Genomic DNA, 220,883 nt, shown 5'->3' with positions numbered 1-220,883 from the left:
CCGGGGACGTGACATCATCGGGGGAGGAGCGGCTGGGCCCGGGCCGCCGCGGTGGGGCGGATCCTGGCGAGTCGGTCGCCGGGGCTGGGGGCTGCGGCCTGGCCGAGGCCGCGGGGAGGAACGCGGGGGACGGGCGGGCCCCGGGAGGCCCGGGCTGGGGGGCAGACGGGGCTGCGACGCGAGGGAGCCAGGCCAAAGCCAGGGGAGCGCGCCACGCCGCCCTCAGAAAGCTCCGCCGCCTCGGGGTCGCCGCGGGACAGAGCTCGGGCTTCTGGCCTCACCTCCCTCTCCGAGTACCCGCCGTATTCCCCGTGCTGACACCCTGTTCCTGCACTTGCTGCTCATTCCGACGCCTCCAAGCTTTTACTCTTGTTCTTTGCTCACCCTGCTGTCCTCCTTGTATTTCCCCCTGGTGAACCTGACCTCGGTGTGACCTCAGCCTAGGACTCAAAGCTCCCTCTCTCTCTTAGGCTGGGCCCCAGACAGCCGAGCGAGCGGCGTCCCTGCGCACCCCATCCCTAGGCCCCTTCCCTGGGTTGCCTAAACCTACAGCTTGTTCGTTGGCGGACAGTGCCTTTCTGAAACCTCTTGATTTCTGATTGCCAGTTAGACACTGGGGACTCAGAGTTAGGACTCAGAGCCCAACGCACCTCCTCTTTCTCCCCAGCGTCTTCCTTCGCGGGTTTCATTACTTTTTTCTTTCTTTGTTTTTTTTTTTAGTTTCTGGCACAAAAATCAACCCACCCTTGTTCCCAGGAGCAGAGCCATTTCTGCCCCTCTCCTCACACTCTGGCCTGGTGTGTGCTGGCCAAGCTTTGAACAAGCCCAGAAGGAGTCCAGTACTGCCCTGCAGGGCGGCATGGGGGTGTCCTGCTCTGCCTGCGACTTGCCCTTTGCCGCCCCCCCCCCCCCCCCCCCCCCCCCCCCGGAATACCACTTTCCGGCCCCAGCTGACTCCCATCCTGTTGGGGGACCCCCAAGTGTGCAGTTAGTGAGCCACCCACATCGACCTAGAGGAGGGGTTCCAGGGGACACTGCTGGGCCTCCTATCACCCCGGAGGCTCCCCTACCTTCTCTCTTGACTTCTCCCCTCTTCTCCATGTCTCCCTCCACATCACCTGCAGGACCTGTGGCTCCCACCGGGACTTCCCCAGGTGTCAGCTTTTACCCCGGGTGAGATTATCAAAGGTAGGTCTCTCCCTAGGGTGAATTCTTCTGCCAGTCTCTTTCCTGACTCTAAATCCTTGCTCCTCCCGGCGTGGGCCCTGGACCGCCAGCATCAGCACTGCCTGGAGCTTGTTAGAAAGGCAGAATCTTAGGCGCTTCCCCGGATCCGCTGAATCAGAACCTACAGTTTTACAAGATCCCAGGGGACATATGCACCCATCACGGTTGGGAAGCGTTGCTTCAGAGAAACCCTCACAGCTTTCTGCACTTGCTTCACGCCTCTCTCTGACCTTCAAACCTACCTCTGGCTCTCTACATTACCAGCAGGCAGCCTACCTCTTACTTCGCGGAGAGGATCCGGGGAATGGCGGCCGGATCCTGCCTGTCTCTCTCAGCCGTTCGTGGTTTTCATCCATTCTCAGTCTTATCGCCCATTCTGTTCTCTCCCTGCACCCCCGAAAAACATGCGGACCCAGGGACCCCTTTACTAAGTCCCATCTTCTCTACCTCCTGATGCTGCCCCATCTGGTCGTCCTTCTTTCCTCTGCTCAGACCTCCCCATTCTTAAAGGAACCCTCCCCTTGTCCCCGCCTCCCCCGCCAACATGTGCCCCTCCTGTGTCTGAGAGTCCTGGGAGCACTCCGCCAAGGATGCCTCCCCAGCCCCCAGCAAGCTACTCCTAAACCCTGGCGGTCTGGCTCCCTTCCAGCTCTGCCGCTGTTTGCTCTTTTCTCAGGCCTCAGGCCCTCTGACTCCCTGCGGCACTGGGCTCTCCAGCCTCCCCCCTCCCTCCCAGGGAAGCCATCCTGATGATCAGAGCACTCTGCCTCTCTTGACCCTGTGAGTGCCCCAGGCTGCTGTGCCTTGCTGCCTTCTCCCTCCTCCCCTCAGAGAGCCGGTGATCTTCCACAGCCTCAGAGGCTGTCTTGGGGACGCGATCTCCTAGTGTGGGCCTCCATCCTGCTTCCACCAGTCCTGAATATCAGCTGGTGAGGACAGAGGCGGCCTTGACTCCCTGGGGAGGAGGGGAGCACCTGCCTCCATGGAGGGTCCCTAATGCAATAGCTCTGTCCCTGGGCATGGGATGAGGCTGCTTCGTCTCCACAAACCAGCTCCTACTCCTGCCCCCCCCCCCACCCCTCTTGTCTGTCCACGGCACCTCCTCCTGACACCCATCAGGCTTGAAGCCCAGGAGTTCATCTCGGATACTTTCCTCACCCTGGCCACAGCCAATTCTTTGTCAGATCGTAAGGATTCCCCCTCCGGGTCCTCTTCCCTGCCCCAGTGCCCACAGTGAGTATCTTTAACAATGAAACTTATTTGTCCTCTACCGGACTCCACTCTGGCTTGGAGGAGAACTCCGCCCTTGTCTGATGCTGGCCTTCGTAGCTATCTCCCTGCCCCCAGCTGCCCAGCCCAGTCACCCTCCATTCTCCTGCCACCACTTGCTTAGAAACTTCCAGATGTTCATGGCTCCCCGAATAGACATTTAGGGACTTAGTTTAGGGACATTCTGAGCCCTTTGATGCCTGATCTGGATGTCCCTTGCCACTCTTCCCTCCATTCCCTTTCTGTGCTAGTCCCTTGCTTACCTGACACCAAAGATCTTACTCCTCCCCCAACACAGGCTACCACTGTCAACAGCAGGCCTTTCATCTGGCTGGTTCCTGGGGGGGGGGGGGGGGGGGGGGGGAGGGGGTGCCCTCACTGTTGCCCCACCTTTCTTCTCTGGAAGCAACAGGGTCCACGTTCCTCTTCATGGGGTTGAAGGGCTTGGCTGTTGCAGATCTTCACGGCTCTAGAAGACTCTTCCCAAAGTAGGGTTGGGGTATGGGTGTTCAGAGTTAACCCGGGCAGAAAGGGACTGTTAATGGCACTGAGCTAAGACCAGGTTGGATGGGCTCCTGACTTGTATGGGTTTCTATTATTAACCACATGGACTAGAAAGAAAAGGATGGTGTTTGAGGCTTCCCAGGTCCTGCAGCCCCAGAGAAAGGCTTCTGGGTTAGAGCCACTGCACCAAGGGGCAAGGCCTCTGGGTGATGACGGTTATCAGTTGGGCCAGTAAATGGAAGGCCAGCGAGGAAAGTCTGAGTCAGTCCTTGTGGTTGGAGGTAAGTGTCTCTGCTTTAGATCCAGCAAATCTGTTTCTTGGAATTCCGGGTGTGTTTTTCTGTCTTGTGCTTCATGGGCACCACGGTGTGGCGGCGAGAGCCTTGTGAACGAACACTCGGTGTCGCTGCAGAGGGAGTGACCTGGGCTGTAAAGATGCAGGGGCAAGTACTGGGGCCAGTACAGAAGAAGGGCCTGAGCCTGAGACCAGGACAGCATCTGTAAAGGCCAGTAGAGCTGAACGCGTGGATTTGCAGTACGGGCTTCAAGGTGGAGCACCTGGAGCATCCCAGGGGATGCAGGAGAGCAGAGCATTTTTCCTGCAGGTCTGGGCCTTAAAACAGTATTTCAAAAATCAAAACTAACTCTCTGTCTCTCTCCCTCCCCCTCCCCCGCTCCCTCTCTCCGAAAGGGGGCTGCAACACCACAGACAACCGATCCCAGGTGGTGCCTTAGGCACAAGGCTCCAGGCCAGGCTGAGTGTTGGGCCGCAGCGCCCCCTGGAGGCCCAGGAGATTCGGGCACTTGGATCCACTTCAAGGTCAAGTTTTCTGATAGGAATTAACAGAGGGACAGAATAAACATACTAAAGCATTCACTAAATACGGTTGTTCGCATGTTCTGTGAAGAAAAAGAAAATGCCTGGCGCCATTCCAGAAGGTTTCCTTGTGGGTATGCCGTGGCTCTCAGCCTTCCTCCTGCCTGACTTCCCCTGTTGCCAGGGGAAAGACCCACACTACAGGTGTTCGTCTTGCCTTGGGATCCCTTCCACTCCCGAATTTAGGTTGAGTTACTCAGTGTTGAATAATACACAATTGGAGTCAACACTCCGGCAGAGGAGTTGAGCTCCCATCTCCAATTTCTGGGCTAAAAGACAGATTGCATGTCCCCTCAATTTTCCTGGTTGTCCACACCCCTACCAGTCACGAACCATCTCAAAGACAACTAGTCTCACCCTCATTGAGGCAGAGGAAGGGGACTGTTTTACCTGGTGCAGCAAGATGTGCTTTGTTCATCCAGCAGCTTTCAGAGAAGGCCCTGGGACCTGCAGATTTCCAAACTAATGCTGTAGCAACATCCAACACTGTCCCTGGAGGCCTGCCCCTTAGCTATCCACAGGCAGTGGTGGAAAATCAGAAATAAAAGCATGTGTGTGTGATATATATATTTACTTGTGGGGCAAGATCAAATTCCTTTTCTGATGGCTGCGGGGTCAACAGGAAAGGAAGCCATCGTTTCTGAGATAAAGCAGGGTAGGGTAAGGGAGGAGGGGAGGTGGGAAGAGGCTGTTTTTCACCTTGTCCTGGGTGAAGTGGGGAGATGGCCCGGCAAAGGCCAATTCTCCAGGAGGCTTAAGCCTCAGGGACCCTAGTCCACACAGGCCCCTGCCAAGGCCCTTTGAAGGCTCCTTGCAGTGCATTCCCATGGTTATATATAATTGTGTTTTCATAAGTTTGTATATTTCTTTAAAATTTTTTTTATGTTTATTGATTTTTGAGAGAGAGAGAGCACAAGCAGGAGGGGCAGAGAGAGAGGGAGACACAGAATCTGAAGCAGGCTCCAGGCTCTGAGCTGTCAGCACAGAGCCGGATGTGGAGCTCGAACTCATGAATCGTGAAATCATGACCTGAGCTGAAGTGGGATGTTTAACCAACTGGGCGCCCCAGTTTGTATTTTTCTTCTGAAAGAGCAATATCCCCTTTGGTTTTATGAGCTTCAGGCTCCCCTGAACCTACATCTTCCCATAGGACCTGGAGCTGGGTAGGAACTGTGCAGGTAAATGATTATAAAGGCCTAAACTAAGGCAGATCAAGGGGGAATGAGAGGAACAGAAGAGAGATATGTCTTAATGAAAAAGCGCTGTCACTTACTGACCTGTAGCTCTTGCTGATGGGGGTGGGGGGAGGTGGTTTTCCTCTTCTCTGGTGTCCATACTGTTCAGAACAGTGCCTAGCACACGAATACTTGTGTAATGAATACTTGTCTGGGAGGTACAGGTCAGGAACTCGTGACTAACTAGGTATGTGGGGGTCCCACAGAGTGCTCCAAATAGATGGGCTTAGTACACCCACCACCTGTCCCCCAGCCCTGCCCTGCCACCTGGACCCATTCCTGAGGTAGAAAGCATCAAGGTCTCTCCCTTTTAACCTTCGATGGCCACTTGGCCAATGGGAGCCAGATCCTTGGAATGCACCACAGAGTGAAAAGGACTCGGGGTCTGGAGACTCGAGTAGGCAATACTATTGCCTAATTATCATTATAGTTAATATAATTAAGTATTATCACCTAGTTATCCTTAGCGTCAGTCACTTCCTGGGTAAGCCTGGGGTGCTGAGGGTCCATTGGTGCGATGGTCAAGTGTTTCACAACCGCCTCTCAAAAAATAAACCTGATTGGTAGCATCTGCTGATTTTCTTTTCTTCTTTTTTCAAAATGTTTTTTTAATGTTTATTTATTTTTGAAAGAGAGAGATAGCACTCGAGTGGGGGGGGGGTGGGCAAAGAGAGGGAGACATAGATTCTGAGGCAGGTTCCAGGCTCTGAGCGGTCAGCACAGAGCCCAATGCAGGGCTCGAACTCATGGACCATGAGATCGTGACTTGAGCCAAAGCTGGACGCTTAACCGACTGAGCCACCCAGGCGCCCCACATTTGCCAGTTTTCATGAGGTATGTTTCCACCATGGCTAATTTCAAACTACTAATGTTCCTGAACGTGTTGGGAAGAGACGCACACAAGAAGTTCTCCAGAGCCCAGGCAAGCAGTGGTACAAACTTCCCCTTGAACAAGAATGGCGGACAAGGGGACTCCATGTTCTGGGTCAGGCTGCATGTGGGCAGTTTTTACTGGCGACGTCACTTCAGATTAGGTGAAAGGTATGTGGGTGATCAATTTGGCTCAATGCCCACCTTTTTTTTTTTTTAGGTTTTCAAAAAAGGTTGATTTTTTAAAAAATTATAGTATAACACAGTAATTTTAAACATATACTCGATAATTTTTTTTTGCACATATATGCCCATATAACCCCTGTTCAGATTAAGATACAAGCCCTTTTCCACATCCCAGCAGCCTCTCTGGAACCTCCACCCCATCAATCCATGCCCCTCTCCTGACTTCTATTTTTTTTTTTTTATTAATTTTATTTTTTTTTAGTTTATATTCAAATTAGTTGGCATATAGTGCAACAATGATTTCAGGAGTAGATTCCTTAGTGCCCCTTACCCATTTAGCCCATCCCCCCTCCCACAACTCCTCCAGTAACCCTGTTTGTTCTCCAGATTTATGAGTCTCTTCTGTTTTGTCCCCCTCCCTGTTTTTATATTATTTTTGTTTCCCTTCCCTTAAAGTCCTCATATGAGTGAAGTCATATGGTTTTTGCCTTCCTCTCACTGACTAATTTCACTTAGCATAACACCCTCCAGTTCCATGCACGTAGTTGCAAATGGCAAGATTTCATTCTTTTTGATTGCCGAGTAATACTCCATTGTATATATATATACCACATCTTCTTTATCCATTCATCCATTGATGGACATTTGGGCTCTGTCCATACTTTGGCTATTGTTGATAGTGCTGCTATAAACATGGGGGTGCATGTGTCCCTTCAAAACAGCACACCTGTATCCCGTGGATAAATGCCTAATAGTGCAATTGCTGGGTCGTAGGGTAGTTCTATTTTTAGTTTTTTGAGGAACCTCCATACTGTTTTCCAGAGTGGCCGCACCAGCTTGCATTCCCATCCTGACTTCCAGCACCATAAACGAATTTTCTCCATCTTTGGAGTTCATCTAAATGGCATCATGCACTGTGTGGGTTTCTTGTATCTGGCTTTTACTCATTGTTATATCTGTGGGATTTTATCCATGTGTCATGGGTAAGAGTTTTCCCATTTCTGGGTAGTTTTCCTAGTGCTGACTTTTAATAACTTTACCTCAATAAAAGGTTTTTGTTTTGTTTTGTTTTAATGCTTCTCATGCCTATCTTTGTCACTCACCTATGAAACTGTGGATTCCACACGTTGGCCCTCCTGGCCATATACTCAGTCCCCCCAGTGCTCTGTTTCTCCTTGGCCCCGACTCATCCTCCCAAAATATTGGCCATACCACTCAGAGTCCCTTCTCCATAGTTAGCCAACTTCCTCATATTCTTGATATTTCTTGAAAGGTTTCTCTCATCTATAGTCTTTTTGTTTTAACGTTTATTTATTTTTTAACAGAGAGAGACAGAGCATGAACGGGGGAGGGTCAGAGAGAGGGAGACACAGAATCTGAAACAGGCTCCAGGCTCCGAGCTGTCAGCGCAGAGCCCGACGTGGGGCTCGAACTCACGGACCGCGAGATCACGACCTGAGCCGAAGTCGGCCGCTTAACCGACTGAGCCACCCAGGCGCCCCATCTCATCTATAGTCTTCACTGAAACCTGAGTGACACTGGTTATGAACTGAATATTGACGTCTGAAATTCATATGTTGAAGCCTTAACCCCAATGTGATTGTATTTGGAGATAGGCCTGTGAGGAGGTGATAAAGGTTGCATGACCTAAGGATGGGGCCCTAATCTGGTAGGGTTGGTGGCCTTGTGAGAAGAGGAAGGGAGAGCTCTTTCCCTACCATGTGATGACAGTGAGTAGCCAGCCATCTGCAAGCGGGGAAGAGAGTCCTCACCAGGAAATGAATTGGCTGGCACCTTCATCTTGGACTTCCCGGACTCCAGCACGTAAGAAAAGAAATGTCTGCTATTTAAGCCCCTAGTCCATGGTATTTTGTCATGGCAGCCTGAGCAGACTGAGATAACGCCCAAGGTCAGCCTTTCTCCCAAGGCCCTTTCTAGCAGTGACCATTTATTCCCTTCCACCTCACTACATGTGAGTATTTGGAATTTGATCTTGCCCTACTTTCAAGCTGATAAGTTAACCTGTTACCGGACGTTAATGTCAACCTGTTAACGGATGCTGCCAGAAGACGCATGACTCCTGGAGCAGAGACAGAGAACTTTATTGCTCACAGCACAGCAAGTTCAAAAGCATCATGTTTGCATCAGTTCCCTCGCCCTCCAAGTCCCACAGGGGCACGTGGAGGAGCCCTCTGGGGGCTGTTGCGTCTGGGGAACATGAGAACGGGGAAGCTGCCTCTTTTGTAGAAGGCAATAAGCAAGCTCTTTGTCTTAGAGATAGGGCTTCATTCCTCAAGGTTACCGGACACACCCAACCCTAAGAAATAGCCCAGATGGAGTGGTCGGGGCCTTATATTCTTGACATGCCCAGTAAAAAATGTACAGCGGTGCCCAGGGCCGATGTAGTTTGCCTCTCCCAACCATCGACCCTGTGCACGATTGGCTGACTCGAATGTTCACATGAATATGCCACTCCATCCGCCACTCTGATTAGTTTGATCAACAGAGACTGGGACCAAATCTGCTCCATCTGTCTCATACAGAATCTAATTAAGGCTACTATCTATAGAACTTCAAGCATCAAGATGAGGCCACCCTAAAAGTATTAGCTTCAAACTTGCCACCGAGGGTCCCAGATCCAGTCACCAGTGAATCAGTCCCAAGGGAATCAGTAGGTCTTACTCCAGACAGTTAGGATAGAGTCTAAACCCGGGCCATTATCCATTAAAATTCTCACAAGTGAGTTTTGGACTAATCTGCTGATTTCTGCTATCACTGCCAATAATTATAAGAGGCAGTGGATGGGCCAAAAAGCAATCCCATCTCTGACGGAGAGATTCCATGGCCCACATACAAACATATGCCTTGAAGACTCACATGCCACTCCAATTCAAGATTTGCGGTGAATTCTGATTTGTGCCATCATTACACGGCTTTGCTTGAGCCACATGGGCAGTGTCACCAAGGAGGTACAGCCTCATCCGCCACATATGAACCAAGACCACTCGGGTGACAGGGAAATTCTGTGCACTTGTACCAGTCAAAGTGCAACAGGGGTGGGCTGGATGGTGTGTTTGTACAAGTACAGGGCGGGGGGGGGGGTTCCGTATTCAGGAGCTGCCATTGGTGACAAAGGGCACAGCCACATAGTCTGGGACCATCCGTGCCTACATGTTTCCTGTTTCCATGGCATGCGGACAGGATGACAAAGCCAGGTGGGTCAGGTTTCTGGCTGAAGCTTAACTCCTATCAACCAGGTGATGGTTTTGCCAGGATTTGGGGGACAAAGAGAATGTTAATCATCCCTCCCTCCCTGCTCCCACTGGCATCTGGGTGCCACCAGGCCTCCGTGGCTATGGGAGGAGTGTGCCCCATGCCAATAGCTACACCTTCACCTCTTCTCCAGTCTTTCCCTATTCACACCCTGACCTTTTATCTGGAGGGGCCAGGGGTGAGTGCGACAAAATGTACAGAGACCTATTATATCTCCCACCTTGGCTTCTGTGGGCCAGCATAGGGGGACTGGGCAAGCAGTGTACTCAACCGAGTGGTCATTACCTTTGTGACCTGGGATCGTGTACATCCATCAGGAGAATCCAGGTGGCTAAATCAGAATGAAGTTTGAATCCCCTAGGCCCCCTTTGCCAGGCTAACAACCGGAGGCTGTACCGGCTAGACTGGCCTGGGGTTATTGTTGGAGGAAAAAAGGAAGCACTGTCTATGCCCAGGATTAGTCAGAATCTCAAATCTCCAGAAAAGGTCTATAGAATCCACCCCTCTTGTCCCAGTCGTCACCTAAGAAATGGCCGAAGGAGGATTCCTGTCTGGGGACAACTGCGTGCAGTGACCACACTGTCTCACTGAAGTGTGTGGGCCAAAAGGAGATGAGGTAGGCAGTCAGAAGCTGAGTTTATTTTTGAGGAGGCCGTTCCAGTGCCCCCAAATACGGAATGGCTGCAGATGGTAGGGAGGATGGCGTGGCCAGCAAATCCCTTGACGAACACCCAGGGTTGGGTGGCTTTTGCAACAAAGAGGCAGCCTTGTCAGACTGTGGATGGTGTGAAAAGCCAAAAAGTTGGCATGGCTTAGTTACAAGGGCCACAGTGGTGTGGCCAGTCTCCTGCTCAGACTAGAACAGGAACGCTATGACCTGAAAATCTGCCCACAGCAGTGAGGCACCAGTGAGAGTCCAGAGAGGGGGGGGGGTCAAAGGTCTGAGGTGGTCAATCATCCAAGAGCAGGCAGGAGCGATGCCCCATGCAGTGCAGCCTCTTTACTGTAAGACAGACAGTCCAACTTTGGGGAGGCATCCCAAAGCTGGTATGTAGCGGTGGCTTCATCAGAAAGATACAATTCTTTACTTTGTGCTCCGTCCACAGCGGTGGATGTGTTACCGTGTTTGGTGCAACGATGGATCTAGGCAGTGGTATGGCCACTGAAGGCTGGATCAACAGGCTGATTCCGGTTGGTCATACCAGAGAAGGGTCCTGACTGTGGGCATCTCTCTGAATGACCCAGGCTGTCTGATTGGCAGATAAATTTGTTTCCACGGTTTGCAGCTCCCAAGAAAAACGTCTTCGATCGGCCGGTCTTGCAGACAAGACAGCCAGCCCATTGACAACAACACAAAAGGCAGTAAAAATGTACCTGGCCTCATCACGGGAAGTATTAGCCGGGGCTATCAGCACTGCCTTGAGTTCTGCACATTGAGCAGAATGACCATGCATACTTCTGATTTTTTTTTAATGTTTATTTGTTTTTGAGAGAGACAGAGAGACATAGCACAAACACGGGAAGGGCAGAGAGAGAGGGGGACACAGAGTCTGAAGCAGGCTCCAGGCTCTGAGCTGTCAGCACAGAGTCCGAAGTGGGGCTTGAACCCATGAACCACGAGATCATGACCTGAGCTGAAGTCGGACACTTAACCAACTGAGCCACCCAGGCGCCCCCATACTTTTGATTCTGCATTGTTAGTGCCGAGGTTGAATGTGGACATCATCGGGTATCAGCTTAGTTAAACCACCAAGGAACCAGGCAGGCACTTGGGGGACACTCTGTGAACTGAGGGCCCCATTGAGGTAGCAGCTTTGCTTCATGTGATGAGGTGAGGAATGAAGCTCTCCCCAGAGGGATCGCCACCACCCTTTCGTGTACAATTCAGATAATGTCAGGGCCAGGCCAGCTGTGCTCTTGAATAAAGAATTTCCATTTGACTGTTAAGGATTTTTGTCCCCTTCTCTTTTTTTTTTTTTTTTAATTTTTTTTAACGTTTATTTATTTTTGAGACAGAGAGAGACAGAGCATGAGCGGGGGAGGGTCAGAGAGAGAGGGAGACACAGAATCAGAAGCAGGCTCCAGGCTCTGAGCTGTCAGCACAGGGCCCGATGCGGGGCTCGAACTCACGGACCGTGAGATCATGACCTGAGCTGAAGTCGGACGCTTAACCGACCAAGCCACCCAGGCGCCCCTGTCCCCTTCTCTTGAGAGCCACCAAATCCAAGTTGACCTGTTCCAAAATGTCAGGTTGGAGAGTGACAGGACCTGTATAGGTCAGTAACAGGTTACTAGGTTCCTTTTTTTAAAAAGCCATGTACTTTGGGACTGCGTCCGGCTGGTGGCGCTGTTGTGCTGGAAGATGGCCTCTGGCGTAATTGCGGCTGTTGAAGCCATTCTTCCCGTTAACTTTTCTCCTCTTGGAAGCCTATACAGTTTCTTCTGGGCCATTTCGAGTGCTCAGGAATCACCTGGGGACAAACAGTAGCCTCCGAAAGGGCAAATGCGCTGACACTTAGGGGCACGCACGGCACAAGCCTGTACAAGCACCAATACCAATTATATTTTCAGCCGTGGGGGCCCCCGCGCGGTACACTGAATTGGCACAAAGGACCCAGCTACGGGGCGCTTTCATTTCCTTTTCCTGCTGCAAACGTTGCTCAGAGCCCAGCAATTGAAAAAGAATTTTTTTTTTTTTTTTTTTTTTTTTTTTTTTACCTTATGGGAAAACAGACCAAGGAATTTATTGTGCGCCAATCAGGAGCTGTCGCAACAGCTGCAGGAGACCTTGCCATTCCAAGGGGCGGGGGTGGGGTAGGGGGGGTGGCAAGGAGTGCTGGGGAAGGGGTGGAAGGAGGGATGGGGGAGAGCAGAGAGTGCTGCGGGGGAGCAGTGGGGGCAGCTGGCAGGATATTATTTTCTCTTGGCTTCCAGGTTTAGAGTTGGCATACCACTCCCCCCCGACCCCTGCCCCCCGTGTATCTCTAGTGTCAGTCATGGGAGCACCCGACCCCAGGGGCATTTTGCAGCCCCCCCCCCCCCCCCCCCCCCCCGCCCCGTTCTGCACTGCATTCCTTGGTGCCTTCAGCTACCCCTGCTGTGTCTATCCATAGGACATGGTAAGGTGGTGCCATGGATGGCTGGATTCTAGAGAGCTACAAACGTTTGAGGCCCTCGCCTCTAGCAAGTTGCAAGCATACTTTCTCATCAAAGCAGCAGAGGGGAGAGAGGGACCGGGGCGCAGAGAGGGACAGAGGAGGTCTGGGCCAGTAAGCAAAGTTTTTCGTTGGCTTTGGGTTTGAATGGTCACCTGCAGGGCTCACCCAAATAAACTTGTACTGCTTTTGGTTCACCTAAAGTTCTATTTCAAACATCCTGGCTGACACTGTTTATTTCAGCCCTTTGGGGTCTTTTGATGTAGCAGCCACATGGATACTGTTGCCCCACTATCAAAACATCCCTTGCACCTCCCGGGGCGCCTGGGTGGCTCAGTCCGTTAAGCTTCCTGCTGATTCAGCTCAGGTCATGATCTCACAGTTTGTGAGTCTGAGTCCCATGTTGGGCTCTCTGCTGTCAGTGCGGAGCCTGCTTCGGATCCTCTGTCCCCTTCGCTCTCTGCCCCTCCCCTGCTTACACTCTCAGTGTCTCTCTCTCTCTCTCTCTCTCTCTTGCTCAAAAGTAAATAAACATTAAAAAAACAAATCCCTTCCACCTCCTGCATGGAGGAGAATAAGCGGGAACCAAAGCACCATTCTGGTGACTTATTTAACAGTCCTACCTCTCACTGCTTAACAGGTAGGCCAGTGTGAGATGCTCCCTTGAGCAGCTCTTGCCCTGCTGCCCACCACGTGGGGGAGAGGGTTCACTAACATATGCCAGGGAATCTTTTCATAACCCCTGGCCTCGTCCACAGGGTCCTGCCTCTTCCAGAAAGCCCTGTCTCTGTCAGCATCCCATCCTCACTGCCAAAACCATCAGGGTCTGGCATTTGAATTTATCCTGCTGGTAAGTGATTAATTGGCCTCTTACGGTTTCATGCATGCTGGCCAAGACGAGGCTCCTGGGTCAGAGACTAAGAACTTTATTGCTCACGGCACAGTAAGTAGCATAAACATAACATTTACATTGGCTCCCTGCCCCCCCCCCCCCCCCCCCCCCCCCGCCAAGTCCCACAGGGACAATGTGAAGGACCTCAGGGGACGCTGTGCGTGCAACAGGTTTGTGTTGCAGCTCAGGAACACTGAGCCTGGGGGACCTACCTCTTTTATAGCAGGAAATAGGCAAGCCTGCTCTTCGTCCTGGAGGGAGATATTACTACATTCCTCAGAGTTGCTCTGCAAACACAAGCCTGAGAGACGGCACAGGCTAAGAACACTTAGGACCTTGCATTCTTGGCATACCCAGAAAGAATGTGCAGAGACGCTCCGAGCTCTCCCAATAGTTCCCACCCCGTGTCCACTTCCAGGCCATGCCTATCTCTTTTTTAAAAAGCCCTGCTTCTCAGTCCTGATGCCCAGACTGGATGGTGGGAGAAGGAACAAGGACAAGAGAAATCCAAGCTCTTTTAGGATCACAGACACAAAAGACGTAAGTAGAGGGGAGCAGTGTGCTTAAAGAACAGTATGTCATAACCAACTTGGCTTTTCTAACATATATAAGGATGGCCCAGCATTAAAAGGCTCATCCATGAATATTAACAGGTTCAAGGATAAATTTTGTTATTTCGATTAGCAGATACCTATGAGCCAGGAGTTGACAAAAATAACAAAATTCCAGCCTTCACTGAACTTACATTCAAGTGAGAGACAGAGACAAACAAACAAATATGTAATATGACATCTAGTAGTGACTGGGATCATTGGGAAAATAAAGCTGAGGGAGATGATCGATGTCAACGATCTCACATGGTTTGATCTAATACATATGTGCAAGTGTAGCGTTTGATAAAGGTAGATTTCCCATCTGGAAGAAAAGATCATAAATGATGCTAGGGCAATGAGCTAATATTTTTGGAAAAAATAAGGTTAGGCATTTATCTTTCACCTTTTACAAAACTACATTTCAGATAAATGAATGATCTAAACCATGTAAACGCACAAAACCATAATAGCATTAGCAAAAATATTGGAGAATGTATCACCTCGGCTCTTTCTGGGGTGCACTGGTCCGGGGCCCCTTCAGCAACAAAATGGCTCAGCAAGTTGCAGGAAACATGAATTTTCCTGCTGAAGAAGAGAAAATCTTGCAGTACTGTTCTGAAATTAACTGTTTTCAGGCATGCTTAAAGCAATCAAACATAGGCCAAAATTTACATTTCACGATGGGCTTCCTTTTGCAACTGGACCGCCTCACTGTGGATATATACTTGCAGGGACAATTAAGGATACAGTTACCAGATATCCTCACCAGAGTGGGTTTCCTGTTGAAAGAAGATTTGGATGGGATAGTCATGGCTTACCTGTGGAATATGATATCGATAAAATATTGGGAATCAGAGGACCAGGGGATGTAGCCAAAACAAGGACTGTAGAGCATAACAATCATGGCCAAGCAATTGTGATGAGATATTCTACTAAGTGGAAGTCCAGAGTTATCAGACTTGGCCGATGGATCGACTTTGACACTGACTACAAAACGCTGTATCTATAATTCATAGAATCTGTCTGGTGGGTCTTTAAACAACCCTATGAGAAAGGCCTTGTGGATAGAGGTGTGAAAGTCATGCCCTTCTCTAACCGCGGGCAACACCCTACTTTCCAACATTGAGTCTCACCAGAAATACAAGGATGTCCAAGGTCCTTTGACATTTGTAACTTTCCTTCGGGAGGAAGATGAACACGTATCCTTGGTTGTTTGGACGACCACTTCCTGAACATTACCCGGTAACCTTGTCCTGTGCGTTAATCCAGATATGCAGTGCGTGAAGATTAAAGATGTTTTCGGGGGAAAATTACTCATTTTAATGGAAGCCATGGTATCAGCTCTTGATAAGTTGGAGAGTGACCATGAGATCCTTGCAAGATTTCCCGGTACCTATCTCAAAGGCGAGAAGTACAGGCCCCTGTTTGACTATTTTGTGCGGGGTAAGGTTGGTGGTGCTTTCGCTGTGTTTACTGATGGCTCTATGCAGGAGGAGGAGGGCACTGGAGTGGTACGCCAGGCTCCTTACTTCGGTGCTCATGACTATCGGGTCTGCATGGACTTCAACATCATTCATAAAGACTCTCCTCCTGGGGCGTTCGGTCAGTTGAGTGTCTGACTCTTGGTTTTGGCACAGGTCATAATCTTACGGTTAATGAGTTTGAGTCCCGCATCGGGCTCAGTGCTCACAGTGCGGAGGGAGCCTGCTTGGGATTCTCGCTCTCCCCCTCTCTCTGCCCTTCCCCCACTCGTGCTCTTTCCCTTTCTCTCTCTGAACATACCTAAACTGAAAAAAAAAAAATTAAAAACCAAAAAAGACTCTCCTCCTGTTTGCCCTGTGGATGCTTCAGGCTGTTTTACTGCGGAAGTGACAGGTTTCACAGGACAGTATGTGAAGGAGGCTGATAAAAATATCATCTGGACCCTGGAGGAAGAAGGCTGACTTCTTGTTGCCCGCAACCTCACTCACCACGACCCTTTCTGCTGGGGGTCAGACACTCCCCTCATGTACCAAGTAGTGCCTGGCTGGTCCTTGTGGGTGGAGCCCAGGGTGGACCAGCTGCTGAGGAGCCATGACCTGTGTTACTGGGTCCCAGAGTTTGTATGGGAAGAGCAACTTGGAAATTGGCTAAAGGATTCACGTGACTGGGCAATTTCCAGAAACAGATACTGGGGCACCCCTATCCCACTGTGGGTCAGTGATGACTTCAAGGAGGCAGCATGCGTTGGATCAATGGCAGAACTTGAAGCGCTATTGGGAGCAAAGATCTCTGATCTCCACAGAGAGACCATCCCTTCCTGCTGTGAAAAGTGTTGTGTCGCGCCTCTGAAGTGTTTGTTGGTTTAAGAATGGCAGCATGCCCTATGCTCCAGTTCATTATCCATTTGAAAACAAGAGGGAGTCTGAGGATACATTTTCTACAGACTTCATTGCTGAAGACATTGACCATACAATGGAGGATGGTTTTACACTCTGGTGGTGCTGGCCACTGCTCTCTTTGGACAGCCACCTTTTAGGAATGTGATTGTGAATGGGCTCATCCTGGCAAGTGAAGGCCAAAAAGCGAGCAAACGGAGTAAGAATTATCTGGATCCACTTTCAATCATCCATAAATGTGGTGCCTAGGTCCTCAGATTGTATCTGATTAACCCCCCTGTGGTGAGAACAGAAAACCTTTGCTTTAAGGAGGAGGCGGTGCATGATGTCTTGAAGGACATGCTCCTCCCTTGGTACAATACCTATTGCTTCCTCATCCAGAACTTCCTGAAGCTGCAAGAGGAGGAAGAAATGGACTTCCTCTACAATGAGAACACGGTTAAAGAAAGTGCCAACACCCCACACTGGCGGGTCCTGTCCTTCATGCGGTTAGTTGCTTGTTGGGCTCTTTGAGACCAAAATGGCAGCTTACACACTCTATATTGCAATGCTTTGTCTGGTCAAGTTTCTGGATGTCCTGACCAATTGCTATGTCAGGATGAACCACAGAGGGCTAAAGGGTGGAAATGGAGAGGAGGACCGGGTTATGCCCCTAGAGACCTTGTTTAGTATCCTGATTTCTCTGTACGGACTGATGGCCCCTAGACACCTTTTCTTCCTAAATTGGTGTACCGGAATCTAAAGATGCTGACTGACCCCTGTTTCTGTCCAGGACACAGACACCCTCAGCATCCACCACCCCATGCTGCCCCATGTTCGAGAGAAGTTGACTGACAAGAAAATGGAGGGCACAGTATCTGGGATATGGTCTGTGATTGAATGTCGGCGAGTGATTCAAGACCCCAAAACCATTCTGACAAAGTATCTTTTGAAAAAAATTGTGGTTATCTGTCAGCATCCAGAAGCTGTTTCTATTTATTTATTTATTTATTCATTCATTCATTCATTCATTCATTCAATTTATTTTAGAGATAGATCACAAGCGGCGGAGGGACAGAGAAAGGGGGGGAGGGGGAGAGAGAGGGAGAGGGAGAGGGAGAGGGAGAGGGAGAGGGAGAGGGAGAGGGAGAGGGAGAGAGAGAGAGAGAGAGAGAGAGAATATCTCATGCAGGCTCCATGCACAGCACAGAGCCCAACTTGGGGCTGTTCCCACCACCTGACCCTGACATCATGACTTGACCCGAATCAAGAGTCAGATGCTCAACTGACTGAGCCACTCAGGCACCCCAGGATCAAGAGCTCTTAATGAGATCAAGTCTTTGGAGAAGTATATCACTGAGGAACTGAGTGTTGGAAAAGTTATGCTGTCCACAGACAAAATACACGTACGGGTTTTGCCTCAGGGCAGATCCTGATCCCGTGGTCCTCGGGGAAGCCTCTGAAGGGGGCCTTCAAGGCTGTGATGTGTCCATCAAGCAGCCGAGGGGGGAGGAGCCGGAGTGCTTCCAGGAGAGGGGAACCATTGCTGGAGAAGGCATGAACCAAATGAAGGGGACATTGGTCTCCTGTACGCCTTTGATCAGACAACAGGCAGGACGACGCGGTTTGTACACTTGGCTGCTCAGGCTTTGGTTCTTTTGGGCGTCACCCCTGACCAGTCAATCATGGATGAAGGAGTGGCTCGTATCCAGAAAATTGGCAAAAAGTGCAATCTGGTTGCAACTGATGAAATAGTAGCTTACTATGAAGCAAAGTCTGAAGGCAAGTGTCCGAAAAATGTTATCAAAAGCCACATGGAGTTCATACTTGCCACCATCAAGGCTCCCTTGGAAGCATATCCAGTTCCAACATCAGATAAAGTCCTTACTCCGGGGAAAACACAGTTAAATGGGTCTGACCCGGAAATCACACTCACCCAAGGATTATCCCCGCCGGGCCCTGCTTGTGCATGTTCATCTTAACATGTGTACAAATGCCAGCAAGGTGGAGTATTGCTTCTGGAAAATCCAAGGGCGAGAGTAGGGTGGACCTTTAAAAAAATTTTTTTTTAAACGTTTATTTATTTTTGAGACAGAGACAGACAGAGCATGAACGGTGGAGGGTCAGAGAGAGGGAGACACAGAATCTGAAACAGGCTCCAGGCTCTGAGCTGTCAGCACAGAGCCCGACGCGGGTCTTGAACTCACGGACCGTGAGATCATGACCTGAGCCGAAGTCGGACGCCCAACCCACTGAGCCACCCAGGCGCCCCAGGGTGGACCTTTTAAAACTGAGGTGTTGTTACTAGGATTTTTGGTGTAACGAATACAGGGCTGGCTGCCTTCCATGGTGAAACAGAAATATGAAACCAAACCGACTTACAGAGTCTCACTGGAAAAACACTTCGGGTGGAAGCAGGGTCTGCCCCCACTGTGGGGGGACAGCCCGAGCACTATTCTCCGCCAGTGCATCCACCTGCAGCTCCTGAACACAGGCCCGCAGGAGTGCTTCATGGGAACAGTGGCACTCTCCTGCTCGAAACCCCCCTTGGGCAGAGTGGACTGGCCCACCAAGGTCTTCGGTACGAAGTAGCCAAGGTGTTTGGCCTTTGGAACAGGAAGCTAAATTTCTGAATGAGACTTAAACAGATAAAATTACGAGGAAATCCCCATGAAGACTTTGAACTTAAAGACTGTATGTTTCTGTATTACCAACAACAGCAGACTTCTAACATTCATTACCAGTGTGGTTCAGGCAGCCTTACCCTGGCACATACCTGTCCCCTACACACACACACACACACACACACACACACACACACACACACACACAGAGGCACACGCACACTGAAGACAGTCATGTGTAATATGCTCCCTTTGGCCTGAAATTGAAATGGTATTGATTCATGAAGTGACTTGGAACCTCAGAGTGATATTCACACTTAACCGTAAATACCTATGCAGACATGTTGAGAGGAAGGCTACAACAGAACCTCAGCACTAGATTTTTCTATACTCGAATTCTCCAAGTGTACGAGGTAGAAGTGATTTCAGTGGCATAGCATAGTGTGTGTGTATATATTCTTTGGTCTTTTAAAATCTATTTGAGGGGCACCTGGGTGGCTCAGTTGGTTGAGTGACCGACCCTTGATTTCAGCTCAGGTCATGATCCCAGGGTCATGGGATTGAGCCCTGCATCAGGCTGTATGCTTAGTGTGGAGTCTACTTACGATTCTCTCTCTCTCTCTCTCTCTCTCTCTCTCTCTCTCTCTCTCTCTCCTTCTGCCCCTCCCCCCCCCCCCCAACACACATACTTTCTCTCTCTCTCTCTCTCAAAAATAAAAACTTATTTGAGATCTCTTGAAGAAGCGGACAGTATTGAATATATTTTTAAAAATATTTTGTTTTTAAGGAATCTCTACACCCAACATGGGGCTTGAACTCACAACCCTGAGATCAAATCACATGCTCTACTGACTGAGCCAGCCAGGCGCCCCCAAATATTTCTGCTACCTGGATTTTCTTGGAAAATTTGATGGAATATTTTAAGTTTCAGTAAATCAGAACAATAAACTTTCTCTCAGATAAGAAATGAATTGGAGAATATATTTCTCATCTTTAGGGGAGGACTTGAAACGGAAGTCAGAGCTTTGAAGACAAAGACTGTCATGTTTCTGTGTCACACAGCTTGTGAGCAGAAATGGTGTGTGGACACCTCGGGGAGTGTCACTAGTCGGCTGGGGGCCTCTGCTCTCCTCCTTCTTGCCGGAATAACTGTCCTAGGTGTTGAATGAACTTGGGAATGGAGGCCTTCCAAGGAGGGGCAACAAGATAATGGAGTCGGAGCCTCTGACCGCAGAGGGCCAACCCAGCCCTGAACCCACTGTCACCGGACTTCTATGTGAGTGGGAAATAAACCCTTCCCTTATCTGGGCTGCAATTATGTTGTACATTGTTCCTTGCACCTGAATCTGATCCTAACTGATACACCTGCCCAGTCCCAGGTGAAGGGTCACGATTAAGGTAAGCCACTGGTTCTCAACTCTGGTCAACTTTTAGAATCATCCAGGGAGCTTGTGAAAAACACCAGTAGGGGCCCCATCCCAGACTGCTACCTCAAACATCTGGCAGTGGCATCCGAATACAGGCATTTTTTAGCAGCTCCCCAGGTGACAGCAAAATACAGCCAGGTGTGAAGAATTAGCTTAAGCCAATCAGGACAAACCTCTTCCCCTCTTTCCCAGTCACCCTTGCAGTCAGAGTGGTCATGGACCTAGTTCTGACCTGTGATTCCTAAGTGGAAATCTGCCGAGAGGGTTTCTGGGAAAGCTTTTACATTTCTGGTTAGAAAGAGCAGATGTGGCTGGGCCTCTTCTTTCTTCCCCTTCCCAGCTGAATGCAGAAGTGATGTCTAGAGCTGCAGCAGCCATATGGTGATTATGAGGCACCAAGGATGAGGTTATCATACAACACGCTACGGTTAGCAGACTGCAAAGTCAGAAAGCTGGGGCCTCAGGGGGTGTCACCAAGCAGTTAAACCAACCCCAGTGACTCCTTAAATTCAGAAATGAGGGGGAAAAAACCCAAACCCTTATTTGTTTAATGAGTTTTCTGTTTATCACGGCAGAACATATTCACAACCTGTAACACATACATGAGTACAGATGCTTTGGGGGCACTCTGTAATGTTTATCACGTGTACCAAGAAAATCAGATTTACGCAGCAATATTGCTGGTAATGGCCCAAACTAGAAACCACCGAAATATCCATCAACTTGGGAAAGGCTCGATAAATTTAGTAAACAGACATTATACAATACCGTGCAGCAAAACAAAACGAGTCTGCTTGTTTTCTAAAACATGGTATCTTAGATTTCTTTAAATTTTTTTTTTAACGTTTATTTATTTTTGAGACAGAGAGAGACAGAGCATGAACGGGGGAGGGTCAGAGAGAGGGAGACACAGAATCTGAAACAGGCTCCAAGCTCTGAGCTGTCAGCACAGAGCCTGACGTGGGGCTTGAACTCACGGACCGCGAGATCATGACCTGAGCCGAAGTCGGCCGCTTAACCGACTGAGCCACCCAGGCGCCCCGAGATTTCTAAGACATAGTATGAGTGAAAAAAAGTGCATTATTGGACAGTGAGTATATAGAGCATGAAACTATTTCTTCTAAAGTGCACACCCATCCACTAAAAACAATACTACATACTCTGGGTGCTGTACATGCACAGGAAAAAGGTTTTGAAGGAGGTGAGAACCTGCCTCTGGAGATAGGGCAGGTGGTTTGGGGGCTGTGGCTGGGGTGCTAAGAAACTCTGGCCTTCTTTATAATTTATAATATTTTTTTAAAGGAATGTAATAATTTACTAATTAAAAATATCCAAGCGTAGCGCCTGGGTGGCTTGGTTGGTTGAGTGTCCGACTCTTGATTTTGGCTCAGGTCGTGGTCTCATAGTCTTGAAATTAAGCCCCTCGGGTGAGCTCCTGCTGAGTGCCGAGCCCGCTTTGGATTCTTTCCTCCCTTTCTCTCCGCCCCTCCACCACTCGCTCTGTTTCTCTCACAGAAAAAAGCAGCCCTACTTTCTGAGGGTTCTTGCTAGTCACTGACACCACCTTTCTCATTTCTGACATGACTGGCGTCCTGGTCTCTCCCGCTCTCAGGGGAAGGTTCTGGCACCTGAATCCTCGCCCTTCTCCTGCCTCAGCTGATGACACTATCATGGGTGACTCCCATGGGGACACTGATGACCCATCCAATAATTGTGGGTCCGAGTCCTCTTCTGTAGGAGTCATCTTGAGCTCTCTCTGGCACCCGCTCTGACAGCCCCGTCTGGGACTTCACTCTTCCCAGTTCATTATTGCTTCATTATTGCTGGTGGAGAATCCCTCCTTCCCTTCCAACTTACTGCTCAGTGACTCCCACGAGCACTACTCTTAGAATATCTTGGGATCTTTGATCCTCTCCTCACCTGCTTATCCATTAGCTTCTGTCTTTTCTTCCCCCTGGACTCCATGTTGCCAACACCCTCAACTCCCCTGTACCTCTCTCTGGCCAAAAAATATTTTTGGGTGAACCCAAGAATTAGTTTTCTCCGTGAAATTGCACACAATTGTACCATACCATGATAAATTGACATTGCCATCCCAACAGGGTCCTTGGTATTGCCCATAAATTCCGATTTCTCTCAGCCCTAAGACTTGTGTCAGTTTCACTCACTACTCCTCACTCTACATCACCTCCTCAAACATGCCTGCTCTCCTCACTGTGTCCCAGCATGCCATGTTCATCTCACCTCCACAGGGTGGTAGCTGCCTGGTTCAGATCTTCTGTCAGCGGGTGTATCCATTTCCCCAACTGCTTCAGATGTTAGTTGTTAAATGCTCACAGTTACCCCCTTCTCTGGTGGGTTGTCTATGGACAAGAGGAGCCTCCAAGAGCCAGAGAGATGCCTGGGGGGTTAGGCCATGCAGGGCCTAAGTGAAATGCGGAGTGAAATATAATCTTTATTAGTAACCAAGTCAAGGGTACTAGAGGTAGAACTAAAATTTCATTCTACCTTCATAGTGAAAGGAAATGCTAAATTTCAGTTGGAGGTTAGTAAGAACAAAGATGTGATTTTTGGATTTTCCCCATCGAAGTTCATGATACTGATTTGTATTCGTGGACACCTATAGGCTCTGTGGACCCCAGCTTAGGACCTCCGTACTAGAGGATTTCTAGGCCTAGGAAACTGACATTCAATTCACTCAGCCTCGCACTACATGCTTTGTTTAACTTAACAGTTAAACAGATGGTTTAACCTCTCTCCCCTGCCCAAGAGACTGATTGAGGAAGTTTTCAAGGGTCCTGGCTAAACTTCCCTGTTGTCAGGCAGTATCAGTGAGAGATGACTTGCTTGGGGACTTGAAGGCCAGGAGAACTCACCAAGCTCCTAGGGAAGACGCAATGGCCTCCAGACAATGATGGTCTCATCTTCTTGGCTTGAGTCAATTGGAGTCACCCTGTGGGTAGCTACAGGGTGTCACATCAGTTAGCAGATATTGCTCGAATGTCAGGCTGGGCAGAATTTAGGGATGAAAATAACATAGTTATCTTCAAGATAAATTAGTATTTTGGGGGAGGGGGTGGGGGGGCTCAGTTGGTTGAGGATCCGACTCTTGATTTCAGCTCAGGTCATGATCTCAGTGTTGTGAGATCGAGCCCGACATCCAGCTCCCTGCTCAACGCTTGGGATTCTCCCTCTCCCCCTCTCTCTGCCCCCCTCTAAAAAAGAAAAGAAAAGAAAAGAAAATTAACATTTTGGGGGGATAAAAATTAGGTTATTACCAGAGATTGGATCAAGATGGCACATCCCTCTTCTTTTCCACCTTAAATTTCCTCAAGTAAGAGAATATAGATTTCTAAGAAAAGTAAATCTCTCACTTCATCAGAAAGAGTAATATTTGGAGGAGAAAAGTGGTGGTGGATGGCAATGCAGTGTGGAAGGTGGGACTAGGGAGTCTACGGGAACAATGTGGCGATGCTCTGTGGTTTGATTTGTTTCATGGAAATATATGAATGGGGATGGAGGAGTACATTATATTAATAGTGTACATTAATTATATTAACTATAAATTTACAACAGCCTTATATTTACACAGCACTTGTCGTTTGCTCAAGGCTCCTACTTAATCTTTAAAAATCTATAAATCTTTTCATCCCACGACTGTAGAGATTGCGCTGTCTAAAGGAATGCAGAGAAGGAAGCACAAAGCCTGTACTTGGTCCCTAAGAATAGAATGACTACATTCCCCTGGGCACCTGGGTGGCTCAGTTGGTCAAGTGTCCGACTTCAGCTTAGGTCGTGATCTTGTGGTTTGTGGGTCTGAGCTCCGCATCCGGGTCTGTGCTGACAGCTCAGAGTCTGGAGGTTGCTTCATTTGGATTCTGTTTCTCCCTTTCTCTCTTCCCCGCTCACGCACTCTCTCTCTCTCTCTCTCTCAAAAATAAGTAAACATTTAAAAAAATTTAGAAGACTACATTCCCTCCCTTCGGCTGCCAGAATGCCCTGCACCTTTTTTTGATGGATGAAGTATATAAATTACAGAGAGCTAGTATTTCACTTTCAGTGTATCATCTGGGGGTGCCTGTTAAAAATGTATTTTCTGGTGCCCCGGCCTTGAGATTCAAATTCTGCAAGTCTGGGGTAGAACTCCTAAGTCTGCATCTTTAACAAGTGCTGCTGGGGCGCCTGGGTGGCTCGGTTGGGCGGCCAACTTCGGCTCAGGTCATGATCTTGCGGTCTGTGAGTTTGAACCCAGCGTCAGGCTCTGTGCTAACAGCTCAGGGCCTGGAACCTGCGTCAGATTCTGTGTCTCACCACCAACTTGTGCTCTGTCTCATTCTGTCTCTCAAAAATAAATGTTAAAAAAAAATTAAAAACAAAAAACAAGTACCACTGGTCCACTTGGGACAGGTGATCCAAAACCACACTGCTAGAATATCAGTTTAGGCAAAATCCTCCTGTGTCGTTTTGTTTTTAGGCAGGTCATCTGAAAGCAGCACGTGAATGGAATTAAAAAAATCAATATGGGGGCACCTGGGTGGCTCAGTTGGTCAAGCATAGGGACTTCAGCTCAGATAATCTCATGGTTTGTGGGTTTGAGCCCCCTGTCGGGCTCTGTGCTGACAGCCTGGAGCCTGCTTTGGATTCTGTGTCTCCTTCTCGCTATCCCTCCCCTGCTCATGCTCTCTTTCTCTCAAAAACAAATAAACATTAAAAAATCACAAAAAAAAAGCAGTCTGGGAGCACCTGCCTGGCTCAGTCGGTAGAGCCTTTGATTCATGATCTTGAGGGTTGTGAGTTTGAGCCTTCCATTGGGTGTAGAGATTACTTTAAAATAAAATCTTAAGAAAATCAGTTCAAAATTTCCCTTTGGTCCCACTTACATGCTTGAGATAATTTCTGTCTCCAACTAATGGTTCTGCCCAGGGTGGTCGAGGCCTGGGACACACTTTTAGGGAAACAACTGTCAGAGCAAAGAACAAGACCACATAGGAAGAAACAACGAGGAAATGTGATTAATACAGAGTAACTGGGCAGGCTAGGAGACTGCCGGAGAAACCAGACACACAACCTTCCCCCAAGGACTGTGTTGTGTTCATTAATGTTTTTAGTCCCTGACATACGGAATGTTCAGTGCGTATTGCTTAAAAGAGTTACCATGGCATAGAGACAAAAACATTAAGAAAGGACAGATTCCTCAGTATTGTTTCTCACCCCGTTAAACTCCGGCACTCGTTCCCTAAGCATGAAATCTCATATTCTCCTTTAGTGTTAGTTTCAACATAAATTAAATATGGAGCCCCAAAACAAAGTAGCAAAGTGTGTGTGTCCCTTCACGCTCCACGGCAAGGGATAAGCAGAAGAGTCAAGAGCAGAAGGAATGCAGAGAGCGGCTAGCGTTGGTCCGGGCAATGGAGACTCGCCCACTGCCCTACAACAGACCGGAAATCGGGGTCGGGCCCGCGCGGGCTTCTGACGTCACTTCCCCCGCGACTTCCTGCGGAGGACATGGCGGCTCTCAGCGGTGTCCGCTGGCTGACCCGGGTGAGGCCTGGGGTCAGGTCGTGCCGGGGGCGGGTGGGGGTGCGGCGGGTGTGTACCAGGCTCACTGCAGTATTCGGGGTGTGGGACCCCCGTACCCGGCCTCACGGGCGTGTGCGTCTCTGTCTCAGGCGCTGGTCGCCGCCCCGAATTCCGGGACATGGAGGAACCTGTGTACCTCTGCCGTGGCGCACGCCGCCTCTCGAAGCCAGGTAAGGGAAAGTCCGGCTCCGGTCTGTCCACGCGCCTGTCCCCTCGTCCCCCGCTCCCCGGGACCAGTGCTCCCACTCCAGCTGTAGCTCTGATGGTCCCGCTGGCAGGCTGAGGACATGAGGGTGGAGGGCGCCTTTCCCGTGACCATGCTGCCAGGCGACGGCGTGGGGCCTGAACTGATGCACGCTGTCAAGGAGGTGTTCAAGGTGAGTGACGTCGGGGAATCAGCCAGCACACACTAATGGGGCGGGTTGGAAAGGACTTACCCCATCGTGACCCAGAGATTTTGGGGACCTGTCCCTGAAGGCTGCCTCTGTCCCAGTGGAGTTCCAGGAGCATCACCTGAGCGAGGTGCAGAATATGGCATCTGAGGAGAAGCTGGAGCAGGTGTTGAGTTCCATGAAGGAGAACAAGGTGGCCATCATTGGTACGTGTGCCCCCTTGCTATTCCACCCATATGCCTTTTAAAATCACGCGAGTTGGGGCGCCTGGGTGGCTCAGTCGGTTGGGCGGCCGACTTCGGCTCAGGTCATGATCTCGGGGTCCGTGAGTTCGAGCCCCGCGTCGGGCTCTGTGCTGACAGCTTGGAGCCTGGAGCCTGTTTTGGATTCTGTGTCTCCCTCTCTGACCCTCCCCCGTTCATGCTCTGTCTCTCCCTGTCTCAAAAATAAATAAAACGTTAAAAAAAATTTTTTTTTAAATAAAATCACGCGAGCAAATGTTCTTTAAGTTTCTTTTGGCACATACTAACACCTTAAGTCCCCCAGGCTCCCATCACTATTTTGTGGTGGCCATTTGTTTCTTCTGTTTGGGACCCAGGAGTTGAGAGATAATGTGAGCTGCCTGTGCAGGAGGGTTTCAAGGGTTTGAAGTCTGTCAGGGGGCTATATCATGGGTCATCAAATCTTGTTAATTGTGTTTCTTGAATGCCATTTCTAGCTTCCTCTTTTCTTTTGTCTTCCCCCCTCCTTCCCTGCTTTAATCTCCCTATTAGAGTTTTTTTTGGCTTGCAGTTCTGCCCCTACAATCTGTCTTCTGCATCTGTTCTTTTGGAAAGACCGACATGGCTTTGCCAGACCCTGCCTTAGCGTGGGAGAGTAAGTTCTTCGTAAGCTGACTTTCAGCTTTTCTGCCTCCATTTCAATAACACTTGTTGTGTGCTTGGGGCACACTGGACTGTTAGTTTTCAAATACTATCTTGATTTACATTGTTACTTCTGCCCGGAATGTTCTTCCTTTGATGCTGTTAGAATAGTCCTCACTTACCCTGCTATAGTTTCCTAGGGCTACTGTAGAAATCACCTGAAAGTTAGTGTCTTAAAGTAACAAATATGTTCTCTTACAGTTCTGGAGGCTAGAATCCCAAAATTAAGGTGTTGGCCAGGCTTCCTCTGAAGGCTTAGGGGAGAATCATTCCTTGCCTCTTCCAGCTACTGGTGGCTCTTGGTGTTTCTTAGCTTGTAGATGCATCGCTGCAATTTCTGCCTCATTTTTCGAACAGCTTTTCTCCCACTGTGTCTGTATCTGTTTCTCTTTTGTTTCCTGGATAAAGACTTGACACTGGATTTCGGGCCCACCGTAATTCAAGATGATTTCATCTCTAGATCCTTAATTATGTCTATAAACACCGTTTTCCCAAATAAGGTCACACTTACAGGTTCTGAGGGTTAGGGCATGGACATTTCTTGTGGGCTCACTATTCAACCTACTCTACCCACTTAACCTAAGATTTGGCTGAAGTGCCAGCTGTTTTCATAAATTTCTTGATATTACAAGAGAGAATTTCTATTCTGTGCTTCTGTGTACGACATTAATACCTCTCCTGTGGTACTTATCGTGTCTTTCATATTATTCGTCTTTCCCAATGTCTTGTTTACGTTTTGAGGACAGGAATTGTGTATTGTGTTTTTTGGTTGATATCCCTAGTACCTGATACATGGTCAGTATTCAATAAGTATTGGTTGAAAAAATGTCAAATAGACCTGCAAGCATCAGTTTCTTGTCTCCAGAGGCATTTAAGAGTCAGTGATTTGGGAGTGGGAGAGGAGAGTCTGGGTTGCATCATGTCACTGAGAGGGTTGGACACTGGTCTGGGTTCCCTTGGTCTTAGCCTGTGCCCTCCCCCTCCCCCTTTGTTTACAAAGGAAAGATCCATACCCCGATGGAGTATAAGGGAGAACTGGCCTCCTACGATATGCGACTGAGGTAAGTGGCGGGGGCCGTGGGTCAGAGGAGTCCTGGGGCACCAGGCAGAGTGCTGATGGCTCTGCCCCACCCTCAGGCGTAAGTTGGACTTGTTTGCCAACGTAGTCCACGTGAAATCGCTTCCTGGGTACAAGACTCGACACAACAATCTAGATCTCGTGATCATTCGAGAGCAGACAGAAGGGGAATACAGCTCACTGGAACACGAGGTGAGGCCCTGGAAACTGGGGAGGGCAGGGGTGAAGGGAGAGAGCGGCATGGCTCCTTCCCTTGTTTTCAGGGTCACCTGGCTGTTTTTCTTTTCTTATCCAGAGTGCAAGGGGTGTGATTGAGTGCTTGAAGATCGTCACCCGAACCAAATCTCAGCGGATTGCAAAGTTTGCCTTTGACTATGCCACCAAGAAGGGGCGGGGCAAGGTCACGGCTGTTCACAAGGCCAACATCATGTGAGGGACATGTCTTTGCATGGGATAGGAGCCCCTGAGAAGGTAGCCCCTTGCACTTTCTTGATTGAATCTGTTCCCTTTGGCCCACGGACAGGAAACTTGGGGATGGGTTGTTCCTGCAGTGCTGTGAGGAAGTTGCTGAACTGTACCCCAAAATCAAGTTTGAGACAATGATCATAGACAACTGCTGCATGCAGGTAATGTCCTCCCCGTGTCTCCACCCTCAGAGTGTCCGGGATGGGCACGGAGCAGAACTTCTCCATGCCGCCATTTTGCCTCCTAGCTGGTGCAGAATCCTTACCAGTTTGATGTGCTGGTGATGCCCAATCTCTACGGGAACATTATTGACAATCTGGCTGCTGGCTTGGTTGGGGGAGCTGGTGTGGTCCCTGGTGAGAGCTATAGCGCAGAGTATGCGGTCTTTGAGACGGTACGTGAGGTCACCTCTTCTCTTCGCCCCCCGGCCCTCTCTGCATGCCTGGCTTCTGACTTCAGGTCCCTTGACAGCTGCCATCCGATGCATCCCCCTCCTCAGTGACCCTGGTGTGTTCTTCCCCCCACTGCCATATGCTTCTACCCTGGGTATCTGACCTGAGCTCTCTTCCTCAATGCCCTTCCCTGACCTCAGCCTCTGCGTAACCTCTGCTCCTAGTGACTCTGGCCTGCCCTGTCTCCACAGGGCGCCCGGCACCCATTTGCCCAGGCAGTGGGCAGGAACATAGCCAACCCCACAGCCATGCTGCTGTCAGCTTCCAACATGTTGCGGCATCTCAAGTAGGTGTTGGTGGGTTGGGGCAGGAGGCTGGGTGTTTTAAGGGGGAGCACAGGTGGGGAAATCAGGGGGATGATGTGGAGAGAATCTCAGTTTCTTCCTGTCTACATTGACAGTCTTGAGTATCACTCCAACATGATTGCAGATGCCGTGAAGAAGGTGATCAAAGTTGGCAAGGTGAGTTAGAAAGGCTGTGGGTTTCAGGGCCTCAGCACTCCTCTTTGGGGAACCTGAATCGGGGCCTCCTTTCCCTCCAGGTCCCCAGAACATCTTCTGCGCTCTGATCTTCCCCTGCAGCTCTCAGGGCTGTTCCTCACCTTCCTTCTCCTGGCTGTTTCATCCTCTGAGTCTCCTTTGCCTCTTGGTTACTGTCTGCTATGCCCTCTTTCCTGCTCCATCCATCAGCTCTTTTGTGGCTGCTGTCTGGGGGAGGGTGTGGGGGCCAGAGGAGCAGAGGGAGGTAGCAGGCAGGATGAGGCACAGGTGTCTGCTTCTCCACACCTGCAAGCCCTTCCTCATCTGCATTCCCCTGCCTTCCGTCCTCCCACGTGGTCTGAAGTCCTCCAGGATTTGCATCTCCCATCTCACTTCACGCTCAGCCTCCCTCCCATCCTGCTCAGGCTGCAGCATAGCTCTGATAGTGGCTCTGGCCCAGACAGGAGTGGGGGAGCCCATGCTCTTCCAAACCTGGCCACCTCCTTGCGATTCTGCTGCATTGCATCTTCTTTCTGGCCTTGTCATTCCTTCTTGGATTCCATGCCCATCACATTGCCCTATCCCCCCTTCATGGGCTCTCTTCTCTTCTTCCCCACGGCTTTTGCCGGTGGTGGCTGTAGGTGCGGACTCGAGACATGGGCGGCTACAGTACCACAACCGACTTCATCAAGTCTGTCATCGGCCACCTGCACCCCCACGGGGGCTAAACCCCTTTATTCCCTCCAACCTCACAAGGACCATACTACCTACACCTCCCTTCAGTACAGTGGACCAGAGAAGAGCTCTTAAACCTTTTAGACCATAATCATCTGGGCAGAGCCTAGGTTGTCCTGGGGCTGGCTTCCTTAGGGACCTGTGTATTACTAGGTGGGGGTAGGGGGCCGCCTAGGGATGGGGCCTAGGCCACAGGGATGATGACCATTCTCCCCTACAGGTTCGAACTTCTGACATGGGTGGCTATGCCACCTGCCAAGACTTCACTGAGGCGGTCATTGGTGCTCTGCCTCACCAGTAGGTCCCATCCACACCCATAGCCATGTAAGGTGTTCAATAAAACAAATATACGGACTCCTGTGAATTTGTTTTTATTGGGATATAAGGGATGGGTTGGGAAATGCCATGTGGGTTATGCCCCACCGGGAAAATGTCCGCTCTAATCTTCCTGGGAGAACTTCTGGAGCTTTTTCTTTTTCTTGGAGCTGCTGCTCTTGCTGCCAACAGCCTCTTCTGGTCCACTGCTGAGTGGCTCCTCCTTGGAAGAGAATTTCCTCTTTTTCTTAGGGATGCTCCTGTTTGCTGCCTCTTCGGCATCACTAACTGGTTCCTCTTTGGGGAAAGATTTCTTCCTCTTAGGAAGACTTCCGCTGCCAGCGGTCTCTTCAAGATCACTACTAACCAGCTCCTCCTTGGAAAAAGATTTCTTTTTCTTGGGTTTGGAGACAGAAACCGATGGGTCTTCCATTCCGTTCTCCTGAGGAGTCTCCTGGGGCTTTTGCTTTTTCTTCTTCTTGGGTCTCTCACTTATCTCCTAAAGAGAAAAATGGGCATGAAACTATCTTCCGTCGTATGCATGTGCGCACCTCTGAAAATTCCAGCAACTAAATAGGGCAGAGAAACTGGTGGGAATAGTGTGAAAATCGCCCAGTGTTTCGGAAAGGATTTCTAACTATAGGCAAGATGCTGCAAACCCATCCCCAAGGGGACTCCCACTTAAGGAGGATATGTTGCTGTCTAAGCCCATGAAATAGCTATAGAAAAACACACAATAGAACCATCATGCCATGTTCCAAAGGGGACCCTGAAAGACTACTTGACAAACTGGGCGCTGCATAAAAATCCTGGGGAGGACCCTAACCTAGCACACATCGTGGAGACCTCCCTGCCCCAAGCCCCACTGTGAAATGCTACCACCTCCGGACACACGTCTGAGAACACGCAGAGCAGGAATTTACACTACCCCCGGTTGAGGACTCCTGGGAGGCAGCCGAGGACAGAACACTTGCCCAGGGACCGGGTGTGTTACAACCAGCTCTCTGGGCTCCTGAGCCAGTTCTCTCAGCACCTATCTCCTTCCTATAGAATCAAGAGGTAGTTTGAGATGTTTCAGGTCCTGATTTTAGTCCAAAAGCCTGGACTTGAGACCATGATGTGAGGTAGCACATCCTCTGTTCTGTCAAGAACCCTATACCCAGGGCCTTCACCCTGGGCTGAGGGTTGGCCTGCCCACTGACCTCACACTCCTCCAGGGTACTACTGCTGTTTTCCGAAGACGCGAGGGCAAGGGCGGCCAGCCGTTTCTTCTCCTTCTTCAAGCGTTTCTTCTCCTGCTTCTCCAGCTTCCTGGCCATCTCAGCAGCCGCTTCCTCTGCCTGGCCAAAGAAAAGTGCTGAAAAGGCCCTGAAGACTGCAGGTTCTCTAGGCCTCCTTTCCGGCTTCACTGGATCAGGCTCATTAAATCAGTTTTTTTGCCTCCACTCTACAAAGTCAGGCTAAGCCAGTTCATCACCTCCAACAGCCAGCTCTGGTCCTCCCCCCACCCAGCAAAGCCCAAACTGACCTGAACCATCGCCTCCTTCATGACATCCAGATTCTTTCGTGGAATCTCTCCTGTCTCATAGAAGGACAGCCGCTCCTCAACTTGCTCTCGAAGCTTCTCCCCAAATACACTTGTGGGCACCTCTGGATGTGTGTGTGTGCGCGTGCGTGTGGGTAAACAAAGCCTGTCAGCTCCTAAAGGGCCAGCTTCTCCCCACCGTATTCCCTCTACCCTCAGCTTCACTCAGACCCAAGGTATCAACACTCACTAGGTGAACTGCTGTTGACGAAAAATATTGCCATCATTGTAGAAGCTGCTAGGTAGTCAGCCTCCCCTCCTCCCAGCCCCTTCTCCTCCAACCCCCCCACCCATACCAGAGAAGCAATCAATTCGTGAGGCAATACTGCATTTGTTTGCCAGGTATCGGGAGATGCGGCCTTTGTTCTTGGCAGCTGCTCGGCCAATGAAGGTGGAGTGGAAAATGAGTCCATATTTTGGGGTGTTACCCCTTGTCTTCAGGGCTCTGGGAGAAGAATATTTAGTGGGGAGTTTAAGATCAGAAATCTCAACCCCACCAGCCGAGGCAGCTCCTCCCCTCCCGTGCTCCCAGTCTCCAAAGTGAGCCTTAGGCTGGACTGGGTCTCTACACCCCCACCTCATGCCAACCCACAGCTCCCAGAGGCAGAGGGAAGGCATCCAATGTCGCTGACCTGGAAATCTGGTCCCTTTGCTGGGCCCTGGGAATCACTCAGACACCAGGACTGGCCATCACCCCATAGCAGAGGTCTGTATAGGTCAGGGAGCCCTGGTCAGCCATCACCGTGATCCCCAAACAAGCAGTGGGCACCGCAAGTGGCACCTGTGTGTGGGCAGGTGCCCTCACTGGTACCTGAACAGGGCCTTTTCAGCCCCAAGGATCTGCACTGTGGACGCTGGATACTTGGCCAGGTTGGTGAGGCTGCCAGCATGAGCAATGAGACGTGCACCTACCTAGAAAAGGATTCAAGGAATTAGAGAAGCTGGAATTGCCACTCTACCAACTGCATAATTCCGCTTCACCCGTCATCAAGTGCAACTGGGGAAGATTAACAATGGGTCAGAAAATACAGCAGTATGGACCTCTGTTGTAATAGTCCTTAACCCCATGTTGTGTTCCCCCTGACGCACCGCTTCCCCAATTAGCGCTGATAGGCTGGGGGCTACTTGGCTCATCTTGGATCGCAGGTAAGTATGTAGGCTCTGGCGGTACTCTGACAAAGACACCACACGACTGGAGAAGCTCTCGATGTTTATCAAGTCGATGGCTGATATGTCCATGCCTAAGGGACACCAAGAGTGAATGCAAGACCAGATATTCACAGCCCCAAACTTATTCCGGCCACTAAGCTGTACTGACCCATGGAGGACCGCGAGGCATCCAGAATAGCCTTAGCCTTGGCTCCATCCATTGTCAGCTCTTCCAGCTTCTCCAGCTTGTCTTCATTCAGCTCCCTTCGGTTTCCAATGAACTGAGCGAGGCGGCAGTATGTAGCATTGTCATTGATGATCTTCACCAGCTCAGGAAAGTGATACCCGTACCACTCCCTGCAAAAAGCCAGCACAGTCACTCCCTGCCCAGCTGCCAGGTCTCAAAGCTATAGCCTCAACCCTCTCCATTTCTATTCTTTGCCTGAAGAACAGGAAACAAGTCAGATTTAAAACGTCAACTCCATGTCCCCCCATTCACAATACAGACCAGGCAAAGCACCTGGGCTGGGGTGTATATGGGTGGATTTACTCTGCCTCCTCTTTCTGTACAGTCAGTGTAAGAACACAGCCTGTGGTAAGCACCAGGAGGCTCAGCCCCACCCCATGCAGTTTTGCCGGCAGGAGCCAGTCCTGACTTCAGCATTCAAATTAGTTAAACCACAGGCCAAAGACCCCCTTCTCAGGGGTTGCTCAGGCTCTTTACCTGACACGCATGGAGAAAGTATTGATGTCCTTATCCAGCTGGTCCAGGAGACTAATGGATTGGATAATCATATTGTCTACCCGGTTCACATTAAACTTAACTTTGGCACGGGAATAGCTGTGTCCCAGCCCCAACTGGGCTTTACAAGCAGACAGATCTGTCAGACCCTTCACCAGGTTGTGGAAGTGCAGACGAACCCCTGGAGGAGAGCGAGACTGTGAGCAAGGGAAGGTTCTAAGCCAACCTCTGCACCCACGGGCACCAGCCAAGCAGAAGGGCTTCCCAGAAGCAACCTTAGGCTAAGCACCCTGTTAAGTTTCCAGATCCCCCCTCAGAGATGCCACGAATGTAGTGAATGTTAATAGCAGTCCCACCTCGCAGGATCTCAGCTATCACGCCTCCAGTCTGGCAGTTGTACCCTAACTCTTCTTGTATAGCAGCACCGATCTTGGGGTCTCCAACCCCCAAGAGTACTTTCTTCTTTTTGGATGGCAGGTGTGTCTCCAAGAGCAGGCGGAGGTCCTCGTGAACAACACCTCAGGGCAGAGAACAGAGAGCTTCCACTAACATACTGAAGAATGCTTAACTCATAAAAGGGATCCTGTCACCCTAAACGCTGATTAAGTGATAGACTTATCCTATGTTGGTCCCACAGGGCATGCTGGGAAGGCGCACCTAGATCCTTCCTTGCTTTGGGCTTTGCTCAGAGACATGGAGACATCAATGATTGCACTCAGGGGATTGACAGATTCACGTCATCACTGCAAAGCCTGCATCAACCATGGAAGGAACAGGACTCAGGTCCAATTGCAAGCGTGTGCAATATATAATTGAAGCCTTCAACACACCCTAGGGCGCTGTGTAAATAAGCATTTAGTGCCTGATTTGCCTTCTGGAATAATCTTTTTTTTCTTGGCTCTTCTGTATCAAAACCGCCTTTTCCAAGCACTTCGACAATTACCAGAGAACCACCTTTACCATCAAACCATGCCACCCTACCGGATTTCACCTATGGAGCATTTATCTCTAGAAGGCCCACAAAGAAATAACATCGACTTATCTCCGTAAAATACTTGGTGGTGGCCGACTCACCTTCAGACACAGCGTTGGCATTTTCCAAGGCAACCTGGGACGAGGCAAAGGGACAAAAGGCCACGAGACGAACGATATTGTGGAACTTGCCCAGGTTGAGCACGCACTCTTCCACCTTGGGGAAGAAACAGGATGAGCGGTTTTCTTCCCTGGCTCTTGCCTCTAGGGCGCAGTAAAGCAGCGGTTCTCAGCCCTGCACGCATGTTTAAGAACCAACCGAACGCTTTGAAAACGAGCGGAGTATAGGCCCTGAATCCCGGTCGGCTTCATCGTACGGGGTGCAATCCGGGGGGGGGGCTTACTTGCAAGCGCTTCTAACGCGACACTAATTACGAACGCAGGTAAGGACCCCCCCACACACACCCACCCACCGCCAAGTCGGGAGCTTTCAAGGCCCAGCGCACCCCCTAAAGCGCGACCGGCCACGTGGGAGCGCGCGGTGCATGCCGGGGCCCGGCGGCCCGAGGAGCTGTGGCGCGGCCGGCAAGCCCACCGCTTCCACTCACCTGCGGCAGCAGCAGGCTGATCTCCTCCACCTCCTTCAGCGCCAGCAGCGCGTAGCCGACCGCGTGCTCGAAGAGCACGTGCAGCAGCACCTGGAACGGGAGCCGGGGCGCGAGCGTCAGCGCGGTTCCCGAGTTCACCCGGCCCCGCTCCCAGGGCAGACTCCCGCCCCGGCCCGGGCTCCCGCCCGAACTCAGGCCCAAACCTCGGCCTTCGCCTCACCCGGACCCGCTACCACTCCTCACCATGGCGCCCGCTCCTGGCCCGGCTCGCAATGCGGCGAGTGGGCTCCGGCGCGCGGAACCGGGCTCCGGAAGCCACGCCTCCGCGCCGCCGGCCAATCAGAGACCGGGGACGATACCTTTGCGGGCCTTCGGAGGGGTGCGCCGCGGTGGTATCGCCCGGAGGGCGGGAGGTGGAAGCGCGAGCGCGCGGGCTGCCTTGCGGCCTCCGCTGCGGCGCGGGTCGGCTTGGTTGCCGGGGACGCGCGGGATGCGGCCTGGCCAGCAGGCCGCAAAGCGGTTTGGGAAGGCGCTTTCCCAGATAATATTCCAGCCCCAGGTCTTCATCATAGGAATTGTGGATGCAGAGCTCGGCAGAGACCGGGCGGGAGGTCCCGTGCGGGCCGCGGCGACTATTCCCACGCGGAAACTGTTGCCGAGCCCGCTTTCCGCAACGCGGGTGATCTAGAGCCCAGGACCCCTTCCTGCTCCCCACGCCTCCCGGGACCCCTTCGTCCCCGCCTCCCACTCGGGGACCACCCTGCTCCCGCGGATGGAAGCGGGGCCTGGGGCGCGATGGCGCAGACCCGGAGGAAACGGCTTTTCGTGGCCCGCTTCGAGCTTTTCGGTTGTATTTTGTTTATTACTTTAAAAAATGAGGGTGGCAGGCGATACAGTAGAAACGAACGACAGTCTCACCTGTTCCTTGGTCGGCTTCTGGTTCCCCTGCTGAAGCAGAACCAGTTCCTTTGGTAGGGCCACGTGTTGCTCGCCCCGTTGAACGCCCAGTTCCAGGTAAATGGGAGCTGCTTCCAGGCCCTCTAGGACGGGGTTCTGGGCAATCTGGTGACTTTTGAAATTTCCTTTGCTTTGGTAATGAATATTAGAGCTATAAACCCCAAACCTGGTTATCCTAAAGTAGTAAATATGCTGGCAAATTAAAAAAAAATCATTTTAAGGGGATTTTTATTCCATATATCCCCATAACTAAAGCGCATTTATAAATTGAACCTATTTTCTTCTTAGGCAATACACTTCCTTGGTAAACAAAATCCAAGTACTGAGCTCACTCTTAAAAATAGGAGGAACCTTAAAATCTCATAATCTCAATATTGCTTAAAATGTGATTAAATTCTTATTACATATATTCTTGTACAGTCATGAATCTGAATCAGTTACTCTTTCACATTAAATTTTTTTTTTTTTTTTAGAGAGCGTGAATAGGGGAGAGGGGCAGAGGGTGAGAGAGATAATCTTATGCAAGCTCCACACTCAGTGGAGAGCCCGAGGCAGGGCTTGATCCCACAACCCTGGACCGTTGGCGGTGGATGGTAACCTGAGCCAGAATCCAGAGTCAGATGTTCAGCCAAAGGAGCCACCCAGGGGCCCCACTCTTTCACATTTTAAAGTGGAATTGCAAAATTAATCTGTTACATACATCAGTATGTTAAATTCTCTTAAATTATAAATACCAAATTAAGTAGATGTTTCCAAAATGTAACAAAATATTAATGCTATGACTGATTTTTTTCATTATTTCTGTACTTAATCCTAAATATTCCCGGGGTTACAGGTGCTTACCTGCTAAAGTAGGGGTTTTCAAGGTAAAGTCAGAATGCATCAATGGATTGCAGAATTAATTTAGACATTCTTGGCCAGCATTAGAAAAATAGGATGTGGGGCACTGGGTGGCTCAGTTGGTTAAGCATCCAACTCTTGATTTCAGCTCAGGTCAAGATCTCATGGTTCATAGAATGGAGCCCCACACTGGGCCCTGTGCTGATAGTGCAGAGCCTGCTTAGGATTCTCTCTCTCTCTCTCTCTCTCTCTCTCTCTCTCTCTCTTTTTCTCTGCCCCTCCCCTGCTTGTGCACACTCTCTCTCTTCTCAAAATAAATAAATAAACTTAAAAAAAATCGGAAGAAAGAGAATAGGACATAATAGTAGGTCCTACAGAGGATTGATCTGTAAGACGTTTGCTTCAGCTAAGCATACATAGAAATATGTATGTATGTATGTATGTATGTAAAATCCATATGCACACATGCAAATTTATAGTGTGGGTGTATATACATAAACATACATTTCTATGGATTGAATTCAAGAGGCCTGCGAGTCACCGAGCTGAAAGTTAACCATAGATTTGAGCTGTCTGGTTATAAAGGAACTGTGGTAGAGCTAACTTACAGAGCTAACTTACAGTGGTTGGCTAACTTACAGAAATGGCAGAAGAGAATAGCACTTCAACTGGTGAAATACACACATGATTAGATGGGATGTGGTGTGACCACTAACACTACTCTTTTGGCTTCCTCACTTCCACCTCTTTGCTTTTTAAATTAAACAAATTATTTTTATTTTTATTTAGTTTTGAGACGGAGAGACACAGTGTGAACTGGGAAGGCGCAGAAAGAGAGGGAGACACAGAATCTGAAGCAGGCTCCAGGCTCTGCGCACAGAGCCTGATGCGGGGCTCCAGCTCACCAAATGCAAGATCGTGACCTGAGCCGAAGTCAGACGCTTAACCGACTGAACCACCACCTAGGCGCCCTTGCTTCTTATTTTTTTTAATGTTTTATTTATTTTTGAGAGAGAAAGAGTGCGAGCAGGGGAGGGGTAGACAGAGAGGGGGACAGAGGATCCGAAGTGGGCGCATCACTGACAGCAGTGAGCCTGGTGCAAGGCTCGAACTCACGAACCATGAGATCATGACCTGAGCTGAAGTTGGACACTCAAACAACTGAGCCACCCGGGGGCCGCTCACCTCCACCTCTTTAACTAAGCTGTCTCATTGATACGTCATGATCCTGACCTCGATGGGCATCTCTGCAGCATGTGATATTAGACCATATCTTCCTTCCCTTTGGGCTGGGTTCATCCCTACCTAGGTTCAGTTCTTTGCCACCAAAGTGGCAAAACTTCTGGCTTCCCCTTCTCTAAGCCATCTTCCTCGCCACTGCCAGAATGATCTTCCTAAGGCAGAGAATCCAATCACGTTCTGTTTGTAGGTGCTCATTGTAGCGTGAAGTAAAGGAAAGATTAAGGGCTTGGTGTCTCAGGATCACCTTGTGGTAGCTCGTCTCCAAAGATGACCACCAGTGATCCATCCCTCCTGGCATTAGGTCCTCGTGTAGTCCTCCCACAAGGAACCAGGCTGGGCCTGTGATTCATTCATTTTAGCCAATAGAATGTGGTAGCAGTGATACTGTGCCAGGGCAAAGCCTCAGCCTTTTGCGTTCTTCGGAGCCTTGAGTTGCCTAATGAGAAATTCAGCCACTCTGCTTGCGAGACCTCGTAGAGAAGGAAAGGCCCTGAGACTTCACGGACAGGTCCAGCTTTCTGAGCAGCTCAACTGAGCCCAGCCTTCCACCTGTCCCCGTCAAGAAGGTAGATAAAGCCATTGTGTGTGTTCCCACCCCAGCCACCGTCTGACTGCCGCCACACAAGCAACCCCACACAAGGCCAGCAGAAGAACCACCTGTTGAGCCCCATCTACCCTCAGAATTGTGAGAAATGACGTTGTGGCTCAAAGCCACTACATTTGGGGATGATTTGCCAAGCAGCCATAACCATGAATCAGTCAGCAAACGTGGGTTCATTTGGCTCATTAATGTAAACCTTTCTTTTTGATTCTGCATTCCCTCCAAAGTACTGCTTTCACTGTAGTCTACACATTTTCGGTGTGCAACATTTTCATCGCAATTCAATTCCAAATGTATTCTAGTTTCTTTTATGGATGCTGTGAGGACCCACATGTTATTTGGACTGGTGATAAAGGTCGATGTCCTCCCTGCTTCCTGTTGCTGCTTTCTAAGCGTTATTTCCTCCTCTTTTTCTTTGAAAAACTTTGGCTACCCATCGCTGCCCGGTGGCATCCAGTTATGCACTGTGAGGGCTGTTGCTTACTTTTTGGATAAGGAGGCAAGATGCTGTTGCAAAAATGGGGGGGTGCCATAAGCCGGTGAACTTCCTAACCTCAGATTTACTACCCTGATTGTATCATTTCAGCTCAGTCTTGTAGATCCTGATGTGGTCCTGACCTCTGGCATCCTTATGTGCATGAGGCCCAGGGGACTCCCCTTCCTTCCCTCCCTTCTTCCTTTCTTCTCCAGTGTAGAACCCAACATTGGGCTTGAACTCACGACCCAGAGATCAAGACCCAAGCTGAGATCAAGAGTCAGACGCTTCACCAACTGGGCCACCCGGGCGCCCTGTATTAGGCCCAGGTGATTTCTTTCAGCGTACAGACACCTTACAGACAGGAAGATGGGCTGGTGGCAAGTGGTGGGGGGAGGGAGCAGAGAAGCGAGCCCAAAGCTACCTCCATTCATCTCAGAAGCCAAACTAAACAACTGAATTCAGCCAGTCTTTTTTGGGCTAGTCTTTGAGGATATAGGTAGGTTTCAAGCTAGCAGGCATCTCGGATGCTGTACGATCCGACGTCTTTTTGCAGAGGAGGAATGAGGATGTTCAGGAGTCAGGATGAGGAATCTGGGTATTCAAGAAGTGACAGCATCAGTGAATTCTTCTATTCATCCAAAAAAAAAAGAAAAAAAAAGATTTTAGGGCACCTGGGTGGCTCAGTTGGTTGAGCATCTGTCTCTTGATTTTGGCTCAGGTCATGATCCCAGGGTTGTGGAATCGAGCCCCTGCTGAGCATGGAGCCTGCTTGGGATTCTCTCCCCCACCCCGCCCCCCCTCAGTCACTCTCAAAAAAAAACCAACAAAAAAACGGGAAAAAAGGTTTTTTTGTCCCTATAGCATGCTAGGTATCTTTCTAGGTGCTTTGGAGACAGTAGTAAAGAAACCAAGTCACTGCCATGGCAGAGTTTACATTCTAGGAGGAGATAAAAAAAAATCAAGTAAATGTGTAGTGCAACAATACGGAAGGTTGGAAGGTTGCGTTGTTTTACCCAGGCCCTCAGGGAAGAGGCGGCATCCAGCAGAGATACAATGGTGACGGTGATGCTAACCTGTGACCTCTGACCTCGGAGACTTTATAATCCCAGGAGTGGAGCATCACCAAGGGCTTTAGTGCAATAGTGTGGGAGGCTGACTGGAAGACAACTTCCTGGGGAAGTTCCTGGGGAAGACTTTACAGCTAGAAGAGGTTTTAGGTAGTTACGAGAAGAATGTGTGGGTCATTTAGAGATCGGGGTGGGGTCTCGGCAGATCAAGCTTCTGACTTGGGCTCTCACGGCTCGGCTCGTGGGTTAGAGCCCTGCATCAGGCTCTGTGCTGACAGCTTAGAGCCCGGAGCCTGCTTCGGATTCTGGGTCTCTCTCTCTCTGCCCCTTCCCCGCTCACCCTCCATGTCTCCCTCTCTCAAAAATAAACATTAAAAAAAAGAAATGTTTGAAAAAAACAAAACAAAACGAGCTGTAGGATGGAACAAGAGTGCTGGTTGCCCGGGCATGTTCCAGGTTCAAGCTTTTGTTTATTTATTTATTTATTTATTTATTTATTTATTAAAGTTTATTTTTGAGAAAGAACAAGCAGGGGAGGGGCAGCGAGAGAGAGGGAGACACAGAATCCGAAGCAGGCTCCAGACTCCAACCACAGAGTTCCAACGCAGGGCTCAAACCCACAAACTGCAAGATCATGACCTGAGCCAAAGTCAGACGCTTAACTGACCGAGCCACCCTGGCGCCCCAGGTTCAAGCTTTAAAGCCATGTGGCACCTGGAGCCTTTTCTTTCTCCCTGTAGATAGAACTGTCCATTCACTGGGAAGAATCATACTCTATAGTATCTATTCCGCTTTCATTTAGCCCAGGCTGTGGCTCACTGTGTCATTTTGGTGTAAGTTAGCCCAGAGTTTTCACTCCTGTCGACACTATTGGGGACCTATGGAAATGGAATATGCTTTTTGAATTCCAGCGCGTAGGGAGAACTTCAGGAAAGGAAATTGCATGAAACAACCTCAAGATGGCAGCACTCTACACTCATTTCTAGAATGGAAAACCCTCACACTGAATTTGAAAGGCTTCCCGGAATTCCTTGGCCCTTTTCTCAAATGTAGAAAGAACCCCTGCAACAGTCTTTGGTAATGAGTTACACATATGAACAATATTTCCACAGACACAGAAGAATGAAAAGCATCCAAGGAAGATCATTGAGTTCATAAATTTTTGATCTTAAATTTTCTTTTAATGTCTGTTTATTTTTGAGACAGAGAATGAGTGGGGGAGGGGCAGAGAGAGGGAGACATGGAAGGCGAAGCAGGCCCCAGGCTGTGAGCTGTCAGCACAGAGCCTGACACGGGGCTTGAACCCTTGAACCGTGAGCTCATGACCTGAGCCGAAGTCGGACGCTTAACCGACTGAGCCACCCAGGCGCCCCTCCAGGATGTTTGATCTCGTCCACACCTGTGATCATATCTGTTTTTTCTGAGCCTGTAGCACCGTGCTTGACTTACGTGTGTCTGACACGTGTCAACTTGTGGGATCTTTCTAACGGAATTTGGAGCTCAGATTTCTATGGCTCATTTTGCAGACATGGTCCGGTGACAGAGATGTCTGTAATGCTCTGTGTACCTCATCTGCCCCAACCATTATCTTGGGCCTTTCTTCACGCTTTCTAAAACCAATACTGCATCGCAGAATAAATTACCTGGCACAGTGCTGCAGAGAGCTGTCTTTAACAGCAACCCTCAGCACTCAAAAACAAGCCTAACTTACAAAATTGGATGGCCCTCACACCCCTGGTGATTTTGCCTTTGAAGATTGTATTTTAGTTTTGTTCCCTAGGAACAAAAAGGGATAAAGTCCCTACTGACTCTATCCTTAGGTTTTAAAGGTATCTCTTAGAAACAGCACATGGGATTATAAAATATTCATCTGATAATCTCTGTCCTCTATCTGCAGGGCTTGGTCTATTTGCATTTGTTTTGATTGCTGATATATCCTATTTCTCTCATCTTACACGCTTTCTGTTCGTTACATTGTTTGTTGTTGCTTTGCCTTTCTGCCCCCCTCCTTCTCGGAGGTGCTATGAACCTAAGATCACTTTAAATTAAAATTTTCCATATGAGGTTTTGGGAATGCCCAGTTGGTGTGGGAACTGAGATCCTCTGTGTGAGGGTTGCCTTGTGGGTATAAATTCTCAAGGGAGACTTTTTCCTCCTCCACTTTCTGCCAAGGTCAAAAAAGGACAAATGTCCCTTTCTGCAGTGCAGGTTTTGTTCTTATTATCCCTTATAGGAACTTGGGTGTCTCAGCTTTGGGCGGGCCTCTCCCGAGAATGTCTGAAGGGAGTTTACTGAATTGAGGGTCACCAGCAGAGTGGATGCTCTTGGTACGTGGCCCAGCTCCCCTTACTGGCTGGTGCACCATACCCCGGTTTCTGTGAGTATGCAAGCCATGGCGAGATCAGGTGTCTTCCTTGATCTTCCCCAAAGATGTGTTCCTACTTATGTGAGTCTGTGTACAACGACGTTCTTTATGGTCATAGAGCGCGATTATCGGAAATGAAAGGATCTGACTGCAGAAATAACCCCTGACAGATAAAAACCAGTGTCCATTTCATTTTCCCCCAGTAAGAAATGCACAAACAAGGTATCATCAGTAAGACACCAGCCGTAGTTCTCTGGATAAATTGTTAAATAGACTTTCTATTTCAAATCATTCTTAGGTGAGTTGAACAAGGAAAGACAGAGAGGGAGACAGAGGGAGGGAGGGAGGGAGTAAAAAGAAGAAAGAGTGATCTTCATGACTGATGGCTCCTGGATAGGCTGAATCGCAGATAGGACCGTTTTCTAATAACATGCCCCCACTGTAAAGCCACACTGTATCAACAACCCATGCCTTCTTCCCCTGCCTCTCTCCCTAGCTTGGTGGAAGATTCCTGTTGCTTGAGGGTCCTGGGAACCACCTTAGCTAATTCTCTGATGGACAACTCTCGAAAAAGCTCTAGAGTTTGACCGAAGTCTTGTGACTGTTTGAGTTAGGAAAGCTCCTTTTAAAACACGTTCAAAAATTCTTCGATAACTCCCTTCGAGAGATGGGGCCTAATCTCCTACCCTTGAGCGTGAGCTAGACCTAGTGACTGAGTTCTAACGGATGGAAAGTGGTAGGATTGACGGCGTACCTTCTGAGACTAGGCTATAAAAGGCACGTGGCTTCCTCCTTGCTCTCTCTCTCTCTCTCTCTCTCTCTTGGATCACTTGCTCTGGGGGCGTGGATGGGGGTGGGGACCAGCTGTTGTGTTGTGAGGACACCCCAGCAGATCCCTGGCGAGATCCACATGGGGAGCAATCGAAGTCTCCTGTTAATAGCCAGCAGGGAAGGAAACCTCCCGTCAACAGCCATGTGTAGGAACCATCTTGAGAGCAAATCTTCCAGTCCCAGCCAAATCTTCCGGCGCCTGTAGCCCGGCCTGAGATCTTGAGAGATACCCAGAGGCAGAACTGCCCAGGAAGGCCACTCCCAAATGGTTGACCCACAGAAACTGTGAGATACTAAGTGTTGAAGTTGCTAAGTTTGGGGGGTAATCTGTTATGCAGAAACAGACAACAAATACATTCCCTCACATAAAATTGTGCATCCTCAGGACAGGCTAAAGTGTTTGTGGGGCACCTGGGTGGCTCAGTCGTTTGAGCGTCCCACTTGGGCTCAGGGCATGATCTCCCGGTTTGTGAGTTCAAGCCCCGAATCAGGCTCACTGCTGTGAGCAAAGAGCCTGCTTTGGATCCTCTGACTGCCTCTCTCTCTGCCCCTCCCCCGTTTGCACTCTCTCTCAAAAATAAATCTTAAAAAAAAAGGATAGTGTGTTTGTGTTTATAGTGGGTGCTTAGGCATCTGGGTAGCCATTGGGAGCTGGACAGGGATCACTAGGAGGCTGATGACTCAGGCCCCTCTCGTTCCCCTCCCCAGAGGCTGGCATTATCTGGGCGGGTGACTCTGAAGGTCAGGTGTCTGACCTCCCAGTCCTGGGCGGTTGGGTTAGGCAGCCTGGATTCCCATGTCGAGGGGTCAGGTAGGTAGTAAGCTCAGGACCAGATTGTGTCCTCCCAGAAGAAGGCACATGACATACAAGAGTTTGGGATTGAGGGTTGGACCTGAGTTCCACAAACATCTTCGTTAGCCTCGCCCGGAGATAGGGGAAAAAGAACTGATCTGTTTCTCCCCGTCATGTGGTCCCCGTTCCCACTCCATTCCAGGTCACACGTGAAGCGTTGGTGCTGGGTTGGGAAGGGGAAGGAAGTGGGAGGGAACCTGGGACTTATTTTAATTTATAGCTTATGAAATCTCTGTAAAATCTCCATCTCCCCACCAGGACTCTGCCTGACCTCCAAGGTGTGGGGGCTTCTCCTGAAAACCCCTGGGGCCGTGGTTGGGCCGTGGGTCGGGGAGAGGACTCCCCTTAGAGCACTCAGAGACCAGGCATGAGATGATTCTGAAGCCACATGGCCTAAGGGGGGCTGGGAACAAGGGGCAGAGGAGGGGAGGAAACCACCCGCAGGATACCTGCGCTGTCAGTGTCCTGGGCTATGACTCGCTCCCTGCCGAGCCTCTGTCCTTGCTGTCGAGGCCTTCTCCGTGGCATGGGGCTCCCTGGCTTATGCCCCCGAGGAGACATTTTGCAGAGAACCACATCGTGATGCTAGCTGAACATCGAATCGCCAGACAAGGCGATTGCATTGCATCCTTTGCAAAACTCCTCAGAGAAACCATCTTCAACATTCCCTAGACAGTAAGCAGACTATCGAATTCTTTTTAGAATTTGACGCTTGAGAAGGATTTTCTGTACCGAGTAATCTAAGTCCTCTTCGGTTGGAACAAACGCTTGCTTGTTGCCTTGCTGCTGGAAGGCTCCGATGCATTTTTTGCTGCTTAATGGCCTCAGCTCCCCTCAGGCTGGGTTCCGGGGGAGAACCATCTTCCCACTCACCATGGCTGCACTTTGGCTCATTTACCTTTGTTTTCAGTGCTTTCTTGTACCTTTTATTTAAACCGCCTCATCTCCTTTGGATAGGGCTGACAGTTAGGAATGTGGGCCCCTCCTCCCAGTTAGTAAGGCTAGCAGAAACCAGGGTCCCAATGAAAGGGCGGGCCTATGCCTGCCGACTCCATCTTGTTCTGTGTCCTTCACCTTGACCACACCTCCTCCCCTTGAGCAACACCCCCCCCCCCCACCTGCCTAACAAGACTCGGTCCCTTCCCCAGCCAATCGGCTGAGGCCACAGCCATTACTTCACCAACTGCCCCTAGGCCCCAATAAAACCTTTGTCCTTTTGAAACTCCTCTCTCTCCCCGGTATCTCACCGCTGCGTCGGGTGCAGGTAGGGGATTGAGCTCGAGCTAGCTCGAATAAAGGCTCTTTTGCTTTTACATCGGACTCGGCTCCCTGGCAGTATTTGGGGATCACGAATTCTGGGCATAACACCAACATGGGTGCCGTGACAAAGTCTATGGTGATGATCATGGCCCTGGTCCCTCCTCCCAAAGTCTGGAGCCGAGAGAACCATGGTGAGTTCAAGGTCCAGGCTACCTGAACCAAGATACTAGGAAGGGCAGTTTAGGGGGAGTCGGGAGGCTCAGCTCCCCTAAAGAGTGGATGAAGCCATTGTCTTCCAGTTGTGGTGGCCAACAAGTGCCTGAGGCTAAGTAATTGAAATTCCCACATTCAATGAGAGGAAAGAGAACATGCGTGCATGGGTATCGTGTGTGTGTGTGTGTGTGTGTGTGTGTGTGTGTGTGTGTGCATGAGAGAGAGAGAGAGGAAGAGAGAATATCATTTTGGGTGTGTGAGCTGGCAGGGCCCAAGGATCAGCCCCAGAATGGTGCTTGTGTATCCCCGCTATCAGTGGGGAGGTCTGGGAGCGCTCTTTCCAGAGGCTGACCTCCAAGGATGGGTCTGAGGCCGAGGTTGGCCAGAATCTGGTCTGACACCAGGAGGCCGAGATACGGGGAGGTGCTGGGAGACAGGCAGCGTGATCCTGCTGGCAGAACTGGAGATCCCAGGATCCTGGGCCTTCTTGCCTGCGGTCTGGCTTTGGCTGGCAGAGTGAGGCGTGGTCCCTGGAAAAGGAACCAAGACAAGAATGAGGGCGTGGGAGGATTTGCTTCAGTTGCCTGGTATCGAATCGGAGCCCTTCTGGAGCTGCCCTGCTCGGCCTGTGGATTCCAGTCCCATCTGGTGATGTGACGATGGTCAGGTGGCCCTTAGGTGTCTGGGGGCCACTATTGGGCCTCGGGCTAGCCTTAGCATAAACGGATCTGCTGGAGGAATATGGTCTGCTGGCCGAGAGCTAGATTTCGAATGTTGGCCTTCAGCTGGACTCCCTGAGCCTGGGTTCTCTTGAGCATGACGTTGGGATGATAATAACAGCCTCCCAGGTGGCTGACAGGGTCACAGACGATGCTGGAAGGGCCTTTGCAACCTGTGTGGCATCATATCCAATTTCTAGTGCTTTTGCTTACCCGTGTCCTTCTCTCCCCCTCACTCTGACCTCGGGGCAATTGTTGGCACGTTCTTAGCCAGACGCAGTTCCCGGGACACAGAAATGGACTAGGTTCTCAGGGTGGGTGAATGTGGCCTGTGACTGAAGTCCAGGCTTTGCCCAGCCCCGCTTCCAGGTGTCCTCTGGCCTCTTCCCCCGGCACCAACCTGATGCGGGTGGAGTCACGGGATGGAAGGAGCCAGCGTCCCTGCGGCTGTCACTTGCGAAGAAAGTGGCCATCGGGTGAAACACCCAATTTGGACTTTACGTGGAGTGAGAAGGAAACTTTCATTGTGTTTGAGTCATTAGTTGTTTGGGCCTGTTTGTTACAGTAACTGGTATCATTCTAGCAAATTCTTCAAGAAGAGAAGCTAAGTGAGGGCAGCGATGGAGGCCATGAGTTTTTCAGATGAAATGCTGGCCATCTTCCTAGGCGCTCCCCCGCCAGCCTACTCCCGCTGATGTGCTCTAGATCACGCTAACTTTTTATTTTTTTTTTATTTTTTATTTTTTTATTTTTTTAATTTTTTTTAACGTTTATTTATTTTTGGGACAGAGAGAGACAGAGCATGAACGGGGGAGGGGCAGAGAGAGAGGGAGACACAGAATCAGAAGCAGGCTCCAGGCTCTGAACCATCAGCCCAGAGCCCGACACGGGGCTCGAACTCACGAACTGCGAGATCGTGACCTGAGCTGAAGTCGGACGCTTAACCGACTGAGCCACCCAGGCGCCCCCCGCTAACTTTTTAAACATCAAACACTGCAGTGCTGAGTTACTCAGTACACAACTGAAAGGCCTTTGGATTTGTAACAAAAATTCAAAAAAGTATTTTAAGTGTTTGTTTTTGAGAGACAGAGGAGGGCACGTGCGTCTGGTTGGGGGTTAGGGAGGGGGAGACGGAGAGGGGGACAAAGGATCCGAAGCAGGCTCTGCCCCGGCAGCAGGATCGAACCCACGAACCCTGAGATTGTGACCTGAGCTAAAGTCGGACGCTTAACCGGCTGAGCCACCCAGGGGCCCCTGAAAACTCAAATTTGGAGAAGGGCCGGCTTGAAAGCAGCAGCCAGAAGAGCAGGGCGGGGAAGGACTGGGTAAGAGGGACAGGCACATTGGGACCGTGGGGGCCATGAGACTACCACTGCCAAGCCAGTGTGCGTTCCTTGGTTTCTCATAGAAAACCTTTCGTACATCTATTTTTTCCCCTTCCACACTTAAGTCTATTGGCGCCCAGATATGTCCGTTCCATTTTTTGGTCTCACTTCTGCTGGTGAAATTACAACATAACATCGCATTTACTCCATTTCCTGTCCCATGTGGGAAACTGAGAAGATTTCAAATATTTTCTTCAGCTTTCCGATAAGCTGCCAGCCAGTCACTCTTCTGCATCTCATCCCTGGACACTAAATTTTTCTTTTAATGTTTATTTTTGAGACAGAGACAGAGCATGAGCAGGGGAGGGGCAGAGAGAGAGGGAGACACAGAATCGGAAGCAGGCTCCGGGCTCCGAGCTGTCAGCCCAGAGCCCGACGCGGGGCTCGAACCCACGAACCGTGAGATCATGACCTGAGCTAAAATCAAGAGTCAGATGCTCAAGTGACTGAGCCTCCCACTCGCCCCTAGAATTTACCTTCTTTGGTGAGTTGGAGCTGGGTGGCATTTTTGTAGTTGCCTTTAGCTGTGTCCTCTGAATCTCTGGCTGTGGTCCTGCCTTTGACAGATTTGTGGCTCTTCTCAACTTCACGGAGCTGCAGGAGAAATAATTAGTTCTCAGGGAAATGAGCGTTTGAGGCTCAGAGCCTAGGATGTTGAGACCTAGGGGGACAAGGACTCCGTCTTCAGTTCTTGTCGGTCCTCACCACTGGTTGAAGAGGGACAGCCCAAGACTCAAGTTTGCACAGTATTTGAAGGAACATCTGGCCAGGGGAGGACAGAAACCTCGCCAGTCCTCCATTTCAAGGCTTTCTGGAATCTGGGCAGGAGGATGGTGAGATTAACAGAGGGAGATGCGGATAGGGAAGTGGCTGCGAGGCAAATGAGATTATTCCAGAAGCGGGGGGGGGGGGGGGGGGGGGGGGAGGGGGGCAAGGAGCCAGGAGGACAAGGCTCAGAGAGGGTTGGGGTCTGCCCTTTACCATGTGTAGGAGGGGTTTGGGGGCTGGGAGAGTGGAAAACAGCAGTCAGAAGTCAGCTGGTGGAGAGAGGGGGAGGGAGAGAGAAACATTGGCGAGGGGCTTAAGAGACCCCTTAGGCCCTGGGCACAAGCACTAAGTCATTTTGACAATATTTTCTCTAGTGTTTATTGTGTTAGCTTTAAACTGTAGGTATTATTATGGGTACTGGTTTTACTGAAATTTTTACTGGTTTTATTGAATTTCTCCTGTTCTTTAGCAACCTCTCCAAATCGAAGGCGTTATTATTGTCTGCCCCCCAAATAGCCTCAGAACATATATGCGTGTTGTTCGATCTTACAAGGCTTCCTGCAATACGGATAGTTTGGGATTTCGTTTAGAAGAAGGCCATGTAGATCGTACAGCTGGGCTCAAAGAGCAAATCAGCAGAAAACAAAAACGTGACATCTGTTTGAGCGAAAACTCCCGACAGACTCACCGCTTGGATTTTCTTTCTCAGCTGGGCATTCGCTCGGGAAAGGCTTTTGGAAACCGAGTTCAGGTAGTAGATGGCCAGGCTGCAAGAGAAAAGTGAGCCTCCTGTCATACCGCAGTCTTGGAAAGTGACAAGAGCTGGACCCCTTCCAGAGGAATCAAGGCCGGCTTCCTGGAGTAGGTCGCCTCTGGGCAGGCTGGAGGGATAGAACACCTACTCTCCTGTCTCCACTTAGTGCGGAGGAGGTTCTGGACACCTCTGCCTTCTGTTTTATTGAATGTGGAAATGACATACACATTTTTAGCTCTCAGAGTGCTCAGTAAAGCCTTCCTTCTTGGAAATCTGAAGAGGTGGGGGAGGGGCAGGGTCTCCTGACCCTGCTTCCTGGGTACCTGCCCTGTGTCAGGCTCCGCGCCACGGGCATCCCACTCCACATCTCAGTGGTCTTCACCCAAACCCCATGAGGTAGAAAGGATGATCTTTTCCAGATCAGCAACCTGGAATGGTGAGACGTTAAGGAGTTTGCCCAAGGTGGCCCCATCTATCAGTTCTTGGTGGAGCCCGCATTTAGCTAAAGCTCTTTTCCACAGGCCTCGAGGGCTGAGAGAGGAGAGTCTGGGCGCTAGGTGCCTGCTCCAAGTTTGCTTGAAAACACAGCCGAAGTCCTGGAGGTCCCTGCTTAGGGAGCACTGTCTTGGGCTGATGGTTTTCAAGGTCCAGCTCCTACCGGCTGCCTAGGCGTCCTTTGAGGCCAGAGCGTGGGCTTCCTTTTCACAGGACCTGAGATCGGGGGGGGTTGTGACTTGGGTGCACCACCTGAGAGGGCAGGGGCCACAAAAGCCGAGGTGCCACCCGGATGGGGTGCTGCGTCGGCCTGTTCCTTGGGGGCTTTCGTGGTTCATCCTTATTTGTCACTTTTCTCCCTGGATTTCAAGCCTTAGCTGCTCCGGCTTGGGTCTTCTAAGCTTTCCCCTCAGGGTGGGGCCCGCTCAGGGCAACTCCAGTCGGCCAGCTCCCTCCCACCAGAGGGGAGGAATCACCTTGTCTTCGGGGCACAGCGTGGGCCCCAGACTGTCATGGGAGCCTCCTGCAGCAGAGACTCAGAGGACAGAAGGGAAGACAGGCAGGGGGGAGCGGAATCTGTTGTGCAAGTCCCTGCTCTGTGCCAGGCCTCACCTTCTCTCCTAGTTAACAACCCATTTATTAGGGAGGAATCGGAGGTGGGAGAGGATGAAATCCTTATGGGTGGCTGTGTCCCTCCGTCCCCAAATTTAGCACTTCCTGGTGCCACCTGCAAGGGTCAGGCTTGGTGTGTGGGTTCTAGAATTTCCTCAGGTGGTCAAGGCATAGGCCAGGTTGTCACCATCACCCCAGTCCTCTCTCAGGCCAGGGTGAGAGAGGCTGATGTTCCAATCAAGGATGGGAGGAAATACACCTATTTGGGGGAGCACTTCACTATTTAAAAGGACTGGAAAGGGGCGCCCGGGTGGCTCAGTCGGTTATGTGTCTGGACTTTGGCTCAGGTCATGATCTCATGGTCCGTGAGTTCGAGCCCCGTGTCAGGCTCTGTGCTGACAGCTCGGAGCCTGGAGCCTGCTTCGGATTCTGTGTCTGCCTCTCTTCTCTGCCCTTCGCCTGCTCTGCCTCTCTCTTTCTCTCTCTCAAATAAATACATACATACATACATAAAATAAAACAAAATAAAATAAAATAAAATAGAAAGATTGAAGAAACTCATACCCACAATTCCCTACTCCACTTCCCATGGTCTGTCCTAGGGAATCCCTCACATTTGCCCAACGACCACATCTGCAGTAGCAAAAAAGTGGAAACAATCTACCCACCTCTAGGCAGAGGGGTGGATAAACTGTGGTTTAATCATACAGCAGATGGGAGTAGAGCCGTTAAAATGTGTGGTCATGTATTCCCCAAACATAATGTTGAGTGAGGAAAGCTATGCTGGGTGAACCATTCACGAAAAATTTAAAGCCCAGAAAACAATAGGACACGGCCAACGTGATGAAAATACCAAACCGTGTGTGCAAATGGTTTCGAGAGCGGTTACTGTGGGGGAGAAAGAGAGAGAGAGAGGGAGGGAGGGAGAGAGCAGGATTAGGTGGGACTTGAAGTGTTATCTGTAACATTTTATTTCGTGGAAAGTGACAGATCTGAAGTAAACACTGCAAAATATTAATATCTGTTTACTCTTGGAATCATGTTCATGGTTGTCTCTACTTTCCTGTAGGTTAGGAATATTTCACAATACATAATTTTTTTTTATTAAAAAATTTTTTTTAACATTTATTTATTTTTGAGACAGAGAGAGACAGAGCATGAACAGGGGAGGGGCAGAGAGAGAGGGAGACACAGAATCCGAAACAGGCTCCAGGCTCTGAGCCACCAGCCCAGAGCCTGATGCGGGGCTCGAACTCATGGACCGCGAGATCGTGACCTGAGCTGAAGTTGGACGCTCAACCGACTGAGCCACCCATGCTCCCCTACATAATTTTTTTTTAATGTTTGTTTATTTTTGAGAGAGAGACAGTGCGAGCGGGGGAGGGGCAGAGAGAGAGAGGGAGACACAATCCGAAGCAGGCTCCAGGCTCTGAGCTGTCAGCACAGAGCCAGACGTGGGGCTCGGACCCACAAACCTTGAGCCAAAGTCTGATGCTTAACTGACTGAGCTACCCAGGTGCCCCAGGAATATTTCACAATTAAAAAAAAAAGCATGCCAAAAAAAGATTTTTATGAAGAAAAATGCCCTAATATTTTCACTAGTACATTAAAATTTTTTTTAACCTTTATTTATTAAAATTTTTTTTAACGTTTATTTAGTTTTGAGAGAGACAGAGAGACAAAGTGTGAGCTGGGGAAGGGGCAGAGAGAGGGAGACACAGAATCCAAAGCAGGCTCCAGGCTCTGAGCTGTCTGCACAGAGCCCGACGTGGGGCTTGAACCCATGAACCATGAGACCGAAGTTGGACACTTAACCGACTGAGCCACCCAGGTGCCCCAACATTTATTTATTTTTGAGCCACAGAGAGAGTATGAATAGGGGAGGGGCAGAGAGAGAGAGAGGCAGGCACAGAATTAGAAGCAGGCTCCAGGCTCTGAGCTGTCAGCACAGAGCCCGATGCGGGACTCGAACTCACAAACTGTGAGATCATGACCTGAGCTGAAGTCGAACGCTTAACCGACTGAGCTACCCAGGCGCCCCTCACTAGAACATTGTTGATGACAGTAATTCAAATTCAGGATTCTTGCTTCCCACCTTCTTTTCTCTCTTCCCTCGTTCCTTCCTTGACTATTTGTCATTTACTTCCTATGGCCTAGGCTGGTGTTGGGGGTAGAGAAATCATCAAACCCACCCACTGTCCTCGGGGCTTTCTCAGTCTTTGGGAGGGATAGTGGTGAGACCCAAATGTGCAGGTGCACGGTGTGCCCTGTGGGGAAGTCCTCCGGGGCCCAGCCAGGGACAGGCTGAATCAGCCCTCAGAGACTCAGAGCCCAGAAATCTTTGATATTTCTAGCGAACGTTTAGGAGGGTGCTGCAAAATACTGGCTTGCCCATCTGTATTCCTTGGACCCCGTCTTTCAGCGTGCTCCCCGAAAGACTTATAACTGCCAGTTCCTTCACCTCTGTGCCTGGAGTTTCCCTTCCATTCCCCTGTGGAATCCGTTCTACCCGCGAATGCACCTGACTTAAATGGCTGAGGAAACAACCCCTCTCCCCTTTGATCTCACCCAACCAGTGACCGATGGGTGCTGGTCTACGAAAGCCCCATCCCTCACCCTTGAGCAGGATGACTCAGACACACTGTTTCTCAGAGCCCCCCCCCCAACCCCCATCCACATCCACATTAAAATCATCCCAGTGATAATGACCTTCCTCCCTCACCAATTAACTATTTGCGTTCGAGTCTTCGTCTTGGGCTCTGCCTCTGGGAAGTGTAGATTAAGTAAGAGGGCAGGAAAGGAGGACCCGCCAGGGGAGTCTCAAGGGCAAGGGGAGGGGCCCTGGCTGACTTACAACATCAGCAGGATAGCTGGGATGATCAGGCCAGGGTTGGCGAGGAAAGCAAAGATCTTGCCCAGGAAGGTTGGAAAATCATTTTCAATCGTCTCTTGGATGACGTCATACATTCTGTTTTTCCCACTGTAGAGAGAACACATTACGGCACGTCAGAAAGCTCGCCTGACACACAACTGTGCCCCTGCCCCTGTGGGTCCAAAGCTGCCACTCACCCCTGCTTCCCTGGAAAACCCAGAGCTCTGCTCCAAATGGGCTGCAGGTGAAAAATGCCCCACGAGGAGCTGCCATTTGGCTATGGTTTAGAGCTGGGGCAGAGCCCCGGTTCACCAGCTTCATGCTGGCCCCTTGGTCCCTCAAAACTTCTCAGACCACATGGGTCTCCTGTGTCTGATACCTTCCTCCACAAGATGAAACGGGTTTTCTACGACACTCTCGTGGGAGAAAACTGCCTGCGAGATGTAGCCGTAAGCCCAACATGGAGCTCCCTCTGGACCCCCTGGCTTGGAAACAGTTTTCCAGAGGCTTACGTGATAGACAACCTCATGGTGACTCTCAAAAACACCTACAATCAGTCTTCAGATTATAGTTTCAGGAGAATGGACCACCTGGGACGGGCTCCTGGACAGGTCACAGTGGTAATTTCGATTTTCTTCAAATGCCTAAGAACCTCTACGTAGACTGACTTCCGCAAGCACCTGCCCAGAAATCATGGTCCACTGCTAGCTTTGGCTGGTCGTTTCAGTGCCAAGACAATGGACTTTAGGGCTTGAAATTCCTGCTTCAAGTCCTTGCTCCTTCATTTATTAGCTGTGGGACACCGTGGATAATTTACTTATTCTCTTTCTTCCTGTGTCTACCTGTTCCCTCGCTCTCCCCATTAGAGCAGTATTGTCCAGTGTAGCTATTGAAAAGAAACTAAACATTAAGTAAAATTAAGTAAAACTAAAAATTCAGGGTTTTAGTCACTCATTTCAAGTGCTCGGTAGTCATGTGACTTGTAGCTACTGTATTTGAAGAGGAGATATGAAATGTTTTCCCTCGCATAGAAAATTTTATTGGACAGTGCTGCGGAGGTTTGATATCTTTGGCCAAGGTACTGAAAATTTCTCTTCCCTAGTCGCCTCTTCTGCATAATATAGTATAATAATAATATAGTATAATATGGGATTATAAGTATAATAATAGTATTTGCCCCCGAGGGTAGTTTAGAGGACATAGATATGAATTTATATACAACATTGTGTATGGGACCGTCAGACTGTAAGTGCCCTCCAAAATGTTATAGCCAGAAGCTTCATTTTTCTCTTCTGGGAAGTATTGATCAAGGATTGGCAAATAATGGTCTATGGGCCAGATTTGGCTTGTTATTTTCATATGGCCCGAAAATGAAGAATGGTTTTTATGTACTTAAACGGTTGGGGGGGAAAAAAAAAGAAGAATATTTTGTGATCCATAGAAACTGAAGTAGGAAATTCACATTTCGGTGTCAGTAGGGAAAATGTTATTGGAACACAGCCACGCTCATTTCTTTATATATATAAAGTCTAGGGTTGTTTTTGTGCTACGATGGCAGACGATGAATAGTTGGGTCAGAGACCATTTGTCGCCATCTCAATGCTTAGTGCTGTCGCACAGCAAACTATGAATTGCCCTGATGCAGTTATAACGACAGCATTTCAAGGGCCATGCGTATGACCATAGTATGACAGGTAATTAATTTTTTATTATTATCAGCACCTACCCGTCATGTAAACACAAGAAAAGCAAATCTCACGTGTTCTGATTTTAAGTCACAGTCAAGTATGGGTTATTTTGTCCTTGAATCGTGATGTATTAGATGATGTGTTAGTTTCCAGGATGCGCTACAACAGATTCCCACACGGGTGACTTCAAATAATACAAATTTGTTCTCTTATCGCTCTGGAGGCCAGAAGTCTGACGTGTTTCACTGGGTTGAAGCCAAGGCGTTGGGCATGGCTGCGCTCCCTTCAGAGGGAGGTTCCAGGGGAGAATCTGTTTCCTTGCCTTTTTTCAGTATCTAGAGCTTTACTCCTTACATTCTTTGGCTCATGGCCTCTTCCTCTTTCTTCAAAGCTGGTGCCATAGAATCTTCAAATCTCTCTCTGCTTCCATGGTCGCATCACTTTCTGTTTTTTCTGTGGTCAAATCTCCCTCTGTCTCCTTCTAATAAGGACACTCGTGATTTAGGACTCACCTGGATAATCTAGGATAATCTCCCCATCTCAAGATCCTTAACTTAATCACACTGGCAAAGGCCCATTTGCTGAATAAGCTACCACCCGCAGGTTGCAGGGATTAGGACATAAATCTTTTGGGGAGCCGTTATTCAGCCCACCACTGCATCCTCTCTGGTCCCTGAAGATTCCCATTTGTCCCACCTGCAAAACACATTCTTGGGGCGCCTGGGTGGCGCAGTCGGTTAAGCGTCCGACTTCAGCCAGGTCACGATCTCGCGGTCCGTGAGTTCGAGCCCCGCGTCAGGCTCTGGGCTGATGGCTCGGAGCCTGGAGCCTGTTTCCGATTCTGTGTCTCCCTCTCTCTGCCCCTCCCCCATTCATGCTCTGTCTCTCTCTGTCCCAAAAATAAATAAAAAATGTTGAAAAAAAAAAATTAAAAAAAAAAAACAAAAAAAAAAACACATTATTTGCCTTCCCTTCCTCCCCCAAAGTTGCAGCCCATTATGGCATCAACCCAAAGTCCAAAATCTCATCTAAACATCATCAGCTCAAAAGCCCCAAATTTCATCATCTAAATCAGGTATAGATGCGACTCTGGATAGGATTCATCCTGGAGCAAAATTCTTCTCTATCTGTGGACCTGGGAAGCCAGAAAACAAGTTCTTTACTCCATGAATACACTGGTCAGTCGGCCATAAGATAACAGTTAAAGCTGGCTTATATAACATTCTTAAAATTTTTTTAAATTTATTTTTGAGGGAGAGAGAGAGAGACAGAGCTTGAGCAGGGGAGGAGCAGAGAGGGAGGGGGACACAGAATCCGAAGCAGGCTCCAGGCTCTGAGCTGTTAGCACAGAGTCCGATGCGGGGCTTGAACTCATGAACTGTGAGATCATGACCTGAGCCGAGGCCAGATGCTCAACTGACTGAGCCACCCCGGAGCCCTGGCTTATATAACATTCTTAAGTACCTGGTGGGTCTTCCATGTAGGTTGTGGGAATTCAGTCCCTTAGACCAGAGGGTGGTACCCAGATCTTTCCTGGAGAATTCTATCTCTACTTTTGGCTTCCGCTAGGGTGGTTGAGAGATCCCAGTCACAAGCTTAAAAAAAATTCTCTGCATGAATGAATATTCAGGTTTTTTGATTCTTCAGAAGCACTAGCAAAAAGTTGCCCAGGCTGCCCCTTCATTTTCTCTTTCGAGTGTGCTTTCCTGACCATGAATTCGTTTTTAGGGTCTTTTTCAATCTGGATAAGGTTTTCCCAAATCATCAAGTTCTGGTTCCTTTTCTCTAGTCAGCTCTTTTCTCAATTTATCTCTTTCCTCTCACGTTTCAGTTTAAAGCAAGAAGAAACCAGGCTGCACCTTCAACACTTTGCTTAGAAGTCTCCTTAGCCAAACATGCAAGTTCATGATTTATAAATTCAGATTTCCATACACTTGTTGGACATAATTCAGCTAAGCTTTCTGTTCTCTATATAGCAAGGACCCCCCCCCCCCACCCCCCGCCTTCCTCCGCTTTCCAAAATTATGTTCGTCACTGACCAGTGGTGCAGTAATTAAATTGCGTTTGATTGCAGGAGCTGAAGAAATGCATCTGGAGAAAAGAAACTTACTTATGACTTTTAGAGTTTCCGGCAAAAGCAGCTGCTGGAAGAGTTGAGGACACTGAGAGCAACGTTGTATTCAAAGGACGGCAAATGAGTTTGAGCGCTTTTCTTTGGCTCTTGACAGGTCCATAGATGTTACTGATGCTATTCAGTTGTTCATTTGAGGAATTAATGCCAAGTTTGAAGTGACTGAAGGACTGATTTCTGTGAATATACTGTGTGGAACAAATTTGGTTGAAAATTTCTCAAAGAAGTTAAGTAAACCCTAATTTGGTACAACTAGTCCCGAATTCCATCCCGAATTCCATTGAATGGAATGGAATTCAGTGTGGGTGAAATGAAATGGATCTGCTAAGACGTGCTGTAGCTGATAACAGTCGAAGTATGTGTAGAGTAGAAGACGGCTTAGCTGGACAAATTGACAAAGCTTGTGAAATTTTGGATGTGTGCAGACTACGGTTATTCATTCTCTTATTCAGCTGTAGGTAATTTGCAGAAAATAGATGAATCTGTCATGCGCAATCGCCATCAGTAGTGTCGATGGTGAACTTCTTTCGCTCTCATGACTTAGTCCTTTTCCAACACGTACGTTTTTGTCAGAGACAGAAGCCCGGGGGCGCCTGGCTCGCTCAGTGGGAGGAGCGTGTGACTCTTGAGCTCAGGGTTGTGAGTTTGAGCCCCACGTGGAGTGTAGAGATTAGTTAAATACACAAAACTTTAAAAAAAGGAAAGAGATGGAAGCCAACTATTCTGACTTGCCCTACTGCACAGCAGTTCGATGGCTTAGCAGCAGGAAAGCTTACTGGCAATTGTTTTCCTATGGGAGGAGATGTGTCATCACGTCTGGTACAGTGATGGATCCGGGCGGCAAAGGTGGCCATCTGAGCAGTGAAATTGACGTTTGATGACGGGGAACAGTAACTTTGAGCCTCTCTTATGTGAACTATTATCACCCGCTCTCATAAAAGAACTCCATTCTTTTCACTGGTAGACCTATATTACAAAAAATTACTCTCTCTTGTCGTCCTATCTTGAATTTCGTCAACAAAAACTTTGTGGCCATCTCTTTCTCTTGTTATATCAGTACTTACGTGATATGCTTGATTTTTCCTCTTGATTCCTAAAGCCTAAAATATTTGCTCTCAGGCTCTTTACAGAAAAAGTTAGCTAAGCCCTTGTGTAGATAATACCTTCCACCTCATAGCATTGTTATGAGTCCCAGCTCCTCCCCAGTTTGGCCAGGGCTCAGGCTTGGCTTACTATGGATTAGCACACTCCTTTAAGTACTTGGCAAATAATACACTAAATCTTCAGAACAACCCTCTGGGGTAGGCGCTACCGTTGTTTCCATCTTAGAGGCAATTAGCTTGTGGTGTTGGGAGCTAAGTAACTTCTCAAGATGACCCAGCTGGCAAATGACAGAGCTGACTTGAGAGTCTATGCTCTAAGTCAGGGGGTTGGTGATTTTTTTTTTTTTTTTTCTGGAAAGAGCTAGATAATAACAATTTCAGGCTTGTTGAACCGGATGGTCTCTGTTGGAATGACTCAATTCTGCTGTTACATTGAGAAAGCAACCGTAGATTAGAAGTAAGCAAGTGGGTGTGGCTGTGCTCCAATGACACTTTATTTGCAAAAACTTTATGTTATGCAATACTGCCCATCTCGTTCATTTATGTTGCCTGCCGGGATCTGGTTGGAACCCTAAGTCCCTCCCTGTACAAGTGAATTTTTGTGACATGAACGGTCTAGCTTGAGCGGTGACCATAAACCAGACGTGCTCTTCTAGATGCCGCGTATGAAGCAGCGAGAGAGGAAGCAAACATCACACCCTCATGGAGCTTCCTTCCTGGCCTCACCTTACTCCTGGCCCTGGATGGTTGTTACATGAAGAAAGAGTCTGTGGTCAATAAGGCTGGAGACACTGGTGTGCATTCGTGATCTTATCGCACGATTCTTCCAATCCTTTAATAAAGAGTGTGCCTCCAGCATTTCTAAGTGAGAAGGTGGCGGGTGAAAGGGGTAGCATGTTCCAAACTGCTTGAACCACAGAACTCCTTCTTACGAAGTAGAGAGATGGCTTTCTTTCCAAGGGGCCTCACCCTTGGAAAGATAGCAACAGATACATATGGCTTCTCAATGTACCTCCTTACGCAATTATTTATTTCTTTACGCAACGCCCAGCCCCCTAAACTAGCCCGGCTTATCCCCTGAGCCCACAGCACTGACAAATGCTCTGCAGAGCGTGGGGACCCAGGCCAGGATCTCAGTGGCTCCTTCACGCTTGAAAGGCGCTTGTAAATATATGGTTATTTCGTCTTCAGAATATCTCCCGTTACTCATGCTACAGTAAGGTAATCCAGGGCGGTAGATTATCCAGATGTTAAAAGGTCAGAGCTGTGCTGTCCAATATGGTAGCCTTCGGCCATGTTTTTCGTTCTTTCAGTGAAAATGAATTGTAATGAAGTATAGAAATTTAGTGTCTCGGTCCTCATTTCAGGTGCTCAGTAGCCACGTGTGGCTGGTGCTACCATATTGGATCGCGCAGACATAGAACCCTTCCGGCCCTGCGACAATCTCTACTGAACAGCCCTGATGATTTGCCCAAGGCTCCATGGCCCTTCGCAGCCCGATGTGACGCTAGACCTGGCCTTCTGAGCCAGCACTCTCCGAGCGGGCTGCCTTGGGAGAGGAGCTGCTCCCGGGCGACTAAGCCTGTGCACCTGAACGGCCCGCAATCAAAGGAGGGCGGGAGGGACATGATGGCGTAGGCCACGGGCAGGAGGCTGAGGAAGAGCACCAGCAGCAGGAGGCCCATGTAGAAGTTGTTGGATCGGGAGGCTTTGAACACGCGCTCGTGGGGGACATTGCTGCTCATCACCGCCCAGCACTGGAAGTACATGGAGGTCAGCAGGCGGAGCACGTTGACGCCTACCAGTCCCGGGGCATAGAAGGAGCCCATCCTGGAAGGACAGACATCACACACCTGGTTGGCCCAACAGCAGCAGAGGCCAGGGAAGGAAGACAGGAGGAAACGGGACCGAGCGGTTGGGAGCACGAAGCCTAGCCGCTTTCCCTGCAGGTCCTGAGGGCTGGGGTCTCCCACGTAAGCAGGACATTTCTCACCAAGCCTTGGCCACCGGTTCCTCAGGGGAAGGAGACGCTCTGAGCACCCCCGGCTTGGGCTCTGGCCAGGATTTAACCACTGTCTCACCACAAGGCACCTAGCAAATTTTTTGGCCTCCTGTCCATTTCTCCGTGGCCCCCCTAAAACAGCATTGCTGCCCAGAAAAGTATCTGGAGTCCTTAAATTGAGAGCATTGGACACTGGCTTGCGGCGAGCCCTCGGAAGTCTTGAAAGTCTTTGGCTGAAGTTACGCAGCCTTTTCTTCCAACTCGTGTCTCAGAGGAGGGAGCCCCTTGGCTCCTTTACTCTTCCTCTCCTTCCTATTTTCTCCCTCCTTCCCTCTTTCTTTCCTTTCCCCTCTGTTTCTCCTCCCTCTCTCCCTTTTTTTCTCCTCCTTCTTCCCCTCTCTACTTCTTCCTTTTTTCCTTCCTCCTTCTCATTCCCCTCTCTTTCTTCCTACTCTCCTCCCCTCCCCACTCTATGGTAGCACATGGGTTGGCCAGACACTGCCCTGGTTCTCATCCCATCCTGCCCTCTATTTGTCATCTCAAAAGAGGCAGTTCAGAGAGGTCTGAAGATTTGTCCAGCCTCTCCCCAGCTAGCTGGGGGGCAAAGCCTGGGATGCCACTTTTCTGACTCCCCCGATGAGGTGGTCCCCAGATAGAAAATGCAGAGCTCACCAGATCATTCCTTGATTGAAGATCAAACCGAGTACATTTCCACTGATATCGAACTCAGCGTAAGAGGGCTGCAGGGGGAGGCAGACAGAGAGAAAGGAATCCATTAGGTATCAGCCAGCCTCTATTACCAGCCAACTGGCCAATCCAAGGCCACTCTATCCCAAAGGGCCTGCTCCGGTGACTGGAGAAACTTGGGTTTCACGGCTCTATTTCTTTAACACGTTTTCCACGTTTCAAGAGAAGATCTGAAGTTGTCAAAGTTGAAATTTTTTCCAATGACTTTTTCGACGAAAAAAGTGAGAATTTTTACCTTTTAGGGATTGCAGGCCAACAGTGTGTTCTTGGGAGGGCACTAGCCCCTAGGAGAACATTTTACCAATGCTCTAATCAGAGATGGACCTTGAAATTATAGCCGAGGCATACATTGAATAAATAACCAAATGCGAGTAATCAGATGAGGAGTCAAATAAAACCATAGTTTTGAAAGCAAACAGGCAGGGGCACCTGCGTGGCTCAGTCGGTTAGGTGACCGGCTTCTGCTTAGGTCATGATCTCACACTTGTGAGTTCGAGCCCTGTGTCGGGCTGACAGCTCAGAGCCTGGAGCCTGCTTCAGATTCTGAGTCTCCCTCTCTCTCTGCCCCTCCCCCACTCGCACTCTGTGTCTCTCTCTCTCTCTCTCAAACATAAATAAACATAATAAACATTTTCTTAAAGCAAACAAGCAAACAAAATAACTAAACCACCCTTTCAATTCTCTTTTCTCCTTTTCACCTTCCTCTAGTCTCAGAGCAGTTCACGGAAAGGAAAGAGCTCAGCCAGATTCCTATTTTCAGCCTGAATCTGATTTTCAGAGTTTCGGAGATCTGTCAGCTATGTGAAAGAACGCAAAGTGTGTGAGCACTAGGGAGTTGGGCCTCCTTATGCAGCATGCTTAAACTGACTTCCCCATTTGTCCTTCGGGAATGGAGGTCAAAGGTGACGGGGGGGGGGGGGAGGAGGAGGAAGAAGTCAAGAGAGAGAGAAAGGAAGGTCAGGCATGGATCAAGGGAGGAAACATACGTATTCCAGATACGGGAGGGTTAAATCTTAGAAATTTGAAATTTAACATTTAAAAATATTTTTAAAAACTTCTCATCGACAGGAAACCATCAAAACCTTAGAGGAGAAAGCAGGAAAAGACCTCTCTGACCTCAGCTGTAGCAATCTCTTACTCGACACATCCCCAAAGGCAAGGGAATTAAAAGCAAAAATGAACTACTGGGACCTTATGAAGATAAAAAGCTTCTGCACAGCAAAGGAAACAACCAACAAAACTAAAAGGCAACCAACGGAATGGGAAAAGATATTTGCAAATGACATATCGGACAAAGGGCTAGTATCCAAAATCTATAAAGAGCTCACCAAACTCCACACCCGAAAAACAAATAACCCAGTGAAGAAATGGGCAGAAAACTTGAATAGACACTTCTCTAAAGAAGACATCCGGATGGCCAACAGGCACATGAAAAGATGTTCAACGTCGTTCCTTATCAGGGAAATACAAATCAAAACCACACTCAGATATCACTTCACGCCAGTCAGAGTGGCCAAAATGAACAAATCAGGAGACTATAGATGCTGGCGAGGATGTGGAGAAACGGGAACCCTCTTGCACTGTTGGTGGGAATGCAAACTGGTACAGCCACTCTGGAAAACAGTGTGGAGGTTCCTCAAAAAATTAAAAATAGACCTACCCTATGACCCAGCAATAGCACTGCTAGGAATTTACCCAAGGGATGCAGGAGTACTGATGCATAGGGGCACTTGTACCCCAATGTTTATAGCAGCACTCTCAACAATAGCCAAATTATGGAAAGAGCCTAAATGTCCATCAACTGATGAATGGATAAAGAAATTGTGGTTTATATACACAATGGAATACTACGTGGCAATGAGAAAGAATGAAATATGGCCTTTTGTAGCAACGTGGATGGAACTGGAGAGTGTGATGCTAAGTGAAATAAGCCATACAGAGAAAGACAGATACCATATGGTTTCACTCTTATGTGGATCCTGAGAAACTTAACAGAAACCCATGGGGGAGGGGAAGGAAAAAAAAAAAAAAAAGAGGTTAGAGTGGGAGAGAGCCAAAGCATAAGAGACTGTTAAAAACTGAGAACAAACTGAGGGTTGATGGGGGGTGGGAGGGAGGGGGGGTGGGTGATGGGTATTGAGGAGGGCACATTTTGGGATGAGCACTGGGTGTTGTATGGAAACCAATTTGACAATAAATTTCATATATTAAAAAAAAAAACAAAAAAACCCAAAAAACTTCTCATCTGCTGGGTTTTGTGTCCTGGTTAGAAAATTTTTCCTCACCCCAGGGCGCCTGGGTGGCTCAGTCAGTTGAGCATCCAACTGTTGATTTTGGCTCAGGTCATGATCTCATGGTTCATGAGATTGAGCCCCATGTCAGGCTCTGCAATGACAGAGCACAGCCTGCTTGGAATTCTCTCTTTGCCCCTCCCCCCCTCATAAACAAAATAAATAAAAATGAATATTAAAAATTTTTTCCTTGGGGCGCCTGGGTGGCTCAGTCCGTTAAGCGGCCGACTTCAGCTCAGGTCATGATCTTGCGTTTCACGAGTTTGAGACCCGGATCGGGCTCTGTGCTGACAGCTCGGAGCCTGGAGCCTGTTTCAGATTCTGTGTCTCTTTCTCTCTGACCCTCCCCCATTCATGCTCTGTCTCTTTCTGTCTCAAAAATAAATAAACGTTAAAAAAAATTAAAAGAAATAAATAAAGATTGAAAAAAATTTAAAAAAAAATTTTTTTTAACGTTTTTATTTATTTTTGAGACAGGGAGAGACAGAGCATGAACGGGGGAGGGTCAGAGAGAGGGAGACACAGAATCTGAAACAGGCTCCAGGCTCTGAGCTGTCAGCACAGAGCCCGACGCGGGGCTCGAACTCACGGACTGCGAGATCGTGACCTGAGCCGAAGTCGGCCGCTTAACCGACTGAGCCACCCAGGCGCCCCGAAAAATTTTTTAAACAAAAAAATAAAGATGGCATTCTCTTTGAGCACAAAGTTCATTACTCTTGTTCTCAGATAAAATTATGAAGTTTTCCTTGCTATGAGGAGGAGTTGAAGAGGCTTGTGTAACATTGTGGTTGGTGACTAAAAGAAAAAAAAATATGACACAAACCTGTACTGGAGCCCTTACCTAGGCCAGGCTAATTCTATTGCAGGCCAGGATGAAAACGACTCAGGTAAACAAGATATGGGGCTCAGTTCAGGGAAAGTGCCCCCCACCCCAACACCAGTGACTACAGGGTCAGTGAGTGATATGTTGTGAGAGAGCCACACACAGGATGGATGAGGCCAGAGATTCTGCCATATCACAGAAGGCCACCCAGAGGGGAAATGACCCACATTTAGAACGAGCAGTTTCCTAGGTAGGTGGCGAAGAGGAGTATTCCAGGTGGAGGGAATGAGTCCAAAGAGGTGTCTCAAAGCATAATCCAGAAGACTGCACCAATGGCGACTGTGTTCTTTGGGTGTTCCAAGACTTTCTGAAACAGTCATGTCCACATCTGCCCTCTCCCACCCCGAGATTTCACAGAGTCTCAAAAATTACGAGCTACCTTGTCCCCTCATCCACTTCCATTACCGTTCCCATCGCTTGCTCAGTGCGGACTTCAAAGGCTGGTGTTCTTTGCCTTCTCAAATGAGAGGCGATGCCACTGTGGCATTTCTTTACTACCGTCTGCTCAGCACTGAAGCATGGGCTCCACTTTTCCCCAGACCAAATGCCCCCATTTCCCGGATAGGAAGGTCGCATTGTTAATTACACGGGGGCGTGGGGGAAGTGGAGTTTCCTCTGAGAAGGCAAATATGACACTTAAAGGACATACACGTGGGATACTTCAATACTTCACAGAGCAGAGATTGGCATCAATTATCTAAATAAATGCCTCGGAATGCGTCTGGCTATATCAGACAGGATGGCTGAGATGCCTTCCTGCGGAAATGTCCCTGAAACGGTGACCTACAAACCCAGCCTCCAGGTCCCAGCACCAGCAGTAGTTCATGAACCGGACGAAGCAAGCTCGCAGGAAGTCCCCCAGCAGGATGGTGATGTAGGTTACCAGCATGTCAGACACCGTCAGCCTCATGAATTCCTGCAAGGGGGAACACAGGAAAAGGGCATGGTTAAGGTCAAACCTTGCCGATCCCTTCCAATGGACTGCAGCCACGCAAAGTCTTCCTCACCCACCTGAATCTTCTCTGCGACCTTCTGGTTCTTGGTGACAGAGAGGTAGTGCAGAAAAAGGCCCCTCGGCTTTGGAAAATGTTTATTTTTAGGTCCTGGCTCTACAAGTCACCAATTGCATTGCTTTGGAATAATCTCGGAGCCTCTCGAAGCTGATAATGATATCAGCCTTGCAGGGTTATTGGAAGCTTAGTGATTATGCATGAGAATTGCCCGGCACATTGGCAAAGCCCAGTATATGGTAGTTATCAGCACTGTTGCACAGAGAGAGGATCTGAAGTCTTCCTCCTTGCTTCCCCCACCTCCTCGGACGTGCAGCTGCCCCCAGCTAAGACTGAATCTGACCACTTGCCCTCAGGACAACAGCCAGCATTCTTCATCTCCTGCTAATTGGATGTTTTGCTTGTTATATGGAGATAATAATGCAGATTTTACACGAGGCACATAATGGAAGAGCCAAAAGCAAAGCTTTTCTCTGCTTTATGGGGTGAATATAATTTATTAATTTAAAAAAGTGGAAAAGATCCACCAGGCATTATCACAATTTTTAAGACGTCTTGGAGTTCCTATGGGGCACAGGGTCTGCTTTATTCATTGTTTGCATCCTCCAAGGTGATTAATAAATGCTGGATGAACGGCTGATGAGTTTTCAGTAATATTCCTCAATAATAATTCAAGTTAATGCTCCTAAGTAAAAGACAAATCAACGTGTATCAGGCTCCACGTCTGGGCAAGGTGATGCTCTGGGGCCTGGGGTGGAGGTGGTGGAGGGTACAGGTGAGCAGTACGTAACAGCTCACACTCGTCATTGCTACAGGTTCAGAAAGAGACAAGCTTTAATCAGTGTTTGGAACGGTGATGGGCATCCAGGCAGGAAATGAGACATTCTATCACAGAATACTCCAAAGGAACCATGTAGGTAATAAACTCTCTTCGGCCTTCTAAGGAGGGTGGGTTTTATTGACTTGAAGACGCTTTCTCTGTTACACACGTGAGGGCTTTAGAAATGCATGAGCTAGGGAAGCTGGGTTGCTTTGTACAATAACGAAGAGGAGGATTTAAAGAGTATGGGGGAATCTGGACTGGAGGAGACAAGAAATGGTGAGTCTGAGCCCTCCACGGAGGGAAGGCCCCGGGGGGCAGGAGGGAGAAAAGGCCCCCCAGGGCCACATGGGAAGGACACCGTGCAGCAGGAAAACATCTGCTCGTGAATTGACAGGCAGTGTTTGATGGACTGAGTGATGTAATCCCCTCCTTCATTGTACTTCGCCATCCTCAGTTAAAAACGCTGTTGTCTGATGCGGGTGGATGTGAGTGGGTTCTTCAGGGAGCCCACGAAGAAGTGATAAACTCTGCCTCTCAGTGGGGTGGCGTACGAATAGAAATCCTGCGCAAAAATTGAGGAAAAGAGGGCCGCTGATCCCTGTGTTGCCAGCAAATACTTTAAGTGTCTGCCCAGGAAGGCAAAAGACATTAGCCTTTGAAGTCCACACTGTGCGACCCACAGGAACAGTGGTGACAGTGGTTAGGAGAAAGGGTAGTTATTAATTGTTGAGACTAATCCATAACCATTAATTCTCTTTACAAAAATGCACAGAGGCATATACACACACGAATCCTGCATTAAATTTTTAGGAGTATTGGTTCATTATTTCCGGGTACAGGCTTTCAGTGAAATCTGCAGTAAACTCTAAATGAATACAAGTGGCATTAGACTGCTGAACAGAGCATTCAGAGAAATATGTGGGATGCTGAAAAAAAAGGGAGAAGAGAAAAGGTGAAACTTTCCGAAGAAATACTGGCTTGACATTTTGGTGGCTTAAAAATAGAAACATCAAGGAAGAAATAACAAAGAACTGAGAACAGGGATCACTTTTTCAGGGAAGCATAATTACTCACAATGCCCACAGCTGTCTCCCAGCAAGAACCCCGGGGCACATCTGCAGGGTGCAGGGGTGGCCGGGGGACACTCTCATTCCAACCCGAGGAGTTGTAATAGTTAAACAGAGTCCAGTGAGTGAGGTTCTTTATTTTCTCTTCATTAGAAAGCTAAAACGGAAGATGGAGATGTGGATTGGAAGGAGCCAAGGATGGTCCAACTGTTTCCATGGGAACAACAATTAAAGCAGAATATGCCACTACCCTACCACCTAGCCTCTGTCCTACCCCACAACAGTCTTTATAAGAATACCTTCCCAGCCTTTCAGTCTGTACAGGAGAGGGGGGCATTTGGCTGAAGTCCTTGGGTCTTTTCTATGAAGTTATCTTTTCTAAGTTATTATCCATCCATCCACCCATCCATCCATTCATCCATCCAACCATCCATCCATCCATCCATCCATCCATCTATCCAGTCGTTCATTCTTCTTTTGAGAATACTTTGAGAGTCTATTCTGGGCATGCAAGGCAGGGTGACACAAGAGTGCACAAGAGAGACAGGCTTTCCTCAGAAAGTTCACAGTCTAGTAGGTGACAGAGACGAACAGTCAATTATAGAACAGAGGGATAAGAGCTATGGGAAATATCCTCTGGGGACCAAGGAAATCCACATCAGACCCTGGGGGCCACAGAGAATCTCCTGGAGGCAGTGACATCTGAGACAAAACCTTGGGGAGGATTAGTCAACTAGTCAAAGAAGGGGAGAAGGGTGGAGAGACAGGCAAGAGAAATTTTTGTCCTGGGGAAGAAATGTGAGGTTCAGGAGAATAGAGCAGTTCACTGGGGTAGGAGGAAAGCCAGAAATGAAGGTCGAGGGGTAGACAAAGGCCAGATACAATTACTTCCATGCTTAGAACCTTCCAATAGCTTTCTGATAACCTCAGGTAAAAATTCATGCAGCCCAATAATGAGGAGGAAAGGGTTGGGAAGAGGACCATCATCATCTGACCCTTCCCTTAGGTTCATTTTCCCCTTCTTCCCTCCGTTCCTTTCTTAGCCATCCTGCAGTTCCTTGTTTGCACCAGCTGTTCCCTCTGGTTTTTCCAGTGTCTTGTAAGACTCTCAGGTTGGGCAGGGGAAATCTGGAGTCCCTCCTATGCACTGCCATGCTGCCTGGGCTTGCCCCCATCAAAGCACATGTCACAGCACACTGTAATGAACGAGTCTGTCTCCCACCCTAGATGTGAATACCCTTGGAACAGCACCGTGTCTTGCTGTCTGCTGTACCTTCAGGGCCTGACATAGTGGGTGCTCCATAACCGTCAGGTGAGCAGTGATGAAAGGTTGGGTCAATCATACCATATCATCTCAATGGACACTTACTTGGCTAGTAAACATTTATGGCAGCTACGATACAACATAAGAGAGGCTGCAGATAAAATATTCAGGGGACCAAATGACATGTATATGATGTAAAAAAGACAACTAAGGAAAAAACTGTAAAGACCTGCAGTGCAATGTTAACAATGGTTGTCTTTGGGTCATAGGATTCTGGGGATATTTTTTTCTTCATTTTCATTTCCTCAACTTTCCAAAGTTTCTTCGCTTAATAGGAATTACTCATAAGGAAATTATTACAGTGGAAAAAGGAAATTTGGTGGGCACCAGGGATTAGGGGGAGTTTGTGGTCTTTACCTTGAGGTGAACATCATCCATCAGGGCCAGAAGAAATGTGTAGAGGTTCCCCAGGAAGAGTGCAAAGATGCGTCCGAGCTGCCACTTCAGTCCAATGCGTGGGTGGTAATTCTCCAGGGCAGCGATGGTTTCAAACAAAGGGGGACAAAACATACCAAGCAGGGACATCACAATTTCTACCTGAGAAAATCAGGAAAGCCTGGATTACTTGTGCCATTAATATCACTTGCTTGGCCACTGTCTCTGCACTCCCTAGGGCCATGAATCCCTGTCTCCTTCTTGCCCCCTCCTCTGCCTCTGGAGATGCCCTCTGGTCTCCACAACTTGCTGTATGGCCTTGGCTAAGGGACCAACACACCCTGAGCAGTCACTGTATGTCCCACACATCATACCTGCTCTGTGACTGGTTGCTCTCATGATGTTGCCATTAGTCTTGATAGAAATAACAAACTTTCTTTGAGAAATAAATGAATTAACATATGGAACAGTGTTTTGTGTTCTGTAAAAGTCATGAGCTGGGCAAGAGTCACTGTGGTAGCTCTTATCTCAGGAGCATGGAAGACAGGGAGCTCAAATCACAGGAGGGAACTAATAGCAGGGAGATGTGGTTAAGAGTATCGTATTTCAGGGTGCTGGGGTGGCTCAGTCGGTTAATGGTCTGACTCTTGCTTTCAGCTCAGGTCATGATCTCACGGTTCATGAGATTGAGCCCTATGTCAGGCTCTGTGCTGAGAGTGCAGAGCCTGCTTGGGATTCTCTCTCTCTCTCTCTCTCTCTGTCCCTTCTTCATCTCTTCTCTCTCTCTCTCTCTCTCTCTCTCTCAAAAATAAATAAACAACAAAAAATTTTAAAAATAGAGTATGCCATTTGGAGTCAGCTCTCTGGGATTGAGCCCCAGCTCTATCATTTTCTGGCTTTGTAATTTAGGAAAAGTTACATAATTTCTTCAGAGATAGGAGCTCAGGCTCGTTTCTTCACATATAAAGTGGGAAAGACAGTTCTTGTTGTGAGAGTCAGAATAGATGATGGATGTAAGTCTACTAGCCCAGAACCTGGTAAGCATTAAATTTTGGCTCCAATTTTGGGAGAATCCTACTCGTGTAACTGAACCTGACCACAGTAGAACATTCTTTCTGAAATTAAAACTGCTCATCTAGTGGAGAGTAAATCCTTAAACTGCTGACCAAGGTACAGGTGGGTCAACTCTTCTGGGCTGGTTCTGACTCCCTCACATTCTGTCACACTGACTGTTGGCTTGGTTTCTCATCATCTTCATACCTTCACACCGGCTCATGCAGTGCTTCCCACCTGGAAAGCCATCACTGCACCTCTTCCACCACTACCTTTCTTCACATGTTTCTTTAATGCACAGCCTAATTCCTGCCTTTGCCACAAACTCCCTCTGTCTCTCCAGCTCACATAGGCCTCTCCACCTGCCACACATCTGTAACCCAAAACATCTTATTTGATCACTATTCCAGCCTATTTCTGTTCGTACTTTGGTTTATTCTTGTCAAGTCTGCTTCCTAAAGAAACTGCAAAATCCACTTAAGGGCAGAATCCATCTCAAGCATCTTTTGTATCCCCCTCACAGCTTCGTGACCTGATGTTTTAGATAGGTTCATTGTAAATAGCATGTAGTTTTTAAAAAATTCAATCCAATTATCATTGCCTTTAAACTGTAGTTGTAATCCATTTACATTTATTGTAATCACTGATAGATTTAGATTTAAATCTGTCTGATTTTGTGCTTTACATTTGTCCTATAAGTTCCATATTTCTTTTTTTATCCTTTCTTGCTTTGTGGGAGGAAATAGATTCTTTTTATTTAATTTATGTAGCTCATGATTCTGTGGGTCAGTATTTTGTTCTCTGGGCTTAGGTAGGTGGTTCTTTTGCTGGCCTCACCTGGATTCATTCGTGTATCCGTGGTCAGCTGATGGTTGATGGTTTCATTCATATGTCTGGTCATTGGCTGGCTATAATGTAGAATGATGAGATAAATGGGTCCTGTATCTCTCATCATTCAATAGGCTAGTCTGGAACTATTCACATGGTGGAGGTCTCGGGGTTTCCAAGAGAGCAAGTTCTAATACACAAGCCCTTTTCAAGTCTGCTTATATCATGGGTGTTACTGTCTCATTGGCTAAAGGAGCTTACATGGCCAAGCCTAGTTGGATTCAAGGGATGGGGAAACAGATTCCACCTCTTCATGAGAGGAGTTAGAAAATCATATTGCAAACAAATATAGGAATACAATAAGGGGAAGAATTTGTAGCCATTTTTGCTAGCTACTAAGATGTTAAATTGCCAAAAGAGATTTACGGATTTAATATAATTACAATGAAACTTCAATGCATCTTATTGTGGATCTTGTTGGGAGGGAACTCAGTCTATCAGATATCAATACGTACTATAAAGCCATAGTTTATCAGTGTGTTTTTAGTGCAGGAACAGGTAAATAAACCAATGGAATAGATTAGAGATCCCAGAATCACACCCACACATTAACAGATACTTGATTTTTGATGTATGGCACTGTAGAGCTGTGAAGAAAGGATCACCTGTTTAATAATTGGTGCTAAGACAACTGACTATTCAGTTGACTGACATGCTAATTATAATGGAGCTTTATCAACCTACAAAAGCCTTATAAGAGGTGACTCTTGGTTCAAATGCTCATGCTACCTGACTAGAAAGGGATGTAATTTCACTCTTTAAAACATGTCCCATAATCCAGATTTTCAATTAATTCAGCAGAATGGCATAGGAATGAGTATAATTTCTGTGTTTGCCCTCAATATTCACTTCCACAGAGATGTCCTCTTTACCTCATTTCTTTCATACCAGCTGACATTCTGCATTTTGGAGAATTCCTGCGATCGCTTCACCACAAAATAAATGAGGTATCCACTTCCACACAAACAGCAGATGATGAGAAAGTTGGCCAGGACCCGGAGAAATCTTGTCAGATGGATATTTTCTTCTTTGTTACTCTCTTGTTCATCCACTATCGATTCCTTAATGTGTGGAAATGAGATGTGAATAATTACAGGCCAGGAACCAACAGGAACCATTGTTGTTGGGTTCCTGAGATGACTATTTACTATATTTTCATAAATGAAATAATACAAAGGAGGTGGTGCAGAGCACTGTTGCCCTATGGAGAATCATTTTCTTTAAGACGATATAGCTTATTGTTATTGCTATTTTGGAACATGTGATAACAAAAGCTTAGATTTATTGAATGCTTACTATATGCCAGACGTGGTACTAAACCCTTGCTTTGCATTATCTCTCCTAATCCCCAAAACAAACCAATGGAGTAGTTTCTATTATTACCCATATCTCAGATACTAAGGCCTGGAAAGATTTCAGCAACTGTCTGACTGGGATTGTTTTAAAACTATAGATTAAATAGATTAAAATGAAATGTTAAGAATATTGAGTCTTCTAATCCAGGGGCCAGCAAACATTTTCTAGTAAGAGCCATATAGTATATAGCTTGGGCTCTGCAAATCAAAGGGTCTCTCTCACAACTCCATGAAAGCAACCTTTGACAATATGGCAATAAATAGACATGGCTTTGTTTTAATAAAATCTTATTTAAAAAAATAAGCAGGAGGCTGGATTTTCCCCTGGGCCAGAGTTTGCTGATCCCTGTTCTAATCTATGAACATGGTATATCTCTCTATTTATTTAGGGTTTCTTAATTTTTTTCAGAAATGTCATATTTTTTGGTGTAGCCATCTTGTATATTTGTTGTCGTTAACTCTGTTCCTAAGAATTTTATGTAATTCATGTAATTTTATTGTAAATGGAATTAAAAAATTTTTTCTAATTGTTTGCTGTTAGTATATAAAAATACAATAGATTTTTTTTTATTATAAACTTTGCATCCTGCATCTGTAATTCTCTATGAAGACACAAGATGGCAGTATATTGGCAGACCAAAGATGGTAAATGAGGCCTCCCAGTTTCCAAAGTACCTGGAAGGAGACTTTTCCACTCAATAAACAGTTACTATATTCAGGTTCAGATTTAACTAATTTATCAACCCGTTAATATACCTCGGCTCATGCTGTTGGCACATGTGTCCTGTTATGTAAGGGTTTATCCCTGGTTTTAATAGACTCAGAGAATCAGCTTTCACCTTCCCAGATGTTTAAAGTTCTTCATAGGCATTGACCTTCTTTGTCTTTCTCAGACAGGCCTGGAGGAAGCTGCAGAGCCCTCACTGATCCCTTTCCTGCCCTTGGATGCTCTGTCAATGGGCCCCCAGTGCTGGGAGAAGGAGAAGGGAGGAGAACCCAGGCAGCTCCCTGAGCTTCCCACTGCCAAGCTGTCAGGACTGTGGGCTCATGAAACCCATGTAGTGAGCTGCTGAGCCCAAGCTCTGCCCCTGGTGGGTGCCCCTGCCATCTGTCTGCATTGCAGCAGCCCTCTTCAGTGAGGAAGGGCAAGGGAGATGCACACTGACGTCGTGCATCTGACCTTTGGCAGGTCGTGAGGAAAGAAAGTCTGACTGGTCGCATGGGGGAAATATTGAACTATCAATAGCTCTGAATGGTGTTTACAGTCATGGAGGAAAAAATAAGATGTACAGTGCTTTGGCATACCAGTTTCTGCCTTCATTCATTTGCTTACCCTTAGGTCTGCTTCTATTTTATAAAATAAGTAGAAATGTGTAGGCCACCTCACATATCTTTTGTGACAAATCAATGAGATAATTAAGTATGGAGCTGCACATTTAAAAAAAAATTTTTTTTTTAACGTTTATTCACTTTTGAGAGACAGAGAGAGACAGAGCACAAGTGCGGAGGGGGCAGAGAGAGAGGGAGACACAGAATCCGAAGCAGGCTCCGGGCTCCGAGCCGTCAGCACAGAGCCCGACGCGGGGCTCGAACCCACGAACCGCGAGATCATGACCTGAGAAGTCGGACGCTCAACCGACTGAGCCACCCAGGTGCCCCTGGAGTTGCACATTTAATTGACTCCCACAACCAGCATTCGCTACTCTTTCTAATAGGTTTTCTAATCTCTCAGAGAGCTTCGAAAGAATCCTTTGCCAGGAATTCCCCAGCCCCTGACCAATGACACCAGAATCTCTGGGGGTTTGGGTCCAAAAGATTTTTAAAGCTGCTGAGGTGATTCCATCGTGCATAACAGGTTGAGAACTGCAGCCCCACTTGAGTCCTTCTACTCCCTCTGGCAGAAAACAGTTCCACGAAGAAACAGGCAGGACCAGGTCTCAGCATCCATGAGTCTCCGCCATATTAAAAAACAGATGGTGGGTATCAGTCCTGAGCATCCTTTCCGGAAGGCTTGAGAGCTAGGCCCACACCTCTGGTAGAGCTCTTACCACAAATTACTTGGGGGATCTTATCCACCACGCCCCAGCTGGGTGAAGTCCCCTAATGACCGGCGGGACCCGAAGCTCCCCCCAGGAAGTGGGAACTACTCTAGGCACCTACCTTGAAGCTGGTGGTGATGGAGGCATACTTGTTGTCGGCTGTCTCTGAATTCCCGATCAGGTAATCCCAGCTGGTGAACATCTTGAAGCTGAAGGTGAAGTTAGCGCTCTCCCCCTCGCTTGCGCTGCCCTGGGTATTGCTGGCCATCCTGTAGGGTGCACACCACTGCTGTCATGACTGCCCAGGGAACCTTGGCCTCAGCGCGTCTGGGGCACAGGTGGCAGACATCCAATGGGGAGGAGAGAGCCAAGACGATTTGAACTGGGCTAACGATAGCCAGGACAGGTCGTGCCTCTCCGTCTCATGTGTTGGCTTTCGGGATTTGCTACTCCAGGGGCTTAGTTAGCTTTCTGGTTCATGGGGGAAACATTCCATATCTCTGTACTTATCTGGGATAATAGCAGGGGGAAAATGTAACAACATGAGGGCCAAGCTTATCTCCTTGCTTTTCTTTGTTGCCTGATGGGGCTGGCCGGACGGCTGCCTATCACCTGGTGACAGGTCACTGTCACGTTCAGCGCAGGCCCTGGCGGACGGCAGCGTTTTCCCCCGAGATGATGTGATAGAAAGCCATGCTGGGCCCGCACACTGCCCTTTCAGAGTCCTATCCAGGCTCCCAGAGTGCCCCACTCTTCTCCTGCGGACACAGCTACTCGTACGCTTCTGGGAGGAGTGACCTCTTACGGCCTTGCTGAAGGGTGGGTGGGCCTTGGTAGCCAGGTTTGTGCAGGAGACGGTGTCCCCCACCCTGCACCAGCCTGTGCTGATTGGGGTCCCCTGGCTTCGAAGAAAGCAATTCATGGGCCAAGGTGTTTCTTCAGAGAATATAAATGAAGAGGCACCGACGAATTAAAGGCCATTTCTGACCACAGAGACAGGTGGAGTTGAGGCTAGAGAGGGCACCATTGTTAACCCATCGTTAATCGCACCATATATGTTCCTTTGCGCTGTTTTGTCGATAAGCGAGGGGCTCAGTGCTGACATGCAAGCTAGAGTTACAGAGGAGCAGGAGAGTTGTTTTTTTTTTTTTTTGAGGAAGCTGAGCTCCAGGGAAAGCAAAAACAGACCTCAAAGACTTCTCTGGTCTTACCTTATCAGGTACTTTCTCCCTCTCAAGCCACACTGGCCTTTTGACAGGTTTTGGAACTCATTAGGATATTCGCTGCCTCAGGCCCTTTGCACATGCTCTTCCTTTGCATAAAATGCTGTCCCCCAGACTTTCAGTGCGATTGGCAGTTCTCAGCATCATGTAAAGATGCTTCTATCCCATTTCCCCAAACTTCCCCTATTACCCTGTTTATGCCTTTCATACTACATATGACAATCCATATCTGCATTCTTTGTTTCCTTATTTTCTCTCTAAATTCCCACAGGAAGGTAAGCAGGCACAGAGTGGCCATAGGAGCGGGATGTTTGTGTGAAGGAAATGAAAAGCCTGTGAAAGACACAGTCATACTTACGATCTAATGACAATCATCAGGCTGTAGCCGAACACGCTGACCCCCACCATAAAGTAAGCCATGGGCAACCTGTACCTCAGCCACCCGATAGTCCTCTGGTTGTTGTAGTAGCCGTAGAAGAGAGCAGAATACTTGATGTAGCCCTGTGGGACAGCAGATCAAACGCTCCGGGTTTGTAAGCTTCGTGCATATAGTCACCAGACACTTTCATTCTACCGGGAATGTCTTTCTCAGGGGGTTAATGGGAGTCTGAGAGGAGAAAGGAAGAATTGTGGGTCCCTTACTTCCCCCAGTGCTCCCGAGTCTATCCATGTCTCCATGTCTCTCCTTTGTTCTCTTTATTCTCCATTATACAGAATGCTTACAGATACAGGACGAGGAGGAGAGCGTTGCTAACATCCCGGATACAATTAGGGATAAGGGGATGTGTGTGTGTGTGTGCACACGCATGCACGCTCACAGGCATGTAGAGCTCCAAATTCTTTCCCTCCACAATGCCAGGGTCTTGATTTAACACTCTGGAAGCAGATGGGAGTCTGTGAGCTTTCTCAGTGCAAAACTTACAGAGAAAACTATACATTATAAGACTCACAGTCGAATCTGAGCCTCAAGTCTTTTTTTCATTTTTATTTAGGATTTTTGCTTTTTTTTTTCAAGTTTATTTATTTATAAAGTGTATTTATTTATTTAGAGAGAGAGAGACAGAGAGAAAAAGAGAGAGAGAGCGAGTGTAAGTGGGGAGTGGAAGAGAGAGAGGGAGAAAGGGAATTCCAAGCAGGCTCTGTGCTGTCAGCACAGAGCCCAACGTGGGGCTTGAACTCACGAACCATGAGATCGTGACCTGAGCCAAACTCGAAAGTCAGACGCCTAACCGACTGAGCCACACAGGAGCCCCTTTATTTTAATTTTATTTTTTTAGAGAGAAAGAGAGAGCGTGCACAAGCAGAGGAGAGGGGCAGGAAAGAGAGAGAGAATCTCAAACAGGCTCCACACTCAGCATGGAGCCCAACATGGGGCTCGATCCCACGACCCTGGGATCATGACCTCAGCCAAAATCAAGAGCGGGACGCTCGACTGACTGACCCATCTAGGCACCCCTGAACTTCAAGTTTTGGTTTGGTTTTCAGATATAATTTGGTTTTAGGTATAATCAGTACACTTTTTATTTGTAACATGAACTTAGAATTTTGGTACTTCTTTGACATCTTTGCTGAAAATGTAAAGCTGGGGGTTATTCTGACCTCACATAGATATGTAGCTGGAAAGGGGAGGCAAATCGTAACAGTCTCTTCATATACCTAAGGTTGTTTCTTCTTTAAAAAATTTTTTTAATGTGTATTTATTTTTGAGAGAGGGAGAGAGAGAGTGCAAACAGGCGAGGGGACGAGAGAGAAGGAGACACAGAATCGCAACCAGGCTCCAGGCTCCTAGCTGTCAGCACAGAGCCTGACACGGGGTTCGAACCCACAAACTGTGAGATCGTGACCTGAGCCAAAGTCGGACGCTCCACCGACTGAGCCCAGGGCCCCTGGGTTGTTTCTTTGATATGATACCTAAGCTCAATAAACCGTCATCTTAAATGTTAGTTGTAATGTGGAATCTGAATCACGTAATTAACTTTTCATACCTTGTTATATTAAAATCCATCGCACTCCCCAAAATACCGAGTAATTAAAAAGAGAAAAATACTAACTTTATGGCAGAGAATTCTGGCAGACACTACTTTAACCAACTGGTCACTGTTAACATCACCACTAATAACACACATCAGCATAAAGTAACCCCGATTTGACCCCCTGAGAAGGGCATATATCTCTGTGGTAGGCTTCCCAGTGATGTATAACCTCACTACAATCGTGAGAGAACAGATACCCAGATTGAGGGACCTTCTCCGAAACAACTGTCCAGTACTCTTTAAAGGTATCAAGGTCACTGAATGACAGAGAATTGTCATGGATTTGGAGGAGACTAAGGAGACATGACAAATACAGTATGAGATTTTGAATTGGGTCCTGGAATAGGAAAAGAATATTAGTGGAAAAATTGGCGAAATCCAAATAAATACCACACTTCAGTTACTATTCTACCAAGATTAATTTCTTAGTTTTGATCATGTAAGATGTTGTCATAAAGTGAAGTTGGGTGGGGGGTGCACGGGAACTCTGTACTATTTATGCAGCTCTTCTGTAAATTTCAAATTGTCCCAAGATTTTAAAAAATTATCTCGAGATGTAAAGTTTTTTTTTTAATTTTGTTTTTTTAACGTTTATTTATTTTTGAGACAGAGAGAGACACAGCATGAACGGGGGAGGGGCAGAGAGAGAGGGAGACACAGAATCGGAAGCAGGCTCCAGGCTCTGAGCCATCAGCCCAGAGCCCGACGCGGGGCTCGAACTCGCGGACTGCGAGATCGTGACCTGAGCTGAAGTCGGACGCTTAACCGACTGAGCCACCCAGGCGCCCCTCGAGATGTAAAGTTTTTAAAGCTTAATTGTTCCATCCTGTACTATCTTTTACCCACACGTAATTCTGTAACATCATGTATTTGGTCACGTGGAACATGATGGCTCCGTACGTTATAAAAATCTGCCAAATGTCGACATACTTACTTCTTACACCGTATTTAAAAAGTCACATTTGTTAATATCTTCGTTGATCTCATCAGAAAAGGATTTAATCACTGAGAAACGGACACTGTCGTTTCGTGGTGATGGATAGAAGTTCTCCAAAACTTTAATTCTGGCCTGAGACAGTTTAGGGGCACCTGGACTGGCTCAGTGGGTGGAGTATGTGACTCTTGATCTTGGGGTTGTGACTCTGAGCCCCACACTGGGGGTAGAGATTACTTTTTTAAACAGCGCGTTACAAAGAATAGAAAAAGAAAATCTTCCCATTGGGAGCAACAGCGACAACAAAACAGAGGATTACTGTTGAGTAAATTCAGTTTGTTTTAGGCATATAGGATATTCCATATGAGTCCTTGAGTGAAATAAAGAACAACGGAGGGGCGCCTGGGGGGCTCAGTCTGTTAAGCGTCTGAGCGTCTGACTTTGGCTCAGGTCATCTCGCCGTTTGTGAATTTCAGCCCTGCCATTGGGCTCTGCGCTCACAGCACGGAGCCTGTTTCCAGATCTGTCTCCTTCTTTCTGCCCCTCCCATGCGTGCATGCAATCTCTCTCTCTCTCTCTCTCTCTCTCAAAAAATAAATAAATGATAGAAAAAAAAGAATAAAGGAAATCCTTAGTGGTAATACACGGTAGTAGTTGTATATAATAGTTGTGTAGTATTATTTGAAACACACTTATTCCAAAGTCTTCGAAAAATACTCCAACTCACTTCCACGCATACCTGAGAGGTCTCGAACCTGCCTAGGAGTGTGAAGGATAGCAGCAGCAATGACCTGTTGCCTGAACCATCACAGCCGGGCCTCTCAGCCTCAGAAACTCCTTGGAGCTACAGACCAAGCCCTCCAGAGGCACGGAGGTGAGGGGATTCAAAAAGGAGGGAAGGGCGTTTCAGGCAGTGTCCTGAGCCGAAGCAGGGAGGCAATGACATGTGATGGGTTCAGGGATCTCTCCCAAACTTGACAAATACAGGAACATAAGGTGTGAGGGCTGAGATAGAAATGGAGCTGGAGAGGGAGGGAGTGGCCAGATGGTGAACGGTTCTTTCGTAAACCTGATTCAAAACACTGGATTTTATTCCATTTGGGAACGGGAATAGATGAATATCCAAGGTAGTGAAGTGACAGGGCCAGGTTTGCCTTTCAGAAAGATCACGCTGGCAGCAGAGGGAATGGAGATTTTAGGAGCCAAGTCAAAGCAAGGAGCAGAGGTAGAAGATTCGGACATGGTCCTGGTACGGTGGGGACATTATTGGAAGAAGAAGCAAGAGGGATGGGGCAAAGGGGACTGAGTCAAGATGGGTTTAGGAGAAAGGCTCAGATTTAGTGGTTGATTGGTTATGGGACGTGGTGGTGGGGAAGAGGGAGAAGTGTAGGATGACTTTCAGGTTTCACACCGGTGTTCGGATGGATGGTGGTTCCAATAAAGGAGATGGAAAAAAGCGATGTGGGTTTGGCTGGACAGGCATTGAATTTCAGGAGCAGGTAGGACATTCCGTTGAGGATGCCACGTGAAGCTTGGGAACGGCTGAACTGGCGAGAGCCCTGGAGTCTTAATGTGGGTGTGGGGAGAGAAAACTACCCTGTAAGATCATTTAGATGGATCTGGCAGAGAGAGGGGGTCAGTGTGTGGCTGGAGAAAGGACCCACGGAGGGGACTTAGGAGGACATGATTGGCTAGCTCATTTTGCATAGTGGGGGCTCCCATTTGAGTAAAGCACTGGTTTTCCAGTGATTCGATGCAATATTTCACACATATCCATGCAATCTTTTAGGCCTCACAGTCACAGAATAGAAGCGCATTGGCTTGTTAGTGATGGTACCTCAAAGTCCCAAAGGACCGAAAAATCCATGGCTTTTTCTTCCTCAGCCCGAGGCACTGTCTTTCTGGGAATACTTCCATAGGGCACGCCCATTAGTACCTTGTGAAGGGACAGAACGACATGATGACACGTGTGGAGAAAATACAAACACATGGAGACATTCATACCCGGGTGAAATATTTCCCTTCTTAGAGCAGGACATACCCATTTTCTCCTTTAGGTGACATTAATCACTTCTCTGGTTTTAGACCTATCACGTACTTGTTGTAGAAAATGTGAAAAAGTGCAGGAGAGCATTAAAAAAATTCCCTATCACCTCTACATTCCGAAGATAATGACGGTTAGATATTCGTATGTTTCCTCGTAGTTGTTTCTGAGTTATATATATATTATGTAAATATATAATTATATAAATTTATATTAGATAAATATATAAAATATAGAATTATATACATTTATATTATATATAATTATATGCATTTATATTATATAAACATATAATATATAAGTATATACATTTATATTATATATAATTATATATGTTTATATTATATATAATTATATACATTTATATTATATATAATTATATACATTTATATTATATAAACATAATACATAAGTATAAAATTTTATATTATACATATAATCATATAAATTTATATTGCATATATAATTATATACATTTATATTATATATAATTGTATACATTTTTATTATATATACTTGTATACATTTATATTATATAAATGTATAGTTATATAAATTCATATATAAACATGAATATCAAATAAATATATAAACATATATATAATAAAATATATATTAGTGTGGTTATTTAGCATAATATTGTTTTATTGTTTTATGACCAATTCTTTTTTTTAATTTTTTTTAATGTTTATTTATTTGTGTGAGAGAGACAGAGTGTGAGTGGGGGAGGGGCAGAGAGAGAGGGAGACACAGAATCCGAAACAGGCTCCAGGCTCTGAGCTGTCAGCACAGAGCCTGACGTGGGGCTCGAACTCACAAACTGCGAGATCATGACCTGAGCTGAAGTTGGATGCTTATCGACTGAGCCACCCAGGCGCCCCGTTTTATGACCAATTCTATACGGCATGTAGTATGTCTCAAAATAAAATGACTTCAAAATATCTAACCACATGTGTCTACCATAAACTTACTTAACAAATTACCTTTTGTTGGACATTAGAAATATTGCTAGTTCTTTGCATGTATCTAGTTCTGTTATCAATACTTTAATATATATGCCTGTGTTTGCATCCTTAATTCTAAAAAAATCAGAATTGTATGAACTTTACATATTGATTTAGGAAGAATTGACTTTTTTTTACGGTATTAAGTTTCCCTTCCAAGAATAAGTCATCCTGTTTATTCACTCATATATTGGTCCCATAATGCTTGGTATTCCTCACAGAAATCTTCTAATTTATTAAATTTCCCTTGGGAAAGATTCCAGGCCCACACTGGAGACCTGGGATCTCATTCACTGCAAACTTACTGTGTGACTTTACATAACTTGCTTATTCCTTTTTTGTTTCTCAATTACTCATCAGTAGGTAAGGATGTACTTACATCTGTGATAAGGGTATAGTGGGAGAACAGTGAGGAGTGCTATTTAAATGTGAAGGTTTTGTTTTTAAAGTTTATTTCATTCTTTATTTTGAGAGAGAGGGAGCATGAGCGGGGGAGGGGCAGAGAGAGAGAGAGAAAGAGAATTTCAAGCAGACTCCTCACTGTCAGCACAGAGCCTGGCGTGGGACTTGAACCCACAAACTGTGAGATCATGACCTGAGCCGAAATCAAGAGTCAGACGCTCAACTGAATGAGCCACCCAGGCGCCTCATGAGGGTTCATTTCTGTTTGTTTGTTTGTTTTGTAATAAATTACGATAGAATGCATTCCATCTCTTTTTTTTTTCAGAGTAAAACAAAAACTTACGAAGATATTCTCTACCGATCTTAAAGTAAAACAAAAGATAGAAAAGTGTAGGGTCCACTTCTTAATTTAGGACAGAAGTATTTGGTTCCATCCTCTGTCCTGAACTATCTGGGCAATTGATGGGAGTATAGAATTTAAAATGAAGGACTGGTTCTTTGTAAAACAGAGAGTATTTGATTAAAGAGGATGGTGTCATGATAAGCCTCAACGCTATCTGAAGATATAGGAAGCCCTTGTCTTACCTCTGGGATTATAACTAAGCCAAAAATTAAGCCAAAAAGGACGAGGTTAACTCCATACATCCATCGCAGAAAGATGAAATACGATGCCACTGAGGAACCAAAGTGACCTGGGGAGAGAAAAGACGGTAGGATTTAAGCACCGCAGAAGGAGGACGTTAGCACTACCAAGCGCTTTGTATGGGTGACGGATTCAGTTTTCACATCAGCTGTGGAACATGATGTTCTCATCTCCATTTTCTTTTTCCAGATAAATGACCTGAGGCTCTGTGGGATTAACCACTCTACCTAAACTCCCACAGTCAGACAGTGAAGAAACAGTTTAAATCTTGGTCTGACTCGTTCAAAGCCCATTCTGTTTTCCAGTACAACAGAACCTATGAAAGAATCCGATCAGTTGGTCACGAACGCAACCCAAGCCCTTGGAAAACACCAGCACACCAGCTACAAACGCTGACACCAAAATACTCACTTTCAATGTCCTTGATCTTCATTTCCCAGGGTATACACTGAGTCTTGAAATTATCAAAGTCTCTCTTAAACTTGACCCACTTCTGAAAGTAAACAGGCAACACACTCAGTTCATTGCCATCCCGCCTTGAGGCCTGGGGGGACACACTGGTGCTGACACATCACCACCAAAATCAGGAGCAGAGGGTAAGAGAAGCCAGGACAACATAAAGTCTTGTGTTGGTCTGTGGCACTGATAAAATGTCAAGTTTGGACCGTGTATATATGAATTTAGGAATTCTCTAGATGACGTCTGGTTTGGGGGATCACATTGGGTTAGCAGCCTCTGACACAACTTTTTTTTTAATCTTAAGACAAAAATTGAAGGGCAAAAAGAAGTCTCGTAGCTCTCAAACCCACATTTAGCAGACACTCAGGTGTCTAAATCTGATAGGAATTGTCGCTCCAATGCGGTGCTGGTAAAATGGGTAAACCCCCTCAAACCATGGCTTCCATTCTTCTCCTGGTGAAACAACAGCCCGTTTCTTTGTTTTTGTTTTTTGTTTTTGCTGAAAGGAGTTAGAAAGGCATTTTGCTTCTTTCCATGGTCTGTCTCCAGGTCCAACACTCAGAGTTCGTGCCAGTCAGGAACTTGAGTGGCTGTCTGGCTGCTGGTTGGGTGAAAATTGGTTAGCTCTCAAGGGGCTGCTCTCCAACAACCCCACTCCCTGGCAATGAATCCATTTGGAATTGAACAACAGCAACAGAAGCGACAACTCACAGAAAACTGAGGACAAGGAGGTAGGAGGGAGAAGACCCTAAGGTCAGTTTCCATTATGATAAAGGAGTCCTAAGAACATGTTCCTGAAGGAAATGAGGTTTCCCATGTAAATTCACTAAAGGATCAAAAGGGAAGTTTATCAGACGAGTTTCTAGATCTGTAGGCTTTGACCGTAACCCGATGGGATGACTGCTATATAAGGAAGGAAACCATCTGTGGAAGAGGGCGGTGGTCACAGATGCAACAGAGAAGACGAGCCGAGGGCAAAACCTGGTTGAGAACAATGGCAGAGATATATATCCCTAAGACCAGAAGGGGAATAGCAGACGGTGGACATTGGGCACTCCAGTCCCATGGCTTTATCTGCCTTCCCTAGCTCTGATTCCATGCTCAAAATTCATCTTTGGCTTGGGGTGCCTGGGTGGCTCAGCTGGTTAAGTGTCTGACTTCAGCTCAGGTCATGATCTCGAGAGCCTGCTTTGAATCCTCTGTCTCCCTCTCTCTGTCCCTCTCCTGCCTCGAACTCTCTCTCTCTCAAACATTAAAAAAAAATTAATCTTTGGCTTATTTGGCTTTCTATGTAAGCCTGTCTCTAAGGAAAGCATTGCCCGTCACCTGGGCTGTGACGATTCTGGTTTCGAACGCAGTGTTTTGTCATTGCAAATTAATAAAATGGAATTGGGATTATGGTTTAGCCACCCGTGTAAGTAACTCTACTATCAAAAATAAAAGGCACTGTTGATGTGGACTTTGCATTTCTAGTTCTGTCATCGGCTATTTCTCCTTGTAAATTAATAATCCACCACCTGGTTTTACCTATCGGTCTCAGAAGCTTTATTAATAGGAGTCCTCCCTTGAGAGATCAATCCCCTGTCGGGGTGCTGATAATATCAGTACAGAATGTAGGCTTGCAAGGCTGGGGCCAATTGGGGTAATGAACATGGCTCAGGGAGGCCCCTGGGGATGGCCTGCCAGTTAGTTGATCACTCGGCAACCAGCTGACAGCCCCTCAAGGCTGTGGGCATCTCGGCCTGAAAAGTGATGCCCTACGGGTGGGGCAGAGGCCGAGAAGGCCTTGGGGAAGCTCTGTAGTGAAGCTCTTATCCCTCATTGGTTTAGAGAATCAGAAAACTGGGATGGGACGTGGGCAGGAGAAGACCTCAGCTCCCTTTCTCAGAGCCAGGTGAGGCCGGAGCTGGCGGGAGCCAGGGAGGACTGGGCGATGAGATATGCTTGTCTCCGGCTGGGTACAGAAACAGGCTTTCTGATAGCGGGCAAATAAGACACAGGCAGGCTACCCATTCTGTCCGCGCATGAAATCCAGATCTGGATGACTAAAACAGCCAGCGAGGCCTGAAAAATAGTATTGCAGAACAAGGAAAAGGGGACACACCTCTTTGTAACTTTTGAAAAGCATTGCCTCTAGGCTCCATAACTAATTTTTGACAAACGAGCCTGCATTCACAACAGGATACAAGAAATGTGGTTTCTAAGTAAAGGATAACACTTTGAGTTTTAAAAAAGAATGTAAGAGAAGCATGGAAGGATTACAAGGTAACTTAAAGCCCAGTAATTGAAGGAGAAGAAACATTATAATAATATAATAAAGCCTATAATTGAAGCCGAAGAAAATGGGTTCAGTGATATTGAGAATAAACCTGAGACATTTCTGAGAATGCAAAGAGAGGAAGTAAAGAATTTAAAACAATGAGGGAAGGTAAACACAGAGGATGGACAGCCATCCTTTTCCTAAGGAAGGAACTAGAACTATTTGCAGGGAAACAGGATTAAACAGAATCATTTAGCAAAGATATGCTTGAAGAGCACATTCCTCAGCTGGGGTGAGGGGAGGGGGGGTGGGGAAGACCTAAGTGTGCAGTTATTAAGTGGTAAATAGTCTCTAGATCAAATTAATAAAATGACCCAAAGATAGTTATTGGGCAAGTAAAATTGAAAAAGGAAAAAAAAAACAGCTCAGGTCATGATCTCATGGTTCATGAGTTCAAGCCCTGCCTCGGGCTCTGTGCTAACCGTGTAGAACCTGCTTGGGATTCTCTCTCTCTCTCTCTCTCTCTCTCTCTGCCCCTCTGTCTGTCTGCCTTTTAAAATAAATAAATAAACCTAAAAAATTTTTAAGAAAAACGAGAAAAGAGAATATTAGGAATAAAAAGACTCCAACCCAACATACACAGAAAGTAGTTCCAAAAATTGTGGGACCACCACCTGCAACTTTCTGGTAATACATATGAAGATCTTAATTAAATGATTGAGTTTTGGGAAGAATACGAAATATCAAAATGGCCCCAAGAAAAAGTTAAAACTCAAACACACCCATGAACAGGGAATACAGGAAAAAAACGCTCAAGGTGTTGCATAAAAATGAATGATTTATCAAACGAACTGTCCTGATTTGGGGCTTGGAAAATAAGATCCCAGTGGTTTTAACCTCATCAATTATTTTATTTTATTTTATTTTATTTTATTTTATTTTATTTTATTATTTTATTATTATTATTATTATTATTATTATTATTATTTTTAACCTCATCAATTTTGTGAGCTTAGTTCTTCACTGGGGAGGAAATGAGTCTCAGATACACTGGAGCCCTCACAGATAAATGTAGAGAAATTGACAGGAAACAGTTGGTTTCCTTTCCCGGACAAATTGGTCAGTCGGCTGGACCTCGCGCTGAGGATTTGGTGGGGGGAGCCGGCCACAAATGCAGAGGCTGGGCAGGTGCCTGTGATGTCACCCAGGTTCAGAGGCTGAGCAAGCCCTCCCTGGGGTTTGCTGCCTCTCTATCACCCACCTTAGCCATCAGCATCCTGTAGGCGTAGAGTCGCTTGCCTTTCCCCTTTCCTAAGGCTCCTTCATACTTCTCCACAAATTCTTGGGCCTCTCTGGTTAGGAAAAAAAAAGGGGGGGGGGGGAGGAGGGGAGAGGCAGAACTTTAATCCCAAACTGAAAAAAATCTGAACTATGAGAGTGTACATGTAGCTGGAAGCCTTATGTGTTTTTATACCCCTAGTTAGAATGTAAGCTCTGTGAAGGTAGGGCATTTGTCTGTTTCATTCACTGACGTTTCCCAAATGCTAAGAATGGTGCTTAGTACATGGTAGGCACCTGTAGGCAGAATTTTGGCTCCCATGACCTTTGCCCTCTGGTGGTACACCCATGAATGTCGAAAGGGACTTTACCGATGTAATTAAGATTCCTGACTTAATTTAAAGATTTTTTTTTTAACATTTATTTATTTTTGAGAAACAAAGTGAGACAAAGCGTGAGCGGGGGAGGGACAGAGAGAGGAGACACAGAATCTGAAGCAGGCTCCAGGCTCTGAGCAAGCAGTCAGCACAGAGCCTGATGCGGTGGGGCTCGAAGCCCACTGTGAGATCATGACCTGAGCCGAAGCCGGACGCTCAACCGGCTGAGCCACCCAGGCATCCCATGACTTAATTTAAAATGGGGAGATTCGGGGTGCCTGGGTCGGCTGAGCATCCGACCTCGGCTTGGGTCATGATCTCGCAGTCCATGGGTTTGAGCTTTGCGTCAGGCTCTGTGCTGACAGCTCAGAGCCTGGAGCCTGCTTCAGATTCTGTGTCTCCCTCTCTCTCTGTCCCTCCCCCACTAGCACTCTGTCTCTCTCTCTCTCAAAAATAAAGAAACTTAAAATAAATAAATAAATACGGAGATTATCCTGGATTCTCGGGAAGGGCCCAGAGTGACTCCATGAGCCCTTACACACAGAAGAAGGCAGAAGAGTCAGACAGATGTGGCAGAAGGGGAAGTCAGAGGAATTAGAATGAATTCTTGACCCTCTGTTGCTGGGGGCCCTCAAGAGGACGCCACGTGGAAAGCAAGGGAAGGAATTGAATTCTGCAAAAACCAGAAGAGGACCTCTAGCCTCACATGGGCACCTCAGGCCTGCTACTACTTTGATTTCAGCCCGGTGAGACCTTGAGCAGAGAATCCAGCCATGCCACGCTGGACTTCTGGCCAGCAGCACTGTGAACACGTAGGTGAGCACGGTCTTAAACGGTTACACTTGTGAAACTTGGGTTGCGGCAGCAATAGAAACAAATATGGCAAAGCAGATGAAGGGGATTGAGAGGTAAAAGATGCCAGTTATAAAATAAGTAAATCACGGGGATATAAAGTGCAGCCTAGGGAATACAGTCAATAATATTGCAATCGTGTCGTATGGTGACAGATGGTAGGCGGATTTAGCGCAGTGAGCATTTCCTAATGTATATGAATGTCGAATCCCTACGCTGAACACCTGAAACTAACAGAGCGTTGTCTGTTACGCTTCAGCGAAAAAAAAAGAAACAAACACAGTGTTCACCAGACATTTGTGGACTGCCTGAATGTTGAATGAGTCAGACACCGATCAGTTGGTCAGAACCGACTCCTGCCTGAGACCCGACTGCTAAATATTCAGGAACTTGACCGGCGAGCTGTTAAACGGTTGGTAGCTTGAAATTGGCCACGGTGGGAGTCTTTAGACCACAGAAATCAGTAAAGGCTACAAATCAGGCCCCCTTTATCCCACCCCCCAGAGACCCAGTTTGCCAGCAGCCACTGGATTGACCCGCACAAGCGGGTGAGGAAGGAAGTCCATTTAAGGGGGGTGGGGGTGGGGGGCGGAAGAATACCTACCCCACCCCCACAGCGCAGGCGTGGGCAGATGACAAGAGTCAAAGTCGCATTCTAACCTCAGGTCAATCCTGAAGCTGGTTTTTATTTTTTCCGATGTCTCAAATTAATGAGGCTGACTGTTTAGCTCCTGAGCCCAGGATCAAAGCCTGGTCTGTGTGGGATTAAGTCTCTGTAATGGGATCAGCTCCTTGTTGTCCCCTAGGCAGGACATGTCCAGGCAATGAGCTATCTGGAGCTACCAACATAGCCATGTCACAAAAAAATGTTTTCATAAAATGTGTATTTCTTTTTTTTTTAATGTTTTATTTTATTTTTGAGAGAGAGAGTGAGAGAGAGAGAGAGAGAGAGAGAGAGTGCAAGCAGGGGAGGGGCAGAGAGAGAGAGAGGGAGACACAGAATCCAAAGCAGGCTCCAGGCTCTGAGCTGTCAGCACAGAGCCTTATGTGGGGCTCGAACCCAGAAACCGTAAGATCATGACCTGAACTGAAGTCGGACGCTTAATCGACTGATCCACCCAAACGCCCCAATAAAATGTGTGTTTCTGTTCTCTTCTTGTATCTTACATCGAGCAGAGGCTTGTAAGCGCTGGGAATTTGTGACTTTCAATGTGCCAGCTTTTACGATTTGGGGACTTCAAATGAGGATTCTCAAAAGTAAGAGCCAGCTCTTGTGCCTGAACCATTGAGCCTGGAGGCAAATGCTTCTCTTCTTGACGTCCAGACTCTGTGTCTAGACCCCCAAAGGGCACTCAGGGGAACAGAGGGCCCTGCCCAGCGCTGGGTGCAAACTCTGAGGACCATTCCCAGTGAAGGACCCACCTCATATAAGAACACTGATGGAGGCAGCAAGCTTTTCTGGGTCCTGCAAAAGGATACAAATAGTAACAACTACCTTTTTGCAGCACACTCCTGTACCCCTGTTACCTGCAATCCAGGCTCTCGTGTTCTTCCTTACCAGAGAATATTTGGTTTATGGAAACCACTCGCTCCTGCCCTGCACTTCCTAATCGTTGCACATCTCACTTCTGTAAGGTGCTTCTGTCCCCTCCTCGTCACCAACGGTCTTTTGAAACGAGAACATGGCACAAACTCGCCTTTTTCCTCTCATCGGATGGTGTGCGGTAAACGCAGTGAGAAGTCAAGAGAGGAGGGACCCGTTTGTTTTGAGGAAGCTTCACGGGGCCTGGATCTCCAGGTCACTCCTGGCAGTGATGATGAGCCCCTTAGGCGCCTCCAACACTCGGCAGAGGAGGAAGCTATGGAGGAAGGGGCTTTCAGGCGCGGTCACCCCACAGACAGCGCTTCAGAATCCCCTCACGTTTGCCTCTTGGAGGACCCTCCTTGGAAATAAAGTGGCCCAAACCACAGTTTGGAAAACACGGTTGGGAGGGGGCCAGTGATTGCTGCTGGGAGGGAAGGAGGATGTATTGCGCCAGAGTGGAGCCCCAGGCAGGGTTCTGTGCCTCCCAGAGTGGCACTTTTCATCTAGAAATGGGGACAAGGATGTGAAAATTGGAGGTGTGCATGCTCGCAAGGTGAGCATAGGGACTTCATTCAGCAGGCAGCCACCCCTCCCCCTTCCGAGGAAGCAGCAGTTTCTGGGGTGGGCAGCTGATAAGCCTCTGCCAAGCTCAGGGGCTGGGGTGGAACCTTCTGCTCTCCCAGGTGCCTTGACAAGGGGCTCAGTGACGTGGCCTTCCACAGTGGAAACACTCTGAAGTTGACCCAAGGCATCTCTCAGAGACATTACATACCTCCCCAAACTCTTCCCTGATGAAGGAGCTCAGATTCAAAATCACACTTAATTTATAGATGCAGATGTAAAACTAGACACAGAGCCACTCTGTGCTTGATCCTCATAGAGCTTTGCTGTCCCTTGCAGGACACTGGGAGAGAGCATCAGCCAGCCTGACATCTAGAAGACACGTGGAAATAGGAAGGATGCACTCGAAGGTCAAAAGGAGGTGGCGGGGGGCTGGAGGTGCAGAGTGGTTAAAGGCGGCCTGGGCCAGGCTGGCTTGGCATCTCTCTTTGTCCCCAAGCAATCTCCATTTTCAGCTGTGGAGACAAGGGTCAAAGAAACCCTGAACTCATGCTAAGTGGAAATTGAGATCAGTCAGGTGAGGCATCTGCTCTAGAGACCTCAGTGAATCAATCTGAGAGAGGGGAGGTTAAGCGAGCATGCCTGGCTTCCAGAAGTGGTGGTTTAAAATATGTCACCAAATTATTATTCTTCCCTTTAACACGGAGAACCAGGGGTGCCTGGGTAGGCTCAGTTGGGGTTGAGCGTTGGACTCTTCATTTCAGTTCAGGTCATGATCCAAGGTTGTGAGATCGAGCCTCATGGCAGGCTCTACACTGAGTATGGAACCTGCTTGGGATTTTTTTTTCCCTCTCTCTCTCTCCCTCTCTCCTGCTCTCTCTCTCTAAATTAAAAAAATAAAAAATAAAAAATAAAAAACAAAATGGAGAACTAATTCTTCTCCCCTTGAATGCAGGTCTGACTTAGTGACTTGTTTCCAATGACTAGAAAGTGGTAGAAGTGACAGTTTATGACTTCTGAGATGAGGACATAAAGGGTATTGTGACTTCTTCCTCGAATACATCCTCTTCTGAGGGAAGCCAGCTGCCATGTCATGAGGATATTCAAGTATCCTCTGAAGGGAAACTGAGGCCTTTTTTTTACGAACCAGCACCAACTTGTCATCCACGTGAGTGAGCCACCTTGGAAGTCGATTCACCAGCCCCAGTCAAGCCTTCAGATGAATGCAGCCCTGTCCAACATCTTAACCCAACCTCATGAGAGACTCCAAGTCAGAACTGCCCAGCGAAGCTGCTCCTGAATTTCTGACCCATAGAAGATAATAAATGTTTCTTATTGTTTTAAACTACTAAGTTTTGGGGAAATTTACTATACATCCCGAGATAATATACTGTAGAACTCAAACCACTGCTATTTTTGGTGCTTACACTTTTAGGTTTGTTACATCTTCCTCTTGGTGGATTGACCCTTTTATCATTCTTTTTTTTTTTTTAACGTTTTATTTATTTTTGAGACAGAGAGAGAGCATGAACGGGGGAGGGGCAGAGAGAGAGGGAGACACAGAATCGGAAGCAGGCTCCAGGCTCTGAGCCATCAGCCCAGAGCTCGACGCGGGGCTCGAACTCACGGACCGTGAGATCATGACCTGAGCCGAAGTCGGCCGCTTAACCGACTGAGCCACCCAGGCGTCCCTGACCCTTTTATCATTCTACAATGTTCCTTTCAGTCCCTGTCAATTTTCTTTACTCTGAAGTCAAATTTATTTGATATTTACATAGCCTCTTCTACTTTATTTTGCTTGACATTTGCATGGGATATGTCTTTTTACCATCTTTGTACTCTCAACCTACATATATCATCATATTTATTTATTTATTTATTTATTATTTAAAAAAAAATTTTTTTTTAACGTTCTATTTATTTTTGAGACAGACAGAGACAGAGCATGAACGGGGGAGGGTCAGAGAGAGAGGGAGACACAGAATCTGAAACAGGCTCCAGGCTCCGAGCCGTCAGCCCAGAGCCCGATGCGGGGCTCTACCCCACGGACCGCAAGATCGTGACCTGAGCCGAAGTCGGACGCCCAACCGATTGAGCCACCCAGGCGCCCCTATATCATCATATTTAAAGTGAGTCTATGGACTCACTTTGTGGACTGTATGGAGTTAAGTCATTTTAAAAATTACTCTGCCAATCTGTCTTTCAGTTGGTATATTTAGACCACCTACATTTAATGTAACTGTTGATATGTTAGGGTTTAAACCTACTATTTTATTTTTTGTTTTCTGTTTGTTCTCTCTGTGTTTCATTTCTGTTTTCTTGTTCCCTGCAGGTTACTTGAACATTTTTTAGGATTCCATTTTGGTTTATCTATGATGCTTTTTAGCATTATCTCTTTGTATGGCCTTTTCAGTAGTTGCTCTAAGCAAAATATTATGTAATATATTATATTATATTATTAATATAATTAATATATTATTATTATATTAATTATTATATATTAATATAATTATATTTATATTTATATAAGTATATTATATATTAATATAATTATATTATATTTATAATTAATATAATTATATTAATATATAATAATTAATATAATATAATAATTAAATATAATTTAATTATTACTGTACATTATCATATAATATAGTATGTAATGTAAGGTGTGTGTTTGTACACAACACTCATATATATACACACATATATATCATATACATATACATATATATCATATACACATATATATATATCTTATCAAAGTCTACTGGAGCTGACATTTTACTAGGTAAAGTGTAAAAGTGTTACTTCCCTGTATGTTCCTTTATCCTCCCATTTATAATTGTCTTAAATATTTCTCTACATTCATTGAGAACCATATTAGATGATGTTATGATTTTTTTCTTCAACTGTCAAACATAATTTTAAATACTCAAGAGAGGAAGGGAAATCTATGACAGTTTTCAATATTTTTGCTCTTACCATGTTCTTCCTTCCTGATGTTTGAAGATTCTTTTATCATTTCCTTTTTGCTTAGAGAATTTGCTTTAGCCATTCTTTTAGGATAGTCTGCTGGTAACAGATTTTTTTTAGGTTTTCTTCACCTGAGAATGTCTTGATTTCTTTACTCTTAAAGGATATTTGGCAGAATATAGAATTCTTTTCATTTAGCACTTGAAAAATTTTTGTGCTCCCTTCCTCTGTCCTCCAGGGTTTCTAATGACAAATTTTCTGTCATTCTAATTGCTTTCCCCTTTAGGCAATGCACTGTTTCTCTCTGACTGCTTGTAAATATCCTGACTGCTTGTAAGAAGTTTGACTATGATATGTCTTGACATAGATCACTTTGGGTTTATCCTGCGGGAGGGTTTCTTTAGCTTTCTTGAATCTGTAAGTTTTGCCAAATTTGAGAAATTTGGGGGCATTGTTTGTTTGAAGACTTTTTCAGCCCCACTCTGTTTCTCCTCTTTTCTGGGACCCCTCCCCCAACCCTCTCATATTCAGGGTGAGGGATTTGGAAGAGACGCTAATGTAAGAACATTTATTATAGTCCCACACGTCCCTGAGGTTCTTTTCACGTTTTCTCCCAGACCATTTTCTCCCTATTGTTCAGATTGGGTAAATTCTCTTGTTTTACTTGCAATTTCATTGATTCTTTGCTCTCTCCGTTCTGCTGTTGGGCCCACTCGTTCGTTTTTTAAAATTTTAGTGATTGTATTTTTTGACTTCGAAAATGTCTAGTTGTGGGGCACCTGGGTGGCTCAGTCGGTTAAGCGTCTGACTTTGGCTTAGGTCATGGTTTCACAGTTCAGGAGTTCGAGCCCCGTGTCAGGTTCTGTGCTGACAGCTCGGAGCCCGGAGCCTCCTTTGGATTCTGTGTCTCCCTCTCTCTCTGCTCCCCCTCCCCTGCTTGAGCTCTGTCTCTCAAAAATAAACAAACATTAAATAAGTAGTCTCAAAAATAAAAATTTCTAGTTGTTCTCTATATCTTCTATTTCTTAGGCTTTCTATTTCTTCGTTAGTTTCACTGCTTGGTGAAGCACTTTTGTAATGGTTTCTTAAAATCTTTGCCAGGTGATTCTAACATCTATATCATCTTGGTGTTAGAATCTTTAGTTGTCTCTTATCATTCAGCTTGAGATCTTCCTAGTTCTTGGTATGATGAGTGATTTTCAGTTGAAGCCTGGACACTTTGGATATTAAAACACTCCGGATCTTGTTGAAATCTTCTGTTTTAGCAGGCCTCCTCTGACACTGGCCCAGTGGGTGAAAGGGATGCTGTCTGGTTACTTCCAGATGGAGGTCCTTGTTCTTCCCTTGGCCTACTTTGGCACCTGGGGCTGGGTAGGACTCTTCATTACTGCTGAGTGGGAATGGGAATTCAGGTGCCCAAGCAGGTTTTACTCATAACATCCTGCCTAGGAGGGATGCCTTGTTACTATCAGGTGGTGGTGAAAGGCCAGCCTCCCCATGGACTTGCATGGACACCAGAGGGGGAGGGAGGGTTCATTACTTCATTACTGCCCACTGGGGATGAAAGTCCCTGTTTCCCACGCAGCTTTCTCTAATACCAGCCTGGTGAGGGCATTGGGGGCACCACTTATGCCCTGTCTTGAGGTGTTCTTTGTCTGTGTTTATTCGTGTTTCTGGGTTGCTGGCTTCTCCAATATTCAGTCTAGGAAATATAGGGCAAGAAGAAAACCCCAAAACTCAATGGCCCATCAACCCTTTGGTCCTGAGGTCTTTCACCAGACCGTCTTCTTCTCTCTACCTTTCTGAGCCTTCTCATGTTTGTTTTGCAGATAATGTCCAGGGTTTTAGGGAAGAATAGGGAAAAGTATGTCTACCCAATCTTCCTGGAAGTGGAATTCTTCAGATTTCTCTAAAGAAAGCAAGCAGTTTGCGTAAATTTCGAAGATATCAGTCAGGATTCTGATAAAGCAGAGGGACATACCCGATTAATTCTATAGTTTAAAGCAAACATCCCCGACTCGTGGGCTCTAGAAACGCTTTTGCCGACAGCACCGCCCATCTTGTGTTACTAATGATGCCTGTCAGCAACGTCTTCTCTGATTCGTCTTTGCTCCCCATTCTCACCTCTCAGAGGTCAGCATGGTGTCTGGCACAAAAGATGTTCAAGCTTTAAAATGCGTCCACACGATGTGCTGGACACTTAATATAAACAGTTTGAATCTGTCAGAACTCTGCAAGGCAGATGTCAATTGTCGCTCCTATTTTGTAAGCGAGGAACGGGAGGCTCAGAGGGCTTCAGGGAAGGAAATCATCCGAGTGGCACTGGACAGCCAGCCAAAGTCACCTAGATGCAGCAGAGGTGTGAACACAGCCTTGCCCCAGTTCACCTCTGTTCTTCATGCACCGTCATCCTGCTTTGATTGTCACAACAACTCTGCCCGGGGTCAACCAGCAGCCCGAGTGGGCCAGAGACGGGTCCCCACACCATTGCTTCTAAAAAAAGAAGATGTAGTCTGGGAATGCTATTTGTGATGGGAGGAAATCATGGAGGACGCGAACATTCTAGAGTGTTTAGTAACCCTAGACAGATGATTACAAATTAAGAGTGTAGGTGGGGCCCCTGGGTGGCTCAGTCAGTTAGGCCTCCATCCGACTTCGGCTCAGGTCATGATCCCAATGGTTCTGAGTCTGAGCCCTGCATCGGGCTCTGCACTGACAGCCTGGAACCTGCTTCCGATCCTCTGTCTCCCTCTGTCTCCCTCTCTCTCTGCCCCTCCCCCGCTTGCTCTCTCTCTCAAAAATAAAACAAATAAACAGACAAACGCAAAAGACACATTAAGAGTGTAGGTACCGGAGCCAGAATTCTTGAATTCAAATGCGGGCCAGGCCCCTTACCTCACCTCGTAAAACGTGGGCAAGTGACCTGATGGCTCTGTGTTTGCTCATCAGTAAAGTGGGGGCAATAACAATGGAGTAAAGGAGTTGTTACCAACAACTGGTTTGGTATGTAACTGGTTGTTACATACCAGCATTCAGAATAGATCTGGTACCCAGGGGGCACTCAGCAAGCGGTGGCCATATGTACAAAAAGAAAGAGTACTGAGAGATGTGTTAGACACAGCTCCGTGGACAAGAGCATCCAGTTGAGTGAGGACACCGTGCTTTGGGCATCTGAGGGGCAGTAAGTAACTCAGCCTGAATGTGGGGCGGGCGGTGGGGGCTTCCCCGCAGAGGGCACGCTTGGCCCGAGTCTTACAGGGTTGTAGGAATTAGCCAGGCGAGCCGGCAGAAAGCAAAGCTCTTCTAGGTAGAGGCCCCAGCTTGCTTGGAGACCCAGAGGCTGTCCACCTTGGACCTGACTCTGGGATAAGGAGTCTTGGGAGAGGGAAGAGGAAGGAGGGAATCGTGAAGGGAAGAGGCCAGTGTGGGTCGAGGAGACCTGCCCCAGAGACAGACGCCTGGGTCTGTTTGATTCCCCAGGCCTTAGCCGCTGGTACTGGGGGCGGGAGCTCTGCCCTCCGGCTGGAGGAGATGTCACGCGTCTCCTCTGGGCAGCCGAACAGCCCTCAAGAAATGTTCACGGTCCCCGAGACTTCAGCCTGCTGGAGATCTCATTTCTATGAGCACCTGGGTTGCTCTTTTTCCGCTGTTAATAAAAGATGTGTTCAGGTGACACCTGAGTGGGGGCGAGGTGGTGTTAGAGTGACAGATGGCTGTTCTGGGCCCCCTGACAGGAGGAAGAAGCTGGCCCTGAGGGATCAGGGAGAGGAGACCCAGAAGACAGCCCCTGCCCATGCCTGCACCTGCCACCCGAGCCGTAGCCAGCGGCCACGTGGCATGATTTCATTTAAATAAATTAAAATAGAACAAAAAATTCAGTTACTCGGTCACACTAACTGCTTTTCCAGTGGTTCCCAGCCACATAGGGCTAGCGGCGGCAGTAAGAGTGTAGCTTTAGAGCATCCCCGTCACGCCCCAAAGTTCTGTTGGTCAGCACTGGCCCGGAGGCACCACAGGGAGGCATTTCTTCCCGTAGGAGCCTAGGGCACCCGGTAGTAATTTGCTTGGGTGCGTAGAGTCAGCTGGGTTTACCAGAACTCCCTCAGGGTCTGCACTGTGCGCAGCCAGCCTCTTCGCTCACCTCTTGGGGGCAAACGGGGCGTCAAAATACAGCTGCCAAATTGTTCTACATAATAAAGGGTGAGGCAGTTGGCAGACTGGAAACTCAGGTGTGACAGGAGCCAGCAAAAGTGGCTTTATGAAGAGGGAAGGACAAGGGGAGTGTTCCCCCCGCCCCCAGCCCCCGGTGGCAGAAAAACCAAGGGGGAACTTGGGGGGAAATGGTAATATTGGATGGGATTTTTTTTTTTTTTTCCAGTAGAAAACCAGTTAAACAGTGTGACCCCTGGCCTTATCTCAAGACTACGGCAGAGACACGAGACTCACAAAACGCTTGGTGGGCCGGCCTTTCGTGTGGAAACGGGAGAAGGGCTGAGCTGAAAACAGGAGTCAGGGGCTTGGAGAGGAGGAGGCCCGAACAACATTCATGGAGCGTCACCTCAAGCCTGGGCCTTGAGCTGTCGGGCATCTGGGACGCGAGAGTAGCTGAGACAGACACACTCCCCGTTCTCCACACGCCCAGCGTGAGTGTGCCACACACAAAGAGGTTCTGGGGCCCAAAGAACACAAAGGGCGTTCTGAACGTGTCGAGGTGGGGAGGGTGGGGGCTGGAAAGCCGCCCAAGGGAGGCACGTCTGTGCTGGGTTGTGAGGGAGGTGTAGAAGCCGCCAGATGAGAGGAAAGGGACACGAAACAGAAAGGATGCCAGGTTGGGTGTAGGCCAGAGCGCCACGATCCTTTGTCTCTCCCGCCAGACCCTGTCAGTGTTGGCCAACGGCAGGGCCTCAGTCAATAAACAGTCACTGCTCACGCCTGTCTAGGCTCTAACAACCCCCCCCCCCCCCCCCACCAGGCACTATGCTTGTGCTAGGGATTGAAGGGACCAAAGCAGAGTGGGAGGGTGAATCTCCCTTCCTGTCAAGGGGCGGAGAGAGAGAAGGGACTCCGGGCCCATCAGAAGGAGCTGAGCCTCTCGAACATCAAGAGGCCCCCGGCCGACCACCACCTGCTCACCTGAGCTCAGTAAGCTTCTTCGCCATGGGCCAGGGCTTGCTCCGCACGGTGGCAATGAGCTTCTTCTTGTCTTCTAGCTGCTCCAGGATTCGGGCCAGTTCCTCCTCTGACAGAGACTCCCCGACAGAGGCACTGGAGGCCAAGGAGGGCGATCTGGAGGCAGAGCCCGGGGCAGAGGAGGGGAGAGTGAGAAGTTGGTGTCTTTAGGCACCCTGCGGAATGTAGGGGAGCCCACGGGCAAGGCAGGCAGGCTGTGTTCCCTGACCCTCCCAGCCCTGACCACCCCTCAGAGGCCCGCCCCTGCTCAGAAGCCCTTGGTGACTCCCAGTACCCATCAGAAGAGACTGCCACTCTGTCCTGTAGCCTAAGGCACTGGGAGGGTCACCTCCCCCAACTTGATTTCTCTGTGTGCTCCTTGCCCGCCACATTCTAGCACAGTGCTGCCCAGGAGAGATACAGCCCGAGCCACACGTTGTCATTTGAAATTTTTCTTTTTTAATTAAAAAAAAAATTTTTTTAATGTTTATTTATTTTTGACAGAGAGAGAGAGACAGAGCATGAGCAGGGGAGGGACAGAGAGAGAGGGAGACACAGAATCCGAAGCAGGTTCCAGGCTCCCAGCTGTCAGCACAGAGCCCGACACGGGGCTCGAACTCACAGACCGCGAGATCACGACCTGAGCCCAAGTCGGACACTCAACCGACTGAGCCACCCGGGCGCCCCTGAAATTTTTCTAGTAACCACATTAAAATGGCAAAAGGAGATGGGTAAGTTCATTTTAATAATACACGTCGTTGAATCCAACATGTCAAAAATTGTCATTCTCACCCGTAACCAATCTAAAAATTATTAATGAGGCATTTTATATTCTTGTACTGTCTTCAAAATCTGGTGTTCCTCTCACAACCCCTGTGTGTGTCGATTTAGACATTAAATTTTCAGTGAACATATTTGATCTGTATCTGGATTTCATAAGATTTGTAGTTGAAATGGTTACCCAAATGGGTAAAACCCATTTGGTTGGGTATGGTTTCAACCATACCCAAATGGTTTTAGACATACTTAAAAGTTTCCCAGCCAACGAATTACGTGGTAGAATATCATTTTCCTTTGACATTTGCATCTGCATGGACAAAAGCAGTTGGCCCATTTTTTTTTTTTTAAAGGAGAAATGCATCGGCTTCAAAGTTAAGTCGATTTCAAAACTACAGCTGTCTGTCCAAGTGAAGTAAATTCACTAACTTTTGTGTCAGCTCAGTAGCATTAACACCGAATTAAAATGAAATTAAGTGAGGGGTGCCTGGATGGCTCAGTCAGTTAAGCAAACTCTTGGTTTCAGCTCAGCTCATGATCTCACGGTTCGTGAGATCGAGCCCCAAGTTGGGCTCCGTGCTGGCATGTGGAGTCTGCTTGGGATTCTCTCTCTCTCTCTCTCTCTCTCTGCCCTTTCCCTGCTCGCGCTCTCTCTCTCTCAAAATAAAAAATAAATAAATAAACTTAAAGAATAAAGTGAAGTTAAATTAGAAATTCAGCTCCTTGGTCACACTGGCCACATTTCAAGGGCTCAGCATGTGGCTGGTGGCCGTCGTACTGGATGGCACGGGGGAGGGGACTTGCATCCAGAAACCTTCTCCCTGTGTAAGGAGCCTCAACATCTCACAGCCAAGACCATGTGTGTTCGGCTGCCACAAAATTAAAAAAAAACCACTTTTTTAAAATGTTTTACTTATTTTTGAGAGAGAGACAGAGTGCAAGAGGGGGAGAGAGAGGGAGACACAGAATCCAAAGCAGGCCTCGGGCTCCCAGCTGTCAGCACAGAGCCTGACGTGGGGCTCAAACTCATGAACCACAAGATCATGACCTGAGCCGAAGTTGGACGCTCAACCAACTGAGCCACCCGGGCATCCCCGGCTGCTGCAACATTTGAGTTGTTGTGTGTGTTCCTCACAGTGTCCTTTGCTTGTGGAAAAAAACTCTGAGCGGGACAGCTGCCCATGGGGTGAGGGAGTGGCGGGAGAAGGCCAGGCCCAGGCAGCCTTCTCAGCCACTTCCATAAATGTAAATACAGGATGTGGGCTTGGGTCCCTGCAGGTTTTAGAGAACAATTTGCAGCAGCCCCCATGAGTTTTAATTTCTGAGGAACTCAAAGAACGGAGGAGACCTCATGGGCCAGAGGAGAGAAGAGGGGTCCAGCACCTCGCTGGACAGCCGAGGGCACAGGGGTGTCTTGCCATGCCTCATGCACATCCCATGACAGCTTCCTTTGAGTCTCTCCTCAGGGGTCCCTTGGTCTGGGGGTGCAGGGCACTCAGGCTTTGCCTCAATTCCCCGTGTGCTTCAGGGACTGGCCGAAATGCTTACCTTCTCGATGGAGAAACCCGGATGCCCCAGGGCCCCATGGAAAAGGCATTTCATCAAACCCTTTCTTGAGTGCATATTGCTTTCCGCCTTGTCTTATGATGACTGATGCCCATGTCCTATCTTACCTACTAGACCGTCAGCATCTGGGGAACACGACTGAGTCTTTTCTGTCTCTCTCTGCCCTGCTGTGGCACTCAGCTGAGAATGGCACCCCTCGCTTTGCCTCTGCCGTCCAGACACCTGTGGTCTGCTTGGGGTGGGGCAGCCTCCCTCTAACACTCAGGACACTTCAGGGCTTGATCAACATGCATTCAAGTTCTCTTTAAGTTGCTGCGGGCACCATGCACTCTTTACCCCTTTAGCTTATGTCCAAGGACAATCAGGCAGGAGACAAAAGCCCTAACCAAGCCGGAGATGACCGGCATGGGTGACAGAAGAAATCAGTGGCCCTTTTGAGGGCCTCAGTTCCCTCTGTAAAGGCAGGGAGGGGCGGTGGAACACCCTATTGAGGGGGTTAGACCCTCGTGGAAAGGAACATCGCCTTCACCCTGGCCCTGCTTCCTTCCTCTGTTTCAAAAGCCTCTGCAGCCATTACCAACAGGGATTCTTAAAACATCCCGGGAAGTGAGGAAAGCTAAAAAGGGGGGGGGGGGGGAGGGCAAAGAGAAGGAGATGTCCCATCAAAATTGGCAGCAAAGAATGGAACCCAAATCCTGACTTGCTGACTCCTGAAGCTGGCTCTGTCTGTGAACCTACATGTGCCAGCACTAACGGAACAAAGGAAAAAAACAAACCCCCCACATCCTAGGTTTCAGGGCTGGTGGAATCCTCGAGGGTCCTTTAAATCAACGCCACCTTTCACAGAAGAGGACACAGGTCCAGACTGGGGAAATGGCGTGCTTAAGTCCTACGATGACTCCTAAATCCAGTTTTGTTCTTTTCTCTCAGTTCCTCTTCAAGAGCTGCGGTGAGCCACCAGCTGAAATTTAGGAGACTTGGGATCTGGTCCCACCCCGCTGCCATGTCACCTCCCCACTCAGTATGTCCACTCGCACCTGCCGGACATGAGGCACTGCGGTTGAGATCACCCAGTGTCCCCTCCAAGCGTGGCCAAGACCCTCTTCCCATTTCATGGGGGAGAGCAGGGTGGTGGAAAAGCGGGGGACAAACAGAAGCAGGAGATTGGAGGGGTCACCTATACCAGGGGAGGGGACATCAACCCTTTGTCAGGGGAGGGAGAAAGGCCAAAGGAGAGGAGGGCACTGATCATAAACGCACCTGGACCAGAATTACAACACACCTGTGCTTCTTCAGCCGCTTCCACGTCTCCTCCTTCCTCAGCACCTCCTTTTCCTTCTTTGAGGGTGCTCTCTGCTCCTTGAGGGAAGTCCTCCCATCCTTCTTCCTCCTCTCTGTGCAGGTCCTCTCTGCGGAGCTCCGCCCCCGTTCCCCCAGCTCTTCTCGGTGTCTCCTGCGCTCTGCCTGCTTCCTCCGGGGGGATCCCGGCCCTGGGCTGCCCCCGACCCGTTCCTTCTGGCCAGGCTGGGCTCCGCGCCTGCCCGCGGCACCCTCGGCTCTGGGAGCCCGCTTCTTTGAGGGTCTCCTCCCGGACCTGTCACCTGCAGGGGCAGGAATTGGGCAGTTCTGGCCTCACCGGCCTCCACCCCAGGAAAGTGCCCCCAGCTGTGAGACACCAGATGCCCAAGATACTTCCTGGAGCTTGTTGGCTCCAAAGGCCACCTCTTTCGGAGCCCCTGGTCTGGGATGAGAATTAATGTCTCCCTCTTCTGACTGGTTGGCACTCCCACGCTCTTGCCTAAACCTCAGGTAGAGGGGGGGCCACCTGGGTGGCTTAGTCGGTTGGGTGACCGACTCTTGGTTTTGGCTCAGGTCGTGATCTTACCGTTCGTGGGTTTGAACCCCACGTCGGGCTCTGCACGGACAGTGTGGAGCCTGCTTGGGCTTCTCTCTCCCTCTCTCTGCCCCTCCCCCATTCATGTGCACGCTCTCACGCTCTCTCTCAAAAAATAAATAAACATTACAAAAAAAAAATAAAGCTCGGTTAGAGATTTAGGCACATGCCTTTCCTCTTTGTGGGTGTGCAGCTCTTTGGGGTCAGAGCGGAGTCATCTCCTGACCCCCAGGGCCAGGCCAAGCCCCCGTCTCTGTTTGGCAAGGCTCTGTCTGGACCACTGACAGGCTCCTTTCTCCAGGGGCTGCTGTCTCACGGGACCCCGCCTGTGAGTGTGTGTATCAACCATGACTTTGTAGCATTGGCAAACGGCCTGGTTGAACAGAATCTACAGTATGAAATTTCCTCAACAGTTTGCCCAACAGCTAGACTAAGTACAACTATTCACAAAGTTATGAAATACATGTGGGCAAGGTCATCATGAAGTTCTGGTATGAATAACCAACCTCTTCGTCACTTACTAGCTGGGTGTCTTTGAGCAAGTCACTTGACCTCTCTGAGCTCCCGTCTGCCATGGGGATGTTCATACTTTCTCCATCAGCTTGTTAATGAACACAGAACAGTGACTGACATCTGAGAATGGGTGGCACTCCCCTGATACTTTTAATCCAGAAATAAAGTATTAAAAAAAATGTTTTTAAATGTTTGTTTATTTTTGAGAGAGATTGAGAGCATGAGCGGGGGAAGTGCAGAGAGAGAGGGAGACAGGATTGGAAGCAGGCTTCAGGCTCTGTGCTGACAGATAGCCGGATGCGGGGCTCGAACTCATGAACTGAGGTCGAGATCATGACCTGATGAAGTTGGAGGTTTAACCGACTGAGCCACCCAGGTGCCCCAGAAATAAGATATTTTTTACTTCTAGAAAGAACACAGGTTACGAGCTACACTGGTTTGCATGAAAAGATCATTTCTATCATTTATTATCTCTGTGGCCACAAATAAATTACTTTTCTGCACCTCAGTTTCCTCATCTGTAAAATGGCTCTAGTAACCTTTATTTCCTTATGTGGTTGGGAGGTTAATTAAAAGCACGAGTAGGGGCGCCTGGGTGGCTCGGTTGGTTAAGCGTCCGACTTTGGCTCAGGTCATGATCTCACGGTTCATGAGTTCGAGCCCCGTGTCGGGCTCTGTGCTGACAGCTCAGAGCCTGGAGCCTGCTTCGGATTCTGTGTCTCCCCCTCTCTCTGCCCCTCCCCCGCTCATACTCTATCTCTGTCTCTCTCTCAAAGACAAATCAACATTAAAAAAATAAAAATGAAAAGCAGGAGTAAAAAGTCTGGCCCATGGGGTGTATTCAACGAAGGCCCCTTCCCCTCCTGTCTCCAGCCTGCCTCCCACTTTTGCACCCTGAGGCCCTGCCTCTGAGTGGGCAGTGCCTGGAAACTCTTCTGCAGGGTACTTGGTCTCATTGTCCACAGGAGCCACCATCCAGGCTTTTGTGTCATGGCCAGGCAGATTTCCCCACTGCACTGCAAGAGCCCCAACTTTGGGCAGAGCAGAGTAGAAGTTCATCACCTGCCATTCCCAGCAGCAGTCATGGATGCTGGGACGTGGACTCTCAGCTTCCCAAATTCTCACCTCTACCCTACTCCTTATGCAGTCTCTCAAGGCTGTGCATGCAATGCAGTGGCCACAGAGAGCTTTCCTAGCTGCTTCCCTGCCCCTAGAGATTTTCCATTCTGAGAAGCAGGCCACCCTGTCAAACAGCAACCAGAACTAGTTTGTGGTAGGTGGGGCTGGATTTGGGCAGACGGAGTTGGGGATTCAGAGTCTGGCTGTCTGGGTCTGAAGTCTGGTTCTGATGGTTATTATCTGGGTACCGCTGGGCGGGTTGCTTTTTCTTTCTGAGTCAGCTTCCTTGTGGGTACTCTGGTAAGTGCTGCCCCTGGTCAACCCAGATCCCATTACCGGGCCACTGCATCATCCCCTGGTTCCTGGGCAGGGTGGCTGTAACAGCTCACAGGCTCTCCCTTCTCCAGGGAGCCTTTGGTTGATGGGAGCCATCTTGCCGGGAAATGCCCAGATGTTTACATCCCTTTCCTCTCCTTGAGTCAGACCATGGTCAATTACTAACTGATACAGAGGTACAAAAGTCCAGTCTTCTGCCTCAAGGCTGAGCAAATTTGTGGCTCATTCATACTCCAGAGCTTCCTGTGGGATCATAGGATGGTTAGAGTCCATCTGAGCATACATCCTTGCTCGATTCCTTCCCTTGCCCTGTCCTACTTCCCTCACTCCTTGTCTCTTGACAGCCATCCTCGATAAATCACATGCCCACGAATCCCCATATCGGGCTCTGCTTCCAGGGAACCTGATCGATCTATAGGCACCTACCTCAAAGTGTGGTCGGGAAATCCAACCGAGATAGTATCAGTGCAAGTGTGATGTAAGCTGGAGTTAGATTTAGTGAGTGCAATTTGCATTGAGGTTCAGAGAGAAACTACTCAAAGTTCCCTTTTTGGGTTTCAAACCAGGATATTGGTGGCATATTCAAATGGGCAATGTGCCTGCCTGCTTGGCTACAGGCTACAGCAGCAAATGAGATTGACAAGATTCTGTCCCTCAACACATTTTGAGTTAGTGGAAGAGACAGCGTGATCAGTGCTATGATTCAAGAAGCACAGGGGTGGGCTTCACCCAGACTTAACGAAGGCCTTTCGAAGGAGGAAACTGATAAGCTGAGATCTAAGATCTTATTCTTAACTGATCCAACAGATAAGAGTTTGTTTGACATAATAATAGCAAAATATATTGGATGACTATAGCGTATGGATAAGTGAAATGACTGACAGTGGTGTTAAGGGAACAGGAAGGAGGAACTGGAAATACTCTGTTATAAGGAACCTGCACCACCCATAAAGTGGTATAATGTTATTTGAAAGTGGACTCGTGTTAATTATAAATGGATATTGCAGGCTCTAGCGAAACCCCTAAAAAAAGGACAACTGATATGCTAAAAAGGGAGAGAAACTGGAATCATAGGACATGCTCAGTCAAAACCACAAAATGTAAAGGAAGAGTGGAAGACAAAAATAGGAACAAAAAACAAGGGCAATGAATAGAAAACAGCAACAAATATGGCAAATATTAATCTAACTATATCAATAATTACTTTAACAACAATGGTCTAAATATACCAATTAGAGAAAGAGGTTGTCAGAGCCGATATTGGGAAAGACAAGAAACCCATTTTAAATATAAAGACAAATACAGATTACAAGTTAAAGGATGGAAAAAAATATACCATGCCAATGCGAACCAAAAAGCTAGAGTAACTGTACTAATTCCAGACAAAGCAGATTTCAGAACAGGGAAAATTATCAGGCAAAAAGTAGGGCATTACATAATGCTAAAGAGATCAGTTTTCCAAGAAGACATAACAATCCTTAACATGTATGCGCCTAACAACACAACACCAAAAGCTGATAGAACTGCAAGGAGAAACAGGCGAATCCACAATTACAGTTGGGGAGTCCAGCCCCTCTGTCAGTAATCAATAGACCCAGCAGGCACAAAGTCCGTAAGGACATAGTCGAACTGAACAACACCATCAATCAACTGGATCTAATTGAAGTTTATAGAATACTTAATCCGACAACTGCAGAATACACATTCTTCTTGAGCTCACATGGAACATTCATGAAGATAGATTACACTCTGGCCCGTAAAACAAATGAGTAGCCAGATATGGTTGCTAAGGCACCATGATCCTATCTTAAGTGTTCAAATCTGACAACTGTTGATTTCTTTTTTCTAAGATTGAGTCCTAAGTGTAAAATGAAGAAAAATAACTTTCAGAATATCTTTTGTTATCTAAAACTATCTTTGAGATTTCTCAGAAGGTCCCTGGAAAATCACAAAGACTTATTCTTCCACCTTATGACAAAGAGAGGTGCCAGAAACAATTAGGATTATTTGATATGTTACTGTTGGAGTTTCATGGGAAGAGTTGTCAAATCAGAGGAGACGCTTAGCCTTTCCTAGGTTAAATTGGGATAGGTCAAATGTTTAAATATTTCAGCAACTGTATGCCCTATGGGCAGTTCTGAGAGGTTTGCTGCATGCCCTTGCTGTCCATGACTTATTTCCATTAATCAGAATCCTGCGGGTGATTTGCCTGATGTTAGGCAACAGTATAATAATCAGTCACAACTCACTTATCATTTAAAATGTTTATTTGATAACAATATTCTTTAATTTGAATCTGGCATCTTTTAGGCCAGTGCTTTACAACTGGAGATGCACATCAGATTTACCTGTAGAGTTTTATTAAAATACACATGCTGGGGCGCCTGGTGGTTCAATAGGTTAAGTGTCGACCTCTTGATTCTGGCACACAGTTGTGAGATCAAGCCCTGCATCAGTCTCTGCACTGGCTGTGGAGCCTGCTTAAGATTCTCTGTCTCCTAAAAAAAAAAAAAAAAAAAAAAAAAAAAAAGATTCTCTTTCCCTCTCCCTTTGCCTCTCCAGTGCACATGTGCATGTGCTCTCTCTCTCTCTCTCTCAAAAAAAAAAAAAACCCACATAAGCTTAGGACCTACTCTGGACTGAATGAATCTCTTTACATAATATTCTTTTTAAAAAATGTTTGTTTATTTATTTATTTTGAGAGAGAGAGAGAGAACACATGTACATGAGCTGGTGAAGGGCAAAGAGAGAGAGAGAGAGAGAGAGAGAGAGAGAGAGACAGAGAATCCCAAGCAGGCTCTGTTCTGACAGTCCTGTGTGGGACTTGATCTTACCAAGCATGAGGTCATGACCTGAGCCAAAATCAAGAGTCAGACACTTAACCAACAGAACCACCCAGGCACCCCTCTTTACATAATTTTCTTGATCTATTTTTCTTATCTGATTGATATGTTCTTGTTATGTTATGTATATGTTTTTATCTAATTATACATTATATCTCAAGATATTTTTTCTCTGTAAAGATTATGTTTAACCAACTTTATAAGTCAGATATAATGTTCCCTGTGTATACAAAAACATGCCTACTCATTATAAACGTTTTGCCCAAAACTTTTAGATTGCCCTACTATGTTTGTTTTGCATCCCATAGAAACAACCAAATTTCCTGGCCAGTTTCATTATTGCTATGAAATATTTCACTTTTGTAAGTTATTAGTAATAAGCTAACCATAGCCATTTTAAGTCTCTGTCACCTACAGATACTACTTGTTTTACCCTGAAACTTCTTTGAAATCTCAGCTGTAGTCTAGAATTTTTGTCGTTAATCAAAGGACTGTCTCAGAACCCCAACTGGAAGGATTCTAGCAGGTATTGTTAACAACTAGCACAGTAGTGAAACTCTCAAGGGGTCGATTCTTGGATTCGTGTCTTTTGACTGAAGAGACATCACCATCTTCAAATTACTGGAAGACCATCGCTACTGGTGGCCTCAAGCTGAGGGTGCTTAGAAGTCCTCTTGAAGCAGACAGTCTTTGGATATAGACAGTTGTGCCCAAGATCCATGGAACAAGACCATAGATTGTCACTCTGTAACCTGTATTCCCCTGTTTTCTACTCTTTAACCTAAATTCCATCCTGCACTAACGTAAAGCTGTATTTAGTTGTGTTACTAATAAAGCCCTGTTTGCTTCCTTAATCACTCCTTGGTATGAATCCAATACCCAGTTACCATTCACCCATGAACTACCTAAAGTGCATATTTCCCTTGGGAACCACTCAGCTGTCTTTGGTCCCAATTCCATGTAAGAAATCAGTTGGTTTTCTGGCAAACTGGACTCAACCATTGCGTGATGTTTTAGATGGTAAATTCCACAATAGGCCAAGTGGCCGGAAACCCAAAACCCCCATCACATTCTAGGAGGGACTTGACTCTGCTGAAACAATAGTGTCACTGAACTAAAGCTTAGAAGGAGATCACGGGACAGGTGGTGTATTTTTGGAGACTGTCTCGCTTTCGCAGATCAATAAAACACGTTACTTTTCCTTTAGACCCACCTAATAACCTCGATACTACAACATTCACTCCTGATACCAATCTATTTTTGATGAACGGTGTCAAAACTTTACAGCATTATTTCACAATCCCATAGTAGTATTTTGGCCCAAACCAGATCATTATGTGGCCCCCAGTGACTGGTATTGGATCTGGTACAGAAGCCTACTATTACCCGCAAATCAGACAGGAACTTGTTACTTAGGTAAACTAATACCTATTCTCAGACTTGCTTCTGACATCACCCAGGATCCATTTTGGCCCAGTAGTTTGCCCTCTAGGAAAACAAGATTAGTAAACAGTTTCATTGAAGAAAGAAAACTTGGGCCTTAATTCCAGAACTGAAACTCCTACTTATTCTAGGGGTAATGTGAAATTCAGGACTTTCATTTCCATACTTTAGAAGAAGTCTGGATGGTAAAATGAAACTTATGTGCTATTATTGAGAGAATAAAAGGTGGTTAGATAATCCACCAAGAATCCATCTCCTGAGAGGTTTATGACATTGGACGAGAGATGATTTATATCAGAGCTGCTTCAGATATATTTTGGCCTTTCGAGGGTAATGTGCAATGTTCAGGGGAGGAATGTTATACTTGCATTCCTGAAGACCTCTCAGAGATCTTTAACATGACTGAAAATATCCAAGAAGTAAACAAAGATATCAGGAAGTGGGGAACTTTGATCCCATATTTGGTTCCATGGACTTTTCTGATTGTGCATGAGATCTGTTATTTTATTTAGTCTGGGCATTCTTGGCTCCTGGCTGAAAAGTGAACTATGCAAACTCTGGCCATAATCCTTCTCTTTGTATTTGTCTGTGTACCGGTGTTCAGATGTGTGATCTCCAGAGTTTTAAATGCTGTTGCATACCTGCTATGCATCAAATGATTCAGCAAAAGGTCATGCAGAAGAAAGAACTGGAAAACCTGACACACAGGTTGAAACAACTATCCCCAGAAACTGGGAGGTTGAAACAACTATCCACAGGTGATTGACATGCAATTATGATACCTCAAACAGTGGTGAAGATCTGGATTGATGTTCTCAGATATTGATGGTCTGACCTTCAGTTTGGGCTGAATAATGACCACAAGGACCAACTGAGAACAGAAACCATCTATCCCACACTCCGCCCAGACACAGAGAACCCAAAACTACACCTTAGGGTCCTCATTAAGATGACTTTGTGTTATACCTCTGTCTTCATTAGCATGACTTTATTTTTTTCCAAGAGTCTCCTCCCCCAGGCAAATGGCTTGATTGGTCATTGCAGGATTTTCCCAAAGACTCATCAACTCTTCAATGGAAAGCATCACCAAAAATTTGTACTCAAAGATTCTTTGAATGCTTTGCCTCAAAATCCTGACCTTGCCATTTATTGTTGACTCTTGTATTAGAATTCTCATCCAATTCCAATCTAGCCCCCACTTTGAAAGTCCTGCCTTAAATCAAACTTTCAATTTTCAGTAAATTCTGACCTTCCCTTCCCTTTCCTGAGGCCCTCCAAAGCTTTTCTCGCTATAAGCAATAAAGCAGCTTTATCTTATCAATAGGTTGTGTTGGTGATATTTAGGAAGCTGGTTTTTGACAACAAGTTAGATAAACACATTTTGTTTTTAGAAAGAAGGAATAAATATGGTGGGCCAAAAAAAAAAAAAAGTCATGGAAATAAAGAGAGAGAGAGAGTGATAAAGTATAACTGGGATGATTGGAAATACTTAGCAAAGAACTGATGTTCACTCTGATTCTGGAAGAATGAACAAGATTTTGCCAAGAGAAGAAGGGGAGAAGGGAGTGGCGGTGCTAGCAAGGTGGGGGGATTCTAGGCAGAGGAAACAGGGAATGGAGGGTCTCCAGTGGAAATGCCAAGAGGTCTGATGCATGGGTGAGCAAGGCAGGGCAGAGTCTGGGCTATAATCTGGTTGCTGGGGTGGGGAGTTCCCACAGGGGAGGTTGCCCAGAGAGCTGTACCCATGAGGCAGCTGGGTTGAAATCTGGAGGGTGAGGGTGTGATACTGGAGCCTGTTTTGCAGGATGTGGTCTGCATCAGAGAATGTTGCTAGAAGCACTGATGAAACTGTTGTGGGGTTGGGACACCGGGTCCCGGTCACTGCAGGGCAGGCCCCATGAGCATGTTCGCTGTGAAGGCAAGAAAAGGCACCGAGCAAGGATCTGACTCCACCATTAACAATCTTTGGGACTCGGTTTCTCATTGTTGCGATTATGGCACGAGGTAACTGGTGTCAGCTCATTGAAAAGCAATGAGCGTTGTTTCTAGATGCAAAGACAGGTGATCATATGTGTGGCCGGATAGGTTTTCTTGGTTCCCTCCTGCCCTGATCTCTTTCTTCTCTGACTCCCCTCCTATGGGAAAAGGGGTTCGGTCAGAAAATGTGAACGCAAGATTATTTAAGTGTAATGGTAACTCATCCAAATTAGGAAGCAGGTCAGTATCAGCCAGTGAGAGATGGGTTTGTCCTGTAGATGTTCTTCCACATGGCTCTGGAAGGTTTCGGCCCCCATCATTGTGGGGGGGGGGGTAGAGCCAGAAACTAAGCCACCCTGTCCAAAGACCAGGAGCGAGTGTGAGAAAGTGTGTGTTACTGCAGCTGTGACCCTTTAGAAGAGTTCTAGAACTGAGCTATGCTCTCAGAGAGGACAGAAGAGCAGAGAGTGTGTGCATCAGGTCTCCTGGGTCCCATCCGACACCAGCTGCATGTTGCTTGAAAGAACTGGGTAAAAATGTCGATATACGTCTGCATCTTCTTCTGAGCTCTGTGTGTCCTCAATCAGCTAACAAATGGTTTTCTTTTTGGTCATGAGCTATACCAAGCATTTTTTCAAACGCTATGGATGAAAGTCGAGGGTTCATGCATTTTTTACAGGCTGTGACTCCTGTTGTAATGTTATTTCCCAACTGAACAAAATCCATACGGAATGTGGAAAGCAAGCCAGAATTTGCTCCTCAATCTTCCCCAAGCCTTTTCTACTTTTTTAGTTTTTCTTTACAGCCAGTGTTCCGTGGACTCCACACAATGAATAATTTAGGAGCCAGAAAAGCAGCTGCTACCTTAGGAAGACCTCCAAGCCCCAGCATGTACTCCCTCACTCGTAACAGGCCTCCTCGGGCGCATGGACCTGATCCAAAGTGAAAATTGGCTGAGGAGAAGCTGGAAGGCCCAGCAGGGTCTGGCTCACCCTCCAGCTCGGTGATTTTCACCGTTAAATACGTTTACCGAAGGATCTGGAAGGTAGGAGAGTTCTGACCGTCCTCTTCGACTAACGGAATGACAGATTGTCATTATTTTGAGAAAATAGCTTTGTATTCTCAGACAGTTTCCCCCCTCAACATCCTAGAAGCTGAAGGAATAGGCTATCAGGTCCCGTCAGAGGTGACTCCAGAGGAGATTTAAAATGAAAATCTTTATGTAATCGGGCTTCAGTTAACCTAATGGATTCCCAATATTTAACTTTGCTGTATTCCTTAACCATCTGGACCCCTGAAATGAAAATTCATTTCCTCTTTTTTATGGGAGAAGGGTGCATGGCAAGGGGGGGGGCAGTGAGTGGCATATTTCAGTAGGAAAATGTTTGTGTTTTAGGCAAAATGACTTTCCATCTCAGTCCTGCTTGAGGGCCATGTGCCCACCCATGACACCAAGGCCAGCCCCCTCAGCTGGGGCAGAGGGGAGCCAGGCTGGGTGCAGGAGGGACATGGGCAAGGAGAATGGGATGTGGAGAAACAGATCTGTGCATCCTACACCTAGACAACTGTCACCAAGAGAGCTGACCCTCCTGTGGGGAAGGGGTTTCCCATCCAGCCACACGCAGGCACAATTTCTAACGCTTGTCCCCATGTCTGGAGGGAAATAATGACTGGATGGTGGGTGGGGTAGGGAGGACAGACAGTGGCCAAGGGGCAGCTCTGGAGCTCTGGGGGCAGAAAGGAGGGCTGAGATGCCAGTGGTGGTGCCCTGGCCCCTCCCTCCTGCCCAGGGTCCTGGCTTTTGCACAAGCCTTTCTCTTGGGTTCTTCCCCTCCCCCCCACACCCCCCCGACTTGTCATGACGGGACTCAGGCCCCTGGCTGTGGGGAAGCAGAGGGTGACAAGAGGGAAGGGCTTGGCAAAGGAGACAGACGAGGTGGATGCTGGCCAGTTCGTCCGAGCCAGTCCAGTGTGCCTGGGTGGGGGCCCAGACGAGTCCCTCCCCCTCAGAACTGGCTGGCGGAATCTCTTCCACCCTCACCCCGGAAGTCCTTCCTTTCCTGCAATTCTGCTTCCTCGCTTATCGGGGGGATTCAAGAAAGAGAAAATGGCATCATAACATCCACAACACGTCTCATGACCCGAAGCGTAGGATGCCTGACCTGTGAGTATGGCCTCTGCCCTCCTCATGGCCTCGAAGGGTCCTCTCTCCTGCCGATGGCTTCCTCCGGCTCCTCCTGGAGCAGGTGACCCCACTTTGGGTACAGCCTTCCCCGGCTCACAGAAGAGCTGTGGCCGCATTCCTGATGGGAAGGTGGCCTAACCCCACTACCGCTGGTACTTTGTGGAGGTGACGAGCGTGCTGTCTGGAGTCAGGTGGCCCGGGTGTGGGTCCTGGCTCCACGACCAACCCGCTGCGTGGACGGTGCTTCCCTGCTAAATGGTCACTGCTTCCTGAGGCTTGACTCAGTGTCCCTAACTCTGGGCTGCGGGCAGGGCCTCTCTGCGCAGCATCCCGTCCCTTCCCCAATGAAAGCACCTGCCTCCCCACCCCCCCCACCCCCGCCCCACCCCCAGGGGTCCTTACAAGGGAGGGGGGAGGGGAAGGGAGGGTGGAAGAGAACACTGGGTGGCGGCCAGACCAGGAACGCATCACCCCATCTCACATACACCCCAACTCAGGCATCACCCCACCTCACCTGTGCCTGGAGAGCCGCTCCTCACCTGTCCTCTCACCCCACTGCCTGCTGGAAGAGATGAAGCATGACAGATGGCTGACCTCTGGGCGTCCCCCTCCCTGGATCACCCCCATTCTGCTGTGGGGGAGCCCTCAGCCAGTCCCCACTGCCCCAGATGACGACCTGGCCCCGATAATTTTACTAACAAGCATCCCCAGTCCTGACATATCTCTGACACCCTGGAGCGGACACGAGGTCAGAACATCCCCGCATCCCCCATCCACCCCGCCCCAGACAGACAGACGGACAGATAGAGAAGTTTGCTGAGGGGACTGCTGAGGAAAGGTGATTCTAACCAAGAGAGCAGCAGACTGAGACCCCTGCTGGGATCTCAGGGTTCTGCCAACACCAGCACCGTGCGGGGCACTTTACATGTGCCCTTGGCAGTCCCTTCGATGGTCCTGCCTGGGAGCAAGTTGCCTTCGTCCATCTCATGGGTGAGGCTGGGAGAGGCTAGATATCCAGATTGGGGCCATTCAGCAGGCAAGTGGCAGACCCTGGGCTCAAGCCCAGTCCCTGTGCCTCAAGAGACCCCCTTTGCTCCCCTGGTTCGCTGCTGCTGCTCTGGAAAACGGTGGGTGGGCCCTTCGGAGCTGGGGACCACTCACCTTCCTCCCCCAGGCTCTTCGGCTGGCGGCTCATGGTCAGAGGAGCGCCTCAGCCCCCGCGCTGGCTCACACCGATGGCTGGCCCACGTGCACCTTCATTCAGCCTGGGGCGCTCTCCTGCCCTCATGGTGGCCGGGCTTCCTTTCTGGGCCCTGATGGCAGCCGGGGCCCCTTGGCTTGTTCGAGATTGAACTGGAGGTGGGTGAAGGTCGGGAGAGAGGTGAGGAAGGAGGCGGGGAGTTCCCAGCCCTTCAATCCGGCCACACACTCCTCCGCTCAGGTTTCCCAGCAGAGGGGCAGCGTGGCCTCACGTTTCAGGCATCACTTACACACGGAGGGGCCCTGGAGGGGCCAGGAGCTGCCAGCTTACCTCCCAGCTCTGACGCCACCTGCACTCTGGCCACGGGGGATGTGAAGAGCATCCCAGGGCCCTTTCCCTCTACCCGGACTCCCTAATTGGGACAAGGCACCAGGAAAGTTGTGGGATGTTGGTGAAAATTATCACCAGGCCTTCTGTTTAAAACGCAGGTTCCCTGGGGCACCGGGGTGGCTTAGTCGGTTAAGCGTCCGACTTCGGCTCAGGTGATGATCTCGCGGTCCGTGAGTTCGAGCCCCGCGTCGGGCTCTGTGCTGACAGCTCAGAGCCTGGAGCCCGTTTCAGGTTCTGTGTCTCCTTCTCTCTGACCCTCCCCCATTCATGCTCTGTATCTCTCTGTCTCAAAAATAAATAAAGGTTAAAATGCAGATTCCCAGGACTGACACTGGGCATTAGAATCAGTAGGTCGGGGCAGCGCCCAAGGAATCTACTCTCTGAATCCTGAAGCCGAGTCCCCAGGCCCCTCTGATGAACGGTTCCCGCTCCCGCCACCTGTCCATTGCTCGGCCACTCTTCCCACTGTTGCCCGCCTTGCAAAAGGGCACATCCGGCTGCTTTGCAAACCAGAGGTTCAGAATTGATCCTCTGGCAGGCAGACACAGGCCCTAGGGTGTTGGGTTCTTAACCTGGGATCCCCGGGAGCAGAAAAGGGGGAAACGTAACAATTTCATTTTTCCTTGTCTTCAACTGAAATTCAGCATTTCCCTCAAAAATGCGTGAGTTTTGTCCCCCCAGTGGAAGTCATAGACATTTTCTCAGCACGTTAAGCTGTGGGGGGGAATCTCAAAGTTCCATGTATGCCTATCACTACTTCGAAATTAGGACAATTATAATCCTGTTGCTAGACCTTGTTATTTACTTATTAGGAGGGCCTGTCGCCTGGCCACCTTGGTGAAGGGAAGGGCCAAAGAACCATCGCGTGAGGGAGCATCTGAAATGTACACGCTTCAGCTCAGGCTTTAAATCTTTCTCTTTGTCACCTGGCCTCTCCCCAGCCCCAGGATTCCAGGACAGTGAGGGGACTCTTGTACTCTCTGGCCTCTATGCTGCAGCCCTGGAGCCCTGGAGTGATTACAGCCAGCCTCTCTCCCAGCCAGGCAATCCCTGTGGCTGAGGGGGCTCCCAGCTTGCCTGCCCGCCTCTCCTAATGAGTGAGGACCCTCTCAGCCCTTCCCGGTTCTCTGGGGTCTGAGGGGGAAAGGCTTTCTACATTACCTTCACTCCTGCAGGGGAATTCCCTCGCGTTCCAGCACCTGGCCTGTCTACACCAGGGAACACATCACTTCTCTGTTTCCCCCAGAGAATGCCGAGCAGGCACCAGGGCTAGACCCAGTTCTAGGCACGGGGGAATGATCAGTGAATAAAGCGGAGACCCCTACCCTCGAGGGGCCGTCTCTGCCATCCCAGGCGGGCGGGTGAGGCCTTGGCATCTGAAGGGGGAAGCTGGGAATTCAGAAATTCTCACAACAAAACCTATGACAACTATTGTTACGGAATTCCAGGTCCAGGTTTGGGAGTCACACCGAACACGGAGTATTTTGCTTTATTCGTGGCACACCACGTAAATATCAGTTCCAGGGCTTGCTGAGGTAAACACACGTGCAGGCGTCACTCTGCCCTGAGGAAGGGAGCAAGGTCACTCTGTCCTCATCTCCAAAGGGTCCACCCACAGCAGCAGGGGACAGGGAAAGCCAACAGGGTTTGTGAGGCCCAGGGACCTGGGGTTGAGCTACTTGCTCAAGGGGTGACAAAAAGAGATGACATTAACATTTTATAACTCTAGGGGGGGAGGAGCCAAGATGGCGGAACAGCATGGAAGTTTTTTGTGCCTCTCGCGCCCATGAAATCCAGCCAGAGCAACACTAAACCATCCCACACACCTAGAAAACTGATTGGAGGATTAACGCAACAATCTGCACAACCTGAACCACAGAATTCAGCAGGTACGTGGCGCGGAGAGGTGAACTTGGGGAGCTAGAAGGCACAGGAAGGGAGGTGCTTTTGCGGGCGGAGAGAGGACGGAGACTGGGGGCGGGGGAGAATACGGGAAAAGCACCTCTCCCCAAAAGCAAGAAAGTGGAAAGTTGGAAACAGCCGCAGGGACTAAACTGAAAAGGGAGAAAGGAGAAAGGAGAGGGTTTAAATTCCATTAAGACTGTAAACAAGGGGAGCTCAAAGGCTGCAACTCCGCAGCTCCATACCTGGCGGTGCTCTGGTGGGAAAAGTGAATCCCCAGCAGCAGAGTGGGGTCCGGGAGGCTCTCGGGCCACACGGGGAAAAGCGGTTCCACTGCTGGAAGGACATTTGATAGACACTGTGGAAGCCACCTGGTCCCAGCAGACCCCAGAAAACGGTCACATTCGCTGGTGCTGGAACAAGGTTGTTAAGGGTGAAGCCTGGTGCCAGATGTGTGTTGTGATTTTCCATAATCCCCGAAAAGCTGCTGCTACACTATCTCGCAAACTTTTTCTGGGGCGGGCTGGCACCTGGCTGTCAACTCGGGGCACCGGCAGCAGCAGGATCCAGCAAGCATTCCTGGTGCAGCTGACATTTGGCCATTGTTCGGTGAGACCCTCCCACAGAGGGGCGGAACGGGTCAAAGCCACAGTCCGTCGGAAGTGAGGGGCCGGGGAAAACAGCCGCATCTGAGAAAAAACTCGGGAGAGAGGTACTGCCTGGGGTCTGGTCACGGAGAGTGAAGGAGCAGGTAGGGGATGAGAGCTGAGAATGGAGGACGGGTGCGCCATTGGTGATCCAGGAGGACAGACCAGGTAGCTGGGTGGCGCCATTTTCACCACTCCCGCGCATGCGCATACGCACCTACCAGTGCCACAACACTCCACCCCAGTATGCTAGCACCGCCATCTAGTGGAGATCGGAGCCATTACACTGAGCCACTCCCAACTGGGCCAACCTCGTTCTTCAAGAACACAAGTCACACTGCCGGCTTAGTTTATGGACTATAAAGCGCTTCATAGTCTGACTTCTAGGGGAAAACGAAGTAATTTCAGTCCTACTTCAATATGTTAGCAGGTCTATCTATTCAATTTTCTTTCTTTCTTTTTCTCCTTTACACTTCTTTTCTTGAATATAGAAAGAGAAAAGATGCATTTTTATTTTCAATTTTTATTAAAAATATATATTTTAAATTTTATTACTATATTTTTTACTCTCGTGTAAATTTTTTCAAATTCTATTTTACTCCCATCATCTCATTTTAGTCTACTTCAGTGTATTCATTTTTTCAAATTCTCAACCGATTGCCTTTTTTTCTTGCCCCCCCCTTTTTTTCTCTAATGTGTCAAACCACTTTCAACACCCAGACTAAAACACATCTAGGATCTAGCATCATTTATTCGATTTGTGTGTGTGTGTGTGTTTAATTTTTTAATTTTAACATTTTTTAATTTTAATTTTTTTAATTTCAATTTTTCTACCTCATTAATTCCTTTTCTCCCTTCAAAATAACAAAATGAAGGAATTCACCCTAAAAGAAAGAACCCAAGGAAACGACAGCCAGGGATATAACCAACACAGATACAAGCAAGATGTCTGAACCAGAATTTAGAATCACGATAATAAGAATACTAGCTGGAGTCAGAAATAGATTAGAATCCCTTCCTGCAGAGATAAAAGAAGTAAAAAATAGAATGAAATTAAAAATTCTATAACTGAGCTGCAATCACGGATGGATGCGGGGGTGGCAAAGGATGGACAAAGCAGAACAGAAAATCAGCAATATAGAGGACAAACTTACAGAGAATAATGAAGCAAAAAAAAGAGGGAGATTAAGGTAAAAGAGCACAATTTAAGAATTAGAGAAATCAGTGACTCATTAAAAAGGAACAACATCAGAACCATAGGGGTCCCAGAAGAGGAAGAGAGAGAAATAGGGGTAGAAGGGTTATGTGAGCAAATCATAGTGGAAAACTTTCTTAACCTGGGGAAAGACACAGACATCAAAATCCAGGAAGCACAGAGGACACCCATTAGATTCAACAAAAACTGACCATCAACAAGGCATATCATAGTCAAATTCACAAAATACTCAGGCAAGGAGAGAATCATGAAAGCAGCAAGGGAAAAAAAGTCCCTGACCTACAAGGGAAGACAGATCAGGTTTGCAGCAGACCTATCCACAGAAACTTGGCAGGCCAGAAAGGAGTGGCAGGATATATTCAGTGTGCTGAATCAGAAAAATATGCAGCCAAGAATTCTTTATCCAGCGAGGCTATCATTCAAAATAGAAGGAGAGACCAAAAGTTTCCCAGACAAACAAAAATTAAAGGAGTTTGTGACCACTAAACCAGCCCTGCAAGAAATTTTCAGGGGGACTCTCTGAGGGGAGAAAAGATGAAAAAAAAAAAAATATATATATATCAAAAGCAAAAAAGATTAGAAAGGACCAGAGAACACCACCAGAAACTCCAGCTCTACAACATCACAATGGCAATAAATTCATATCTTTCAGTACTCACTCTAAACGCCGATGGACTCAATGCTCCAATCAAAAGACATAGGGTAATAGAATGGAAAAGAAAACAAGACCCATCTATATGCTGTTTACAAGAGACTGACTTTAGACCTAAAGGCACCTTCAGACTGAAAATAAGGGGATGGAGAACCATCTATCATGCTAATGGTCAACAAAAGAAAACCGGAGTAGCCATACTTATATCAGACAATCTAGACTTTAAAATATTTTATAACTCGGGGCGCCTGGGTGGCTCAGTCGGTTGAGCGTCCAACTTCGGCTCAGGTCATGATCTCACAGTTTGTGAGTTCGAGCCCATGTCGGGCTCTGTGCTGACAGCTCAGAGCCTGGAGCCTGCTTCGGATTCTGTGTCTCATTCTCTGTCTGCCCCTCCCCTACTTGTGTTCTGTCTCTCTCTGTCTCTCAAAAATAAATAAAAATGTAAAAAAAATTTAAATATTTTATAACTCTTATTCATGCCACGCGTGTGTTGCACAGGGCCGTGTGCTCTGTCCTGGCCAGGAGCTCTCAGAAAGATCTCTCTACTCCTTTCTGCCAGGCATGTGCCAAGCTCTCAATGATTTATTTAATCATTACCACAACCATCTAAGGCAGATCATCTCATTACCTTCTTCTTCTTCTTCTTCTTCTTCTTCTTCTTCTTCTTCTTCTTCTTCTTCTTCTTCTTCTTCTTCTTCTTCTCCTTCTTTACAGATGGGGAAAGTGAGGCTGAGATAAGTAATGTGTCCCCACATTCCCCAGGGAAAGGGGGAAGGTGGCCTCACACCTGGGCCAGGCTTTTATCATGCACACTCTTCACCTCTCAGGAAAACTCTGGACCACACCATATCATATCGTTCCTTCCAAAGGTCCTTGCGTCTGCCCCCCCCCCCCCAACCCGGGCACCTGGCTTCTGGTCTTGCCCCTTCAGTCTCTCTCCTGGATGGCAGCCAGGGGAGCCCCTAAAGCAGAAGTTGACCCTGCTTTAAAACCCTGCCTTGGAACCCCATGGCCTCAAGATGAAATCCAGACTCCCTGTTGTGCCATTTAAGGCCGGAGAGCTCTGGGCCTTTCCAGGTCCCCTCTGTCTCTGCATTTCAGTCCCCATTTCAACCCAATAATGCAACTTGCTCTTCTTCCAGGACTATAATTTTCCTTTGCTACTGTCCTTTCTGCCTGGGGCACAACTCTGAAGGACGATGCCCTCAGGATTTGTGGTAGAGCCTTGGACACACTGGGCTCACTGCTGTCAGCCTGTCAGCGTAGAGCCCACTTTGGATCCTCTGTCTCCCTCTGTCTCTGCCCCTCCCCTACTGATGCTCTCTCTTTCTCTCTCTCAAAAAATAAATAAAAACCTTAAAAAAATAAATAAAAAATAAAAATATGACTTGGAACGATGTTTCCCAACAGAGTTCTCTGGCTTTAGCTACTTACTACTTGAGTTACATTTGTTGGACCTTCAACCCAACATAAATAAACATTGGAGTGGTTGGCTCTGAATATCTCACCAGGATGGTGAACATTTATCTTGCTAGGGTTGAGGATGGTGAGCCCTGTAGTAATTCTCTTTCACTGGGAGCGGCCTGATCCGAGAAATAAAACCCTAAAATCCAGTATGACAACAACAAAAATAACGTATAATTTCAACTAAAAGTCACAAGGCATCTAAATCCAGTGGTGCTTTTATATCCAAAGCTTTTGTTAATGTGGAAGCTTCTTGGGCCATCTTGTTAACTTATCTCTCTAATTACAAAAACCCCAAATACACACACACACACACACACACACACACACACACACACACACACACACACACCAGGGGGCCTGAGTGACTCAGTCGATTAAGCTTCCAACTTTGGCTTGGGTCATGATCTCACGGTTCACGAGTTTGAGCCCCGCATCGAGCTCTGTGCTGACAGCTCAGAGCCTGGAGCCTGCTTCGGATTCTGTGTCTCCCTCTCTGAAGAGTTCAGAGGGATCTCTGGGGTGCCTGCTCACCGTCACCTGGCTCACAGCCACAATGCGTGGGCCTGAGGTGCATCTCAGGCCCCACTTGTTATCAGGGCACAGACCAGCCCCTTTTCCTCTGCTCCTCTGTGTACCTGCCACAGAGCTCTTTAATGTGTGGAACTGCTTCACTGAGGTGTGATCACAGTGGCAGGAGGGTCAACCTCACCCCGTTACTGCCCCACCTCTGTCTGGCCTCTGCTGTGGTCCCTCCGGCTCCTTTGGCTCTGCGGGGTAGTGGTTTCTACTCTATTCCACAGATCAGCACCAAACCCTGACCGTGGTGTGCGATTATCTTCACCAGCAGTCTGCGGGTCACCGATTGAGGTTATAGCAGAGCTCTGGGCAGGAAACCCTCAACAGGGACAACCGAACAGCTTAAAGATCCTTGGCCACCTCTGCCACAAGAATTCCCCCATCCCACAGATGTTTTCTTCTGCTGCTCTGTTTGGAGAGCCCCCTCTTCTTAGCGAGACAGGGCTCATTGGATACACTAGAACGTCAGGGTAATTCTGCACAATTTGGGGTGGAGAAAAAGCACTTACACTGAGCAGGAAATCCCCGCTTTTAAGATCCCTGCGAAACCACCAGACCAGGGGCTGCATGGGTCATGACAAAGAAAGCCGGAAAGGATGCAGAGGACTTCCCTTGAGGTGCAAATGTTTGTCAGGGACACCATTTATCTCCCTTAGTCACTTGGTAAACTCTTGTGAGTCCTCATTTTTTTTTTTTTTTTTTTGAAGTTTGTTTTAATTGTCTGTGGGTCCTTGATCTTAGTCTCTGGAGCCGAAGGTGGGGACTTGCACCTTGGGTCAACAATTCTGGATTCCGCTTCTGGGGTGAACAATTTGGGATTCCTGAGGGAACAGTGGGGCCAGAGCCCCTGAAGGGAGAGGAGAGCATTGGGTGGGAGTGGCCGGCGGGATTCAGGTAGACTTTGAGGGAAGGACTCAGTTTCTGGATTGAGAATGGGTGAGTTGGCCTCTCAGGATGGCTGTAAGCAAGGTCCCTCCCCGCCAAAGCCCCCATGCTCCTCCCATGCCCCCGGTGCCTTCTACCCTCATGGTGCCTTCCCTGCGGATCCAGGCGCTCACCCATCTGCCCCCGGACTAGAAAAATCGGCCAGGGGGGCGCCTAGGTGGCTCGGTTGGTTGGGCCTTCGACTTCGGCTCAGGTCATGATCTCATGGTCCGTGAGTTCGAGCCCCGCGTCGGGCTCTGTGCTGACAGCTCAGAGCCTGGAGCCTGTTTCAGATTCTGTGTCTCCCTCTGTCTGACCTTCCCCCATTCATGCTCTGTCTCTCTCTGTCTCAAAAATGAATAAACATTAAAAAAAAAAATTTAAAAAAAAATTGGCCAGGGAAGCTGCTCGCAGGTGCTTGGTCCTGGCCGGTCCGTCGGGCGCCCCCTGTCGACCAAGCCGGGACTTGGCGATTGCACAAACCCGAGGTTCAGCGTCTGGGGCGGGCAGTGGGGACAGATCCTGTAGCAAGGACCAGAACCAGCCCCGCGCAGGGGCCTTGGAAGACTGAGTGAGCTGCCGTCCGGGTAGATACTAACCGGCATGTGTGAAAACAACCTCAAAATCGCACCGTTCTTTGCCAAGGTCAGCATTTGTTATGAGTTAGAGCAACTTTAGAGAAATCGAATTTAAAATATAGTTTTAAAAGAGGCTACTTTTAAATTGTAAAAGTAAATTTTAACATAGAATTTAAGAGGCCCAGATCTTTGATCTCAAAAGTAGCTTTTTATTTTTTATTCTTAAAATTTTTTTTTAAAAATGCTTATTTTTGAGAGAGAGAGACAGAGAGAGAGAGCGTGAGCAGGGGAGGGGCAGAGAAAGGGAGACACAGAATTCAGAGCAGGCTCCAGGCTCTGAGTTGTCAGCACAGGGCCCATCATGGGGCTTGAACTCACACACCATGAGATCGTGACCTGAGCCAGGGTTCGAGGCTTAACCGACTGAGCCACCCAGGGGCCCCTATTTTTTATTCTCAATATTAGAATTTCTCAACATGGTAGGATAATCGGCATTAGTAGAGATTGAGAGTAACATTAGCTGCTGTCGTCAATGATTATTTTTTTTGGCTAAAGATTTCTGCGTTAGGTTATTAGGCATTCCCAAAGGACTTCAGTTTCCCAAATATATTTTCCTTAGAATTCATAGGAAAACAAAGGAAGAGCCTGGAACGGCAACAAATTATGTGGATGACTAAAATCAACATTTTACTACGGCTTTGGTTGTGACATAAGAAGGCAGGACAGGTGTTCACCAGGACGTTGCAAGTCTGATGTAGACAGGCAGAACCAGATTTGTGTTTTTGTAGTAAAAGTCACTTCTTTTTTTATTAAAAGAATTTTTTTTTTAACTTTTAACATTTATTTATTTTTGAGAGACAGCGAGCACAGGTTGGGAAGGGCAGAGAGAGGGAGACAGAAGATCTGAAGCAGGCTCAGGGCTGTAAGCTCATAGCCTAGGCGGGACTCAAACTCACAAACTGTGAGATCAGGACCTGAACCAAAATCAAGAGCCGCTTGATCGACTGAGCCACGCAGGTGCCCCAGAAGTCACTTCTTATTGTGAGTTAGAGCAGATGAAAATGTGACTAAACAGTTCATGTTAAAATTAAGACTAAGCTATATTGACTTCTTATCGGGAGCTAGGGCACATTAGCTCAGAAAGACAAATTAACAAATTGGCCCAGAAAGATAGATCTCAAACTAAATATCTTTTTAAATTTTTTTTTTTTTTTTTTCAACGTTTTTTATTTTTATTTTTGGGACAGAGAGAGACAGAGCATGAACGGGGGAGGGGCAGAGAGAGAGGGAGACACAGAATCGGAAACAGGCTCCAGGCTCCGAGCCATCAGCCCAGAGCCTGACGCGGGGCTCGAACTCACAGACCGCGAGATCGTGACCTGGCTGAAGTCGGACGCTTAACCGACTGCGCCACCCAGGCGCCCCTCAAACTAAATATCTTATTGCAAGTTAGAGCAAATTAAGATAAATCTAAGTAGTATTCTTAAACATGACTTCCTATGGAAAATTAGAACAAATTGCATCTTTGTGAAATCAAGCTCAAAATCATTCATTTGTGATAAAATATATGAGCTTTAAATTTTTTTTTAAATTTTTTTAACGTTTATTTATTTTTGAGACAGAGAGAGAGCATGAACGGGGGAGGGTCAGAGAGAGAGGGAGACACAGAATCTGAAACAGGCTCCAGGCTCTGAGCTGTCAGCACAGAGCCCGACGCGGGGCTCGAACCCACAAACTGTGAGATCATGACCTGAGCCGAAGTCGGACGCTTAACCGACTGAGCCACCCAGGCGCCCCATGCTTTAAATTTTTTTAATGTTTATTTTTGAGAGAGAGAGAGAGAGAGAGAGAGAGAGCGTGAGAAGGGGAGGGGCAGAGAGAGAGAGGGAGACACAGAAGCTGAAGTAGGCTCCAAGCTGTCTGCAGAGCCCAACAGGGGGCTCAAACTCACAGACTATGAGATCATGACCTGAGCTGAAGTCAGATGCTTAACTGACTGAGCCACCCAGGCGCTCCACATGTAGAAGCTTTAAAGTGCTATATAAGAATTTTTGATGTGCAAATAAACTCAGAAACACACCATCACCTCAAAAGTTCTTAGGGCAAATTAGAGCAAATTAAGTAGGTTAAGTAAAAACAGTGTCACATCACACATTTACAGGTAAAGTAAATCAAAAGTAACATGTTGAGTTAGTGAAAAGAAAGATGAAACTAAACTATGTGTACAAACAAGCAATTTTTCTGTAAACAAGCTCAGAATCAGACATTCCCCTCTAAGGAAACTTCTAATGGTGTGAAAGCAAATAAAAATGAGTTAAAACAAATTTAGAGAAGTGGAAGCGGTATTAGGGAATATGTCATTATTCCTTAATCTACCTTGTTAGAAGGAATTAGACTAAATATATTCAATTCTAAGCACTTTCAGTGAAATCAAGTTCCAAATCACTCATTCATTTCAAATGAAACTTCTTATTGGCCCTTAAAGAGAATGCAAATGTAACAGTTGATATTAACACAAGAGCCACTCGAGCATTCTTAAAAGGACATTCTTAGAGTAATTTAGAGTGTAGCTAAGAGTTTATGTGAAATCAAGCTTGAAACCACTCATTCATTTCAAACAAATCTTGTAAGCTTCGTAAGTACTTTGTAAACTTTACATGTGCGAACAAGCTTAAAATTTCCTGCTTCTCTCACTCACTGGGAGGGGCTCTTCAGGTCTGGCATAAAGGTCTCTCTTTTCTCCAGAAATAAACAGTTTTGTGTGAGACCACCAGCAGCTATGTATGCCCTTGCTTTCCCCTCCAGAGACAGTCCAGATTTCGGCTCCAGGAGCTAAGTCTCCATCTTCCATTTGAGGAGTTAAGATCCAGCTCCCCATAACAGAGGCTAAGATCCTACTTTTCCATACAGAGGCAGAGTCCCCACCACATGCCCTGCTGGCTAGGTCCATGTTTCCCCTTGCAGAGTCTGAGTCTCAGTTTTGGCCGCAGCGGTGACCTGATGACCCAGAGGCTACATCTCCCTTCCTGAACCTGAGTGCATTCCTATCTAAGCTAACTTCCTATGATGATTTAGATAAAATTGATATAAAATAAGCAGAATAATTGAAAACAGGCAGGAAACCACACTTCCAATTAAGGTCCAGGTTCAGGTACAGTAATATTTCAAATGAAATTTCTTATTGTGAGTTAGAGCATGTTTAGACCCAGACCCTGACCCCAAGTTGCACACTGAACCGGACTCTCATTTTGACCCTGACAGTCATTCTCATCCTAACCCTAACTATGACCTTGACCATGACGCTAACACTGATCATGAATGATATGCTCAGACTCAATCTCACTACCATATTCATCCTGACCCTGAACCTCCTACTCATCTGCCCCCTTTCACTTTGATTCTGAACATCACCATGACCCTGATCCTGACTCTCCCCCTAAATCTGTCCCTAAGCTTCATACTGGGACCCGACTCACACTTGACTTTGACTTTCACACTCATTCTCACCCTGACCCTCAGCTTCACCTTGGCCTTGTCCTGGACTCTAAACAAGACCCTCCCCTCCCCTTCTTACTCATCCTCATTCTAAATTTATTCTTCAAACAGGTGTTTATCCTGACATTGACCTTGACCTCACTCTCCCCGTTCAGAGTCCTGACATTGACCCTCACACTCTGCTTCCGTTCTCCCTCTGACCCTGACCCTTGTTCTGATCTACCTTATCCTAAGTCAAACACTGACCCTGCCCCCCACCCCAGCTTGACTCTAACAATGACCCTGGACCTCACTCTGACATCACCTTCACCCTAAACCATACCCGTAACCTCTCCATGACCCTGACCTTCATCCTCATCTTGATTCTGACCTGAACCAAACACTCAGTCTGACTCTTTCCCAAACCCTATCCCTGACCCTCACTGTAACTCTCACCCTCATTCACCCTGACCCACATCCTCACTCCATCACCTTCACACTTGTACACTTACCCTCATTCTGACTCTGACCTTGACCCTTAAAATACCCTGAGTCTGACTCTCCCTGCCCCCTCACAGGACCACTGACCCTTGACCACTGACCCTTACTCTGATCCTCACCATGACCCATAGGGATCATCTTCCTGACTGTGTAATGCTCACTCTGACCCTACCACCCTGACCCTGCCTCTCACCCTCATATTGACCCTCACAATCTAAAGTTGAAATCCATATCTATGGTCAAAGTCAAAGCAACAGGTTCAGCAAAGAACCTCTGAATCATATATTCCTCTTAACTATAATTTATTCCTTGTTAATATAATTAGTGAGAACTAGCACTAGTAGAAATAACAAGATAATCCAGAACTACCTAACTAGATATAATTAGAAAACTAGAGAATGTAAAAGAGAGGCTCCAGAAGATGGACGTGTCTGAAGTTGTCACTATTTATCTAGTTATGTAGTCAGCAGTAGTTAATTTTAACAAGAAAAAAAAAAAAAAAAAAAGGAGTTTCAGTGCTTTTGAATACTTCTGTCTTTTGGAAGACTTGTGAATGTTCCTTGGAGAATAACAGGTGATTCTGAGCTGATTTCACAAATACTCTTAGACTCTTGGTGCACGTTAACTCTCAACGAAAAGGATTTTTTAACATAGTGTGTGATTATGGGGTTGTTGATACAAATCCTGCTTTGGTTTATTCTAATTCCTCCGTGTCACAATAAGAAATCTTTTGAGTGCTTTTGACTACATTTGAAAATTTATTGAAAATTGATATGTGATTCTGAGCTCATTTTTATAAGTGTCATAACCGATGAGGAGAACGAAGGCGAAAGAAATGTAGATAAAATTAAATTTCCTTACGACTTGCAGCCCATCGATAAATACCCGAGACAGGCAAAGTATGGCATTCCTCAAGGAGCTCACAACTGCCTCTTTTCATGCTTTGCTAGAAGTAACAAGCAAACTTAGCTTGGCATTCTCTGGACCTCCAGGATCCTGTAAGTCTTCTTTAACAAATGTAAATCTCTATAGAGACTTCCTTTATCTCTCCCCACCCCCCAACTTAAAACTATACAATCAATCCCTCCTCACAAGCACAGTGCAGCTCTTTCAGCCCATGGGTTGTGTCCCTGTGCTGTAATGAAAGCACTTTTTTGCACCCCAAACCTCTCAAGAATTCTTTCTTGACAGCTCGCTCCAGGTCCACATCACATCACCAAGGACCACATTTGCTGGATCATATGGTTAAGAGTATGTTTAGTTTTATAAACAACCGGCAGCTGTCTTCCAAAGTGGCTATACCATTTGTTACATTTGACGGCGCTCACAGAGGGTGGTGTGTATGTCACAGAGCCTAAGGCTAGGGAGTTCAGCTCTGTCCCGGGAGGAAAGCAAACAAAGCTGAAATGCAAAAACCCGGGCCGGTAGCCAAACCAAAATGCCTCAGAGGCGAAGACCCCCGCCCTCCTACCGAGGATCTGGATCGGGAAGTCGTGTACAGAGCTGCCGCAGTAGCTTCTGGGGAGTGTAGTTTCTCCGGAGAAGGGGCAGAGGAGGAGCGATTTTGCACAGAAGCCGGTGCCTGTTTCACGCCCGGGTATTTTATGCGTAGGCTGTCGTTGCAATAGCCATTGTCCTAGTGAATCAACCGCGGGAACCAGAAGCTGCTGCGTTGGCCCCCACGGGGGGCGGTGCCTGCGGGGATTCTGGGAAGTGTAGTTCTGGCGAAGAAAGGCCGGGGCCGAGGGCTGGCTGGACGGGTCCCGCCGGCCCCGGTGACCGAAGCCGGCCCCCGTCCTTGGCCCCGAGAGATCCTTCCAAATGGGGACAGGGAGGGCCTAGGGTCTGGGACAAGGCTAGAATGGGGAGTAAGGCGGCTCAGGCCCGCGGGTTGGGGGGTTCCATGTTAGGAGGTGTGTGTGTGGCGGGGGGGGGGGGGGGGGGGGGGCGCATTTGGGGCGGGGGAGTAGGGTGACGCTCAGCCAGCCCTGAATCCCTGAGTTGCTGGGCGCTGTGCGGAACCTCCTTTCCCGACTGGGACGAGTGACATGGAACTCCACAACTTTTCATTTTTGAAGGGGGTGGATATATTCAGAGCCAAACAATTTACGAGGGGGAGCTCCAGCGTGCATCTGAGTTTATTTGGGTGTGGGGATGAGTTCAGCCAGGGCCAAATAACAAACATCCCCTGGGGGGGCGGGGCGGTGGAGGCACGCCTAGGGCCATATATGCTCAGGTGTGTTTTGGTGGGGAAGCACTTACTTGGGTCCTGCGTTTTGGTGTAGTTGTGGAAACCCGGGACTGATAGAGAATGTCAAGCTTTGGCTTGGTTGGTGGTTTTTGGTGGGGCCGAAGGGGGCTTCTTTAGTATTCGGGGCCCATAATCGGGGTGTTTGTGGAACTTCTCAGGCCTCACTGTGCGTTGGTTTGTTGGGGATGGGTGGAGGTGAGCTTGATGTCGGTATAATAGATATACTTAGGGGTTATGGAGGAATGTCTAGAGTCCCTGGGTTTTTAGGGGGTGGGGCAGGTTTTGGCCCCGGACACACATCTATCAGTGATGGTGGACTGCATCGCTGGGGCTTACATCTAAGCAGCTTTTTGACTAAGGGCAGGTCTGCTGCTCTGGGACCTGTGGTCCCAAGGTTCGTCTAGGCATTCTGCTTTGTGGCAGGGATCTCGGGTTTGTTTGTAATGTGGGTGGCCAGTTTGGCTGATTCCCCCTTGTCTGCTTCTCCCTTGTGCTTGGGGGTCAAACCTGTTGCCCGGAACTTAGTGGGAACCTTTGAGGGCTGTTGGGCGATTATCCAAATCTCCTCTGGCAACCTATGGGGCCCAGGTGTCAGGACTTTAATTTTATTTTTAATTTTTTGGCAAGGACAAATTGTAAACCTACCAGTAGAATAGTACAGTGGACCCCCCCCCCCCCCCGCCATGGACCTATCATTATATTCAACATTTATTAATTGGCAGCCAGTCTTTCATATACATCCCCTCAACCCTATGTGTGGATACACTTTGGGAACTGTCACACCCCACAGGGCTTGACCACTAGTGACATGACCACTGACCCAACTGCCTTGGCACTCTGCAGCTAGAGTTCAAATCTAGGGATTTTGTAGCTTTGTCAGCTTGAGCGAGATTTATAACCGCCTCAGTTTATCCCAAGACCTAGCTTATGTAAACGTTAACTATTCCTAATAATATTACACCTTGAGGCCCATTGGTAGAAAAAGGATCAGTTCCCTATTTAATAAGAGCCTATCAGGGCAGGTTGTGTAGTGATGCCCACACCCGACTCTGTCCCTCAGAAGCTGTCCACGTTCTTCTGTGGCAGATCTGAGGCTTTCTTTTTCTTTTGCCTTGAAAGGAAGAGGAGCACTCCTCACTTAAACTTGGGGATTTCTAGCCGGGTATCTGGGTGCTGGGAGACAGAACTGAGGCTCTCACCCTGCCTCTTTCATTCTTACCGCCTGCTGTATCCCTTCTTGCCCAGGGAGGACTGGTAGAGAAAGAGAGGGCTTCTGGGCTCCTGACAGCCCACTTTTGGCTGGGTACCACTCACCCTTTACATTCCTACAGTGTCTTCCGGGCTCCATATCATGGGCCGGTTTCCTTTGCCTATTCTGACATCTTGTGTCCTACAGTGTCCCATTTGAGGCTCAGATGCCTTGCTCGGTCCCCTAGGATCCAGGACTGATTTAAGGGCAGGAGCCTTTACAGAGAATATTACCCTGGACCAGATTACCACCATCCTTGTCCCAGCAACATTTCTCTGTAAGTTTATTCCCATCCGTCTGTGTCCGGGATGCATTTGGAAATGTTTTTAAAAAATTTTTTTTCTTAATGTTTTTATTTATTTTTGAGACAGAGAGAGACAGAGCATGAGCAGGGAAGGGGCAGAGAGAGAGGGAGACACAGAATCGGAAGCAGGCTCCAGGCTCTGAGCCATCAGCACAGAGCCCGATGCGGGGCTCGAACTCACAGACTGTGAGATCATGACCTGAGCCGAAGTCGGACGCTCAACCAACTGAGCCACCCAGGTGCCCCTGGAAATGTTTTTTAAAAGGTAAGTTTCCAACTATTTCTTTTAGTATTTATAAAAGGACAATTGATGTTTGTATATTGACCCTTTAAATCCTGCCACCTTGCTAAATTTAAATTCAACTATTGAAGTTTTTTTTGTTTTTGTTTTTGTTTTGTTTTGTTTTGTTTTTTGGATTCTAGGACACTTTCAAGACAGATTTATTTCCCATAGATAATCAGTTTTGTTAACTTTCTGTGTATCCTTCTGGCATTTTTTTTTAATGTAAAGACAATCAGAGATTAAATACACACATACATGTTTATGCCCTCCCCACGTTTCCTAGAGGTGTCTTTGGTTAAACGGCAGTATTTTTTTTAAATTTTTTTTAACGTTTATTTATTTTTGAGACATGGAGAGACAGAACATGAACAGGGGAGGGGCAGAGAGAGAGGGAGACACAGAATCTGAAACAGGCTCCAGGCTCTGAGCTGTCAGCACAGAGCCCGACGCGGGGCTCGAACTCACAGACCACGAGATCATGACCGGAGCCGGAGTTGGACGCTTAACCGACTGAGCCACCCAGGCACCCCTAAACGGCAGTATTTAATTGATATGTAGTAATTGATATGTATTCACCTCTTCCTTAATGGCTTCTGGATTTTTTTTTTTAAAGATCTGTCTTTCCCCAAGGGCTCTGTATGTTCTCCTGTATGTTTCTAAATGTCTATATTTTTGTTTCTTTCTAATCTTTAGCTCTCACACTACTTGGAATTTATTTTTATGCAAGGTGTGAGCTAGGAATCTAACTTCCAATCTGACAGCAGCTTGTCTGAACGCTTTCACGAAGAGGCCATCCTTTCCTGGCTGTGTTGAGAGGCTGTATTACCTAAAACCCCAAGAATGTGTGGGCTCTCTATTCTGTTCCACTTACTGTCTGTTGCTGCAGTTACACGGGTTTTATTTTTTGTGCCATTGTAGAATTTCATTTTTGTTATAAAATACAACACAGGAAGTAAAGCACACAAAAGGGATAGTGTAGAATGAACAGAAAGTGAACACCCAGGTCAAAAAGTAGTGCTTTGTTGGTCTCCCCAGATGCTCCCCAGTCACAACTTTGTCCCTCCCTTCAAAAGCAACCTTTCCCTGAGTGTCTCTAAGGTCCGTCACCTGAGTAAGCATCTCTAAACTTTATAGGTTAGCTTTTTTACCTTTTATTTTGCTATTTTTATATTTACTTATTTATTTAAAGAGAGATGGAGTGCGGGAGTGGGGGAGAGGAGCAAAGAGAGAGAATTTTTTTAACATTTTCTTTATTTTTGAGAGCGGAAGAGAGAGGCAGAGTACGAGCAGAGAGAGAGAGAGGGAGAGAGGGAGACACAGAATCCGAAGATGGCTCCAGGCTCCGAGCTGTCAGCACAGAGCCCGACGCGGGGCTCGAACTCACAAACCGTGAGATCATGACCTGAGCCGAAGTCGGACGCTCAACTGACTGAGCCACCCAGGCACCCCGAGGGAGAGGATCTTAAGCAGGCTCCACACTCAGCGCGAAGCTCAACATGGGGCTCGATCTCATGACCCTGGGATCATGACCTGAGCTGAACAAGAGTTGGACTCTCAACCAACTGAGGTACCCTAGCTTTTTTATCTTAAAAAAAAAAAAAAAAATCTAATAGTGATTTTTAAAATGTGTCTTTTAAAATTTATAGATTCTTGGGGCACCTGGGTGGCTCAGTTGGATAAGCGTCCCACTTTGGCTCAGGTCGTGAGCTCGCAGTTCGTGGGTTCAAGCCCCGCATCAGGCTCTGTGCTGGCAGCTCAGAGCCTGGAGCCTGCTTCCGATTCTGTGTCTCCCTGTCTGTCTGCCCCTCCCCTGCTCATTCTCTCTGTCTCTGTCTCTGTCTCTCTACGTTTCTCAAAAATATATAAAACATTAAAAAAAATTAAAATTTATAGGTTCTTTCATCCTCTTCCTTTCCTGCCAGTTTATCTGTTGAAGGACCGAGACCGTTTGATATGTAGAGCTTCCTGCAGGCTGGATTTTGCTGATATATTCTCATTGCAGATAAAGGTATTCCTTTGTATTTCCCCCACACTTGGTGTGGAGTTTCATCACACTTAGGTTCAATCCCTTTGAAAAGATTATAAGTGATGTATGCTTTTATCAGGATGCATATAACATCTGCTTTTGGTTTTCTTTGATGTTAACCATTCTTGATTCGTAATGCCTAGATGTGTTCATTCACTGAGGAATGTAAAACGGTGATATGCTAATTCTGTCATTTTCCTGTCTTCGCTGGAATAATATTATAAGGAGACACTTCCCCTCATCTACTATTTGATTACCCAGAGGCACGATTCATATCGGGAAGGAGATTAAATGCTTCAATCTTCCATTTAACGAGTTTTCAAGACAGTGAATTGGTTACCTGTTATTAGAAGTTGACCTTTATTTTAAAAAATATCATAAACTCGTAGGTTTAAACACATCTGATGGGTTTCAATCTATTGCAAGTCATATTCTTGTTAAAACTAACATTGTCCCATCTCTGGCCATTGGCAGCCTTATCTAGTTAACCACGAAGTCATAGTGATATGATTCTAAAGAGTCTTTGTAAATCCTTGCTTTCTGGTATGTCAAGATATTTCAGGTTCATCTTGTACATTTCCTGCAACAAATCAGGCATAAGCCATTTTCTTATTTCTGGAAGCACGTATTTCTTTTAATGGGAAATAGTAAGCCAAGACCACAATCTGGGGGTATCTTGGTGGCTCAGTTAGTTAAACATCTGACTCTTTTTTTTTTTTTTAATTTAATGTTTATTTATTATTTTTGAGAGAGAGAAAGAGAGAGACAGAGCATGAGCAGGGGAGGGGCAGAGAGAGAGGGAGACACAGAATCTGAAGGAGGCTCCAGGCTCTGAGCTGTCAGCACAGAGCCCCATGTGGGACTCGAACTCACGAACTGCGAGATCATGACCTGAGCCGAAGTCGGATGCTCAACCGGCTGGGCCACCCAGGCGTCCTAAGCATCTGATTCTTGATTTTGGCTCAAGCCATGATCTCACAGTGAATTCGAGCCCTACTTTGGGCTCCACGTGCTAACAGACAGTGCAGAGCCTGCTTGAGATTCTCTCTCCCTCTCTCTGCTCCTGTCCCACTTGCACCCTCTTCTCTCAAAAACAAATAAATAAACTTAAAAAAAAAAAAAAAAAGGCCACAGTCTGGAAATCAGGGATGGGTGCTGCAGTTGAATTGGTCACTGTAGCCTTTGGCAGGGGACAGAGCTAAGAAGTACCTCATTCTTCACGCTGATATTCCTGATCCAAATTCAGGATTACTGGGATGTTACCTAACCCTTTGAGTATCACATTTGTGTCTCCTTACTTCTACACCAAAATTCTAGATTTTCTAGTCCACGGGGGTTGATGGAATTAGCATATCCCATAATTACTCATTTGCTTCAGAAGGAGATTTGGTTCAGATAGCTTTGCTAACCTCTGTTGCTTCTGTGTATTTTATTCCAATGGGTCCCTCCCTACTGGGTCACCACGGGTTAATGGTGTACCTCTGCCGAAAGCCAAAACTTCTGCCAAGCAACCCTCTCTCCATGACTCTAGCTCCTGAACCTGGTAACCGCTCCCTCCACCTTTAGACCTGGCGTTGGTCGAGACCCTCGGCTCTTGTAAGCATCCGTGGTGCTAAAGCATCTGTTTGTTTTCCCCTAACTCTGCTCACACCTTCGTAACTAGTCCCTAGGCTAAGCGTTCCAGTCCCTAGGCTAAGCGTTCCGCGGTTACCCAGTTTGAATTGCCACCAGACCAACACAGGGTCAGTGTACTTGAAACATCGTCGTTACCGGCTTTGGAGCAAATAAATAATAGCTGGAGAGATCCTGAGAAAAAAGTGCTGACCAAGAAGGTAGAGCAAGTTGGAATGTTCTTGTGTTGTATCAAATCAAATGGTTAGCGGGAAATGGAGATCCCTTAAAGCCGACTCTTCCGTAATTCCACAGGAGCCTGAGGAAGATTATGCACTTCATGTGTTCATATTTTTTATAAGGAAATAGATTGGTCACAGTGGACTTGGCAAACAGAAGACAGTGTGTGGCGAATCTGGTTGCACCGTATAAAAAAACTGTAGCAGTTTCCATCTCAGGGACACCTGTTACAATCGCACGTCGCTGACACAAGATCCCGTCCTGAGGTGGTGTTGAGACGTAGCATTTTAGGACCCAAGTCATGCTGACAGTGTTTTCTGTAGATTTCACATCGCACTTTCTTTCTAGCCGTAGTGTCTCATCCTTGAGGACTCTTACAATGGCGTAAGGGATGTATTTCTTTACCGTTGGGAGAACAAGACAATGTTAAATTGGTTTCTCTGGGAAATAGCAATGTGCAGATTGAAGTTGGTGTTTTACACTCGTTCATAGATCGTGTGAATATGGAAGTCTTTTTGGATCCCATTTGCCCCCAACGTTTTCTTCTGACGTTTTACAGGCATGCAGAAAAGTTGAAAAGTTTTGCTGTTCTGAATGTCCTCGTACTCGCCAGTATGGATGGATAGGTGTGACAGAGCCAGTAGAGCAAAATGTTGACAACTGGGTCGTACGTTAGCAGGAAGATTCTCAGGTAGAAATATTTTACCACACATTTATACATATGCACACACATACACACAGACACACACACACACAATCAGCTTACTAAAAGAAGGAAGTTTTCCTCACCTAGTAGGTTTTCTGACACTACACCGTCCTGTCCCTTCCTGGGATAAAGTCTACTTGGTTACGATGTAGTCTTATTTCTTGAAGGCACAGCTGGATCCAGTTCGCCAACGTTTTATTTAGAACTTTTGCACCTCGTTTTATAAGTGGCATTGACCCCTGGTTTTCTTTCTTCTGTAGGGTCCTTGATTGCTCTTGGTGTCCTTGATGAATGAGCTAGGAAGCTGGTTTTAATGCTTTGGGGCACTTAAGCTTTATTACAGAATGACCTATTCCTCGAAATGTTGCTGGAATTGGCCAATAAAATGGTCTGAGGCCCGTGCCTTTGGGAGAGACCTTTGTCCTTTGCTTTTCTTTTTCGGTTAATAACTGGTTCCTTTTTTTTTTTTTTGGACTCGATTTTGGGCAATTTCTGTTCTTCTAGGAAATCCCCCATTTCTCCTAGTCTTTTCCTTTCTCTTCTCTCCTCTCTCTTGGCCGCCCTGCCCCCTTCCCTGCAGAGCCCCTTCTTGGCTGGCTGGGCCCCCTCTGCCTTACGCTCTGAGTGGCAGCATAATGTTCACGGCTGTAGGTCTTCTGTGACAGAACCCTGTTCTCCTGGTCGGCATCCCTGCTTGCTCTTACTGGTGTGGCAGGTTTAAGGAACCGTGCCTTTAGTTTTAAGGCCTGGGCACAGACACAGATCCCAGCACACTGAACTACCAATCACAGTAGGGCCTGGGGGAGGTGGACAATCAATTTATGGCCTTTTGACCCTATAGTGGAATGGCATGTCAATGTTTCCCAGACATCCTGACATCCCTCCTATGGGGTCTCTCCCTGCCCTATTGAACTCAGAAGTGACCATGTGTCTCGATTTGCTAATGAGCTATATCCAAGGTGTCACTTTGGGTAAAGTTGGTAAGAGCGTGAGTATGGTTCTCTATCTTACATTTCCCTCTATCATTCCTACTGACCGTTTTCCAAACAGAGGCGGTCCCGGCAGCCGTGGTCCTGGACTGAAGATGGCTTTGAGCACAGTTGCAGATGACAAATGATGGACACAGAGCCGGAGTGAGAAAGAAACTTCATAACTCTAAGCCACGGAGATCTGAGGGGAAGCATTTGTCACTCCAGAATAACTTGGCCCTTCCTGACCCCTCCTCCCTTTTGCTGTGAGGGTCTTGTCTTCTTCAGGGCGAACTCAGAACCCTGTGGACATACGCTTGCTCTCGGCGTTTTCATTTAGTCCTTTGTTCACTGGGCATTGCCGTAGCAAGGCTGAAAGGAACGGGCTTTGGAATGAGAATTCTGGATTCTAGGCTTGGCCCTGACGCTTGGTAGCTATGATCTTAAGGAAACATCAACCGACCTCTGAGTGCCTTAGCTTGCCCCTCTGTGACATGGAAAGAATAGCAGTGCCTTCCTCTTGGCTATGTTGTAAGGATTCATGAGCTCTGGACAGTACTCGTTTTATAGATGTTGGTATTACTAGGAGCAGAGGGCTCTATTAGCTTAGGCCAAGCTGTGCTGCAGTGACATGTGACCCCCAACTCTCCGTGGCCCACCAGGCTATCTGACCTTAACCCCAGTCTAATTCCTCTTCCTTCGTAGGTCAGCTTTGGCTCTGCACCGTGATCTTTTACAGTAGAAACCAAAGCCCCTTCTGGGGACATGGTTCTTTCAGAACGTGAGTGATGGTGGAATCAGGCAGTGCTTAGAAGTGGCACGGTGGCCTTCAGTCACATTTCATCACCCAAGGCAAGTCACAAGGCCAAGCCTGATGTCAGGGGCAGGGAGGTGCCGTCTTTGTATAGAGAAATAAATAATTGGGAACAGTGGTAAAAATCTACCATAAAGGCCTCTTTTATCCTAGTCCCCAGGATTAGCAAAATGACTGAGATGTGTTTCTTCTTACAAGAGGCTCAGAATCTAGTGAAGGTAGTCAAATAAATAGAAACTTTGCAACGTGGTATGAAGAAGGTGAGATGCCCAGGTTGGACAGAAGAGGGAGTGAGTCTCTGCCTATGGAATTAAGGGATGAATCCTAAGGGGGACCTGGCCAGCCTCCAAAGAGTACTGGCAACAGGGCGACCACAGTCCTCGGGGCTGAGATCCTGGGCGGGCAGTCCGAGTTGCTTCTCATGGTAGTTTAGCTTCGATGCCACCTGCCTCCTTTGGGACCGCATGAATGGAGGATCTCCTCTTGGGTTCATCTGGAGACACAGATGCACCGTTCTGATAAGGCCATGTGATAAGGAAGGTGGGGGCCACCTTCACAGAGTCACCGTGAGGCCTGGAGCATGACCTAAAGAGGAAGAACTTAGTTGAGACCCCGAGCCCTCAAGAGTTCAGGGATGTGGGATTGAACACAGCTGGAACCAGGGCCAAGGGAGGCGGGAGCTGAGTTCTGCATGCCCAGATTGGTCTGGGAGGAGACATTCTGCGCCTCTTTATCCACAGGCATTATGCCACGTCTTCACTCTGACTCACGCTCCAGGGAGCAGAGACATGGAGTTTGAATCCACAGCGTGAGGGTGGATAGGAACTGTATATTTTGACAGCTGAGGAAGAGGGGCGGGGGACAGACTTGAGGGCGTAGAGGCTGGAAGGGGGTGAAGTAAAGAAATCCGAGGAAGTCCTGAAGCCTGAGGCGCCATGTTGAATGAGGAGACGTGAGAGGACAGGGCCCCTGTCCAGGAAGCATGGGCTCAGGGCCCACGGTACAGCTCCCGGCAACGTTGAGTGACTTTTCCATCGCACAGGTCCTGGCTTCGTGGAAGCAAGATGGGCTTTCACAAGTAAGGCTCTGAGAAGTCACCCCAGGCAGCAGAAGTTGAGATGAAGTAACTTCTCCCCAGCCCTCTGGCAGAGTTTCAAGGCAGACTCCGGGCTATCCATGGGGCCCCGGCATTGCCTGATCCTTCTGCCCACTGCGAGCAGGACCGGGGGGCAGGTGTTGCCTCTGGAGGGCAGGGAAGGCACTTGAGGCCATGAAGACACAGATCAAAATCATACAGCAGAAGGTGAGAGCTGGTGGGTCTGGAGAGGCACCGTGGTGGGGGAAAGCGAGCTCGGGTTCAGCAAGAGCGCCCCAGCGACCACAGGTACGCCCAGGGGCTCCTTCCTCCCTGCGGGGCCTGGAGTCGCTGCCTTGGAAATGCCCATGGGCCGCCTGGCGCCCCACAGCTGCTGGTGCCCCTTTCCCCGGGGCTGCCTTCTTGTGCTACTGACCGGCTCCGAGAAAGAGGACAAGCCCCAAATGCTGGGGAGGTGGGTTACTTCCCCACCGCCCTCCCCGAAATGCTGGCTTGTTTCCCAGAGAACAGCATCTATTCTCTCTCGTGAAAAGGGGAAAGGCGGTCGTCCATGCCTGCGTCAGACATTGACTCACTTCATAATGAGCGGCTCCTGCGTTGGTGTGTTTGATTGTCTTTGTTGAAAAATGTATCCAAGATTAATATTAAGGGTTCAGGAGACTTTTCAACACGCGGAGTATTTTTGAAAAACCGACTATTGAACATTCTAAGTGTACTATCAAGTTTGACCCCATATCCACCCTATCTAATGCTGTCATGCCCTAGACATCTTTCTACCTTGTTATCGCGGAAGTTTTGGAACATACAGAGAAGTAGGAGCAAAGTTGTAATAAGGCCTCAGGTCCCGTCAATACAGCTTCAGTAGTCACCTATAATGGCCAGTCTTATGCCATTTCCATCCCTCACTTCCCTCATTGGATTATTTTAGAGACAAGTCTTGGACATGATAACATTTCTTCCATAATTCTTTTTAAAAATTTTTTTTAATGTTTTATTTATTCGTAGAGAGAGGGAGAGAGAGCATGAGCGAGGAGGGGGAGAGCGAGAGAGGGACACAGAATCCGAAGCAGGCTCCAGGCTCTGAGTTGTCAGCACGGAGCCCGATGTGGGGCTCGAACTCACGAGCCGTGAGATCATGACCTGAGCCGAAGTTGGACGCTTAGCCGACTGAGCCACCCAGGCTCAGTAATTCTTAATAATAGGTATAAAAGGGTGGTGGTGGTGGTAATACAATTTATTTCAGAAGGAGAAAGTCTGGCCTGGAGGGGCGTGTGATTGGTACCTGGCCACACTCCTCTACCACACGGTGGAGCCAGGATTTAAACCCGGTTTTCCTTGACTCCTAAGCTCCGATATCTTCTAATGTGTTGAATAGCCTTCTTGCTGCAACATAAATCCCAGTCTAAAGAATGTGGGAGCATATTTTCCAACCCTCAGGAATGGTGTTATTTGACGAATGACGCATATGGAATGCTGTCGTCAGCAGTTTTCTGGGAGAGAAGCAATTTAAATGTCAGGAAAGCATGAACTCTCTCGCCCGGCCAGGGTAAGGTGTTTCTGTTTGTTTGAAATTTGATGGAAGTGTAATAGATAACAAAGTGCGTAGTTCAAAAACATACTCAGGGCGCCTCAGTGGCTCAGTCCGTTGAGCATCTGACGTAGGCTCAGGTCATGATCTCACGGTTTGTGAGTTCAAACCTGCTTCAGGTTCTCCACAGTCAGCGCAGAGCCCGCTTCAGAGCCGCTGTCCCTCCCCCCCCGCCCCTCCCCTGCTTGCGCTCTCTCTCTCTCAAAAACAAATAAACATTAAAAAAACGTACTCTGATTTTCAGAAAGCGAACACAACCATGGGACCAGATCGAGATGCAGAACACTGTCACTTGTGAGCATTACATGCGTGTAAGCCTTCCAGTCCTCCAGTCTCCCCCGAGGATAACTCTAACCTGACCCCTAGCATCACAGATTATGTTTCCTATTTGGTTTTTAATGAATGTCATCACATCGTCCGCACTCTTCCGCGTTTGGCTTCTTTCATTCAACCTTGTGTCTGGGATTCATTTTTGGTAAGAATCGTACCTCATTTTGCACTGCAGTTTATTTTCATATGCAAAGGCCCCAACTAGCCAGCGTATTCTTGAAGAAGACCAAAAGTTGGAGAAAGATCTGTCATGGTGCCAGTGTCATTAAGGCAGCAGGGGATTGACATAAAGATAGACGGGTAGACCAGTGGCGCAGAAGAGGGTACAGAAATAGGCCAGCACATAGACGGTGGCCTTCTAGCAAAGGGGAGCTGAGGGAAGGGAGCCTTCCCAAGAAGTGATGTGATTGGTTACTGGTCACGACGCCATCTGTCATTTACATAGTGATTGGCGGACTGGAGAGCTAGCGGCAGAGCTCGCGCTTGCGGTCACCATATCTTAGTAACTGACGTTTGAACCATTGTGGTCGGGGTCTGGTGTTATTCAGCTAAACCGTGGTGACTCCGATTTGTGCACATCGGAACCGTGCAAAGCAAGGGGTGCCTGTACTTGAAAGGGGTGAGTTTTATGAAGCCGTGAATTTTGAATTATATCTTGATAAAGCGTCAGATTTTTGAAAAAGATGAAATGATCTGTAAGTGCCTCTTTCCTTGAAGATCCCTGCCATTCCCCTTGCCAGCTGTTTTGCATATGTGACATGCTGCGCTACGTGATGAGTGAAGCATTAGGGGCTTTTTTATAAAGTTTATTTATTTTGAGAGAAAGGGAGAGAGAGTGGGCACGGGGGAGGGGCAGAAAGAGAGAGAGAGAGAGAGAGAGAGAGAGAGAATCCCAAGCAGTCTCTGTGCTGTCAGCATAGAGCCAGACCTGGGGCTGGAGCTCAAGAACCGTGAGATCATGACCTGAGCCAGAATCAAGAGTCAGATGCTTAACTGCTTAACCGACTGAGCCACCCAGGCGCCCCAGGACTTTATTTTTAAAATAGCAGGCAAAGACAGCTTTTTACAGATCCCACTTAGTGACCTGCATCCCTCAAACATTCTCACTGTGGTCCCCGTCTGTTCACTCCCGCTTTTCTCTATAGCTGAAGATTGTTCCGTTTTCTCCGCTAAATCTTCATCATTCCCTGATGCCCAGCACAAGCCCCGTGCACATGTGCTTCTTTCCTTCTCCAGCCCAGGCCCCATGCTTCCACCTCAGAATTCCCCCAGAATGATCCTCAAGGTCACTTTCCCCTGCACTGCTTGAGGTTTGCAGGTTGAGTCACCGATCATTTCTGCGAGGAAATCCCAAGCGTCTGAGGGCCAGAAGTGTGTTTCATGCATCAGCTGTGTGCCCCTCAGATTTTAACACAAAGCCTAGGAATGCTTAGAAGAGCTTTATAGGGAGAACCGTGTGCTTTCAGAGAACTAGATCAATTTCTCACATATCCGGGCTCTCCAGGGCCACCAGATAACACCCTCTCACTCTGACAAAATGGATGGTTGGGGCGCCTGGGTGGCTCAGTCGGTTAAGCGGCCGACTTCGGCCCAGGTCATGATCTCACGGTCCGTGAGTTCGAGCCCCGCGTCAGGCTCTGTGCTGACAGCTCAGAGCCTGGAGCCTGTTTCAGATTCTGTGTCTCCCTCTCTCTGACCCTCCCCCGTTCATGCTCTGTCTCTCCCTGTCTCAAAAATAAATAAACATTAAAAAAAATTAAAAAAAAAAAAAAAAGAAAATGGATGGTGATTTGCTGTCCGTTAACTTACTGCTTATTTGTAGGTGCCGGTTACATTCCAGGATGTGGCTGTGGTCTTCACAGATTCAGAATGGAAGGGACTGAGCTCTGAGCAGAGGAACCTACACAAAGAAGTGATGCTGGAGAATTACAGATATCTGCTCTGTTGGGTGAGGCTGTGTTCTTTCCTTTATTTATATTGTCGAGATTTGGGACGCCTTGGTGGCTCAGTCAGTTGGGCGTCTGACTGTGGTTCGGGTCATAATCTCCCTGTTCCTGAGTTCCAGCCTTGCATCGGGCTCTGTCTGTGCTGACAGCTCAGGGCCTGGAGCCTGCTTCAGAGTCTGTGTCTCCCTCTCTCTCTCTGCCCCTAGTGCTCTGTCTCTGTCCCTGTCTCTCTCAACATATGACTAAACCTTAAAAATTTTTAATTAAAAAATATTGTAGAGGGGCGCCTGGGTGGCTCAGTCGGTTGAGTGTCCAACTTGGGCTCAGGTCACGATCTCATGGTCTGTGAGTTCGAGCCCCGCGTCGGGCTCTGTGCTGAGAACTCAGAGTCTGGAGCCTGCTTCAGATTCTATGTCTCCCTCTCTCTCTGCCCCTCTCCCACTTGCGCTCTGTCTCTTTTTCAAAAATAAACATTAAAAAAAATTGTAGAGATTTATTGGCTACCTACTATGTGCCAGAAAATGTTCTAGACACTTAGAACACATAAGTAACAAAATAGTAATCCCTTCCTAGTCTTTACTAGTAACCGCCTTCTGATCTTTACTTTCTAGTGTGTGGAGACAGGCAATAAACCATAAGCTTCATACCCAGGAATATCATAACATGGTAGGTTGGAAAGTGATAAACGCTACATAGTATAAAATCATAATAAACTAGAGCAGGATAAAGGAGTATGGAGTGTGAGAGGGTGGCTGGCTGACTTTTGCAGTTGGGGATTTGGAATTAATGAGGAGCGACCATGGGACCCAAAATATAACGTGGTGAGGGAGTTAGAACTCTGGGGATGTGGGGGAAGAACATTTCAGGGGCAGGGACTCGGTGCTAAGACCTTTAGGAAGGGATGTGCCTGTGGCCATGAGGAGCCTGCCAGGAGGCCAGTGAGACTGGAGACACAGTCAGCGAGGGGGAGAGAAGAGAGAGGTGCCTTCTGCAGTGGAGGGGACAATTACGTGTCAGTTTGTATGGCTTTGGGGTTTCGTAAGTCCTATTTTTTGCGTTTTCACTTATTTAAAAACTTACATTGGTTATTTAAACCTAGATTCATAAACACTTTCAATTAGGACATTCCCCTGGATCAGGAGTTGGCCAGCTTTTTCTGTAAAAGGGCCACATAGTAACTGTATGGTCTCTCTGTGGCTGTTCCCAGGTCTGCCCTTGCAGTGCTAAATGCAGACAGCATGTAAATGAATGAGCGAGGCTGTGTTCCAATAAGACTTTATTTGCGGCCCCTGAATTCTGAATTTCATATCATGTTTATGTGTCATGAAATATTATTATTCTTTTGACTTTTCCCCAACTATTTAACAATTTCAAAGCCATTCTTAGTTTGTAGACTCTCCAGAAACAGAGAGCCGGGTTTCGTGGGGCTCGAACTCGTGAACTGCAAGATCACGACCTGAGCCGAAGTTGGCTGCTTAACCAACTGGGCCACCCAGGCGCCCCAGACCCTGTGGCTTTTTATGTGTATCAGTCTTGTTTTAGAATGAGAAAACTCATGAAGGTGTCCACGTAGGTCACAGAGACTGTTACGTCCAAGCAGAACTGAACTGTGGACAGTACGTATCACTGTGAGTGCCGATGGCTTATTTAGTAGAAAGGAAAGGCTAAGGGTAATTGAAGCTGTTTATAGCACACAGTGCCTACTCGCAAGGTTCCTACGCTCACGTGTAGAAGATGATTTTGCCCGACTTTGCGGGTTGCTAGAAAATGGAGTGTGCGGAAATGGACTGTGAAGGAATTACTGGTGAGGAACAAATTGTGCTGTATGTTTATTACTAATTATAGATGTGGCCATAAGACATGCTGTCCTAGGATAAGGCAAAGCAGCCCAGCGGCCCCACTTAGGGCTTCTCTAACTGAAAAACTCTTTCTCTTCAGCAGAACCAAAGGCAGAAATCTACCCCCATGCCTCCTGCCTTCTAGCCGTCTCCTGCCAGCAATTTCTCAGCCAACATGTGCCTCAGATCTTTCTGGACTTCTGTGTAGGGCATCATTCCCATCCAGGGGGTCCTGGCCCAGGGCATCAAGAGCAGCAGTATTCTGCTCAGAGCTGCTGCACTGGAGACACAGAAGGTCATGGGAGGCAAGGTGGCCTCCCTGGTGTGCGAGGACCGAGGAGACGGAGACTTCGGGCGCATTCCCCAGCCCACCCCGAGGACGGTCCGCAAGAACTAGAGAAGGCAACATGGCAGGTCGAGAGAGGGCCCCCCTCAGCCCTAGCCCGTGCGCAAACAGACAAAGGAGTGAAAAAAGCCACAAGATCTGGAGCAGCCAGCTGTACGGAATGTGAACTAGACCGTAGCCCCAAATCAGACCTCATTACAAAGCAGACGGCTCACTTCCAGGAGAAACCCGATGTTTGCAGGGAGTGCGGGTGAGGCTTTAAAGTGAAGTCAACCCTCATCAGACACCATCGGACATGCTCAGTGGAGAAGCTTTATGTGTGCGGGGAGTGTGGGCGGAGCTTTAGAAATAAGTCAGTCCTCATTGGACATCAGTGGACTCACTCTGGAGAAGCCTTACCTTTGCGGCGAGTGTGGGTGAGCCTTCAGCGAGAAGTCCTCCTTCCTCAGACATCAGAGGACACGCTCCTGCTCCCGGGAGAAACACTATGCATGCCTGGAGTGTGGGCGAGGCTTTAGCCATAAGTCAAATTTGAAAAAAAATTTTTTTTAATTTTTATTTATTTTTGAGAGACAGAGAGAGAGAGAGCAGGGGAGGAACAGAGAGAGAAGGAGACACAGAATCTGAAGCCTGCTGAGTCGTCAGCATAGAGCCTGACACAGGGCTCAAACCCATGAACCGCGAGATCATGACCTGAGCCGAAGTCAGATGCTTAACCGACTGAGCCGCCCCGGTGCCTCACGTTGAATCTTATCAGACGCCAGAGGATACACTGAGGCGAGAAGCCTTCTGTGGGGGGGGGGGGGGGGGGGGGGATCCTGGGCAGGACTTTATTAATCAGTCAAACCTCATCCTGCACCAGAGAGAGAGATGGGGAGGCATCCCTATCTGTGCACAGAGTGTGAGTAAAGCTTCAGAGGCATGTTGGTCCTCAACAGCCTTCAAGGACACATTCAGGAGAGGAGGCTTATCTGTGCAGAGTGTGGGCAACTCGGCAGCCGTAAGTCAACCCTCACCGAACAAAAAGGATGCACGTAGGTGGGAAGTGCTGTGTGTGCACGGACCGCGGGTGGGGCTTCAGCGATAAATCCGGATTCACTGAACATCCAGCGGCCGACTTGGGAGAGGCGTCCTGTGTTCAGAGACCTTAGGAAAAGAGCAGGCAGGCGGGCACCAGGTGGCACATTTGGGGAGGAGCCGTGTGCTTGCAGGGGGTGTAAGACTCTCGTGCTCAGTCAGCCTTCTTCACACACTGGAAGGGTAATCCGTACGTGGAGATCCTGGGGAGCTCTGTCCAGATGACCCATTCAGGGGTCAGATTACCGCCCCTGGGGGCTGCACAGAGGAGTTCCTCACTAGGACTTGCTTGCAGCCACAGGGAACTGCACCCTCCCCACGGCGGGGGCTCCTGGCCAGTGACCGATTGATACGGGGAGACAGAACTCCAACGCTTGACCCAGTAGGGGCGACCCCAGAGGGTCATCTCAGATCCAGAGGCCCCCATCGGACTGAGTGATTTGGTTGCAAACATGTCACAGGGCTGCTGCTTCCTCTGCCCAGTCCTGCCTTCATTCCCCCAGTAAACCACTCAACCCGGTTTCATGGTCTCTCCGGGGAATCCACTCCGAGACATCCTGAGTGTGCGAGGAGTGTGGACAAGGCTTTGGCCATACGTCACCACTCAACAGACCCCAGGGTATACCGAAGAGAAGCTGTGTGTGTGTGGGAGGGTGAGCAAGGGCTCGGGGAAAGCCTCCGTATCCACCAGAAAATAGCTCGTGTGGGAGAAGCCTTCCGTGGACAAGGAGGAAAGCTTCGAGAGGCTTAAGCAGGATGTGAGGCCCCCATCTCGCACCAGCGGACACGCTCAGGGAGGGCTCCCAGGTGGAACTTTATCCTGATGTCTCTTCCGGACAGACTCATGAGGACAGAGACTGGCCACCGCAGACCACTACGTCACTCACCTCTAAGGGGCTTTCAGAAGTCTTGATGAGAGGGAAGATGGCACTCACAACTAGAGACCTGGGTTTTCCACTGTTTGTGGTCAGATGGAATAAAAACGTGGAAGTCTTTATGTAAGTAATCCAAGAACGGTCTCGTTTAATTTCCATACACCGATTCTTTCCCAGGTCCTCTTGTCCTTTTGTTCTACTGAAATCTTTGACACGCTCAGGCTGTGTGCCTTAGTCTCTGAGCAATCTGGAAAGGAATTCAAGTCCACAACCTGGATTTCCTGCATGAATTCAACCCTTGAGAATAAAGAAGTCCCGAATCAATCCAATAGATTTGTAGGGAAATCTGAGCCTTTGCATGGGAGGACCACCTAGGTTCTGGAGACATGCCAGCTGAAGGGAGGGCCCTCCCAGGTCTCTGGGGGACAGGTTGCCTCCTCTCCTAACTGGTCTCCTAACTGGAGATCTCCTCACCAGATCTCCCTCTGGTTTCTGTGACAGCTCCTTTCTCGGGAACGTTCCCTTCCGTCTTTCTTTCTGGTCTCTCTTCAGGTCCCTGCTGAATCCTTCTCTACCTTCTGGAAGCACTGCTGTTCCTTAATGGTCTGTTTATGTCCTCCAGTTTTGGGGATCCTTTAACCACATTCCTTCTGCGGCCTTCCAGATTCCAGGGTCAGGTCCTTTAACCACACCCAACCTGTTCTCCAGCCATGAATCATTGCTTTGGGTTGCTTAGCTATTCCCCATGTCAGTTCATACGTCTAAAGACCCCTAAGCATGGCTCCAATACCGTGTCCACTCAGCCCTCCATTCCTCAGAGCCAGTCCTGCTAGTGACCCCACCATCATCCCTCTACTCACTGGTCAAAGACAGACAGCCTAGTCATACACCTGCCCTTGTTTTTCAGCACTGAGATTCACAGCATAATCTTTTTCCTAATGGAAATGTGCTATAATACCATGCTATGCTTTTTTTATTTTCTCCTAATATGTATGATATGTATAAGGGGTAAAAATCCATGTTCTCCTTATGTAAAGATTATTTTTGTCTAGCCCTGTATCCTCGTCACTAATTTCAATCTAGAAATTGTTTTGGAGAATAGCCAAACACTCAGAAATGGACCCACAATGTATGGCCAACTACTCTTTGACAAAGCAGGAAAGAATATCCGATGGAATAAAGACACTCTCTTCAGCAAGTGGTGCTGGGAAAACTGGACAGTGACATGCAGAAAAATGAACCTGGACCACTTTCTTACACCAGACACAAAAATAAACTCAAAATGGATGAAAGACCTAAACGTAAGACAAGAAGCCATCAAAATCCTAGAGGAGAAAGCAGGCAAAAACCTGTTTGACCTTGGCCGCAGCAACTTCTTACTCAACACATCTCTGGAGGCAAGGGAGACAAAAGCCAAAATGAACTATTGGGACTTCATCAAAATAAAAAGCTTCTGCAGAGCGAAGGAAACAATCAGCAAAACTAAAAGGCAACCGACAGAATGGGAGAAGATATTTGCAAATGACATGTCAGATAAAGGGTTAGTATCCAAAATCTATAAAGAACTCATCAAACTCAACACCCAAAAACCAAACAATCCAGGGAAGAAATGGGCAAAAGACATGAATAGACACTTCTCCCGACACATGAAAAGATGCTCAACGTCACTCATCATCAGGGAAATACAAATCAAACCACAATGAGATACCACCTCACACCTGTCAAAATGCTAACATTAACAACTCAGGCAACGACTGATGTTGGCGAGGATGCGGAGAAAGAGGATCTCTTTTGCACTGCTGGTGGGAATGCAAACTGGTACAGCCACTCTGGAAAACAGTGTGGAGGTTCCTCAAAAAATTAAAAATAGAACGACCCTACGACCCAGCAATTGCACTACTAGGTATTTATCCAAGGGATACAGGTGTGATGTTTCAAAGGGGCACATGCACCCCAATGTTTACAGCAGCACTATCAACAGTAGCCAAAGTATGGAAAGAGCCCAAATGTCCATCAATGGATGAATGGATAAAGAGGATGTGGTATATATATATACAATGGAGTATTACTCAGCAATCAAAAAGAATGAAATCTTGCCATTTGCAACTACGTGGATGGAACTGGAGGGTATTATGCTAAGTGAAATTAGTCAGTCAGATAAAGACAAATATCATATGACTTCACTCATATGAGGATTTTAAGACACAGAACAGATGAACATAAGGGAAGGGAAGCAAAAATAATATGAAAACAGGGAGGGGGACAAAACATAAGAGACTCTTAAATATGGAGAACAAACAGAGGGTTGCTGGAGGGGTTGTGGGGGGGGGTGGGCTAAATGAGTAAGGGGGCATTGAGGAATCTACTTCTGAAATCACTGTTGCACTATATACTAACTAACTTGGATGGAAATTAAAAAATAAATAAATATTAAAAAAATTTTTTAATGTTTATTTTTGAAGGAGAGAGAGACTGAGCATGAGCAGGGGAGAAGCAGAGAGAAAGGGAGACACAGAATCCAAAGCAGGCTTCAGGCTCCGAGCTGTCAGCATAGAGCCCGGTGCAGGGCTTGAACTCACAAACCGAGAGATCATGACCTGAGCCACAGTCGGACGCTTAACTGACTGAGCCACCCAGGCGCCCCACATGTGTATAGCTTTTGTATGAAAGCAAAAGCATGAACTTTGTATCTTCAGTGAACCCGGCGATAAGCCAAAGAAACAATGCAAGTCAAAGTTATTGTTACTACTAGCTGGGGCTATGGCCCTGAACCCAGACACAGAAATATAATGGTTTAGACCCTGTGATGGGAAACTACAGGCCTGAAGGCCAAATCTGGCCTGCCACCTGTTTTTGTAAAGCGTGTGAACTAAGAGTGATTTTTCCATTTTAAATGGTTGAAAGAATCAAAAGAAGAAAAGTATGTGTGTCTGTAAAGTTTTATTGTAACACAGCCATATATTTGTTATGTTGTCTATAGCTGCTTTCATCCTATGATGGTTGAGTTGAGTAATTGCAGCAGGGACCACGTGGCCCACAAACCGTAAAATAGTAGCTGATCTGACTCTTAACAGGAAAAGGTTGTCAGTCCCTGTTCTAGACTGAACCTTAAGAACACTTTACCAAAGGCCAAGTGAATTCATGACCCCCTTGTCCTCGTTTGTGGAAATTGACAGGCCGATGGTGGCTAGGACTGGCATGGTAGCCGTGGAACAGATGACAACAGTCAGATTCAAGGCATTTTGTAAGTGAGGTCCCCAGGATTTGCTGACTGATTGATTATGAGGTGGGGGAGAAATAGAGGAATCAAGGATGCTCCCAAGTTTGTCATTTTGCTTTTTGTTTTTTAACTCGAGAAACTCCTGAGATCGGGAACACTGGTAAGAAGTGGGTTTGGGAAGAAAAGGGAATACAACAATCAAGAATCCAATTTTCACTGTGTTAAATTTAGGATACCTATTAGACATCCAGATCAAGCAGGCGGTGGATGTAAAAGGCCAAGAGTTAAATGAAGAACCCAGGGTCAGAGGAATAAATTTGAGATTCCTGAGCATTTATGTAATATTCAAAGGTCACAGGACTGGATGGGATTGGTTGATTGACTCATTCATTCATTCATCCAATCAAATATGTTTTGAGCCCTTGTTTTGTGCTAAGCAGTGTTCTAGGCATTGCACTAACAAAAAATACACAAAGGAAAATCTGTACCCTCAGAATTTCCATTCTAATGGGGAGGAAAAATAACAAATATATAGTATATTAGGGATCATTGTTAAGGAGAAAGGTAAAGCAGGGATGGGTGGGAAGGCTGCAGTTTTCAACAGGATGGCTAGGGAAGTCCTCAGTGGGAAAATGTTATTTGAGCTTAAGTCTTCAAGGAAGTGAAGTTGTGCACATACCTGGAAGACTAGCATTCCAGGCAGAGGCGACAGCAAACGCAAGCATGCTAAGGTAGGAGCGCGTCAAGCAAGTTAACAGAAAAGCAAGGGCGGTGGCTTCAGGAGAGCCGAGGGAGAGTGGTGGGAGATGAGGACCAAGACAGAATGGGCCGGGACATGGGGTGGAGGACAGAAAGGAAGGTGTGGAGGAGCATCTCAGGAACGGACTGAAACTAGGAAGGTGACCAAACATCTCCGCGAAGTTCAGCTTGACGTTAGCCCCGCCCCAAGCCCCGCCCCAAGCCCCGCCCCGAGCCCCGCCCCAAGCCCGCCCCCAAGCCCCGCCCCAAGCCCCGGAGGGCTCCTTGCTCACAGCTCCGCCTTTTGGCCGGAACTCGTGAGCCCGCGCAGGGACCGGAAGTAGCTTCCGCCCGACCCCATTTTATACGAGGCCGCTCTTCCGGTAGCGGCGGCGGGAAGCGGACTACTGGCGGGCGTCTAGGCCTCTGCCGAGGGGAATCCGGCGGGAATCGGAGCCATCAGAACCGCCACCATGGTGAGGAGGCGCAGGCGGGGGGCGCGGGAACTTCCGAGTCTGTTGTGGAGTAGGGGCCGCGACTGATCGGGAGGAGGTCACGGGTTGGGGGTTCATGGCGGTGAAGGCCCGGGCCGCGGCCGCCCCGTCCGGGCAGGGGAGACCCGGACCTTGGCCATTCGGCAGGGTGGGGGAGGGGAAGGCTGGAACTGAGGAACGGAGGTCTGAGTCGCTCGGTGGTGGCGAGGATAGCACTCCGGCCCTCCACGCCGCTGTAGCCACAGTGCTTGGGTTCCTGCAGGCACGAAGTAAACTTTTGCAGAATAAATGCATGTCTGGGGTTTCGGAGCAGGCATTAGAGCCGCGGGAGGAGTGGGGAAGACCCGGTGAGAGACTCAGACGTGTGAAACGGGGTCTGAGGAGGAGTTGCGGAAAGAGGTGGGGAAGACTTGTGGCCGAATCTAGAGAGAGTGCTTGGGTCCGGTAGATAGGAGGGACTGGGAGGGTGATCGGCAATGTTTGGGGGGAAGAATTCAGCTCGTTTGTTCAGCGTGTCTGTGTTTTAAGTATGCCTGACTTTTCAGGCCCTGGAGCCTCATAATGAAATGCTTCCTTCCTTCACCCAGTTCACTTTCTCGGTGGGGACACAGATAATCTAATCCAGAGTGATAGATAGGTAGTTGGGCATTACGTAAAAGTAACGGCGAGGGAGGGGCGGGGTAAGAACGCCGTCTGGAGTAGAGGATTCCTGAGCAGAGCCCTTAGACGTTGTTAGAAGTGTCTTCCCAACGAAAATGGAAGGGAATATTCTAGTTTGGAAGGACTACAAGAGCAAAGCAGGAAGGGTAGCACTATTGAAAGTTTCTGAAGGAGGAAGAGAGGAAGAAGACGGGAGGAATTTTACGTGCTGTTACATACAATGCTGTGGATGATGAGGTATACCAGTCAAGGATTTAGCCAGCAAAATGACACAAACTTAGTTGTGTTCAGAAAGATCACTGTGTTCTGTAGCTGTTACACTTGGGGGGAACCGAAAGCAGGGAATTGTTTGTGGGATTGGTTGGAAGAGTGGGCACTGGATTCAGTCTGTCTAGGTTCCAACCCGGCTTCCTGGCTGTGAGACAGGACAAGCTGCTTATCCTCTCCTGGCTTCAGTGGCTGTTGTCTGTAAAATAGGAATAACAGTTCTGATTTCTCGAATTAAATGAGATGTGTAGTGCTTGTCACAGTGCCCGGTACACAGTGAGCACCAAGGAAGCGTTAAGCTATTACAAGGTAGACCATAGAGGTTCAGATCTGTGTGGCTAGAAGCTGTGCAGTTACAAGCCGGTTAAAATAGTCGTTTGAGGGAGAGTAAACCACATAACCAGGGTCTCCAGGGTGTCAGTCAAGGTTCTGATCCATACATTTGTGGGCTCAAAACCCTGTTCTGGTCCAAGCTCACAGAGATGAACAGCAAGCACGGTGCCTGCCACAAAGAAGGCACTTGGGTGAGTTAGGACTGGCCCACACCAATCAGGCTGACAGGAGACTGATCTGCAAACGAAATGCCAGGTTGTTTATTTCTAGAGAGAGCGAGAACTGCCAAAGACATCTGACAACTTGCTCTGCAAGATCTATTTTGTCTCTTAGCAAAGCTACATTGGAATCCGGGCTACAAAGTAAAAAAGGTTGTTGGATTAATAAAGAAGTGAGAGCAAGTTCTATATTCTTCAAGACCATTATGTGTTGGAACTGATTAGTGCCCTGACCACCAGAAGGTCTCCCTCTTAAAGGTAGTCTTGGAGGCACGCCCATGTTTTTGCTTTAGAGATTCTATGCCTCTTGCCTCCAAGCCGATCATCTCCTTTCTGATGACGGATTTCTCGTTGATTGGATTTGAGTGCCAATCATTCCAGCACCTGTTTTACTTGGTCTTTAATTTATTTGTTTATTAAAAAAAATTTTTTTTTAATGTTTATTTTTGAGACCGAGACACCCCGAGTATGAGCAGGCAAGGGGCAGAGAGAGAGGGAGACCCAGAATCTGAATCAGGCCCCAGGCTCTGAGCCGTCAGCACAGAGCCCGATGCGGGGCTCGAACTCACAGACTGCAGAACATGACTTGAGCCGAAGTCAGATGCTTAACTGACAGAGCCACCCAGGTGTCCCTTTACTCTGTCTTTTAAACGGGCTGTGGGTGTTCCACGGCACTGGAGTCACACACATATAATCTGCACAGTGGCAGATGGCTAATTTGGTGGAGGGGAGTGCTGGATTCATTTGGAGGTACTTTTCACCCTCACCCCTGATACTGACACAGCATAGACATAGGCAATTGTAATATGCCTGTTCCTAAAAAAAGAGATGATTTTAGGGGCGTCTGGGTGGTTCAGTCAGTTAGATGTCCGACTTCGGCTCAGGTCATGATCTCGTGGCCCGTGGGTTCGAACCCTGCATCGGGCTCTGTGCTGACAGCTCAGGGCCTGGAGCCTGCTTCCGATTCTGTCTCTCTCTCTGTCTGTCTCAAAAATAATAAATCATAAACATTCAAAAAAAATTGAATGAAAGTAAAGATGATTTATTTATTTATTTTTTTTTAAAAGATTTATTTTGGGGCGTCTGGGTGGCTCGGTCGGTTGAGCATCCGACTTTGGCTCAGGTCATGATCTCACAGTCTGTGAGTTCGAGCCCGCATCGGGCTCTGTGCTGACAGTTCAGAGCCTGGAGCCTGTTTCGGATTCTGTGTCTCCCTCTCTCTCTGCCCCTCCCCCGTTCATGCTCTGTCTCAAAAATAAATAAATGTTAAAAAAAAAAAAAAAAAAAAAAAAAGAAAAAGAAAAAGATTTATTTTAAGGGCAGGGAGTAACCGGGAAGTGGGCAGAAGTTAGGGCTGAGCACAGGGTGATGCGGGGGAATTCCCAGGGGAGGGCTGTGGCTGGAAGACAGAGCTAAGTCTCGACGGAGCAAGATAGCCTGGTGGAAAAGAAAGTCACAGCTGCAGGTTTTAGGAAGCGCCGGGGATATATAGGTCCAAGAGAGCTGGCCTCTCATCCCGTTGCTTTCTCCTTACAGACCGTGGGCAAGAGCAGCAAGATGCTGCAGCACATCGACTACAGGATGAGGTGCATCCTGCAAGACGGCCGCATCTTCATTGGCACCTTCAAGGCTTTTGACAAGCACATGAACTTGATCCTCTGTGACTGTGATGAGTTCAGGAAGATCAAGTGAGAAGTGGGCCGCACGGGGAGGGGTGGGATGTGAGTTGCGAGGGAAGTGGAGCGGGTGGGTGGGCCAAGCGACAGGTGGTCGATGTAGCTGTAGCTGGTTCCTTGGTCTGCTCTCCTGCGTTAGAGGGCAGATTTAAATGGGGACGTTGGACTCCAAGAAATCTTCCTTAGCCCAGCAAGCCTCGCTCTCTAGTTCTAGCGGAGTACACGTTGTAAGGAGGGCTGCTAGGCTTTTTGTTTCTCTGACTGTGTGTGCCCCTGGGTACTGGGGTAAAGGGCTCTCATGTTCTCCCCACAGGTGTGTGAGGGGGGAGAGCTTGATTTTCTGGCCTCATTGCCTATTTGTAAAGCTGTAGCCTAAAGGGCTCTCCCAATGCAGCCTGGTCTGAAACTGCTTTAAGAAGCCTCTGACCCTCTTCAGGGTAAGTGCTCAGCTTCCCGTGTGGGTTTGGGGCCAGTGATTTTTGTTGGCGTTTATAGACACAATCAGATCTTTTCTACTTTTCTACAATTCCGTATGCAATTGGATAGCTCCCTTGTCCCACGCCTCACAGATCTTGAGCTTCTGGCCTCTTAAAAGACGTGGGCCAGCTTGTCGTGCATATTGCATTCGAGGCATCTTGAGGCCCAAAGAGGTTATGTGACTTCCATGATCAGTCAGCTCTCTTCTGCCCCATGCAGTGGTCCATATTAGGTTGTCGGTGGCTGTGATTTCCTTTTGATTCCCCTTGGGGCTGTTGTTTTCTTTTTGTGGCAAGAGGTCAAGAAGTACAGGATACAGTGTAATAAGGATGGCCAAGTGCCAGGGACACAGTAGAGAGGGGCCAGCAGATCAGTGTAGAACTATTCCAAATGGTCTCTTCTGTCTTTTATTTATTTATTTTTTTAAATTAAAAAAAAAAAAAAAAAAAATTTTTTTTTTTTTTTTTTTACATTTACTTATTTTTGATAGAGACAGAGCACAAGTGGGGGAGGGGCAGAGAGAGGAGACACAGAATCCGAAGCAGGCTCCAGGCTCTGAGCTGTCAGCACAGAGCCCGATGCGGGGCTCGAACTCACAGGCCGCGAGACCATGACCTGAGCTGAAGTTGGACACTCAACCGACTGAGCCACCCAGGCCCTCCATCTTTTATTTATTTATTTATTTTTTAATTTTTTTTTTTTTTTAACGTTTATTTATTTTTGAGACAGAGAGAGACACAGCATGAACAGGGGAGGGGCAGAGAGAGAGGGAGACACAGAATCGGAAGCAGGCTCCAGGCTCTGAGCCATCAGCCCAGAGCCCGACGCGGGGCTCGAACTCACGGACCGCGAGATCGTGACCTGAGCTGAAGTCGGACGCTCAACCGACTGAGCCACCCAGGCGCCCCAATCTTTTATTTTTTTTAAATGAAATTATTCTGATAATTAAAAAATGTGTATTAGAAGATAGATTTTAAAAATACATAAAAGTATATGAGGAAAAATTTAAATACCCAGAAAGGTTTGTTTCTTTTTTTTTTTATGAAAGAACAATACATGTTTTTAGTAAAAAAAAAAAAAAAAAAAAAAAAAACAAAAAAAGAAAGAAAGAAAGAGAAAATAAAGATAGGCCCAAAAGAAAAGGAAGAACTATCTACCCCCAGAAAACTCTTAATTTAATATAAAAAATATCATTAAAAGGAAACCTTTAAGTTTTTTTTTAATTAAAAAAAATTTTTTAAGTTTATTTATTTTTGACAGAGAGACAGAGTGACGGGGGGGAGGGCCAGAGAGAGGGGGAGAGAGAGAATCCCAAGCAGGCTCTGCACTGTCAGCACGGAGCCCTGTGTGCGGCTTGACCTCATAAACCGTGACGTCATGATTTGAGCTAAAACCAAGAGTCGGGCGCTTAACCGACTGAGCCACCCTGGCGCCCCAGAAACCTTTAAGCTTTTAAAAATCCAGGCATTTTGTCTTTCCTTTATTCTTAGGATATTGGTTTTGGCTTTTTCTTCCCTTCCCCTGTCTTGTTACGGTTATTTTATTTCCCAGTTTACATTTACAGCTGACCCTCGAACAACCCAGGAGTTGGGGTGCAGACTCCACACCATTGAAAATCCACGTGTAACTCTTGACTTCTCCCAAACTGAACTACTAGTCTACTGTTGGCCAGGAAGCCTTACCAACAAGATAAACGTTTGATTGGCATGTAATTAGTGTGTTCTGTTTTGTATATATTGTATTCCTACAGTAAAGTAAAAGAAACGTTTTTAAAAATCATAAGGAAGAGAAAATAAATTTATAGCACTGTATCAGAAAAAATCCGCATCTAAGTGGCCCCGCACGGTTTAGACCCGGGTTGTTCAAGGGTCAGCGGTATATTTTGTTCATCCTTTTCTGGTTGTTGCATTGGAACTGTTTTTGTGCTTTGAGGATAGAGGTGTAACTTCTATGAAGTTATTTTTCCTTTCTTCTACTTCTGAGGTGACCTGAGGGATGGAGTTAATAGTTCTGCGGGGTTGACTTGGTGGCGGAAGGAGGCTTGCGCGCAAGAGGGCTGACTGGGATTCGGTCGACTGGAGTTGTTCAGGCTGCCTCTTCACACAGACGAGGCCTTAAGCTGAAGGGAGGGAATAGGGTAATGGCAAAGAAGAGTGGACTGAGGAAAGACCTTCACCATGGTTACAGAGTAACATTTGAGCCAGGGCTGGGCTTTCTTAACTCTTGTCCTATCTCTTGGCCAGTGCTTCCTCTTGGCGTGGGAGACAGCCACCTAAGGGGTTATGAGTCAGCCTGTGAGGACTGTGCAGAGGAGTTGCTTTAGAGAAAGTTTTTGTACCATTTGTCGGGAGATACAGTGTAAAAATCTTGGAGGCCCCTAGGCAGGTGAACAGGAGCTTTACCCCCTTTCTGATGCTTACTTTTTTTGTTTCTTTCCCTAAACCCATCCCCAGGCCAAAGAACTCAAAGCAAGCAGAAAGAGAAGAGAAGCGAGTCCTCGGTCTGGTGCTGCTTCGCGGGGAGAACCTAGTCTCCATGACTGTAGAGGGACCTCCTCCCAAAGATGTAAGTCAGCGTAGAGCCGAGCGCGCCAGTGCAAGCAAGGCCAGGAAGCCTTGGAGAAGGGAGCCCCTGCTGTGAGCCAGGCTCTGCCTTAGCTTCTCTGCATTTCATTGCATAATTCACAGGCATCCTCAGATTTTTGTCCTCCTTTTACAGACAGTAGAATCTCCAAGAGGTTACCCTCTAAGTAGGAAGTAGTGATGGGGAACTAGAATTTGAGGGTTTCCAACTTTAAAGCCTCTCTTCTTCCTCAGTTGATGTACAGAGTGAGTCAGGACAAAAGGCACTTAAGGCCATCTGGTCAGTTCTTAATGTGATGGCAGTCTAGCTGGACAGTAAAAAGTCCTAACTCCAAACAGCAGAATGTATATATTTTGTACAGTTGGAGAAAACTAGTTAACATTTATGAAACATCTGCTGTGCGAAGCACTTCAGTATTTTAGCCACTTCTCGTAAGCCGTTTTTTGAGATGAATCATTCCCACTTAAGATAAAACAAACTGGGGTTAGCAACTTGCCCAAGGTGTCTCAGCCATTAAGTGGTGAGGCTGGCATTTGATCCCAGGCAATCTTGGTTCTGTAAACACCAGCCTGCACTTAGAAATAGACTAGACTTTAGAGCATCTAACCAAGTTTTCTTGTTTTCGTTTTAAGACATTGTCGTCAAAGAAATAATTTTTCTTATTTTTGTCCGTGTACATGTTTTTTTTTTTTTTTAACACATAATATGTGTGTAATACTGTGTTCTGCTTTTTCACTTAACATTGTAAACATTCTTCTGATTGCTGTATTTTTTTCTTTTTCTTTTAAGTTTGTTTATTTTGAGAGAGAGAATGGGGGAGGGACACAGAGAGAGGGAGAGAGAGAATCCCAAGCAGGCTCCACACTCAGCACAGAGGTTGAACTGTGAGTTCATGACCTAAGCTGAACTCGAGTCGGACTCTTAACTGACTGAGCCACCCAGGCTCCCCTGCTGTATGCTTTTTAAAAGGCATGTTAATGACTTAAAAATATTCCCTTAAGTGAGGACAGAGTAGTTATCCTAGTCATCTCCCTCTCTCTTTTTTAATGTGTATTTAGTTTATTTTGAGAGGGAGAGAGCGGATCCCCCAGGGGTCGAACTCCCCAACTTTGAGATCATGACCTGAGCGGAAATCCGGAGTCGATGCTTAACCATCTGAGCCACCCAGGTGCCCCCTAGTCATTTCTGTCTTTTTTGGACTCATACATTGAATCCAAAGGGAATAGGGAGCCTTTCCAATTATAAATGCCTGCAAGGGGTTTATCACATTTTTTGGTTGAAGCGTATGTCTGTATTCGTAACTCCTGGTGTCTGTTTCCAGTAGAAGTTGCTACTCATTCTAAATCTTCATGACTGCATCCGGTTTTGTTATAACCCCATCATTTACAGGTGAGGAAACAGCCCCAGAACTGTGGGATTACTTGCCCACTGTCACCTGCTAGGTGAGAATCAGAGCTGGGACTGGACTTCATTTCTCTTTGATGCCAGATCCAGTGCTCTTGACTACTATACCCCCCCTTTTTTTTTTTTTTTAAATATTTGTAATTTTAATTTTATTATATTTTAGGGTGTGCCAGCAGGCAGGGGAGAGGGACAGAGAGAGGGAGGGGGAGAATCTCAAACAGGCTCCACACTCCCCATGGAGCCCGACACAGGGCTCGATCCCATGACCCCGGGATCATGACCTGAGCCGAAATCAAGAGTCACACGCTCAACTAGCTGAGCCACCCAGGAGCCCCGGTGGTATATACCCTTCTGAATGGAGCCCTGGCCCTTTGTTGGTTTAATTTTCATAGGAATGCACGTAGGTTGAGTTGTGGTGTGTTTTCTCTAGACTTACTCTTAAGTTTCTCTAGCCTGCGCAGGGGTGACAGCTAGGCACATGATCTTGGATGGAAGAGGAATGTCATTAACACGTGGGTGGCTAGGTAGTATTTTTAAGCTGTTTGGTTTGATGTCCTATGAATCTGAGGGCCTCTCTTGGCAGTGGTGTTCCAAAGTGCACGGATTCTCTAGGCCCTAAGCATTTTAGCATATTTCTTTATTTTTTAGACTGGCATTGCCCGAGTGCCACTTGCTGGAGCTGCCGGGGGCCCAGGGATTGGCAGGGCGGCCGGCAGAGGAATCCCAGCTGGTGTTCCAATGCCGCAGGCTCCTGCAGGACTTGCCGGGCCAGTCCGAGGGGTTGGTGGGCCGTCGCAACAGGTAAGGGGTTGGGGAAGGGCACCGACTTCTCGTGGTTAAAATGAAGGACGGAGAGGGGCCCCACAGTTCGGGAAGAGTCCAGAAGGACCAACCTGTGACTCTCAGGCCGTCAGTATCTCATTGTCCTTCGTATGTAGTCCCAGACTCCCGTGAGAAGGGAAACCGAACGTTGTAAATTAACGTTGATGCTACTGAAGTAAAGAGATGCATGAAAGGTATTTTGGCCGACCACATTGGGGCAGAATGTTTCCACAACAGCATGTGAGGGAATGCTCTCTTACAACCGGTTATCCGTCATACTTGAAAATGCAGTTGCCTTCTCTGATTTGGAGTGGGCCTCCTCAACTCCGGTCTAGAAGGTGGGAATTGAGCATTCAGACTTGATCTTCTCTGGCAGGTGGTTTCAGATAGCCTGATGCCGGGAGTTGCAGCGTGGGGGATCGATTGGGTGTCGGCTCCGTCTTAACCACGTTGGGGGCAGGAGAGTGGGATGTTGCATTGCCTTCTGCTGTTCTGCCTGACCCCGATCCTGTGTCCTCTTAGGTGATGACCCCGCAAGGAAGAGGCACTGTGGCTGCTGCTGCTGCCGCCGCCACAGCCAGTATTGCAGGGGCCCCAACCCAGTATCCACCCGGCCGTGGGGGTCCTCCCCCACCTATGGGCCGAGGGGCACCCCCTCCAGGTGAGAAGCCTGTAAGGAGACCCCTGCTAATTGATGGAAGGTGCCTGCGCTGGATTCGTGATGAGACATAACGTTGACTGAAACTGGTGATGAGTTTGTGTAATTAAGCAGGATTACTCTGAGATCCAGCCTTGACTGACTGACCACGGAACTAGCTGGACAGGAGCCATGGGGAGCCCCACCTCTTTGGCTCAAGGCCCAGAGACTGGGAGGGTAGAATGGTCCATCCTCAGAACTTGGTGGACAGTTTTGTTACGTTCCCTGCTACCTTTTCAAGACAGACACTTGAGCTGTGTTCTTGGGGCTTTTCTCTCGTAGGCATGATGGGCCCACCACCTGGCATGAGGCCTCCCATGGGTCCCCCGATGGGGATCCCCCCTGGACGGGGAACTCCGATGGGCATGCCCCCTCCGGGGATGCGGCCCCCTCCCCCGGGGATGCGAGGTAAGTGCCAATAGCAGTGATTTGGACTTCCTTAGAGAGCATGTTGGGATGGGGAATGGAAGGAAGGTTGCCTTTTGACCGTACCCTCTGGGCTTTCAGGCCTTAAGCCTAAGGATATGCACTCTTAGAGGGCAGCTTTGTCCAGCAAGGGAGGAGGGGAAAAGTAGTTCTGAAATTGGCCTTCCCTCCCTCTTAGAGCAGTTAGGGCAGTCCTGCACCCGGGCACTTCTCAGTGCCATGGTGGTGTTCTCAGGGCACTGTGCGATCGTGCATTCTGAGAGTCCCCCACAAAGGTCATGGGATTGTCCTGTGTCCTTTGGCTTGACAATGTCTGGTAATGAAGAGCTTGCCATACTACTTACTACGTATATCTCTCTAACTCCAATTTGAGAAATGCTGACAGACTCGTCCTCTCACTTTATAGATAAGGAAATGGGCCCCGAGAGCTTAGTGTCCTGGCTCCCAGATTGGTGTTCTTTGCAGCAAGCCATAGTGGTCTCAAAGATAACCCACAGCCACACTGGTTGACCCCTGTGTCTCTAGTTCAGGTTTTTTGTTGATGGGTTTTATAAGCCTAGGAACCCAGTCTGTCCCAGAGAAGTCCCTAGTTAGCATATATGTTGTATATGTCCCTCTGATCACCGGGTAACTGCAGGGTGTGGGAGGCTGGGGTGGGGCTGGGGATTTGAGTTGCAGATCAGGCACTGACTAAACTTCTTACTCTTACTTCAGGCCTTCTTTGACCCTTGGCCACAGAGTTACGGAAGTAGCTCCACAGAGGCGTGGGCCCGATTACCACAGACCTGTTTGTTTGTTATGCCGTTGTTCTCGGAGTCTCACGGGATTGTCTGGTTTCCCTTTCAGGGCCCCCTCCCCCGGGAATGCGCCCACCAAGGCCCTAGACTCATCTTGGCCCTCCTCAGCTCCCTGCCTGTTTCCCGTAAGGCTGTACATAGTCCTTTTACTTCCTTGTGGCCTGTGAAACTAGTTTATAATAAACTCTTAAGAATATTATGAACGCGTCTGGTGTGTCTGTTCAATTTTAGAAAGCCTTTGTTATATTGGGTAGTTAATAGAGTCAGGAAAGGTTGCCTTGGGAAAGCTAGCCCTAATCTCTGCTGCTTCCCTTATGAAATATTTTACAGCGCATTTGCAGAGAAGCACAAACCTCTCTCCTACTGAGAGAATTAGCAACATTGAACTGCGAGCATTTCCACGTATCAGACTGGCAAAATTAGTTTGTTGAAGTAAACACTCACGTACCCTTGGCGACAGTTGTGAGTTGGCAGATCCTTTTTGGAAGGCACTCCTTGATAGCCTCTTGTGCATTACTTGAGATTATATTCATTTTTATATGATAAGGTAGGAGGCAAGTAGTAAAAATGAAAAACAATCCCACTGGAAGAGGAACAGTATTGGTATGACTCTCCCACCGTCACACGTGCATATAGCCTAAGTCGTGGGGCTCCGTGATTTCTTCCGCCTAGAGTCCATGTTCAGTTGATGGTCACTGAGCAGTACTGTAGTGCTTAGTACATCAAGCTTTGAGGTTACAGAAATAGGAAGTGGACGCTACTCTTAGGTTACTGTCTGGGGGAAGACGATTCTAGATGCAAAGGAGCCCTTGAGGAAAAAAGGTGATGCACTACTGGGGTGTTAGGAATTTCTTCAGGAACGTGAGGGTGGTTCAACACACACACCATAGAATACCCCACATTAATAGAAGAAAAAAGTCCCTAATCGTTAACGTCAATAGATGGGGAAAAAAACGTTTGACAAAATTCTGACACGCGTGATAAAGACACTCCGCAAATTAGGAATAGAAAGGAACTTTGTAAACATAGACGGGTTTATTTGAAAAACCTACAGCCAACAGAATAGGAGTGAAAACTCTCCCTTTAGTGGAAGGAACCAGTAAGCGTGCCCGCTTTTAACACTGCTGTTCAACATTGTCCTGGAGGTTACAGCCACAGCAATTAGGTAAGGATATAGAATGAAAGGTCCACTTGGAAGACTTGATATTGTTAAAATGGCAATACTCTCCAAAGTGGTCCACAGATTCAAGTGCTGTATCTGTCAAAATTCCAATGGCTTCTTTCTGTTTGTTTCTTTCAGGAACAGAAGCGGATCCTGGAGTTCGCATGAAGCTATAAGGAAGAGGCCCTAATTAGCAAAAATGATCTTGAAAAATGCTCAAAGTTGATGTCTGATTGTAAAACCTAGTACAAAGCTTCAGTAATCCAAGCAGTGCGGTACTGGCATAAGAATAGACATACAGACTAATGGAATAGAATTGAGAATCCAGAAACAAACCCTTGCGTGCACGGCTGGTATAAGAAGTCTCCAACAAACAGTGCTGGGACAATTGGATAACCAACGCAGAAGAATGAAGTTAGACCTCTGCCTCATTCCGCATGTCACTCATTAACTCAAAATGGATCAACAGTCTGTAGGAGCTAAAACTATAAACCTACTAGAAGAAAACAGGTAAATCTTGACCTGGGGTCTGGTGATGGTTTCTTCGATTTGATATCAAAAGAACAACTCTTGTGCATCAAAGGATAGTATCAAGAATGCGATAAGGCAGTCTGTAGAAGGGGAGAAAATATTTGCAAATCCTAGATCTGACTTGGGTTTAATATCCAGACTCTGTAAGGAACGTTTACGACTCAACAGTAAAAAGATAGACGCCCAATTTAAAAGCAAAGGAATGGCCATTTCTTCAAACAAGATCTATATACAAATGGATAACAGGCACTGGAAAAGGATGGTTAACATTCTTGGTTATTAAAGAGATGCAGATTAACACCACAATGAGCTACCATTTCATACCCACTGGATGGCCTTCATGGAGAAAAAGGGCCAGAGGTGGAGCTGGGGAGGATGGGGGGAAAATGAACGCTTGTGCTCTGCTGGCAAAACAAAATGGTGCAGCCAGAGTAGAAAACAGTTTGGCGGTTCGTCAAAAAGTTAAACATAGAAATACCATATGATCCGGCAATCCCACTCCTAAGTATATACCCAAGAGAAATGAAAATAGATGTCAACACAGAAACTTGTATGTGAATGTTTACAGTACATGAATCATAATAGCCACAAAGCGGAAACAACTCAACGGTCCGTCGATGGATGAGTGGAGAAACAAACTGTGGGATATTACGTTCAATAAAATATTATTCAGCCATAAAAGAAATGTAAGTATTGATACGAACTATTTGGATGAATCTCAAAAACATTGAGCAAAGAGAAAGAAGCCAGAATCAAAAGGACACGTTATAAGATTCCTTTTATTTGAAATGTCCAGAATAGGTAAGATCACAGAGGCAGCAGATTAGAAGCTACCAGGGCGTAGGGATGGGGCCAAGGGAAATAGAGATTGATTGCTTAGTGGATATGGGGTGTTTCTACCTGGTGATGAAAAGGTTTTGAAACTAGAGATGGCTGGTTATTGCACAACATAGTGAATGCAACTAAATACAGTCGGCTTCTAATGGTCACATTAAAGTGGTTAATTGTTAATGTTGGGTGAATGTTGCCTGAATTAAAAAGGAAGGAAGAGACAGTTTCTTTGTGGAGAGTTTACCAAGGCTTTTTGTTGTGGGCGGGATATGTTAGCAGAGGAAAAGGCCGAGGAGTAAGGTGCTTGGCAGTAGATTTTGGCAGAAAACTCAGTGGCTGGCTCAGACAATGTCACCGGAACCTATACCCTGAGTTGCACAAACTGCAAAGCAATGCTGAGGCACCCACCCCCCCTCCCCTGGCTAGCTTCCCATTTGCCTACCAGGTATGACCCAGAAGGGTTTTGTATTCTTAGCCTGAGCTGGAAGGCATAGACTCTTATTTTACCACACACAAAAAACATTTTCTTCAACAAAGGAAAAATTATATAGAGTCACGCATTGCCAAGCAATTAGCAAAGTAAAACTACTAGATGCTTAAAACTATCCTTGAAAATCCATAAAACCCTCTTGAAGTATGGTCTGTGTGGCTCTGTGCAGAAAAATCCTTAGGAACCATTTATTAAACAAGAAAAAGAAAAAAAGTCTGCAGTCAGACATCTGGGTATTCCAACTATTTTCTCTTGAAGATAATTCCTGTGTCTCTGGTGGTGAAAGAGGTTTGGGATTGAATGTACATTTTGACCTGCCTGTAGGCTTTTCTCAGCTCTGGTGTTTGTATTAAGCCTTTCTAACATTAGTTCAGTTAGTAAATTGGTCTGTGGCTTGAGGATTGAAAGAGACAACAGAGTAAAACCAGGTTTGCTGTGGGTTTACATCCAAATTCTTGGTCAGACCCATATGCATACTATTCCATAGTTTATATATTCTGCTGGTTTCTTTTAAGAATATTTAATTGTATAAGTGTTCATTTAAGAATGACTGTAGAAAAAATAGTCCTAGCACTCTTAATGTTCAACGTGAATCTTTGCCTCCTTGGGTTTTGTGATCTTGCTATAGCCTCAACTTTCTGTTTGTTTTAACATCAGAACATCTCCAGATCTTTGCAAACATTATAATGACTTTAATGTCTCATTAAGGGAACACTGAACATATCACTGTTTACTTAACCAGATCTTTGCAGCTGGACATTTAGCGTTTTCACTGTCAAATAACATGATGATCGTACTTGTGCATAAAGATCATTCTGTTTTTAGGTAATTCAAAAGGAGTTTCTGAGTCAAAGGTTGCAGATGTTTTCGTTAACTTTTAAAACCCGAGTTGATTTGCCCTGTTCCAAAACACACGACTACACTTTTCACAGAATCCTCCTGAGAATTGATAATTGTCATTAAGAAGAAATACACTCCTGAAAATGGTATATTGTTGTTAAATCATTGTGTTCTTTTTATTTCCAAGGGGTCATTTCTTTTTCTTTATTTTTTCAAAGTGGTAGGTTTTATTTATTTATTTATTTATTTATTTATTTATTTATTTATTTATTTTAGTGCCAGTGTGGGAGAGGAGCAGAGGGAGAGAGAGAATGCCTTCCAGCTCAGGCTAAGAATACAATACAGGTTCCATGCTCTGCTTAGAGCCCAGTGAGGGGCTGGATCCCATGACCCTGGGATCATGACCTGAGCCAAAATCGAGTCGGACAGTCAACCAGCTGAGCTACCCAGGCAGCTTAAATTATCAATTTCCTCTTTTGTGTATGTCTTTAAAAAAACTTTTGTGATAGACGTTTTCCTGTTATTGCCTAAGTCCTAAGAATGATGATGGATGGATGTCACCTGATCCTTCTTATTTTGGGAATTCATATTATCTCTGATTTTTCATGACTACAACCAGGCAGTAATGAATATTGTGTGTAGAAATACTTTCTCTTTGGATTTTGTAAGTTTTTAGGAGAAATACTCATGATTCAAAGGCGGGCACTAGAACGAAGGAAGTTCTCGTTTACTGAATGGGGGCGTGTGCCTACACCCTCTGGAGGAGCTATGTACTGGGCTCAGCCAGTTAGGTTGCCTGTGGGGAAAGGAATCTAGTTCCAGGGGAACAGACATGAAAGGAAGTTCCCACTGTATACCATTTAGAACATTTAAACTATGAACCATGTGAGCGCATTACCTCATTAAAAAAATTCAGTACGTTTTAAAAGTTAAAAATGGCGAATAATGAATGTACTTAAAAACAAATCCACCAGGAGGCAGCATTGCTCTGTCAGGAAGGGAGCCTCCAGTGTCTGAGCTCAGTCTTGCACCTGTGCTGGGATTGTGGGTTGATCTTTTTTCTTCCTCATCTTCTGTATTGTTCTGATTTTCTACAAAGACCCACACGGAGACAAACTACACTTTATTTAAGCAAAGGAGGAAGTGTCAAGCCCTGCCCCTCTTTGGCTGTGGGCCATGCCTCTGTACGTGTGTATAAATTCCTGAAAGTAGATTACTTACCAAAGAAGAGAATGGATACGCTTAAAATGCTGATAGATACACCAAATAAATAACCCTCCAATTGTGTTATCTTGCACCGTTTGTAACAGTGTAGGCAGGTGCCTGTTTCTGACATCCTTGCCAAGTGGTGTGTTGATACATTGTTAGATCTTGTTCAATCTGATAAATTTAAAAAAAGGCTTGTTTTAATTAGTAAATAGTTATAAGGAAGGATAGTGATGTTTTCATATATTTATTTTTTTGTGAGAGACTCTTCCCACTCTAATGAGGGCAGGAAATTCATCCATGTTTCCCATGGCTTTGTGCACTCAACACATGTTGAATGAATGAAAGATAAGTAAATTTTCTAGGCTCTGGTTTCCTCATTTGTAAAATGCCAGTGTTGTCTTGCTGGGGGGATTGACACCCCTCCCATCCAAATTTGATTGAATAGCTGGGACTGATGACCCTACACACGCATCAAGGGGATATGAAAATTTTTTATTGTTGACATAAAGTGGCTTTTGTGGCAGAGCGGGCAGGCTCCTAAGCAGGTGTGAAAATGGCTTGAGAGAGCAAGGAGAGGTGACTGTCCCATTTTATTGTGCTTACAGGGTGGGGCTGTGGTGAGGGTCCCTTGAGAGGGACCACACGTGCCAAGGGAGGGAGCCCAAAGGCTTTCTTGTGGGCTTCAAAGCTGTTAGCAGTGAAACATAAAAAAATGAAATTGGACTTTGTATTACAGGGTGATGGAACAGCACCTCACTGAAGATTAGACGACGTTATATAATATACATAATAAGGTTAGCACAAAGGAAGCCGGTAAATACTTGTCATTAGTATTGTTCTTGAGTCTTTCGATTTTAACTTTGTAAAGGGATTTTTTTCTTTTGAATATAACCCTAGAATATTTTTTTTTCAGGAGTGGGATCTATAGTTACAGGGTTTGGCTACTCTTATGTAGGATGTGGCTTGTTTTTTTCATCCCGGTGGATTAACTACAGTGCTTTGCATGAAGTCAAAGAAGGAACATGCTCATTTCCAGAATGCCTTGTATTGAGGGCCTTGCATAGTGCTGGGTGCTTCACATGTGTTATGTCAGGGAATGCTTGTTGACATGAAGGAAAGAGAATATCCCTGGGATGTGGGGTGGGGAGGCTGGCTGGTAAAGCTGAACATATGCATGTTCTATGATCCAGCATTTCCACTCGTAGATGTGTACCCAACAGAAATGCTGGCATATGCTCACAAAAAGAAATACACAAGAATGTAGATAGATAGCAACCCTATTCACACACAATAGCCCAAACTGGAAACCACCTAACTATCCATCGACAGTAAGTGGGATAAATTGTAGTATACAGTTTGAAAGATAGGAAAGATAAATTGCAGTATACCCACACCGTGCAATATTGCACATCAAAGAATATGACAGATCTACAACAATTCGCAGCAATATAGATGAATCTTCTATACGAAATGTCAAGGGACAGGAGTCAGGGCCAAATAAAAGATACATATGTGCAATTCCGTTCATATAAAGCACAAACACTAATCTTTGCTTCCACAATTTAGGATTATGGTTACTCCGGGAGGGGACACAAAGGGAGCTTCTAGGGTGCTGGGAATATTCGATTTCTTGATCTGGGCGCCGGTTACCTAAGTGGGTTGTTTGTGAAAATGCAGCAATGCTGCACACTTTTGATATAAATACATTTTTGTATGCATGTTAAGCCCCTATAAAAATTAAAATGAAATTTTCATTGGGGGAAAATGTGAAAGGAAGCTTCCCACTGTGCTAACTGTGGTAGTGTCTAGGCGAGGAGACTCTGGCTGGTATTTTCCCTACTCTTTCTGTATGGTTTTTTTTTTTTTTTTTTTTTTTTTACATTTATTTATTTTTGAGAGACAGAGCACAAGTGGGGGAGGGGCAGAGAGAAGGAGACACAGAATCTGAAGCAGGTTCCAGGCTCTGAGCTGTCAGCACAGGGCCTGACATGAGGCTCAAACTCACAAGCCATGAGGTCATGACCAGAGCTGAAGTCCGACGCTCAACCGACTGAGCCACCCAGGTGCCCCTCTTTCTGTATGTTTCTGATTTACTATCATTCATTCATTCATTCATTCATTCAATAAGTATTTACTGCATGCCTCCTATGTACTAGGCACTGTTCTATTCAACTCTGCTGGGTATAAGAATGAACAAAATAGGAGAATTCTCTGTACTTGATGGACTTACATTCTCCAAGAGGGAGATGGACACTAAATAATAAACATGTAAGTAAATTATGTCCAATGGCAACAATTGCTACGGAGGAAAACAAATCAGAAAGGGAGATGCAAAGTGCTGTGAACATGGTACTATTTCATTAGGGTGGTCAGGGACCGTCTTCTGAGAAAGAGCAGTTTGAGCAGAAACCTGTTAGAATAAGGGAGCAACCTGGTAGGTGTTGGTTGGGGATGGACCCTAAGGGTTCCAGGTGGCTGGTACAGCGACTGCCAAGGCACTGAGGTCGGAGCGCTCTGTATTTTTCAGAAAACGTCAAGAAGGGCGCACAGCCCCAGTTACAAATTTATTCCATCTCAGCTCCAAACCCACCTTTGTCAGTAGAGGGCGCCGGAGAGACACTGCAGGATGGAGAGGGCTTGCTTTCTCGCTTCCGGCGTGCTCTCGGTGGGCTTCTGCAGTTTCCATTGCTTCCCCAGGGCCCGGCTCCCACAGCCCCGGTGGTCTCGGCAGCACCAAGCTTCCGCAGGGAAGATGGCTTTGTTAGCACTGGCGCCTGCAATGCACCGGCCATCAGCAAGCACCCCGTGACCAGCAGCCTCCCCAGGCACCTTTCTTGGGCGGTTTTGTAAGAGCATTTCGAGGGAGATACCTCACCATGAATGGCTCTCCCTTGCACCCGGAGAGGGCAGATTTCCAGCAACTTCCACTAGTGAAGCACCACAGGGACTTCTCTGCCAATGTTCAGCCATAGCATATTCTCCCCAGTAGACGTGATCTCGACCTTGTTGGCGGGGGTGGGGCGTTGGGGGGGGCGGGTAGTGGGTAGTGGGCTCTTCCTGGGGCTCTCTCCACCCTGGGGCTAGCAGCCGCTTGTTAAATATGAAATTCCTGAATTCTTTGGAGGGCTCTTTCTTTTCTTTTTTTTTTTTTTTTAATTTAAAAAAAAAATTTTTTTTAAGTTTATTTATTTTTGAGACAGAGAGAGACAGAGCATGAACGGGGGAGGGGCAGAGAGAGAGGGAGACACAGAATCAGAAGCAGGCTCCAGGCTCTGAGCCATCAGCCCAGAGCCCGACGCGGGGCTCGAACTCATGGACCGCGAGATTGTGACCTGAGCTGAAGTCGGACGCTTAACCGACTGAGCCACCCAAGTGCCCCTGGAGGGCTCTTTATTTCTTATTAGCCAATCTCCAATTACTCCACCCCTCGTTAGAGTCATTAATTCTTTATATTATACTTTCCCCATACAGATTCATCATGGTAGATCCTGACTGATCCACGGACTCTGGCTCTGGAGGAGTGGTAAGTACGAGAATGATAGGAGAAGCCAGAGAGCAGCCAAGGGGGCGCCAGAGGACCCTTGCTTTCACTCTGTGTGAGATGGGGCGCCCATGGAGGGGGTATGAACAAAGGGATGACAAGATGTGACTTAGATTTGGAAAGCTCCCCTGATGGCCTCGGGGAGGAAGGAGAGAAGGCAAGCAGGAGCAGAGGCAGGGAAACCAAGCGGGAAGGCAACGGTAATATTCTAAGCAAAAAATGGCCACGGCTGGGATCTGAGTAGGCTTTTGGTGGTGGAGTCAAAAGGCATATGAATTCTGGACCTTTCGAAGGTGGAGCTGACAGGATTTGCCTTGGATGTCATGAGACGAGAGGGAAAAACGGGTAAAGAATAATTCCAAAGGGTTTTTGACCTGAAAGGCTGTAAGGAGGGAGTTCCCATCTGTCGTGGGAGGCGACGGGAATCAGGGATTCGGTTTTGGATGCGTTAAAATAGACACAAATTGAGAAGCATTTATTTAAGAAAATCTAGCAAACGACGGCAAAATCAACGGGAATCCACGGCATTTCAGCTCAGAGCAGCTGGTCTCCCTACCCCCAGCTCTGTGGTCCTACCGGGGCGAGGCAGGTCATGAGGATTGCAGCTCTAAGGGTGAAAGGGCCAGATTTTTTTGTAGAAAAGGGCAGAAAACTACATGCTCGGGGTTGATCTCAAACCCAACAGCAAGATCAGTGGCAAACTATCAGGCAAGGCCCACGTCACAGTCTAAGACGTGACGTCCATACTGGTTGGGGCAAACAGCAGACTGGTAGACCAGAAGTTTAACAACGAGGGACACCTGGGTGGCTTAGTCAGTTAGGTGACCGACATCGGCTCAGGTCATGAGCTCATGGCTCATGGGTATGAGCCCAAGTTGGTCTCTGTTGCTGACAGCTCAGAGCCTGGAGCCTGCTTCGGATTCTGTGTCTCCTCTCTCTCTAACCCCTCCCCTGCTCATGTTCTCTCTCTCTCTCAAAAATAAACAAACATTAAAAAATTAAAAAAAAAAATTAACAATGGATATCTGGGAAGGAGGCAGCCAGAGTGGGTCTTGATTAAGATCCTACTTAAATCCCTTGTGGGCTGGAAGGCTGAGGTCATACCCAAGGCTGTGAGCACCTAAAGGGAGATCAGAGGGCACACCGGCCAGCTGTTCCCTGCTGGTTGACCCTGAGGTGTTGTAAACACAGAACTTAAAAGATGGGGCCCACTTGTAAACTGCCCGAATTTTGTATTCCTGAAACCACCCACAGATTCATTAGCAAAGACTAGGAGCCCTTCCGCTCAAGGTGGCTCAAGGTGTTTCAGCGCAAGCTCTTGACTAATCTGCTGACCCAGGGATGACCTCTAAGAAGTCAGACTTAAAAACAAGGATCAAAAACACAACACCCCCAAACTCTAAGTGGAGAAATCAGTCACCACACAATGCAAGGGAAATAGACTTCATAGGATGAATCCAGGCAAACACATCAAGGACACAAAGAAGCAAATAAACAGCGGTAACAATTTCCTCTCCTGGGAGGGATCAGAATTCAATGTGAGAGCATTATCTGATGTAAAATGTCTGGTCTCCCGTAAAAATTGTAAGACCTACAACGCGCGTGCGCGCGCACACACACACACACACACACACACACACACACACACACACACAGGCTAGGAAAATGTGACCTCCCTTCTCCCCCCGCCCAGGGGTAAAAAAACAACAACAACAGTCAATACACACAATCTCTGAGCAAAGACTTCAAAGCTGCTCTTATCAATTCACTGGCCTAACAGATCTATAGGACACCCTGTCCAACAACAGAATACACAGTTGTTTTTTGGTTAAGTTTATGTATTTTGAGAGAGAGAGAGCTGGAGGGGCAGAGAGAGAGGGAGAGAGAGAGAATCCGAAGGAGGCTCCTCGCTGCCAGCACAGAGCCCGATGTGGGGCTCGCACCCACGAACCGTGAGATCATGACCTGAGCTGAAACCGAGAGTTGGACACTTTAACCGACTGAGCCCCCCAGATGCCCCCCAGAATACAACTCCTTCTCAAGCACACGGTAACATTCTTGAGAGTGGACGATATGCTACACAATAAAGCAAACCTCTATCCATTAATTTTTTTTAATTAAACTTTTTATTTTGAGATAATAATAATTCACGTGCAGTCGTAAGAAACAACACAGAAAGATCCCAGGTACTCTTTAGCCAGTTTGCCCCAAAGGTAACATCTTGCAAAACTATAGGACGGCATCCCAACTAGGATACTGGCGGTGACAGAGTTCAGAGAGTCCACATTCGAATCATCACGGGGATGCTTGTGTTGCCCTGTTATAGCCACATTGACTCTCTCTCGCCTTCAGTCCTCCTTAACTTCAGGCAACCACTAATCTGTTCTCCCTTTCTAGAATTTTGTCAATTCAAGAAAGTTATAGAAATGGAATCCTATACTGTGTCACCTATTAGAATTGGCCTTTTTTTTTTAATTCGGCATAATTCTAAGGGGATTCCTCCAGATTGTGTAGGTATCCATCGTTCATCCCTTTTTATCTCTGAGTAGTATTCCATGCTATAGATGGACCACTGTTTTTTGTTTTTGTTTTCAAAGTTTATTGATTTATTTTAAGAGAGAGCGAGAGAGAGCGAGAGCAATCAGGGGAGGGGCAGAGAGAGAGAGAGAGAGAGGGAGAGAGAGAGAGCGAGAGGATCCCAAGCAGACTCTGCACTGTCAGTGCAGAGCCCCATGTGGGGCTTAAACTCCCAAACCATGAGATCATGACCTGAGCCAAAGTCAAGAGTCAGATGCTTAACCGACTGAGCCATGGAGGCGCCCCAATTGTTGAATTACTTAGCAATTAAAGGACATCTAGGTTGTTTCCAGCTTGGGGCTGCTACAAATAAAACTGCTAAACATCCATGCACAGATGTTTATATGCACACAAGTTTCACTTCCTGGAATAAATGCCCAGGAGTGCGATTGCTTGCTTGTATCTTAGTGGCATATTCCTCCCTCCCTGTCTTTCTCCCTCTCCCTTCTTTTCTTCCTCCCTCCCTCCCTCCCTCCCTTCCTTCCTTCCTCCCTCCCTCCCTCCCTCCATTCCTCCCTCCCTTCCTTCCTTCCTTCCTTCCTTCCTTCCTTCCTCCCTCCCTCCCTCCCTCCCTCCCCTCCTTCCTTCCTTCCGAAACCACCAAATTATTTTCCACAGTGGCTGCAACATTTTACATTTATTCCAGCAAGGTAAGAGTGATCAAGATTCTCCTTACCAGCATTTGACATTGTCACCTTTTTAAAACATCAGCAATTTTGTTGGTATATAGTGACATCTCATTGTGGTTTTAATTTGCATTTCCCTAGTGACTAATAATATTGAATATCCTTTCATGGTTTTTTGTGGGTTTTTTTTGCCATCTGTATATCCTCTTCATCGAAAAGGTTATGTCTTTTGCCCATTTTCTCAGATTGCTTTTTACTGTTGGATTTTGAGAGTTATTTATGTATCCTGGATTCTAGTTCTCTGTCAGATACGTGGTTTGCAAACGTTTTTTCCCCCCAGTATGTAGCTTGTCTTTCATTCTTTCCACAGGATCTCTCACGGACGCACACATTTTGAATTGTGATGAAGTCCAATTTATCAAGTTTTCTTGCTGAGATTTTGATGGGAGTTGCATTAAACCTGTATATCAATTTGGGGATAACTGACTTAACTCTGCTGAATCTTCCCATTCATGAAAAAGAGATGTCTCTCCATTTATTTAAATCTGCCTTGGTTTCTCTCATCAGTATTTTTTAGTTTTCCGCATGGAAATCCATACGTTTTGTTAGATTGACATCTAAATATTTCATGTTTATGGACTGTAAATGTAAATTAAAAATAAATTTGGTTTGGATTGTTCGATGAGAGTCCACAGGAATACAGTTGATTAAAATATTGGTTCCCGTGATTCTGGAGGCAGACGAGTCTGATATATACATCGCGTTGGTTCTGTTTCTCGGGAGAACCCCGGCTCACACAAGCACCCCCACTACCACAACCACTTTTCCACCTTGCCTGCTTAGGTTTGGGAAATAGTCTCGTAACCCACCAAGCCTCGCCAATGAAGAGGAGACCAGGGATCTTTTGTGGGGACAGTCTCTTAGGCCTATGGCAGAGGCAAAGATAACATGAAGGGGAAGCTATTGCAGGGGTCAGGGTCAAGGTACTGGCCTCTGAATCTCCCTTGTCGGTTACCATCTCGAGACTGAAGGTTAAGGCTGCTGACCCATATCAAGAAGGTAGTGAGCTACAAGACACTTTGGGCACATTGGCCTTCACTTTGTTCCCGGGGTGTCCCAGGACAAGGTCGTTTTTGCCTCAGCGTCTCCATGAATCAGACTTCTTGGCTGCAAGCGGAAGAAACTGATCCTTGTCGGCTTAAGCAAAGGGGATGGGGTAGAAATTAAGGGCAAACTGGAGAAGATAGTAAGACACAGAGCAGACATCGGGAAATATGGGATTCCACGAGTCTTCAGAGGGTCAAGAAGTAGGCAGCCCGAGACAGCACGGCAGATTGTGTCTTTCCAGAAATATCTACGGCGATGTTTTCAGTCCGCCAAGCTCTTCCAGAATCTTTGCACCTTTTTTTTTTTTTTTTTAAATCATGAGCTGGGTCTATTTCCTCTTGAAACTTGGAGGAACTCTGCAAGTGCCTTGACGAACAGGATGTGGCAGAAGTGGCACTGGATGACCTCTAACCCCAAGGCATAAGGGCAATATGGCTTCCGTCTGACTCTCTTGAGATGCTTGCCCTTCTACTGTGTTGTGAGGAAACCCAGGCCACGTGGAGAAGCTGTAGGTGGGCGTCCTGGCTGACAGCCAAGCGTGGTGCTTGGCCAACAGCCAGCATCCATGGCCGGAAACATGAGTGGATAAGCCTTCAGACATCCCCGGCCCAGCCTTTGAGCTGTCTCTGCTCCCCCAAGTCAAGCAGAGATGAGCTATCCCTACGCAGCCCTGACCAGACTGCAGTTTCATCAGCAAAATAACGGTCGTCGTGATTTTAAGCCTTAAGTTACGGGCTGGTTTGTTACACAGCAGTTGATAACTGGAACATGCGGCCACTGTGTCAGAGCAGAAATTACCTGGCTGGGACACAGCCCAGGACCCCGAGGACCCCTCCACCCCTGTGAGACCGTCTGAACATTTATTCCCTCCATCCTGATCTCAGGAGAGAGCCCGTGCCCGTGTGAGTGAAGGTGCCCAGCCCTGGCTGCGCTGTGAGGCAGGTTGAAGATGGAGAGAATAATAGTGTCTCCTTCACTGAGTCGTTATAAAGGTTAAATAAATTCATATGCATCAAGCCCCCGAAACAGTTCCTGGCATGTAGTAAGAACACAGATTCGATTTTTAATCATTAGTTTTGTTACTATTAAAATGTGAGCTTGGATATCACTTCCTCGGGGAGTCTTTCTCTGAGGCCACCATGGGGACAGGTGCCATCCTAGCCCCCACGCCTCGGGGACATGTAATTAGCGTATTTACAGATTTGTTTGCTTGTTTCCTCTTAGGTCTCCTTTTACTTTTCGCACCCTTTAAGGTGCTGTGATTGAATACCTGTGTCCGCTGGCCGGAAAGTCATCGCCCTGGGCAGAGGGACCTTGTAATGTCACTGCTCTGTCCCTGGGTTGGACAGAATGCAGGTGGATGTGGCGACACATTGTCCAGACCTTCCTTCAGTGGACGGCTTGTTGCACCAACTGCTGGGGGTGCTGCCTGCAGATGACCGTCACTGTCAACCCCCTCAGGGATGGCCTCCACTGTCAGGAGCTATCTTGCCCAAAGTCACACCTCTTCGGGGGCCAATCGGCGACGGATGCAGGCGTAGGAAGGCCCAGCCATCTTGGCCCAACTTAGGACAACTCTCAAAGGCCATGTTAGCTCCACAGCTGCCCGTGGGGTGGTCCCCAGCTGGCACTGGGCCGGCATCAGCACTCTCTTCCTCTCTCTGCCTATCCTGCTTCGTCCCCCTCCCTTCCACTGTGTTGACCCCCAGGTCATTCCTTACTAAATGTCCTGCACCCTACACTCCCAACTCAGGGTCAGCCTCCTGGGACGTGAAACTTGGTTCAGCCAAGCCTGAGGAAGATGGGCAGTCGGCACTTGCTTTAAGGATGGGGTGTCTGGGGCCACTGGGGGTGGGGGGGAGACCATCTTGGTCTCCCTGCTGAAAGGAGCGTCCCTTTTACTAAGAGTGGGAGATCCACTCTGTTGTACTGAGCCCCCAGTACCCCTTCCTGCTGCTCAATCCTGAGGAAATGGCTGCCTCTTCTGAACCTCCAGCTGCCCCTCTCACATGGACAGGATGAGCATCCAAAACCTAGGCTTGGAAAGGGGGTCCTCCACGCATCTGGGTTCTCCAAGCTGTCCTGCTGTGTAGACTTGTCAGAGAAATGCCTTCACTGAAGCCTTGGTCACAAGGATCACCCACCCCTCACTGTCTGTGTGTTTGCCCGGCGCCCTTTTAGCAAAGACTCACTACATTGTTTCCACGGAAGTCCGTATTCAGGAGGTGTCTCACTGCCTGTTTTGGTGGTGTTCAGATGACTTAAATTCCGTGACTAATCGTAATTCCTTTGACTGTCTGGGACATTTCGAGCTGATTTCTCTGACCTGTGCAGTTGTCCTCAGGTCCTGGTGGTCTCTACTCCAGTCCTCGTTCCAGAAATCTCTGTCCTGTTTTGATGCCAAGAACACGGTTGTGTGTAGTAAGCTGCTGGGGGTGTTTTGCAAAGTTAACACTGTTTCCATTTTCAGAAAGGAAATAACCCCTGGGCTGGTGGTAGGAGGCCCCTGATGACCGTGATGGGATCAGATTTGAGGTTTCATCCTCAAATGCAGTCCGGGCTTGATGGCCTCTCTCCTGCTGTCTGCAGGTGCTGGTCGTGGGTCTTCACTGAGGGAACATCTCCCATTGCTTCAAATCTAATGATTTCCAGAACATGACTTTGGGGGTAACACTTTGGTGGTGTAAATGGCATGCACGCGGACCCCAATTCTGTCTGTAGCTCCCCTATGGCTGTGGACAAGGCTCTTCCCTCTACATAAAATGGGAGTGTGGAGGGATGTGTGGGTGTCAGCTCTAACACTTTCAGGTTCCTCTTCAACGCTGGGAGGACATTCTTGGATCTGGATCTGGATCTGGTCAGAGTGTTGAGGACCTGAGATGGAAGCAGGGAGAACCTAGGAGTCGGCCAGGGTGATGGTGGGCTGGCAGGGCAGGGGTGGCAGAGCTGGGTGGGCCATGGTCACAGTGATGCTTGATCAGCCTCTCGGCAATGACGGTGATGGATGATGGGGGAAGAGGTTCCCAACATCACCCATCGTTGTCCAAAAGTTTAAGTTAGATTGCTGAGTCTAACACCTTGTTTCACAGATGGGGAAACAGGCCCAACAGAAGAAGGGACTTGCCCATGTTCGCAAAGTGGGGCAGAAACCGAAGCAGGACTGGAACCCAGGCCTCCTGGCTCCCACGCAGGAGAGGCAGAGAGGTGGACAGGGAGGGACCAGGGGCCATCTCCTCCCCTCTCAGCCCCTGGTGGTGGCCAGTCACTTGGCTGTGGCCACGTGGATGATCACAAAGCCTTTGATGTCTGGGAAGTAGGGGCTGACGAGGTCCACCTGCAGCTGCCTTGGGCCACTCTTGGAGGGGGTGATGTTGAACTGGACCGAGGCCCTCTCCTGAGGCTCCAGGCTGGGCACACTGGGGAAAGGGGATGGGAGAAAGGCAGACCATCAGCCCCCTCTCCTTCTGAACCTGGCCTGCCCTCTCCAGAGCCCTTGGGATCAAGGACACACCTTGAGACTTGACATTTAAGCCTCACCAGTAGGCTTCCAGCATAATTTTCCCTTCCACCACTTCTCACCTCTTTCCACCCAACCAGGCTTGTCTCCTCCCTGTGCCCTGAACTTACCTTACACTTCCTCTCTCTGGGCTTTTGTCTGCACTGTTCCTCCCACCTAGGTTGCCCTTTCTATTCTGATCACAACCAAGGGCCAGATCAAGTGTCTCTTCTTCCAGGAGACCCTCCCCGACAATACCAGCCATTGAGACCTCTGACTAGGAAACCCTCCATGCTTCTTGGTACCTGAAAACTTCTCAAGTCAGCATTCAAGGCCCAGCTCAAATATCAGCTCCACTGCAGCTTTTCCCTGGTTCCACCTCATCCCCAATTAAGGGCTACTCCTGATTCTCTGGACCCTGGAGATCCATTCCTCTGCACAAATCACACGTATCTTCATTTGAAGGACCACCAGTCTAGAAGAACACTTCTCCAGGCAGAACCCCATCTGTTCATCTTGGTGTTCCCAAAGTTGACACATGGCTCCGAGAAGAGGTCATTATGATGAAGGATCATGTGAACGAGTGAGTGTGTGGATGCAAGAACGAAGGCGTGGATGGTTGAGAGTAAGTCAACAAGTGCATGAATGAACAGAACATGTGTGAGTGAGTGGGGGAAGAAACCAGTCAAGACTGAGTTGAGCAGATAGATGAAGTGAATGAATGAGGGAATGAGTGAGTGGATGAGTTACACAACTAAGCTAATGATGGAAGGAAGGAAGGAAAGAAGGAAAGAAGGAAAGGACACATAAATGAAGGCTGATGTAGGCTGTGAGCTGGTTCCTGGGAGTCCAGGGTATCTCCCGCACCCCTCTCTGTTGGTAGCTTCACCATCCTATATAGAAGGTGGACCTTCCACTCCCAGGCTGATACTTACTCAATGCTGAGCTGTCCCTGGAGAAGGCCACTGCCCTCCACCATCAGCATACAATCCTCCACTGTCTCCAGGAGGGGGTTGACCACCGTCACTTTCACCACAACTGCCACCCCTACCATGGCTGGGCCCAGCACCTGGAGGGGTAACACCCATAAGTCATCCTTCTCCTCCTCCACACTCCCCCAGGAAACCTATGGGGCCCGGCTGGGACGCCGGTTGGATCCTGGCATGGGCATTAATCATGGCATCCTCCCACCCCGTTAGTGAACTCCATCATTATATCCATCCCCCTGCATCCATGCCACCTCTCCACTGCCAGAGCTCATGGCACAACTCCCCGGCCTCTGATGCCCTCCCTCAGCTGTGAACGGGGACTTCCAGGAATGGGGGATGCAGACTGGATTCACCTTGATGGTGATGACATCCTCCAGAGTGATGTCCTTCTCCACCAGGAGCTTCTCTCCTTTGGTGACAAAGCACATCGCAGCCAACAGGATCTTCTTGTCCTCTGTCAGGTCTTCCTTATACTGAGAGTAAGCTATTGTGATTGGGATCTTTTTCTCTGGAAGGGAAAGCAGAGGTGGGAGTTAGGGGTCCAACGTTTTCTTTCAACGGGATCCAGAATGAGGCGGAAGTCTCAATTCCTACTTATACTCTCTTTGGCCCTTGTCACCAAGCTGGGATGGGCATTATTAGTACCAGTTCACAGATGAAGACACCTAAGGCTCAGAGAGGTTAATTTCTTGCCCAATAGCAGACAGCAAGTAAGTCAAGGAGCCAAGACGAGGTGGGATTCAAATTCAGGCCAGTGGGCTACCTTCACACCACACAATTTCTCCATGAACTCCCAGAGGTGTGTTTAAATTTCCCCTAATCATTCCAGATGGAAATCCCCCAGTCCATTATGTATTCCTCCCATTAGGAATCCACTCCCCGTTTATTGAGCACCTACTATGTGCCAGGTGCAGAGAAGAGAGAGGTCAAAGGTCTGCCTCAAGCTTCCAATCCAGTGAGGAGGCCAACTTCTTTGAAGCTTCTCCAAATCCTCCCTCGCCATGAAGGCCCATCCTAGTCAGCCCCACCAGGGGTGGAAAGCCTTCACGGACACCCCACTCAAGTGATCTCGTGCTCTCTGCCTTCTGAGCTCCCATGGTCCTGGGACCCTCACCAGCCACAGACACCCTGCCTATGCATTTCCTTCTTTCGAGCAAGGCCACAGCTGATTGCCAGTCGTATTTGGATTTTTTGGACCACCATATGTTTTTTCTTTTAGGTACGATGTGTTCTTTCCAACTTGCTCTAGGTCCTACCACCTCCCACTGCTCTTCCTGTAATTCTGTTTCCTTCTTGTCCCTGAAGTCATCTGAGTTTTCAACGTGTGGATTTGGGTCCTTAAAGGATTTGAACTTGGTTCACTCCATGCTCCCCCAGAGCACATGTGCATACAGTAGATGCTTCCTGAATGCCCAGATGCTGATCCATTTATCAAAATTCTACATTGTTTTATGGGTTTCCTTAGTCCAGTAGGCCATTACTAAGACTCCTTACTACAATCACAGCAATAATTAATAATGGGAAAAGCTGACTTTTACTAACTTCGCTGCTGGGCCCTGGGGATCCAGCACATTCATCAACTAATTCATTCCGTCCATACAACGATTCCATGAGCAAGTATTATTATCCCCAACTTCTAATAATATCAATAACACTGTCAGTCCCTGCAAAAAATCGCATGTTCCTTAGGTTGTAAGAACTATGCCAAATGCTTGATATGTTTTACATCATTCACTCCTTGTGTGGTGGGAGATGGGTGGTTCTCAAAGTGTGGTCCTGGGCCCAGGGGCACTGGCATCATCTGGGAACTTGTTAGAAATGCAAATTCAGGGTGCCTGGGTGGCTCAGTCGGTTAAGCGTCTGGCTTCGGCTCAGGTCATGATCTCACGGTTTGTGAGTTTGAGCCCTGCGTCGGGCTCTGTGCTGACCGCTCGGAGTCCGGAGGCTGCTTCGGATTCTGTGTCTCCCTCTCTCTCTGTCCCTCCCCCGCTCACGCTCTGTCTGTCTGTCTCTCTCAAAAATAAATAAACATTAAAAATAAAAATAAAAATAAAAGAAATGCAAATTCTAAGGCTCTGCAACAAAATATTAGTGACTTGAATCCCTCAACGTATACACAGAACTATCTATTTATTTAAAGATTATGCATCTATTAAAATGATGTGAATGAAGAGCTTATAAAAATATTTAAAGAACAATGTGATGTGGAAAGAGTGGAAAGATGTAGAAAGAACAATGTGATGTGGAAAGCACTAATGAACATTAAGCATGCACAGTTTAATTAGAGATGTTTCTCAAAAGGCAAGAGGAATTAAAAATATGGAAGGAAAACATGTTAACAATTTGTAGGTGGGTGGCAGGATCACGGGTGACCTTTCTCTGTGCTCTCGAAATCCTTAATGAATATATACTACTTTTTTTTTTTAATATTTATTTATTTTTGGGACAGAGAGAGACAGAGCATGAACGGAGGAGGGGCAGAGAGAGAGGGAGACACAGAATGTGAAGCAGGCTCCAGGCTCTGAGCTGTCAGCACAGAGCCCAACGCGGGGCTCGAACTCATGGACCGTGAGATCATGACCTGAGCTGAGGTCGGACGCTCAACCGACCGAGCCACCCAGGCGCCCCTAATATACACTTACTTTTAATATGAAAAAAAAAAAAAAAACAACCCAGGAGAAAGTGTCTGTTAATATTTCCTTATGCAGTGTTATTGTGTGACTTGGGTTTCGTGAAAAACAAAAAGCAAAAACGTGAAAAGGTGCGTGACATCTCCTCTACGTGTTTTCACTCTGTCAAAACACACAAGCTTCCCCAGAAACGGGCCCAGGGGAGCAGTTTCTTTGTTTAATTGAATCCTGAGAGTTCAGAATGTCATGTGAGGGAGGAGAGGGAGAGGGGTGGGGGAAGGGAGAGGGTAGAGGGGGAGGGGTGAGAGAGGGGGAGAGGGAGGGGGAAGAGCAGGAGGGGAGGGAAGGGAGGAGTGAGGACAGAGAAGGGTTGTAGGGATGCTGGCTCATGTGTGCAGAATTCTCGGGACAGACCCTTGCACGTGCGACCACGTGGCAGCCATTTCTTACTGGTCCACGCCTCTCACACAGGACTCTTGTAGCCAGACGGGCTCCAGAATAAGTTGGATGTTAGAAAGGTAACACGGGGCCTATGTCGTGAAACGCTCCCAGCAGGTATTTACTCGGGGTGTCACTATTCACACGAACTGCGATCCCCTCTTCTTCATACGTTTGTCACCAGACGGTCAGGGGCTTTTATTATTAGTCCCATTACTTAGCCCCTCTGAGCTCAGTTTTCTCACCCGCCAAGTGGGGACGAGAGGCAAGGCACTGTACAAATGGCCAGAAGCATGCCCATCTTTCCTGGGGATGGAGCAGGATGCTGGGAAGTCCCGCCCCGTCCCCCCAACTCCCGCCCCCGTCCCCCCAGTAAGGGGTTCCCACCGGCGGCCTCCCTACCTTCTTCGGGCCCCAGCCGCACGGTATGGGATTCGTGCAGGATCTCCGCCACCGGCCTGCGGGTGTAGAGAATGGTGGCGCCGCTCAGGTTGACTCGGACCCTCTGGGCCCGGGAGGTGAGGTTGGCCAAGCACAGGGCCAGTCTCAGGTCGTGGCCCAGCATGGGCGGCTCCAGCATCTTGAACTTGCCGGTGATGCTGGGCTTGGTGGCGGGCTCCAGGAGGTCCTCCCGCCAAAGACCACGGCCGCCGGCCCTGCGGACCCGGCTCCTCCTCCCGGAGGCTTCCACACTGAACAGCTTCCTCACGGCCTTGCGGTACACCTGCCTCTCCTTCCGGGATCCTGCAGGCATCGTGCAAGGTGAGGCGGGCCCCCCTCTCCTCCTCCCCCCGTCCCGGGGCCCCCGGGGCCGTCCCTGCCCATTTCCCTTCCTCTCCAGACAAAACCACCGTTTACAGACTGACAGCCCAGGAGCCAGAGGCGCACCTCAGCCAGGTGCCCTGTGTTCGGTTCTGGGACCATTTGAATACGTTTCAAGTCAGTCGCCAACAACTTCAGATCGGGAAATTTCGCACAAAAGTGCAGGTTCGCGGCTTCCCTGACAACTGGGTCGGAAGACTCGTGACGCGGATAGCTGACGCTTTGTACACTTGCTATGATGTGCCAGGTTCTACAGTTCTAGATGCTGTATTCTCCCCGAGGAGGTCGGTTCTGCTATCACCCTGTTCTATAGGTAAGGAGATATATATGTGTGTGTGTATATACACACACACATATATACACACACATAAATATATATACACATATATATTTATTTATTTATAATTTACTTATATTATTTTTATTTTATTATTATTATTTATTTTTATTCATTATTATTTTATATTTTATAGGTAAGGATATATATATGTGTGTGTATATATATGTGTGTATATATATACACACATATATATATTTGTTCATTTATTATTTACTTGTATTATTTTTATTTTATTGTTATTATTTATTTTTATTCATTTTTATATTATTTTATATTTTATAGGTAAGGATATATATGTGTATATACACACATATATATGTGTATATATATGTGTGTGTATATATATGTGTGTATATATATATAAACACACACATATATATTTGTTCATTTATTTATTATTTACTTGTATTATTTTTATTTTATTGTTATTATTTATTTTTATTCATTATATATTATTTTATATTTTATAGGTAAGGATATATATGCGTATGTATGTATATGTATGTATGTATATGTACATACATATGGGTGTGTATATATACATATGTGTGTGTGTATATATATATATATAAAAAATATAATATGATATAACAGTCTACAGGTGGGTAATGGCTGCCCCCACCCCCCCTCCCCGGTGGGGATGTACTTTGGGGTTCTTCACGGTCCCACCTATAATCCCCACTGGCCTGATGCACTCTCGGTGCTGTCTACAAGGCGACGGGCAAGGTCAGGACCCCTGATCTCCCACCTGCCCTGTTGCTAGCACAGACTTGTCTTTTGACCTCCAGACCAATACGTCCAACTGGAGCCCTCCCGTCTCCACTGCATGATGTCCCACAGGTGCCCCAAACCCAACCGAACCTGCCATCTTCTTTCTGCCCAGTGGACAAGCCAGAAACTGGCCGCACCCTTGGCTCTTCCCAGACCTTCCCCTCCCACAGTGAATCAGTCACCCAGTCCTGAGGAGCACCCTCGTGGATCTCTAGAATCTGCTGTCCTTTCTCCTCAGACCCCCATATACATTGCCTCACCAGGGGCGCCTGGATGGCTCAGTCGTTTGAGCGGCAGACTTCAGCTCAGGTCATGATCTCGCAGTTCATGAGTCCGAGGTCCACGATGTGCTCTGTGCTGACAGCAGAGAGCCCACTTTGGATCCTCTGTCTCCCCGTCTCTCTGCCCCTCCCCCACTTGTTCTCTCTCCCTCTCTCTCTCAAAATAATTAAACTCAAGATTGCCTCACCATGGGGCCAGTTTGCCAGCAGATGCTGTGGACTCGTATTGCGATTATTATTACTTAGCCCTTCCTAGCCTCAGCGTTCCCATCTGTAAAGTGGAGACAAGAGGCTCACAGGCAAGGCACAAAGCGCTGTGTTCCAGAATGTTCCCTCCCTTCCTGGGAAGGTAGGCTCCACCCTGACTCCGTCCTTTTGCCGCCCTGAGCACCCCCAAATCCGGCTTTGATGGCTCTACTTCCCCACTTGAAAGAAACCTGTGGTGTGTGGTCTCCCACCCTGCTTCCTCCCAAGCAACTTCCTCCAAGTGCCTTGATCCTATGTGACCTCCGCTTGAAGGGACCCACGTGGATCCAAAGGTTCTTTAACATCTCATGTTTCAATATTGAAATGTGTGTGAATGTTGCACTCTACCCTGTAATATAGTGGCAATATATTTTTTACTATAAAATGTTTCATTTCCCTGCCAAAGATTCTATGTCACTTTCTCAGGGAGGCCTTCTCTGCCACTCGAGAACAGCCTTCCTCAGAGATAATTCCGTCAACTTCAAAAGTCACCCATTTAAAGAATACAATTCAGTGCTTTTAGTATGTTCACAGAGTCCTCCACTTATCCCCACAATCTAATTTTAGGACATTTCATCACCTCAAAAAGAAACTCCATAACCATTAGTGGGGGCTCCCAACTCTGCCCCCATTGAGGCCCGTCCTAGGCAACTGCTAGTCTGATTTCTAACTTACCTATTCTGGACAGTTCACATAAAGGGAGCCATACAATGTGTGCTCTTTTGGGACTGGCTTCCAAAAAAAATTTTTTTAATGTTTATTTATTTTTGAGAGAGAGACAGAGTGTGAGTGGGGGAGGGGCAGAGAGAGAAGGAGACACAGAATCTGAAGGAGGTTCCAGTCTCTGAGCTGTCAGCACAGAGCCCGACACGGGGCTCAAACCCACAAACTGTGGGGTCAGGACGTGAGCCGAAGTCAGACACTTAGCCGACTGGGCCACCCAGGTGCCCCTGTGACTGGCGTTTTAAACATAACATAATGTTTTCCAAGTTCGTCCGTGTCGTTGCGTGTATCAGTACTTGGTTCCTTTTCATTGCTGAATAATATTCCATTGTATGGATATACCACATTTTGTTTATCCATTGATGGATATTTGGGTTGTTTCCACTCTTTAGCTATTTTGAATAATGTTGCTATGAATGTTCACGTCCAGGTTTTTTGTGTGGATGTTTGTTTTCATGTCTCTTGGGTATGTACCTAGAAGCACATCTGCTGGGAATGGCAACTCTGCGTTTAACATTTTGAGGAACTGTCAAACCGTTTTCCAAGGTGGTTGCACCATTGTACATCCCCACCAGCAATGTACGAGTGGCTCACTTTTCCATAAGCTCACCAACACTCATTGTCTATTTTTGATAATTGCGGTCCTAGTGGGTATGAAATGGTACGTTGTGGTTTTGGTTTGCATTTCCCTAGTGACTACTGACGTCAAGCATCTTTTCATGTGCTTATTGGCCATTTGTATATCATCCTTGGAGAAACATCTATTCAAATCCTTTGCCCATTTTCAAAAAATTGGATTATTTGTTCTTTTATTATTGAGTTGTAAGAGTTCTTTATATATTCCAGATATAGGTACCCTTATTGGGTACATGATTTGCAAATATTTTCTCCTCTTCTCTGGGCTATCTTTCCATTTTTTGGAAAAGTTATTTGTAGCACATGTTTTTAATTTTGATGAAGTCCCATTTATCATTTGTTTCTGTTGTCACTTGTGCTCTTGATGTCTTAACTAAAAAGGCTTCGTTTACCCCAAGATCATGAAGATTAACTCATGTTTTCCTTTAACAGTTTATACTTTTAGGGACGCCTGAGTGGCTCAGTAGGTTAAGCATCCGACTTCGGCTCAGGTCATGATCTCACGGTTCGTGGGTTTCAGCCCTGCATCGGGCTCTGTGCTGATGGCTCGGAGCCTGGAGCCTGCTTCTGATTCTGTGTCTCCCTCGCTGTCTGCCCATTCCCCGCTCAAGCTCTGTCTGTCTGTCTGTCTCTCTGTCAAAAATAAATAAACATTAAAAAAAAAAGTTTATACTCTTAGCTCTTACATGTAGGTCTGCGATCCACTTGAGTTCATTTTCAAGTATGGTGTGATGCCGGAGGCCAACTTGACTTGTATTTGCAGGTGGATAATCAGTGGTCCCAGCATCATTTGTTGCAGATTGCTCTTACTCTTTCCCCCCTGAATTGTCACGGCACCCTTGTCCAAATCAATTGAGCATAATTTTTAAGGTTTATTTCTGGACTCTCAGTTCTGCTCCATTGATCCATATGTTCATTTTTATGCCAGAACCTTACTGTCTGAGTGATCGTATATTTACAGTAAGTTTTGAATTTGGGAAGTGTGAGCCTTCCAACTTTGTTTTTCTTTTTCAATTGTTTTGGATATTTTGGGTCCTTTGCATTCGCAAATGAATTTTAGGATCAGCTTGTCAGATTTGGAAAAAAAAAAAACCAACAAAACTCACCTGGAACTTTGATCGGGATTACACGGAGTCTGTAGATCAGTTTGGGGTCATTGCCATTTTTCATGCCATAAAAATGAGAGGTCTTTCCATTTATTTAGGTCTTTGATGTCTTTCAACAGTATTTTGTAGTTTTCAGCGTCTAAACTTTGCTCTTTGTTAAATTTACTCCTATGTATTTTGGTCTTTTTGATGCTATTGTAAATGGATCTGTTTTCTTACTTTCACTTTCAGATTATACATTGTTAGTGTCCAGAAATACGATTAATTTTTGTAAATTGATATTGTATTCCACAATCCTGCTGAACTTAGTTTTTGGTTCTTAGAGCTTTTTACTGGATATCTTAGGATTTTATATATACAAGATCATGCCACGTGCAAACAGAGGTAGTTTTACTTCTTCCTTTCCAATCTGGAAATTCGTCTATTTCTTTTTCTTTCCCCTCTCTCCTTTCCTTCCTTCCTCCTTCCCTTCTTCCCTCCCTCCCTTCCTCCCTCGCTCCCTTCTGCCCTCCCTCCCTCCCTTTCTTCCTTCCTTCTTTTTATTTTTTAAAACTGTGGTGAATTAGGGGCGCCTGGGTGGCTCAGTCGGTTAAGCGTCCGACTTCAGCTCAGGTCACGATCTCGCGGTCCGTGAGTTCGAGCCCCGCGTCAGGCTCTGGGCTGATGGCTCAGAGCCTGGAGCCTGCTTCCGATTCTGTGTCTCCCTCTCTCTCTGCCTCTCCCCCGTTCATGCTCTGTCTCTCTTTGTCTCAAAAATAAATAAATGTTAAAAAAAAACAATAAAAAAAAACTGTGGTGAATTATATATAACATAAAATTTACCATCTTAATAAGTGGACACTTCCGTGGCATTAAGTACATTCCTCTCGTTGTGCAATCATCGCGACCATCCATCTGCATAACTCTTTTCATCTTGCAAAACAGAAACCCTGTATCTCTTAAATAATGAAACTCCTCATTCCCTCCTCTGCCCAGCCCCTGGCAACTACTATTCTATTCTCTGTCTTTATGAATTCGACTACTCTAGGAGCCTTATAGAAGCAGAGTCACACTATTTGTCGGTATGTTTGGGACGGGCTCATTTCACTGAGCGTCATGTCTTTGAAGTTCACCCATGTGGTGGCACGTGTCAGAAATACCTTCCTTTTAAAGGCTCAATAATATTGCATTGTATGTAAGTACCACCTTTTGTTTAGGCATTCAGCTGTCAACAGACATTGGGGTTGCTTGTACCTTTTGGCCACGGTGAATAACACTGCTACGAACATGAGTGAAATATCTCTTTGAGTTCCTGCTTTACCTTCTTTTGGGTATCTATCCAGAAGTGGAATTGCTGGGTCATACGATGACTCTATTTTACATCATAAATTTAATGTTATAAAGAACCTCCCTACTATTTTTCCACAGGAAATGGAATCCACAAATACGGTGTGAGCTATGTTTTTTTTTTTTATAGATGGCTTTTTATCAGGCTCAGAAATTCGCTTCTGTTCTTAATTTGTCAAGTGGTTTCATCACAAAGGGGTGCTGGATTTTGTCAAATACCTTTTCTGATTATATTGAGATGATCATGTATGTAGCCTTCATCCTTTTTCTTCTTTCTATTGATATGGTGTATTTTATTAATTAATTTTCAAGGTGAAAACCACCCTGTATTTCTGGGATAAATCCTACTTGGTTGTGACATGTAATCCTTTTTATAATGTTGCTGGATTCAGTTTGTTAGCATTTTTGTTGATGAGTTTTGCTTCTACATTCTTAAGGAGTATTATCTCTAGTTTTCTTGTGATGTCATCATCTGGTTTTGCTATCAGGATGAATGAATTGGGAAGTGTTCACTCCTCTTCTATTTTTTTTTCGAAAAACGTTTGAAGAATTGATATTAATGCTTTCAGTGTTTGGTAGAATTCACCGGTGACATCATCTGGACCTGGTCTTTTCTTTGTAGGAGGTTCTGGGTTACTAATTCAGTCGCTTTGCTTGTTACACACCCATTCAGAACTTCTATTTCTTCTTGAGGCGGTTTTGGCGATTCCTGGAGGAATTTGGCCATTTTATCTAAAGTTGCCTAATATGTGAGGACAGTCAGTGTGTTATTTGCACGCATGGTTTCCTTGGCTTGAAGGGCTTGCTCTCTCGTGGCTCAGCCTCTGGGCTGACTCGGGGGTACGAGCAAAGCACACCACATCCAGGAGCTCTGAATCTTTGTGCCCTATTGTGTGTGTCCTGCTTCAGTAGACAGAGCGAGCAGACGGGCCCGAGTCCCTGGCGTCCCACCTCCAGAATGGGCTGCCCAAGCCCATGGCTTGGATGAACAGTGCTACCTACGGGGAGTCTGGAATCAGGAGGCAGCATGCTTTCCCAGCCCTTCGTCTCCTGGTTAAGTCTTGTTGCCTTCAGCCTCTCTTCCCCTGGGATGCCTTTCCGGACACTTCCCCTCTGGCTGAGTCAGGACTCCCTCCTCTGTGCTCCTTCAGCCTTCTGGCCTCCCCACCACAGTGCTGACCACCCTGTGCTGTCCTCACACTATCGGCTCACCGCGTAGCGAGTTCTCTGGGCTCTTCTCTTTGTTTCCTGCCTCTGAATTATGCCCGGCAGTCAGGAGGCACTCTCTTTCCAGCACATAGGAAAGAGCCTAGCGGGTATACAGAATATTGTGGGTACTCATGGAAGGGAGGGGCAGTCTAGCCCCGGGGGAGCGGGGAGAGAGGGTCAGAGGTCCTGAGATTAGACATCTTGTTAGAATCCCCGCTCTTTTGAGGCTTGGGCCACTTGGGGAGGTGACTTCACCAAGCTGTGCCTCAGTTTGAGTATCTGTAAAATGGCATTTTTATGAATATTAAATAAGATAGTGCATGGGCACCGGTTACCACCCTGCGTCACACGTTTCAGACGCTCTTGGTGTGATTATTATTATTATTATCAGCCTAGACGTGAAGCCACTTGACCCACCATAGGCGGTCGATCAGTAGTAGATGCGGTAAGACAGTGGCCAGAAGATGTACCGCAAGAGCGTGGGCTCTGGAGCCGGACTCCCCGTTTGCTAGCCACGCCCCCTGGCTGAAACCACTTCCTTTACTGCACCCGTGTTTGGACTGGACGCTGTGCCAGCGTCTACGCCACAAGCTCACGCGAGCGCTTTACAAGCACTTGTTAAATACAATAACTAAATAACATGTGAAGACGGCCGGGCCCTGGCAGGCGCTCAGTGATGGTGACCGCTGTCCCCTGTTACATGATGGCGATGCGTCCCGTGGCCATGGCGAGAGTTTAGGACAAAAGACTTCCAAGACTCCGTGCCCTAAGCTCCCGATGCTCCCAGCGGACGGGACCAGACATCAACCCGCAGAGCTTAACGAGAGAGGCGCCAGTTCAGAGGAGGCCTCGCCACCTCCCGCCCCGTCCACAGCACCCTGAGACAGCAGGAAGGGGCCTGCGGGGGCGGAGGTCATCAAGAGCGAAGGAAGTGCCCCCGCTCCTAGGGAAGGGACCGACAGAACATTGGTGTGCGTGAGGACCCAGGGGTGTTTACAAGAATCGGTGTGAGGGTTTGGGGGTGCTGGCTGGGAAAGATCGGGGTTGACTACAGGAAGGGGAAGCCGGCACTGCGTCCCCACGGGAGAGGTGTGCGGATCCTACGTTGCTGACCGAACAAGCAGCGGAGAACTGACGGGCCTTGGCAGGGGGAGGACGGCGTGCCAAGGCCTCTCTCTCTCACCCGCCTTTGAGTAAAGGCCCTGCAGAACCTGCGGTCAAAAGCCGCCGTGCAGCAGAGGGAAGCCGTGTGACTACCAGTGTGGTCGGGGGGCATCTGCTAAAAGTGGGGGCCAAATGTCTCCGGAGATGGGCAGTGCCTGGCGGGGGAGGGTAGAGCCCGGAAGCGGTCCCGATGGCCCAGGTTGTCTTGGAGCCACCACCTGCCCTCAAGCAGAGAGAGTGAACTGGGGGCAGGGCACACTCACCCAGGGGCAGGGAATCCTTGCCTGCCCAGTACAGTCAAAGACATCTGCTCTCCTCTCTCCTCCTCCTCCTCCCCTCCTCCTCCTCCCCCTCGGCCTAACACTCTAGAAGACCCACACTGTGTTCTCAACATCAGCTGTGCGGCGGGATCACCTCAAGAGCTTTAAAAAGTCCTGGTGCCTGGGCCACACCCTCTGGGCGCTGTGATTCCTTTGGGCAGGGCACACGCAGTCTGGGCTGCAGCGATAGACCAAAAATGGCCATAATACTTTCATTGTAACTCCTACCACGAAAAGGTGGAGTCTGCGCCCCTCCGCCTGGAGCTGGGGCGGCCACGGGAAAGAGTGACTGGAAACGTGTATAGCTGGAGTTGGCTATTAAGAAAATACGCCTGTTGTGTTCTTGTACCCCGGCGAGCACAGGCTCTTCAAGAAACCAGTAGCCAGCAATCTGTGAATTTCTAGAATTCACTAGAATTCTTGGCAGATGCTAAACTGAAGCTGCTATCATTGCTATTATTATTTTAAACTATGCCTGGTGCTGCGTAGCCCACGTGTTCAATAAATAATACCTGCTACTATCATCATCATTATTAGTATTTATGATCATGGGGGAATATACCTAACACAGTGCCTGGCAGAGTAAGTGGTCAATGAAATGTAGCTTTTATTATTAGATGTGGGGAGCCTTCTACTTATACACGGAGGAAGCTATCAATAGAAGCTAAAGGCACTCGGCTCAAAGCACAGACACGGCGCCGAATAAAGCTCTCGAGGCTGCCATACTGTCCTTACCTTCCGGATACTTGTAGAAGCTCGTGATGTCCACACGGGAGTCGCTGCCCACGGCCTTGGTGCTAATGCACCTGCCGATCTTCTTCGTGTCCGAGTATACCCGCTCCCGGCTCTCATCCTCGTGCCACAGCCAGGTGACGTAGTCCGCATTGACCTCCGCAAACACAAAGGGGCCGTCGTGGGCCAGGTGCATGTCCCCCTCGCGGATGGCGGTGACCGAGGCTGGGCCGCACCGGAACACGCCTGGGCAGGAGGGGTGAGCGTGAGCGGAATGGATGAGGCAAAGCGGGGGTCTGGGACCCACCCGGCTGAGCCCCTACCTTCGCTCTCCTCCTGGGGGGTGGCGTCCAGAACCTGCCAGCCATTGTAAGAGGGGCCCAGGTCCTGACGGGCGAACCAACTCTCATTCCAGACATGGAAATTCCTGCCACAGAGAGAGGATGGGGCAGGGTGGCCTTCAGTGAGACAGAGGCCCATAGGATGGCAAGTTTCTACTGTGAGCCAGGCCCTGGGCCCAAACTCTGCAGTACTGTGGCTGAATCTTACGGAACATTCAGTGCACCATGTTGATGAACAGTTCTATATACGATCTGTATGTATAAATGTATGTATGTGTGTATATATGCATGTATATATATATTCCACTTGTAAGTATATGTATGTATGTACATAGATGTATATATATGTGTGTGCGTATACATATATATATATATGACATATATATATATGAAACTGTTGTTCAAGGTGTCAGAAATACAATCACAGACAACACAGAAGATCTTGCCCTCATGCAGCTTACATTCTAACAAAGGAGAAGGAGGGGGAGGCACCAAAAATAAGGAAGCAGCTATAAATAAAACAAATACAAGTAACAATAAATACTGTGAAGAAAGAGAGAGACCTGAGTAGAGAGTAACTGCTGGAGACCTGCTCTAGGAAAATGACGTCTAAGGTGAGGCTTAAATAGGAAAGGCTTAGCCGTCCAAAGAGTGAAGGGAACAGTGTTCCAAGGAGAAGGAACAGCATGTGCAAAGGCTCTGAGACAAGAAAAGGCGTTGTGTATTCAAGGAACAGAAAGTATGTAAGTATGGGGTACCTGGGTGGCTCAGCTGGCTCAGCGTCTGACTCTTGATTTTGGTGTCATGGTCCCAGGGTCATGGGATCGAGCCCCACATCGGGCTCTGTGCTGAGCGTGCAGCCTGCTTAAGATTCTCTCCCTCCCTCTGCCCTTCTTCCCCACTCACACTCTCTCTAAAAAAAAAAAAAAAAACACACAAAAAACCCAAAAACCAACCAACCACCCCCCTCCCAAAAAACCCCAAAACAAAAAAACCCCAAGATGGTATGTATCTCTAGGCTATAGCCAGCATGAGGGGCAGGTAGGGTTCAGATTACGCAGAGCTCTGTAGGTCTTGGTAAGGAGTTCAGACTTTAAGTTTCCCGTGTCAAAGATGGGACTATGAGACCAGCAAAGCAAAGTGACATCATTTGCCCAAGGTCACGCAGTAAGGAAGCAGGAGGGAGAAACCCCGGGTTGCCTGTCTTGGCATCTTTAGAGCTGACCTCAGCATTCCTCTTAAGGAGGTAGTGATCTTTGGGAGAATATCTGGATAGGCATTTGGGGGCAGACTGATAACCTGTGAATTGACAGGGGCCCCGGCACCAAAATGTCCATTCTGTGTGAAGAAAAACTTGTTGTTGGTGGTGGTGTTGGTGTTGGTGGTGGTTCTCCTGCAGGGAGAGGGGATGAGGGGAGCCAACAGGAGAAGGAAAGGGGAGAAGGGAGGCAGAGAGAAAGAATGAGGGCAGAGACCTAGAGAGTGTGCATGTGGGGGAGGGGCGGAGAGCGAGAATCCCAAGTAGGCTCCATGCCTACTGCAGACACAGTTCCACGCCATCAGGGTGGGACCTGACTCTGGGCTCAGTCTCCCGAAGTGTGAGATCATGACCTGAGCCAAAATCAAGGGTCGGAGGCTTGACCTACTGAGCCACCCAGGGCCCCCCACCCCCTCCACCGCCGCCCAATTTTATTTTAAAACTGCGAAATGCACGAGCAAGATGAACAGTATTACACTCTGGTGCCGATACTAAGTGGGTAAAAAGCGGGGCAGTGAGAAGACTGAGCGTGTATGTTCTTGTGTCTGTAGAGCCTCCCTCTGAAGAGACGCGGGAAGCGAGTCGCCATGTTGGCTCCGTGAGGAGGACGGGAGGCTGGAACCTGGCGGGTGGCCCATTTTGTACAGTTTGAGCGTGAACGCACATGCGTGTATTTCCTATTAAAAACATTAAATTAAAATGAATTGTTCAAAGCTCTCGGGGAAGAGTCTTGTCGCAGCTGAGGAGGGAGGTTGCCTCCCACCTGAGAAACACACATGGCACGCAGGCAGCTGACAGAGGCAGGGGCGTGACACGGGGGCCAGGACGCAGAGGGAATCTCAGTCCTCATCCCCAGGTCACAGGAATCTAGGGGAAGGCTCAGAGTCCCTTGGATGGGGAACCAGGGTTCAAGGCAGTCAGATCTTGAGTCCCCCCTTTGGCCTCTGGGTCACCCCTGAAGGTGCCTCTCCTTCCTGCAGACAGGGTCAGGGAGCCCTCGGGCTGGGCTGGGTTGGGGACCCAGGGGACTAGGACCCACCACATGCTGTCTTCTGTCAGGTCCTCCAGGGTCCGCCCGAAGGAGTCCACGTATTTGTCCACGCTCAGGTTCCTGTCCGTGTCATGGGCCGAGTTAAAGTTGGACACGACCCGGGTCGCGATCCCCAGGCACCTGAGGACTGAAAAGCAGGAGGCTGGCGAGGTGCCCCCAGCAGGCAGTAGGCCTCATCTCTTCCACAGCCCTTCCCGTGTCTGTCTGTCTGTCTGTCTGCTTTTCCTGCTTCCGCCCTCGGAAGCGCCTCCTTCCCTGTAGAACCTCTCAGGGGACTTCCGAAGACACTAGGCCACCCCCATTTGAATCGCGGGCTCTGAGGCCAGTGGGAACTTGGAAGTCATATAATAACCATGTAATTGCCAGTTCGGGTTCGAGGGGACTGGAGGCCTGGGGCGGGGGGGGCGGGGGGGGCACAGGATTTGCTCAAAGGCACTCAAAGAGCTCGAGACAGGAGCCGGGCCTCCTTCAGCAAAATAAAAGATCAAAAGTTACATAAACGAACTATCTGGTTTCTCTCATCGTTAACCAGACTTCTACTTCCCCATCACCAATTAAAGAACACTTGGGATGCCTGGGTGGCTCAGGCAGTTAAGCGTTTGCCTTCGGTTCAGGTCACGATCTCAGGGTTCAGGAGTTCAAGCCCCATGTGGGGCTCTCAGCTGTGCACACAGAGCCCACATCAGATCCTCGGTCCTCCTCTCTCTGCCCCTTCCCCACTTGTGCCTGCTCTCTCTCTCTCAAAAATAAATAAATAAATAAAAACTAAAAAAAAACTTAAAAAAATTAAAAAAAAAAAGAAACACATTTTAAAGGGGGTGAGGGTGGGGGTGGAGGGGTGGGGTGGACTGTATGCAAATATATACAAATGGAGGCAAAAGAGGGAGCCGGCCTGGGGTCAGGGACCCTCTTTCCCTGGGTACCTGTGCACATGACTCCAGCGAAGACCCAGCACTGGCCGTATTTGACTGGCTTGAACCTGCCCTTGAACCACTTGTGCAGAATGGCCACGCTGCCACGCCAGTGCAGGGGGCTGGTGCCACCGCCGTACTTGCCCTGCCACTGGCCTTGAACCACTCCCCGGTCGTTGTTGCTGTTCACCTGGACGGAGGGGGGCATGGGTCCGTCACCAGGCAGGGCCTCCCTCCTCAGGGCGTCGCCACTGTAAAGTCCCCTTACGCTTTGGACGCCCTCCTCATTTGGGGTCACCCCTTACTTTTAAATTACCTGAAAATTAGGGGCATCTGCTCTCTTAACATACCTACTTTGGGTACCATTTATTAAATGACCTGCCATGAGGATTCTCTGTTACTGAAAATTACCTATGATTTTGCAGCATTTCCCCTTTTAAATGATCTGTTTTGGGGACTGGTGCTGGTATAAGTATAGAGATAGTGAGATTAACACTGAGATTAAGAGGGGTGAAGGGACCCATCCAAGTCACATGGCAAGTTAGCAAAAAGTGTGGGTGACCCCCAAGTTCAGGACTTTGACTTAGAGCCTGCACTGCTATCCCACAGGGCTGTGACGCTCTACTCTCTGGAACTGGTCACTGCTTTTGAGTCTCTGTGTTCCAACATCCCTCTGGGATCTTGCGGAATGAAGGGTACCAAATACGAGAAAATCGGCTCCATCCAATTGTGGAATCACAGATAGCCATCCTCTGACAACCCGCTTGTGGTCGGCCTTCTGGCTGTCTTTGCAGGAGGAAGCGTTGTTGTGTGTAATATAATAAGGAAGGCACTCTTCCCAGGGAGAGATGGGCCTGTACACTCCCTCCCTGAATCTGGGCTGGACTGTGACTGCTTTGACCAGTGACTATGGCAGAAGGGATGCGGTGGCAATTTCCAGGGCTTCTTTTTTGGAACAGTTGTTCGGAGAGAAGCCAGCTGCTACGTCTGATGACCCTGAGATCGCCATGCAGTGAGGAAGCCCAAGCTAGCCACACGGAGAGGCTGCGTGGACAGAGCCGTGACGGGCCAGCCTCAGCTGTTCTAACCACCCCGGCCCAGGGACAGGAGAGTGAGCAAATCATCTTGACATTCCAGCTCCAGCAGACACAGCGTGGAAGAGAACCAAAGATCCAGACTTCTAGAACCAAGGCCGCAGATATACGGTCTCATCAAACCATTCCAGCCATCTGCAGCCATTCAGATGCCCCCAGCGGAAGCATCTTAGAGGAGAGACAAGCCATCCCGTCCTCACGGCGCTCTGCCCAAGTCCCTGATCTATAAAACCGTGAGCATAATAAGCGGCTGTTTCGTGCCACTGAGTTTTGGGGTGGTTTGGGGGCAGCGATAGAGAATTAAAACAAAAGGTGACTTGGGAAAATCATAGGATGGGACCCTGGGGTTGGCTCAGGGACCCATGAGAAAGTGTGTATGCAGGGACGGTGGGGCTCCTCACCATGGCGCTGATGGCCCTGGTGACGTAGATGGGGTCATGGCGGCAGGACACGTCGATGGCTGGGTCATCTTGGTAAAGAGGACTTCGGTCCAGGATGGAGAGGCAGATGTTCAGAATGTCCTCCTCAAACTGTCCCCAGAGAGTCTGTGCTTAGAGGCCAGAGTCTCACCCATATTCCAGACCCTCCTACAATAACTTACCCAGTGGGTGCCTTGTGTTGTGCACGGGAATTCACCTACCCCCACCCTGGGACACCACAGAGCATCCCCAGCTCAGAAACCCTCCCTCAGAGAGTCACCGCGAGCCAGAAGCTCAACCTTAATCAAGTCCCTGCCCTGTGCCGTAACTGCCCCCAACGCTCCCCACTACCCGCGGTAAAGTTTGTGGTAAACGAGTGACTCTGGAGTCGCGTCTACCCGGCCTGCCCACTCCTTCGGTTTCAATGATTTTTCCAAATACATTTGAATGAACGGACAACATTTAAACACCGGAGCATCTTGGGGCGCCTGGGTGGCTCAGTCGGTTAAGCATCTGACTCTCGATTTCGGCTCAGGTCCTGGTCTCACGGTTCATGGAATCGAACCCCATGCCGGGCTCTGCGTTGACAGTACGGAGCCTGCTTGGGATTCTGTCTCTCTCCCTCTCTCTCTGCCCCTCCTCTTTCCTCGCTCTCTCTCTCTCTCTCTCTCTGTCTTTCTCAGAATAAGTAAACATTTAAAAACTGGAGGATCTTTACATACAAATTAAGATTTCAGGTCTCTGAAGCTCCCTGAAGGATCTTTGGAAGGTCCGGGGAACCCTGGGTTCCCTTGGCCACATGGCACGAAGAGGTGGGTGCTGAGAAGTGGTTACCCCTCAGGCGGGCCCCAGACTCTCCAGTACCTCCATCACTACTCGGATTCAAACTCTGGCTCCTGAACCTGACAGTCAGGGTCCTTCACTGGCCCAGCCAACCTTTCTCCAGGACACCCGCAGCCCAAGCAGACCTAATTCCTCTAGCAGACCCTCCTCTGCTCCCTGACTCCCACCTGCTATGGGCTCTGCCCTCTCCCTGGCCAGGCTGTGCCCAGCCCCATTATCGGGAAGTCTCCACCATCCCCGGGGTGGATTTTCTTTCACACTTTTCTGACTTCCCTCTGGCCCCATCTCTACCACTCTGATGCCCGCCCCCCTCCACACCCCCCACCGCTCCACCATCACGCCCTTTATTGTAATTATTTATCTGCCAATGTCTCTTAAAAGTGTGGTCCCAGACCCGCAGCCTCAGCACCACCTAGGACCTCGTTAGAAATGCACATTCTCAGAGCCCACCCCAGATCTACAGAATCAGCAACTCTGGGGTGGGGCCCAGCCACCCGTGTGTTTTAAAGAGCCCTCCACGGGATTCCGGCGCACGCACAAGACCGAGCATCCGTGATCGAAGTTATCGATTCTTCTACAAAGCACCGTATCCAAAGCACCTCCCCTTCCCAAGGACCCAGAGCCTGTCTTAGCGCAGCTATTAGTAGATTAGTGAATGAATGGATCTGTTCTAGGAGTCAGCCCGGCTTGTCCCTGCTGGGGAGGGAGGAAGTGAGCAGAGCAGACAGAAGGGCTCCTGGCCTGACTTTCTGCACGCCCCGGCCCGCATCCCCCCCCCTCTGGCCTGTGCTTCTGGAGACCTGCCCGTAGTTCCAGCCCTGGGCTTGGATGTGCTTCTCCACGCCTCGGAAGATGATCCCGCTGTCATTGAGCACGTACTCCTGTCTCTCCTCCTCTGAGGCCAGAAACACGTCGTCCTCTGAAAAGCAGTTGTCAGGCTCAGCATGGGCTGGGGCTCTGGCCTTGCAGGCCTGGGGAAGGGGCTACATCAGGGAGAGCCCCGGGACGGTGCCGGGAGGCTTGGGACCGGAGAGGGCAAGAGGGGGCTTGCGGGCTCCTAGGCTGCCTTCCGGCGGAGCCCCATTCCCCCTGGGGGCTCCGTTCCCCGGGGCAGGGACCCATCCAGCCCAGCCCAACCCAAGACAGAAGGACTCGAGGAATCCTGACACCTTTGAGAGGCCCTGCTTGATGGCAACAGCAGCCTCATATTTTAGAAATATTTAATAAGAATACTGACCCCAGTACCCCTTACGACGGACCTTGTACATTACAACCATTAGCGCTATGAGTTCTCACCATAATCCCAGGAGGTAGGCACTGTTATCACTCCCGTGTCACCCATGAGGAAACCAAGACTCATAGAGGGAAGCAGAGCTAGGACTGAGCCAAGGCTGCTGATGGCTCAAGCCGGGCTCTTGCCCATTGCTGGGCCTCTCCTCCCACGAGGCCCCATCCCTGCCTACTGGCCCCCGCATGCCAGAAACCCCTGATTCTTGCTCCTCCGGCCCAGGATCCTTTGTAGCACCTGCTACCGGCTTCCTCTGCCCAGTGCCCACCTCTGCCTAAGCTCAGCTCTCACCAAGCTCTGGGCATCCACCTCCCCGTTGCTTAGTCTGTCTTCTAGGCCCCTGCTAAGGGCAGGCCCACCTCTAGGACAGCTTCCGGGAAAGCTTGACAGTTCCTACCTGGGCACCATGGGTTGAAAAGGAGAACAAACTCGCCCAGCTTTCGGTCATTTTGTTTTCGGCGAGAGGAGACCCTGGTGCTCATCAGGTAGCGGCCGATGACAGCGTTGGGAGGGCTGCTGATGCTGACGGTCACGGTGTTCTCCGTCTCAGCCTCCTTCACCGCTGCCCAGGTCTTGCCCACTTCCGGCTCCGATATCTGGAACACGGCTTTGGTGTGGCGGTCCTCGGAGGCCTGGGGTCCTGGAGGAGGGGAGAGGCACTCAGGAGATCCAGCTGCCCCTAGGGAACCCAGCTCTAGAGAAGCAGAAAAGCTACAAGCCTGGAATGCCCACCTTCGCTCTCTGAACTGCTGGGACACTGTGGGGGGCCACCTCCGCGGTTCTGATTCCCACCCACCTCCTGGATCTAGGAGAAAGTAATGGGGACTTTCAAAGTCCACCATTTGTCTAGGAAAGAAAAGCTTGGGCTCCCAAAGTACCTGAAGAATTTCCATCATCCTCCAGAGCCCTCGATTCCTTGGTATGCAGAGAATTCCAGAGCTGTCCTCTCATCTCCCCCACTGCCTGCTGGCAATGCCTGCCGGCCGTCCCGTCCCCGCAAGCTGTCATCAAAGACCTCTAGGGTTCCGGAGCTCAGCCCCCCCGGCAGGGACACGCTTCCCTCAAGTCTGGGCTGGTGACCAAAGGGTCTTGGGTCACCGGTCACAAGAAAAATCTTTCTGAATGTAGACCAGCAGAGGGCATTGGCCTGACAATTACCTGTCTCCACCGTGAAGATGATGGTCTCCTGGTCCTCCAGGGGTCTGCTCAGCTCCAGCACCAAGGTGAACGTGTGGCCCCTGCGTACCACCAGCTCAGGGCAGGGGTACTCCTGGGTGTGGTGGGCAACGCCATTCTTCAGGCTCTGCCAGTCCACCTCGGTGACTCTGATCCCTGAGCCGGGGGAGGACAGGGAGGTGAGGCCAAGCCCTTGACATGTTTCTCACCCCCCTCCGCCTTGCCCTCCTGCAGTCGTTTGTTCACGCGGCTACTTTTTATCCTGTGCGATTGATTCCGGTCATTCTCAGCAGTTCACGTTCCTTAAAGTTTCCGCCGACATCGAATTAACGAATACCGAACCACGACTCTTACAGCAAATGCAGGGTTAGGTTCTTGTTAGCTTCTGTTCACAATTCTTCCATCCGCCGATCAATATGTAACCTTCTCTTGTGTGTTCTTCTGTTTAAAGACACCTTATTTAATATATCGTTGAGTCATTAACGTTGAACTCACGGACAACGTAATTCATGCCTGAACCAAGTTCATCTGACACACTGGTTTTCTTAGAAGGCACATCACAGCCTCCTGTGTTTAGGAACATTGGGCAGTGCTTTAGCCCTACACTTGGGGCCCTTTTAAACAGCAAAATTCCCGACAGAGAGGGACAAACATGCAAAAAACCGTGGCATGAAATAGACCTCAAAAGGACACTGTTTACAGTAGGAGGGTGGAAACAAGAAGGCAGGGTGTGGACTTTTTCAACCTTATCTGGAAACGAGCATGTTAGGTGACTCCGTTTTTCCTATTCTGTGCCTGGCTGCAGGTGATCACGAAAGTACCAAGATTTGGAATTCAGAATAAATTTTAGGGGCGCCTGGGTGGCTCAGTCAGTTAAGCGTCCGGCTTCGGCTCAGATCATGATCTCACGGTTCGTGAGTTCAAGCCCCGCATCGGGCTCCGTGCTGACAGCTCGGAGCCCGGAGCCTGCTTCGGATTCCGTGTCTCCCTCTCTCTCGGGCTTGCCCTGGCCAGGGGAGGAGGTTGGCGTTAAGCAGATAGAGCTCAGATGTTTAAGAGCACACTTTGAAAGCGTCCTCACAGCACGGCCCCCGGTGCTCCCCTGAGCCAGTGATCCGAGAAACCCAGGTGGGAGCTGAAATGCCTTTCGTGACCTACCCTCCAAAGTTACAGGGTCGCCCCCACTGTCTGCTATTAGTCAAGGCAGCTACAAAGGTCTGCCCAGGTTCAAGGGGAGGGAACACACCCCACCGCTTGATGAAAAATGGGTCCATGTTACATGGTGGGAATGTGCTGGATTAGATATATATTGATATGACCATGCTGTGAAGCATGGTCTGCCACGGTCGGGTCTGTGATTGTATGGAACCCCAAGCCCTGCTGCCTTTACCTTTGGCCCCACAGGAGTCACAGACCCCAAATCCCTGACTTTAAAACACAGCATGGCTTTGGACCATGCGCAGCGGCTCGTCTGGACCAAGGTCTGGGGAGAGCCGGCCAAAATGTTTGGCTTTTTAAAGGCAGCTTGTATTTTCCAGAGATGGTTGCAATAATATCGCCCATCGCTCGTGCTTTTCCTATCATATGATGTTGGTACTGCCCTCATCAAGATGTAGGATAAAGGTTAGGGCGCCTGGGTAGCTCAGTCGGTTAAGCTCCGGCTTCGGCTCAGGTCATGATCCCATGGTTCGTAAGTTTGAGCCCTGCATCGGGCTCTGTGCTGACAGCTCAGAGCCTGGAGCCTGCTTTGGATTCTCTGTCTCCTTCTCTCCCTGCCCTTCCCTGACTTGCGCTCTGTCTCTCTCTGTCTCTCAAAAATGGATAAACATTTAAAAAAAATTTTTAAACAGTAGGATAGGGGCACTTGGGTGGCTCAGTCGGTTAAGCGTTGGACTTTGGCTCAGGTCGTGATCTCACAGTTTGTGAGTTCAAGCCCCATGTTGGGCTCTGTGCTGACAACTTAGAGGCTGGAGCCTGTTTCAGATTCTGTGTCTCCCCCTCTCTTGGCCCCTTTCCCTCTCTTGTATGCTGCCTCTCTCTCTCTCTCTCAAAAATAAATAAACATTAAAAAAAAAAAAAAAAAGAAGTAGGATATGTATTCCCTCTGCCTGAATCTGACAGGACTTGTGGCTAAAACAGAGTGACACTTTGTGACTTGCAAGTCTAGACCATAAAAGTCGATAGAGCTTCTGCCTGGTTCCCTTGAGTTGCTTGACCCGGGAACCCAGCGGCCACGCCATGAAGAAAGTCAAATGGCCTGTGGAGAAGTCCATGTGGAGAGGAACCAAGACTCTCCACCCACAACCCCCTGAGCGCCCACCTCTGGTCACGTGCCTCCCCTGATCCTGAGTGAGGCAAAGACAAGCCGTCCCAGCTGAGCCCCGCCCAGGTTGTGGGTTTGTGAGTGAGCGAATGATTGCTGTTGTTTTAACTGTCCGAGTGTTGGGGCCGTTTGTTATGCAGCAGTAGATAACCGAAACATGTGGGGAGCCCCAGTAATAACTTGGATGGAATTTTCCAACACGCCCCGTGGGAGCAGGACTCAGATTCCATTTGATTGAAGAGTATCAGTAAATGTGACCTATCTTTCGCATCCAGGTTTGGGTTGTCCATTCATACCTGTTAAACTTTTTAATGTGCAGCTCTGGGATCTGGATAAATCTTTAGGAGCTTCTTCACCAATAACACTCAGCTTCTTTCCAATATGCGTATCCTAACTTAGAGGCTGGGTAAGGCTGTCCCCGGTGATGTGAGAACCACCCTGCCCCCAACTATGACAATAAGAATAATAAGGTGGGGGCACCTGGGTGTCTCAGTCGGTTAAGCATCCGACTCTTGATTTCAGCTTAGGTCACGATCTCACGGTTTGTGAGATCGAGCCCTACCTACATTAGGCTCTATGCTGACAGTGCAGAGCCTGCTTGGGATTGTCTCTCTCTCTCCCTCTCTCTCTGCCTCTACCCCACTCACATGCTCTCTCTCTCTCTCTCTCTTAAAATAAATAAACATTAGAAAAAATAATAAGATGAATAGCTAACATATATATATGTATTTATATATATATTTAATGCTATGAGCTAGACATTATCCTCTGTGACTTACATTTATGAATTCATTTAATCCTGACAGCGATCTTGAAGCAAACACTATTATTACCCTCATTTTACAGATGAGAAAATGGAGGCACAGAGAGGTGAAGTAACTTTACAAAGGTCGCACAGCTAGTGTGGGTGATGCCCGGATTCTGTGCTATCCTGCCTTTCTGATGATCAAGGGCTGAGACCGGGAATTGGCAAATCTTGAGTAGTTGGGGTGTGGAATGGAGAAAACACAGGGTTTGGGGCCAGAGACGCCCGGACCCTGACCCCGGTCGGGCTGTGTCTCGTGTGCCCTCGGACACATCACGTCACCTTTCTGAGTCTCGGTGTCCTGGCCTAAAAACTGCAGGTACTGATGGCACCTGCCCCACAGGCCTCTTGGAAGGAAGGCAAAAAGACTGCCCCCATATGACATCCAGCGGTGTGGGATTTTGCATATGGCAGACACTCAGCGAGTATCATTTTCTTCTATCTTTCTGGAGAAGGTGGGACCTATGCTCTGATACCACAGGCTTCTGTTCCTCTTCCTGCTCGCCCTCTGCCTCCTCCCGTGGGCAAGGCAAAGTCCAAGTCCTCTGTGCAGCCTGGAAGCCCTGAGGAAGACCCTGTGACTAATTCCTCCCATCCTTCCGCCATAATTGGAATGGACCTGGTCCCAGGATTACTTTTCCTTAGCCTCTAATGATGATGGATCAGTGATAGTCAGTTGTTAACTGTGTCTTTGTAGCCACTCTACCCTGGCTTCCATGACTCCTTGGGGTGGTTCTCCTCCCCCAAGGCAGAGCCTCAACTCCTTGGTCTGGTTCTTGAGACCTCCACTGGGAGGCTAGCCCCACTTTCCAATCTGTCATCACCCATGTTCCCTCTCATTTTCCTGGAGTCACTTAGACCTGGGTCAGCATCCTAGGTCTGTCATTTGCTCACTGTGTGTCCTTCAGCATGACTTCACCTCTCTCATCCATAAAATGGGTATAATAATCGCTTTCTCTCAGCTCTAATAATGACATTGAATAAGATGATGTGTGGAAAGCATCTAGCACATATTAGGTGCTCCTTAAATATCCATTTTGTTTCTTCTCCCGTTGCATGATGTGATAGTTAATTTTATGTATCAACTTGGCTGGGCCATGGTGCTCAGATATTTGGTCAAACGTTATTCCGGATGCTTTTGTGAAGTTGTTTTTTGGATGAGTTTGCATTAAATTGGTGGACTTTAAATAAAGCAGATTACCCTCCATAATGTGGGTGGGCCTCATCCAGGCAGGTAAGTCCTTAGTAGGACACTGACCTCCCCTGAGCAAGAAGCAATTCTGCCAGCAGATCGCCTTCGGACTCCAACTGCAACTCTTCCTTGAATCTCTAGCCAGCCAGCCTCCCCTGTGGACTTGGACTTGGTGGCCTCCATAATCATGGAAACCAATTCCTTAAAATCTCTCTCTCTCTCTATCCCCTCTATCCCTATCATCTCTCTCTCTCTCTCTCTCTCCTCTATCCCTATCATCTCTCTCTCTCTCTTCTAATGTTTACTTATTTATTTTTGAGAGACAGAGAAAGCATGAACAGGGGAGGGGCAGAGAGAGACCCACGCAGAAAGAGAAGAAGGCTCCAGGCTCTGAGCTGTCAGCGTGGAACCTGATGCGGGCTCGAACCCACGAACCGTGAGATCATGACCTGAGCTGAAATCAGATGCTTAACTGACCAAGCCACCCAGGTGCCCCTCTATCATCTATCTATCTATCCATCCATCCATCATCTGTCTATTCACCCATCCATCATCTATCTATTCATCCATCATCTATCTATTTATCCATCCATCATCTATCTATCTATCTATCCATCATCTAGCCATCCATCCATCATCTATCCATCCATCCATCATCTATCTATCCATCCATCATCTGTCTATCTATCTATCTATCTATCTATCCATCCATTATCTATCTATCCATCCATCATCTATCTATCTATCTATCTATCTATCTATCTATCTATCCATCCATCATCTATCCATCCATCCATCATCTATCTATCCATCCATCATCTGTCTATCTATCTATCTATCTATCTATCTATCCATCCGTTATCTATCTATCCATCCATCCATCATCTATCTATCTATCTATGCATCCATCATCTATCTATCTATTTATTCATCCATTATCCTTCTATCTGTCTATCTATCTATCTATCTAGTCTACATACACACACATCCTGTTGGTTCTATTTCTCTGGAGAACCTTGAGTAATACACAAGGAGAGTGTGGAACATTGTATTTTTCAAAGGTGGCTTCACTAATTCGTATAGATGATGGATGGATGCCATTCTACACATTTTTCTTATAATGTGATTGAAATCCTTCCCACTGTGGGGTGGGGTTTATATACTCTCTCCTTAATTCTGGGCAGGTGCTTGGGACTGTTCTGACCGATTTATATGGTGGAATGTGAATGCCACGGGCCTTCTGCTGTTGAGACATAAACAGGATGCAGCTTCTGCCTGGCTACTTCTTCCTCAGGATAAGCACCTTTGGAGCCCTGAGCACGCACGCTCTCTCCCTCTGTCTCTGTCTGTCTGTCTGTGTCTCTCTCCATCACATCTATCTATCAACCAATCACCTATCTATCTGACAAAGTGCAGCAACACAGAGACCACCATGCTGGAGAGGCCTTGAGGAAAGACCAAGATAGAGGTGTCTGAGCACCTGACAGGGTGGGAAGAAGTGTTTACGATAATCCCACCCCAGCCACGGTCAAACAGCAGGGATGAGGAGATCTGGGCAGCAGGTGCATGGCTGGGCCAGGTGCAGCATCAGAACGGGGAGTGACGATGGTAATAAATGACTGTTACTGCCTGAAGCCAGTAAAAAATCTTGGGGTGATTTTTTTATGCAGCTACAGTGAGGAAGGATTTCAGAAATTGCATCTCTATATGGAGAGGTGGAAGGAGAAAGTCAGCTTAGAAAAGATAGGATTTGGAGAAAAAAAAATCCCTTGTGTGGTTTCCCTTCCTTACATAGTCTATGGGTGCCAGGTGTTCCTCTCTGGGTCAAGGAATGATGGGACCTCTGTGGCCTGAAAAAGGCAGCTCCTCTAAGTCCTGCTTGATATAGGAAACTGGGGAAGAGGTGGGTACATTTATAGAAGGAGGAACTCAGGAAGAAAAGAATGGGGTCCCTAAACTCTTGCCTTTTGAGGTTCAATATTACTGGAGGTTTTTTTAAAAATGTTTACTTATTTATTTTGAGAGGGAGCATGAGCAGAGAAGGGAGAGAGAGTGAGAGAGGAAGAGAGAATCCCAAGCAGGCTCCACACTCTCAAACGTGGAGCCCAACATGGGGCTCGAACTCATGAACCACGAGACCATGACCTGAGCAGAAATCGAGAGCTGGATGCTTTCCCAACTGAGCCACCCAGGTGCCCCTGGAGGTTTTTTCTGATAAAATTAAGTGGTCTTGATTGGAGATCTCCTGCTGATAACGCCAAGGTTACATCTCCACTCTGATTTCTCCCTTGAAATCCAAACAATATGTTCAGCCATCTACTTGAAATCTCCATTGGGTGGTCTTCTAGGAAAATCCAACTTAACACACCCAAAGCAGAACTCCCCATTTCTTCCCTACCCCATCCCTAAATCCCTGCTCTCCTGTGTCTTGGGAGATGTCCCATCTGCCCTGGCACTCAGGACCAAGGCAAGGAATCTCTGATTTCCCCTTTGCTCTCACCCCCCTTATCCGATCCATCATCAAGTCCCGATGGGACCACCTCCAAAACCTGCATCAAGCCCATCACACACCTCTGTCTCCACCACTACCCTAGGCCAAGCAATGAACGTCTTTCTTGTCTAGACTGCAACAGCCTTCCAACCGGTCTCCACTTACGAGGAGCTAGGCTGGTACCACAGTCTCAATCCCCAGGCCTGAGATTCATGGAGAAGGCTAGTTCTAGCTAACTCTAACCAGCCTGGAAGCCCCAGCCTGGCACCATGATCTGGGGATAATGACCAAACATGCAAATGAGAACTAACATAGCTGACGCGTGAGTCCCAAGCTTGGGAGCTCCTACAGCCAACCAGTGTGCTTGGTGAGCAAGGACTGGTTACAACAGCGACCCCTGTCGGGCGGTGGCTAGAACAGCAGCGCCAGGGGACTTCCCCCACTGGAGAGCTCCCTCTCACATCTGAGAGTAGAGTGGAAGCCTCCCACTGACTTTGCCCCTGCGGTTCTTGGTCAGGAAATTTCCTCTCAAGTCCCAGAAGTCTGCGCTCGGGTGGCCTCTGTTTTGTCTGCACACACAGGCCAGAACCCCAGTTACCTTGTACGTAGGATTGTCTAATAGCCGCAGAGCTGAAAGGGCCATTAGACGCCCAGGTCTTTTGTTTCATTGACAGAAACTGAGACCCAGAGATGGGAAGAAAGAGACTTCTTGCCTGAGGATGCTAAGCCAAGCCACAGTTTGTGCGGGGAAAGGCCAACACAGGGTGCAATTGTGTGTGTGTGTGTGTGTGTGTGTGTGTGTGTGTGTGTTTAGGGGATGAGTGAGGAGTGGGACGTGAGGTTGTTGGGTGGTAATTATCTCAGTGCTGGCATGCCCCAGGGATTCTTGCAAAGGGGGTGGTTAGGAGGTAAAAAGAGTCCCTGGGCTCCAGGTCATGGGTTCAAGTCCTGGGAGTCCCGCCTTGGCTTCATCTTTCCCCGCCACAGCCCAAAGCATCTCCCACCACCCTCCGGGCAAGAGCGGCATCACAGTGGGGCAAGAAGGGTAGAATGAGCCAGAACTGCCATTGTCACCATTACCCCCGAATTTCTCTCACAACTTCCTGCCGGAGTTGAATTCTCTCCTCCGAATTTCCGGTGGATACATGACCATAGTTCCAGCTTGCATGCCTCTGGCAGGCCACTCACCTGTTGCCCAGATGTTAAAACGTCCTTCCTTCTGCTCAACCACTTTTTTCTTGCAACCTTTCCCCCAGCTGTTCCCACTCTGCCTCTCCGTTAACCCCCCACCCCCAAACATGGCTGTTCTTTTTGCCCTTTGCTGGTTTTGCAGAGCTGTTACCGAGAAATCCTGACCTGCCACCCATCCCCTCAGGCCAGACCTGCCCTGACCCAGGAGGTCACTGCTCTGGTCCTTGTGTTGTCTGTCCCTAGAGCTGCATCTCCGGTGACCTAAGTCGTCCGTACTTGTGAACATCACACCCTCACGACCCGGCCTGGGTGGGCCGATTGTCAGGGCTAGGCAACCAGGATCCCGCTGGGAGAAAACAACTATTCTGGTGGTTACAGGCCAGTTCTTTCCTAACTGGTGTCCTCCTCAGCCCTCCTGGGGACAGATGGGCACAGAGGAGGGCAGCCCAAGGCCAAGGGATACAAGGGACACGAGAGATACAAGAGATACGAGAGGGGATGGATTCCAGATCCCCAATTAAAACGAACCCGATGTCACCCCCTCCACATGCTCGGCGTGAATCCTGCCAAGACCAAGGCTGTGTCTCTAATCAGTCGCCAAGGAAGCCCGGTCACAGTTGTTTGCTCACAGGTCTTTCTCCTCCACTGGACTGTGGGCTCCGTGAAGGCAAGACCTGGGTCTCATTCTCTCTGGGTTGTTAGAACCCCGCTCAGGGCCCAGGACGTAGTAGAGGCTCAGTGAATATTGGTTGGATGAACGAATGTCCCTCCCTGTCCCTTGGCTGGGACAAGGGTGTGAAAAGGGGAGCTCCGCAGCTTCCTGGCACACCCTTGGGGATCAACACCTATGCCCCGTCAGCTGCCCACACCCCGTCCTCTCCACCCACCTGTAATCCCCTCTCTCAAGCGGCCACATTCCAAAACCTGCCTTTCCTTCCTGTCTTCCTGCCTTCTGCAGTCATGGGCCCAGGACATGGGTAGAGCCCCGGCCACCGGCTCCCTGTGGGATGTGGGCTAAGTTGCTTCCTCTCTTGGGGCCTCAGTGTCCTTATCTGTGAAATGACTTAGGGACTGGGTTGTGGGGGGGTTTGCTGGACCAAGTGTCTCTGACAGCCCCAGGGGTCCTCTCAGCCCCTCCCCACAACACACCCCCCACACCCCCAAGCCCGTGCTGATGTAGGCTTGTCACACAGCCCCTTGGTGGGCACCGGGGAAGGGATGGGAGAGGCAACGTCCCACCAAGGCCTTCTCTGGTCCACACCTGAGGCCCTGAGGACAGAATGGATGACGTATTATCAACCCTGGGCCCCCACCCTGGGGATATGCTGGGTGAGCTCCAGCCCCGAGCTCAAGGCCCATGACCGCCAAACCTGAGGCTGTGCCCGCCAGACATACAGAAAGAGGGAAGCCGTAAGAGCATTCTCTCCGCCTACCCTCTCACCTCAAAGCCTCGTGGCCTCTCCACCTGCCGTCTTTTTCTTCTCCTTCCCACCTTCCCCTCTTGGCCTTCCTTCCCATAGCAATTAGGCGCCCAATTTCAGAGGCACACACTTCAGTTCAAATGCAGGCTTCGTGGATCCTTGGCTGTGTGACCGAGGCAAGGGACTGAACCCCTCTGAATCCTGGGACTGGTGATAGTAGCCGCCTCCCCCGGTTGTAACGATTAAGTGAAACAATTTCCACAGAGTACGTAGAGCGGGACCCGGCACGTATTAGGTGCTCAGTAAGCATGCGTGTTATTAATCGTATGATCGTCAGTATTTGCCCAAGAACGGCTGGCTGCCAGTCCACTGTTCTGCCAATTAGTGCTATCCCGAACCTTCCACTTATTGGCTGTGCGGCCCTGGATAAGTGAATGGACCTCTCTGAGGTTCAGACTGCCTGTCCTGAAGCGTGGCAATACTAATACTTTCCTCATAGACTTTTCTGGAAGATGAGGTGATGACCAGAAGTAGGGCAAGGAGAGAATGCGTCTCTTAGCCCTGGAAACCCAGAGAGTGGAAGGAGCTATCAATAAACACTCTTGAGCCACAAGCTTCAGCCACGGCGAGTGATCTCGCTCTGTATACGGTACTTAGCCCGGCGCCGGGTCACCCTTAGCTGGGTCAGCAGATGGGAGTCCTCCTCCTCTCCCCGGATCCCTCCTGCCACTTTGGTCCACCCCTCCCTATTCCCACGCCCATTGTTTTTCCTTTTACTCCCCCCTCTTCGCCTCTTGCTTAAATTACTGCCTGGCTCCCACAGCCTCCCGGCATTTTCCAGCTCATTTCATTCGTTCCATCCTGTTACTATGGAGAACCCGAGCTTCAGCAAGGAGAGGGGACCCTTCTGACCGCATGAGCATCAGCATGTCATTGCCCCTGCTCTAGAGCCATCAGATCCACGGCCATTAGGCTGGCGTTCAAGGTCCTTCACCATCTGCCCCCGCCTCCCACTCCCCTCCCGGCCAACCTCATCTTCGCTCCAGCTTGCTTGCTCACCAGCTGGTCCCAGAGGCCAGCCGAAGAACGAGTTTTACTTGGAGGGAAGGTTGCCTCCCGCCCGCCCAGCTCTTCACCACCAACCCACCCCCAGCCCTAGCTCACCCCGACTATTTCTCCTCCTGCCCTTGGGTGACACCAGTCAGCTGATGATGCCTTCCTCCCCAGATCTCTGTCCCAGCCCCAGGGATGGCACCCAGTGGGGCCGAGCCCAGGAGGTTCTCTACTGACGCCAGCAATCTCTCCCAGACACTGGACTCAGCATAATCGGTTTTTAATGGGCCCTATTATAACCCTATCCGTAGTGTGCGTCATGGGCACCTGACCTCCACAGCTAAATGCTTAACTGGGGAGTTGCCTGGGGCCACTGTCCCTTTCCTTCCGGGTCCTCTTGGAAGCTGCTGGCCTCTCTTGCCAGTAGGCAGTGGTGAGAACATCCCAGCCGGAACCAACCATGCACAGAGTATGCCCCCTGATTCTTAGAATTTCTGAGCTGGGAAAAGCGAATTATAATCCACCAGTGGCAGAAGGGTCTCATTTCGTCTGCTAGCACCGATCGATTGCTAGGACTACTTGAAGAACTATGTTGAGGAGAACGCTGGGGCCCTGTAGGGAGGAGTTCAGGGGTCAAGCAGCGACATCTGCCACGGACAGTGAGGGCAGGAGGACAGCCCACAGGCCACACACTTTGCTTCCAGAATCTGATGTCTCGGTCATTCACGTACCGATTGCGTGATGGGCGCACACCCACTGCTCTGAGGAGTAGGTCCCCAAGAAGCCAGGAGGAACCAGAAGACCGGGGAATTGAATTCAACCTAACTATCTATCACTGCTATTTGCTAGGCGTGATGGATCTCGCACTGTGATTTTACAGGTGGAAAAATGAGCTTCAGAGAGAAGCATGGCCACCCAGCAAGTTAGTAACAGACCTGACATTGGAACTCTCTGTCACTGGCGTCGCCTCCCAGAAGGGTCCTTTCTCAGCAGTTAAACTCTGTCCAGCGGAAGGCCCACAGTGTATCAGAGAATCGGGGTGGAGGGACCTCTCGGTGCTCCCTGAAAAGTAGATCCTGAAGGAAGCAGAGCCCGGGGCTCTAACGGGGAAAACGAACCCCAGGTCTCGAAGCAGCAGTCTGGGGTGTGAGCCGGGGTGGGGTGACCCTCAGGGAGCAGACCCCATCCGAAGAGCCAGAAAGGCCCAGGATGCCTGTAAGTGTTAGCAGCTCGCAGGGTGGAGTGAGAAGAAGTTCAAATATGACAAGGAAGCTAAACTGCCTGGCTTCGAACGTCAAAAAATAAACAAGAGTTGACTCATGTAATTGTCACATGATCCTGGACGATAGAAAGCAGGAAGCACCACATGAGGAACACCTTTAAAGACCTATGAGAGCAGGACCCCTGCGGGTGCTGACTCACTCACCGCGGGACCCTAGTACCTAGCCAGAGGAGGTGGAAAACCCATAAGTGTTAGCTACTGGGCAAGCTCCTGGAGTCAAAGGGACTTTGCCCCTCACTATTCTGGCACGTTTTCTGAGTCTGCTGCCTCCTGGGCCCCACATGTGAAAACTGTGGGGAGTTCAGCACCCTCAGTCCCATCAGTTCCTCACAGCGGGCCTGCGAAATGTATTCTAATTCCCATTTTACAGATGGGAACATGGAGGCACCAAAGGCAAGTTCCCTTGCTCAAGGCCACATAGCTCCTTTCACCTCAGACAGAGCTGTTCTTGCCCTCAAATCTTGGAGGTGGGAATTAAGAGGAGGTGGCCCCTGGGGCCTCTCTCTGCCCTTTCTCTGTCTTCCCCTGCTCGTCCTCCTCTGTTTCAGCAAGGCCTATGGGGAAGGCCTGGCCCCAGCCCAGGAAGGGCTCTGCCAGGGACTTGCTGGGCAGTCTGGGGCCGGCTCTTTCCATCTCTGGGCCTCCCTCAGGAGCACGAGGGAACGGGACACGGACCATGCAGCAACACAACCCCAAGGATCAGTGATCCAAGTTTCCCTGCACAGACACCCCCTTTCCCGAAGCTCCTCTCAGCGGCCCTGTGCCCCGAGGCCCCCAGGCCCTGCCCGCTCACCTGCCATGCCAGGCCGGCCTGCCCTGGCTTCCCCGGCGTGTGATGTGTGCACCTTCAGGACGGCGTGTCACAGCAGCCAGCCGGACCCGCATTAACAAGACAGATCCCGGGGCACTCCTAGGCAGGACGCCCAGCGTGCAAGCGGAGGCGTGGCCCCTCTCGCCCTAGCAGCGGCACCTAATCGCCCAGTAATTGCCCTGGTTTGCACCTCGAAGGTGTCCGGCGTGGGAGTGGCCTCAGCCAAGAGGCTTTCCTAACACAGAGTTGAGGGCTGGGCTGTGGGAGAAACTGAGGCCCAGAGAGGTCCCGGGACCTGGCAAGAACAGAGGAGGGAGGAGAGGAAAGCAGTTGGGGGGGGATCTGGGTTTGCCGTCTCCCGTCCTTACCCTCCCAGCGAGAAAACGGAGGCTCAGAGAGGGTGCCCTAAGGGTACATCGTGATAAGCTGCAGAGCAGGGACCAGGACCCGGGTCTCGTGGCATCTGGTGCGGGGCCGTCTTCTCCCGTCCTGGGTGGGATGAGAAGGCTCCCGGGCCCCAGTGCCCTCTTCTGTGCGGCCTCCAGAGGCATGTACAGGGGGAAAGGCCCACGGTCCTCCCTGGGCCATGCCTCCACCACACCACACCCTCCACCTCCTGCACGGCCCCCCACCGACAGGCTCAGCCTCGAGGGAGGAGCCCTGAGTGCCAGACGGAGAAACTTTAGGCCCACACAGGCCTGGGTTTGAAGGCCAGCTCATCTCCTGGTGACAGGAGCGGTAAAATGAAGACGGCGGCCTCTCCTTACAGGGCAGCTATGGGGGGACTCACGGCAACCATGGGGGACTCGCGGCCAGGGCCTGGGCACCCAGGGATCCCGACTCCCCTGTCCCTCCCCTCTGGCATACTGTGAGAGCCGGCCCATTCCGGAGCTCTGTCACCCTAGGCTCTTGGGAGGAGGTTAATAAGAAAGAGGGGAGCGGCTCTCTGGCTCAAAAGCAAGGCTAATTCACCTGACTTTGTGAGCTGGATCCATCCTGGAGCCACCGGGGGCCCTGACCTCGAGCAAGACCTCTCCATCTCAGAACCCCGGCTTCTCCACCTATGACCTAACAGGACTGGCCTAAAGTATTCTTAAGTGTCATCCTAGTTCACAGGCTAAGATCCCGGGGCTCCAAGACCCGGGACGGCAAAGCGGCTGAAGTCTCATGTTGCCTCTGTCGAATGAAATGGAGGGGGTTTTTATTTTTCTGGAAGCTGGGAGGGAGGTTTCTCTCTGTTGGTAAGCGCCTGACTTGGGGCCCACGGGGGCCGGGTGGGGCTGGGTGGGGGAGGAAAGGGGAGGTAGGGGGGGTAGATGCTGGGAGACAGGGGCAAGGAGGGGCGAGGTGGGAGAGTGCTGTGCGCCTTTGCTCTCTGTGATCACCTGAGCACTCAGGAAAGGGTATAAAAACCCCAGGTGTTTGATGTGGTTGGATTTCTTATAGAAAAATGGCAAAGGGGTTGAGTTCTGCTTGCCAGTTTGGTGCAGGGCAAACATGTTTAATGGGCTCTTTGGAGGCCTACCCTGCCTTTAATTACTGCCTTCTGGCCCCGGCCCAGGGTTCTCCTTCCTTCTTGCCCTGCAGCCCGCAGACCCCGGGCCCTTCTGAAGCTGCTTTTCTGCCTGTGCCGGTCAAGCTCCTCCCCACTAATCACTGTCTCATCCAGGGCCCTTTATCTTTCATCTGGGGTTTGCCCGGACTGGGGCTCCCAGAATATAGGGCATTTAAAAACACCCCCCCTTCCCACAACCCCAAATAACAATTCATACTCAAGTTTAGAGGAGGGCAATGTCCTGGGGTAAAAGGCAGAAACCCGGGCTCTGTTATCTCCAGGCCAAACTGGCTGTGTGACCCTTGGCCAGTCACTTACCTTCTCTGGGCCTTGGTGCCTGATAACATTGCAGATTAGGTCTCACCTGTCCCAACCTTCTCTGGTTCTAAATGATCAAGCAGGAGCCAAAGCCTGGGACAACTCGGGATAACCCCATGTTGCTTCACAAGTTAAAATCTGTGCCTGTGGAATAAACACATACTTTAAAAATAGTTTTTCTGACTCTAAAGATACTACGTGCTCGTGCTCGTGTAGAAAAAGCAAGCAACATAGAACAAGAAGAAAGTATATACGCATATCACTGCAAACATATGTAAATGCATGTATGTGCCTCAGGTTTGTAGGGAAGAAGTGGACGGAGAAGTGAATTTGTAACTTAACCTTTTCACTCAGCCGTATGTTGAGCTCATATTGTGATCTGGGCAGGGCCTCTGCCCTTTCAACAGTAAGGGGTTATTGATATAACCAGCAAAGTGTGAGCAGCAAAAGAAATGTTTTAAAAATCAGGGGCACCTGGGTGGCTCAGTCAGTTAAATGCTCGACTTCTGCTCAGGTCATGATCTCACAGTTCGTGAGTTCGAGCCCCACATCGGGCTCCGTGCTAACAGCTCAGAGCCTGGAACCTGCTTTCTATTCTGCCTCCCTCTCTCTCTGCCCCTCCCTTAACTCTCACTCTGTCTCTCTTTCTCTCTCAGAAATAAACATTAAAAAAATTTAAAAAAAAATTTTTTTTTAAAAATCAAACAGAGGGGGCGCTGGGGTGGCTGAGTCGGTTAAGCGTCCGTCCCACTCTTGATTTCGGCTCAGGTCATGATCTCACAGTTTGTAGGATCAAGCCCCGCTGACAGTGCGGGTCCTGCTTAGGATTCTCTCTTTCTCCCTCTCTCTCTGCCCCTCCCCACTCTCTCATTCTTGCTCTCTGAAAATGAATAAACAGTAAAAAAAATTTCAAAAATATCAAAACGATCACCTTTGGGAAAAGGAAGGATTTTTTTTTTTTTTGGTTTATTTAATTTCAAGTTTACTCTTGTTTTAATTGTAGGCAACGGAGGGCACCATGACTTTTGTGGGACTCAGAGCATCTGTCTGGCCCTGCCTTGGAGAGCGTCAGAGGCAGAGCTGTGAGTCCATGAGTGTGTGGTCGTTGGGCCAGCTGTACCAGCGTCACCGGGGAGCTGGTTAGAAACGTAGACTTCTGGGCCGTTCCCCAGGCCCGCTGAACCAGAATCTGCATTTTTAACAGTTCCTCGCATGATTCATCTGCATAATACGGTTCGAGAAACTCTACCGAGAGCAACCGTTCTCAAAGAGAGGTCCAGAATCACCAAGACGCTTTTAGGGAATCTGTGAAGTCAGTACTATTTTTATAGTACTATCAAGGGTTTTTTGGGGGGTGTGGAAGGGGTCTCTTTCATTTTTATTCTCTCATGGGTGTACCGTGGAGTTTTCCAGAAGGCTGCATGATATGTGATAGTGCAAAAAACTGAATGCAAAAGCAGATCTGAGACTCCAGCTGTTTTCCTATGAAGGCTTCTATTTAAAGCGGTTTTCAAAAAAAAAAGAAACAAGGAAAAAGGAAAGGAAAAGTAAAACAATGCCACTCTTACTGATAATATTTTTTGTTTCGGAAAATATGGTTCTTTTTCACAAATACATGTTAATTGTGTTAAGATGCAGGGTTTATTAGTTTTTATCCATTTATTTAAAAATGTCTTAATGTTTATTTATTTTTGGGAGAGACAGAGAGACAGAGCATGAGCAGGGAGGGGAGAGAGAGAGAAGGAGACACGGAATCCGAAATAGGCTCTAGGCTCTGAGCTGTCAGCACAGAGCCCAACGTGGGGCTCAAACTCACGAACCATGAGATCATGACCTGAGCCAAAGTCAGACGCTTAACCGACTGAGCTACCCAGGTACTCTATGGTTTAATAGTTTTTAAGTGAGTTAATGCGTAAACATTTCCGTAAGTTTCTCAGTGTTAATTTATTTTTTTTAAATTTATTTTGAGAGAGAGAGAGAGAGCACACATGAGCAGGGGAGGGGCAGAGAGAGAGAGAGGAACAGAGAATCCAGAGCAGGCTCCACGCTGTCAGCACAGAGCCCTACAGGGACTTGATCCCACGAACCGTGAGATCATGACCTGAGCCGAAACCAAGAGTCAGTCGCTTAATGGACTGAGCCACCCAGGTGCCCCTCTCAGTGTTAAATTCTAAATTGGTAAGTATCTCCTGATGTAACCCACATGAGCAAATGTTCTTTGGGGTGCTCAAAAATTTTTTCAGAGTGTAAAGAGGTCCTGAGATGGAACTGTTTGAGGACAGCTGGTCTAGACTCTACCTCCCCTCTAGGAGCGGGAGTGGGGAAGTGGGGAGTGGGGATATGAGGCTGTGACCTCAAGTAAAGATGAGGCCATGGCCCAGAAGACTCCAGGGGCAGCTGTGCCCTGCAGGGGGCAGCCCACTGAGCCCTCTGGTGCTGGGTCCCCTCCTTTCCAGAGTCCCGTGGCTCCAGCAACGGCCAGCCCTCTGCTGCCCGTGGGGGAATCCCAAGGTCTGAGCAGCCGGCTGGACACAGGATCCTCTGTGCTCAGACTGGCAGTCATCGACATTGTCTCGGGAATTCATCCTCACGGGACAACGAGTCATCAGGACCTACCTCAGTTAGACCTGGACTGGTCCGGTAGCAGGCTGTCCTTTCCCCTCTCTGGGCTTCTGTCAACCCGAGCCCTGACATGGGAGCTGATACCGCTCCCCTCCATTGGATAAGTCATTGGGGAACTAATGACTCATCTCTACATCACTTCATCCTGAGAGTAATAACCTCGGTGACACAGACGGCCAGGGTTCAGGCTCTGGGAGGGAGATGTTTGCCCGGCCAGAGAAGGCAGGTGGCCGTCTCACAATTTTCAGCGGACCTTATTGTTGCTTACTGTGTGGGGGCCAGAAGCTGTGAAGCAAGCCGGGAGGTGCCCTCATCCCTGCCCCCAGTGACCAAGTGTCGCCCTGTTCATCCACCTGCCTGTCTATCAAACATCAGCAGGACCTAGAAGCCACTATGAATCTACAGAACATGCACAGCTTACTGTGTTGTTTTTTAAAGAATGTTCATATATATATATATATATATAGAGAGAGAGAGAGAGAGAGAGGCAGAGAGGGCAGAGAGAAAGAGAGAGGGAGAGAGAGAATCCCCAACAGGCTCCATGCTGTCAGTGCAGAGCCCGACGTGGAGCTCGAACTCACGAACCGTGAGATCATGACCTGAGCTGAAATCAAGAGCCGGACATTTACCCTACTGAGCTACCCAGGCGCCCCTGCTTACTGTGTTTTTGCATTGGGTGCTCGTGATCTCTTCACATCCTTATACATTCATTCCCCATTCATTCACTCCTTCCAAAATTCATTCAACAAACACTTCTTCGTGCCCACTAGAGGGCAAATGAATCTCTGTGAAACCTACAGAGACATCAGTACCTGCACTTTTTTTTTTTTTTTTTTCAATCATTGTCAAGATACCAACCTATTCTGGACCTTCCCCTTGGTTCATTGTGGTTCACTCATTCTGCAGCAGGGGTAATGTTTTTGAAGTATTTTCAGCTGTATTTCTTATAAATTGTGTTGCCCTGGGGCCCCCTCCCCCCGTCCCCCACTGAAGCCAAGAGTTTGGATGTCAGGCATCGGCTGCCTGATTGGGTGTTCTGGTTTGTTTGCTTTGATTAGTGCCTGATAAGACAATGACCTTTAAAGCTAGGCTTTGCCAAGAAGGGGCTTAGTAAACTCTAAACCTCCTCTAGCAATCAGAAGCCAGGCAGGCCTAATGGATACGATCCTCGAGGTTACTGTAAACCAAGGCCAGAGATCTCTAGATATTCCATTTAAATCCTTTCCATCCAGGAAGTGAAGGAGGCCCCTCTCTGCTGATTGTGGGGAAGAGAACAGAGACCAGAGGAGGAGAAGCCGGCAGATTTCTTGACCTGACTTCGCCTCTTCAGACCAAATTTCCAGAGGTGGGAGGAAAGGCGGGGATAGTTGGTAGCTACACAGTTTGAGGGAAAAGCCAGAATGAAAAGGGTAATTGCCAACGAACCTGCAGAGGGAGATCAGAACTGTGGTTGCCTTTGGGGGTGAGGTAGGGACGGGGATTGAGAGGGCAGGGGCGTGAAAGAGCTTTCTGGGGTGATAGTTTGATTGGGATTGTTGACTGGGATGTTTGTTTACACCAGCATTCGTTAAACTTCAACCAACGTACGCTTAAGGTTTGTATATTTCATTGTATGCACATTTAACATTTAGGAAAAAGAAAGCCGTAAGCAAATTTCAAACTCTAGTCAGTGATAGGCATGTTGGTTTAGAAGGAAGTGTATTGACATCTGGAATTTAATGATGGTGCAATTGAAAGGCACCAAAAATGAGATGGATAGATGGATGGATGGATGGATGGATGGATGTAGGGACATGTGATAAACTAAGTATAGTCACATGTCAATTGTAGAATCTAGGTGGTAGTTATATGGTGTTCACTATGAAACTCTTTGATGGGATGCCTGGGTGGCTCAGTCCATTCAGGATCTGGCTCTTGATCTGAGCTCAGGTCTTGATCTCAGGGTCATGGGTTCAAGCCCTGTGTTGGGCTCCCTGCTGGGTGTGGAGCCTACTTAGAAAAATCTTGGACAAAATTTTATAAAAGCTATGTCTGAACATTTTCCTAATAAAATGAAAAAGGGTTTTCCTTCCATGCTGTATCATCTTGTCCAGCTGCCCAGCCCCTTTTGGATGCCTTTGCTGTGTTTTATGAATTTCCAGCCTCAAGAGTCCCAATATTCGAAGGCAGAACACAGGACACTCAAAGCCTAGCCTCCCTTGCAGCTTGGGTGCAGGCCGGTGACCGGTACTCCTCAAACCGCATCCGGACTCCAGCTCAGAGTGTGTAACCCACGCACCCACTGCGTTTGCTCGTGCGAATGGTGGTGGAGACCAGCTTCTATGCCGGTTATGCTTTCCCAGACCTCGCAAGGGTGAGTTCCCACCCCAGAGGCGGTCTGGGCAGGGCAGGGGCAGGGGCATCAGCAGTACCTGCTGTTTCCTCTTCAGGCCAGTGGTGAAATGCCAGGCATCCTTCCTGGAAGCTGAGTGCTCCCGATGATTCTGTGAGTCCTCCTTATCCTTTTAAAAAACTCATTTTTTTCTTTCTTTTTTTTTAAATTTTTTTTTAACGTTTATTTATTTTTGAGACAGAGAGAAAGAGCATGAACGGGGGAGGGTCAGAGAGAGAAGGAGACGCAGAATTCGCAACAGGCTCCAGGCTCTGAGCTGTCAGCACAGAGCCCGACGCGGGGCTCAAACTCACGGACAGGGAGATCATGACCTGAGCCGAAGTCGGACGCTTAACCGACTGAGCCACCCAGGCGCCCCTACTCATTTTTTTTCTTTGCTGAAAACAGCAGTTGCCAGGGAGGAGGCCTGAGAGGTGGGCCCGGAACAACCCTCTTGTAGATAACAGGTGGGGATCCAGATGTGCCCACGTGCCCCTGGGAAGCGGAGAAGTTGAAAGGGCTGGTGGAGGAGGCTTTCCAGTTCCAGAACCTGCATGTCAGGAGCTGGGATGCCCTTCTGCTGTTCTAACAACACGCAAACAACTGAAAACCAACAGCTCCTCTTAGATCTGTTGGAGAAGTGAGGCCACAGGGCAAGCTACTGACCCACAACTTGGAGAGATAGACACGGAGAGAGAATGGCAATTTACTGGTGCAGAAACCTCCGTGAGAGCCAGTCCTGGGATTGGAAAACCCAGTCTGTTATTGATGAATGGCTGGAGGCTCAGTGTGGACAAGTCTGAGAGATAAAAACCCCAGGGGCACCATCCTGAGGGGACCCCACACCTTTGTGAGCTTTACCTCCAGAAACCCTACCTGGATTCTCACAGTGACGATCATCGATCATCAGAGAAAAACACCCCCGTGCTTCAGTCAGGGGGAGGGGGAAGGAACCATTTAGAAACATGCCTCTGTTTTTCTTAACCAGGCCTGCCCTCAAGAGAAACTACTTAACCTCAGCCTAAACTACTGTGGTTTTGTAGAAGTCTAACTATCTTGGGACAAGGGAAATAGCCAACTCCGTCCCGTTCTAGCCATCCTCTAGTCCCCACCGAAGGGGGTGGAGAGGGCCGAGAAACGCTTGTGAAGGTCATAGCCCAGAGGATCAGGTTCATTAAAATACTGTGACCCAATCGTAGAATGCTTCCCCTCCCTCCACACCTCACCGCCACATCACTAAAGGCCTATTTACCAGAGTTATTTTATCCCCGACATCATGTCCAGCTGTCAACAAAAAATCACAAGACACCCTAAAAGGCAAAACACAGTTTAAAGAGACAGAGAAAACATAAGAGCCAGGCTCAGACACAGCAGGGATGTTGGAATTACCGGTCCAGGAATTTTAAAAGAACTGTGATTGGGCGCCTGGGTGGCTCAGTCGGTTAGGTGCCCAACTTTGGCTCAGGTCGTGATGTCACTGTTCCTGAGTTGGAGCCCTGTGTCCGGCTGTGTGCTGACAGCTCAG

General features: G+C 48.1%; 5 protein-coding genes, 3 long non-coding RNA genes, 5 other non-coding genes and 1 pseudogene across 18 annotated transcripts; 5 read left to right on the top strand and 9 right to left on the bottom strand.

The window, feature by feature from the left end:
* The first annotated feature begins 14,629 nt into the window (after nucleotides 1–14,629).
* LOC122215742 lies at nucleotides 14,630–19,169 on the top strand (annotated as a pseudogene).
* On the bottom strand, nucleotides 18,405–23,492 carry LOC122215743. The gene is made up of 3 exons (XR_006200524.1): nucleotides 23,366–23,492; nucleotides 22,734–22,914; nucleotides 18,405–18,488 (listed from the first exon to the last, which is right to left on the bottom strand). It is a non-coding gene; the product is annotated as an uncharacterized LOC122215743 (long non-coding RNA).
* Nucleotides 23,493–25,981: 2,489 nt separating this feature from the next.
* On the top strand, nucleotides 25,982–30,947 carry IDH3B (isocitrate dehydrogenase (NAD(+)) 3 non-catalytic subunit beta). Of its 3 annotated transcripts, XR_006200523.1 has the most exons (13): nucleotides 25,982–26,030; nucleotides 26,159–26,239; nucleotides 26,348–26,446; nucleotides 26,547–26,667; nucleotides 28,385–28,445; nucleotides 28,522–28,654; nucleotides 28,758–28,891; nucleotides 28,986–29,088; nucleotides 29,175–29,321; nucleotides 29,571–29,665; nucleotides 29,780–29,840; nucleotides 30,500–30,703; nucleotides 30,814–30,947. XR_006200523.1 is itself a non-coding variant. In XM_042931433.1 (12 exons), the coding sequence occupies exons 1-12, from the start codon at nucleotides 25,995–25,997 to the stop codon at nucleotides 30,892–30,894; spliced, it is 1,152 nt and encodes a 383-aa protein (XP_042787367.1). In that variant the 5' UTR covers nucleotides 25,982–25,994; the 3' UTR covers nucleotides 30,895–30,947. The 3 variants fall into 3 exon arrangements, 2 of the variants coding, with proteins under 2 accessions (XP_042787367.1, XP_042787366.1); XM_042931433.1 differs by lacking the exon at nucleotides 30,500–30,703; XM_042931432.1 differs by having other exon boundaries at nucleotides 30,500–30,947.
* Nucleotide 30,948: 1 nt separating this feature from the next.
* NOP56 (NOP56 ribonucleoprotein) lies at nucleotides 30,949–36,278 on the bottom strand. The gene is made up of 12 exons (XM_042931431.1): nucleotides 36,208–36,278; nucleotides 35,965–36,054; nucleotides 35,459–35,573; nucleotides 34,741–34,902; nucleotides 34,367–34,565; nucleotides 33,812–33,999; nucleotides 33,583–33,734; nucleotides 33,305–33,405; nucleotides 32,790–32,938; nucleotides 32,437–32,558; nucleotides 32,111–32,248; nucleotides 30,949–31,407 (listed from the first exon to the last, which is right to left on the bottom strand). Exons 1-12 carry the CDS (start codon nucleotides 36,208–36,210, stop codon nucleotides 31,033–31,035), a joined length of 1,794 nt encoding a protein of 597 aa, XP_042787365.1. The 5' UTR covers nucleotides 36,211–36,278; the 3' UTR covers nucleotides 30,949–31,032.
* Nucleotides 32,319–32,390, bottom strand: LOC122216740. The gene has a single exon (XR_006201083.1). It is a non-coding gene; the product is annotated as a small nucleolar RNA SNORD57 (small nucleolar RNA).
* On the bottom strand, nucleotides 32,655–32,725 carry LOC122216741. Its single transcript, XR_006201084.1, has one exon. It is a non-coding gene; the product is annotated as a small nucleolar RNA SNORD56 (small nucleolar RNA).
* On the bottom strand, nucleotides 33,158–33,242 carry LOC122216765. The gene has a single exon (XR_006201107.1). It is a non-coding gene; the product is annotated as a small nucleolar RNA SNORD86 (small nucleolar RNA).
* Nucleotides 34,124–34,254, bottom strand: LOC122216757. Its single transcript, XR_006201099.1, has one exon. It is a non-coding gene; the product is annotated as a small nucleolar RNA SNORA51 (small nucleolar RNA).
* LOC122216767 lies at nucleotides 35,066–35,133 on the bottom strand. Its single transcript, XR_006201109.1, has one exon. It is a non-coding gene; the product is annotated as a small nucleolar RNA SNORD110 (small nucleolar RNA).
* Nucleotides 36,279–46,983: 10,705 nt separating the features above from the next.
* TMC2 (transmembrane channel like 2) lies at nucleotides 46,984–114,975 on the bottom strand. The gene is made up of 20 exons (XM_042931430.1): nucleotides 114,670–114,975; nucleotides 114,023–114,070; nucleotides 102,481–102,799; nucleotides 98,820–98,972; nucleotides 87,319–87,409; nucleotides 83,750–83,831; nucleotides 83,281–83,387; nucleotides 81,083–81,181; nucleotides 76,637–76,779; nucleotides 75,177–75,324; nucleotides 72,534–72,722; nucleotides 69,703–69,882; nucleotides 68,029–68,178; nucleotides 65,909–66,037; nucleotides 61,873–61,940; nucleotides 60,789–61,028; nucleotides 54,259–54,384; nucleotides 50,232–50,310; nucleotides 49,252–49,369; nucleotides 46,984–47,201 (listed from the first exon to the last, which is right to left on the bottom strand). The coding sequence occupies exons 1-20, from the start codon at nucleotides 114,701–114,703 to the stop codon at nucleotides 46,984–46,986; spliced, it is 2,721 nt and encodes a 906-aa protein (XP_042787364.1). The 5' UTR covers nucleotides 114,704–114,975.
* Nucleotides 88,802–92,058, top strand: LOC122215738. Its single transcript, XR_006200522.1, has 2 exons — nucleotides 88,802–88,976; nucleotides 91,666–92,058. It is a non-coding gene; the product is annotated as an uncharacterized LOC122215738 (long non-coding RNA).
* A 23,613-nt stretch (nucleotides 114,976–138,588) lies between the features above and the next one.
* SNRPB (small nuclear ribonucleoprotein polypeptides B and B1) lies at nucleotides 138,589–161,598 on the top strand. Of its 4 annotated transcripts, XM_042931428.1 has the most exons (9): nucleotides 138,599–138,794; nucleotides 140,420–140,650; nucleotides 142,328–142,453; nucleotides 154,054–154,205; nucleotides 157,124–157,235; nucleotides 159,306–159,458; nucleotides 160,002–160,140; nucleotides 160,459–160,584; nucleotides 161,449–161,598. In XM_042931428.1, the coding sequence occupies exons 3-9, from the start codon at nucleotides 142,421–142,423 to the stop codon at nucleotides 161,484–161,486; spliced, it is 753 nt and encodes a 250-aa protein (XP_042787362.1). In that variant the 5' UTR covers nucleotides 138,599–138,794; nucleotides 140,420–140,650; nucleotides 142,328–142,420; the 3' UTR covers nucleotides 161,487–161,598. The 4 variants fall into 4 exon arrangements, with proteins under 4 accessions (XP_042787360.1, XP_042787361.1, XP_042787362.1 ...); XM_042931426.1 differs by lacking the exon at nucleotides 140,420–140,650 and having other exon boundaries at nucleotides 138,589–138,794; XM_042931427.1 differs by lacking the exon at nucleotides 140,420–140,650 and having other exon boundaries at nucleotides 138,595–138,794; nucleotides 161,317–161,598.
* Nucleotides 161,599–168,526: 6,928 nt separating this feature from the next.
* LOC122215736 lies at nucleotides 168,527–173,750 on the top strand. The gene is made up of 3 exons (XR_006200521.1): nucleotides 168,527–168,730; nucleotides 169,934–169,985; nucleotides 173,577–173,750. It is a non-coding gene; the product is annotated as an uncharacterized LOC122215736 (long non-coding RNA).
* Nucleotides 173,751–177,476: 3,726 nt separating this feature from the next.
* Nucleotides 177,477–200,434, bottom strand: TGM6 (transglutaminase 6). The gene is made up of 13 exons (XM_042930314.1): nucleotides 200,419–200,434; nucleotides 199,906–200,079; nucleotides 199,145–199,387; nucleotides 198,260–198,378; nucleotides 196,599–196,727; nucleotides 195,116–195,293; nucleotides 194,181–194,319; nucleotides 191,866–191,969; nucleotides 191,546–191,788; nucleotides 182,269–182,610; nucleotides 179,152–179,306; nucleotides 178,745–178,878; nucleotides 177,477–177,729 (listed from the first exon to the last, which is right to left on the bottom strand). The coding sequence occupies exons 1-13, from the start codon at nucleotides 200,432–200,434 to the stop codon at nucleotides 177,576–177,578; spliced, it is 2,130 nt and encodes a 709-aa protein (XP_042786248.1). The 3' UTR covers nucleotides 177,477–177,575.
* Nucleotides 200,435–220,883: the final 20,449 nt, after the last annotated feature.

Source organism: Panthera leo, chromosome A3 (genome assembly GCF_018350215.1).
Source record: "Panthera leo isolate Ple1 chromosome A3, P.leo_Ple1_pat1.1, whole genome shotgun sequence".
Classification (NCBI taxonomy): Eukaryota; Metazoa; Chordata; class Mammalia; order Carnivora; family Felidae; genus Panthera; species Panthera leo.
Note: the sequence above shows the minus strand (reverse complement) of the source record. Positions and strands in the feature narration are given on the sequence as shown.

Excerpts from the sequence above, each read along its gene's own strand:
- IDH3B (XM_042931432.1), top strand. The coding sequence starts at position 25,995 with ATGGCGGCTCTCAGCGGTGTCCGCTGGCTGACCCGG. Across the intron at positions 28,655-28,757 it reads ACAGCTCACTGGAACACGAG|AGTGCAAGGGGTGTGATTGA; the intron begins GTGAGGCCCTGG and ends TTTCTTATCCAG. Across the intron at positions 29,841-30,499 it reads AGGTGATCAAAGTTGGCAAG|GTGCGGACTCGAGACATGGG; the intron begins GTGAGTTAGAAA and ends TGGTGGCTGTAG.
- NOP56 (XM_042931431.1), bottom strand. Across the intron at positions 34,903-35,458 it reads TGCCAACGCTGTGTCTGAAG|GTGTTGTTCACGAGGACCTC; the intron begins GTGAGTCGGCCA and ends CTCTGCCCTGAG. Across the intron at positions 33,735-33,811 it reads TGCCTCGCGGTCCTCCATGG|GCATGGACATATCAGCCATC; the intron begins GTCAGTACAGCT and ends GGTGTCCCTTAG.
- TMC2 (XM_042931430.1), bottom strand. The coding sequence starts at position 114,703 with ATGAGCCGCCAGCCGAAGAGCCTGGGGGAGGAAG. Across the intron at positions 68,179-69,702 it reads TGGATGATGTTCACCTCAAG|CTTTCTAATGAAGAGAAAAT; the intron begins GTAAAGACCACA and ends CTTCCGTTTTAG. Across the intron at positions 54,385-60,788 it reads TTTGATTGCGGGCCGTTCAG|TGGGAAAAACAGAATGTATG; the intron begins GTGCACAGGCTT and ends TTCTCTCTACAG.
- SNRPB (XM_042931426.1), top strand. The coding sequence starts at position 138,762 with ATGAAGACACAGATCAAAATCATACAGCAGAAG. Across the intron at positions 157,236-159,305 it reads AGGGACCTCCTCCCAAAGAT|ACTGGCATTGCCCGAGTGCC; the intron begins GTAAGTCAGCGT and ends TTTATTTTTTAG. Across the intron at positions 159,459-160,001 it reads TTGGTGGGCCGTCGCAACAG|GTGATGACCCCGCAAGGAAG; the intron begins GTAAGGGGTTGG and ends GTGTCCTCTTAG.
- TGM6 (XM_042930314.1), bottom strand. Across the intron at positions 199,388-199,905 it reads CATCTTCACGGTGGAGACAG|GACCCCAGGCCTCCGAGGAC; the intron begins GTAATTGTCAGG and ends CCCCTCCTCCAG. Across the intron at positions 191,970-194,180 it reads CTGACAGAAGACAGCATGTG|GAATTTCCATGTCTGGAATG; the intron begins GTGGGTCCTAGT and ends TCTCTGTGGCAG.